The sequence below is a fragment of the Lutzomyia longipalpis genome, chromosome 1 (genome assembly GCF_024334085.1).
Source record: "Lutzomyia longipalpis isolate SR_M1_2022 chromosome 1, ASM2433408v1".
Lineage (NCBI taxonomy): Eukaryota > Metazoa > Arthropoda > Insecta > Diptera > Psychodidae > Lutzomyia > Lutzomyia longipalpis.
Genome location: NC_074707.1, coordinates 47,517,120 through 47,805,477, shown reverse-complemented (window position 1 = coordinate 47,805,477; position 288,358 = coordinate 47,517,120). Strand labels below are relative to the sequence as shown.

At 34.6% G+C, this 288,358-nt stretch overlaps 20 protein-coding genes across 45 annotated transcripts in view; 9 read left to right on the top strand and 11 right to left on the bottom strand.

The window, feature by feature from the left end:
• Positions 1-2,794, bottom strand: part of LOC129787985 (integrin-linked protein kinase) — a 3,258-nt gene extending 464 nt beyond the window's left edge. Inside the window, exons 1-4 of the mRNA XM_055823915.1 lie at positions 2,607-2,794; positions 2,419-2,527; positions 1,520-2,231; positions 1-1,457 (exon numbers count right to left, since the gene is read on the bottom strand). The exon at positions 1-1,457 is cut by the window's left edge and continues 464 nt beyond it. Coding sequence (XP_055679890.1) covers positions 912-1,457; positions 1,520-2,231; positions 2,419-2,507 — 1,347 coding nt within the window. The 5' untranslated portion in view covers positions 2,508-2,527; positions 2,607-2,794 and the 3' untranslated portion in view covers positions 1-911. The remainder of the gene's footprint in view (positions 1,458-1,519; positions 2,232-2,418; positions 2,528-2,606) is intronic.
• Positions 1-36,224, bottom strand: part of LOC129787983 (protein Peter pan) — a 1,185,971-nt gene extending 1,149,747 nt beyond the window's left edge. The window contains exon 1 of the mRNA XM_055823912.1: positions 36,204-36,224. The gene's annotated coding sequence lies outside the window, so the exon portion shown is untranslated. The remainder of the gene's footprint in view (positions 1-36,203) is intronic.
• Positions 1-36,224, top strand: part of LOC129787980 (L-dopachrome tautomerase yellow-f2-like) — a 1,067,766-nt gene extending 1,031,542 nt beyond the window's left edge. For both annotated transcript variants that reach the window (XM_055823903.1, XM_055823901.1), the window contains exon 3: positions 36,201-36,224. The gene's annotated coding sequence lies outside the window, so the exon portion shown is untranslated. The remainder of the gene's footprint in view (positions 1-36,200) is intronic.
• A 25,612-nt stretch (positions 36,225-61,836) lies between these two features.
• Positions 61,837-125,410, top strand: LOC129787937 (uncharacterized). Of its 6 annotated transcripts, none has more exons than XM_055823803.1 (13): positions 61,837-61,921; positions 65,094-66,806; positions 75,273-75,378; positions 93,561-93,783; positions 96,848-96,990; positions 100,705-100,823; positions 100,957-101,168; positions 101,384-101,619; positions 112,257-112,583; positions 113,079-115,268; positions 115,415-115,651; positions 116,023-116,171; positions 118,083-125,410. In XM_055823803.1, exons 3-13 carry the CDS (start codon positions 75,361-75,363, stop codon positions 118,159-118,161), a joined length of 3,933 nt encoding a protein of 1,310 aa, XP_055679778.1. In that variant the 5' UTR covers positions 61,837-61,921; positions 65,094-66,806; positions 75,273-75,360; the 3' UTR covers positions 118,162-125,410. The 6 variants fall into 6 exon arrangements, with proteins under 6 accessions (XP_055679778.1, XP_055679777.1, XP_055679776.1 ...); XM_055823802.1 differs by lacking the exon at positions 61,837-61,921 and adding an exon at positions 62,337-63,570; XM_055823801.1 differs by lacking the exon at positions 61,837-61,921 and adding an exon at positions 62,484-63,064.
• Positions 125,411-126,766: 1,356 nt separating this feature from the next.
• Positions 126,767-128,801, bottom strand: LOC129787966 (puff-specific protein Bx42). The gene is made up of 2 exons (XM_055823866.1): positions 128,405-128,801; positions 126,767-128,337 (listed from the first exon to the last, which is right to left on the bottom strand). The coding sequence occupies exons 1-2, from the start codon at positions 128,628-128,630 to the stop codon at positions 126,926-126,928; spliced, it is 1,638 nt and encodes a 545-aa protein (XP_055679841.1). The 5' UTR covers positions 128,631-128,801; the 3' UTR covers positions 126,767-126,925.
• On the top strand, positions 128,737-133,632 carry LOC129787996 (ran-binding protein 3). The gene is made up of 6 exons (XM_055823941.1): positions 128,737-128,828; positions 129,002-129,291; positions 129,367-129,501; positions 129,559-129,831; positions 132,696-132,845; positions 132,921-133,632. Exons 1-6 carry the CDS (start codon positions 128,813-128,815, stop codon positions 133,248-133,250), a joined length of 1,194 nt encoding a protein of 397 aa, XP_055679916.1. The 5' UTR covers positions 128,737-128,812; the 3' UTR covers positions 133,251-133,632.
• Positions 133,633-133,644: 12 nt separating this feature from the next.
• Positions 133,645-136,263, bottom strand: LOC129787979 (phenylalanine--tRNA ligase alpha subunit). 2 transcript variants are annotated; one of them, XM_055823900.1, is made up of 3 exons: positions 136,210-136,252; positions 134,597-136,152; positions 133,645-133,733 (listed from the first exon to the last, which is right to left on the bottom strand). In XM_055823900.1, exon 2 carries the CDS (start codon positions 136,130-136,132, stop codon positions 134,642-134,644), a length of 1,491 nt encoding a protein of 496 aa, XP_055679875.1. In that variant the 5' UTR covers positions 136,133-136,152; positions 136,210-136,252; the 3' UTR covers positions 133,645-133,733; positions 134,597-134,641. The 2 variants fall into 2 exon arrangements, with proteins under 2 accessions (XP_055679875.1, XP_055679874.1); XM_055823899.1 differs by having other exon boundaries at positions 133,645-136,152; positions 136,210-136,263.
• A 3,450-nt stretch (positions 136,264-139,713) lies between these two features.
• Positions 139,714-143,698, top strand: LOC129788010 (phosphopantothenate--cysteine ligase). The gene is made up of 3 exons (XM_055823969.1): positions 139,714-140,045; positions 140,177-140,405; positions 141,503-143,698. Exons 1-3 carry the CDS (start codon positions 139,914-139,916, stop codon positions 142,084-142,086), a joined length of 945 nt encoding a protein of 314 aa, XP_055679944.1. The 5' UTR covers positions 139,714-139,913; the 3' UTR covers positions 142,087-143,698.
• Positions 143,699-144,454: 756 nt separating this feature from the next.
• LOC129787940 (tyrosine-protein kinase Fer) lies at positions 144,455-158,028 on the top strand. 16 transcript variants are annotated; one of them, XM_055823812.1, is made up of 12 exons: positions 144,455-144,533; positions 146,903-147,722; positions 149,218-149,408; positions 151,218-151,314; positions 151,429-151,624; positions 151,710-151,847; positions 152,066-152,320; positions 152,427-152,595; positions 153,146-153,316; positions 156,400-157,204; positions 157,262-157,444; positions 157,510-158,028. In XM_055823812.1, exons 2-12 carry the CDS (start codon positions 147,527-147,529, stop codon positions 157,638-157,640), a joined length of 2,532 nt encoding a protein of 843 aa, XP_055679787.1. In that variant the 5' UTR covers positions 144,455-144,533; positions 146,903-147,526; the 3' UTR covers positions 157,641-158,028. The 16 variants fall into 16 exon arrangements, with proteins under 16 accessions (XP_055679787.1, XP_055679783.1, XP_055679797.1 ...); XM_055823808.1 differs by having other exon boundaries at positions 153,146-154,423; XM_055823818.1 differs by having other exon boundaries at positions 144,458-144,533; positions 146,958-147,722.
• Positions 158,029-160,143: 2,115 nt separating this feature from the next.
• LOC129787930 (SPARC) lies at positions 160,144-170,513 on the top strand. Its single transcript, XM_055823774.1, has 5 exons — positions 160,144-160,503; positions 167,477-167,559; positions 167,852-167,938; positions 168,299-168,652; positions 169,961-170,513. The coding sequence occupies exons 2-5, from the start codon at positions 167,485-167,487 to the stop codon at positions 170,363-170,365; spliced, it is 921 nt and encodes a 306-aa protein (XP_055679749.1). The 5' UTR covers positions 160,144-160,503; positions 167,477-167,484; the 3' UTR covers positions 170,366-170,513.
• Positions 170,514-170,677: 164 nt separating this feature from the next.
• Positions 170,678-171,951, bottom strand: LOC129787931 (probable E3 SUMO-protein ligase RNF212). Its single transcript, XM_055823775.1, has 4 exons — positions 171,757-171,951; positions 171,614-171,681; positions 171,069-171,544; positions 170,678-171,001 (listed from the first exon to the last, which is right to left on the bottom strand). The coding sequence occupies exons 1-4, from the start codon at positions 171,866-171,868 to the stop codon at positions 170,962-170,964; spliced, it is 696 nt and encodes a 231-aa protein (XP_055679750.1). The 5' UTR covers positions 171,869-171,951; the 3' UTR covers positions 170,678-170,961.
• Positions 171,952-172,680: 729 nt separating this feature from the next.
• LOC129787929 (histone H2A.V) lies at positions 172,681-174,868 on the bottom strand. The gene is made up of 4 exons (XM_055823773.1): positions 174,744-174,868; positions 174,481-174,558; positions 174,265-174,378; positions 172,681-173,525 (listed from the first exon to the last, which is right to left on the bottom strand). Exons 1-4 carry the CDS (start codon positions 174,744-174,746, stop codon positions 173,340-173,342), a joined length of 381 nt encoding a protein of 126 aa, XP_055679748.1. The 5' UTR covers positions 174,747-174,868; the 3' UTR covers positions 172,681-173,339.
• A 260-nt stretch (positions 174,869-175,128) lies between these two features.
• LOC129787924 (nucleosomal histone kinase 1) lies at positions 175,129-177,191 on the top strand. Its single transcript, XM_055823768.1, has 4 exons — positions 175,129-175,651; positions 175,722-175,791; positions 175,856-176,052; positions 176,115-177,191. The coding sequence occupies exons 1-4, from the start codon at positions 175,421-175,423 to the stop codon at positions 177,102-177,104; spliced, it is 1,488 nt and encodes a 495-aa protein (XP_055679743.1). The 5' UTR covers positions 175,129-175,420; the 3' UTR covers positions 177,105-177,191.
• LOC129787927 (UPF0545 protein C22orf39 homolog) lies at positions 177,121-177,829 on the bottom strand. The gene is made up of 2 exons (XM_055823772.1): positions 177,666-177,829; positions 177,121-177,608 (listed from the first exon to the last, which is right to left on the bottom strand). The coding sequence occupies exons 1-2, from the start codon at positions 177,741-177,743 to the stop codon at positions 177,216-177,218; spliced, it is 471 nt and encodes a 156-aa protein (XP_055679747.1). The 5' UTR covers positions 177,744-177,829; the 3' UTR covers positions 177,121-177,215.
• Positions 177,830-178,050: 221 nt separating this feature from the next.
• On the bottom strand, positions 178,051-179,082 carry LOC129787926 (18S rRNA aminocarboxypropyltransferase). Its single transcript, XM_055823771.1, has 2 exons — positions 178,656-179,082; positions 178,051-178,595 (listed from the first exon to the last, which is right to left on the bottom strand). Exons 1-2 carry the CDS (start codon positions 178,958-178,960, stop codon positions 178,130-178,132), a joined length of 771 nt encoding a protein of 256 aa, XP_055679746.1. The 5' UTR covers positions 178,961-179,082; the 3' UTR covers positions 178,051-178,129.
• Positions 179,083-179,217: 135 nt separating this feature from the next.
• Positions 179,218-182,549, bottom strand: LOC129787922 (RING finger protein nhl-1-like). Its single transcript, XM_055823766.1, has 5 exons — positions 182,208-182,549; positions 180,983-181,192; positions 180,200-180,850; positions 179,639-180,139; positions 179,218-179,506 (listed from the first exon to the last, which is right to left on the bottom strand). Exons 1-5 carry the CDS (start codon positions 182,547-182,549, stop codon positions 179,354-179,356), a joined length of 1,857 nt encoding a protein of 618 aa, XP_055679741.1. The 3' UTR covers positions 179,218-179,353.
• A 46-nt stretch (positions 182,550-182,595) lies between these two features.
• LOC129787925 (uncharacterized) lies at positions 182,596-190,146 on the top strand. 2 transcript variants are annotated; one of them, XM_055823770.1, is made up of 4 exons: positions 182,596-182,690; positions 188,835-189,192; positions 189,267-189,675; positions 189,753-190,146. In XM_055823770.1, the coding sequence occupies exons 2-4, from the start codon at positions 188,853-188,855 to the stop codon at positions 189,982-189,984; spliced, it is 981 nt and encodes a 326-aa protein (XP_055679745.1). In that variant the 5' UTR covers positions 182,596-182,690; positions 188,835-188,852; the 3' UTR covers positions 189,985-190,146. The 2 variants fall into 2 exon arrangements, with proteins under 2 accessions (XP_055679745.1, XP_055679744.1); XM_055823769.1 differs by lacking the exon at positions 182,596-182,690 and adding an exon at positions 182,755-183,174.
• Positions 190,147-190,994: 848 nt separating this feature from the next.
• Positions 190,995-213,354, top strand: LOC129787923 (ceramide transfer protein). Its single transcript, XM_055823767.1, has 7 exons — positions 190,995-191,513; positions 194,119-194,417; positions 195,287-195,523; positions 195,610-195,670; positions 203,208-203,667; positions 212,286-212,491; positions 212,635-213,354. The coding sequence occupies exons 1-7, from the start codon at positions 191,271-191,273 to the stop codon at positions 212,899-212,901; spliced, it is 1,773 nt and encodes a 590-aa protein (XP_055679742.1). The 5' UTR covers positions 190,995-191,270; the 3' UTR covers positions 212,902-213,354.
• Positions 204,051-209,805, bottom strand: LOC129787921 (mutS protein homolog 4-like). The gene is made up of 6 exons (XM_055823764.1): positions 209,691-209,805; positions 209,412-209,627; positions 208,883-209,353; positions 207,444-208,814; positions 205,175-206,545; positions 204,051-204,839 (listed from the first exon to the last, which is right to left on the bottom strand). The coding sequence occupies exons 1-6, from the start codon at positions 209,803-209,805 to the stop codon at positions 204,097-204,099; spliced, it is 4,287 nt and encodes a 1,428-aa protein (XP_055679739.1). The 3' UTR covers positions 204,051-204,096.
• Positions 213,355-213,472: 118 nt separating the features above from the next.
• LOC129787920 (cell adhesion molecule Dscam2) lies at positions 213,473-286,194 on the bottom strand. 3 transcript variants are annotated; one of them, XM_055823761.1, is made up of 20 exons: positions 285,915-286,194; positions 280,933-281,140; positions 263,886-264,007; positions 253,276-253,397; positions 252,723-252,781; positions 235,256-235,332; positions 234,855-235,044; positions 232,863-233,207; positions 231,824-232,096; positions 230,617-230,744; positions 230,314-230,450; positions 228,175-229,215; positions 224,989-226,156; positions 223,060-224,110; positions 222,805-222,954; positions 222,156-222,481; positions 221,207-221,279; positions 220,509-220,658; positions 219,693-219,870; positions 213,473-217,517 (listed from the first exon to the last, which is right to left on the bottom strand). In XM_055823761.1, the coding sequence occupies exons 2-20, from the start codon at positions 280,985-280,987 to the stop codon at positions 217,355-217,357; spliced, it is 5,808 nt and encodes a 1,935-aa protein (XP_055679736.1). In that variant the 5' UTR covers positions 280,988-281,140; positions 285,915-286,194; the 3' UTR covers positions 213,473-217,354. The 3 variants fall into 3 exon arrangements, with proteins under 3 accessions (XP_055679736.1, XP_055679737.1, XP_055679738.1); XM_055823762.1 differs by having other exon boundaries at positions 220,509-220,589; positions 285,915-286,170; XM_055823763.1 differs by lacking the exon at positions 220,509-220,658 and having other exon boundaries at positions 285,915-286,170.
• Positions 286,195-288,358: the final 2,164 nt, after the last annotated feature.

Below are 288,358 nucleotides of genomic sequence, written 5' to 3'. Positions count from 1 at the left end.
AAATTTAAATCTTACACGATTTAATTAATTAATTAATTAAGTTTTATAATTATTATTTATTTTTAAAGAATAATGTCAACGATTAAAGATTTTTTTTAATATATATAAGGTCCCTGGACACATTATGCTGTCATTAATTACTTATTTCAAATTTTTATAAAATGACCCGGCTGGCACGATTCAGTAATTTTTAGCAACTGACTCAATTTCTACATCAAACTACGTCAAATGTATTTTTATAGAATAAAAAGCCAAATTAAGATTAAAAAACTTTTAAAACTCCGTCTTTAAACGAATCTGTTTAATTTATGTAAAAATAATTTTTATGCTATTTTTCTACACACATAATCAATTAAATAAAATTGCTGAATGTGTTATTCAGTAAATTCAGTGTTCTCAAAATCATTTTGATTGAAATTTGTCTTCTTTGATTAAAAATTTGTGCGAATAAGCAATAAAATATGGCACAAACATATGGTCCAGCCGGGTAAATTATTTCTCGACAACACTAGGAATTTATTACACTTCACGTAGAAAAACTATAATAGATTTTTTACGCTTTATAATCTGATAATTGATCCACGATTTCTTCCGGAGCAGTAAAATGAAACGTAAAAATACTCCTCAAGTTTAAGAGAATTAAGGCCAAGTCACACAGTTCTTTAATTTACACCTTGCATTTTAAGAACACTTTGTTTTATTAAGAATTCGAGTTAATGAAGAATGGGGAATTAATTAGTTAAAAAAATATATATTATATAGAAGACACTTTGATGAATTATCACGTTTTAGAGAACATTGAGAATTACAAAAAAAATAATCGGGGCACCCGCGTGGGAAGTTAGTCTTTCGAACAGGATATAATAATAAGTTTTTTTTTTGTAAAATTCGGGAGACTCTCAATGTGTGACTTAGCGCTTCATTTTATCGAGAATTGGGACGACCATGTCGAATTTAGGCCTCTTACCGGGATCCTCATTCATACAGATGCGAATGAGTTTGGCCAAATAGGGTGAAGTACCTGGGGGTATTTGTACGCGTAATCCTTCCGTGGCAATCCGCATGCCACACTCCATGGGTGAGAGGTCAGCAAAGGGAATTTCACGTGTTGCCAGCTCCCACACGCAAATAGCAAAACTCCACATATCGCATGCTTCCCAATTGCGATCTGATCGTTTCTTCTGCAATGCCTCTGGGGACATCCAGGCTGGCTTGTAGAGACGTCCACGTTCCTGGAAGGAGAATTTTGCATCTCCCATGTTTATGCGTGCCGTGAGATCCTCGTCGATCATCACGTGATAGCTGTTGAGATGATATTCCGGGATGATGCGTTCCAAGGAGTGAAGGTACGCCATTCCACGTGCAATGTCAAGGGCAAATCGAACAGCTTGAGCTGTATCGACGACAACACCCACAGCTCCATGAAGGAGATCATACAGTGATCCTCGAGGCATGTACTGCAGGAAGAAAAAAAATTAAAAATTTTCCTTTAATCCGTTTAACTTCTCACTTTATGTACCTGACTAATGACAATCAAATTTGGCGGTGAATTGCATGCCCCAATAACAGGGAGGATGTTTGGATGTGAGAAAATCCTCAATTTGGGGAATTCTTCATTGAAATCCCGCGATGTTCGTGCATTGCACTCGCGGATGTTGAGTATCTTGGCCACAATATCATTCTTCTGCCAACGTCCACGCCATGTTTCCCCAGAAGCTGGGATTGCGAGCTTCGTGTGCAATTCCAAATCACGAATATTAATCCCTTTGTATCGCGACAGAGTGGCATCGCGTGATCTTGTCTTCAGCCCCAACCAGCTTTGATCTTTGAAGCTGATCTTCCGCAATTCCTGACCACTCTCGACGGCCAAATCGTGCAGACGCTTTGCATGCTGTGCCTTAGCCTTATCAAGTGGGGTGTCACCGTCTTTGTTGGCCAACGACACCAATCCACCGTGATTCACGAGCTCCTCCGCAATGGCAGCATAGCCCCAGAAGGCAGCATAGTGTAGTGGGGTGTTTCCATGCTCATTTGTGGCATTCACATCGGATTTGTGACGAAGGAGCATCATTACAATATCCAGATGCCCGTGTGCTGCAGCCAGATGTAGGGGGATATCATCACCCATATTTGTTGCATTAACCCGTGCCCCACGCTGAAGGAGCATCTCAACGAGCTTCGCATGTCCCTCTTTGGCACACCAATGGAGTGGACTAAAACCATGATCGTCCCTGCAAAAAACAAATTATTCACACCATCTGCTCTCTGTGATGTTTTGCAATCATCACACCCGTAGTCTACAACGCCCACACACATACACACATTTAGCTCCCCATTTATAGAGCTAAATCAGTGAGATTTCTTATCAAACTCCCTGGGAGGGATCATCAGTAACTGATCCTATCCACCAGTACTCACCCTTGATTCATATCATGCTCAGTGTCGTCCAGCCAGAGACGCACCTGAATGGAATTTCCTTCTCTGCACCAATGAAAAATATCCTCCATGATGAAATGATGTGAGAAAACTACAAGAAAATCCACGGAATAGCAATGTAGCACAAACTCAACAACATTCCTCGTCTCATCTGCACTAACTAAACTTACCGATAGGGTAGAAATAAAAGGCAATTCTACTTTTATTTTATAAGGAAAAAGTGAGAAAGTCTCGACTTAGAGAAGGAATAAAAAAACAAGAAATGACGTCACTCCTCTCAAGAGCATAACTTCATTTATGTTACACTTATGCTACCCACATTGAGGTGTCCCTCATACGATCACCACAAAAATGGGATGTAGTGTATGGGGGAGAATTGTGCGATGCTTTGGGAACATCGCTATGCTCCGCTCACACACCATCTACCAGAAATTGTGAGAGAGAAAATATCCAATGGCGCAGGTTTTAAATAAATAATTTATTTTCATTGTTAGTATGACTAGAATACTTACAATAAAAAAAATAATTAATTTTTGATTTATTCATTAATAATTTAACACTAACGGCAATTTTATTTTAATTAATTTTAAACATTTTTACTAAAATCTAAAGGATACCGTTAAAGAAAAAATAGAACTTACTGGGAGAAATTTTGAAGAATATTAATAAAATTAATTTTCCTAAAATTAACAAAAGAATCCTAAGCTGTATTTGTAGATTTTTTTTAGAAATCCATATAGCGATGAATAAACTCCTTTATAAAAGTTAATTTTTTCGGTGAACGCAATCGCATTTAATTTAAATTAACGAGATTTATTAATTTTTAATTTGTTCCTCTTTCCATTTTATTTTGCCTTTAATATTTAAAAATTAATCGATTTTATTATGCAAATATTAATTATTAATCATCGTTATGTACAAATTGGTTTAAGCTTTAGTCATATATTTTATGATGGAGGCGCCTGGTTGCTAGGTAGTTCAGTTAAAAAATTATGTAGCGAAAGAGATCAAAATTGAGGCTCCTGGTTGTCTAATTATTACCCTTTATTTATTATAAAGAAAATATAAAAGAAAAAAATACAAATGCAATAGAAGTTTAATAGCAAATATTTGATTTTCAAAATATTCTTGAATTGATTCTAAATAAATTCCAATTCAAGTTGTATCACCTATGAGCTTATTTACCAAAAAAAATGAGGTTTTGTTGCGTATAACTACTAAATACTTATAAACTTAATGCGGTATATAATGATATAAATAGAGATATATTAAATAAATAAAATAAAGGATTTTTCGCGTGGAAAAAAAGAAACGAATTTGGGGGGAAATGGCAAAAATTCCAATATAGAAAAAAGAAGAAATAAAAAATCATTTCAGATTGAAACTTCTTCTCAGTCAGCCTCTCTTCGTTTCAGCAATAAAAGCAAAGTTCTTCCTTGATTTGAAATGAGATGGGAAAAGTGTAGAAAATCCCTTTTCAATTGCTTCGAGTGTTTTATGGGCTAAAAGTTAGTGAAAGAGGTTAAAGAGGCAGGCAAGGGGAGACATGAGAGAGAAAGGATGCTTTTATGTGATGCGGATCGGAGAAACTTTCCGTTGAGCACCTCGCTTTCCAAAGGATGATTGTCAATAATATTACTTCAATGATTAATCCTCTAATTGGAGCTTCTAAGGATCCTTCCTCTCTGTGTATGCGTACTAAGGAGGAAAAAAAGTAAAAGGGGAGTAAAGGAATTTGATTTGCACAAGGATGCCATAGAGAGAAGGTCTTCTTCTACACTGTGTATGTGTACAAGTTGTGTGATTGTATGTTGTATAGCTAGCTGCTTAAAATGCAAAGCTAGCGCTCATGATCCTAATGATCTAACGAGAACATTTGAGAGACTGTGAGACGCGATGTTCGTTAATCAGGATGAGCAAATCAGTGACATTCGGAATTAAATGTTATGAACTCATGAATTTAAATCCTAAATTACCGCGTACGAGCTTTCCAAAAGCTTTGTTCATTTATTCAAAATACATACATATTACACGGCGTTGTTTTTTCGAGGAGGATGAGCTCTCCCCATATTCACCCAACCCACCCAACGCAGCTCAGTGACAAAAAAATCTATCCCTCTGCGCCAGTTAAATGCGGTTCCATGAAGGAAAAATTCATTTTAATTTATTTATTATTTCATATTTTATATATATTATATTGAAATTATGGATAAAGTGGTCCATTTACTGAGAACTCCACCATATGTAGGAAGGAAGATTATATTTTTGCCGAATGATGAATGAAGCGAGTTTTTGCACACATTATTCAATGTTGGGGAAATTTATGCCATCAAATAATGCGAAATGGCTCAACAATATTTCATTACTAATGATCATCTATTTACTTTTTTTCTACCTCCCTTTTTGCATCATCCTCTACATACATATATAGCGTTTTTATCGGTTACTATTTATATAGAAAGAGCAGGCAGGAGAGAGTGAAGAGAAAAAAAAACGCGAAGCACATTTTATGAGAAAGGTATACTAATTAGTCGATATATACAAGTGGTACACACAATTTACTTTTGCACATAACTTTTCAATTCCATGCATATGTCAATGGCTGGAATGGTATTTTTGTGCAATATTTCAAAGTACTACGTTCTGTGAGATAAATTGCACTAGTATTGAATGCCATCCGAGAAAAGCTCTCAGCTTGTGGTACTTTCTCTCGACTTTCCACTCTGCATCACAGCGAGGGAAAAATTAATTTGTGAAAAGTTTGTAAAGTAAAAAAAAAAATTTCTTCGATTAGTTATGAGCTCTAGATATAAAAATCTGAATGCTTGTAATCTTATAAATGAGCAAAATAGATTCAGAAAATCCCCAAAAAATATTATTTTCTTAACTGGTCAGTAGAAAAAAAACTTAATAAAAGATTTGTTCAAAAATACGAAACATGACGTCACCATGGTGTTTTTATAATGAATGGAAAATAAAAAATATGTCTTCTTATTAAAATTCAGTCAGGAATAAACTTCTTTCACAACAAGAAATAATTTAATTGAACGTATTGGAAAAAAATACTTGTGTGGGAGTAAAGTCTAAAACATTTTAGAAAATTAAAAAATTTTTTTTATGAATGAAGAAACTGTCTAAATCTTATAAAATTTTTCGTAAAGAATACCTAAATATCTTAGGATTAAAATAAGATTAAGATTTTTAACTGAATCGACTCCTATTTTTCCTAAAAATATATAATCTTGCACAAACCTTTTACAAGTTAAAATTGATCCTTTGCAGAATGGTATATGACAATCAATATTGCTGCATCCTCAAGACCACCAATATAGGGATGGTATTGAATTTATTTTCATGTCAGTTGCAAGTTAATTTAAAGATCTTCAATACCATATTTTTTCACCAATTTATAATGCATAGGGTTTAACGAGAGGGTGTTGCAGAGCGCACACGAGAACACCAATATGTGCCCCTCCCGATGTACTGCGAGCTTTTAGATATTTCCCTCATATACGTGCGCCGTAACACGTTTATGTTTTATATTGAAGATTTTCGAGGTAGGAAAAGCCAGAGAGTGAAAAAAAATCGGTTTTACTTATACTTCACTGACTTTATAGTGTCGCGCAACACTTGGAGGTAAATCAGTTTAGAAAAAAATAAGTAAATTAAATGTCAAGTGAAGAGATTAGGAAGAATGATATTTTAATAGACTATCAGGGAAGCTTTTGATTCTTATCTTCTTCACGAAAATCATGCATTTAATTTTGCATAATCCATATTTTATTTTATCGCACAAGAAGTTAATTAGAATGTTAAAAAAAGCTCTGATTTAGATCTATGAGAAAAACTCATATTCTTATAGAAAATACTTCTATTCTTCTACTTGAAAATATAATATGTATTTCTAGCAGCATTATTATAAAAATGATTCATGTGGGAGACAAACAATTTATTTTATATATGAAATTTATTGCTTAGAGCCATTGGAACAGTTTTTTTTATTTTGGATATGGGAAGAATAAATTTGCAAACGACTGCCACTCTTGGACAGTTTGTTTCATTTTTATTTCCAGCACGAGTAACAACAAACTCAATCGCGATGGTAGTCTCTTGACTTATCGGGGCATTTTTCTATGTCTCAAACAAGGGGTTAAGGACTCACTTTCAACTTTGTACGACTTACTATTTTTTTTGACAATTTTTACTTCAATTTTTGGAGATTTAATGACTTTTAATAATTTCTTTTAATGCAAATTTTGGTATGTCAACTACCAATTGAAGTTTCAAAAGCTTTCAAGATATTTTTCTGCGCAATATTCCTGGAATTATTTTTAATATAAAATTAATGAACTCGACTACACCGACTACTGAAAACTTTTCTGTTAACGTATAAAGATCCCCTTCAGTGTTTGATATAGAATTTCTGATTTGTGTTTTAACGTTCCAAGAGTTTAGTTAGCTTTCTCTCATTATCTTCCTTCAAAAATTTCAGCATCAAGGGTCTGAATCTTAAATATCTAACGTGGGTCCAATCGCTACGTTTAAACTCCCAATTTTTTTTTAATGCAATTCACAGCTTCTTCCTAGGAGTTTAACAGCTTGATGCTGACCCCTTGGATCACCGACACACTCGTCGTTTCCTCCTTTCCTTTGGCTAACCCTTAAGATGGAAGCAAAGTAAGAAGAAAAAAAAACTACCTCATATCAATTTGGCCATCTGTGAGTGGATCTGGAGCTTAAAATGTCGAGTGGAGAGACATAAAGATGAGCTTTTCACTTCAATATAGGCTCCACACCACACATACAGGAGGTACACACACTCACCATTCGCATGTCCCTTCATTCATCCCCTGCACATTTCACCCGTCATCTTCCCCTCAAAAACAAATTTTCCACATCAATTTTCCTCGAAAACGTGCCCAATTTTTTTTTCTTCATCATCCACAACACTCTCAAATAGCTTTCAAGGGTACAACGGGGGGTGGTGATGAGAGGGGCGAAGTGAGCTTTCGCAAGAATTTCCAGCAGCATAACGACTGCAAAAAAAATCTCCATCAGCTGGAAGAAGAAAAAAGAGATTTTATCCCATTTTGTACTTAAACTAGAGTGTTGGGGGGTGAGTGTAATATTTGTCACAATATGTAACACCAATTGAGGATAATTGAAGTCCTTCATGCGTATATACAATATAGGTAGGTTGGTAGTACAATAGTAAGCACTATATGTATGGTACTGAATAATTGTACATACATCACCATTTTAGGAGTATTGCTATGTATGTTGGGTAGTAAGTATAACGTAACAACTATGGGGCTAGCTTTATGATTAACCAAAATATCCCTTTTGCCTCGTGCAGAGAAATGCTGTGCCCGTAAAAGCTCCCACCCCAACACTCCTTCCCACACTCTCACCAGAGTCTGTCATTATCGTAGCTGTCGTTCATTAGATACTTAAATGCAGGTGTCGTTGCGTAAATTGGTCTGTTTTCTATGTGCCCAATGTACTTTGTCATGTGAGATACATACAAATGTATATAATGTATAAGCATATGTATGCTAAAACAAATATGCCATACATTTAACACCCTTAAACTCACCGCAAGTCATTCGTAACGTATGAGTGACGTTGGATTATGGCGACAGTGACGATTAATTCCATTCCAAAATAGCTTTTTATGTGCTCGGCATTCTCCCTCTTTCCTCCTCCATACTACACACACATACATTTGGTGTATGTGTGGTGTGGGTGGGTGGTGGCAATGGGGATGGGGGAGTGAGGTGCTTCAACTCTTCCACCCTCCCCCCCATCGCACACATTCTCTTCGCATTTTGTCTTTAATTATCCAGTGAAATACCCCTCCAAAAAAGAGGAGATATTAGTGAGAGAGAACAAGGTACCTTTTACTATATATTGCGCAATTCACAGTACAATTCAAGCATTCCTGGCTTAAGGATCAATAAAGTGTTAATGCGACAATGAGGAGGATTTTTTTGTGCTGTTGCTGCTGTAGGATAGGTAATATGAATTATTCAATATGCCCGGGTAATACGTTCAATAAAAGCTCTACAGTTTGAGTTTTGTTGAGGAGATTTTTTGATAATTTTTTTTTTATTATTTTGTTGCTTTGGAGTTAATTATTTTTATTATTAAATAATAAAGAAAACTAATTTATATCAAAATCTTCTCTAATTTATTTATTAAAATAAATGCCAATTTCTTGAAAGGAAAGGAAAATCTGCTGAAAAGGAACAAAAAACAGTGAATGCTTTGAAATCGAACATCATACGTTAGAAAATTAACCTAATTGGGCCGAGAAATTATCAACAAAAACATCTTTATAAATTTTAACAACTTTTCTATATATTGCAGAAGCGTAGCTAGAAATTTAATTAAGAGGGTTGATTTAGAAGACTTTATTGAGAATTTCTCGGCGCATTTCTAACATTGGAAATTCATTTTCTAACGTATAATGTTCGTTTTCAAAACATACGATTTTTTGCTTTTCTTCAAAAGTTTCTTTTTTGTTTTTTTTTCTTACGAACTTGGCAGCTGTTTTATTAGATAAATTTAGCAGCAACATTCCTTCAATTCAAAAGCTTGGCATTTCTTTTCTAACGTTTGACGTTTCTTTTCTGAAGTTTGACGTTTCACTTTAAAGTTTATCATTTATTCTAAAGTTTGACATTTAATTTAATTTGTTAAACTCTTTCTTTTAATTTGGCGTTTCTTTTCAAACTTTTGACTACTTCTTTGTCAAAAATGTTTGAAAATCGTTTAATTTTATGCCTAATAGTAATTTCGTAATCTTTAAAGAAATAAAAACGCTTAACTTCAAGGTGTTTAAAGAAATAAAAACGCTTAACTTCAAGGTGTTTAAACACCCAAATATCCCCCCTGGCTACACAACTATTTAATATTATTTTGCAATTTATCATTGTGAAATGGTTCTCATAAAGAGATGGATTCAGGCAAGGATGCGACACACAACAAAGAAAAGTGAGACAACGCATGGAGATTCTTCCCCAAAAAGTAATTTCCAAATTTTCCACATTGTTACACACCATCCAAAATTTTGGGACAAAATTTATATTTCGACAATACGATTAAATTTTCCACATCTCTCGGGCATGTGGACTAAAATAATGTGAGAGGGTGGTGGAAATTTTGTGGGTTTTATCCAAAACTCTCCTCTCGCGACAAATTTCCTCTTTACTAACTTTGGACCCCATCCCCCCTGCCATCCTTTCTCCGGGTCGGCGGCTGATTTGAATGGGGAAATAGTATTTACATATGTATGTAATTTCATGTAGAACGGAAAATGGGGGTGGGTGGAATGAAAGAAAACACAGTGCAAAAGTTGAAATTTGCACCAAAAAGTTGGAAGTCAATATTGGCCAAACTATGCTGTAGTCATGAACATTTCACAAAAGAGACTGACAGAAAAATAATCCTAATGAGTCAGCTGTCTAGTTTTTGGGTTGGGAAGCGATGTTGGTTGGATCAAAGAGGAGCATGAGTTGGGAGGTGAGTTTGGGGATCAGGCGAACGAACCATTTGGAGCGTCAATTAGTGTCAGAAGTCACCCGCAGGGATTTTTCCATCCCCATCCTGCTGACCAATCTAACAATTCGAATACGGAGAAAAGGGAATAAGAATGAAGTGTAGGATATAGAATAGGCGAGGAATATCCCTCCCCATCTAATGGTGCAGCGTGGAATTGCTTTCAAATACCATTCACTCGCCATTCTCGGGGGCTTGTTGAATATGTAAGAATAGTGCCACACACATATCCCTCGCAGGCTTATGTCATTTCAATGAGTCGAGAATTCATTCTTTCTTTTCTCTCTCTGTGTATGGCCACATATTCCGTCCCAAAAAGCGTGTTTTCTATCAATTCATACCAACCCCCCTTCATAACGCCTCACCAATTCGTTTGTACTTTATTCCATACCAACTAAGCTGACTGTCCTAAAATTTTGTCACCCTGCTGCCTTTTTCCCATGATCACTGCAAAAGCTTTTCTCTTTCCCATTTTGTACATTTAAAGCTTTATCTAATACCACCTCCTCCTTTTCGGAAGAGCTTCATTGATTTGGAATTCCAAGAAATTAACATTAGATTTAAAGATTTAGAGAAATTAAATTTTATCTTGGCATATTGAATTTCTTTTAATAAGAAATGAGATGTTTTCGTCCTGAAGAAAGACTTTTTTCTGGTATTGAATTAAGGAGCTTCATTCTAAGAATTGATCCTTAAACATTATGGAACATTTTACAAAAAAAAATACCTTTTTAAACCTTTACAAAAATTATTGGGGCAATCATTGGTGTATGGAAAAGTATGGAAGTTATTTTAAAATTTCCCATGAGAAACCTTTTCAATGTAAAAACATTTTATATGTAGGTACCTTATATTGGAGAACATTTTGAGCTGTGAAGCCCGCAAGGTTGGGGGGGGGGGGGGGGATTTAGTCATTTCCCCATTTCAAATTGACTGAACAGTCGTTAAAACATCCTCACACATTGTTTATTCTTCATTCTCTCTCTCGTCCTCCCGCAAAAAGCTAAATCGAAAAATTATTCAGGGTAAATGGCTATTTAAGTAATCCCCAGTTATTTCTTCATTTTTAATTCAAATTCCGGTGGCTTTTCACAAACACCGGGCGGGGGTTATACATACATTACCTACATACTTCTATGTGTTATGTAGGTGTGGAGTTTGAGGGAGAAAAAAAAGGTGGCATCTACACTGTTCCCAATTTTAATTGAATGTAATAATTCATCATAAAATCCAGTGTTTTCACATAAATGACTTTTCCCATTATTCATAAATTCATTTTCCCATTTTGAACACCCAAATTCCATGATTCCACACACACACACACACTCATATTACATTGAATTTTATCGTGTATTTTGGATGGTAAACATTTGATAGGGGCGCACTGAGGAAAACAGCTAAAAAGGAGGTGAATAAGGATTTTCTTTCATACAAACATACATAATATGAGAGTTTTTTTTTGATTCTACAAAAGCTCAATAGAAGTAGGTATACGAAATGCAAAACCTCAGGCTCCATTTATCAACATACACGCGGGGGTGATTTAATTTTGTCTATATGTATATGTTATACATCTTATGTTTGCCCGAATTGTTCTTCTTTCCCTGCTATATCCCAAATATCTTGTCGACACTTGAGGAGAGTTGTGAGAAGAGTGTGCCACCCTCTCCTTATACGGGGGTGGCTTACAGGGATGAGAGAGTTTACGGGGTTTCGGAAGAGTGCGTTGAACAGACACCATCATCTCATAAACACTGTACAAGTAGGGGGTGTATGTGTGATATACTCATGGGGCACCGTGTTGTGTATATATATTTTCCAAAAAGCCCAAGAGTGGAGGCAATGGTAAAATGCTTTAAGTAAGAAGCTCGATTCAGTTTCATTCTATTCCTCCTCACCATTCTATATACTCTCCTTCACCATCACATTACATCCATATCCTTCAAGCAATACACAAAGTTCTCTCTATACTGGCACAGCAGTGACTGTGGGACTCCGGAGGAAGGAATTTGATGGTCGTGCGCTTCACCATCAGTTTTGCATTCAATGAGTGTGATTTATTTTGTCTGTAATAAATCACAAGGAAAACAGGAAATCAACCCTCACTTGTGCGCGATCCTTTGCTCCTTCACATTGCGAAGGCAGATTCCGACTTTGCTGACGGTTTACTGTTCTACCCCATTATATTGCAAATATGTCAATAGCAATATTCCTGAAAAATTGCTTTTTTAATTATAACATGAAGTAAATTCTATATATGAAACATTGCTACTGAGCTGTGTAGGTACATAATATTTCTTCTTTCCTAACATTAATCTTTTTGTCCCCCAAAAAAGTCCTAAAGAGTAAAGCTTGCCATCCTTGAGATTAACTTAAATTAATTCAGGAATTTATTTTCTCAACGAAAATGCATTTAAAATATCCCAAATTATAAAACAAAAATAAATATGAAAACCATTGAAAATAAAAGAATACTAATTAAAGCTCTTGATACTTTTTTGCATGACTGAAAGTAGAATAAACAGAATAAATAATTCTAAAATTTGCATTAATTTGCAATGTATGCGGAATTCAAATCCTACTTATCCAATTAACAAAAGCATAATAATAACTTTTTCTGAATAAAAAATGCAAAATTCTGCATAAATTTTTAGGGGAGAAAAGTCCAACATAGGGGTTGATTCTGCCAAAAATCTTTTCTTTTATCTTATTGCAAATAAAAAGTTGCTGTATGATTATGATAGTTTTTATTTTTGAATCGTTCTTCTGTCGTGCTTTAGAAGAAAAATCAAAGCTTTTCTTTTTCCAGAAATCGTTTAAGAAGCTTCTAAAGGCTTTTTAGAAAAGTTCTTTTCTTTTTATTTATATCATGACTTATGACTCTAAAATTGTAAGAAAAGAAGAGATTTTCTACAGAATTGACAGCACAGATCTTTTTATTTTTTGTCTCTTTAATTTTACCAGCTCATTCGATTTTTCCACATTCAAAGCTTCATTAATAAAAATACATTACAGAGCTTTCCTCGCTTATCCAAATTATATAGTGCAAAAAAGTTTGTTTAAAAAAAAATTCTACCTCCCCAGCTACTGAGGCACAAAATTTTACTAGAAAATGATAACTTTTGGAGCATATAATTAGAGATTAAGGTTCACCATTAGTTCGTTTATGTATGTATATTCTCTAAATTTCGATACTTTCATTTTGGGTACACAGAGCTTAACTTTTTGCTATATGGAATTATTATAATCCACATGATGATATTTACATATATAGTTTATAAAGTGCGTCATTATTAACATTTATTATATACACACATGCCTATATATGCAGCATTGGGGAGCAATCGCAAATTAACATTATCATTCCATGCCTGAAGGGCATTTAATTAAAATCGCCTGTGTATTAATATCATTAATGTTGCGTATTAAGTTCATAATGTGGGCTGTTGTGCAGATATTAGGTTGCGGTATGTGATTATATATGTACCAATTTACGGTCTTTAGAAGGAAGTTTATTTTTCATTATGTATATAATTTTGAAAAATATAGGGGAGAGCGGGGTTAAAAAAGTCACTTAAGGGTTTAGAAAAAGCTCAAAATATCATATTTCCCAAACAGATAAAGCGAAATGTATTGCTCAATTCTTTAGGAAATTTACTGCTCTACAACTCTTTCTCAGATCATTTTGTTCTATCTAGCTAGTAAATATGATATTTTAAGCTTTTTCCAAACCCTTAAGTGACTTTATTAGCCCCGCCCTCCCCTATATTATTGTGATTAATCACACTTTTGCCTAAACATTCCAACATTCTATTACCCTTTCCCCAACCAACCAAAAAAAAAACGAAGAAGCATTCCCGAGTGCGTTAAGGGTGCGAGGAGGATAAGAAAAAGCATTTCTCTTCTTCTCATGTATAACTTATTGGGATATTGTAAAAGATTTCTTTTCCTTTTTTTCTGTATTATGTATATATTTTTGTCAATGTGCCAAGTTGGAGGAAAAAAAGGCACGAGTGGGGGTTGGGAAAAGAGCTCGAGAAGACGATATTTTTTCAAGTTGATTTATTGCCATTGAAATAAATCACCACATCCTTTCAATATAAGTGTATGTATGGTGCAAAATTGGCGGACATATGAAATATATTATACACCCCGTAAAGTATTTTCCACCCATTGGTGAGGACATTTAGATTATTCCTCCACACTTCAGTGTAAATCACACGAATAAGTACAAAGATTTACTTTCAAATACATAACGACATTTCCTTGCGCCTCCCCCTCATACCCTTAAATCCCAATGGGTTAGGTCCCTTTGGAGTTTATATTACATACCTCCTCTGTACCTTCACACACTATATAATACCAAATCATTCGAAATGTGAGTTTGAGTTTGGGAAGAAGTATTGATTAGAATCCTGATTAATTTAATTGATTTGCATTCTGTATTTTCCCAAGTGATGTGACTTTAATCCAAAGTTCAAAGACATGAAAAGGTGGGCAGAATAAAGATCACCTCGCCACTAATCTATGTGACAATCATTCGTTACAGAAGGGGGTCTATCCTGGTGACACTTATAATAGAGAATCTTTGCACTACACAAATCGCACAGGGTATCACCCCCTTCTGCCCCGAATCCCTCAACCTAAAAAGCTTAAAACACGGAAGGGGGTGCTACAAATCCCACTTTCTATTTCATAAATCATTCCAAAATGGACCGAATAGGAGATTGTGTGTACACAAGAGCAGGAAAGCTTTGGAGCGAATAGAGTTGAGTGGCGGAACATGCAAATTTCGAACCATTTAAATGTATGTAGATTTGATTTCTGTCTCTTTGTGATATGCAATGGTTGGCGCGCGGGGGCGTGGAATGAGGGTATAATGCCGCACAGAAAGGCATAGTACATGTACTCGCATACATATAGCCCTTTTCCTTCTATGTATGTAAAGATTACTTTGTCGCTAAACGAGCTTTTGGATAATGCTTCGCATTGCATTCACCTAAAAAGAGTTCATTAAGTTCTTCGGGGTGGGATGCAGCTTAACAAGCAAAACCCTTTTGATGCACAGCACATATACTGGTAGGTAGTAGAAATGAATGCATCAATTCAAGAATAATTTTATCAAAGAAAAAATTCGATAGGTATACACTATATGTATAGGACTAAAAGAGAAATCTTCTTGGATTAACCCTTGAATGACATTGTGGTAAAGAAGACTTAATTTATAACTACGTATATATAAAAAATCATAATTCGTACATAAATAAGAAAGATCTCGTTATTTTTCTGAAGATTTTATGAGAAGAAATTAAACCTTCCAGACATTTGTTATAAAGGTCTCCACACAGCTATTTTGTTTCGCTATTTTGCATCGCTCTTTCGCTAATTTGTCTCACTATTTCGATATTGAGGTTCACGAAATTGAAGAAATATTATTTCCCGGGAAAAGGAAAGTCAGCAGCGGTAGATTTTCGCAATTCTATTTCAATTTTGTGAGCCTCATTGTTGATTTGGGGCAACAAAACAGCAAAATAGCGACACAAAAAGTCGAAACAAAATAGTTATGCTTTCAAGATAGGAATCAAAATTTAGACATTGTCCCAAATCTGAATTAATCTCTTCAAAATCATAAAAATTAACACTTAAAAAAAATAAGTAATAAATAAAAAAAAATTAAAAAGGAATTAAAAAAAAAGTTTCCCTTTTGCCTTAATTCGTGGAAAACTCCGTAGAAGGTATGAGAGAAAAGTCCCTGTGTTTGAGCTTTTTTGCTCCAACACACAAATTTATATCCAATTGTATGACATGACAAAATAAACTTTCCCCAAAACAACCCCAAAATTGTTTCAAATGCTTTTTTGGTTGATATCTCTCACAATTTGGGTGACACAAAAAGCCATGGGATAGCAAGAAACAAATTAGAATCAATTAAATTAAAGGTGTTTTCATTGCATGTGACGGCCTGAGCGTATAAATCCATATAAACTCCCTTCCACACACACACACCCCATTCAAGCACCCACTTAGCCACCCCCCCCCAAACAACCCGCCCACGTGGAGCATTAGTGTTTATTCCCATGGTATAATCCTTTCATCAATGATGGATTGTTGTTTTTAGCGGCTCATTTGGAAGTGCAATAAATAATTTTCGACATAGTTTATCCTATCTGTCTCACTTTACATTTTAATGACATGATTAATCGCTATGCTGCTCCAAAATATGCTTCCCCATATACCAAATATTATTAAAATATTATATTTATTTCAATAAAATTTCACTGTAATACTAAATTTTCTCGACATATCCATATTTAATTAGTGACACCCATAACAAAGCATACTTCCCATGACAGATACTTGTTTATTCTATTACATTCAATTGATATTAATTTAATACACCGCAGACATGATTTAATGATAAGATAGGGGAGACCGGGGCTAATAAAGTCACTTAAGGGTTTGGAAAAAGCCTAAAATATCATATTTCCTAGCTAGATAGAACAAAATGATCTGAGAAAGAGTTGTAGGGCAGTAAATTTCCTAAAGAAATGAGCTATACATTTCGCTTTATCTATTTGGGAAATATGTATTTTTAGCTTTTTCTAAACACTTAAGTGACTTTTTTAACCCCGGTCTCCCCTAATGTTTGAATGTCATGTAAATATTTAGTGAGAGGAATAAAGTTAAAAGAATTATATTTTTTTTTTCGTATCTTCTATACCTCATCATCAGGCAAAGAAACATTTACACTGCATGAAGAAAAGAAGAATTTAAGAACAAGAGATCGAAACTTTGCGATTCAACTAGAATTTTGGTATTCAGTTCAAATTTCAACTTTTAATTTATTAAAGTTATTAGTTTATTTTATTTAGCAATGTTTTTCTGCAAGTTGTGCAATAAATTAGGAGAAACAATTCTGTCTGACATTAATACAAAATGCAGGTCACATCCTGATATTTGTAAGGAGGAGATGTAGTCAGTATGGTGGTGGTATAGTCTATTGGGTGTAATTGCTACATCGTGTTTCACCCAGAAAACACAAACGATTCAATTAAACAACACCAAAGACATAAATACACTCCCATTCAGGAGGGTATTAATACCCATTTGGGAGTCGGCAGAATCTGCGATAATGGTAAAAAATAAATGAGATAGTAAATGAGTAGAATGACCCTCCGGTTGTAGCGTATATACCGGAACCTTTAGCTTTAATGGCAGAGAAATCATCCTGCTGCTACTCACTGATAGTGAGTTAATATTTTTATATGTATGAACAATTTGCCACCCTACCCCCAAAAGGAAATAAATGGGTCACGGGAGGAGCAAGAAGAAAAAATAACATAATAGTAAATTTGAAATAAAAAAAAAATGTCTGCATTTCTAGTGAATTTATTTTATTCACATTCTTAGCCACATCCAGGAATTTTTTTTCTGCATTTTAATCTCAAAACCGTAAAACTTTGGGATTTATGGATGTTGGTGGGAAAAGTTGGGAAAGCTATGAAGCGATTTTTTTCATTCTAAAATTACTAAAATAAAAAGTACGAAATGGGTTAAAATAAAAGGACCGGATGGATCCATAAGTTGGGTAACATGAGAGTTAAGTATGGTACTTTGAAATGGGATGGGGTTAACGATAAATGTCCCCAAAATTGAAGGTAGTTCTGTGTGAATTTTGGAATAAATTCAAAATTATATCCTTCCGACAGGTGTTGCATTAACATTACCTCATCCACCTGATGGTTATCTCATGATGGTATACTCTTACTCACTCACAGCAATGGATGGGCTACCTATTTCGGAGGTATGGTGGCACGAGGTGGGGGGTGGGAGTGATTAATAAAATATTTTCGTATATCATCCCCCCCGCATCTTATTTTCTCAGAATGTGTGTGGGTGTGTGTAGCATGAGAAGCAACAAATTCCATATTACCCTCACCCAAAAGCTACTTTACGGCATACTGCTGGGGACATAATCGCGTCTGGTATAGATTTAAGTATTTTATGGAGTACAAAATAGACGCATTACGGGCAAATTTTCTCTCCGACTGTGTGCAGCACCCAGAGGCACTAAAAGAAGGAAACATTTTTCGATTTATAAATTATTTATGCCGCGAAGTTGAGTGTCCTCTCCATCACAATGGTGGGATCCCTTCTCCACCCATGTTGTACATTAGTTGGTGTTCCACTTCGTGGCCAACACCAAGTATTGTAATCGTCGGATTTTCCGACCACCTCAGATCGGGCTCAAACTTGGTATGAGCACGTTTCAGACAACCCACATTCCAAAAATGGTGGTGGAAAATTTTTGATCCGGCCGGCCTGCCGGCTGGCCGGTCGCCCAAACTTTGCCTTATAGCTAGAGAACGGTAACAGATAGAGACTTCCGGTTTGAAGTTTTCTATAGAAATGTGGGTGTAAAATTTCATTTTTTCGCATTTTCAAAATTCAAGATGGCCGCCATCCGCCATTTTGAAATACTGTCAACCACTTCCCTTACAGCTAGAGGTCTGAAATTTTAGTATGTTGTAGAGCTCAGTGAGACATTTTCATCGACAATTCATACTTGAAAATCGGTCAAGCGGTTTAGCAAATATGGCGGCCTAAAGCAAAAAGTGTTTTTTCGATATATCTCGAGAACGGCTTGACCGATTTTGACCATCTTGGTATCAAATGAAAGGTATTGAGAAGCCCTACAACTACCTAGAACATTTCAAGTTTCAAAAACATCCGCAAGAGGCGCTAAAAACAAAAACAAAAATTGCCTAACTTTAAGGGGCTATATCTCCCAACATCTGTTATCGTTTTCCTTTAAACTTTGATATGTTGTAGCCTGACTCAATATCTTTCTCCAGTCCGAAAATGAAGAAATTCTATGTCGCCGTTTAGAAGATATAGCCATTTGAAAAATTCTTGAATTTGAAAAGTTCTAAGAGCCATATCTCCTGCACTGCTTGACCGATTTTGCTCATCTTAGTATCAAATTAAAGGTTTTGTAAAACTCTACAACTTTCTAGAACATCAGAAACCTCTAGAACCATTCCTTCGAGACAAAAAATGCCAAAAACTGTTTTGGTAGAACAAAAATCCGCCATTTTGTGTTATGGAGATGACCTTGAAAATTATTGAAATTTATGTCAATTTATAGCCTGTTTTAATACCTTTCCAAAACTAGTCAAGAAATTTCTGTAGGTCTTATAGAACCAAAGATATAACCATTTTTATCCATCAAATTGCCGAATTTTACAAAAAAAATTAACTTTGCCTACTAATACTGCTCACAAATAGTATTACAACGCATAAACAAACTTCTACACGTTGTGGGACACCAACTCTTATAACTGGACGCGTTATGATTGACTTTTCGTTTGTAGTACTTTAAAAATCCTCATTCCTATTCAACCCCTTTTTTTCCCTCCACCACCTCTGCACTCCCATCCTCATTCATACCTCTTGCATTTAATCAGCACTTGAACGTACCCACATTCACCTGCAAAAATATGTCCCAGTGACATTTATGGTTTTCACATATGGAAAAATTTTTCCAGGATGTAGCAAAGTTTTTTTTTCAACGTGCAATATATGTAGCAAAAAAAGCGACCTCACTCTCTGTGTGTGGAAGCTCAAAGAGATGGCATTTTCTCATTCAAGGAAAATGTGAGCTTTTTTGCATAAAACTGTGAGATAAATATATATGCATACACCGTAGACATCATCTAACATTTTTTTTCTCTCATTCAACTCTCCATCCTACTACTACAGCAACATACCCCTAAATCAAGTCTCTTGAGAACTATATTGGAATGTTATCTGAGCTTGTAAGCAAACCTGAAAAGCTCACAAAGTTTTATATGCAAAATTATACTGAAACTTTGGATTTTATATGAGGCATAAAGATGTGAAAACACAAACCACCCCCCTCCACAATCAGGAAAAAATTTTATATTCCTTCCTGTATGTAAATAGATACTGTGAGTGGAAGGAATGTTTTTTCATACTTTGCTTTTTTTCTCTATACTATAGAATATATGATACTATGTTAAAAAAATATAATGTACAGGGGTTCTCATAAAGAATTTGTGAAGTTTTGCTATTCTCCCTTTTATGGGATATACTTATCTATTGCCTTTGCCTTATTTAATTACTCAAATGTTATTTTAATTTATTTGGTTTTCATATAAATACACTGACTTTTTAAACACCATGTGTAATAAAATGAATTTCAATGAATTTATATTATTTTTTAAGTTCTATAGAATTTTAATTTTATTTTATATAGTTTCTCATGTTCCGCGGAAATATAGCGCTAAAAAATACCTTTAGAAAGAGAAATTGAGATTCTATTCAAATGGAAATTCTTTCTCGGAAAATCAGGGTCTATTTTGGATATTTTTTATATAATTTTTAATTAATGCATTCAGAATTTTATTTAAGGACTTGTTAAGTTTAAAAACTTTTAAAATGAATTAAAAATGATTTAGAATTTTTATTTTTATTCGAATTAGCAGGTTTTGACGTTGCTCTCGTAACGTTTGATATTTTTTAATTAAAATTCCTCTTTTATTTTTTTAAAATCTATTTTAGCCTAAAAATAATTTCGTTTTGACCTTTAAAGAAGCAATTAAGTAATCTGAATTGGTTTTAAGACACCCAAACACCATTCCTGGCTACGTCCCTGGTAGGAGGTGCTACCTATTTTGTTAATATAACATTTATTTAAATTATTTCAATATTTTATTTATTTCTTATTGGTTAAAAAAAAACCACAAATAACGTAAGAAATTATTAAAAACCTCAACATATTGCAAGTTGGATACTTAAAGTAAAGTAACCTAAAGCTCTGTGTATACATATTAGAGACCGAAGTCGATGGACTTTTCGTCGACGACGACTTGATGCAAAGTTTGCATCGACTTCGACGACTAAGTCGAGTTAGTCAGTCGAGCATAAGTCGACGACGACTCAACGACTTAGTCGACTTATAGAGGAAAATTACACAAAATTTTTTATACAGAGCATAAAGTTTATAATTAAATATTTTAGCTGTGTTTCTTTCAGACACAGCTTTTGTGTACCGAGCAAAATCGAAAGTCGTCAGATCGGGCTCAAACTTGGGATGAGCACGAATTAGGGTCCCCACATTCCAAAAAACGTATGCGCCAAAAAAAAATTTTCCGGCCGTCCGTCCGTCCGTCCGTCCGTCCGTCCGTCCGTCCGTCCGTCCGGCCGGCCGGAACCTAACGCTAAATTGCAAGAGAACGGTGATAGATAGAGACTTGCGGTAAACGGCAAAGTTTAAATATCGACCGAAAAAAATCCGATTATGAGGTCAAATCCACCCCCACCCACCCCCCCCCGTCCGCCATTTTGAATAACCTCAAAATTTTGTTTTCGCTATATCTCAGCCGCTATTATAGCTAGAGGGCTGAAATTTTGATATGTTGTAGTGGCCATCAGTTTCATTTTAAACATTATTTTTGTGTTCTAAAGTAGTCAATATATACTTCTTTGAGTGTATCAAGAGGTCTATTGAGCTCATTTCACGGCAAGAATTTTCTTATTTTGCGAAAAATTCAATACTTTTGAGGCAGTATTAAGAATTTTCAATTAATTTAAATGTTTAATTTGTTTTTTTTTTATCACATTTTTTTGGAATGTTCAGGAGCTTTTTTTGGATTCTATTTTTTTTACCCTAGAGAATGGCATAATGAAGCTCTGAAAGCTCTAGAAATAGGTTTTTCTTAAATTTGCACAAAACTCCGAAGAGAGTTACAATGAAGCTCATAAGGAAGCTTTTAATAAAAAATATATTTCTGAAAGAATGAGTATGATCATAATATTTATTTAATATGCTTTTAGCCAAATTAAGGAGTACCAAATTTTGTATGGGAAGAGTTATTCGATGAAACAATCAAATTTCGCATAATTAAAAAAAAAATAATAAAAATAATAAGATATTCTGGATTTTGTCGGCAGACAAAATCCTGGTTATAATAAGATATTCTGGATTTTGTCGGCAGACAAAATCCTGGTTATAATAAGATATTCTGGATTTTGTCGGCAGACAAAATCCAGGTTATATTAAGATATTCTGGATTTTGTCGGCAGACAAAATCCTGGTTATAATAAAATATTCTGGATTTTGTCGGCAGACAAAATCCTGGTTATAATAAGATATTCTGGATTTTGTCGGCAGACAAAATCCAGGTTATATTAAGATATTCTGGATTTTGTCGGCAGACAAAATCCTGGTTATAATAAAATATTCTGGATTTTGTCGGCAGACAAAATCCTGGTTATAATAAGATATTCTGGATTTTGTCGGCAGACAAAATCCTGGTTATAATAAGATATTCTGGATTTAGTCGGCAGACAAAATCCTGGTTATAATAAGATATTCTGGATTTTGTCGGCAGACAAAATCCTGGTTATAATAAGATATTCTGGATTTTGTCGGCAGACAAAATCCTGGTTATAATAAGATATTCTGGATTTTGTCGGCAGACAAAATCCTGGTTATAATAAGATATTCTGGATTTTGTCGGCAGACAAAATCCAGGTTATATTAAGATAATCTGGATTTTGTCGGCAGACAAAATCCTGGTTATAATAAAATATTCTGGATTTTGTCGGCAGACAAAATCCTGGTTATAATAAGATATTCTGGATTTTGTCGGCAGACAAAATCCTGGTTATAATAAGATATTCTGGATTTAGTCGGCAGACAAAATCCTGGTTATAATAAGATATTCTGGATTTTGTCGGCAGACAAAATCCAGGTTATATTAAGATATTCTGGATTTTGTCGGCAGACAAAATCCTGGTTATAATAAAATATTCTGGATTTTGTCGGCAGACAAAATCCTGGTTATAATAAGATATTCTGGATTTTGTCGGCAGACAAAATCCAGGTTATATTAAGATATTCTGGATTTTGTCGGCAGACAAAATCCAGGTTATATTAAGATATTCTGGATTTTGTCGGCAGACAAAATCCTGGTTATATTAAGATATTCTGGATTTTGTCGGCAGACAAAATCCTGGTTATAATAAGATATTCTGGATTTTGTCGGCAGACAAAATCCTGGTTATAATAAGATATTCTGGATTTTGTCGGCAGACAAAATCCTGGTTATAATAAGATATTCTGGATTTTGTCGGCAGACAAAATCCTGGTTATATTAAGATATTCTGGATTTTGTCGGCAGACAAAATCCAGGTTATATTAAGATATTCTGGATTTTGTCGGCAGACAAAATCCAGGTTATATTAAGATATTCTGGATTTTGTCGGCAGACAAAATCCAGGTTATATTAAGATATTCTGGATTTTGTCGGTAGACAAAATCCTGGTAATAATAAGATATTCTGGATTTTGTCGGCAGACTGTCTGCCGACAAAATCCTGGTTATATCAGGATATTTTTATAAAACCTGGATATAACCAGGATTTTGTCGGCAGACAGTCGCAGACAGACCTGGATTTTGTCGGCAGACTGTCTACCGACAAAATCCTGGTATATCAGGATATTTTTATAAAACCTGTTGGCGGATTCAGCACGCGTCAAGCTTTGTCGGTACTCTATATCGGTAGTACCGATATAGGGTATTTGTGCATTTAAAAGTCTATGTCGGTATTTTCATACCGACATAGCGTGACGCGTCACGCTATGTCGGGATTTTATGTCGGTACCAATTAGAGACCGAAGTCGATGGACTTTTCGTCGACGACGACTTGATGCAAAGTTTGCATCGACTTCGACGGTCCTGAACATATTATACAAGGAGTGCCAACCCCAAGATGTTTTGTTGTTGTTCTATTAAATTATAAGAGTTTTTCTCATAAAAATATCAATTCTTGATTTTGTTAAAGAACGTCTCACCAATGGAGTCGTCAAAAAAGTCAAACGTTCAAAATATTTAGAATATTCAGCTAAATAAGTATACATAGAGGGTGAAATTCACTACTAAGTCGGGCTTAAAAATTTAAGTCGGTCTTAAGGTTTAAGTCAGTTTTTTAACAAATTCTTAAAAATTTTAAGACCAACTTAAAAATTTTAAGTCAGACCTGACTTAAAACCTTAAAACCGACTCAAAAACCGATTTAAATTTTTAAGCCCGACTGAGTAGTGCATTTTACCCAGAGTTATTTAACCCCTTAAGAACCAAGGACCAATGGGACGTTTTCGCTATACACTTTGTTTGTGAAAATGTCCAATTCTGGCTAGTTAATTTTTATTTTTTTGTTCCACCCACTGGATTCCTTATTATTCATAAGGGGTTAATCCTTAAAGGTATTACCCCTTTACCCATAGTAAGGTCTTTACATACATAGCTAGAATTAAACTGGCCAAAAAGCTGAATTATGAAAATTGACTAAAAATCCATTAATTAGGGTGAAATTCCCTGAGTCAGGTTTAAGTTTTTAAAGTCAGTATTATTTTAGTTTTTAATCAAAATTATTAGTTTCATAAGCTACATAGGATTGAATTTTTAAGGTCAGCATTTTTACGTAAGATTTAGGTTTTTTTTAAAGTCAGTCGCAAGGTTTTTAGGTACAAAAAAAGATTTTTGAGTTTGAATTGAGTTTTTTATGACAGATTTACTTTTAGTGAATTTCACCTTGAATTTCTTAAGATTGCAGAAATCAGTCTAATTGTATTGCGAAACATTTACTTTAAAAAGATGAACTTGTGTTAATTATAAAGAATCGGAGTTGTACTAAAAATAATTAAAATAATATTGAATTTTGATTGCTGTATTTCTAACTACCTTGAATAACTAGCGCTCAATTAAATATTATTTTAACACATTTAGAGTGAAACTCCAGTTCAAATATTTTACAGAAGTTGTAACGTTTCTTTGTTAGAAAAGGATTTTAAGAAAGATTGTTTCTTCGTCAACTGTTACGCGTTTGGCATTAACTTTTTATAAAATAAGTTGAAAAGAAAAAAAAAATATTTTCTCTTCAAAGTGCACTTTGCGCTTAAAATTAACTTATTATAAAAAAGTTTTTTTAGAGGTAAATTGTATTTTTAAATCATAAGAAATTTTGAGGTTTTTCATAAATTAAAAAACTAAAAATGATCAAATTATTATTATTTTTTGAGCACTAGTCGACTTTGAGTCGACTTGAGATCGACTACGACGACTTACGACTAGTCGACAAAATTGATCAACGACGACGACTCAAGAAAATCCATCGACTAGTCACTAGTCGCGACTTCAACTCGACTAACTTCGGTCTCTAATACATATATGCTCTGGGATCACTCACTATATGTATGTAAGATATATCCTGTATTCCTTAACTTTATATTACGTTGTTTCCTATGTTATAAAGAGGAATATGATTACATGCATACACTCTTAAAAAAAAATTGGTCAAATTGACCAAATCAATCTGTCATATGGCATTTTAGCCAAATTATTTCAGTTTTTATAACCGATTCATTAGGTTATATTGACTGAAGTTGAACAATGAAAGAAAGAAACACCAATGTAAATGGTTAAAATGACTGAACCATTTAGTAAAAATGACTGAAGTCATTTGGTCACAAAACAGCGAAAGTCAAAAGAACAGAAGTTGTTTGGTTAAAATAACAGAATGAAATAGTCAAGAAAGTTGAAGTTATTCAGTGAATTAATATTATAGGCAAATTGGAACAGCTAATTTAGCAAAAGTTAATCAGTTACCATAACAGAAGTCATTCAGTGTCAGGAAAAAATGCGAATTTGAATCGTCAAAAAAGTTGAAGTTATTCAGTGAATTAATGCTATAAACAAATTGAAACAGTTAATTTAACAAAAGAGTAATCAGTTACAATAACAGAAGTTATTTAGTGTCAGGAAAAAATGCTAATTTAAATCGTCAAAAAAGCTGAAGTTAATCAGTAAATTAATATTATAGGCAAAATGGAACAGCAAATTTAGCAGAAGTTAATCAGTTACAATAGCAGAAGTTATTCGGTTTCATGAAAAATAACCAATTCAAATTTTTAAAAAGGCTGAAGCTATTTGGTTATCGAATACTGTACCAAACTGAAACAGCCAATTTAGCAGAAGTTAATCAGTTACAATAGCAGAAGTTATTCGGTTTCATGAAAAATAACCAATTCAAATTTTTAAAAAGGCTGAAGCTATTTGGTTATCGAATACTGTACCAAACTGAAACAGCCAATTTAGCAGAAGTTATTCGGTTTCATGAAAAATAACCAATTCAAATTTTTTAAAAAAGCTGAAGCTATTTGGTTATCGGATACTGTACCAAACTGGACCAGCTAATTTAGCAGAAGTTAATCAGTTACAATAGCAGAAGTTATTCGGTTTCATGAAAAATAACCAATTCAAATTTTTAAAAAAGCTGAAGCTATTTAGTTATCGGATACTGTACCAAACTGAAACAGCCAATTTAGCAGAAGTTAATCAGTTACAATAGCAGAAGTTATTCGGTTTCATGAAAAATAACCAATTCAAATTTTTGAAAAAGCTGAAGCTATTTAGTTATCGGATACTGTACCAAACTGAAACAGCCAATTTAGCAGAAGTTAATCAGTTACAATAGCAGAAGTTATTCAGTTTCATGAAAAATAACCAATTCAAATTTTTTAAAAAAGCTGAAGCTATTTGGTTATCGGATACTGTACCAAACTGGACCAGCTAATTTAGCAGAAGTTAATCAGTTACAATAGCAGAAGTTATTCGGTCTCATGAAAAATAAACAATTCAAATTTTTAAAAAAGCTGAAGCTATTTAGTTATCGGATACTGTACCAAACTGAAACAGCCAATTTAGCAGAAGTTAATCAGTTACAATAGCAGAAGTTATTCAGTTTCATGAAAAATAACCAATTCAAATTTTTAAAAAAGCTGAAGCTATTTAGTTATCGGATACTGTACCAAACTGAAACAGCCAATTTAGCAGAAGTTAATCAGTTACAATAGCAGAAGTTATTCAGTTTCATGAAAAATAACCAATTCAAATTTTTTAAAAAAGCTGAAGCTATTTGGTTATCGGATATTGCAGTAAACTGAAACAGCTAATTTAGCAGAAGTTAATCAATTACAATAACAGAAGCTATTCAGTTTCATAAAAAAAAGCTAATTTTATTAGTCATAAGAGAAAAAATTATTCAGTGAGTGAAAAGTGATGAAGATTCAAAATGGTCAGAAGAACAGAAATGATACAATGACAACATAATTCTGCGATATCTTTTCATATGTTCTCATTTTTTTTACTGTCGTAGTTTGTCAACCAACTGAACGGTTTAAAATATCCTAAAATGTCACAAATTATTTAGTGACACAATAATAATGCATAATAAAAAAAAAACACAGGAGTTAATTGGTTAAAATAACAAAAATTATTCAAAAAATAATAATAAAGCAGAATAAAATTGTTAAAAAAGGAATTTGAAATTGTCAAAAACAGAGAAATTATTCAGTCAAAGTTAATAAAGTAACCCATGTTATTGAAGTTATTTGGTCAAAAGAACAAAAGTCGTTTGGTTAAAAGACAATAAAAGCTGAATAGAATTATTAAAAAGGCCAAAAAAAATTGTCAAAAATACCGAAATTCTTTGGTCAAAGGTCATGAAGCAACTCAGGTAACAGAATTTATTTGGTCGAAAAAACAAAGTCATTTGGTTAAAAGACAATAAAAGCTGAATAAAATTATTAAAAAGGCCAAAAAAAATTGTCAAAAATACAGAAATTCTTCGGTCAAAGGTCATGAAGCAACTCAAGTAACAGAATTTATTTGGTCGAAATAACAAAGTCATTTGGTTAAAAGACAACAAAGCTGAATCAAATTATTAAAAAGGCCAAAAAAAATTGTCAAAAATACAGAAATTCTTCGGTCAAAGGTCATGAAGTAAATCAAGTAACTGAAGTTATTTGATCAAAATAACAAAAGTCATTTGGTTAAAAGACAACAAAGCTGAATCAAATTATTAAAAAAGCAATTTAAAATTGTCAGAAACACAAGTTACTCTGTCAAAGTTAGTAAAGTATCCCAAGTTATTTTGGCAAATGAGCTTTTATTATTTTGACTGCCTAATTTTGCTATATTTACTAATTAACATCAGTATTTAATATATTAAATTATTAACAAAATGACAGAAATGATTCTGTCATTGGTTAATGAGTTATTAGCTGAAGTAAAAAGGTTAAATACTTTGGCGTGTTCTGGAAAATTCCATTCCTCAACCGAAGCATTCAGTTAAAGCAGATTGACGGAAGTTTTTGACAGCGTTCTGTTTTCTCCTGATTTCTTTGTAATTATGGAGTGAAAAACTGTGAAAAAATAGTGTAAAAGTAATGAAAATCCTTCATGAGTGATTATTTAAGAGTTTTCAAGTGCTATTGTAATGAAATTAGCAAGTTTTAGCACTAAAATTGAGATATTGCGTTGTGAGTGAAAAAAAAAACGAAGCCATTTTGTTTTCCTTTGTGAGTACGTTGACTGAAATGATTGGTTAAATCCGAATGGGTGAGTGGTACAAATATATTATATATATTCGTTTTTCTACAAATCAAACAAGTTTTGACATGTCATTCAGTCACTGAGCATTTCTTTTATTTGAATTAATTAATTCTGTTATAATATTATATAAATGAAAAACTTTTCCTTTTCTGATCAATTATATTTTCTTTTTTGACTATTTGATTCGGTTTTTTTTTGTCTTTAAACCAAACAACTTTTGTTATTTTAACCAAATAACTTCAGTTACTTGGGCTACCTTATTAACTTTGACTGGAAAATTTCTGTGTTTTTGACAATTTCAAATTGCTTTTTTAATAATTTTATTCAGCTTTATTATCTTTTGTCTACCAAATTGTTTACCGAATGCTATTTTATATTTTCCTTTTTTCACTTCTTTAACTTGCAATCATCGTTAATAGAGATATGTTAGTTTGGTTAATGATGTGTTTAGCTGAAGTAAAAAGGTTAAATACTTTGGCGTGTTCTGGAAAATTCCATTCCTCAACCGAAGCATTCAGTTAAAGCAGATTGATGGAAGTTTTTGACAGCGTTCTGTTTTCTCCTGATTTCTTTGTAATTATGGAGTGAAAAACTGTGAAAAAATAGTGTAAAAGTAATGAAAATCCTTCATGAGTGATTATTTAAGAGTTTTCAAGTGCTATTGTAATGAAATTAGCAAGTTTTAGCACTAAAATTGAGATATTGCGTTGTGAGTGAAAAAATGAAGCCATTTTGTTTTCCTTTGTGAGTACGTTGACTGAAATGATTAGTTAAATCCGAATGGGTGAGTGGTGCAAATATATTATATATATTCGTTTTTCTACAAATCAAACAAGTTTTGACATGTCATTCAGTCACTGAGCATTTCTTTTATTTGAATTAATTAATTCTGTTATAATATTATATAAATGAAAAACTTTTCCTTTTCTGATCAATTATATTTTCTTTTTTGACTATTTGATTCGGTTTTTTTTTGTCTTTAAACCAAACAACTTTTGTTATTTTAACCAAATAACTTCAGTTACTTGGGCTACCTTATTAACTTTGACTGGAAAATTTTTGTGTTTTTTACAATTTCAAATTGCTTTTTCAATAATTTTATTCAGCTTTATTGTCTTTTAACCAAACAACTTTTGTTATTTTAACCAAATAACTTCAGTTACTTGGGCTACCTTATTAACTTTGACTGGAAAATTTTTGTGTTTTTTACAATTTCAAATTGCTTTTTCAATAATTTTATTCAGCTTTATTGTCTTTTAACCAAACAACTTTTGTTATTTTAACCAAATAACTTCAGTTACTTGGGCTACCTTATAAACTTTGACTGGAAAATGTCTGTGTTTTTGACAATTTCAAATTGCTTTTTTAATAATTTTATTCAGCTTTATTATCTTTTAATCAAAGGACTTTTGTTCTTTTGACCAAATAATTTCTGTTACTTGAATTGCTTCGTGAATTTTGACCGCAGAGTTTCTATATTTTAGCTGTGTTTCTTTCAGACACAGCTTTTTGTGTACCGAGCAAAATCGAAAGTCGTCAGATCGGGCTCAAACTTGGGATGAGCACAAATTAGGGTCCCCACATTCCAAAAAACGTATGCGCCAAAAAAAAATTTTTCCGGCCGGCCGGCCGTCTGCAGTATAACACTAAATTGCGAGGGAACTGTGATAGATAGAGACTTGCGGTAAACCTATAAACCAATACCTATAAACCGGTTTTGCCTATATCTCAGATATCTAAAAATCTGAAATTTTGATATGTTGTAGGGGACATCAAGCTCTCAACATACCCTACAACTCTCTAGAACATCCGAAGTTTCAAAAGTGACCGCTAGAGGGCCAAAAAACGAAAACAAAATTTTCGATGAGTTTTCGATGAATATCTCGAAAACGGCGACATATTGTTACGATTTTTGGGAGAAATAAAATTACCGGAAATAAACAAACGGTTATTATGAATTCAAATGAAACGAAACACAGCGAAATGCCGAAAGAGATTAAGATGAAGAAGAAGAAGATAGGACCCATCAAAAATATGTTTCGAGGTCGGTCGGCAGCTAAAATTTTGTCCGCAGTTTATTTTTTCATTCGGGTGGATTTATCTCGCTTTGGGAGCGTTCGGCGTGGGTGCAGAAAATTTCCGCGGTTTTCTTCAAAAATTCGTCAATTTGAGACTTTGTGGTTTGAGAGTGCAAAAATGATGGAAAATTCACGCAGAAGAGATGCGGTAAGTAATTTTACGATTTTCTTAATTAATTTGGGTAATTTTATCTTTTTGATCCTACTAGATTTCAAAAATATCTTTTGTGGAATGTTTTAGTAGCATCAGATTGATGAAATTGATAGAAAACAATAAGAAAAAATTAATTATTTTGATCTAAAAGTTCTTCATTGCAAAAAAAGAGCCCGAAATTGATTTTTCTTTTTTTTTTTTAAATTAATTTTCTCAAGATAAAAAAACAAAAACTTTTGTAAACAAGAAAAAAAAGAACAATTTATCAATTTTTTTCTATATTTCAGATCGTTTTTGGAACACAATCAGTGCCCAGGATGACCAGTCCGGAAGCAATACCCGGATGCCCTATTCAGGAAGTCCTGCCCGGACCCCTACCCGGATGGCCTGCCTGAATGCTCTACCCGGATGCCCTGCCCGCTTCTGCTTTAATTTTTGACAACATTCCAAAATGCGGAAATGTATGTTAATTCTTCTGATTCGTATTTTTTCAAAAAATTCATTATTATTCTAAACTTTTTTTTCCATATTTTAGATCCGTTTGAAGCACAAAACTGTCCGTGCCTGGCTTCAGTCCTCAATTTCTGGGATCCGGTCTTACACAACTTTATGCAACATAATTTTCCGGAAATGGAAGGTGAGAAAGATGAAAAAATATTTAGAATACTTTTTCCTAAGATTTTCTTTTATTTTTTAAAGTCCCGGAAGTCACAAAGGTGAAGAGGAGAGATCATCTGAAAAGCGGCCCAGCATCGAAGGAGACAGAAGGAGAAGGAAAAGGCAACGCCGGATATATTTTTTTGTAAATTTTAAAAATATTAAATAAATCTATATAATAAAGAAAGGTCTGTTTGTTGGTAATCTTCCGTCGTGTTCGGCTATACAAATCTACACCGTTTGACCGATTGCGATGAAATTTGGTACAGAGGCTCCTTATATCAGGCGATTTCGAGTGGCCGTATCCATTTTCCCCCCAAAGCCCCCCTGCAGGTAGCCCCCATATAAAAGTCATGCATTTTTTGCGAATTTTTAAATTTGGCGCCGGAAATGTTGCTTGAAAATGATTTCTTCTCTTTGCAAATTTTTTTCTTTGGGTTTAATGAGTGGCCCTATTTTTTTTTTACTTATAAACCATCACAATTTTTTCTCCAAAATTTGCGCGAAGCGCAACAAGTCCCCGCGAATAATAATAATAATTTGCAAAAAAAACGCTTTTTTTTAAAATTCAAAACGAATTTCAACAGTATAACAGATTGATGAATTTTTTCAGAAAACTGCGGAAATATTCTGCAGAAAAAGTGTCCCAGCGCCATACAAAATTTCTAAAGAATTTCTAAAGAACACGTGTTCAGAATACCTTTAGTGCTTTCGAATTTTTCTGCAGAAATTCGGCAGCTAATTTTTGATGGGGAGGAGAGGTCATAACCTCAAAGTTTTACCCCCAAAACCTTATATAAGTGCGGGAAGTGACTGCAGAAATGCCTCGGATTCCATGAGCTCCACACTAAGAAGAAGAGGAGCTGTTGGTAGCCAGCCACCTAGAAGGCAGAAGAAACACCCCGGTTCCATGAGCCCCCAGTCTGAGAGGAGCGTTTGTAGCAGTGTCGAGCCAGGAAGGATGTCAATTGACTTAAGTCACACCGGGATCCAGGGCGTGAGGAGAGATCTCACAAAATCCCCAATCACCCGAAAATCTGTCGGAGAATCTAGTGGGCCCGAATCGAAGGATGTCTTGGATGATGATCTACCATATTGGAGTCATTTATCGTCCACTTCCTGCCCAGTGCCTCGCTCCAGGGAGGCTCATCCCCATCAGGAGCCACGAGGTCGTACCCGGATAGACCAAGCTTTGGTCATCTCCCACACTGGTGAAGAAATCAATGCCCACTGCTGCATCCCAAGGAGATTCATCACGAAGTGATTCACGGCGGAACAATAGATCCGGAAGGTAGCTCCATTGCTTTTCCGGAGGCTGCCCTAACTCTTACCTGGGATTAATCTTCAGAATTTATGCCACACTTATTCTTAAAAATAAATAGATGTTCCTGAGGTGACCTATGCTGTTTTTCTTCCCCCCCCTCTCTCTTCTAGGCTCTCGGGGAATCTCATTCTTTGGGGCTACTTTAAAGCCGAATATGATAAGGGTAAATTTCGTCACAAAAAAATTTTATTTTTTAAATTTTTTGATATATTGTAGCTGACTATATTATCTAGGCTCCATGCCAAAAATGCAGAAAATCTATGGATCCGTTCTCGAGATATAGCCTTCCAAAGTTGGCATGTCATATCTCGGGTTCTACAAGTCCGATCTTGATCAACTCAAGCGCAAATGAAAGGTTTCGTGAAACTCTACAAATGTCTAGAACATTGCAACTTCGAGAAATTACCGCAAGAGACGCTAAAATCGAAAACAAAACTTTCGAAAATTTCGAACTCGAATTTTTTGAAAATGGCGACATAATTTTTTTCGTTTTTCGATATGTTATAGCTGACTTCAAGACATGACTTTTCAACTTTTCCCGACTTTACACGTATTTAAATTAATTCGCGTTCTAAGTTTGCTCTCACAAAATTGGTACACTGAAAGAAACACAGCTCTCGTAAGCTTGGTCAGCTTACCAGTACATTTCCTAATTTTCTTTACACGATCTTGAAGTAATAAAACTCCCCTATACACCAATGTAGAATTCATCACGAAATATGAATAGATTTTAATTCTATGACGATTGAAAAAAGTCGAATTGGCTACTTTTGTCAGCAAAATCCTCCAAGGGTTAAAAAGATTTACTGAGATTTTGGTCCAAATATAACAGGGGTATTTTTCCGAACAACTGTGGCCTTGTCCGTTCCTTGGCCTTTGAGCGCAGAAGCACAGGAATTTGACTTCAAATCCCAGAGGCTCCTGGCAGGTAGAAGCGAATCCAGAATATTCGGAATCAAACCTTTTTCCATATTCTAAAACAGACTGCTTTTTAATCTATGGAAATGTCTCATGTGGTCTTTCAAAACATAATTCACAAAAAATTCAATATTTTTCCACATAAAATATCCTGAAACAAATCCAAATACTCAAATTCATGTAGAATAATCGTCAATATGGTCTATACGTTGACGCTAAATAATATTTCTATGGATAAAAAACTCACAAAAAAATTGAAAAGGCACATCGACAGGTCCTTACAAATCATATGATTTTGTAAAAAAAATCTTACAAGTAATAAGAAAATTTTCAGCCAGAATACCAAAATCTTTCCTTTTCTATTATGGCGTAAAATGTGTCTCGGCTACTTGGTCTAGATGTAAAACTTTTTAGACCTTAAAATTTTAGAAGCTTTTTGTGAAAATGTCAAAAAACCTTGTAACTCACGAATTGTAAGAAACGAAAAAAAAATATTTTTGCTAGAATCTACCTCATTTGCAAATAAATAACTTGTGTGGGAGAAAAAATCGGGCGCAGTCTTAATAACTTTTGTTTTTTTTTATTAATTCCATTTTCTTTTTTGACTATTTAATTCAACTTTTTATATCTTTTAATCAAATGATTTAGTTATTTCGACCAAATAAATTCTGTTACTTGAGTTGCTTTATGACCTTTGACCGAAGAATTTCTGTATTTTTGACAATTTTTATTGGCCTTTTTAATAATTTTATTCAGCTTTTATTGTCTTTTAACCAAATGACTTTGGTTTTTCGACCAAATAAATTCTGTTACTTGAGTTGCTTTATGACCTTTGACCGAAGAATTTCTGTATTTTTGACAATTTTTTTTGGCCTTTTTAATAATTCTATTCAGCTTTTATTGTCTTTTAACCAAATGACTTTGTTATTTCAAACAAATAAATTCTGTTACTTGAGTTGCTTCATGACCTTTGACCGAAGAATTTCTGTATTTTTGACAATTTTTTTTGGCCTTTTTAATAATTTTATTCAGCTTTTATTGTCTTTTAACAAAATGACTTTGGTTTTTCGACCAAATAAATTCTGTTACTTGAGTTGCTTTATGACTTTTGACTGAATAATTTCTGTATTTTTGACAATTTTTTTTGGCCTTTTTAATAATTTTATTCAGCTTTTATTGTCTTTTAACCAAATGACTTTGGTTTTTCGACCAAATAAATTCTGTTACTTGAGTTGCTTTATGACCTTTGACCGAAGAATTTCTGTATTTTTGACAATTTTTTTTGGCCTTTTTAATAATTCTATTCAGCTTTTATTGTCTTTTAACAAAATAACTTTGTTATTTCGACCAAATAAATTCTGTTACTTGAGTTGCTTTATGACCTTTGACCGAAGAATTTCTGTATTTTTGACAATTTTTTGTGGCCTTTTTAATAATTTTATTCAGCTTTTATTGTCTTTTAACAAAATAACTTTGTTATTTCGACCAAATAAATTCTGTTACTTGAGTTGCTTTATGACCTTTGACCGAAGAATTTCTGTATTTTTGACAATTTTTTTTGGCCTTTTTAATAATTTTATTCAGCTTTTATTGTCTTTTAACAAAATAACTTTGTTATTTCAAACAAATAAATTCTGTTACTTGAGTTGCTTTATGACCTTTGACCGAAGAATTTCTGTATTTTTGACAATTTTTATTGGCCTTTTTAATAATTTTATTCAGCTTTTATTGTCTTTTAACCAAATGACTTTGTTATTTCAAACAAATAAATTCTGTTACTTGAGTTGCTTTATGACCTTTGACCGAAGAATTTCTGTATTTTTGACAATTTTTTGTGGCCTTTTTAATAATTTTATTCAGCTTTTATTGTCTTTTAACAAAATAACTTTGTTATTTCGACCAAATAAATTCTGTTACTTGAGTTGCTTTATGACCTTTGACCGAAGAATTTCTGTATTTTTGACAATTTTTTTTTGGCCTTTTTAATAATTTTATTCAGCTTTTATTGTCTTTTAACCAAATGACTTTGGTTTTTCGACCAAATAACTTCAGTTACTTGATTTACTTCATGACTTTTGACTGAATAATTTCTGTATTTTTGACAATTTTTTTTGGCCTTTTTAATAATTTTATTCAGCTTTTATTGTCTTTTAACCAAATGACTTTGGTTTTTCGACCAAATAAATTCTGTTACTTGAGTTACTTCATGACTTTTGACTGAATAATTTCAGTATTTTTGACAATTTTTTTTGGCCTTTTTAATAATTTTATTCAGCTTTTATTGTCTTTTAACCAAATGACTTTGGTTTTTCGACCAAATAAATTCTGTTACTTGATTTACTTCATGACTTTTGACCGAAGAATTTCTGTATTTTTGACAATTTTTTTTGGCCTTTTTAATAATTTTATTCAGCTTTTATTGTCTTTTAACCAAATGACTTTGGTTTTTCGACCAAATAAATTCTGTTACTTGAGTTACTTCATGACTTTTGACTGAATAATTTCTGTATTTTTGACAATTTTTTTTGGCCTTTTTAATAATTTTATTCAGCTTTTATTGTCTTTTAACCAAATGACTTTGGTTTTTCGAAGTACTCTGCGTTGATACCACTGCTTTACTTCATGACCTTTGACCGAAGAATTTCTGTATTTTTGACAATTTTTTTTGGCCTTTTTAATAATTTTATTCAGCTTTTATTGTCTTTTAACCAAATGACTTTGGTTTTTCGACCAAATAAATTCTGTTACTTGAGTTACTTCATGACTTTTGACTGAATAATTTCTGTATTTTTGACAATTTTTTTTTGCCTTTTTAATAATTTTATTCAGCTTTTATTGTCTTTTAACCAAATGACTTTGGTTTTTCGACCAAATAAATTCTGTTACTTGAGTTACTTCATGACTTTTGACTGAATAATTTCTGTATTTTTGACAATTTTTTTTGGCCTTTTTAATAATTTTATTCAGCTTTTATTGTCTTTTAACCAAAGGACTTTGGTTTTTCGACCAAATAACTTCAGTTACTTGATTTACTTCATGACTTTTGACCGAAGAATTTCTGTATTTTTGACAATTTTTTTTGGCCTTTTTAATAATTTTATTCAGCTTTTATTGTCTTTTAACCAAATAACTTTGTTATTTCGACCAAATAAATTCTGTTACTTGAGTTGCTTTATGACCTTTGACCGAAGAATTTCTGTATTTTTGACAATTTTTTTTGGCCTTTTTAATAATTTTATTCAGCTTTTATTGTCTTTTAACCAAATGACTTTTGTTATTTTGATCAAATAACTTCAGTTACTTGATTTACTTCATGACTTTTGACCGAAGAATTTCTGTATTTTTGACAATTTTTTTTGGCCTTTTTAATAATTTTATTCAGCTTTTATTGTCTTTTAACAAAATAACTTTGTTATTTCGACCAAATAAATTCTGTTACTTGAGTTGCTTTATGACCTTTGACCGAAGAATTTCTGTATTTTTGACAATTTTTTTTGGCCTTTTTAATAATTTTATTCAGCTTTTATTGTCTTTTAACAAAATAACTTTGTTATTTCAAACAAATAAATTCTGTTACTTGAGTTGCTTTATGACCTTTGACCGAAGAATTTCTGTATTTTTGACAATTTTTATTGGCCTTTTTAATAATTTTATTCAGCTTTTATTGTCTTTTAACCAAATGACTTTGGTTTTTCGACCAAATAAATTCTGTTACTTGAGTTACTTCATGACTTTTGACTGAATAATTTCTGTATTTTTGACAATTTTTTTTGGCCTTTTTAATAATTTTATTCAGCTTTTATTGTCTTTTAACCAAAGGACTTTGGTTTTTCGACCAAATAACTTCAGTTACTTGATTTACTTCATGACTTTTGACCGAAGAATTTCTGTATTTTTGACAATTTTTTTTGGCCTTTTTAATAATTTTATTCAGCTTTTATTGTCTTTTAACCAAATGACTTTGGTTTTTCGACCAAATAAATTCTGTTACTTGAGTTACTTCATGACTTTTGACCGAAGAATTTCTGTATTTTTGACAATTTTTTTTGGCCTTTTTAATAATTTTATTCAGCTTTTATTGTCTTTTAACAAAATAACTTTGTTATTTCGACCAAATAAATTCTGTTACTTGAGTTGCTTTATGACCTTTGACCGAAGAATTTCTGTATTTTTGACAATTTTTTTTGGCCTTTTTAATAATTTTATTCAGCTTTTATTGTCTTTTAACAAAATAACTTTGTTATTTCAAACAAATAAATTCTGTTACTTGAGTTGCTTTATGACCTTTGACCGAAGAATTATTGTATTTTTGACAATTTTTTTTGGCCTTTTTAATAATTTTATTCAGCTTTTATTGTCTTTTAACAAAATAACTTTGTTATTTCAAACAAATAAATTCTGTTACTTGAGTTGCTTTATGACCTTTGACCGAAGAATTTCTGTATTTTTGACAATTTTTTTTGGCCTTTTTAATAATTTTATTCAGCTTTTATTGTCTTTTAACCAAATGACTTTGGTTTTTCGACCAAATAAATTCTGTTACTTGAGTTACTTCATGACTTTTGACTGAATAATTTCTGTATTTTTGACAATTTTTTTTGGCCTTTTTAATAATTTTATTCAGCTTTTATTGTCTTTTAACCAAAGGACTTTGGTTTTTCGACCAAATAACTTCAGTTACTTGATTTACTTCATGACTTTTGACCGAAGAATTTCTGTATTTTTGACAATTTTTTTTGGCCTTTTTAATAATTTTATTCAGCTTTTATTGTCTTTTAACCAAATGACTTTGGTTTTTCGACCAAATAAATTCTGTTACTTGAGTTACTTCATGACCTTTGACCGAAGAATTTCTGTATTTTTGACAATTTTTTTTTGCCTTTTTAATAATTTTATTCAGCTTTTATTGTCTTTTAACAGAATGACTTTTGTTATTTTGATCAAATAACTTCAGTTACTTGATTTACTTCATGACTTTTGACTGAATAATTTCTGTATTTTTGACAATTTTTTTTGGCCTTTTTAATAATTTTATTCAGCTTTTATTGTCTTTTAACCAAATGACTTTTGTTATTTTGATCAAATAACTTCAGTTACTTGATTTACTTCATGACTTTTGACCGAAGAATTTCTGTATTTTTGACAATTTTTTTTGGCCTTTTTAATAATTTTATTCAGCTTTTATTGTCTTTTAACAAAATAACTTTGTTATTTCGACCAAATAAATTCTGTTACTTGAGTTGCTTTATGACCTTTGACCGAAGAATTTCTGTATTTTTGACAATTTTTATTGGCCTTTTTAATAATTTTATTCAGCTTTTATTGTCTTTTAACCAAATGACTTTGTTATTTCAAACAAATAAATTCTGTTACTTGAGTTGCTTTATGACCTTTGACCGAAGAATTTCTGTATTTTTGACAATTTTTTGTGGCCTTTTTAATAATTTTATTCAGCTTTTATTGTCTTTTAACAAAATAACTTTGTTATTTCGACCAAATAAATTCTGTTACTTGAGTTGCTTTATGACCTTTGACCGAAAAATTTCTGTATTTTTGACAATTTTTTTTTGGCCTTTTTAATAATTTTATTCAGCTTTTATTGTCTTTTAACCAAATGACTTTGGTTTTTCGACCAAATAACTTCAGTTACTTGATTTACTTCATGACTTTTGACTGAATAATTTCTGTATTTTTGACAATTTTTTTTTGGCCTTTTTAATAATTTTATTCAGCTTTTATTGTCTTTTAACCAAATGACTTTGGTTTTTCGACCAAATAAATTCTGTTACTTGATTTACTTCATGACTTTTGACCGAAGAATTTCTGTATTTTTGACAATTTTTTTTGGCCTTTTTAATAATTTTATTCAGCTTTTATTGTCTTTTAACAAAATAACTTTGTTATTTTGATCAAATAACTTCAGTTACTTGATTTACTTCATGACTTTTGACTGAATAATTTCTGTATTTTTGACAATTTTTTTTGGCCTTTTTAATAATTTTATTCAGCTTTTATTGTCTTTTAACCAAATGACTTTTGTTATTTTGATCAAATAACTTCAGTTACTTGATTTACTTCATGACTTTTGACCGAAGAATTTCTGTATTTTTGACAATTTTTTTTGGCCTTTTTAATAATTTTATTCAGCTTTTATTGTCTTTTAACCAAATGACTTTGGTTTTTCGACCAAATAAATTCTGTTACTTGAGTTACTTCATGACTTTTGACTGAATAATTTCTGTATTTTTGACAATTTTTATTGGCCTTTTTAATAATTTTATTCAACTTTTATTGTCTTTTAACCAAATGACTTTGTTATTTCAAACAAATAAATTCTGTTACTTGAGTTGCTTTATGACCTTTGACCGAAGAATTTCTGTATTTTTGACAATTTTTTGTGGCCTTTTTAATAATTTTATTCAGCTTTTATTGTCTTTTAACAAAATAACTTTGTTATTTCGACCAAATAAATTCTGTTACTTGAGTTGCTTTATGACCTTTGACCGAAGAATTTCTGTATTTTTGACAATTTTTTTTTGGCCTTTTTAATAATTTTATTCAGCTTTTATTGTCTTTTAACCAAATGACTTTGTTATTTCAAACAAATAAATTCTGTTACTTGAGTTGCTTCATGACCTTTGACCGAAGAATTTCTGTATTTTTGACAATTTTTTTTTTGGCCTTTTTAATAATTCTATTCAGCTTTTATTGTCTTTTAACAAAATGACTTTTGTTATTTTGATCAAATAACTTCAGTTACTTGATTTACTTCATGACTTTTGACCGAAGAATTTCTGTATTTTTGACAATTTTTTTTGGCCTTTTTAATAATTTTATTCAGCTTTTATTGTCTTTTAACAAAATGACTTTTGTTATTTTGATCAAATAACTTCAGTTACTTGATTTACTTCATGACTTTTGACCGAAGAATTTCTGTATTTTTGACAATTTTTTTTTGGCCTTTTTAATAATTTTATTCAGCTTTTATTGTCTTTTAACCAAATGACTTTGTTATTTCGACCAAATAAATTCTGTTACTTGAGTTGCTTTATGACCTTTGACCGAAGAATTTCTGTATTTTTGACAATTTTTTGTGGCCTTTTTAATAATTTTATTCAGCTTTTATTGTCTTTTAACAAAATAACTTTGTTATTTCGACCAAATAAATTCTGTTACTTGAGTTGCTTTATGACCTTTGACCGAAGAATTTCTGTATTTTTGACAATTTTTTGTGGCCTTTTTAATAATTTTATTCAGCTTTTATTGTCTTTTAACAAAATGACTTTTGTTATTTTGATCAAATAACTTCCAGTTACTTGATTTACTTCATGACCTTTGACCGAAGAATTTCTGTATTTTTGACAATTTTTTGTGGCCTTTTTAATAATTTTATTCAGCTTTTATTGTCTTTTAACAAAATGACTTTTGTTATTTTGATCAAATAACTTCAGTTACTTGATTTACTTCATGACTTTTGACCGAAGAATTTCTGTATTTTTGACAATTTTTTTTGGCCTTTTTAATAATTTTATTCAGCTTTTATTGTCTTTTAACCAAATAACTTTGTTATTTCGACCAAATAAATTCTGTTACTTGAGTTGCTTTATGACCTTTGACCGAAGAATTTCTGTATTTTTGACAATTTTTTTTGGCCTTTTTAATAATTTTATTCAGCTTTTATTGTCTTTTAACCAAAGGACTTTGGTTTTTCGACCAAATAACTTCAGTTACTTGATTTACTTCATGACTTTTGACCGAAGAATTTCTGTATTTTTGACAATTTTTTTTGGCCTTTTTAATAATTTTATTCAGCTTTTATTGTCTTTTAACCAAATGACTTTGGTTTTTCGACCAAATAAATTCTGTTACTTGAGTTACTTCATGACCTTTGACCGAAGAATTTCTGTATTTTTGACAATTTTTTTTTGCCTTTTTAATAATTTTATTCAGCTTTTATTGTCTTTTAACAGAATGACTTTTGTTATTTTGATCAAATAACTTCAGTTACTTGATTTACTTCATGACTTTTGACTGAATAATTTCTGTATTTTTGACAATTTTTTTTGGCCTTTTTAATAATTTTATTCAGCTTTTATTGTCTTTTAACAGAATGACTTTTGTTATTTTGATCAAATAACTTCAGTTACTTGATTTACTTCATGACTTTTGACCGAAGAATTTCTGTATTTTTGACAATTTTTTTTGACCTTTTTAATAATTTTATTCAGCTTTTATTGTCTTTTAACAAAATGACTTTTGTTATTTTGATCAAATAACTTCAGTTACTTGATTTACTTCATAACTTTTGACCGAAGAATTTCTGTATTTTTGACAATTTTTTGTGGCCTTTTTAATAATTTTATTCAGCTTTTATTGTCTTTTAACAAAATAACTTTGTTATTTCGACCAAATAAATTCTGTTACTTGATTTACTTCATGACTTTTGACCGAAGAATTTCTGTATTTTTGACAATTTTTTTTGGCCTTTTTAATAATTTTATTCAGCTTTTATTGTCTTTTAACAAAATAACTTTGTTATTTCGACCAAATAAATTCTGTTACTTGATTTACTTCATGACTTTTGACCGAAGAATTTCTGTATTTTTGACAATTTTTTTTGGCCTTTTTAATAATTTTATTCAGCTTTTATTGTCTTTTAACAAAATAACTTTGTTATTTCGACCAAATAAATTCTGTTACTTGAGTTGCTTTATGACCTTTGACCGAAGAATTTCTGTATTTTTGACAATTTTTTTTGGCCTTTTTAATAATTTTATTCAGCTTTTATTGTCTTTTAACAAAATGACTTTTGTTATTTTGATCAAATAACTTCCAGTTACTTGATTTACTTCATGACCTTTGACCGAAGAATTTCTGTATTTTTGACAATTTTTTGTGGCCTTTTTAATAATTTTATTCAGCTTTTATTGTCTTTTAACAAAATGACTTTTGTTATTTTGATCAAATAACTTCAGTTACTTGATTTACTTCATGACTTTTGACCGAAGAATTTCTGTATTTTTGACAATTTTTTTTGGCCTTTTTAATAATTTTATTCAGCTTTTATTGTCTTTTAACCAAATGACTTTTGTTATTTTGATCAAATAACTTCAGTTACTTGATTTACTTCATGACTTTTGACCGAAGAATTTCTGTATTTTTGACAATTTTTTTTGGCCTTTTTAATAATTTTATTCAGCTTTTATTGTCTTTTAACAGAATGACTTTTGTTATTTTGATCAAATAACTTCAGTTACTTGATTTACTTCATGACTTTTGACCGAAGAATTTCTGTATTTTTGACAATTTTTTTTGACCTTTTTAATAATTTTATTCAGCTTTTATTGTCTTTTAACAAAATGACTTTTGTTATTTTGATCAAATAACTTCAGTTACTCGATTTACTTCATGACTTTTGACCGAAGAATTTCTGTATTTTTGACAATTTTTTGTGGCCTTTTTAATAATTTTATTCAGCTTTTATTGTCTTTTAACAAAATGACTTTTGTTATTTTGATCAAATAACTTCAGTTACTTGATTTACTTCATGACTTTTGACCGAAGAATTTCTGTATTTTTGACAATTTTTTTTGGCCTTTTTAATAATTTTATTCAGCTTTTATTGTCTTTTAACAAAATGACTTTTGTTATTTTGATCAAATAACTTCAGTTACTCGATTTACTTCATGACTTTTGACCGAAGAATTTCTGTATTTTTGACAATTTTTTTTGGCCTTTTTAATAATTTTATTCAGCTTTTATTGTCTTTTAACAAAATAACTTTGTTATTTCGACCAAATAAATTCTGTTACTTGAGTTGCTTTATGACCTTTGACCGAAGAATTTCTGTATTTTTGACAATTTTTTTTGGCCTTTTTAATAATTTTATTCAGCTTTTATTGTCTTTTAACAAAATGACTTTTGTTATTTTGATCAAATAACTTCCAGTTACTTGATTTACTTCATGACCTTTGACCGAAGAATTTCTGTATTTTTGACAATTTTTTGTGGCCTTTTTAATAATTTTATTCAGCTTTTATTGTCTTTTAACAAAATGACTTTTGTTATTTTGATCAAATAACTTCAGTTACTTGATTTACTTCATGACTTTTGACCGAAGAATTTCTGTATTTTTGACAATTTTTTTTGGCCTTTTTAATAATTCTATTCAGCTTTTATTGTCTTTTAACAAAATGACTCTTGTTATTTTGATCAAATAACTTCAGTTACTTGATTTACTTCATGACCTTTGACCGAAGAATTTCTGTATTTTTGACAATTTTTTGTGGCCTTTTTAATAATTTTATTCAGCTTTTATTGTCTTTTAACAAAATGACTTTTGTTATTTTGATCAAATAACTTCAGTTACTCGATTTACTTCATGACTTTTGACCGAAGAATTTCTGTATTTTTGACAATTTTTTTTGGCCTTTTTAATAATTTTATTCAGCTTTTATTGTCTTTTAACAAAATGACTTTTGTTATTTTGATCAAATAACTTCAGTTACTTGATTTACTTCATGACTTTTGACCGAAGAATTTCTGTATTTTTGACAATTTTTTTTGGCCTTTTTAATAATTTTATTTAGATTTTATTGTTTTTTAACAAAATGACTTTTGTTATTTTGATCAAATAATTTCCCTTATCCTCTAAAAGGGAATAAAAAAAAGAATTCTTTTTCTTTAACTCAGTCTTTAATTGAAAAGCCTCTTTCATTTAAAGTATTAATGGGTATTGTAAAAGAGAAAGGAAAATGCTTTAAGAGAAAATAAAAGGAATATTTTTTTTTAATTTTTTTTTTTTTTATTAAAAATCCTGTTAACGTGACTCATCCCGAATATAAGTTAGATCTGAAGATTTTGCATTTTAGAGTGGAATTCAGAAAAGCCGAAGTACTTCAGTAAAATTGACTGAATAATTCAGTTAAATGACATTGCGAAAATGCTGTAACTATTTGAATTGGTCAAAACGGCCGATGAACTTCAGTAAAATTAATCAAATAATTCAGTTAAAACGTATTGCCTGAGTGCTTCAACCAAATGAATTGGTCGAAACGACCTATAAACTTCAGTAAAATTGATAAAATAATTCAGTTAAAGCGTACCAATCATTTGAATTGGACAAAATATGTACTCCTTCACTGAAACAAACGGTTTAATATCACTTACCAAAGAAATTTGTTAAATCACCCCTTCACTGAAAAAAATGGTCAAATATCTTCCACTGTATTAATTGGTCAAAAAGACTGAAGTACTACAGTGGAAGACCGAGACCAAATAATTCAGTCCCGATCTTCCACTGTATTAATTTGTCAAAAAGACTGAAGTACTACAGTGGAAGACCGAGACCAAATAATTCAGTCCTGATCTTCCACTGTATTAATTTGTCAAAAAGACTGAAGTACTACAGTGGAAGACCGAGACCAAATAATTCAGTCCCGATCTTCCACTGTATTAATTTGTCAAAAAAACTGAAGTACTACAGTGGAAGACCGAGACCAAATAATTCAGTCCCGATCTTCCACTGTATTAATTTGTCAAAAAAACTGAAGTACTACAGTGGAAGACCGAGACCAAATAATTCAGTCCTGATCTTCCACTGTATTAATTTGTCAAAAAAACTGAAGTACTACAGTGGAAGACCGAGACCAAATAATTCAGTCCTGATCTTCCACTGTATTAATTTGTCAAAAAACTGAAGTACTACAGTGGAAGACCGAGACCAAATAATTCAGTCCCGATCTTCCACTGTATTAATTTGTCAAAAAAACTGAAGTACTACAGTGGAAGACCGAGACCAAATAATTCAGTCCCGATCTTCCACTGTATTAATTTGTCAAAAAAACTGAAGTACTACAGTGGAAGACCGAGACCAAATAATTCAGTCCTGATCTTCCACTGTATTAATTTGTCAAAAAGACTGAAGTACTACAGTGGAAGACCAAGACCAAATAATTCAGTCCTGATCTTCCACTGTATTAATTTGTCAAAAAGACTGAAGTACTACAGTGGAAGACCGAGACCAAATAATTCAGTCCTGATCTTCCACTGTATTAATTGGTCAAAAAGACTGAAGTACTACAGTGGAAGACCGAGACCAAATAATTCAGTCCCGATCTTCCACTGTATTAATTTGTCAAAAAGACTGAAGTACTACAGTGGAAGACCGAGACCAAATAATTCAGTCCTGATCTTCCACTGTATTAATTTGTCAAAAAGACTGAAGTACTACAGTGGAAGACCGAGACCAAATAATTCAGTCTTGATCTTCCACTGTATTAATTTGTCAAAAAAACTGAAGTACTACAGTGGAAGACCGAGACCAAATAATTCAGTCCTGATCTTCCACTGTATTAATTTGTCAAAAAAACTGAAGTACTACAGTGGAAGACCGAGACCAAATAATTCAGTCCTGATCTTCCACTGTATTAATTTGTCAAAAAAACTGAAGTACTACAGTGGAAGACCGAGACCAAATAATTCAGTCCCGATCTTCCACTGTATTAATTTGTCAAAAAAACTGAAGTACGGAATGAATTAGTTAAATTTCATTCTGCGAAGCTCTTCCACCATTTTATTTCGTCGAAACGACCGAAATGCTTTAGTAAAATTGACTGAATAATTCAGTTAAGTGACATTGCAGGACCGCTTCAACCATTTTAAATGGTCGAAATGACCGAACTATTTCAGTGAAATTGACTAAATAATTCAGTTAAATCACCTAGCCGGAGTGTTTCAACTATTTGAATTTGTCAAAACGACCGATGAACTTCAATTAAATTGACAAAATAATTCAATTAAAGCCTTTTGCGTGAGTGTTTTAACCATATGAATTGGTCAAAATCGATGAAAAAAATGGTCAAGTATCTTCGACCAAATAAATTAGTCAAAATACTCTCGATGAAAAAAAAATGGTCAAATATTGACCAAAAAAAATTGGTCAAAATAACAAAATTTTTGACCAAAGTAAAACAGTGGAAGATCGAGACCGAAATTTTCAGTTAAAAAAGCTGAAGTATTTTTAACAGTGATAACTCAATGATACAAATATCATAAAATGTGTGCATTTTGCGTATGTCTCTCCCATAATCTCTCCCATTTCATCTCCATCTCATATGCCATCTCTCACCCACACGTACATACATATGTTATGTATTTTCTCAAATGCGAAAAATGATACATTTTGATGCTGTGTGATGTTGGTACTGTTTTTATGAATATAAATACGTTACAACCGAATATGCATGCCCGTTGCTATGTTTTTCCTATTTCCACGCAGTCGCAGATACGTAAAATTATGTGCTATGTGTAAAATTGCGTTATATACCCAAGGTAAAGATGCAATCATACCTATATGTGTATCGATTAAATGAGATTTCAGCACACCACAGCCGAAATTGATTTGAATGTTGCGCGTTTTTTCTCTCTCTCTCTCTCTCTCTTCCGAATAGGTGCGATATTGTGCTCCAGGTATGCATCAATGGGGCCTTTTTTGTTAGTACTTCTATGCTAGGGTGATTCAGAATGTTGGGGAATCACACAATTCAAGTGAATTGCAATTAAATGGCAATTTAATTGACACGAAAGTTTTTCCAGTTGCCGCCTCATTTTTGGCCAGACGTTCACTGTCTACCGTGTTGTGAGAGCGTCGTAGGAGCTTTTATGGATACTGTGAGGTATGGGGGGTGTATACATGTAATTAAGAAGCTTTATGTGAATGCTTCGACGTGCTTCTCTTAATAAAGGAGATGATATAACAGAAAAAGGAGCATTATGAAGGGAAAAAGCACACGTCCACAATACAAATATTCCGCTCCGGTGAACATAACATACATACATAAATTATAAGTTTGGAAAGAACAACAGCTGTGCCATTTTCTTCATCTCACACTGTACCCCAAGCTCTCTTAGTTACCCAGGCCAGTGATCATCTTTATGGGGTACAAATAGAAGAAGAAAAAAAAATGAAGAAGAAGGAAAGCAGTCTACAAAATCTAGATGCGCTTGCGTTTTCTCTTCATTCTCCTTTTTACTGCTTCCTACACAATTCACTGGTGATATGGCGTGGTGATGTGTATAAAACCCTCCTTGTGCCATACAAAAGAAAAGTCTCTTCACCAGATGTGAGCGCACATCTTTAAATTCTCCTTTAAGACATGTATATATTTTCCAGGTATTTTCCACAGTATGTTTGTTTGATGTACTCCCTTCATCTCTCCCACAATGTTGTTGTTTCCAACTACATCATTGTACTCGTATTATACATTTTTCAGGGAAGAAACAGTGACAAAAAAAGATCACTCAAAAATTTCAAATGTACAAACATCATATATTACATACAAATGCATTTGGTTTGAAAATGTGAAATAGCCGAGAAATGTAGCAGGAAAATTTTAGGATTAAATTGTTTTCCTAGCTGACTCAGCTGTCGAAAGTTGAGAAATTCATAGTTAAAAATAACTTTTTATTTTTTAACGTTTAATCAGAAGTAAATTGATGAAAGATTTAGACAATTATTTGTGTTAAATTGGGAAAATTGGGCCTACGTCAGAGGCGTGAGCACCTAGTTAAAGCTTAAAGTATTTTTTATACAATTAATTACGTCTTTTCACTTTCTATAAGACAGAGTTCTTAGTTTTTTTACATGTTGAATTTTTTTTAACGCCTCAATAATTGAAAAATTTAATAATTTTATACTAAAGCCCTTTTGGAAATCAATTTACGCCAGGTGAGAAATAGTTTTAGTTGCTGTGAAATTGATTTATGAGACATGATGCTCCCAGATGAATTTGTCCGTTTTCACAGAAAAATTTTCTGAGCTTCTGTAGCTCTTTTTATAGTTTAATTTCTAAATATTCTATGTCTAATTCTTGTAGAAAAATGATTTTCTTTTGGTGTTTCTACAATTTTTCTTTTCTTTCTTTCTGCAATTTTCTTTTATTCGATGATTTGTAAAAAAAAAAACGACGTTGAATAATTCGGAGAGAATGAGCTTTGGGCTCGCTGGCAGCGTCGTTAATAAAGAAAAATTGTGTCTAGAGAAACACAAAGATTTTCCCAAGCTTTCGGCAGAGAGCTTTTATTCTTTTATTTTTTGAAAGATTTTCTTTTTCGTATAATATATCGCAAGAATCTCAAAGTGAATAAACTCCTTCTTTTGATGCCTCAACAGGAATGAGGAGGACATTTCATATTCAATAACCTGGTGTTACTATTTATGTGAATGGCATGATATACTGATAGAGACGAGACGTGAACACCATGTTAGGAATTCATATGATAAACTATATATAGTGTGGAGATAGTGAGGAATGGGGTTTGATAAGGGGGTGGCAAAAAGAGGAAGATGGGTGAGCGAGGGAACTTGAAAGTTTAAAACTCTGCTACTTAAACTCTCCTTATTCTCATTACGAGTATTGTTATTGAAGTTGTTGTTGTTGGCTGTGTGAGTCGTTATTACTTTGAAAGTCTTCCTTTATACGTAACATTTATAAACTATATTGTCGAACACCACCTGAAAGCGATGGTTCAGCAGCACAAACAGCCAGTACCCCCCTAAGTAGTTATATGTACTGTACGTAGGTAGATATATATAAAGCAGTGTCTCAGAAGATAAATGAACGAAAACATAGTAAAATGTTAAAGACGTAGAGGAGATGGGGGTGTTTGAGGCAGGGCAATGGAAAAGAAGAGCGAGTGAGAAGATTTGTGTTCCTCATACCACTCAATGGTGATGCCGGTTCGTCTCTGGCTCAATGGAGCCATATCGTATCCCATGTATACCAGAGGAACCTTTCCCAAAAGTATAAGATGGGAAATGTGTGAGGAAGTGTGTGATGAATTATTATTAATTTCTAACTTCATGCTGGCTCAGGTTGTGCCGAACTAGACGGGTACATAGTAGGTGGGTTAGATGGGAAGGAGCTCAGTCTTGGCAATGCCTTTTCTTTTGTATGAGAGAACCATTCAAAAACGAGGGATAATTGATAACTTGGATGGCAAATGGTGAAATTGGCACTTCAGTTTTAATTCTCTAACACGAAATCACACTAAAGTTGTGCTAACTGCACAATGTTGCACACAGTAGTTAACATGGTTAGGGATAGGGAGACTATGAAAACATGTAGTATTTTGCATTGCACAGAAGTACACGGTGTGTGGGAATGGAGGAGGATGGTGGGAAGGGGCATACAACTACTGGATAGGGAGAAGAGGGCTGAGGATACCAAGTAAAGGGTATATGTAGTAGGGGTTGGGGAGGATGAGTTTTAGTCCCAACTCAACCGACCTTAATGCATATTCATTGCCATAATTGGCAAGTTCACAATCGAAGCACGTCCGCAAACGTGGCCGGGGTGTTATCGTTTCTACATGAATGGCGACATCAGAGAGAATTGGGGACGTGTTATCCGGTCAACCATAACATTGAAATAGTTACAATTTTATTTTTTTCCACCTCCACCCCTCCCCGACTATTCCAACTTGTATTTTGTCCTCACAAGTCGACAAGAAGTTAGTTAGAATTTTTTTCCACTAGCTTTGCTCAACTAGAAATGTCTCATGTGTGTGGTGCAAGTTGCAGCACGAATACCCTCCGGAATCGTATTCCAACTCCTACACTATCTAACTACACAACGATGCTCTCACATTTGCTAAAAAGGATACGCCATCATCCATGTAGCAATATCTCCAAGTGTTTTGATTTCATTTTCAATTTTTCGCTTTATATATTTTTATGCTTGAGTCATTCTTGGCACCCCTCTTTTCCATGTCGACCTGTCACAGCTGTTTGTCGAAAATTGTCTTGACGAAATTCTTTTATTCTCACTGCCATTTTTACTAAAATACAATATAGGTATGTATAATGTATATAATACTAAAATATAATTGTATGGATTTCCCTTTCCTTTGAGTTTTCTTCCGCTCCTCAAGAGAAGGAAGTAAAGTGGAATAGAAGAACACCAAATGACATCAAAGACATGGAGAAATAAAGAAAGTATTTTCTCATTTAATAAAAAGCAAACAAAAGGTGGTCTCGTGAATTTAATGGTTGAAATAATATTTATTTATTAAGAGAATTTAGGAGCATCTCTGTGTGATATGTATATTACGTTCATTTGTACATAGTTACCTACAAGGGGTGGAAAAAGAGATTGGCTGACAGCATAAAAAAATTTATGAAAATATTTTCTAATAATAAAATTAAACCGATTAAACTGTATATTAAAATTAAATGCGAATTGAGAGAAATTATACTACAAGATCCCTTTATCTAGCACACAACAACAAGTCATGATAGTATGGAGAAAATGTTAGTGAAGAAAACTTAGTAGTGGAAACGTGGAAACTACATTTCTTGTCTCCATTCTTTATATAAGCTTCTATCCTTTAGAAAAGTTTCACTACGAGCTTTCATCAGGGTTGTGGAGTTATTAAAGAAAAAAAAAGTTTACAAAATTTCAAACAGGCTGAAAACTTCTGGACTCCTTTTAGATTTATTCTATATCTATGTACTGTACATAGATATGCGTGGTAGATTTTTTTTGCAGACTTCTAAGAAAGACCCCACGTCTGTTTGAGGAAGATGAACTAAACCTCATTTGGATTATTACCTTTATATCTTCCGACCACCGGATTTCTTCTTTTATACATAATATAAATTAAGGAATATTTACTGCGCGTATATATAGCTTCGAGGGAAAGCGAGTGAGGTGTACTGAATTTTATGTACATACATACTCATATATTCAATTATCAAAAAAAGAAAAGAAGACAAATCAATTGTACACGTACTTTTTTTTATCTCATGTATGATGATTCGTACGGGGCGGGGGGTAAAGTAGGTCAATTTTCATTGCGCTTGTGCTTCGGTTAAAACTCTGGGAAGGCACCACATAAGGTGTTTTCCCGTTGTTATGTATGTATGTACGTACACACAGAGAGATAAACATAATGCTTCTGTTGATTTGACGAGCAATTTATTAAGTATGGATATCACGTATTGAGTTCCCATGTTCCAATACAAGTGATGATTATAGTGATGATTTGATAGAGAAGTCATACCTTAATTTAATTACACCAAATCAGTGCAGAGTTTATTAAATTTCAGCTGCAGAATGCTGATTTTCTATTTTCATACAATAAAGCATCTCGCATCATCATGGGTAGACGACATCTTAGGGATTTTCGGGGATTGCTCAACCCTCCACCCCCCCTGCCACACTATGTATTATGGATGGTGGTTCGTCAAGTAAATTGGATAACATTATTTGATATTTTTCTATTGAAAAATGTCACTAAAAATATTAAGAGGAGAATATGAAAATATCTTTTGGGGAAATTCAAATCACGTGCTACGTCAATTTATTTATGATTTTCATCAATTTGTGCGGGATCCAATCTTATTTGGAGAAGACTTTATCCACACAAAATTTGTGGAATGGGGGGTTAAAGGAAAATCCACTGCAAATAATCCTATACACATGCTATATACATACATCACACACATACACATTACATTTCTCCCCAAAAATCAGAAATCTCGTGGAGTTCACCAAAAGTTCTCGTTTTTTTTTTTTTACTTTTACTACCCAACATTCGTCCGTAATCTAGATAAGAAGTCCACATTCTGTTTTCTATTTTTCCACACACACAGATTTATCCATTCTTTGTTATTTATTTCACTTCAATTGGATGGAATTTTTATTTATTTTCCATGATGTTTATTTTATGACATAGCAAGAACATTTTCATTTTGCGATTTATCAAAAAACCTCATACCACCACCGCGCACACATTGCATTTGGTTCTCTCTATATTATTTATAAACATAACTAGGAATGGAGGTAACATCTAATTTCTAATGCAGCAATATGTGGAACACATTACGATATTATAAATTTTACCATCAACATTAAATTTGCATTATAATTTTATTTTAAACTAAAATTCGCAAACTAATCAGATAAAATTGGAAATATGTCAATCGATTTTGCTTGTAAATTATGGCAATTTCCTTCTTTGGCACAGCAATTATTTGCGGGGAATATTAAATGTGAATAATATTTTATTGTTTCCATATACAAGGGGGATGTTAATAAAGAAAAACGTTTATTGCATTTTATGTGCACAATCCGAATATTACTATAAAAATAATTCTTTTTTTTCCAATTTTTATTGCATTTTACGTAATTGCGCAATAGAGTTTTTTTTATCGGTCATGGAATTAAATTGATTTATACAATGTATGTGTATATGTAGTATATATAATCACCATATTAATTATAAAACCTTATATGTATGTATACATATATGATTCATTTTGCGATATTTTAACATATTCACTGTATGCTTTTTGCAACGCATTCAATGATGATGATGAAAATTCACTGAATCGTTTCAATTTGTAAATTTGAATAATTGATGAACAATGTTGCCTTCATCCCTCTTAAATGCATGGTTGTATATATATAGAGAGTGAAATAGCTGCGCATGGAAAACGCGTTTGAAGGATAAAAGATTCTCTTGAGTGTCCCTATTATTAAAATTGTTCTGCACTCGAGAAGAATATTTAAATTTTCTCGTGGAAACTATTATGTTCTTGAATTATTTTATTTGATTTTTCTTTACCAAAAATAAATCTGTAAGATTTTTTTTAAAAACTTAATTCATTTTGCATTAAGAAAACACTGGGAAAAGTCAAAAAAATTTTATAGAAAATTGATGTTTTACTTGCAAAACCTTTGAAATATTTTACAAAATAATATTAAAATCCTATTAAATTTTTCTACAAACTACTAAAATTTACAAAATTAAATCATTTTCAAACTGAGTGTTTCAGATGATTTTGTGGAGGTGGTGACTTAGAAGGTTTTGCAAGTAAATCGTTGAAATAATATCATCATCACTATGAGCACTTTTCACAGCGCGCAACATCTAGGGCTATATGCGCTGTTTGGTGAAATTTCGGGGCCCCCCCCGAATGGTATTGAGTACAAAAGTCAATGGTTTAGAGATTTTTAAATTTTAGTCTTTAGTCCACTCTTCTCCACAAATAACAACACTTTTTAGCTGTGTTTCTTTCAGACACAGCTTTTGTGTACCGAGCAAAATCGAAAGTCGTCAGATCGGGCTCAAACTTGGTATGAGCACGAATTAGGGTCCCCACATTCCAAAAAACGTATGCGCCAAAAATAATTTTTTTTCCGGCCGGCCGTCCGGCCGTCCGGCCGTCCGTAGTATAACGCTAAATTGCAAGAGAACGGTGATAGATAGAGACTTGCGGTAAACGGCAAAGTTTAAATATCGACCTGAAGAAATCCGATTATGAGGTCAAATCCACCCCCCCACCCCTTCGTCCGCCATTTTGGATAACCTCAAAATTTTGTTTTCGCTATATCTCAGTCCCTGTAATAGCTAAAAATCTGAAATTTTGATATGTTGTAGAGGCCATCAAGAGCTTTCCAACGATACCTCATTTTCGAAAATCGGTCAAGCCGTTTAGTCAATATGGCCGCCACAATTTTTCATCGAAAATCGACCATAACTCGAAAACGGCTTGACCGATTTTGATCAACCCGGGCTCAAATGAAAGATATTAATGAGCCCTACAACTCTCTAGAACATCACAAGTTTCAAAAGTGACCGCTAGGGGGCCAAAAATCAAAAACAAAATTTTCGATGAGTTTTCGATGAATATCTCGAAAACGCCATTATCGATTTGCTTCATTTTTTGATATGTTATAGCTGACCATATTATCTAGCTCCATGCCAAAAATTAAGAAAATCTATGTCGCCGTTCTCAAGATATAGCCTTCCAAAGTTGGCATGTCATATCTCGGGCTCTACAAGTCCGATTTTGATCAACTCAAGTGCAAATGAAAGGTTTCGTGAAGCTCTACAAATGTCTAGAACATTGCAAGTTCGAGAAATGACCGCGAGAGGCGCTAAAGTCAAAATCAATATTTTCGAAAATTTCGAACTCGAATATTTCGAAAATGCCATTATCGATTTACTTCATATTTTAATATATTATAGTTGAGGTTAAGACCTTTCCAACGATAGCTCAAACTCGAAAATCTATGGATCCGTTCTCGAGATATGGCCTTCTAAAGATTTCTTAGGGTATGACTTTTCAACTTTTCTCGACTTTGCGCGTATTTAAATTAATTTGCGTTCTAGTTTGCTCTCACAAAATTGGTGCACTGAAAGAAACACAGCTCTCGTAAGCTTGGTCAGCTTACCCGTACATTTTATACTGTTCTCATCACTCTTATCACCGATAAAGTCAATTAAAATGCCGCCGAGGCTACTTCTAACGTCAGAAAACCTGACGCACTCCTCGAGCAAGTGTTTGACCGTAATGGTGGTTGAAATAATAATAATATATAATAATAATAAAATAATAATTAATTTACTCTATTCATTGATTTCAATATCAGTGAAATTCCCAAAGCATTAAAGCCTCACAGGATCGTGGAGCATTTGTGAAATTTATGTACATGGTTCCAAATAAAATTTTTAAAAACTCTCTATCTCGCGCAGCGTTGAGGTCTATTTGGTCCATTGGATTTTTATAATAGAATTTATGAAATTTAGATAATGAATTTTTGCACAAATATCTGATTAAATTAGACCAAAGCAAAGAGATTCTTTGTGGCGTCAATTGAATTTTATTTTGTGATTTATTTAATAACTTCATACACACACAGGGAATACCACATTTTTTGCGGTAGTCCACACCAAAGGTTTTTCAAAATTGGATCGATATTATGTACATATATATTTGAAAATTCAAGCATAGTTCTCATACAATCGGAACTTTTATTATATGTTATATCTCATCCTCACAAAGAAATCATCTCCTATTGTGAATAATATTGGAAGAATCAAAGTGAAATTTGCTTTTACAATTTTTCCTTTGATGTCCCTATAGCCCCCTCCAACCATTTTGCTTATGATGAAAAATATTTTTCATTGACCAGCTGACCTGACCCCTTTTCCAGTTCAATGATTCGCTAAACATCCTCCCACGCCTCCCTAAGCTCCGCCACGCATCCTGGTTTTATTAATGAGACCATCATGGGTAAGCCTTTTGCCAAAGGATATTTAACTTGATTATGTATGAATTCTCCCACTCAGTTGGGGGCTACAATAACAATAGAATTGATTATATTCTGTGAGAAAATATGTGTAACTATAGACTAATACTCTCAGTCAGTCGTCTAGCTAAGAATGACACAAAAGTACAACCCCCATTGATACTACATTCCATTGGGTTGAATAAAAACCCCTCGCAGAGAGTTCTTTGCTCCAAGTCGTCAAGGCATCCCTTTTTCTTTCTTTCAAATGAACCTCATTAATTAGTAGGAGAATGTTTTCCATTCTGTGATTTCTCGCTAACCCTCTGTGCTTGTACATAATGTACGCAAGAACATGAAATTTTATTGTTGCCAAAAAAAGGAATGTATGTACGTTATGTCTCGAAATGTGCACGCACTGAAAAAATGTTGTATAACATCCATTTATTTGGGAATGCCCAAGCAAAAACAATTCCTTTGTGAGGCATTTGCTCTCTTATTTCTTGTGCTGCAATATCCCATCCTCCACCACACAGAGCATGGGGTATAATCTAGAAATTCTAATGGCAATATAATGCGAAGAGATAATTCTTCGTGGTACCACAGATGTGGCCCCATTCTTATGTTACTATGAAAACCCTCTCACACAGCCCCTCATCCATTCAGGGGCAGCGGAGGAAGAGCAAGAGGAAGTGTGGCTAATGTGACTCTTGACCTTTTTAAGCCCGTTTCTCGTTCATCAAATACCGATTTGCATCTCTCTTGGATGTGGGGATGGTCCCTTTAATGTCCATACGAGACGAGTTAATAATTGTTTTATAAATTTTTAAGCAAGTTTATGAAACCCACACCCACGACGTGTGTTGTGAGGTCTTTAAAAGGAATTTTCCCTTAACAAATGAGCTTTAAACCCAGGGCTACATCATATTCGTCTGACTTGATGCATAAATTCACACACAAAAAATCACAGCTTAAATGCAGGGACGTAACTAGGGAGGGTGTTTAGGTGGTATAAAGTTCTGGATTTTCTATAGATGTTGAAAGAACGTCAGACGTTAAAAAAAAACATCAAATGTTAGAACCGAAATGTCAACTCTTAAAAATGAATTGCCAAACGGTAAAAAGATAGAAAGGGAATTTGTAAACGTTCGGAAAAAACAGACAAATAGAAAAGGAACGTCAGAGGTTAAAAACAATGTCAAGTATTAAAAAAAAGATTCAGATCTTAAAAAAATGTGTTCGAAATGAACATCAAAGCTATAAAAAAATATCTAACGTTAAAAAAAGAAACGTCAGACGTTAACAGGAATGTCAAATATTAGACAACAAATTGTCAACCCTTAAAAAATAATTTTCAAACGTTAAAAATTAGCATCAAACATTCGTAAATAACTGTCAAATTATTTTCAGTCAATTTTCAAATCTTTCAAATTAAAAAAAAAAGACTCAAAAATAAATACCTCCTTGAATAAATTTATGGTTACGCTCCTGCTAAAATGTTGAGAGAAATCCTGGAGCAAAAGAAAGTAAAGAATTAATAAAAGCTTCGGTAATTAAATTATTATAAAAATACAGCTTTCATAGCCATTTTGCTACAAGACGTATTTACAAAGATCAAATATTAAAATAAGGATGTGCACTGTGCAGCTCTCGTCCCTCAGAATTTTCCTTAGTCCGCAGTTTTTTTGCAATAATTTTATTTCTCTGAAAAAGTAATTCAAGAGGAAAATTTTCAGAGACTCCCCGCATAACCACAAGATTTATGTACGTCTTCTTACTCTATATTTTATACATAATCATAAAATATGCGATGATGGTCAAAAGAATTTATATTTTAATTTACTCTCATAGTGAAAAATTGAAAACAATTTGCTACACTATAAATTTGGATTATTTGGGATGATTTCAGAGCAGTTACCCATTGATCTTTGACTAATTTCTTTTCATTTTCTATCAAGATAAATTTTAAATTTAAAATAAAATTAGAACTTTCTAATAATTCAAAATTATTCTTTCGATTCCAAAGAAGTTTTCCATTATATTCCACCACCCCATACGGCGTCTATCACAATGTAGGAATAAAAAAAGAAGAGATTCTATCAAAATTCTTTTCCTTATTTAAACGATTTTCCCGTAAAATTGGACTTGCAGATTTATTACCCTGTGTGTGCGGGAGTAAAAAAAAATGTCATTCCAATTCTCTGAATAGCTATCAAAATACCAAAGTTTATATAAAATGTATGAGACCTCTACCGGGGAGGTTATACGATGTGGTTAAAATACACGTTACTTGTGATTTTCTCTTTTCACTCGCTCTGTGTGAACTATAACCCGTCGTGGGATGAGGAAGAAATGAAAAAAAAAAAATATTTATGAATATCTCAGAAGAATCAAAATGAGTTTTGGCGGGGAAGATTTTTTTGCACATTGGTATCACTTTTCCACTCTTTTCCTCCCATTTATGGATTGAATATGCAGGGGAGCGGGGGATGGTTTGGGGGCATTTTTCAAATATGGAGCAATACATATAAATTGTATATAGGTAGCTAAAATATATTGACAAGTGCTTCCTCTCTCACCTGGCGCCCCGTGTCAGTTGCCGTGAATATTGTGCAAATACATTTTGCTTCGGTGTTTTCTCTCTTTCTCTTTCAACTCCCTCTACGCCAATCCTTTATCTCTATAGTTATTACCCTGATGGGGTAATTCATTGAAATGCTGAGTAAGGAAGGGTTGGTGAGTATGTAAGGAGGGTGGGGGTAAGGGCTGGTGGGTGAAAAGGAATGGAGAATTTCCGGGGAAATATGAAACGAATTATTTAGCAATAAATCCGTACATGTGTAGCAACTTCTTCGGCATACCGTAGGGATGGGCAATTCTTGTGTGTGAAATTGCGGTTGAGGTGAATATTTAATAAAGCGGATGTGCTCTTTTTTTCTTTTTTAAAAATTTATGATTACCGAATCACGCAGTGGGCCATCAAACATGTAGAGGAAAAAAATATTAGGTAAATGGAAAATGAAATTCGGGATAATCTATTCGTGTGCCACACGCAGAAAAAATCACACCTTTTCACTTCAATAAATTTTTTTTAAGGGAAGAAAATTAATTTCTGCAAAAGGGGCGTGGGATAAGCCACGCAGTGTATTTTCTATGCTCCCCCAATCTCCGTCTTCTCAACATAATTGACTGTGGAAAAAAAACCTCAAAACAGACCCTGGTCGAAGAGTGAAAAAGTCTTGGACCGGCGCCCCAACTGTGTGGGGTGACCCCCCCATTTTGGTATTTTCATCATCAGAAGTTTGATTAATTAATTACTTTTGTTTAAGCACTCCGAAAAGATACAAGCACGACTTCATTTTCCATAAAGTCCGATAACTTCCCAAATAATACAATTAATGTAATATGGTATAATACATTATGTAGTTAAATATGTGCAGGACACACCATCGTTGGGGCTTTTATGTTTTGCCATACGAGTGGTTTATTTGTTTTTCTGATAAGTGGCTTGTTGTCGATGGTCATTTACACACGATAACAACACAGTGTGTTGGAGGGTGTCCTTTTCTATGCGTGGCCAAGAGGGAGGGTGGGGCGATGGTACCTACCCTATACACAACATAGAATGGATGATTTCATGTTCAAGGGTGTGGGTGGCAAATGATGAGTAAGAGTATGATGCTTATAAAGAGAAAGAGAGAGGGAGAAACCCAGAGCAATAACCACTTCAAAATGAGCCTTTTGAACCAACATTTCACCAATTTAATTAAAAAGACAGAGAAAGAGAGATTTTGCTTGGAAACCAAGAGAGTTATTTGCAGCTCACAGCAGTATGCTTATTAAACTTCATATATAAATTAATAATAATAATCCAGGTATAATGTGAAGGATACCATTTTCATCTTAAGTCTCACAACATACAATTCCATTGTGCAGTTAAACTGTTTTGGAATCTTTATTAAATTCAAAAGGTCAGTTGAAATGCGTAGTTATTTACACACCCTCATAATACGGTTATTGAGGTAAAGGAATTAAATGTTGGTAGTCATCTACTACTAATTTAACAGTTAGAGAACTTTATTCATATTTATTATGCAGGAGACTGTTTGTAGTGTAAGAATTCCTTAAAGTTGGATTTTTAATTAGATATTTTGGTTAAACTATTATGGCAGGAGCAGTTGTATGAGAGATTACTTAGAAAGAACTTAAAATATTTTGATTAAACAATTTTATTTTCAAAATCGACGTTTCGAACTGTTAAAGTCCTTTCTCAAATAAATCTATAAGAAAGAAAAATTCATTTACATCAGACTTTGAGCATTTATTCATTTTAATAACTAACTATACATAAATTCATGATTACTGCTTATGTTTCAATATGACTTTCAGGACTCTCCTTTTTCTTTCCAAAGTCTCAATAATTAGGCGAAAGCGTGCAGAAAAATAAATAAATTTCTTTGAGAATTTTCAAATGAATAACCAAAATGAATTTAAAAAAAACCCCAAAGAACTTTTGCAAGCCATGCAAAATGCGAGCTTTCAATCAATAAATAATTTTCATAGGAAGAGAAAAAAGTCTAATTATGTTTTAAAACTTTAAATTGCTAATAACTCTTCTAATCCTTGAATGAAGTTTCAGATAATTTCGCACCCGTAAATCTGGAGATGAAACTTTGAATTCTCATACCTCCTAAACTTTTTATCTTATGATAACAGGTATAGAGGTATATGTAGAGCTTAGTTGGAGAAAGTTGTTATCTATTTGCAAAATGTCGTTTCTTTATTTTTTTTTCAGTGAATAAGAATTCCTTAAAGTGTGGCTTGTTTTCATTCCCTGTGATGAGATTATTTTGAGAAATCTCTCTTTTACCTCAAAGTTTTACCTTCTTATGCAAAAGTTCAAAACAATAAAACACCTCAAATATATTTTTTTTCTCACACACAACTGGAAAATATTGCTATATATAGATGGTGTGGAAAATAAGGAGGAGTTTTACAGATGTAGAAGCTTTAGATGCTGAAATTCTACTTATAGTGAGAAAGAAATGCGAGCTTAACACAAATTAATTACACTTTTTTGTGTTGCCTAGAGCTTGAAGGAGTAAAAGCAACAAAAACAACGAAAAAAAATGGGATTTATTCCCATTTATTCCCCGAGAATAAGGGCAAGTGAGAGAGAGTGTGAGAAGGGAAATATCTGGAAAGTGTTGTGTGCTATATATTTTTCGAGTGTTTTCTTCAAAAAGTACATTTTCTGTCCTGTTGAAAATTAATTCGAAAAGTACTGTGTGAGGAGATGGAAAAAGAAAGAAAGAAAGTATAGCAAAAGAGTGTTCTTTCAACCCTCTTGTATACGCTTTTCCTCGTTGCATCCATAGGAAAAGTTCCTAATGGATTTCCACTATGTAAGTTTACAACTTTGATTTTTCCTTTTTCTCAACAATAAAATGATTATTTTGATATGGAGAAAACACATTATATGCTCTTTTCGCATAATATTGTACATAATATATAACATAACTTGTTTGTGAAAATTTAACCATCCACTTTTGTTATGTACAACTTTACTATACATAGTTTATGTGAATTTATATATAATCTGTGGTCTTTTAGTTTTGTTTTTATTTTTCCAACTTCCCTCCTGCTAAATTTATTGTAACTTTCTGATGACTTTTTTTTCTGCAAAAAGTTAACTTCCATAAAAAAATGTTTGATTAACTGGGAAAATTCCATATATAGGTGCTTACAGTTTGGAATATTGCTTTTTATGAAAAAATTTTCGTATTTTTCCCAAAGTACTTGAAAAATAAAATCATTGACAAAGTTTTCGTGTACCATTTCAGGTAATCATACTAAAATAATCCTCGATGAACATTTATCGTTCATTTTCATATTTCAATATTGTGTTTACATACACAACATCATATACATAGTGGTGGCTATATAGCAGCATACACATAAAATTGCTATATATGTATATTTTTGTTGTATATCAGTGGATGAAATATATGTAGATAATATAAACTCGTCGCCATGTTTTCTCACAGTTTTCACGCAGACTCTGTGCAGTTTAAAAACGTGGAAGATGCATCATTTATTGATTTTCCCCCCAAATATAACACGAGGCTTTTCATCCCGAATCATCTCATTCATGGAAAACCTTCGTTGAGGGGGCGAAGAGTAAATTTTCTCGTCACGGCCGTACCTACCTGTGTCTTGCAACTTTTACTTAAGGTACGTAATTGTTTAGTTTTCTTCTTGTACAAAGTGTTCCAGTGTTTGTGGGGGAAAATGTGAAAATTTCCCTGACAATGGGTGAGAAAATGAGAAATATTTTGTGGAAAATTTCTACATGAAGGATTGAAAATGAAAATGCTTGTACACACATTTTGATGTATGAAAGGTTCAGTTGAAATCGACAGCTGTGCTTCATTCGGGTAGACACGATGTGCCACGCTTTTCCCCAGCTTTTCCAACTTTTCCTTCACTCTTCTCCTTCAACACTCACATGGGTAACCACTGCGCGTGCCCCCACGATGTTTCAGCCCCACTAAGTCCGCTAACAGATACATTACGTGTATAGGCTTACAACAACAGGCACTATGTGCTGCTGTGCTAGATGATTCCGTACGGTGGTTTTTCCATTGCAATCTCATCCCCCGTCACCCTCCGCCACCCCCCCAGCAAATCCCTCATACCGCGTGACACAACGTAAACCCGTGAATGTGTATGTATGTTTGTCTGTGTGTTTGTGTGTATGTGGAAAAATGATGTCTATTTCTATCCATCGTCAGTACGCAATCGTGCGTCGAGAACTCGGAAGAGACGCTCCTGTTCGGCAACGAATGTTCGTCTCAGATGCCAGAATGTTGGTGGTGTGCAATGGAATCGGGAAAATTTTCTCAACTAGTTCGCAAAATAGTGTTTGAACATTAGTTGGTTCGTTGTGGTGCACAGTGAACGTTTTAGTATATTTAAAACACACCAAATTTAAAAAGAAAAAGATCAAAAAAAAAAGGACAGTAACTGCAAAATATTTAAAGAGAGAGAAAAAGAACATACCTATGCTGAAGAAAAACATAAATCACATAAAATAAATATTTTTTCGGGCAGTGACAGTGACAGCCACAGTTCGCAATTGTTTGTTGTAAATTTGAGCACAAAAAAACTCACATTCAGAGCTTTCGAACTTGAAGGAGAAGATGAAAAAATAAATTCCTTGACTGTGAAATTTCGTACAATCTGGACTTTGAGGGACTTTCTCTAACAACACATAGCCACATCCAAGAAAAAAATCTCTGTTTCTGAAGTTTCTGGAAAATTGCGCAAAATTAATCACATTTTGATCCACCAGACAGAAGATTAAAAGAGAAATCAGTGAGTGAGAAAATTGATGGGGAAATTTAAGAGTTTTTTCTTTGTTGCTTCACCACGAACCGTATATGGAGACAAATTGCTCTGAATTCCTCTGTGGAATGGAATTTCTAAAATGGTATTAAATTAAATATCACAAACACACTCATTTTCATCGTGAATTAAAAAAAAAAACAAAACTTTTGTGGTTGAAAGTTGCAAAAAAGGGGTGAGAAAAAGGAAAAGTGAAAGGACAAAAGCAAAGGCAATAACTTTTTTTTTTAAATATTAATAAATTGAAATCATATTTTTTTAAATGAAAGAAATCGAAATGAAATAAATAATTAAGAAAGAAAAAATCACAAGTGATGCAAGAACAAACACTGTGAAGACTTTTCACACTCATTCAAAGAAAAGAAGAAAAACTGAATGAATCCAAAGTGGATTATAACGTGATATTTCGTGAGATGATTGTCAATCAATAAATGATTGTAATTCATGAATGAAATATGATTTATTTACGACGGAAGGTTCGTAACATTTTGCTCATTTTGATTAATCTTTTAAGCTCTCTTAAGGGAAATCTTTTTTTTTTTCTTTGCTTGTTTTGTTTGGGAAGAGGAAGCAAATTCCCAAGGACTTGTCTCACTGAAATAATATTAATCATCACTGATCTTTCTTAAGACTAAAAAGAAAATTTTGTAACTAAAATACTTGTCACAATACAATGTATTTTACGTTACCAAAAACCAGAAATATTTTGTGAAAATATCTAGTAGAAGAAGAGATAGATAGATACATTCTGTCAGCCACAATTCGCGCAAGCTATATGGGTATCAGTGCGGTAACACAAAACACCCAACATAATGGTAGGGTAGGATTTTCCGACGGCGACACATCTCACTCAGAGCTCTGTCTGACCGCAGGTGTTTGCTGTAAATTACTCCAAATTAAACACAACACCACCACTATATACTATCCACTTTTTTCTACATTATTCAAATTCTATATAAACATGAGATTTTGAAGAAATAGGAGTGAGATGAAAAAAAAAAAACGGAATGTTTAGACTGAAAGGATGAGCTTCCGTGGCAATTCACGAAACAAATTGGATGATTTTGTATCTTTGGTTATTAAGTGTGAAAAGGCCGTTTGCTCATTACTATTTTGAATTATCTCATTTTCGTCTGATGACTGATCGTAAAAATAGGAAAATTCACATAAAACCGTAAGAAAAGGCGTAAGAATTGAAGTGATGTAAAGCACAAGTAAAGAAAATAGGCGAGTGAAAAGATTAAAGAATTCTAGGTTCTAGCTAAGATTCTTTAGACCCTTTTGCTATGATTTATGTTGTTTCTAAAAAAAATCTAGATCCGTTACTATAGCCTGAGCTTTTCCGGATTTTACTTTTCATGTTTAATATTTGTTCAAAATTAACGAATAATGGTAAAAACAAATCTTACAAAGTCAGGCTTAGTGGCCTAGTCTGTCCATTTGGCCATATCCGGTTTCTTAGACCAAAATTAAGTTTTTTAATGTCAGATTTTTAAGATTTATAGCCTAACAGCCTGAATTGAGACTGAATGGGTTTTTGACCGATTTTTCGTTGCCTGAAGTCAGTCATATGCACTTTGATTTGAATTCTTTAAAAGGAAAAAGCTCCTTAAGACTTTAGCACTTAGATAGGAACGTGAAAACCGTAAAAATCGAGTTTATCACGGGAGTATTCTTTTTCTTAAAGACTTAAGCCTCAGTGAAGTTTTCCTCGATTTTCTTCTTAAAAAGCCTTCCAAATTCAAAAAAGAAAAGCTAGAGTTTTACTTGAAAAACTTAATCTTAAATTAAGAATTATCTAGCCGGACCTAGCTGTGAATTTCATTCTGACAAATGACAAAAAAATAAATCCATCCATTTCACATTAACTGACCCAATATTTACACATGACTTAATTGAAATATGATGCCTCAATTAAAACCCCGCATGCTTCAGAAGAGGAACTTTCTTCCTTTCAACCATGCTCTAATTATATTTTTTTCTCTCTGTATCTTTGCAGATCTACACAGCTTATATTTCATCATCTCTAATTCATATGTGATTTACTTAAACAAAATTTAAAAAAAAACGTGGTTTTTACTTTCACGAGTGTGGAGAGAAAAAAAGAATCTTCCAACACAAAGCATAAAAAACAAACGTGGTGCAAAAACATTTTAATTCCCTTAATTAAAACACCAATAATAAGACTTTATTTTTCAACTCAAACTAAACTATAACCTACGGATTAAATCTTCCCAAAGTGAAGAGCACACACATGTAATAAACGTAATATAATGGTTGTGTAAAAAAAAAAGAATAATAACAATTTTGTTTACTAATTATTATTCCTAAGAGGAATTATATATTTATTTATTAAAAGCTTCACTCACATGTTAAGAAATACATGACTGGTGTGTAAATGTTTTTTGAAGGGGGGCATTGTAAGAGGGTAAAGTATCTCGTATACCCCACGCGCGTATATGCAAAGGTAAAATAAACAGAAATTGTAATAATATTGTGAATTAATTTTACGTTCTCTCTCACACTAAACTCATGTCTAATATCTTAATATTTAATAAAAACATTAGACAATGCTAAAAGAAAAAAATGAAATGCTCAAAATAACCCCATTTTAAAAGAAAAGAAAATTAAATTAAAAAAATAAATAAAACTGTACATTAAAAAATCGTTCGATTTTAATCTCGAGTGGTTGTGAAAAATAATCTATATACATATAAATGAAAAGAACTCTTATTTGTTTTTTTTTAAATGAAAAGAGAATAAATAAAAGTGTAATTTGGAGTTGTGTATAATGAATTACCGTCCTCTTAATAATAATTGTGAATTTTATCAATAAAATAATTATAATTCAAAATAAAATTAAAAAGAAAGATAAACTAGTCAGTACACTGGGAAATGTACTTTTTTTGATGACAGCCTAGCAAAATTGCAGTAATAAAGTGACTTTTTATGTTGCTCAACACAACATCAAAGATCTCAAACACGCACGAACGATATAAAATTCGAGATTTTACTGCAAGAAGTGACATTGTGGACATTGCTTTAATCACAGTGCTTACTGTCACAAGGAAGTTGTTCTAAATCATCCAAATTTTCCAAGTTGATTTTCCTCCTGAATATACCTCCGCCCTCCACTTCCATCATAAACTATCCCCATTAATTGTTTTTCATAAAAACACTCCCCCACATATATATGCGACCTCCTTATAAAGAGAAGAAAAGTGACAAAATATCGTATATTATTCTCGTAGAGAATTTATGTAGAGAAAATTAACTTTGGGAAATTAAAGTCCATAAAAGAAAATCAATGTAAAAAATAATAAGTGTTTTATATAAATTATTTAATTTACCAAACTCTACCTATTTTTTGGCAAAACAGTAAAGAATTAAAAACAAAAAAAACTAAATCAACTTAAAATATAAATTAAAAAGTGAATAAAAAAAATGTGCCAAGTGGATACAGTAGTGTGTAAGGGTGAATTGAATGTACAAATAACATCAACATTGTCATTGGAATCATCATCCCTCTCCGCATCATTATCGCAACAATCAGCAGCTCCAATAAAAGCATCATTGTCGTCTTCATTACTTATTGCTGTAACAACTTCAGGCGAATAAATTGCTCATTTTGGATTAGGCGTTATGTCGGATGTGAGCGAGAGCTGGTGATGATACACTTTACGTGGAATTAGGGACTCTTCTCCGTTTTAAGGTAAAACTATCTTGAATCACCTCACCGTTCATTGTTATTTATCTTTTCCCCCTCATTCTTCCGTACGTCTACCTATCTTTCCTTCTCACGCACCTTCATCTCTTAAATCCACCTGGAATTTCATCCAAGTTTTCCTCTCAACATTATAGTGATTGTAGGTTTATGCTAAAAATTATGGGGAATTTGGTATTTATATGCGGTGAAGAAAACAACTTTGTCTTACCTTGTTATATTTTTTTTGCTCCAAATAGTATTTAATTTAATCTTGCACTAAAACTCTACACGAATAAAAGTCGTAAAGGACACTACTTTTTCCTATTCACTGTCATTTAATAAAAATAAATTTAATGTTCGTTTAATTTTGAAAGTATAAGGCTTCATTATATGATTATTTTACCTTTAAAACTTATTCTCAAAAATTTGAGAGTGACCATCTATGGTACGTACCATCAGATCCCATAACTTAAGGGATTTAACTTTTTCCCTCTGATGTTCCCATAATCTCCTGCTCAAAATCATCCTGACCACGTAATAAAAAGAGTTCCGTGAAATATATTTTCCCAAATTTCTTTTCTTCTTTCCTCTCCTCCCTTGACAAAGGAAATTAAATTTCAACTTATCTCACAATCCCATCGAGGATTAGAGAATTTTTTTCTTTTTTTTCTCGGTCTAGAGAGTATACGCATTTGAATGTCTCGCTGAATATCCCCCCTTCGTAATATTTTACATAATATTCCTACACACTTTTCTCCTGGTGCGGTTGTTTCCGCAAAATGCCATAAAACATCAATGAAAGCCCTCGGGAAGTTGGGGGAATGGAGGCAAGAGGGGAGGTTTCACTGTAAAACGTAAAAGTCCTCCATTTGGATAGAAGAGAAGGAGAAAGAGTGAGCGAGAGTGGTGCAATAGATGAAATTGTTAATGAGTTTCAAGAAGACAAACATAAGAAATACGTGGAGAAGTTTAGTAATGATGTAATATTGTAGCACAACGGAAATGGCAAACAAAACTCAAGACGTCAACCCACTCACATCCTTATCACACACCCCAAAACCAATTAATATAGTTAAAATGGTGCTTTTCACGTTTTTTTTCCTCCTTACTCACTCACCTCTATATGAGTAATTTTCAATCATCACCACATACATAAAAATTCATGCATACACCTCACAGAAAAGCTCATTCTTTTATTGGTTACATATACATCATTTTTGTATTCAATTTCTCAATGAGAAAACATGAACATGGTAAAAAAAAATTGTGTGGGAAGACTTGGTCAAGTTCCAAGTTCCATCGTATTGTTACTTATACACATAATATGGTATTAAGTGTTAAAGAAGATCTTATTGGGGTGCAAGAGTGAAATTCCCTACTCTTCCTTTTTTTGTGTGTTGTGTTACAACAAAAAAATCTACCTAATATCATATCCTTTCGAATGTACTGTGCACATAGTGTACATAGCATCCCCCATAATACTTTGTAGCTTCATTATTGATCTGAATAGCAAATATAAAAGTAATGAAATGGAAGTAACGCTCTTGTTGCAACATATACACACAGTAGAGTGGTTTATAAATAAACAGCGAATATAAATTGAGGATTTTCATTGGTCCGATACTATCAGAAATTGCTATTTAAGGCTCTATATGGAATTGAATCTTCCCACATCCCCGCAATGTGCTTGGTACTAAAGTCACCATCTCCATGTACATATATACATATGTACGTGGAAAATCATCCATCCCTCCCTCTCCCCAAATACCCACAGGTATTCCAAATGTTATAAGAAAATGTATATATACAGGATTATTCACAGAAAATTGCACCCGAAACTTATATCTCGCACAAATCATCTTTTTTTTTCTTCTCTCCAGAGAGAGAAATTAGCTGAAGAAATTGAGGTGAAGAAACCTAAAGGGAGATGATTTTGTGCTTCTCACTTTTACCATTTCACCATTACACATACATAGCACGTATAGATATATATTTATTAAAGCTCTATAAATAATTTTTCCAAGCAAAAATTCATTTTTTTTATGGAACAATACTCTAAACTATTCACATTTCCAGTGGCGTAGCTAGAAATCCATTCAAGGGGGTATTTTAACCCTTTGAGGATTTTGCTGGCCACCGTAGCCAATTCGATGTTTTAAAATTGTTAAAAAAAAAATGATTTGACTTATGATAAACTCTACATTTATAAGTGTAGGAAAGTTTAATTACTTCAAGTTCGACGAAAGAAAGTATAGAAAAATATTTTCTCTTTGAGAGAAAATTAAAGCCAGATTGAGGTTAGAAATATCGGATCCTCCAAGGGTTAATAAAAAGATTATTGTCCCTGTTTTGGGCAATTTTAACGTTTTCTGTTTCTTTTCTAACGTTTGATAAGATTCGTATTCAAAATGTTAAATGTTGCTTTTATAAATGTTTTTTAAACTTATTTTATTCAACATTCAACATTTCTTTTTTAACGTTTATCATTTTTTCTAACGTTTTGCACTTCTTTTCTCTTGTTTAAGATTTTTTTATTTCAAAAATGTACTTTAAAGCATCAAAACTGTTTTTAGATTCTTAAGGAAAAGTGCTCAATGCTTAAGACATCTAAAAACCTTTTTTGGTTACGCCACTGCACATTTCAAATATATCTAAATTATCTTCTCAACAAAAAAAATCACAAATTCATTGCTCTCGTTTCAGTGCAACGGGCGCGCCAAAAAAAAAATGCAAATCAATAACATATTCTGCACGCGAAATAAAATTTCTAATTCAATAAAACATCAAAGGATAGAAATGTCCATAAAGCTTTGCGGATGAGCATTGTTTCGTAAATAGCAAAATACGCTGGGAAAATGAAGTAATTTCAAAGGAAGTTTCTTCTACGCAAGTTTTTAGGAAAATTTCGTTAAAACTTTATGTAGTAGATTTAGCAGAAACTTAATGAAATTCCTAAAATATTTTTCATTGTCAGGAAAAATCTAATAAAATTTCCAATTGTTAGAGTGATTAATTGATTTTTGAATTGTCCACCAAGCTCGAGAAAATTAAACATTTAGTTCGTATAAAGAGAGATGTTAGAATTTTGAGGAAAACCATCATTTATTTGTGATGAATGGTATTCCGAAATCATATATAAAATCTCTAAATATGAGGAGAGCACACAAAATGTTCCCCTGGTGCAATTTTAATTGCAATCAACAATATCTATTTGTCTAAATGATGCACTCACGAATTTTCTATATATCGCCACACATACATAATACATAAATCATTGGAAGCAATATTAATTAGATGCAAAAGCAACAATATACATACAGCATCCACATAGCGTACTATATAATGCAGAGCAAAACTCCGCGAGACACAGTGAGTAGATGATTGAAAAAGTCATGTAAATGTAAAGGGAAATGAGTATGGTTGGATACTAAATATCGGAGTCATCAAGAAAAGACTACCACCTGTCGCTGTCAGTCTTGTATTTCTTAATTTTCTTCCACTGCGCGCACGGACCAATGAAAATATTCAAAAATTCTCACACTTTATATTTTAAGGCGCGAGAGAGGCAATTGTTAGAATACATAATATACTTTTTGCAAGAAATATAAATATAATTAGATCTCGCGTGTCTCATGTAAATGCAAAAATAAAAATATTCACTTTACAATAAATGTTTCAAGACCTTTTTATGCTTCTGATGTGGCGCACCAGTGTGTTGTACATATTTTGTGTATATAATTGAAAATGTGGAGTACGTGAAACTTTCTTGTTTAAACATTCCTGAAAGCTCTCTCGAGGGCAATGCAACAAAGTCCGTGGGTATACAAATGAGTTGATTTTCTCTCCTGTTCCTCGTTTTTTTTTCTCTCTAAGTACCTCTTGCGTGTATCTCTGCAAGAAAGGTGAAAATTCTTTAGTAACCATTAATGTTGTGCATAAAGGACCCCATTTTAATTCTCTCAATATGCATATAATAGCCCCATATATACTTCTAATTCAATTATCTATTTTGTGCGGAGCATTAAAAGGCGTTTGGCTGGCGGCCAAATAAATGAGACGTGCGATCGTGAGACAAATCTCACCAGAGTTGATATGTGTAGTAACTCCATAATTACATTCACAAATCAACCAAAAGAACAAACTAAAATTTGTGAAGTTAAAAAAAAAAACAAATATAAATGAAATTGTGTGGGCTAAAAAGGAGACAAGATTGTGATGAAAAAAAAAAGAAGTCTGATTTGAGAGATGATCCATTTTTTATAATTATTATTTTCTTAGAGACGGCACGTGCTGGTATTATACCATGAGATATTTACCTAAATGTCTTTGAATGCGAATATTGATGGGAATTTTGTGTAGACATGAGGTTTGAAAACAGATTAAAACATCAAGGATTTCCCGAAAAAAAAAGTAATAAACAAACAAAAATAATTAGAAGGGTTCTGAACGTTATATACATACATAGGTATACAAATAAGGGTAAAATAATTCATTGAATTTGGCACAGGCAATTAGAATTGAGATCTGAGAGAATCTATTTTGCATGAAGCTTCTTTGAACCATTCAAATAATCAATTTATTTTTTAATTTAAATTAAACGGTCGATTCTGTCAAAAATCTTTTCTTTTTTTTTAAATTTCTCAATGATTGAAATTTCAAGGCTTTCTTGGTGGCTAAATACGACCCATTATTCACAGAATACGAAAAATCTTACAACTCCCGAATTGTAAGGAAAGAATTGTAAAAGATTTTTGACAAAAAATTTGAGATTTCGGTCAAACTGCGAAAGAACAACCCAAATCAGTGCTCATCAGCATGTGCTGAAATGTCGTTGCTGATTGGAACATACACGAGAGAGAAGTATGTCTTAATCTTCGCATATGGGCGCACTCTGACTCATTTTGCGCCAAAAGCAAGAAAAAAAGCATATCGTTTAGGATTTATGATTCACTTTCTCAGTCCATTCATGAGCTTTTAAGCATCCAACCATGTTCCACATTGATCACCCACTTGCTACGCCCGCGTGAAAAAAAAGAAATCAAGCATTTGGATCACGTAAGGAGGAAACTCAATTAAATAAGGCTTTTTGTGGAGGGAGAGGGGGCTGCCAACCTGCAAAAGTAGTGCGATCATGCACGTGTTGCAGTTGTGCAAAAAAAAAACGAGCTCTTGGACAGAAATTGATTTGAGATGGAACGCTTTCTTGTGGTGTTGGCGATTCAGCACTACTAGGAGAACCAATCTACCGATTCATAAGCTAAATGTTGAGGAACTGACATGAGTAAATGTGAGCAATTTGAGGAATTTTGTTTTAGTTACAAAATCACTTTAAGTCATCAAAATAAATTCTGAATGAGTGCCAAATGGTGTCGTCATTTGACATAAAGTGAGATTCATTATTATGTACATTTTTTTGCTGTAAATGTATTTTCGTATTAGTATCTCTTATATTCGGTGTCCTCTATTCTTACCGCGCGCGCGAAAAAAAAAGTCTCTTTTCTCGTCTTTTTTTTTCTCTTAGATATTTAAATTTTGTCCCTCTGTTGTTAAGTCGCGTTCTCATCTCTCAGTAATGTTTTGCCTTCATTTTATTTTAAACGACATTTTAAGAGGAAAATCTTTTATTTTATATTCTAACATTCACCAAACATTGTCATTACATTTATACAGACAGAGTAGCAATAAAATAAAGGGTACTAAAAAATCGTTTTTTTTTTTAATTTCGTATTTAGGGAATTATTTAAAGATTTTTTGTAGTAAGAATAAAATTGTATATAACATTTTAAAGATTGTTTTTATGAATTACAAACAAAAGTTTTATTTCAAAATTGTCTAGAACAGTCAATTCTAAACCAAAATTCTTGAAATTTCGTGTAAGAAGTTCTAAAATTCTTCCTTTAACCGAATCAATTTGACTTATATAAAAATTAAAATTTCCTAAAACATTTTTATGAGCTCAAAATCAAAAAGAAAAAATTCCAGTTATATTTTAAATATAGTACAAAATGGATAAATCTGGTTTAAAAGGAAGTAATTAAATCCTTTTTTTTTGTCAATATAAAATTTTAATTTACTATTTTATTTATATAATATTTCATTAAAATTCATTAATTGCATACAAAAAACTTCCAATATTGAATTTCTGTAATAGAGAATTTTCAGTTATCATTCATTATTTTTTTTATTTCATATTTCTGTAATTTCAATGAAATCTCAGAATTCATGGGAAACATGAGGAAAATTTCGGGGAATTATTCAAAATTATGCGTACAGCATGTGATTGAAGAATCAAAATTTCCCCAATATAATTAAATAGATACGTATCTATGGGTTAATATTGCTATATGCCTTTATTTAATTTATTGTGTAAGATATTAAAACAATTTTGGGCTAACAGAGAGGGTAAGATTTTATGTTAGGTTGTTGCAATTTATGACCCAAGAGTAATTAATTTGTCTCCATAACTTAATCAACCTTCTAACTCTCTCTATACATAACCATTGGGGTGAATGGGGCGCCTTATGAGCATTCTGATGGCATTTAAGTTTCTCCACGTGCTCAAAATTGATATGAGAAATTTTGCAGAAAAGGAACGACATTCTATTTCGGCCTCAACATGGTGAAATTAGGAAAAATCAAATAAATCCATGAGCACAATAAAATGCAAGTACATATAGTCAAGTTGCTACAGCCACATGTCCATATAAATATCAATATATACATCACCGCCACTTTTACACGCATATTATAATGTCATTTTATTACACTTCTAATATTATGTACACATGGCTATATATTTGGGATTCTCTCAATATGTACATTATGTATCTAACATTTATTATATGTAATGCGTCTCTATGTACACAATGTCATTCTGTCTGGCGTTTTAAAGTCAAATGGAATGGGACGAACGAAAAGACAGAAAAAAAACCTTGGCACCGCCGCAACATTAAAAAAAATATAGATGAACTTGAAACATATCTAGTTTTTCTTTTAATTTTCACGAAAAAGAAATTAATCTCACATTTTTTTCTGGCATGGAAATTTTTCTAAAAACCCCCCTCAAAACACAATAGAAAAGTGGAGACTTATATTTTTATTTGACAAAAAAAAACGAAACCACAAACTCGCCCACAGATTTTTCTTTTCTTTTATTAAAGAAAAAAATGTTATAGAGATATTTTTCTTTTAGACAAGAAAAAACCATCACCACGCGATAATACATTTATAGCAATCTATTAGATGCTAATTAATTTATTTCTGTGGAATCTGACGCGCCTCCTAACAAATTAAACCTTAAGATTTGCGGAGAAATGTTGATAGGAAAAAAAAGTTAAATAAATGTGGGTGGGAAAATTCATTAGTAAAAATAAATATGCTGGTATTCTCTCAACGCTATCGTTTGGTGAAGGGGTAAATAAATTAGAAGAAAGAGACTCATAATTTTCATTCACGCACTGTCTCTGACATTTATACGGAGAAAACTTGCTGGTTTTCTCTTCTTTTTAGATGTTAAGCTATATAATTGTAATATATTAAGTATATCGTTGTGCACTGAAACTCATAATAAGGGATGGTTGAATAATTTTGGAATTTCGAGAAATTTTAAACGAGCTTTTCAAGTCAATTGTGCTTTGATTGTTGTTAAATGACGAAACATTGATTGATTGGAATTTAGTATTTTACTCGAGAAAAGTAGGAAAAGACAGTCAAGGAAAGAAATTAAATTAATACGGAAATATCTCTAAAAATAGTTAATTTTTTCTTGACTGCCTTTTTCGAGTTTTCCAGTCTACAAAATTTTCTACGGCTGTAAAAATTACCCGAAGATTTTAATATTTTAACTTTCGAAAAAAAAATTTTTGTAATCATAAAAAAAAGTTTTTGAAGTTTTCACATTTTTGTTATTTTTTTCCTGTTGAGTTTCTAAAATTGCTCAATACTATTCTTTGTTACAAAATACTTCCAGAGCATCAAACTCTCTAAATTGGTCTTTATGGAGAAAAGGATTCTAGACAAAAAAATATATCCAAATCGTACAGAAATTCCTCTAAATTTTCATGTGATTGATAAAATCTCAAACCAAAATTCTATTAGATAAAAAAAACAAAAAGAAAACGCCTCGTGGCACATTTCTTCTGGCAATGTCACTTTTTCTTCGATGAATGTTGATAAAATTAGAAAATGCAATTAAATGCGTAACATGCAATCCACATAGCATTACTCATAAATAAGAAAATAGTCTAAGAATCTTGGTTTGATGCCACGGAGACAAATAAATTGAATTGAATTAAATTCATTGTTTGTCGCGACGAAAGAAACACTATATAGTACAAAAATAAGTTCATTTTCCTCATATTGATAGTTTTTGCCAAAATTTAAACTTTTTTTTTGTTAAAATTAATTCATCATTCATTTAATTGGGGGAAAATTTGAATTAATGAATTTTCTTTTTTCAATTTCTCCTTCCAGATATCGTATTCAATCTGCTGATACTCTAATGTCACATTTTTGCTGTAGTCTCGAATCAACGTGAATCTACTGTACATAGCAAAAAGATATGGCAGCTGTAAATTCTGTAAGTAACAATTCTCTCTAAACTCAATTGCATTTTGCATTATATACAACAATCCTCCTCGTGTGTGCATTTTATTTTTATTAACATGACAGAGGGAAATATCTTTTGTTAAAATGTGAATTTCAACCACAGTACGTACTATTAAATTTCTCTTTTGAATTCTTTTCTTGAAAATCTCACTCAGAGACTTTCAAAAAGTTATTGACCTAAATTTTTGTGTGGAAAAAAACAATATGCTCGTTAGCCAGGGGGTGGAGAAATATGTTGCAGCATATACCCCATAATTTGATAAAGATTTCTTCTTCATACGAAATTGATTAATTTTTTTTTCGTTCAAATTCATTTTCCGAGTTTTCGATTAAAGAAAAACAACGTGCAAAAAAGAAACTTTCTGAACACGACAGTCCATTTTTATTTTATGATCCATACTACATACATATATATGTTGCTGCTAAGGGAGGGTGAGCTTTTGGTGTAGAAAAAAAAGCTTGCGTATAGAAATCACTCTCTACAGAGTAATATTTCCATAAGAAGATTACTCCACTTTCCACTCGATGCTGTGTGGTTCAGGGAGAAATTTTCCCATTTTCACATGAAATATATTAAATGTTATAAAAGAAAACTTTCCATTTCATGCATCACTGATTTTCCGCATGTATGCGTACGCGAATATGTCGTGTGGTGTATAAGGATGGTTTCATTTTGCCTTCATGCCAAAAATATCCAAGAGAAGACTAGTAGCATAAAATAAATATTAAGTGTTGCGTCGACGTCCACATACACCTGTTTTATCAATAAATCACCAACATACTACTCATAAATTCCATATCTGTTAATTTTTTCCCCTCATATACTCCTCTGGCCTACCATTCTATGCTTTTGTTCTCATATATTGCTATATACATATGTATACTGTTAATTGACACCATCAACATTTATATCCTTTTATGATATTCATCCGCACAAACTTCATGTGCAATAATTACGGTGATTTTTTTCTTCATCAATGTGTACACACATAAAATTTTAATTGGGAAATACGTCATTAGCACATATACAGCATAAATTTTATATCCAAACGTTATAAATACATCAACCCAACATAGAAGGACTTTTGAACGGCAATAGGTAGATTGAATATGTATGTACACATAAATGCAGCAAAACCACAATATATTTTTATTGTGTCACCTGCATTTTCTCACTCAAACAATATACCTACCTATGCAGCGCATATTTTCCATCTCCACACCCCACATAATTAATTAATTTGAAAAAAATGTTTATTGTTAAAAATTCCTAATTATTTACTCATTGAATTTAAAATAAAATAAAAAACTTTCAGGCTTAACTTTAAGCAAAAATTCATGAAAAAATTGCAAAGAAAATTCCTTCGCCATCCAGCAGTTGTTGAAAAATGAAAAAAAAAATTGCGAAGAAGATTATGGAGAACATGCTTGAGGAAATATTTAAATTTCACTGAAGTAGCATTAAGGAATTTGTTTATTGATTCAAAATGAGGTTTTTCGCACTCTACGGGGTGGCTTTTGCTTACTTTTGGCTACCATATTATACAACACTCTTCCCCATCCCCCTCCCGCCACAGCATTCTATTTACAATTAGCATTTTTATTTGCAAACGACATTTACACAGTATCCTACACCTTCGTGTTTTGCTTAACTTCTCCCAAGAAAGCGACTACATTACGTGGAGAAATGAAGTAGATATATACCGTGGGGAAACTGTTAAAGTGAGAAAATCAAAGAAAAACAAGATAAAGCTGGAAAATCTGAATGTGGTAAAAAAAAAAGAAAAGAAATGTATCTTAAGAGTCTTAAAACCATTCGAACCCCCGACCTTTTACCACATGTAGTAGAGACAATAAAAGGAAAAGAATTTACAAAAAGACAATTGACGAGGAAATCAGGCCAGAAACATAGACGAATAAAATGGTCAAGTAATAACGATCTACATAATTAATTTTATATGCTGTGATACAAAGTTTTACACGGCGTGTCAGTCAATTGGGCATTTCGTGGTGCAGTTGTGGTAAATCGTCGCGTTTCTGATGCAAATCTCACGTCTAGCTTGTTTTTTTTTCATTCCTTTTTCCCCTTATTGCCATTTTATACCGTGTTACAAATATATATGGGTAATTATTTAGGTATCGTGCATGTAACATTAGCATAAAGATGGGCACACACAGGTCCATACACCACCGATAAAGTAGGGCACCCAAGAAGACTAATTAGAATTGAAAATTTCACGATGAAAGCAAAAATAATAATGCACCACGCGAGTTCTTCTCACTTTAAATTGTTACTTAATTTATAAATTATATAGGACAAAAATATCAAACATTAAGACATGATGCTTTTAATTGTGGAAATCGCATTTTCAGAAAATATTTTCCTCATCAGTGACGTAGTTAGGGGCGATGACTTAACATCCAAAAAGTTCAAACAATTTAATTTGTTCTTCTCATTTTTCTTGAGAGGCTTAAAAATTATTTCCAGGGTAAAACTTACAGAAAAAAAGGAATTAAAAAAAGGATTTTTGAATGTCTTAAAAGAAATGTCAAACGTTAGAAAATAAAAGTTTATATCACAAAAAACAAATCAGTGTTAGTGTTATAAACGAAACGTCAGACGTTAAAAAAATATCGTTAGACATTTAAAACAAAGCGTCAAACGCCATTAAATATAAAGGTTAGAAAGAAAATGTCAAACGTTAAAAGGCAGCATGTATCTGAAAAAAAAACATGTAAAAAAATGTTAAACGTTTGAAATGAAAAGTCAGACTTTAGAGCACGAATTTCAAATATCAGAAAAGGAAAGTCAAATGATACCTACAATTTTTACACATTAAGAATCACAGCTAAAAATGATTCTTTCCTACATAATACCCTATTAAATTGATTTCTGACTACGCCCCTGTCATATAATAAAAAAACGAGACAAATTGTAAAATTCCTCATTTTATTCTTTTAATTTTTTTTTGTAATTAAGAGGTACAATTTATTGTTAGGTCACAAATTACTCAATAAAATGTAGACTCTACGGTAGAATGTATAAAATGTACAAGAGCGCTAAAAGGAATTATATATAACTGGTGAAAGGTAATACAAGAATTTTTTGAGAAAGATTGAAACCAAGATGGGTTTTCTTCTTGAGATACACTCTGGAATACTTGTTCTCATAGGAGAATTTGTAAAGAAAAGTGTTTATAAATCTTTCAAGAACGTTTGTTTACCGTCTTAATAAATGGCTTCACATTCCTTATATTGTATGTAAGTACTCGCCTCTCTCACCCCGTCCGCGTTCATTGGCATAGTTCAATAAATCTTCGAGAGAATGCACAAAATTCATACGAAAAGAAACACCTTAAGGGTGGAGTTGCCATTTTTGACCTACCACAATTGGAAAGGGGATGTGTGAGTGCAGCTAAAACTATATTCTATATAGTTTATCAATGAAGAATCTTGAAATGATTGGAAAGCAAGAAAAATTTAAGATAAAAAATCATTGGAATTTTTTTGTGTTGAAAAAATAAATAAATAAGATGCCAATAAAAGTTACCTAATTTATTATAAAACCCCAAAATGTCACCACATTTCCATTTGAAACTTTACAATATTATATGTATTAACATGCATAAAAGACATGTGGTTTGTATATATGAAAGAAATATCACGCGCAATGCTTTGATGTACGTACACACCACAGCACAGTGCCACTTTGACCATTTTGCTCGTATTTGCATGTTCTAAGTATTATCCTCCTAAGACGCTAAATATGTCCCAAGGGAATGTTATTTGTAAAGTGTATAAATGTAATCGAAATGGTCATGGACCATGTCACATTGCAATCAACTTTTAACTCGCTCTCTTATACAGTAGATGAGCGCATGTTGTGACTACACCACTTTCATTTCTATGTCGCTTCTTTTGCCGTCTTGTGAGACATCTGTGGTGTCCTTTGAAATTGAACTTATATTATTCACGACACGACATGAGACAGTCGCTCTTTTCCCTCGCACGTCTCACGGTGTTTGTTGTGTATGACCAAACCGTCAGAGCGGATAATTTATATTGTAAATTATTGCTAGAGTAGTACAACAATAGGAAAAAAGGAGAAGGAGTTGAGTTTTTCTTGCTTTCCTATTTACAACGTTTTTTGCGCCTCTTCTTTGCAATGCATTTTTTATAAGACACGCGTCAAATGAACTGATGAAGAATTTAGGAAATACATATAAAAGATTAAAAATTCCTAATGTACACACAGTACCTTATATACCTCTCGTCTTACCGTCAAACGGAGAAATTTTGAATAGCTTCATCTACGTTCTTTTTTTATGGTTCCTGAAGTTAATAAATTTATTAAACATGCTAAACTTTTCGATAGTTTAATAGTCATCATTAAATTTGTTTTATTAATTCTCTATTAAACTAATTGAAAAGCTCCAATGAATTTTTATAAAAAGCTCCTAATTACTTCAATGGACGGTATAAAAAAATTATGTATTAAGGCACATTATTTTTAAATATCTTGTGTTAATTTAAATACTTAAAAGGGCACCCTGCTTAGGGGGGGATGTGAAATAATATATAAGAGGATAAGAAGGAAAGACTTTCCATCTCGTCTCCTCCTAAATATATCTCCTTTTCCTCGCATATTAATACACAACAAGCGACCCATACATAAGGCATCTTTCCACGTTATAAGATGTATGTTGTATACCATATACTATATTACATTATATAAATCACATTTAATTTACGATTAAAAGACGACGGAGAAATCTCTACGAAAATTGTGAGTTTTATATTCCCATTTAGTTACCCTTTCTCGATGTAATTCCTTGCTATATATATATACGATATATATTCACAGCTTGAATGTTACATTTTCCTTATACACTCTGTACGCTTACATAGCATATCTAGGAAAGTTGAATTGTCATCCCTTTTATACCGAAACTATACATACTTACATATAAATGGGAAATGGGTATAGAGGGTAATAAAAATGGAGGGAATGTATTTAAAAGGCTGTTTAGCTGTACCAAAGGCACCCTCTTTTGCAAAACTTAATGCATTCATGAAAATATTTTAAGAAATTTTCAATTCAATATTCTCAAAAGCTCCTTTATTGCCACAACTTCTCACAATGTGCAGACATTTGAAAAGTAGGTGTGTATGTATACCAAAAGAAGAAGCAATTTAAGGATGTTCTTTTGTTGGGTTTATCTTTAAAATGACTTTGAGGGCAGGAAAGAAAACCAGAAATTATGGATTTTGACAACTTTTTGTGCAGAGAGTTTCCTTTCAAAATATTACTTTGATATTTTGTAATATTTTGAGGACTTTTCTTCCCCTTTCTTCAGGTTGAAAACTATATAGACAATTCTGGTTAAAAATAATTTATTTTCTAACCATTCGTCAGTTATTAGATTTTTTGTATTCTAAGAAAAAAATTAAAAGATTTTGGTACTTTGTTTCATTCTTTAATCGTGCTTTTAATGGATACATAATCAATTCAACAATCATTAAACAATAGATTCATAAAGGCCAGAATGATGAATGAACTTAACTGCAATCTCTTCTCCACCAAATGACATCGCGTCATTTTATCGAGTGTGATTGTGTGGTGGACTATCGCTTTTTGGTGGGGAACTTTAGTCATTGTAACGAGATAATTTGTGAAATTGAGAAACCATGCAAACGAAACATTTCACCGCACCAGTAGCTAAAATCAGCCTTGTGAATTCACGAAAACGTTAAACAATCGTAAATCAGACAAATGTAGCGCAAACAATCGCTTTTCCCTTTTCCACATACATTTATATACATAGTGCTATGCTGAAGGAAAAGCTCTCTCTGTATTTTGGTGGTTGGGATGAAAGCTCAATCCCACCCTCATCCACTTTTCGCACCCCCTCACGCCCTTTCCGCACACACCACTGCTGCACAGTTAGCCCCAATGCTGTAGTAAGTTTGTGTACACAGAGATATAGCAGTGATTTCACATTATATAGAGCAAAAATATGTATAAACATAGGATATCAGAGACGGAGAAATAAAAAAAAGAGGGAAATATAAAAAAGTCGAAAAACAACCATAAATGGGTGTCCTAGAAAATCCACTTGTCTGTGCTACAAATAAGAAATAATTTTTGTGTTTTGAACGAAAAGTCTTTACCAAATATTTTTGGGTTATAGCAATGTGCAAAATATTTCGCCAGAGATGAGATTTTCCGTTGGGTCGTGTGGAGAGAAAAAAAGGACAAGAAAAGCATAGACGGAATATGTAAGAACATATATCTTATCATAATACAAGGGATATCCCTTTGATATTGAATTTTATTCAGCTCATGGTGACAATAAAGTAAAAAAAGAAATAAAGTTTTGTTGTGAACTGATTCAATTGCGCGTATTTCTTTTGCCATGGTTTCTTTCTTCATTTTCTTGGAAATTTTTGTGAGATTTTTCATAATTTTTTCTTCTATGACGATTTTGCTAAATTGATTTTAATATCTTTAAAAAAAACGCTTTAACTTTTCTCTTAATCAAACGATCAATTTAAAATAGAAATTCTCCACTTATGTTGCAGAAAATAATAATTTTGTCTGCTATGTTGAAAGCAAATCAATTACGGGAAAATCTACATAATTATGTTTAAGTGCATTTTATGATCTCTCAGAATCTCTCACATTTTTTTAATCAATTGTTTGCAATATCTCATCTCGCATTTTTTCTGCTGACGTAAATTGGGGGAAAGGTTGAGGAAAAACTCGTGAAAAATTCGTCTATCACAGGTGGTATAAAAAAATCTGGCTCATTCAATTTCTCTTAAGGCTATCGCTCGTGGTTGTAGTATGATGAACAGTTTCAACAACATTATGCCGCATGCATATACTGTGTGTAGATAAATATTTAACAACTGATGATTAAGCACTCGACGGCAATAAATCTTCATGTCTGTTGCGAAACAGGCTGTAAGTCTGTCAAAAATATCGCTCACTGTCTGCCTTTTTTGCCCTCTCTCTCTCGCTCTGTCTATTCCTTTAATAAAAACACGTTAAATATCATTTTCTATTGTTGAATCTCTCAAAGTCATGAATTTTCAAATAAAAGAACTTTTAGGCATTCCATTTATTTTCCCCTCTCCTTTTACCCCCATTTCATTGAGGCGCACAAACTACAATTTGCAGACATTGAGAGATTTTATTCTTTCTCTTTTTTTTTTTACTCTCATAGTTGTACGATTATATGGATTGAATTATTCTATTTCTTTAGATACCTATACCTACTACCACTATACTTGGAGTTTTAATAGAACATCCACTGTATAGGCTACAAAGAATTTATTGTTACTCTCGGCGTAATGTATAGAAGAAGGTTTATATAATAGAAAATCAATTATTAAGCTATTAGGTGACTCTCGATAAATGGACAAAAGGGATTAAACGAATAACAAATGGGACAAGGAAGTGTACAACATTGCCCGTACGACACTAACGATATTTATTGTTAAATGAGAAAAGAAAAAATTGTACTAAATTGATAAAATTTTCCCTCAATAGTCTATTTTCCCTTTTGTAAATATTTATTGTAATTATATGCTGAACTTGCTTTCGAGAGAATTAATATCCGCTTCCCACATGATTCTGTGTGCTTGCATAATTTTTATTTAATACTCTGTTGTGTACAGTCGGTCTGGAAAATGAGAATTATTCGCAAAATAATTTTAAATTTAAATTCATGCAAGTGGAGACGCCGGGTAGATTCAACCTAATGTCTCTCTACGTTAATTAAAGGCACAATTATTGAGTAAAACCTCTCTAATTCGTCAATAATGATTAATTTTATGTGTGGAAATTGCCAAAATTTTCTTTCTTATCATCCCCCTCACAAACAATCTGTGTGAAAAAGCATAATTCACATATGTCTCAAAAATGAGCACTAGTGGGCTTATTTTATTGCATGAACTCCACTTTGTTCTTTTAATAGTGAAACATCTCTTGCTTTTTTTCTGGTTCCACGGAAAATTTTATCCATAAAATTCCGCGTGTGGACTGTTGTTTTATTACTGCAACACACATTCAATAAGAATTTCCACATTCTATTGCGCGCGAGGGAGGTAATTTGGGGGCGTGTGAACGCACAAAAAGGTCTCACAAATATGTCCTCTCCTCCCCTATATGCTCTTGGAATCTCGCATGTTTAACTCTCATGCCTTGCATGTACAATTTGGGAATTTTATGTTCCTGTTAATTAAATTATCCGGAACTTTACACCTTGATAATTAACATATTTAACTTCCGCTACGTCAAAATATTACTATATGTACATACCTATATAATTCTCGTTATATTCTCTTTTGGCACCAGAGAACCCACACACAAAATCTCCTCCATTTTGCTCTATTTATTTGATCACATAAAAACTCCCACAAATTCTCCTGATTTGCGTATATGTTTTTAACTACTTTTCGCGCCTACATTTTTTTTGTCAGTGAGCTTGCATGTTTTTTAGTCAATCTCGGTGTCGCTCAGAGAAAAATTTCATGTTATTTCATTTCATGTACTGGCCTTTTTTTGCTGGCCTCCACTGAATTCTTTTTTTTTTCGGGTTCTCTCTCATGTCGTCATAATACGCCGTCTTTCCTTCTGGCGTCACAGCGCGCGTACAAATGAATGAGCATGAAAAATGGTGAAAAATGTTTCTATATTTCCACTCTCTTTTTTTTCAAACGGATTTTGCCTGTACCACACAGCATTTTCAAACTGGCCGTAATTTGTACGGTTTGTTGGAAGTTGAAAAATAATACAAAAGAAATTGATGTTCATTGTAAAATAAAGGCAATTATACCCACATTTAATGTAAATATAATAATTTAACTTTCCCACATCACCTGGGATGTTTAAAATTTAGTAAATTTAGTTTTGTCCAAAAGTCCTTTAAAGTATTCTACCGTAAGGTTTCTATAAAATTATTAAATAATTTTAATAGTTTACAGTTTTGCTTGAATTTCAAAAATGTATTTAATTTTAACTAAAACACTTGTAAAAAATGTCCTGTTTGGGTTTTTTTTTCTTGTTTCATTTTAAAACAACCACTAAATTTATTCTCGTGCAAAAGTATTTAAATCAGAAATTTAATAAATAACTTTTCTCTCACATGGGTAAAAACATTTTCAAAATGGAACACATGTATACATATTTTCAATGGAGAATGTACACGATTTGGTAATCCGATTATTTCCAATTGAGAAACATTGCAAATTTTAATTAATATGTACGAGCAGTGAATTTCAATTAAAATCTCTACGATTCCTGCGGTATATGAGGGGGGGATAGGGGTTTGCTTGAATGGTAGTTGGTGGGAGATCTCCTGCAATTCACAGAAAATTGTAATGTCTGTTTTACTTTTTTCCTCATTGTTCGTGACATGAGAAAAGTAATATAATATAGAAATTCATTGTGAAAAGATAATTTCTCCTTGAGACATGAGAGAAAAAAAATGAAGAGGAGAGTCTATTAGCGCTAGGAGAGCCCAAAAGAGGAGCTACTTCAGCTCAATGGTGTCATCACATCTTTTTTTTTTTAATTATAGAGAAAAGGACATGAAATTCATTTTGCAGCTGCATCTCAAGTGTTAGACACACTACTTTAGTAGGGGGTGGTGTGCAATTAAAGATTTTTCATGCAGGGCGGCGAATGTAAAAAAAAAGAGAAGAAAATTGGGGAAAATTTAAATTGACGTTCATGGACCAGAGTGTGACGCGCCACTGACCATATTAATGAGTGTCCATCCAGTTCAGTCAAACGGACCACCATCCACTAATTGTTGCAATCGTCCCAGGGTGACCTCAATTAAGAGAAATTCGCTCTGTGCTCTGCAATTATTTTTCACCATTTCGCACAAAACCCTATTCATTGGACCCCATCCACCGTGTATCCTTCCTATTTACATACATCACCGCGATTAACTGGGCATTGAAAGTCATCAGTGGCGCACACAATCACCTCCTCCACCTCCTTCCAACCAGCAAAGTCAGAAATGTGAGGAAATTAATAACAAAGGATTGGGGTGTAATTTATGGAGGTTGTATTACTGTGTTGTGTGTGTACGTTGATGGCACCTTAAGGTGTGCAATTCGTGTAAACATGATTAAATTGTATCACTGCGAATGATTTAATTATGTTGCTTATATCATTTCTCTTTATACTATAGCACACAGAGATATCCCTCATGTATGATAAAACATTACAATGCTTCTTACGCGTGAATGATTGATGTGAATAATGTGAAGAATTTTGACCTATTGTGAGTAATTAGTTTACCTACAAATTAATTGAGGGATTCACACATTGAAAAGGAAGAAAATCTCTAACCCAGATTTGTCAATTATATATTTAGTAATTTCAGATAATTTTCTTTGATGGCTTTGAGAGCATAAAGACAGCAGAAAATGTTTTTATTTTCACAAAAACCGAATGGATCCGGTTAAAGAAAATATTTTAGACCTTCTTACAAGAAACTTCAAGAATTTTGAGACATTGAAAAGACAGAATTTCAGTCGAATATTTGATCTCTAAAAAGGTCAATTTTTGACCTAAATTCTTGAAGAATCTCACAAAAAGTTCTAACACTCTCTTTAATAGAATCCATTTAAATTTTTGAAAAATAAAAAAAATGTATGTAATTTTTAGAAGATCAAAAAAGACAAAAAAAAACTTTTTCGTCTTTACGATATGTTTAAAATTTTAATTATAATTTGAATTTTTTTCTACAATCAATTGTAATTTAATATGTATTTGAATTAAATGAAATACAAGTTGTGTTGAAACTTCTTATTATGTAAAATCTTCAAATATAGTTTCTAGTTAGTTTTCGTGACGTCTTTCCAATTTAATACTTCCCACATTCCCAGAGCTTTCCGATGAGCTTTTACATACATATAAATAAATATATATGTATATAATATACACAATACATATTCCTCAAATACCCAAAAGCCAAACTTTTCGATTTAAGAGATTTTCCTCTATCTCTGTCCTTTTACTTAATTACGTCAATTAATCCTCCGTAAACGGATGTCTCTCAAATATTTCAAATGAAGATGAATGAATAAACTTTGGAGATGTGCAAATTGCAAAATGTACATCTTTCTCGAGATATTTACTTTCTAATTGTAACCCCCACCTATGGCTGTACCGTATAGGGGATGATGTTTATTCTTCGACTTTTGCAAGTTGCTTTCTTTTATCCACCATACAGTTAGATATGTATATTTTACTTCTTCTGTTAGAAATAAAATGTACCACTTTCTTCACAAGTCCATGCCATAGTTACATACATAGGCGTTGGGGGAGTAGGAGCTGTGATGGTGGGGAAACCAAGGGGAGGAGAAGAAATTGGATACTCGAGAACAGTAGGATCACGTAGTTGAGCGCATTTACTCAAACTGTCTGTGTAGTATACATACATATATTGTTTGTGAAGTGTGGAGAAGATAAAGAAGATAAGTCGAAAGGAAGTCATTACGGACGGAACGTTCAATTTAAACTTGTGCTCCATATATGTACAATGTATATAGGAACACATCTCTGTCGCTAAAGTCTAAACTATATTTTAGTGTGCTCGTTTCTGGGATGATGCACATGTCTCTACCAATGATTCCTAAAAGACAATTCTCCCAATATTATATACATATACATAGCGAAATGTGTATGTAACATTATATGTCGTGGAGAGATTATTATATATAGGGCTACAAGTTTCATCTCATGGTTGGTTGCTTGAATTTAACCAACCCCATTGTGTCACCCTTTAATTTAAACTCAAACATCATGTCCATTCTATATAGCAATACGAAACATAGCATTGCTACATACACAGACCAAATGCGGTGAATAGAAAGTCTGCCTGTGAATTTTACCCAAAATTCACATTCATTGTTATTCCTCAATTTTATCTAACAATACTCAAATGTGTAGTATATATATGTACTATGGGGGATGTCAAGGGATGGAAAAAGATGGGTTGTGTATGTTTTTAGTACTTTTCATTCCGTAATTTGTCGCACAAAATGGAAAAACGACATTCAGCAGAGAGAGCTTCAATTGACGATATTTCACCATATACCCACCACCGCTGATATATGGTTTGTCGTTTGGAAAATTCATCAAATGTTTCATCTATACCACGGGCGTTGGATGACTAAAAAGTTCTTTTTGCTCTATTTAACCCTTTCGCATTTGCACGATTCATTGAAACATTCAATCAGGATATATGTATATTCTATGGAAGCTTTCAGAGAATATTATTTCTTAATTTGAACATTTTCTTCGTTCTAATTTTCAGTAAATTTAACGAATTTCTATCTTGGAAAAAGAATTAAATTCATTAAAATCGAGAAAATAGATTGTTTTAAGTTTGGGTTAATGTTTGATCCAAAGAATGCGAAAGGGTTAAACTATCATGTGAAAAAGCTAGATTGAGTAATCATAAACATTATTCTTATTAGTTAAAATCCTTACCTACATGGAATATTTTGCCTAGAAGATTAAATAAAAAAAGTAAATTCTTTTGCACTAAATTCCTCAAATTTTTCATTCAAGAATTTAAAAAAAACATTACTGAACAAAACGATGTATTTGGAACTTTCTGATTGACTCAGTATTTCAGCTTATACCCTAACTCTTTGCCCAATGTTACAATACAAACGCAAAAAAGCCAGATCCACTCTCATCCAGTTGAGAGCAAATACCATGGCCCAAAAATTATTCAGCATTACATTGTTTTATTGACATTCTGAATTGAGTAAAATAAATAGAATGAGTGAGAGGCCTAGCAGAGCAAGAGCATAGAATCACCATGAGGTCCAGAGGCGCATATATACCCTGAAAATATTCATCTGGTACCCAAACACAAACCCTCCTCCGCACACACACGCCCAAACAAAAGCCCTAGACTTACTTTCCTCGCGCCCGAATTCGATCACTCCGTTCACGTTTTATTCAGTTTTGTTGAACTTCGTCACGTATTACGTGAAAAACTTCCCCAAAACTCGTGATGTTATTGCCATATTTAACGGCGATAGAACGTAGCACGTATCAACGTGGTCACGGCAGTGGGTTTATATTGGGGTTCCCTCCCCCACACTGTTAGTCCCATAACTCTTTTGAGAAATGGATTTGGCATGGTTAAATACTCATCGGGAAAAGCTCGCTCACACACATTCCTGATGTTACAATCATTTCACGCATTGATCCACCTTTCCTGCCCCACCCACCCTCTCGCAATCCAAAATCTTACCTATCAATCCCTTACGTGGCTTTACTATGCACACACATACGCACCTTTTGCCGTTCACCCACCCACAGACGATTCTTCTTGTCAAAAGGTATAGGCTTCACACTATACTACCTACAAGTGATATATATATATATATATCGGAAAATTAAGCCCCATTCTTCACAATACATGAAATATTAGTAACACTTTGTATGGGGATCGAAGGGAATACCTACTTTATATGTGTAGAAGAGAAATAAAAGCAAATTTATTAGTGGTTAATCGTAGTACTACCTACATATATAAAACGTTTATATGTATATATATAAGAAGAATGAGCAAAACTTTGTATATTTGTACCAATAAGGATTTCTGGCAGTTATAAATCGCCCGTGATTAACAGTGAAATTGGATCGAGTGCCATATATGGGGAAAGCAATTCAATTTATCCATTAATTTTTTATCCATCCGTATTACAATTTCAGAGAAATGCTGACATTTTTTTTTAGTGTGTGTATGTTATTATTATACATAATTCAGATTTGATAGAATTTTTTTTGAAGATATTAAAGGAATGAATTTTGTATTTTTTTCTCCTCAAAGTTCTTCATAATTCTGCGAGTTTTCTTAAGAGATTGGCTATGCCAACTTTCATAACTCAATGTAGTTATAGTAAATTTAAAAGTATGTACGTTAAAAGTAGTAAATTTCACAACTTTATTCTCAATTTACTATGGATATATTATAAGAAAATTGCGCTTTTGTACAAAAAAATGGGATGAAAAGAAGAAAATTCTTCCATACACAACAAACTCTCTCGCCTCATTTTGGAGCAACAAAAAAAAACATGGAGGAAAAGTGAAAAAGAAACATCAACGGACAAATATATCTAAGTATTTGAGATGGTTTTTCCTTGCGGGAGAGTGGGAAAATTTCCATGATAATAAAGGCGCGCTATGGAGAAAATTTCGTGCGAGTCGCCAAAGTTGTTGCCAAAAATAGGAAAGTTAATCAGTCAGATATTTCGCCAAAAAAGCAATTTATACACAAACACATGCACAATAAAATCATCTACATTGCTGATAAAGGAGCTTAAAAGGAAAATACAGCGACAGGGAGGGGGTGAATGAAGAGAAGGATCATTTTGGGGGGTGGAAATGTTCGCCAAAAAAGTGAAGATTTCCACGAGAATTGCGAGGCTCTAATAATGTTAAATGATCTGTTTCGATAAACATCCCATCGAAGACCATGTAATATGTGACTTGCCTTCAAACTTCTTTTTATAAATGCAAAATAAAATACACTGGGTAACAAAATTTTGAAAATTACCCCAAAATTGGGAAGATAAAAATTGAAATATCACATAAGGAACAATATCCGACCTTTACTAATTCCATATGTATATGTCCATCCAATATGTATATATATATTTTTTCTAGTTTGGTTTAATGGATAAAATTCTTCATTAAACATTTAAAAGCTCAGAAATAAATTTGTTGTCCACCGTTAAGTACGAAAGTATTTGAAAGGAAATCCTGTAGATGTTGTAACGTCATACCCATAGAAATTGGCCGAGTGTTTTCATTTTATAAGAGAGTTAATGAAGAAATTTGTGTCTTCCAAACATCTCTCCACTCCATTGTACTATGTTAGCATCATGGTGCGCGTGTCTTGTAATTGGAATGAGAATTAAGCAATTTTTAATACCTTACATCATCCACATTCTGTTTATATTATTCACAAAATATTCTAAATGTTTATATAACATTACACGCACACATAGAGCATGAAGTATTAGAAAAAGGTTATTTAGAAAAAAATAATAGTCAAAAGTTGCTCATTAAATGAAAACGCCGCCTCTATGGGTCCATCCATAGAGAAGTAATTGGGCTGAAAGTGAAATTCAATGTTGAATATAATACTGGGAGAGATTGGTACGAGCCCCCCCCCCCTTTGCAAAAGTTCATCGTTTGGGGAATTAAAATATATTCTTTAGTTCCTTCCCATTAAAGAGATTCCTTTTATAGGATGGTTCCCAAGGGTTGAATTTAATGTTTGTAAAATGTCTCGCATGGAACACCATTAATTTGCTTTTATTTCATTAACTTTCGCTGATATTGCTTATGTCATTGTCAAAATGAAGGGTCCCTCTGTGTTTGGTGTGTGTATTACATACATATATACAGGAACATATGTATGTTGAGATATGTTTGACGATATGCGAGGGAAGAAAACGAAGAACTAAGCAAAATTGGGTGAAGGAAGAAAGACATTATGGAAATTTTGGAAATTCACACACTTTACAATAACATTACATCGTAAAAGTAAATACACTTAATAGTTTAAATATTGTAAAATAATGGGCTATATAGTGCTGTATAGTATGAAATATATATGTTCAACCCTTTCAGTGTGTATAAGTCATCTTTCCCATCACCCTTCTTCTCCTCCACCGTGGTAAAGGCAAGTAGCACAACCCCCATCATTCTCAATTTAACACTGTGTGTAGACGTTGCAAAAAAATAAAAAGCACTCGGGTGGGCTTCAACAGTTTACCAACCAAGATGGATTTTATTCACGACACTTTCAGTCACATGGGGTTTTATAAGGCTATCAGCCTAAAATTTATGCTCATAAAAAGTTTAAGAGTGGTATATATTCCTCCTTTTGCTCCCCGAGAGTGGATGCTCGGCAAAATCACACAAGGTGGTCTTCCTCAATGAGGAGGAGCACAAAGACGTATAAGATTTTCCTCTTTCTTGAGAAAAATAATAAATTCCCCTCCATGCATTTTATCAACTTGACTTTTCTACTTTTCTTCAACATTTTTTTTTCTTCTTCTTCTCATACACCGAGAGAAAAGTTTGTGTCAAAATATCATCGTCATAATATTCACATACACTCCCATGTCTTTGTCGCTCTTTTACATATTTATATTAATAAAAATAAAATATTGAGGGATTTTTTTTTCTTTTAAAAAAATTTATGTATGTTCAAAGAACCCATATATACATACTTAGCTCATATGTATGTATGTGGAAAAGCTTATCAATTTAGCAATCTCATTCATTTCTTCAACAGTTTTTTTTTATCCTTTTCTATACATATTTTTCCATCTATGCCAAAAGGATTTAATTTATGAATATTCAGCAAAAATATGCATTTCTATAGAGAAGCATTTTATATACAACGATGATTCAATCTCTTCTTTTTCCCAGTATACCCATCATTCAGTCATTCAGCAACACATAAATGAGAAAGATAGACAACATACAACATACATTTTATGAGTAAGATTATTTAATTCCTTACCAACATTTTAGGAACATCTGCACAAATAAATCTTTTATACATGGTATTTCATTCATGCGGCAATGGCAACGAATGTTTCTTCCCCCTTAATACTCAGAGGATAATGACTTAATTATTAACAGACAGAGTCCTTAAGCAAAAATTTTCAAGGAAAACACAACGCGGAACAATAAAAAGAAATCTTTAATAATTTATTTCTCCTTTTTCCTCGATGACTTCCACAAAATATCATTTGTTGAGGAATTGAAAGCGCATGTTTTTCTCTCTCTATGCAAAATTTATAATTTATGACATACAATGTTATTGAATTTTAATGTAAAAAACATACTTTACATAAAAAGAATTCTCATTCCATTGTGTAAAAATGCTTCATTAATAGTTCCAAAGTTTCTTAATATTTCGCACATGAAGATAACTTTGAAGAAGAAAAAAAGTGAAACTTTTTGGTATAACGACATGCATAAAGTGAAAGCTCATGTGTATGGGGATGATATTCCATATATGTACTATATTGTAGAAAATACTTGTCACGCAGAAACATAATTCGAATTATGTCGACAACAACATTGAATAGAGAACTCCCATAAAATTTGTCAAGTCGACAGAAAAACATCATTTCTAAGTTATTGTACTGCCTCAACTTCACAAAAAGATTCTCCCTTCCAGTGTTTGGTAGTACACACAGCATATATACATTGAAACCTACATACATATGTACATACTTAGGGGGAGAAAATATATGTATGTAAGTTGAAAAAGAGAAAACAGGGAAATTATTCGATGTGTCCGCATTTTTTTCTTCACATCTCTGTTGTTATTGTCGACTCATTCTTCGAGCTTTTCTCTGTGTATCAAATACACTCTGTGACTATATAGTGACAGGATTTGTGATTGCTTTCTAGGTCATATTGAGCAAAGATCATATAAATCACTGAGAAAAAAAATATGTAATTGTATTTTCTATGAAACCATCTCCAAGAAATACTCTGTAAGGGTTGTTTTGGGAAAGGAAAAATCGTCAAATGGGGATAGTATTTTTCATCTTTTCCCATTACATTTCTCCACTTCAAAATAAATAAACATACATCAATCTAATGCCGGAAATATTCACGAAATACAGATCGTAAAAAATTGGACCCTCTAGGTCTCGTCGACACGATGGAAATAACATTTTTTATTTATTTTTAATAAAAATGTTTTGTCACTTTTTAGTCAAAAAACTAACTTTTTCAATGAAAATTTGAAGTAAATAATGATTTAATTAATCAATCAATATTGTTGATTGAAAATCGCGTTCTTATTGAATGACTGGGAGCGGGCTCACTAATGGATAAAAGTCACACAGCGTGGGAGGAGAAAATTCCCCGCATGCAATCAAATTAATAAATTTCCAATGAACTTTTCAAAGCAGCTTTTCCGGGTATAAAATTGTTGTTTGAATAGCTGTGCAATTCCCTCTCTCTGTGTGATTTTCCCTGAATTAAAGTCAAAGAATATATGCGACAGCAATGCTTGTTTGCGTGTGATATGTACTAAATTAACTTTTCAATTAATATCGTTGTTGCAGGTACAGAGTGGGCTACGACTTCCTCTGGCAGGCTTGGCACCCCCACGAGTTCTCATGTGCAGCGCTTCGATGGGTGCCGAGGGATCCGTTACACTCCAATTGCGTGAAGCTGTGCAAGCACCTGACTCAGCAGCACCCCTGGATGGTGCTCTCACGATAGGCTATCCCGATCCAGAAATTCTGGCCGATATGCTGGGTACGCTGGGAAATTTGCAAGCAGCAGGTGAGCCACTCATCATTATATGCTTTTAACTGTCACGATCATCCCTCATACATCGTCCACCCTCCGCCCCACTCGTTTCAATCTCCCTCCCTGAGCTACCTGTTCGATAAATCACTACACACTTACCTCGGCATGCTAAATAATAATAATAAATGAGAAGACGAGACCCATTTCTTTCGTGCTACAAAAAAATGTATCAGGAAGAAAATTGAAAATACTTCAGAATCGTCTCGTACAGGGTGTAGCAAAATTGAATAATACATTTCTACCTTTTTTTAAACAACTATTTTAAAATAAAATTATTGGAAAATAATATCAAAAATATTTTGTCAATTAAAAACTCCCTCCGCGGTCATTATTAAAAATAAAACCTTTACTAAAATATTTTGAAAATTTTATAAAAAAGATTTTTTGTAAATATTTGATTCAAAAAAAAATTGAAAAAATATCAAAAAGACACAGAACTGATAAATTTTAACGAAAATATCTTTAGTGGAGTTCGACTTTTCATCCACTCTATATTGATTTCTGCATATGTAATGTGGGAGAAAAAAAGGTATATGTAGTGCAGGGTGAGGACATACATATAGGGGTTGAGTGAGAAGTACCTCTTAAGAGGATGTGGGAAATTTTATTCCAGGCAAATGGATGTCATATCAGTGAAAATTTTCGATTCTCCTTATTTGCATAGTAAATTTTCCCTTTTTCCCTTCTGCTATTGTGAATATGACGTAGTCCTCTTGTATAAAGCGTGGGTGTGTGCTGTGTATGGCAGTGAGATGGAGGAATTTCCTTGCATAAATACCAAATTTATTCGTTTTGATATGCATTGGAATTTTTCAGTGAGGTGAGAGAGTACTGGGGGGGGGCTTTTGTGTGCAAAGGGGATGTACTACCATCCTCCTAAGGTGTGGAAACAGAGGCGGGGGTGTATTATAGGAGTCTGGTATAGAAGGTGAAAAGTAGAGCAATTCTGTACGATTTCCGTTTTCCCATTTTCGTATACGATTTTCTATCACAAAAATATTGTATATTGCTTCCCCATACATATATGTATGCAGGAGAAATTTACTTTTCTTGTCTTGCATTTTTCCATTTTCACACCCTCCCCATAATATCTTTTGCCACCACACATGCCAAGGATTTATATTTTTGCCCATTTTCAATTGAGCCCGCAAGAGATTGTCATCATTTTTGAGAAGAAAATTCAACCACACGCGATTTTTTTTCCTTCCGCGCACAACGATTCAACGGATTCAACTTTATAGACAGAAAATTTTGTGATTGGTGCGCGACACAAAATTTAGTGAGAGAGAGAAAGAGCGGAATTTATCCCAGTTTAAATTCTACCATGGTACCAATTTGCATAATAAACCATGTAAATCACACTACACAACTTCTCTACTACACTATATTGTATATATGTACAATATATAGTGGTGTATAGGCTACAAAGCGCAACCCTATGTAATGTGAAATGGTTAAGATTATAGGAAGATGTTTGAACAATAAATCTACCAGCCTTCATTCTCATTGTTCCTTCACTATTCATACCAACTATATTCTCCCCATGTTTTATTCTTCCCATCCATTCTAATTTAACTTCCTATACTGTTCGCCAACGGAAGAGGTTCTGAGGGTAAATAGCAGTAAAATTGAATGTGGTATTTGCATTCTGAATCAAAATAGTGGCAAAATTTTACCACGCGATGGTGTGGCAAAAAAAAACTTCACCATACACACAATTTTCTCTCGAGTTGGTGCTCTTTTCTCCTCTACAAAATACCCATATAGGTAACCGAACAAAGTATAAAATGAAATAGTACTTTTACCTATGTTGCTATTACGAATGCAATTTTTCTTACTTACAATAGGTTCACCTACCTACAAGAAGGTCTAGAAAAACAGGATTTTCCATGAGAAATGTGAATAGAAATTCCAGGATAATGATCATTGAAGCTTTTTTCTTTAAATCGGGCATTTAAATTGTGGAAGAATTTCACTTTAAAAAAAGGAAAATTGGTATCAGTCATTTTTTAGTCACCACTAAAGGAATTTTGGTTTAAAATGCCAATTATTCTGTCAGATATCCTCCACCTTGGTCTTTTCAATCAATTTAATTAGTTGATGATTTAAAAGAATCCTTTGATGTCTTAAGAATTTTACTATTTAATTTGAAGGTTGATATTTGATAGTTTTATTCAATGAGAAAAGTATCTTGATCAATTCAATGAATAAAAGAACTTTAGTAAAAAAGTAAAGTCATCAATGTACTTTGATCTTTTTGATCAATTCAAGAGTTGAAAACGGTAATATAATTATTTTAATTTGCTATGTTTTCTTTGAAAAGTTTCTGCGCTTTTGACTAGTTAATTCTATTATTTTGACTGTTTCATTCCTTTAACTGAATAATTTAGACGTTTTTGACCATTTAAATCGGCTTTTCATTCTTTCATTGAATTCTTTCTATCATTAACTATTATATTCTGTTAAAATGCTTTTTCTCTTATAACTTCAGTGATTTTAACCAAAGTTCTTTTAATAGTGAACTCAAATGCATTTTAAAAATTCATCTATACACGTTAACTCTCAAACTTTAACATAGTTTCTTCCATTACCCATGCACTCTCTCTCCCTCTCTCTGTCGTTACTTTCGAGAAATTGTAATTTTATTTAACAATTAATCCATGAAGAACTTCATATATTGAAGGAATTCATCAGAAATTCACTGTGTGTTTGTCAGAAGGAATTTCTGAGTGCAAAATGTTTCGGAGAGACTGTGTTGCTGGAAACTCCATCATCAACTAAATATGTAAAGACGGAAATGTATTCCCACCAAAATCCTCTTTAAAGTATCTGTTTATGGGTCTAATATTTAATTCATAGTACACAATGTGTTTCGAAATTTACCCTAGAGTTTTGCTAAAGGGGCGGAGAGGGGGTGAGGGGTGAATGGGAGAGGACACATGAGACTCCCCTATTTACAATTCGATGTGTAGTACCACGAAACTCCAATGCCGAATCCACTTTATTTCAATAAATCCATTCTCTTCTGTTTTTGCAGCAACCAATACAAGCGGTAGCAGTGGTAGCAGTAGCAAAAATAATAATGAGGCATCAACACCAAATACCAACAATGTGATGTCAGTGAAAAAGGCACGACCTAAAACGGCATCACCAACCCGTCATGGTCCTCAGCAGTGTCAGGTGAAAATTTAATAACACTATTTGCACACCAAAAACATTTCCATCTCTCCTTCTGCCCATTTTTCGAAATTTTCTCTCTTTACATCGCGCACCCCCTTTAAATTATTTTGCAACATCCCCAAAAAGTTAACAACAAAAGCACCATCATTTTCTTGTTTATACATAAAACGCGCCGCGATGGTGAATGGAAGGGAGGGGGTTGGAAAAACTCGCGTCTATTATCATTTTATCAACGTACCAGTGTACATCCATGCTTACAGTAAATTGCCAGGCAATTTACAATGTCATCGTCGTAAATTGGTTTCACATTCATTTTGTGTTCTCTCTCACGGAGATGCTCCTACTCCTATATATGGCAAAATTGTAAATTCAATGCCATCATTAGCTTTCTTCATTTAAAATGAGAGGCTAAACATAACCAAAGTGTAAGTGAGGTCCGTACTCTACTTGGATATCATGAGAAAATTAATAATAAATTTTCTTATGTATCCTCAACCATACATAGGTAGCTTCTTGTGCTCTCGTGAATTATTTCAAGTTAAACTGAAAGTCATGTATACACACTGTGTGTATATTGTCGCCATTCATGGGAACAAAATGCTCTCAATGTACCAGATGGGGCCACACGCGGTGTTAGAAACTATATAGAGGTCACTTGATATTTGTCACCACAAAACCCTCATAGTTCTTGCTATATAATAATTTCCCGACTGCATTTTATGCACGAAGTGATAACACTGCAAATAATGACTTTAGAATTTAGAGAAACTTGCCTGAAAATGTTAACAGTTAAGGACATTCAGAAGGACATAGTTCTATAGTTTATTGCTAGAATTAGAATATAGAAAATCCTTGAAAAGATTTTTTTCCTCTCAACAGTTTTAGACGTTTTATGTTTTACAAATTTTAACATAAAACTTTTTAAAAAATTCTTTAAAAAAATCCTAATACGACCCTGTGATGGAAATTTTCAAATGAAAAGCAAACCCATAATTTTCACGGAGAGAAGAAAATCTCACAGTATTCCATTCCAAATCTATAGCAGAATGAGGAGACTAAAAAAAAGTAGGACAGGACAATTCCTCGAGGGGATTTTAATTCTCAATTTATGAAAAAGCAAATGCGCAAATTGTAACCCATTCTCTCACACCTTTCACCTCTTTTTCTCTTCTGATTTATACCTCCAATCAAACCACAAAATGTTATTGTATGAATTTTGAATTGGATTTTGCCCATTTTGCCATTTATGTGTAGTTATGCTGATGAAGAAAAACCTTGAGAAAAACCCAAAATATTTTCAAATGGACAATCTCTTATCCTTATCAAAGGTGGATTGAGTGAGTGGGGGCGGCAGGGAGGGGGGTGAATGTTGTATATTTTGGGGGACAATTTGGAAACAATTGATATTGAATTTCAATGATATTCGCATAAAGTTAGGTTGTATGTTTTATACCTCCTATACTCGAGGGTAAAAGGGCGAATTTCTTTTTTGCCTTTTTTCCTCACCATCCTTCTTTCAAAATTATGTTGAATATAAAATTGGCAAGAAAAAATGGCGCCCGTAAACAAACTTTTCCATAAAATAAAATAGAAATTCATTCATCCTAAATTGGTTTCATTTTTCACACAAAGATATTACCTACAGGTACATATTATGTAGGTACGTACATACAGTCTTATGTCTCCTTGACCCCATGATGTCTGACACAAGAGCTGTGTGAAAGGGGAAAAATTTAAACATTTTCACGTGTCAGAATTGCAATTTTTTCGGGTTTGATGGTGTCAGAAGTAAAAGAAGAAGCAAAAAAAAAATAAAAGAAAGAAAAGGAATTGTGTGTGCAGAACGACCATGGTTATCTTTTACGGTGACAGGAGTCTAATGGAGTTTGTGCGTCGTTTGAATTTTAAGTGCCACTTGATTTCTCTTCCTTCACACACATTTTACCTTTTTCTGCGCATTCATTTCCGTTTTCTTATACTCCCACCACCACCACCCCCCACACCCTTTCCTCCCCGACCAATGTTGGTGGCGGAGTTACTCAAGTGACGGACTACGAATAAAGGGGCGGGAGGGTGGCGGTATAATGTTGCAGCCTGGTGATGGTGCTGGGAGAAAGTAAAGAATGTCACTATTTATTTGTCTTCTTCTTCAACACACAACCACCCACTCACCCTCAATCCCATCATCATTCCTCTGCCAACATAGACACCGCACAATCACAATGCTCTTAATTCTTCTTTCGTATCTCCTTCCTCATTCCCCATCATGATGAATTCCCATCATTAATTTGCAATTTTCATAGAAATAAAATTTTCTTTCTTAATGATCCAACCACATCCTATCACTCTATATAGGTATACTTTTCAAATATAATAGGTATCTATATTTTCGCTAAATTGATTTAAATTGAGAAGAAGAATAAATTAAATCATTCCCTAGTCAAAATAGCGCATTCTTGGTTGATTTATATGAAATAACCGTTTTGTCTTTAGAAAGAGTCTGATGCACAATACATAGAGTAAGCCTCCTACAGGTAAAAAACAAATATTTCAAAGTTATTTAACATTGTCAAACAATCAAGAAAAGTGTCGTAATTTTGCACATTTCCCAATGCTTTTCAGGGGCATGATCACACTTTTCTTCAATCTTTGACAATGCTAAACAATAATTTAAAGTTGTGTCTCTTTTGAAAACTCTGCTGGACGACAGTTTTTCAATTCCGCTGTTGCCGTCTCCATGTTAGAATGCCTTCTGCAAAAAACTATTTGATGATGTTCAGAAATTGTTTGCACATGATCCACTGAGGAAGGCATTGCGCGTTTAATTCTGAACTGAGATTTCATTTCCGACGCTGACCGGGAGAAAAATAATTTTTCCATTTTTACTTCATTATTTCTATGTCGGCTACACAAAAAAAACTAATAATTTAAAAATTAAATTTTATTACATGCAGGGGACATATTCCATATGTTGTGCATAATACTCTTTATATTAAAGCTTTCATCACAAATTTATATTTAAAAAAAAAAGTAAAAGATTTAACTATTTTATATTAATTTCTTTAGAACTCGGAAAAAATATTCAAAATTTAAATATTTAAGGCTATAAAATTTTCCAGTATCGTCTCGATTTTTTTATTAATAGGAAAAATTCAAATTTCATTTGCCCATTTCAACAGTAATGACCAATTAAAGCACAAAAGACATAGCACATTGGTTTGAGGATGGCAAAGACAGAGAAAAGTTGTAGCGTGCGCGTTAAAAAAGCGGGAATTACGATAATTATTCGTGCTCAACTATGCAGAAGAATTTATTTTTGTCAAGCAAAAGGGACTTTTTGAGTACAAAGGCATCCCAAATACCTGCAATTCCCCATGCTGTGTGTGTATACCCTCATTTCATTACATAAAAAAATGATAAGGAGAAAGAATAAAATAAAAGACCTCCGCGTCATTAGTAATATTTTTGTATGGTAAATTGTGGTGAGAAGTGTTGGGGGAGGGAGAGAAGAGGAGGAAATATCTGCCACATAGTGGGTGGAGTATTAACGTTCTCGCTCAATATACTCTGAATAACGAAATTTTTGTGTCTATTGTGTGATTTGAGTGAATAAAAATATCCCTCCCTTGCCCCCCTTTTATACATAAAGCTCACCACACCGTGCTTTTTCTTGTTCTCATTCCCAAAATGTCTCTCTTTCTTCGCAATGTTTAGGTTTGCAGCAAAGTGTTTGGGAATGCCTCCGCCCTAGCTAAGCATAAATTAACACATAGCGATGAGAGGAAATATGTGTGTGGGATGTGTTCGAAGGCATTCAAGAGGCAGGATCATCTGTAAGTATATCGACCGGAACTTTTTCTTTCCTCCCTCTCTTTACCACATATGAAATGTATTATATATAGCATCCCCATCCCTATACCAGAGAGAGAATTCCATCCTGACCACTAATTTGTCTATCGCACACAGGAATGGCCATATGCTGACTCATCGAAATAAAAAACCATATGAGTGTAAAGCCGAAGGTTGTGGAAAGTCCTATTGTGATGCTCGATCTCTTAGACGACATACAGAAAATCATCATAGCTCCCTGGCAATGACACCAACAACCCCGCATTCATCATTGTCATCCTCAACAGGACCACCAACTGGGCTAAGCTTGTCACCAGCCACAGCTAGTGGTTAGTAAAAGCTCCCAAAGTTCAAATTAATATACACACACCACACACAACACCCATCACCATACATACCAATTCCCCAAACACTTATATAATGTTTTTTTTGTTGTTGTTGATGCTTCCCTCATAACCACCCCCGTCCAATGCATTGCTTGTACAACGTATTACGTAGGTATTTAATATATAAATTGTGCTTTTCTCTCTGTCGAACAAATTAGGTGACGCGAGTTCACCACACGGAGCCACTTGCATCCCCTTTAGTTCAGCCAGCGACAACATAAGTTCCAAACCCTCATCACCCAGCTCCCCAGCGGGAGTCGGCAATGAGGGGCTAACACGCCAACAGTTGGATCTCATCAGTCAAATTATGCAGCAGACGAAACAAGCCAACGCGGGTCTGACAGCCTCAGCTGGACAACGCCAGACACCACGTCCGAGAACATGGAATATGCAGGTAGGATTCCAATTGCCATTTATCCCCGCAAATCCCAACTGAAAATTCCCCCAACACACATAACATATGCCAATTCACTTGCACAGAGGGATATTTATTTATTAAAAAAGATACGAATTACCAATAGTGGGAGTGAGACAAAAATGTACTGGTAAGCTGACCAAGCTTACGGGAGCTGTGTTTCTTTCAGTGTTCCAATTTTGTGAGAGCAAACTAGAACGCGAATTAATTTAAATACGCGCAAAGTCGGGAAAAGTTGAAAAGTCATACCCTAAGAAATGTTTGGAAGGCCATATCTCGAGAACGGATCCATAGATTTTCATAATTTTTTTTTTGTTTGAAAGGTCTTGAACTCAGCTATAACATATCGAAAAATGAAGAAAATTTAGGTCGCCATTTTCGAAAACTTTGTTTTCGATTTTAGCGCCTCTTGCGGTCATTTCTCGAAGTTGCAATGTTCTAGACATTTGTAGGGTTTCACGAAACCTTTCATTTGCGCTTGAGTTGATCAAGATCGGACTTGTAGAACTCGAGATATGACATGCCAACTTTGGAAGGCTATATCTCGAGAACGGATCCATAGATTTTCTTCATTTTTGGCATGAAGCTAGATAATATGGTCAGCTACAACATATCAAAAAATGAAAAAAATTTATGTCGCCGTTTTCGAGATATTCATCGAAAACTAATCGAAAATTTTGTTTTCGATTTTTGGCCCCCTAGCGGTCACTTTTGAAACTTCGGATGTTCTAGAGAGTTGTAGGGTTTGTTGAGATCTTTCATTTGACCCCGGGTTGATCAAAATCGGTCAAGCCGTTTTCGAGTTATGGTCGATTTTCGATGAAAAATTGTGGCGGCCATATTGACTAAACGGCTTGACCGATTTTCGAAAGTGAGGTATCGTTGGAAAGCTCTTGATGTCCCCTATAACATATAAAAATTTCAGATTTTTACCTATTACAGGGGCTGAGATATAGCGAAAACAAAATTTTGAGGTTATCCAAAATGGCGGACGCGGGGGTGGGGGGTAAAATTTGACATCATAATCGGATGTCTTCCAGTCGATATTTAAACTTTGCCGTTTACCGCAAGTCTCTATCTATTACCGTTCTCTTGCAATTTAGCTCTGAACTCCGGACGGACGGCCGGACGGCCGGACGGCCGGACGGCCGGAAAAAAAAATTTTTGGCGCATACGTTTTTTGGAATGTGGGGACCCTAATTCGTGCTCATCCCAAGTTTGAGCCCGATCTGACGACTTTCGATTTTGCTCGGTACACAAAAGCTGTGTCTGAAAGAAACACAGCTAAAAATTCACAGCATCAATGCTATCTTGCTAAATGAATTTCATTCTAAAATAATTTCAGCAAAGCTTAAATATCAAAATTAGAGCAACTATAGCACGTATTTATTACGTCATCAATACTATTTTACTTTTGCAAGACTAAAGAGAGGAAATTACATTTTTAAAAGCAGATTTTACTGCCCTAGAGTGAACAGCAAAAATTAGTTTAGTACACAAATCAACTTATCATTAATGTCCACCATATAAACTCCCTCTAAATATGTAGCCTCGTGCGTCTTTTACATGTCAATTGAATCGGTAGTCCCTCACATGAACGTGGTATAAAAACCCATCCCGGAGTGTTTATGTTCCGTGAACCCTTTAATGCTGTCAATGCGGGAAGAGACTACGCATCACCCAGGCAGTGGGTGCCTCCTCTCGCTTTTTTTTATTATTAGTAAAAGAAAAACAAGGGCAATTTATTGTTGAGAAAATAAGGATTTAGGAAACAATAAAACAGATTTATTGCCGTATTCAGCGGGTTCAGGGGGGGCTTCATGGAGGGTATGTGAAATTGTGAGGATGAGTACCCAAAATAACACTAATAATAATAATAAAGAGGGAAACAATGTGCCATCGTAAAATATTTCATTTCTCATACCCCTATAGCCCCAAAATTATCCCTGTTAACTCCACGTATTATTTATCGTCAATTGAATATTAAATGTCACGAAAGGGGGTCGATGGCATACATACACGACAGGTGGACCACATGGAGCTTTTGGATGAAGTTATTTCCAATTATTTGGGGGTTTTTCATGCTTGTCTTCTCCTCTCTCGCTCTCTCCCACATATTTGGCTATATTGAGACTTGAATTTATATGACTTTGCACTGTGTGCTGCTACCTTTCCATACATACATAACACAATTCTAGCGCCCATGAGAAGGCTATACGGGACCATGGGGTGCAGTGAAGGGAGGCAGAAGGGTGTGGGAAAAAAGAACTTTTAACTGGCAAAGTGTTAACTTCACCCATAAATCCGCAATATTATATTGAGATCCTTGGGAACAAGTTTCCCCATGTTCATTCATCCAGAAAGTCGAACATCACCAGATGTTGGAACTCTATAACTCGCTGTGTTGAGCTCAAACTCACCAACCAATTCCATTCCTTTCGCCCTCTAGCTCCTCATTGCACCCTCCAATAGCCCAACCTCCAACCCCTTTCAACGAAATCGCTTTCATTTATCCACACACACTCACTGCCAAAAACCTATGCACATATCTAAAGAGGAGTTTGGGGACCATCGAGGGAGATATTGGTGGTGTGTGGCTTGAGAATAAAATGTGCTGTATGCGATGATTTTCATTGTGTGCAAAAATAAATGCAGATATATGGAGAGCTTTTCCTTCCTTCACAGCATTTTCACACGATATAACTCGTATATCTTCATTGCGAATGACTCAAAAGTACCCAGACAAAATCCTAAGGTTTTCTCAAATTTAGTATCTGATTTTTGTAGAATAGGCACAGCTTTTGCATAACTCCATAAGCATTTTGTAAGCATAGCATAGAAATCAATATAAGAATATTTCTACGTTTGATGATTCTTTTCGAACGTGTGACATTTATTAATCGTTTGCAAAACATATTTTAAATCATTTTTAATGTATTTCAGCATGGAAATCGTTTCTTTTGGCATCTAAAGAAAAACCTGAGCTCTCTGAATTTTTAAAAGGTTCTTAAACCCCTAAAAGGCTTCCTTAGCTACGCCCCTGCTTTCTTTATTGAATTTCTAAAACATTTATAATTTATTTTCATTCTTCCGAAAATAATCGAGTCAATGAAGATCTAACTTTTTACGATTTAGCAATGATTTTAGTGAAAAAAATTGTATTATTTTTTAATCTTATTAATTTTGGGTATGTCTAGCTCTACGTTTTATGTATATTTTTCATCCTGGCCCAGGATGGTTAAAACGGGGAAAAAATTCCAGTTCACTAAATCGAATTATCCTGATTCCACACAATTCTTTCTGTCTCCCTTCACATCCATATACATACATTATTTGTGTGAGACAATCCCAAATGTTCAATGAGGGTTAAACCGGGAGGTCGGGGGGAGATGTGGGGTACTCACCGTGGGAGCTTTCACTACTTCACAAATCTCTTAGATTTCTATACTCTCACAAAATGGTTGGTTAAGGGAAAATTCGTTTGGAGAAATCTTACATACATACATACATATGTGTTATGCATTGAGCTTTCTTCTCCCTTTTTTTCTATATATCCCATCTGCTCTCATTGTTCCACCTCATCCCCCATCTAAGCATCCTAACCCCACACACAGTATGTATGCCGTGTATTCTACGTATGACTCTATTTAAGAGGATATAGAGGGTCCATTAGAGGTGGAAGTCTTTTTTTTCTCCTTCCTTTTCATCCGTACACTCTTCCACTAATATTTTTCTAGACTTTGTGCAGAGGTTTAGTCGACTAAATAAAATTGAATACGTGTGAGAATAGGTGGCTACACCGAGGCTTTCCACATATAACCTCATCTCCCAACACCACCCTCCCACACCTTTTTGGTTACAAACCACCCCTTCTCTGCTATATTCTCTGCATGAGACCATTCCTCGACCTCATCTCATTTTATAATGACACAACACCTACCAACGATGTGGACAAAAAAGGTATAGAATGTAGGTGGTATACCTACTGTGAGGCTACCAAAGGTATCTCGGTGCTATGTAGAGTACTTAAAGGGGAAATTACAAAGCGAATAGAAAGTTATAATCTCTAAAATCATACACCACACACACATACAACCCATGGTGGGGTTGAATATACTCCTCTGCCATACAATACCCATCCACATGAGATTCAAAAAGCGTACAAGAGGAATTGGAAGCTCTCTTTCGAGAGCTTGAAAGCCTCTCATACCCAATGGTAAGCTCAAAGCATGAGAAGAGGTTGATAGTTGACTGAAATTGGAGACTACGAATGAATAGATCATAGCACGTGCTACTAGACATATTATAATTTCAATAGAGAAAATACATAATATACTAATTTTAATTTACATATACCTACTCTTGCTTGTTATATTGTGTTTTAATGAAGTTTACTATATACACTACACATAAGGGTCGTAATTGTATTTATTATGTTTTCCAATAGGTATGAATTTATTTATTTATCTCAAATTTAACTCAAATCTTTATTTAAGTACTTTTGAAAATAAATTTATATTAGAGTTAGAAAAGAAATTCATTAATTTTTTTTTCAATTATAATATATTGTAAAAGATTCTTTAAAGGATAATATTAACTTTTTTCCTAAAGATATTTTTACAATATAAAAAAAATAAACTTCTGCAAATCCCCTAATTAAAAATAATGTTAATTTAAACATGAAAAAAAATAGTAGAATGAAAAATAAAAACCATTTTCGTGCAAAAAAAATTATCAACCCCTTTGCATAAATAAAATGGCGCTTGCCTCAATTACTTTAGCACAGCTTTTATCAAATACTCTCCACTTTGTGGAATATGTACACACATACAAAATGTATGTATAAGTAGAGTACATAAACATGGCGTTGGTGGTCGAAACAACTCTCTCTCGCGTTTTCTACAATTTTCATTTTAATGATTGCGATGTAAATGAATACAAAAGCTCAAGCGTACACACCGAAAAGCTCTCCACAATTGATGACTCCCTACCCCCGCGGTGGATGGGTGTGTGGATTTTTCAGCCCTTTTCTCTTTTTCCACCCACCCACCCACTTACCCCATTCATTTGGTATATTCATTTTGTAAAATTCTACCATCCTATGCGGAGAGGTCAGAAAACCATATTCAAATGACATAAGAGAGGAAGATAGAAAAAAAATTGTGTAAATTTTCCCAGTACCACAGGGAAAATTTGCTAATAAAATTAATCCCTCTCACAGCTTTTGGGAAAGTTTCTCCGAAGCGAAGAGATGTTGTGTTGTATACATATATGTACATAGTTGTTACGAAAGTGAATCATATTCAATCAACAATAAGGTTATTCTGTGAATTTGCATATGAAAATTAAATTTCACAGAATAATATCTAATTTGCTTATAAATACACAAAATTCCTATGTTACTACATCAATGGTATGTTATATATATACATAACAAGAGCATAGACACAAAATATCTTTATCATACAATTCTATATGTCTACTAAAGTGTAATGCAGCATAAATCATAAATCAACTAATGTACAAGATTAATTCATTGATCTGAGAAGGGAAGGGCGGGGGAAGAGGCGAGAATATTATGTTAATTTGTTGAAGAGGTTATTCAGAGTGAAATAAAGGCATTTCCATTTGCTTATGTATGGAATTCTGTTAACAGTGTTAACTATACATGTGCCCACTCTTGCAATAATTATTCTATTCATCGTATGGATTATTTATCTTCTTCTTTTGCTACTACAAAAAAAAGAATTAAATTGTTTGCAATTTTGCATCAATTAAATTTATTATTTTTCATTCAACTATTTCATACAAAACGACCAAAATGCCATGACAGATTAGTCCAATGGCTAATTATTATTTTCATGTCCTGCTTAGCTATATATAAATCGCTCGCTCTCTGTAGGTATGTTAGTGAAATAGTAAAGATAGTGTGGTGAATATCTTGTGTGTATAATGGTGTCTATTGTATAATTTTATCACACAAAAGAGACCACAAAACCGGTGATAATTGCGAAAGTGTTTGATGACCTCCTCGGGAGACCCTTTTGTATAAATAAATACCAAAGCACTAAATTTTAAGTAAAGACAGTTTTTAAAGGAGCACCTCAAATTCAGAGCCTTTTCCCCCCCTCAGGCCCCATCGGTGTGCTTTAGCAAATCAATAAAATGTCTATTGTCGCAATTTTCCTTCGCGCGCTCTTTCTCTTTGGCTCCAAATCAAAATCGTCGTCTCACAAGGCATCGAAGGGGACGGGGGGACTTTCTTATTTTATCGTTTATTTTACCCAACTTTTCTGCAAGTAACAGCAAACAATGTCTGCCAAAGCTCTCCTGCCACCCACCCGAACCCCTTGGTTGTCCCCCTTGCCCGTGTGTTCGATGAAAGAAAATTCTCATGTAAAATTATCGAGGAGGAACGTTGGCAGAGAAGAGAGAGGCAAAAAAAAGTTAACTTTTGTTAAAGACAACTTTGAAATGTTTCGTATAAGCAAGTATACGGCATACATATTGTTACTTACATAGGAGGGATGTCTTGTGAGATGAAAACAATGGCAGAATCCAGATTATTTTATAGATTCCTCTTCCTGTATCCAATCAAATCCACCATACAATCCCCTCTTCCAAGTTTTATGGGGACGTTTCTTCTTTAACCACTCTTTATTTTTTTTCCTTGCCTGCCATCTTCTGTGACTGCCTTCCTCACCCACCCTATACCGTCCATCCCTCCGCAACCACCCACTTCTTCTTTTGCAACATAGATATATAAGGGACGATGGTGAAAGAAATTGTGCCATTTCATGATACAGTAACATCTCGTGCGAACATTGATTGAGGGTTTGGGTTGCTGGGTGGGTGGGGGAGGCGAAAGGCGAATGCTTTTCTTCTTTTTCCCTCAAAGTGAAATGAAATAAAAAGCCGACAGTGTGAGAGAAATAATAAAACAAAAAAAAAGAGTGAAGAACAAAAAGGCGAGGCGACACAATTTTCCGAGCAACTTAGTATTATATACAACACACACCTCGCGCGCCAGTTGAATCAGAGAGAGAGAAGGGGAATTAAATGAATTCCTTTTCATCATATGAACCATAAAATTAATTAAACCCATCGTCTATAAAAATCCTCCTAATCGAAACTCAAACACGTTCACCTGCTGCCACCCAGAGGGGTGGGCGAGATGGTGAGTGGGTGGATGGGTGGGTGTGAGGCGTCATTCATCCAATCTCAATGGCCCGTGATCGAATCACCGTCCCCCTCTTGTAATTTGCTATTATTTTAAAGATGCCACCACACCATCATTTATTGAGAAACTCAATACCCTCGGTTGGGGAGCGTGGGGGGAGATTTTTTTCTCAGCAACACAGGGTGATTGAGAAAGGGGATGAGTCGTGTGAACGGTTGAAAGAGTGTCGACAAGTAAGAAGTAACATTTTTGTTCAAGAAAAGCACACTCACACAGCAAAAATGTAATAATAGCCCCAACGTATTGAATGGAAAACTTTAACTTTTAATGGAAAATCGATCTAAAATACCAACGAGAAGCGCACAGAGAAGATGAAGTGACAGTAAAGCTCTCGAGTTTTATTTGGATATACAATAATACGATGCTATATATAACATAATATACATCTGTGTATTATGTATAAAAGAAGACGACAGAGACAAATCTTTGGGAATTACCTCAATTTTCTTCCTCTTATTCGAGGACAGTATTCATGCTGCTGACTGAGCGAACGAGAGATGTTTTCATAAAAGTTTAAAATGCAGTTTACATCTCTCGTGTAATTACGAATTCAAGATTAACATTCCCCATGATTGAGGATGTAGAAAAAGTATTAAAATGACATAAAATGAGTTTGGGAGAAGTACGTGTTATTGAATTTAAAGGACAATAAAAAGAATGTTTGTAAGAAGATCTTTGAATTTTCTTCCAATCAATTCAATATTATTCTATTTAATCGATTATATAGTGAGAAAGTGTAGGCGCCAGGTGAAAATTCTGGCATCTCAATCTTGATATTTATATACCACTGTCTAGGAGCTTTCATTCTGTGAAACTATTGCATGTTTCCAAGTACAATTGATCATTAAAATACTGTAGAAAATTATTAATTTAAAAAAACTTCCAAAGACTTAAAGTTTTAATTAAAATAAATGCAATCAAATCAAATAATTTTTCTCAATTTAATATAGAAAACTTTTGATTGAACATTTTTTATTCAACAAAAGTCTCCAACCCTCGTTGAATCCGACTTGTTTTCTGTAGCAACAATAAAAAAGAGAAAGTATTGGCATAATACGTTTCTTATTTGCTACACATCACTTATTTAATTTCCTTCTGCATCAAATTGTGTCAATAGATTTCCCACGCAGAGCTTTGAGAACAAAAAGCGCGCGATATATATTAAATCCTACAACAACAACAAAAATTCCAATTTAACTCCGTAATAAGAAAATGGGAGCAATAAAGGCGAAAAAGTCACGACGAATGGTGCGAGGTGTGGATGGATGAATTTAGTATATTGCAAGGGGTGGGTGGTATGCGATGGAAAAAAGTTTTGCAGTGAAAACCATCAATATCTGTTATATATTCAATGTTACGATGGAGAAATTTTATCATCATAGCGATTAAATTAAGTCAGCAAAATTGGCAAAGTTTTTTGTCCTTTTTATTTTTCCTTCTCGCTCCACACGGTTAGAATATTGCTGGCGCGAAAGGGGGGACGACACAAGGAATGATTCTAATTTAAAATTCAATTTTTTATTGCCACTTTCCAACCAGTAGAAAACTTCAATTTTATATTAATTCATTATGCAAATAATATGGGGGGGTGAATGCTGAGGCCATTGCGGGGACGTCAAGAGTTGGCTGGGAATATGTATGTATGTGTCTATGTGTTTTTTGGCCAGGCCAAAGATGAAGGAAATGGAGAACTTGGAGTGGGAGTGAAAGAATATAAATACGGGGGAGGGAGAAGGGTATGGTCATTTACCAACTGAATTTCTGAGAGAGAAAGTCCTTCACTTCGCTATCTGATGAGTGCTGGAAATTGACCTAAATTGTTATTCAAGTTGAACACTTTGGAGCTTTCGGGAGCATACACATATACATACTCTGTTCTAAGTACATGACTATATATTTTTCGGAGGGGGCGGAAAATGAATTGTATGGAGCTTCTTTGCTGGAATTTTTTTTCCTTAGTTGCCTTCCTAATTTATAGGAAAACTTTAAAAAGAAGAAGAGAATTTTAAAGCTTCAGCAAGAAAAAAATTTCACCAAAATGACTTCAATGTTGCACTGAAGCTTGGATTTTTATTTTTCAAAGATTTCTCAATTAGGAAAAATTAGTTTTTTTCTCCTACTCACTGGTAAGACGATGAAAATACATAATTTTCTCATTGATGAACTATATAGAAATTTATATGTATGTATGTATATAATAGAAAATTTGCTGCTTTGCCAATATTAGGATACCATTTAAATTTATGGGCATTGAAGAAGGGATGGTGATGCGAGAAAATGGAGTCATTTACTCATTGAACAGCCAACTGCCGGGGGTTGAGGGGGGAGGTGGGAGGGCTATATCTAGCCCAGGGGTTGTGAAAAGCTCAGCTAAAAAAATGAAATAAATTTTAAATGCGTGGAACAATGCGGGGGGACAGTGTGGAAAATCGTGTGTCAGCATAGAAGGATTTTAATACATAAAAGTCTAACAGAAAATGTACATCGTTTGGAGTTTGTGGAGAGTAGCGTATACGTAGTACATAAAAGAGGCAAGCTCCTAGGTCCCTCCTATTATATGGATTTTAATAAAACCTTGTTGACTATAAGCGGATTTAGACGTCCAATTAGGAAAACAGCAATGTACAACACAGAACCTCATTCCTCTAGACTTTTCGGAGCTCCCTCATCATCGTATTTACGCCATCGCATAGAACGTCCTGCAGAGATCCTTTTTTCTCGCACAGTTACCCTTCCTTTTTTCTTTCATTTCCATTCATCAGTATTATTATGCATTCATTTAACACCGCACCAAGTTCTTCTTCCATCCACCAGAAATGGAATTAGTGTGTATAGTAGAGTATTGCGCGAAGGGGAAAAGAGATGGGGAGACACCCCCATCCCAACCAAATGCCAACACTATAGACAATTAAAATATTTATGTTGCTTCTTCGTCACTTCTGCAACCACCGCATAGTTTAGCGAAATTTTGAATAAGGGTTTGTGAGAGCGGTAGGAAGAGATTAGGTTGGTTGGTTGCGTGGGTGTAGGGGAGGAACGAGATGCAAATTTTCATGCAATTTTCACGACAGAGAGAGCTTTTGAAAATAAATTTTATGTGTGTGGGTTTCACTTCTATTCTATATAGCAATAATACGTACATTACATACTACACTGTATCCCACTTCTGACACCATTGTTGCGCAAGATAGAATTTAAGTGCGTTTAAAATGGAAAATACTTAAAGCCCTATTCCATTCGATAATTGAATTATATCGCTTTGCTGATTCTATACCATTTAAACGTGTTGTGTTGCTATGTACATACCTACATACATATCTAAAGTCCACATGTATGTGAGTGATCTGATGCCATGTGAATTGTTGCTTCATTGCAGACCCAATTGCAGCAAACACAATCAAAGTTGTCACCAAATTCCGAAAATGCAGCAAATAGCATCAATTCATCATCCCCATCTATAGGACCGAATGTGCCAAAATTGGAACAGAAGCCGGTGGAGTGCAATCTGTGTCATCGAAAATTCAAGAATATTCCAGCCCTTAATGGGCACATGCGTCTCCATGGCGGGTACTTCAAGAAGGATGCCGAAACGAAGAAATGTGATAAGAAGGAGACACCAGGACCACCCCTTCAGACAGCAAGTGTGGGTGTAAGAGCTCTCATTGAGGAGAAGATTATAAGCAAACGAAGCAAGGATCTCAAGGTAAGCCATTATATGTAATACCGTAGTAAGGATACCGTCAAAAAGTATGGGAACAGTTGGAAAATGTATAATGATTTTCTCGCGTATAATTCGCCACGAGCTGTATTCTCTAAGAGTGAAAAACTCTCGTTATAAACTCCAGAAGGATTTTTGCAGGGAAAAAGTGAGGAAAACTTCACATGAGCTTGATCCTCTAGGAAAAATAATGCATCTGTGATAAACTCCCGTACGATTTTCCCGGTTTTTACGTTTCTTTTAAAGAGCTAAAGCCTTCAGGAGTTTATCACGGGAGTTTTTCACTTTTTGAGAATTCATGGCCAAGTGCCTCCATTGTCCAGAAATTCTTTTTTTCTTCCTTAAAAAAATTTATTTCTTGTGAATTATATATACAAAATATTTGATTTCTATATTACATACATGTATATTACGCACTATGGCAACTCACAGTGAGATTTATTTATTTTTCTTCCACTCCCCCTCTCGCGCGCAAAAAAGGGTGCCTTTGTTGTGCCTGCACCACCATTAGCTGCGCGTCGTCTTTCCGACACGGAGTCTTTTCTATCCTCCAAATTGACGCCATCCACCTCAGCTGGCGTCACCCTACCCAGCTTGTGTCACACAACCACCACGACAATTGCCACTGCGCTCCAAATTGCAACGAGTGTTGCCCCAACTGTAGCTGGCAAGACCACAAAAACCGACGTTGTACTCTCGTCTTCCCAGCCAGATAGCAAGGATGCTACGTTGATTGAGCTCCTCAAGCGCGGCACGAAGGTGGCGGTTAAGAGGACAAGCTCAGATCCTGGGACGGCAGCACAACCACCACCGCCACCCCTTGTTGCCGAAACATCCACAGGATCGTCTGTGACTAAGAGTACACCGGGAACACCCACCACAACCCCACCACTAGCACTGTCGATTGGCACAAACGAGAGCACCCCCCTGGCACTGACAATCTCCCAAGATGCCCCGGGGACGAGTGATGTGTTCACCCTCGCATATTCCACCGACTCCAATAGTGGCTTCTTCCACGACAATGAGGTGTATGGTGTGAATGATACAGCCATGCTCCTCCAGGCGGTTGATTCGATTCAACTCCTCCACGAGGGGACAACGAATTCTGAGCAAATTGACGATATGAATGCCCTGGGTGATTATGCCACCCTCACGCCAAACTTTGCTTCATCACGCCAATTGCAGGCTGTCCTCAATTCGCCGCTACCCGAGAGCTTGGCGGAATTTAGTACCCTCCATTCCAAGGACTACATCCTCTACGGAAATTCCCCATCTGCAGTGACACAATCATCTGCGTCACCCCTTCCATCGCCCCTGGCATACCCAACCCCACCGGCGAGCCACGAAGCTGTAGCACAGGCATCCCCCTTCCTGGATGACAGTCATCATTTTGCCGATGTTGGTCCCTTTTTTGGGGATGAGAAAAAACCAACGGCCTTCCTGGAAGACGTTAGCAAGGAATTGACTGACAACGAACGCATTATGCAGCTAAAGAATGAACTTTTCAGCGACAGTAAATCCATGCTGGATGAAAAACCCGATATCTTCAAGGAGGATCCCGATAGAGATCGTTTGCGTGATTTGGCGTTCCTCGATGAACCCGATAGTTTCCTCGAAGATGCCCAGAACCCATCATCACCGCTCTCGGCGGCATTCTTTAGTGCAACAATGTCAAGTGCTGAGGAAGTCAAGGAGGCCCTCCAGGAAGTTCTGCCCAATGAGAATTTAACTGAGGAAACAGCCACGGAAACTGATGATATTGATCTGTACTACCTGCCCATGTGCAATCTCCAATCACAGATGATGCCAAATTCAGATGATCCCCTCCTGTCGTCGTCACCGAAGGAGTTTGTCAGTCGACCAAATCGATTTGAATTTGGCGTCTTCTGCCCACCAAGTGCTAAGCGTACAAAAGGTAATAATACCAGCGATGATAATGTGCAGCCCACCGCAACACCACTAACCGTCCAAACAGAGCAGCCTCTTCCACCGAAGGATAGTGAGGTCTTCCTCAGCCCAAGCAGCATTTCCTCCGCGTCAACACCATCGCCGAAAATGCTGCCGCTGGCAAGTCTTGTGACACGAAAACGCCACCACACGGAACACTATGCGCGTGTTTATGAGAGATTCCGGTCGCGCCTGAGAAATATCAATACATCCCACTTTACACCATCCCCAATTCTCAATCCAAGTCGAAATGCATCCGGGATTTATTTTTGCTTGATAAAGGATGGCCTTCAGGAGGAGGATGACTGTCTCCTGTCGAGTAGTGAGGATTTAACAAATCTCCTGGACAGCCCACGAATAAACATTGGGGTGAATCATCAAGCGAGAATACCGGAATGTGTGGAAAGAGACACAGTGGAGGATGATGAGCAGGAAAATGCGGAGGATATTTTGCAATGGGATCCAACTTTTGTCACCGATGAACGTCAATTGCGACGATATGTGGAACTGTCGAAAAGCTCTGCTGTACCCATGGGGACGCATTCAGAGGAGATGGCACTCAAGACCCTCATGGAATCCCATGGGGAGATCCACAAAGCCATCCTGGAGCTCCTTCAGGCACCTGCAACGGCACTCCATAAGCGCTGGACACCGCAAGAGATTAAACTTTTCCTCAAAGGACTCGAAACTTTCCGCAAGGACTTCTACAGAATAAGCAAAGAGGTACGAAGTAGTCTATGTCTTACACTTTGGGATTTACTAAGAAAGGGTAGCTAACTAACGAGAAGGGAGGCGGGTGAATTGGGGATTACCATGCCGTGGGGATGCTTAAGAAAACATCTCTCAATGTTTTATCTGTGAAATTTCAGATTCCACACAAATCAACGGGTGATTGCATCCAATTGTACTACTTCTGGAAGAAGCTCTGTGTGGATTACAAATTAACACACTTACAGCAAAATAACCAGCGGCGAATTTCCCACGAATTGAACAACAATGCCCCACTTGTCTTTGGGACCGATTCACACCACACCCCATCCACCCTTTCGCATACATCCCACACGGATATTCGACCCCACATCTGCGAAATGCCAGATTGCTCAGCTGTAAGTATATTCACAATTGGAATATCCCCCTTTATCGCATTTTCTCTTTATTCTTCTTTTTTTTTTTGTTCTCACCCTTCGTTTGAGGGTGATTTTTTATGGGTACCTCAACGCGTGTGTTTTTGCTGGTACGCATATACCTGTGTTCCCCCTTTGTATGTTTTTTTTTGTGCTGCTTTTCTTTCTTTCTTCCCTTTGGCTCCACCAATTTGCAATTTGAGTTGTTGATTTTAACCATCCGCCACCTCACAAAAACCTCCCCCACCCCACGTCGCAGCAAAAGCCTCTTTCCATGATTAACAAAATAGAGAGAGTGAGCATCTTGAGACACAAACACACACAACATACACCTTACCTTAATCCCTTTGTAGAGCTTCTCGAGCAAAGCCGCCCTCCATGGACATACAAAGTTACATTGCATGGGTCGAAGCATGAATGTCTCAAGCAGTGCCAGCACATCATCCAGCAGCAGTAGCGGTTCCACCGTTAAGGATGATTTCCCCTGCAAGGTGTGCGGCAAGTAAGATCACCCCAGAATCCTTAACAAAAGAAAAAAAATAATTACAATCGCTGCTCCTTTTATGCAATAAAAAATTTACTAAAGCTCACTGTTAGTGTTTGGTGGTTGTATGAAAAAATAATTAATTAATTAACAGCATCAAGTTGAGCATAAAATTATGAAGAAGAAGAAAAAGATCTTCTATGTAGGATTCCATTCAAGATGGAGACGCCTGGTTATACCCGGCGTCTCCACTGTTGCTCAAAAGGCTCAAAAGAGCATTTAGAGATCTTGACTCAAACCATCTTATTGAGACTCAGGAATACCTTATTTGGACGAAAGTTTTATCTAATGTGGACTCAATTTTTACCTAAAAAACTTCTCAAGTTAATCTTAATGATCTATCAAATAAAAAACATTTTTTCCGGATTTTCTTTTGATAAATTTACAGTAACTAAAGTCTTATACACAAATGTAGATGTTTGGCAGCTATTACCAGTTTTGTCCTCCAAGTGTTTGCAAAAAACTCAATGGGGTCGATTCTGATAAAAATCTTTCCTTTTCTAGCAACTTAAAACTCTTGTAAGATTTTGACAGATTGAGTTTTTGAATCGTTCTTTTGTCGTACTATATAAGAAAAACAAAGAATATTTTTTTTTCCGCAAAACAGTCAAAAAGATCTTTAAAGAGCTTTTGAAGAGTAATTTCCCTTCAAAAGCACGATTAAAGATAGAAACAAACTGCCAAAATCATAAAAGATTTTTCCCAGAATACTAAAAATCTTATAAATGACGAATTGTAAGAAAAGAAAATATTTTTATCAGAATCTACCCCTATACCCTCAAAAAGTTCTCGGGTGAACAAAAATTGTATATTTTTATGGCAAATTTCAAGGGGTTATATCTCCAGCAGTGATTAACTGATTTTCAAAAATCTACCAGTTTTGGAAAGATACATTACTCATCTTTTTAAAACTGATTTTTTGAAAATCAATCAATCCGTTATTTTTTGGCAGCCATTTTGGTAAATTTATGAGAAGATTTTTTTTTAGTTTCATTCTAACTTCTTGAATTCTGGCCACTAGTTCACCGATTTTGACAAATAGATTATCGTTGGAAAGGTAATTTAATTCTCTTTCTAAATCGGATAAATTTTGGAAAATCGGTCGAGCGGTTCGCTTGAGGCAGCAATTCTAGAAAACTATAGTGAAAAAATACATTTTTGAGTATACATCTCGAACTAACCCATTTTATATTGTCTTTAGTAAAATAAATTAAAGTAAAACTTTAGTAGGGGAGAGCGGGGTTAAAAAAGTCACTTAAGGGTTTAGAAAAAGCTCAAAATATCATATTTCCCAAATAAATAAAGCGAAATGTATAGCTCATTTCTTTAGGAAATTTACTGCCCTATAACTCTTTCTTAGATCATTTTGCTCTATCTAGCTAGGAAATATGATATTTGAGGCTTTTTCCAAACCCTTAAGTGACTTTATTAACCCCGCCCTCCCCTATTAGAAAAAAAATCTTAAGACATGTACTAAATTATCGGAAGTGCTCATTCGTGCTTTTCACTAAAATTATTTTAGTGTGTATATTGTAAGATTCTGTTTTCCTTAAGAAATGTTCGATTTTTTTATATCTTCTGAGTGCTCTTAAGGTAAAACTCGCGGCTGCTTTAGGTGTTTTATCGTACTTACTAGACAAAAATTTAGGTGAACATTAGACAAAAGTTTCTCACAAATAAAGTATTTTTAAGTCCCAAGAAGACGTTTGAGTCCAAATTAGTTTTATCCTTTAAAAATAAAAAGAATTAGATGTAAATACAAATCATATCAGATCCTGAAATATACTTAAAAATTAATTTAAATTAAAAAAAAAATCTATATAAATAACAAATTAGTTTTTTTTTCTTTTTGGACTAATTTTCCTTTAGAGTTTTCAACAAAGTGAAGAGTCGGAGTGCCCATATGAAATCTCATCGGCCACAGGATTCAGATTCGAGCACAGCTTGAGCCTCCACTTGTGATCCATTTCACCGTTGACAGAAAAGCACACACAACACACGGAAAAAAGGCTCTAAATATATATAATTAAATCTCCCCCTCCCCTCGAACATCTTGAAGCTCCTCTGGTGGACTTTTTTGCCGAAACCATGATGGATGAAAAGGGTGAGATTTTTTTTAATTGTATAAAATGGTGTGTAAATGATTTCAAAGAAGAAAAATCTTTTAAGGAAAAAGAAATTAATGACAATCTATTTTTAAAAATAAAAAAAAGAGAAATAAAATACATTCTGCACTTAATCTAATACGAGACTTAAAAATGCCACAAATGTGCATAAAATTTAGTGAACAAAAAAATATGTTAAAGCGAAAGAGGAAAAATTATTATAGAATATTAATATTATTAATAAGATGAATCTCGCGTATAAAAAGACGACACATTTTCTGCTTAAAAAAAGCACACAAGATTACACAAAAGAAAAACTTACAAAATGAGGAAATAAAAGTCAATAGTTAAAAGGATATTCTTGGGTAAAAAAAACTAACTAAGGTAATAAAATGTATTTTTATTGAAAGCCAACAAGTGCGTATAAAAGAGATTAGACAACAGCCCATTAGAGATTTACATAATTTTTTTTATTAAACCTCAAAGAGGAATAATTTTGATTTTAGTGCAATAGCTGAAAGATTTTTCTTTTCAGAGACAAAAAGGTGGGAAAAATCAAAAAATAGATTTTTTGGATAATATATTTTTGAGATAAAAAAAAAGTTATCAAATTTCGCAGCTAAATAAGAGAAAGCTATAAAATAAAACCAGACTATAGGTTAACCCATAGAAAAGACACATTAATTGTAAATAGAATATACCTAAAGTAAATGAAAAAAAAACTCTCATTTATTTATGTGACCCTTGACCGCCCCCCTTAATTTTTCTTCTTTGGATTTGTTTTTGTTCAATTCGGCAAAAAACGGGGTGCGTTGAAATATTAAAAAATTAAATGAGATGTTGGCTAGAGAAAAAAAATGCTACAGAAAGAGAGAAAATCTATAAGTTCAATATAAATTTAATTAAATACAAAGAAGTTGTGTGAAAATGTATTTGTGTAATTAAATAAAAGTAATTAAAAAAAACAAGAAATATGAAGCCAAATTTTTACATAGAAACGAGAGAGCGCGGTCAATAAAACTTTTCCAGTATTAAAATAGACAATTTCATGAAGAAGAAAAGAAAAGAAAAAAATAATGGTTATATCTTAGGTAAATAAGTGTTAATTCGATGTCCCTGAATTTTATTACAATTAAATTATTGAAAAGAAGAAGTAAAAAACCTATAAATAATAAATTTATCTGTAAAACCAAAAAGAAACCCATCAATATCCCCCAAACACTCACATAATATATTGCAAAAAAAAAGAAAAATTATGTGTGTAAAAGAAAATGGAGAAAAGAAATATTTAAGAATTATTTTGGATATATTTAAAAGTGAAACAAGAAAAAGCAAAGAATTAAGAACTCTTTCTACATTAGATATTTATATTAAATGGATAAAAGTAGTACCTACCTATTACCTATCTCTAACTTTAACCCCTAATATGGTTGTTTCCCCCCCCCCCCACCCCCTAGTGCAATTTTTAGATCAATTTTTGAAATGGCAATAATTTTTATGTGAATTTATTTATTAAAAAAAAAGTAAAAGAATTTCTAAGAAAATTTAATTATCGCATCTAATATATTAAACCCTCAAGCAATCCAAAACTAGGTTGTTTAATTATTTATTTCATATCTCAAGAAAAATTGATGAATTTAGTAGGAGTAAATGAATTTCTTTATTTTATGTTGTTCACGTTGTTGAAAAAGAAAAAAAAATGTCAAACCAAATGTGCATGAGTGTGTATACAATTTCTAAAAGAATGTGAAAAATTTAACGATTAAATAAAACATAAAAAACGGCCTGCAAGAATTTAAAAAAATTATTTTTAGTGAAAAGTTTTTAAAAGAAAAAAATCAACAATTTCTCTTTTTTTTTAAATTAACAAAAAAAGACATTAAAATATTTCACTAATTTATTTAAATTATTTTTTCTCATATAAAGATACAGTAATATATGTATTTAACATGGAATATATAATATTAAATTATGTACAAAATATTGTACTTTGAGCGTTATAGATATAAAAATTATATTATATATTGAATTAGTAGGGAGAAAGGGATGGAAATATTAGAAAAAAAATGAAAGCTCACTCATGAAAATTGTCCATGTAAGAAAATAAAGTGAATGAAAGAATAAAAAAATACTACACAAAAGTATTAATAATGCTCATAAGGTGAAGAAAATGGAAACTTAAGTGTATGTATGTAGTAGGTATAAGCTGAAAAAAAAGTTGTTGACTATTTTCTATAAAACTCTTTATAAATAGAATTAAAGTAATATATACATATATATATATATATATATATACATATATATTTATAATGTACTGCCTAATTTGATAATCAAAAAGTTTAAGAAAAAAAATTAGTGGTGAAAATTGAATATTAAAAAAAAAAAAGAAAAAATGTGTGTAACCGCCAATTGAAAATGATTTGCCAAAAGAGGAAAAAAAAAGAGATAGAAACTCTTTCTTCATAAATATATTTTCTTCAAAATAAAAATAATTATATATAATTATTCTTTTCTCGGAAACAGCCATCGAAACGTGTGTTTATGTACAAAATGCTACAGAAGAAAATTACTTATATAAATAGATAACAACACTAAATCAAACTTTTTAAACGAAATAATTAAATTTCCATGAGATAAATTTCATCAAGAATTTATTTTAAAAAATATATATTTTCAAGAGAAAGGAGTTTATGCATTGATCTTTGAGAAACTTCCTCATTCGTCAAACAATTGGGATATGTTTCAACTGGTAGACAACCGAAGAAAGCTTTAGAAATCGTGAAAGAAATTACCCATTTTCCCTTAGAATCACATAAAAAAATTCGAAAAAAAATCACAGCTAGAAGCCAGCAAAATTTCAAAAAGTTTCATTTTGACCTCTTGCACATCGACAAGAAAGATACAATAATTTAATGCCCTTTTTTAAATCTTAAATTAATAAATTTTTGAAAAACGGTCAAGCGGTTCGGTCGTGGCAGCCATTTCTGTGAATCACAGTAAAAGAAATACATTAGGCCTAATTCAGCGATCAAGAAACCCTTGAAAATCGTTTAAAATCTTGAAATTTCAGTACAAAATTCAAAGATTTCAAGGGTTTCTTGGTCCCTGAATTAGGCCCATTATTGAGTATTTCTTAGTGATAAAATCTTTTGATCAGAAAATTAGAATTCCAGTCAAAGTGTTCTGCTTTTGATCAGGAGAATGTTCCGTTTTGGTCAGACGAATGTTCTTTTTTTGGTCAGTATAATGCTAATTTTGGTCAAAATTAAAATGTTGCAATTCCAAGAGGAATGTTCCATTTTGCCAGAAAAATCTTCAATTTTGATCAAGTAAATGTATGATCAGCATAAAAAGAAATTGATAAGTGAAATGGGTAAATGGTCAAAAGAATAACATTTTATGAACAAGAAAAACGACATTTTCTGACTAAAATTAACATTCTTTTAACCAACACAGAACGTTCTCCTGATTAATAGCAGAATTTTTTTGACCAAAATTCTAATTTTCTGATTAATAGATGAGGCCTAATTCTTAGGCTGTGGTTGATTGATTTTAACGAAATTGGATTTAAATGTTAGTTAACCTCTAATTGTGAAAAAAACAATCATCCAAATTTGATATATTCTTTCTATTTTTTTTGGTGATCCTTTATTAAATCTGTTGATTTTTTTCTAGGAGATCTGAGTGGAAAATGAAGAGATTCTTAATCGATTTCTAAAGCTTTATTTTATTCTCTACAAAACAAAATGTGTCAAAATTTTTTTTTCATTGAAGAATTTTTAATTAGGCCAATGCATAAACTCCTTTCTTGGAAAATTTCTCTCGCACAAAATCAATAAAAGAAAATGCTTTTTAATGTTATATTTTCACGACAAAAAGAATCCTTCTAATAATTGTTTTTCTAGTCAATTTGTGTTCAATATTTCTGTCATAAATAAACCACCTTTCTACCTTCCTCCACCCCCACCCCCCTTCAAAAATGATGACGTAATTCCTTATCTGTGGTACCTGCGTGCAATCGCGCGGAAAAAAGCGTCATACTCTGTGTTGTGATTTTTCAGAGACATTAAAGAAGAAGAAAAAAAAACAAGTAATTACGCAATGTGGGAAAAATAATGATGAAAAAAAAACAAACACCTTATAAGACACACAATATTCTGAAAATAAGTGAAAGAAAAAAATCTTACTGTCCTCCATAAATGTTTAGGGCACGAAAAATAATTTTTGTACTCTCTTGTATAATAAAATGAGTTTTGTGCTGATTTTTTTTGTATATGAAAAAAAAGATTAAATAATAAATTTTCTTGGATAAAAAAAAACATTTATAGTAATTGAACGTATTTGGGTGTTATATAGTCTTTCTACCTCCTGAGAAAAAGCAACATTTAGATGAAAAAAAAATGAAAATTGAATAAAAAATTAAGTAAGAAAAGTCTTTAAAAACATATCAGTTTTTAGAAGCGTTGTGGAAATGCCAAAAACAATTGTTGTATTAACTGTACCTTCTTACTAGAATTTGTAGAAGTATTTTAAAAGGAAATAAGAAGAAAAATAATGAAGAAAAGATCGAAATAATATTTTGAGAAATAGCAAAAAAAATATCTTCCATCATTTTTCTTTTGCTTCTTTCAACACCAAATACGCAGAATTTCTTCAAAATTCATTTTGCTTTCTTATTTATTTCAATAAAAAAAAATAAAAGAAAATAACAATTGTATGACAAAGAAATTACTAACTCTTCAAAGAAGTAATTTATTAAAGAAAAAAACACAGCTAATAAAGAAACGTGAATAAATGAAATAAACTAATAGATTTAGGTAAATGACAATCCTAATTTTTATGTATATAAAAGTAATATTCAAAACCCCAGAAGGAAAAGAAAAAAATCTCTTTTTATGACTATCGATATAGAATAAATAAAAAAAGAAAAGAAAGCATGTAAAAAATATTTAAAATATAAAGTGTTATTATAAAGCTCATAAAGAAAAAAAGAATGTAATGTTTAACACAATGTGTTTGTGAGTTTCTCTCTTAAAACTTCACAAAAAAACCCTCCTACATTTTTTTTTCTATTCCTATTTTCATTTAATCTGCAAATCATTACCAACATCTTGGAATAGAAAATATTATTTAAAAGAAAAAAAGATAGCTGACATTATTAATTTGTCAGGAAATTAAAGAAAATTATGGATATAATAGCGAAAAGGAAAGAAAAATGCAAATTATGTATTTTTGTACACACTAAAGAAACAAACAAAAACAAAAAGTAAATTCCACATTTTCACTACATAAAAGAAAATCCCGAATAGATTTCTAAATTAATAAAAAAAATAAGAAAACAACTTTTGAGCAGTAGAGAAAAAAAATCATTAATAGAGAAAATAGTCAATGAATTAAAATCATCTTGAATGGATATGCTATTCCATATCTAATTTTCCTTTTTTTTTGAAAAATAATTTAGGGGATAAAGGAGTTCTATCTAAAAAGTAAGAAATAGCCCCTGATTCCCCTAAATCATTTTCACATTACATCCAATTAAAGTTGGATTAAGTTTAATCTCTACAGGAGACAGGTTTACAAATGTCCAGCAAAGACAAATATAAATTTAATTTATCTGCCAGAGAAAAAACAAACCCAGAAATTACTTCTCAATTATATTAAAATATTAAGATTACCGCGTTGTAAAGACCCAAAATTTCCCAATAATAAAAAAAAGTCTTTAAAAAAAAACTAATTTTTGTAGCATAATAAAGCTAAAAAAAAATCAAATCTTCTGCCGTCTGCTGTGCCAATTACAAAATAACAACAACAAAAAAATGTTATATACAACGAAAATATTGTTTTAAATATTTTTCTAATCTTCCCACAGAGAGAAAGTAAAAGAAAGAATAAACGAAGATGAAAATGATTTAGAATTTTAATTTGGATTTTTTTTTCGTTTCAATTTGATCCTTCATTTTGCTTCAAAAAGCAAAAAGAATTTACATGAATTCTCACTAGAAATTTAACAAAGTGTAAAACATTAAAAGTGAAAAAAATGAAAAATTAACTGACGAACGTCGAATAGCATATCAAAAGAAACAATAAATAAATTTATAGACACGAGAAATTTCCCCAGTATAATTATAACTAAGAAGAAAGATAAAAGAAAAAAATCTCTATTTATCAATGAAATAAATTTGAGACAGAACTTTAAATTAAATAGAAAAAAAAGCAAGAAGAGAATAAAACGGATTACGGTCAATAAAATACTAAACAGGCCTAATATTGAGAGATTCAAAAGGAGAAGAACTTGAAGAAAAAAAATGGACATTAATACATTAATATTTTCTGATCATTAGAAAAACTGAATGTAAAAGAGTTGAAGTAAAAAAAAATATTTATTGTGTACTTAAAAAAAAACTACTAAAGAGTGTACTTAAAACGGCTGTTTCTGATCACAAAAGAAGTTTAACTTTTACAAAAAAGGAGAAAATCAAATGAAAATATTTTACCTTTTTCTTTTTTAAAGTCCCTACTGTCCTTTTCAATTCACCTTTTCTTTATGAAAAAAAAACGTACCTATTTAACTTTATTTATTTATTTATTTATTTTAACTTCTCTTAAGAACTGAAAAAATACATAAATTCATGTATTTTTTTAGAGGAAGAGAAATCAAGCTAAAGACGCCAAAAATTATTTATAGAGAATGAAAAAAAAACTTGTAAGCTCAATTCAATGTCATTAAGATGAGAAAAAATAAAACCGAATGCGTAAGAGAAAAAAAAGCACATAAAAATCTTTTCTACTTTTGAGGAAAAAAATGGTAATTTTGTATATAAAGCATGAACTTTTTTTTTGAATAAGAAAAAACATTTGCGAAGAAAAAAACATTATATTTGAAAATCTTTCTCTGTGATTATTATAGAAGAAAAAAATGAAATAAGAAATATGCAAAAAAAAATGTCTGATAGTGGAGGAGAAAGTTTATAAAATATTATTATATAATGGAAAAAAATGAATTAAAAATGACAAAAAATTAAATAAAAAAAATGTATATTTTACCTTATTATGTGTATGAAAATATATGTAATGTAAATTCTATTTCAAAAATGTCTTTTATTCTAATTTGATCTTGCAGCCAGGCTTCAAATTCATTTTTACCAGATTTTTCGAGGAATTTTTGAAACTTTTATCTGACTTCAAAATTGTCCAGAATAGTCAATTCTCAATCAAGTTTCTTGAAATTCCTTGAAGATCCCGAGTTCCTTCTACATTCTGTTTGTAAAAAATTGAAATATCTTGTATTTGAAATTTATGTATGTAGGGGAACATGGGGCAATTTGTTAATTTTAATTGAGAAATATATTTTCCTTGGTATGTACCGAGAAAATATTTTAATTTTATAATGACGACTGTCTTATAGGAAATTTTCCGGGCTACAACTTTGTCTCACACGATTTCTTTCTATCTCAATGGGAAAATGCATTTTCAGTCCATTTTCCGAACCTTGCGATCTAACTTTTTGCCCCAGGAATAAGGTGAATAAATATTACTCTAACTCTAAAAAAAAATTTCGCTCAAAAGATTCTAAAACTATTCAGTTTTTGTAAAAATAACATTTTTATGCAATTAAACTTTCAGGAATGATAGTTCCTAACAGTCCTAATCAAAGAAATGTTTGATATAAACCCAGAAATTTTTAGGTTATGCAATTTCTGAAAAATCTTGAATTATTCAAGATTGGTCAATAACTGAAAGAAAATTATTCAGATTCGAATAAGTTCTATTTCTGATTTTTTTTTACTCTTTAAAGGATTCATTCACAATTCTTTTTATCACAATCTAGCAAGGGGATGGTATAACCTCATTTTCTGTAAAGAAGTCACTTTTTGTTGACCAAAATGTATGAGGAATTCTCGAATCTCGCTCAATCTCGACCGATTCCCGAGAAACACTTTAACTTTTTTTTTTTAATATTAATAAGTTATTTCGATAATGAGATAGGGATCAATCGAAAGCTAATTAAATGTACTTTCGATTGCAAGTGGAATTGTGCAAGCTGATCCCTTATTTTGATCGGAAGAACCTGCTGCCTCACGAAAAGTACTGATTTCTCGGGGTTGGGCATCCCCCTGCAATCTAGGCATTAGATTCATTGCAATAAATAAAAATATGAGACAAGGTCGCCAGAAAAAAAGATGGCGTCATTTTTTTAAAAGTATATCATTGATTTCAGTCGACTAAACAAAAACAAATTCTACTGAATAAAAATGGATGAATCTTTATAGAGAATAGGATAATCTAAAACTGCAGTTGAATATCTAAAAACTCATCAAAGTAGGCATCCCCCAAAAACCATAGTAAATCGCAGCAATCTTTTTTGTAGGCCCTTAACAGAAATGTCTCAACGTCTTAAACAAAGATGGAGGAGCTTCAAAAACTTCATGAAGAAATAAAACTAATATATATTAAAGTTTATTTCGTTTTATTTGTTTTTAAATAAACTTTGTCGATAAAATGATACACATTTTCCCTCAAATTAATTCTAAATCATTACATTTCAATCATTCTACAATAATCAAAAAATGCCTGAATGGTGGTAATTTCCGTTGAAGGGGGAACAATTTAATCACGACGACGCTTCTTATCCCGATCTTTGTCCTTGCTGCTGTGCTCCGTTGATGAGGATTGTCCGCGTTTTGGGGCCTTCTTTGCCATAGTCAAGAACTGATCCAAACCAAATGGATCCTCCTCCTTCTCAAACTGCACAGGACCTTGGCGTGCATTCTGTGCCGATCTATCTGTCCCGCTGAATTCCTTATCGGGCACAAAGCGACTCGTATTGACAATACGCTCCAAGTCAGCCCCGTAGGCATCCTGATCAATTGACTTGCTGGGTCGATAGAGATGTGACCCCAAGCCACCAGCTTCCCTCCAGGGTTTATCGTACACATTGTACGCCTCGTCATCCCCATAGCCGGAATCCATCCCCTTGGACGTGTTGAAGAGTCTCTGATCGAATTGTGTCTCACCCCCTGTGTGAGTCTTTGCCGGCATCCCGAGGGCAATTTGCTCCGAAATATCCCTCTCACGCTCTCGTTGGAGTTTTGATCGCTTATCCGGGGCTGCTCGAGCGATATTCCTATCCCTGGCACGTTCACGATGCCGCTCAGCACGTAGCTCATCGCGTTCCCGTGAATCCGGATTTGCAGCCTCAGACTCATTGCCAGCCACACGAATGCCCGCACGTTCATCACGTGCTCTCTGTGCCATCTGACGCAGCATATCCTCCTTCTTCTCCTTCTCCTTCTGTGCCAACTTCTTCTCCAGCTGTGCACGCGCCTCGACGGCTTCGCGCGCCTTGCGATCGGCAATGTAGAGCGCCTCAGCCATTTTGGCGAATTTCTCATTGATATGAACCTGCTGCAGGCCACGTCCATCGGCTGCAAGACGCTTATCCAGTGGAATTGTGTAGCCCTTGGAGTTCTTCCAGTTCGAGATGCATGGCGGTACCTTCCACTCTTTCTGCTCCTTCACCGTAACCTTCCGGGAAGGTGAATGGAGTACCGGAGCCGGTGGTGACGGTGGCCCCCGGGGGATTTTCTTGTTAATACGGAACTTTGGTGGCTCCATTGGGTCCACTTGAGCTTCAACCATTCGAATGACACGCTGCTTAGCACCCGAATTGAATGCATCCCCCTGCTGGGAAGGCGTATACCGAATATACTGAGCCGGAGCTGCCTTTTCAGCATGCCGCACAGGCATGGCTGCTGCTATCTTTGCATTAGTCAACTTCTCCAGTGCCATCCGTGTCTTCTCCGTGGTATCCGCCAGGGTTTCCTCATCGGGTTTCTGCAGAATTTCCGCATCTTCCGCAAGTACCTCAGCCGGGAGGAGTTGACTCAAATTCGAGTAGACAATCTTGTCTTTTGAGTGCCCCTGACGAGCTATGACGTCATACTTTATCTTCCCAGTCTCATCGAGTTGAATTGCAAGAGCATTGGATTTTTTGTTGGCATTCTCCGGAGCTCCCATTCCTGTGGAAAAAACGAACAATTTCCATTGCAATTTAGGGGTAAAAATTGAGTTTTTATTGGTTCTTACCAAGTGGATACTGAGCCACTGTGATCTCCGGGAATGCACCACCATCCCCAAAGTCTGCTTCCGTGCGGGGAATCCAATTACGACGCTGCCCATAGGGCGGAGCTGCTATTTTTGCACTCACCAATGCCCCTATCGTGGGGGCACCTTTAGCTAAACTCTGATGATTCTCCTCATCACGATCCCATGCTGAATTGATTGGGGCTGGCAAAATGCTCGAAAGAGACATGATTTGGCCAGGAAAAGAAAACTATTTCTACTGCGTGAAAAAAACTTTCTGAACTGTCAAAAGCAATGTGTACGGTGTGAAGTTGATTGCAAGTGACATCACAGTATGTCATTTTTTCCCATAACCTAAAAAGTGAATCCTCCGAGACTTCCTGAGAATTTTCGTGAAATCCTGCCTCAAAAATGGCCAGTGTCGATGGTAAGTACTCTCTGGATGTTCACAATGTATTCCACAATTGATTAGGATTCAAGGAACAATGGAATTTCAAGGAGATTCATTGAAAATACCCCAAAGCGTCGTGCGTCGCATTGGGATGATTTTTTTTTGAGGAGCGGGCTTCCTTTGAAAAATCTCTGTTATTTCCTTTTCAGACGATAACTCCAATAGCAATTTAACAAACAGTTCAGCATCCAATATATCATCAGCATCGCAGCAAAGCTCGGTGAATCTTAAAAGTAGCATGCTTCGTCCTTCAGCCCTCTCATGGAATTCGTCATCAATCACAAATGCAGCTCACGAAGGGATCAACTCCAATTCAAGTTCCTCCCTACCAGCATCAACGAGTAATCCCTTTGCCAAGATTGGTGGTGAAGAGAATGGACAGAGTGGTGAAAAGTCACAAGATGCTGAGGCTAAGGGAAACACCACTGAGAAGGACAATGTTAGTTTCTTGTGTCCGGAAGGATTTTCAAATTGGATTTATTTATTTTTATTTAAATATTGTTTGCCTTTGCAGAAGGGGGATCCTCTGTCACTTCTCTCCCGGAATGGATTACCCAAATCCAATTTATTCAACACCACCGGCAATCCCACAATAACCAGCAATACGGGCTTTGTTTTTGGGCAAAATCTCCATGAAAGAGTCATTGGGGTGAGTTTTTTTCTCTTTTCCTTAAGGATGATTTTATTAACCTTTCCTGGTATACAGAGTAACATCGACACAAAGGATACGGATACAAAGGGAGATGCAGAAAAGAATGAACCATCCGGAAGTGATGCCGGTGCATCAAGTAGTGGTGGATTATTCTTCTCAACGGCTGCACAACAGCAAAGCAGCAGCAGCAGTGCCAGCAATACCCTAAATAGCCAGAAAAGTCTCACGGAAGTAGCGCGGGAGTATGAAGAGAGTAGGGCACAGAAGAGGAAGTACGAAGAAGTGGAGACAATCACAGGAGAGGAGGATGAGAAGAATATTTTAGATGTAAGTTAAACTTTCAAACTAAAGGACTTTATTCATCTGTCTATGAAAAATTTCCTCATTTTTATATTTGTATAATGTTTGAAAAATTGATTAAGAAAGTCAATCATAACGCGTCCAGTTATAAGAGTTGGTGTCCCACAACGTGTAGAAGTTTGTTTATGCGATATAGTGCGATTTGTAAGCAGAATTAGTAGGCAAAGTTGATTTTTTTTTTGTAAAATTCGGCAATTTGATGGATAAAAATGGTTATATCTCTGGTTCTATAAGACCTACAGAAATTTCTTGACTAGTTTTGGAAAGGTCTTGAAATTAACTATAATCTGACATATATTTCGATACATTTCAAGGTGACCTCTAGAACACAAAATGGCGGATTTTTGTTTCACCAAAACAGTTTTTGGCATTTTTTGTCTCGAAGGAATGCTTCTAGAGGTTTCTCATGTTTTAGAAAGTTGTAGAGTTTTGCAAAACCTTTAATTTGATACTAAGATGAGCAAAATCGGACAAGCCGCTCAGGAGATATGGCTCTTAGAACTTTTCAAATTCAAGAATTTTTCAAATGGCTATATCTTCTAAACGGCGACATAGATTTTCTTCATTTTCGGACTGATGATAGATATTGAGTCAGGCCACAACATATCAAGATTTAAAAGAAATCGACAATGGGGATTCGGAGATATTGCCCCTTAAAGTTAGGCAATTTTTGTTTTTGATTTTAGCGCCTCTTGTGGTCATTTTTAGAACTTGAAATGTTTTATATAGTTGTAGGGCTTCTTAACACATCCTGGACGGCTTGACGCACATCGGCGTCCACTGACAGTTCTCAATTCTGTACGCTGTAACAATTTGCCACTCTTTTTGCGTTTGACATTTACCCGGTAGGAAAACTTCTCCAACATTTTTTCAGCCAATTTTGATTGCTGACTCGTAAGGTATTCATATATGATTAATAAATCTATTATTTATTAAATTTATGAAATGATTTGAAATCAGCATTTAAAAGATTTCAAATAAGTTGTGACAAGAAAAAGGAATTATCTAGAATATTCTAGATAATGATAATTCTGGATATTATTATCCTATGAAGGAAATATAAATAACAGACTAAGTATTTAGAATATTCTAGATTTTTTTAAATCACACTGTCACAGAGTAGATATTAGCTAAATACATGTATTATGAAGTTTTCAGAATTTTTAGAATAAAAAAGTCAACCTGCTTGTTGACGTTATCATCAGGTGATTTAGGTTATATATTTTACGAAAAGAAAATTTTCCTCTTACATAACCTCAATTTAATTTTTGTGATAAAAAAAATGCTTCATAATGTTTAATAGCAAAAAGGAAACTCGTCTGAAAGATTTTCACTGAAATTATCCCATAAATCTGACTTTTTTCCACATGAATATAAAAGTGCGGTTATGTTGGCATGAGAAAAAATGCCATATACATATGTCCAAAGATTTTTGAAAACTAAATTGTGTTTCCTTTGCGATAATTTTATATTAAAAAAAATTTGTGTTACACATAACTGAATATTGTGTCAAATAAATATTTTCTAATAACGTGCGAAGAACATAAGAACATCATGGTCCCACCGGGTAACATTTCTGGACGCCAGTGACTAATTGTTACATGTCGTGTAAAAAACCTTTGGGAAGTATTTTACCCGTCGTCAGTGTGTTAAAACCTATCATTTGATACCAAGATGATCAAAATCGGTCAAGCCGTTTTCGAGTTATATTGAAAAAACACTTTTTGCTTTAGGCCGCCATTTTTGCTAAACCGCTTGACCGATTTTCAAGTATGAATTATCGATGAAAACGTCTCACTGAGCTCTACAACATACTAAAATTACAGACCTCTAGCTGTAAGGGAAGTGGTTGATGGTAGTTCAAAATGGCGGATGACGGCCATCTTGGATTTTGAAAATGCAAAAAAAAAGAAATTTTACACCCACATTTCTATAGAAAACTTCAAACCCGAAGTCTCTATCTGTTACCGTTCTCGAGATATAAGACAAAGTTTGGACCACCGGCAGGCCGGCCGGATCAAAAATTTTCCACCACCATTTTCGTAATGTGGGATGTCTAAAACGTGCTCATACCAAGTTTGAACCCGATCTGAGGTGGTCGGTTTTTCCGATGATTACAATACTTGGTGTTGGCCACGAAGTGGAACACCAACTAATTACCAAAGAAACTCCCCTATTTCACATTGGAATCACGTAGAATGGAACCAGAAAAGATTTCCCACAAATTTTGTATATTTTGGCAATCTTTTCTAACTTTTTTTTCTATGTGATCTCTATGGGAAATGAGAACGTTTTTTAGCGATTTTTATTTATTTATTTTTTATTATATCTATCAAAGTTTCTCATAGGGTAAAATCCACTAGTTAGATAGACTTAAGATTTCTTAAGAAAGACTTAAATTTTCATAAGATTCTTCAAGTTTGTCTAGAGATTTCATGAAATTTCTTAAGATTTCGTAGGAAAAATTTAAGATTTTCAGGAAATTCTCATTTTTTTCTGAAGAAAACTTAAAAATCTCAAATTTTTGTTAATAAAAACTTAAGATTTTGTAAGAAAAATTTAAGATTTTCAAGAAATCCTAATTTTTTGTGAAGAAAATTTATGAATCTTAAATTTTTTTTAAAGAAATCCTAAGTTTTCTCATAAGGAATATTAAGAAATCTTATAAAAACTTATGACATTCTGAAAGGAACTTTAAGAATCTTTAGGAAACTTAAAGTCTTAAAGACTTAGTTTGTCTAACAAGTTAATTTCACCCGTAGACAGATGAATAAACTCCTTTCTCAAACTAATGTTATAAAACTCTCAATTAATTGCCCTTTTTGCATTAGATAAACTGCAAACTCTTTACATTCACTTCGAGTACATGGGAGGAGAGGGGCAGAGGTAGTTTGCGGCTGAATGATCCCAAAAGTGGAGCCACAAATTCAAGGGTTGTTTTCCGTGCAGCTGGAAGTCATCGTGTACTCCTCAATACAAAGGTAAAAAAAAAGAAGTTTTCTCTTTATTTTTTTGTGATAAAAACTTTTAAAAAAATTCAAAATTTTGCGGCATAGATTTGGCATGAAATGGTAGCAGAACGTGCAAGTCAAAAAAGCATGCGATTGACGGCAATTGATAGTTCGGGACTGATAAAGGTGTACCTCGTTATGGCACGACCATCTGACATTGATACCCTCTACATGGGGCTTCAGCGTCGTATTGATATTGAGGTACAAAAGAATGCCTCCAATGCAGCTTCCTCGCAGGAGGATGACGATAAAGTGGACATGAGTCAGGATGTGTGTAAACCAACGGGTAGCTCCGCAGAGGAATCCAACCCCGAGCATTGTGAATCGAGTCCCAAGAAGAAAATCACTGAGAATGATGTTGAGAAGAAATCATAAAAAAAGAGCCGAAAGCAAAAAAAATTATCAAATTATCTTGCATCGAGATTTTAAATCGAAGAACTTTTTATCTTCATTGCTTTCATTTTTTTTTGATTTCTCCTTTTGAATTTACACAGCAAGGAAGCAAAAAATATTTAAAAATTGACTGCAGAGGTTTAAAAAAAAACAAAAGATATTTAAAGTTTGAGTTCAATTTGCAAAGTTTCTCCTTGAAAAAAAAAATTATTACCTTTACATTTAATAATTAATAATAAACTATATTCTTGTAGTGAAGTTCATAAAATTTAGATGTGAAAGAAAAAACGGAAATTTCCCTGAAAAATTTTTATCATAAAATATTCTCAATTCGATGAAAATAAAGAAAAATTTACTCAGAAAATTCATTTTGAAGTTTGGTAAATGAAAATCTTTTTATTTCAGAGACGTTCAAATTATATTCTTTCGTATCAATTTTCTTTAACATTAACTGGAGGCTTTGTTCTGCGTTGCAAAAGAAATCAATAAGGTGAAATCCACTAGTAAGTCGTTTTTTTTTTTAAATTGGTTTTTAAGTCGGACTTTTAATTTTTATTTTTCAACGAAATTCGCTAATTTTACTGAAAAGTTTCTTAAGTCCGACTTTTTAAAGTTAAGATTTTAAAGGTAAGACTTAAGATTTTTAAATCTTAAGTCGATTTTTAAGTCGGCCTTAAAATTTTAAGTCAGTTTTTAAGTTGAGCTTAATATTTGAGTCAGTTTTTTTTTAAAGTTGGGTTTAAAAATTGAAGTCGGTCTTAAAATTTTAAGTCATTTTTTTTAAGTCGGACTTATTATTTTTATTTTGAATAAAATTCGATAATTTCACTATAACGTTTGACATAAAAAACTGACTTAAAATTTTTAGATCGAATTCAATTTTAAACCCGACCTAAAGAACTAACTTAAAATTTTAATCTCGACTTAAAAACTGACATAAAATTTTAACACCGAGTTAAAAATCGACATAAAAATGTAAGACGGACTTAGAAACCGACTTAAAATTTTAAGACAAACTCCTAATTTTTATTTTTCAGTGAAATTCGCTAATTTCACTAAAAGGGTTTTTAAAGTCAGACTTTAAACATTTTAAGTCGGGCTTAAAATTTTAACTCAGTTTTTTAGGTCAGGTTTGCAAATTGAAGTTGATCTTAAAATTTCAAGTTATTTTTTTAAGTAGGATTTTTTTTGTAATTTCACTAAAAAAATCCGACTTAAAAAACTGACTTAAAATTTTAACATCGAGTTAAAAATCGACTTAAAATTATAAGACGGATTTAGAAACCGATTTAAAATTATAAGACAGACAAATTTTAAGTTCGGCTTACTAGTGAATTTTGAAAATTAATTAGCTGCGATGGTGGATGCTGCAGCTACTTATCCAGACGGCAGAGAGAATTTTCTTGGACCATTTTGAGGTCAACTTTGGGCCCAACGAGATCACGAATGTTGTTGATGCCGTACTTGACCATTGTTGGCCTCTCCAGCGACAGGCCCCACGCAATGACATTCACATCCGGCGGTAGATTCATCGGCAGCAACATCTCCGGGCGGAAAAGCCCCGAATTCCCAATTTCAATCCACTTATTGAGTCCCGGATGGAAGCAGAAGATCTCCATGCTGGGCTCCGTGTATGGATTGTAGGCGGGCTTGAAGTCAAGCTGCGTAATGCCGAGTTTACTGAAGAAGGCATACAGGGTGCCAATGAGATCGCCCAGAGTCAGTCCCACATCCGCAATTACGCCCTCAACTTGATGGAATTCCGCTAAATGCGTGGCATCGAGGGTCTCATTGCGGAATACCCGATCGATGCTGAAGTACTTTGCTGGCTTGAATCCTCCCGGTTGATTTGCCAACTTGTACAGCATGCGTGCACTAACGGCAGTCGTGTGGGTTCGTAGGATATTCTTCTGAGCCTCCTCCAGCTTCCAATCGTACCCATACCCCTGTGATCCGTACTCACCCACTGAATGTACCTTCTTTACACGCTCCAAGTAATCCATGGGGAATTTCGAGCTATTTGCGGGATGCGTGAGAAAGAAAGTATCATGTGCATCACGTGCTGGATGCTGCTGTGGCTGGAATAAAGCGTCAAAATTCCAGAAGGACGATTCCACGTAGTTATTTGTGGGCATCTCCGAGAAACCCATCTCCAGGAAAATCTGCCGGAATTCACTGCGAACCTTCAGCAGTGGATGCAAATGCCCACGCTCCACGGTGGCTCCGAGAGCATCAAAGTTGTACGCTTTGAATTTGAGATTTTTCCACAAACCACTCGCCAGCATGTCCACCGTGAGATCCGTTTCAAGCTTCGTGAGAGTCGTCGTGAATTCCTCTCCACGCGACAGGATGAAGCTCTTCGTGACAACTTCCTGAAGGAGTTTCCTCTTCTTGTAGTCCTGCTTCACATTGTCCGCAATCTCCTGACCACCACCTCGACTAATCTCCACCAAATGCTGCTGCACCACATCCACAATTGTATCAACTTTGCGCTTCACAACAGGAGCACCACCACTCTTATCCACAGCAATCCATCCCTGACTCATGGCCTTACTGAACCCAATCTTGGCATTTGCTGAAGTCTTCATCAGTTCAGCCTGGGTGATTCCTTCAGCAGGAACTGCCCGATACACAACAGCCTCGTGACTTCCATTCTCCGCCACAGCTCTCCCCTCATCCGTGAGTGACCACGTTTTACGCGATGTTGCCACAGAGGAAATGATATTTCCACTTGCCTCAATACTTTTTAGGGCACCAATGATTTTTTGATGCTCCTCATTGAACACCGGCACCAGATCAAGTGTATCCACTTGATCATGATGCTCCAGATACTTTAGCAATTGCTCCGTTAGCTCCTGCTGCATTTCGTCGTCTCACCACTAAGCTAAATAGAATAAATTATGTAGAATAGTTCTATTTGATATAAATCACATACACGCACAGTACGACCGCAAAAGTATAGACGTGGTCGAGACGTCAAAGGAACGTCATCATGGAAAAGGTCTCTGCATTAATCCAGTGCTGGCTTATACAGAAATGTGATTCTTATGTAGGGCAAAGAAAATTCATTTTAAATGATTAATCATGCGATCGTTTGTAATTGCAGAAATTCTTAAAATTTTATATTCTAGTTAAACAATTTCCTTATTCAAAATCAATAATTTAAAATGTTTAAGTCCTTCCTCTGGGTCTACAGGAATTAGGAAAAATACATAAGACTCAAAAAATTCATAATCAATGTTTTTTGAAGCATTTCTTACGTTTTTTTTTAATTAAAGGGTAGGGGAGGGCGGGGCTAATAAAGTCACTTTAGGGTTTGGAAAAAGCCTAAAATATCATATTTCCTAGCTAGATAGAACAAAATGATCTGAGAAAGAGTTGTAGGGCAGTAAATTTCCTAAAGAAATGAGCTATACATTTCGCTTTATCTATTTGGGAAATATGATATTTTGAGCTTTTTCTAAACCCTTAAGTGACTTTTTTAACCCCGGTCTCCCCTATTTATAATTAAATTAAATGGCTGAAAATGCCTTAAACGTTAGTTTTTTTAAATAAATGAATTGTTTAACCAAATTATATGACCAAAAATCTTACTTCAGGAATTTCTGAGATTTCTTTTTAATCTCATAATTTTGCTCTTGCGCCTACAGTACGGGTCAATGCAGGTCCACATGTAAGAATATGAATAAAAAGAGTGTTATCTATATAATAAAGAAAGGTCTGTTTGTTGGTAATCTTCCGTCGTGTTCGGCTATACAAATCTACACCGTTTGACCGATCGCGATGAAATTTGGCACAGAGGCTCCTTATAACAGGCGGTTTCGAGTGGCCGTATCCATTTTCCCCCCGAAGCCCCCCTTCAGGTAGCCTCCATATAACTCTCATGCAGTTTTTGCGAATTTTTGAATTTGGCGCCGGAAATGTTGTATGAAAATGATTTCTTCTCTTTGCAAATTTTTCCCTTTGGGTTCGATGAGAGCTCTCCATCTATATAATAAAAAAGGTCTGTTTGTTGGTAATCTTCCGTCGTGTTCGGCTATACAAATCTACACCGTTTGACCGATCGCGATGAAATTTGGCACAGAGGCTCCTTATAACAGGCGGTTTCGAGTGGCCGTATCCATTTTCCCCCCGAAGCCCCCCTTCAGGTAGCCTCCATATAACTCTCATGCAGTTTTTGCGAATTTTTGAATTTGGCGCCGGAAATGTTGTATGAAAATGATTTCTTCTCTTTGCAAATTTTTCCCTTTGGGTTCGATGAGAGCTCTCCATCTATATAATAAAGAAAGGTCTGTTTGTTGGTAATCTTCCGTCGTGTTCGGCTATACAAATCTACACCGTTTGACCGATCGCGATGAAATTTGGCACAGAGGCTCCTTATAACAGGCGGTTTCGAGTGGCCGTATCCATTTTCCCCCCGAAGCCCCCCTTCAGGTAGCCTCCATATAACTCTCATGCAGTTTTTGCGAATTTTTGAATTTGGCGCCGGAAATGTTGTATGAAAATGATTTCTTCTCTTTGCAAATTTTTCCCTTTGGGTTCGATGAGAGCTCTCCATCTATATAATAAAAAAGGTCTGTTTGTTGGTAATCTTCCGTCGTGTTCGGCTATACAAATCTACACCGTTTGACCGATCGCGATGAAATTTGGCACAGAGGCTCCTTATAACAGGCGGTTTCGAGTGGCCGTATCCATTTTCCCCCCGAAGCCCCCCTTCAGGTAGCCTCCATATAACTCTCATGCAGTTTTTGCGAATTTTTGAATTTGGCGCCGGAAATGTTGTATGAAAATGATTTCTTCTCTTTGCAAATTTTTCCCTTTGGGTTCGATGAGAGCTCTCCATCTATATAATAAAGAAAGGTCTGTTTGTTGGTAATCTTCCGTCGTGTTCGGCTATACAAATCTACACCGTTTGACCGATCGCGATGAAATTTGGCACAGAGGCTCCTTATAACAGGCGGTTTCGAGTGGCCGTATCCATTTTCCCCCCGAAGCCCCCCTTCAGGTAGCCTCCATATAACTCTCATGCAGTTTTTGCGAATTTTTGAATTTGGCGCCGGAAATGTTGTATGAAAATGATTTCTTCTCTTTGCAAATTTTTCTTTGGGATTGATAGGTGTGCCCAATCATACTTATAAATCATCACAATTTTTTCTCTCTAAAATTTGCGCGAAGCGCAAAACCCCCCGCGAAGCGGGGCGAGGAAAATTGGAGCGAAGCGACAATTTACCTCGTTCTTCCATAAGGACCTGCACTGTAGGGGTAACTGGGGTAAAATGGTGAATTTGAAAAAAAAAATTAATAACTCAAGAAGCAGTGAGAGCTAATCTGTCTACTTTTGTCAGTAGTTGCACTTTATACCCCTGCCTAAACCTAGAAAGTTTCATAATAATTGATCGAATTCATTTCATAAACAAATTTTTCGAACCTCAAAGTTACTCTGACCACTCAACTACAAATTCAATTTTGGCGAAATTCTCTGCAATTTTTTTGATCCAAATGCATTTTTAGACAGAATAACTATTGCTAAACACGAATCTAATCTGAATTTTCCGAAAAAATTTTCCGAGTTTTCCCGTAAAACACTGATAGTAAAAAGTACCGCTTGGGGCAAAATGGTGAATTTGGTGTTTTTTTAAAATAACTTTAATTTTTTGAAAAAATAATTTCCCTTAATTAATATAACTATTATATACAATTTGGGATGTTTAATCACTTACTATTACCAATTTTTATAATCTAAAAAAATAAAAAAGGCAATTTCTTAAATTTAACGTTTTTTTAATTTTTTGTATTTTTTTTTATTAAAAAAAAGTTTTAATTGGTACACAAATCTCTCATTCTCAATAGATATTATAGTGCCTTGCTAAAATAATTTCATTAAATTAAGATTAGCGAACAAAAAACGCAATTAACCGTTTTACCCCAGGATTTTTGGAACAGGCAAATTTGGAAGGGTTTGAAAAATGGCCTGAAAAAGCATTTTCCCATTGAGATAGAGAAAAATCGTCTGAGATGAAAGTTGTAGCCCGGACAATTTCCTATAAGATAGTTCTCATGGGAAATCTCAAATAATTCCATGGAACTCGGAAAAAATTATCTCCCAAAAATTCACCGAATTACCCCAGTTTCCCCTACATGATAATAAAACTAGAATTTTCAATCAAAATTTTCTTATTAAAAGAATTTTATTTAAAACCAACAACATTATTATTTAATACAAAGAATGTAAGTGTAGCTCTACATAAAATGTAGTCCAAAAGTGCCCAAATTGATTTTTTTAAAAATTAGAATTTAATTAATTGCTTAAGCCTCTAATTAATAATCCATTCAATTACTATCCACTAATTAAAAAAATCGCAATAAAAAAACAAATCCAATTCATAAAAATTCTCTCTATAGCATGAGAGTAGAAGCGACTAATTAACAATATCTGTGACTTCTTGACGTAGTGTGGGGGCCCTCAGAGCAGCCGCAGCATAGCTAAGCACGGTGAAATGTTAGTTTGACGTTTCGATATTGAATGCAGTCGTGTGATTCATGCAGAGAAGAAGTTGGAAGTTTATTTGAGAAGTCTCTCTCTTATCTAAAAATTCTCAGTTCCTTAAATTTTTTATTTTTTGTGTGGTGAAACATCATCGCATAATGACTTCAACCCATTGGGAGGATTTCTATGCAAATCATCTGCCACCCACCGATTTTGAAGACAATCGCTCCCTCCTCAAGGAATTCTGTGAGCGGCACAATAAGCTCAAGAGTAACATCGTTCTAGTCACGGTAATAGTTCTCATGTCAAAAAAAAAGAAAATTATTTTTCTTTTCTCACTTTTATGTGAATGAATGAATTATTGATTTATGCTTTCTTGTCTCTCTCTCTCTCTCTCTCCTTTTTATGTGCTGTAATGCAGTCAGGAGGAACTACGGTCCCATTGGAGCACAACACCGTGAGATTTGTGGATAACTTTAGTGCTGGCACAAGAGGTTCAGCATCAGCTGAATATTTTTTGGATCATGGTTATGCTGTGATTTTTATGCACAGGGTCAAATCTCTTGAACCCTTTACACGACACTTCTCCGGGCAGCAGTACCTTGATATGCTGGAGCTACACGAAAGTGGGCCAAGTACCACCATTACAGGTAAAGTGAAAATCTATTTATTCTAGTATAGGTATTTCTGCCTTTAATTTATTTGTTTTATTAGCATTGATAGTTTGTACGGTTTCTGACGTACTGACGGTGAAATCTTTAAAAAACTATTTAAGATTTCTTTGAAAAAAAAAATCTTAGAAATATTAAAGGATTCTTATTCTAAGACATTTGATTGAAGATTTATAAAAGTTAACCGACTTTAAGATATTATTGTTCAATATTTTAACAAGTCCGGCTTAAGTTTTAAGAGCCAGATACAAGTTTTCTAAGCTAGATCTAGGTTTTTTAAACTATAGGCTTAAGTTCCTTTTTCAGCTAGTCTTAAATTGTTTTGTGCATAATTTTCTTCTGAGCTACGCCTGAATTTTCCAAGCCTAGACCTAAGTTTTTTTTTAGGACAAAGATTTTACGTCAGTAGCATTTAGGGTTTATATTGGCTAGATCTAAATTTCCTAACCTAGACCTAAATTTTCCAAGTTAATCATAAATTTTGAAAGCTAGACTAAAGTTTTCTTAAATCAGACTTAAGTCTTCTTATGCCAGATTCAAAATTTAAGTTTTTTTAGTCTAAACTAAGTTTCTTTTAAAAGCCGTTTTACTTAAGTTAAGCTTAAGATTTCTAAGCTAAACCTAGATTTTTTAAGCTAGTCTTAAGTATTTTTTAGAACAAAGTTTTTACGCCAATAGTCTTAAGTTTTTTCTAGGCTAGATGTGAGTTTTCTAAACCATATCTAAATTTTCCAAGCTTGCCCTAAGTTCTTGAAGATAAGCTTAAGTTTTTTAAGGTCAGGCATGTACCTATCCGTATTCGTGCATAGAAACTGATAAAAGAATCATTAAAATTCAGTTCCAATTCAGCCCTGACTTAAAGAATCTTAAACCCAGCTTAGGAAAAACTAACGTTTGCCTGGCTTAAGCAAATATTAAACCAGACTTATTTGAGAATTTAATGTCCGATTATTATTTTTTTTAAAGATTTTCTTAGGAAATAAATTAGAAAACTTTTCCAAGCCTGATTAAGTAATTCCGTAGTTCTCTTATTTCGGAAATAACAACAAAGATTTTTCTTCTTTTTTTTACTGCAGTTAAACCCCACTCAGTGGATGTCCTTGCTCCAATACTGGCCAAATATAAATCAGCTCAGGAGAGTCGACGTATCCTTTATGTGAGCTTTACCACCGTAGTGGACTACATGTGGCTACTACGGGCTGCATGTGAGAACTTAGCTGCCTTTGAGCAACGTGCCGTATTCTATTTGGCCGCTGCCGTTTCAGACTTCTACGTACCTTCAGACATGATGCCAACACACAAAATGACTTCAGGCGAAGCACCCACCATCTCATTGCAGCTAGTGCCAAAAATGCTGGCACCCCTTGTTAATATCTGGGTACCCCATGCATTTGTTGTGTCATTCAAATTGGAAACCGATGAGAATCTCCTGATAGCAAAATCACGCGAAAGTCTCACAAAGTACAAACACAAGTTAGTAATTGCCAATATCCTACAGACACGTAAGCATAGGGTGGTCTTTGTGACGCCAGATACATCGTATGAGGTACACCTGACACGTGAACAAGCGCTGTCTGGCTTGGAAATAGAGGAGCCCATTGTGGCGGATATTGTGTGCAAACATGAGGAGTTTATTGAACAAGCATCATCAAATCAATGACCAACACGTCAACGAAAACATATCTCGGCAGATTGTTCCGTAACAATGCCGCACTTTTGCCACATTGTTAATACCGGTGTACCCCGGAGGCAGAAGGATGGAAACTAATGATGGCGAAACTGGATGATTAACAATTTTACAAGAATGATTTACTAAAATTGCAGCATTTGAACTTTAAAAAAAACAACCAAAACTGCATTTTTTTTTTCTAGTAAGTATGTAGTGCTGTTAGTAAGTATAGTAGAACCAATAAGTTTTATGTGGTGCTAGATTTTTTATGAAAAGAACAAAAACTTTCTGTTGTTGCTTTTGTAAAACCAAAAAAAAATGAGAAAATGAGAAGAAAAGCGTCAGAACTGGTAGTTCTCAAAACCCTTTTTTTAGAGCATAGATTTTTCCAATTTTTGAAACATATTTACTTAATTTTTTAGCCCTTTTAGATAACCATTTTTTATACAAAAAACATACCAGTTTTTTTTCTATATAGAACATGTTTTTTATAATATAATAATAAAAATCATATTTTATATCCAACAATCCAAGAAAACTATAGAGTAATGCAAGAAAAGAAATTCCAACCAATCTCCCACACACAACTAATATATAGAACAAGTATTAGTTTAAAAAAAATACACAAGAACATAAAAAAACCAATATATAACTAGAAATTCCGTGCCTGTAAGACCTGGTAAATGAAATAGAATGAACAAAAGAAAATAGATAAAAAAAAATACCAAAATGGATAATTCTCACATAAGTATACACAAATATATATTTTAATAATTATTAAAAAATATATATATCGCAATATATACAAAAAAAAAAAGAAATCATAATGGAAAATGTTTTCTTCCGTATTTTGCTAAAAGACAGAATAAGAAAAAAAAATTCTTAAGGCATTGAGAATGTTTGGAATCGCTATGGCTATGAAATTTCATTAAATCATCATAAAAAAATGTAGGTATCAAAGAGACCGTTCGAAAAGCGTTTTAATATTAATTGAAAACGATCTATATACTAAACTCTTTAACTATTTCAAACAAAACAAAAAGATCTTAATGTCTATAATCCCAAATTTCATAAAATGAAAAGGAATTTCTCTAAAAAGAAAATCTTTCCAAAAATCCGAATTAGCAATAACAAAAAAAAATTGGAATATCTCTTAAAATTTTGTATTAGGTATCCTTTAAAAAGAAAACGGTGTTTACATGTTCGTATGACTAATTAAAATGTCATAAGAATTAAAATGAAAAAAAGATATTTAAAAAAAAAATAAAATGTGATAGATGGTTTGATGTTGGCATTAACACGTTGGTTGGACCAAGTTGTTAAGTACAGTAGCTTTTACTTAAAAAAAAAAGAAGAAAAAAACTAATAATGGTTACTTGGTATAGTGTAATCATTAGCTGGATTTTGGAGAAAAAAAGAACTAATATTATATATTCAACAGGGTTGTATTGTAAAATGTATTTAGATTTTTATTTTCGGTTTTTCATTCAATGTGCTAAAATGGCATAAATCTACGGTAGGGCAATTTGTTATTTGCCAATGTTATACATGTAGACATAAAAGAGATGGAAGATTAGAAATAAAAGTATAAACGGAAAAGAAATTTTGACTTTTTTTTACCTTTTAAAAAACATTTAAAGATTTTATTTAAATTCCCAGAATCGAAACTTTGTGATCGATTGCTCAAAAGCCGGTTACGTCACCTCAGAAATATTTTTTTCAATCTTGACTAAAAAAGTTTAAGGTGTTTAATCAGAATCTAAATGGACTTAGGAGTTGCAGTTAAGGAAGATAGGTAAAAAGCTACATTAACTATTTTAATTAATTAATTAATTCAAATTAGCAACTTTTCGCAATTGAATTGCCTAATTCTAACGTTTAATGTTCCTCTTTTAACGTTCAACGGTTTTTCTTTACATTTGGTCTTTTGTCCTGAACGTTTGACTTTTTTAAGGTTTAACATTAAACATTTTATTAAAATTTGACTTTTATCTAAATTTCTTTTTAATGTATGACTTTTCTAATGATTGACGTTCATTCTAACATTTTACGTTTCTTACAGCGTTTTTTGTAGCTTAGAAATAATTTCTTAATGATCTCAAAAATCAGACGTTAATTGCCTAAACTTTCAAGAGGCTTTTAGACCCTCAAACTCCTTGGCTATACTACTGAAATTATTAACTCAAAATGAGTTCAAAATGATTTTAAAATTAATTTTAATATAGAAATAATAAATTAATAATCTCTCAATCAAATACAGAGAGTCGTTTCACATCATTTCGTCTCTGTTTCCCATTTCAAAACCCAGCACATAGTATTGGATACAATAAGATTCATACAAGAAAGTCCAAGCCAGTTGCAGACGGTATTTCGTGCGAAGTGGTTGGTGGATTTCTTACGTACACCTCTCGTCGATTTTCAAGAAGTTTTTGTGAAGTGTTTGTGTTGTTTTATTTATTTTTTTTGTTTCCTCTCCTATCTCTCCCCCTATTATGAAACTAATAATAGAATTTATACATTTTTTCCCCATATTGCACACGATTTTAAGGAGGATAAGCGTGAACAATTTTCAATCATAAATAATTATATTTTTTTCTGTGTGCTCAAGAGTAAGGCAAAAGAACGTACAAAACGTTATAGGTACTACTTGAGTTGCTTAAAAATAAATTTAGACATCTCGGGTGGTTTTTGGTTGTTGTTGAGATATAATAGAGAAATCCCGCCGAAAGGAAAGAAGGAAAAAACAGAAATTACATCAATATTTGCAACAACATTGTTGCTCTTCGCAGCTCATTTACTAAAAACAGGGGTTATTTACCCCATTCTTCCGTGTTGAGAATATTAAGACGATGTAATATTGTACTTGGTAATGGTTAAACATTTTTCATATATAGTTATGTACATACATTGGTGGTTTGTTGTACATAATTCCTTGTGCCATAATATAAGACGACGAGGAATATAATGTCTGTTAGAAAAAGAGATGGAAAAAAGGCGTATATATACATAATTTGAAGACGTAGTGATGCTATATATCATGCATATGGTAAATAAATAAAACAAGAAAAGACGAGAAAATTAAATTGTGCCAAGATGCTTGTATTTGTGGTCTGTGTCTTGCTCTCTCTCGCGCTCACTTCTTTTTTTTCTACTTACTTCTTCATCTTCTCTTTAGAGAAAAAAAAACTCCGCGCGACGCGATATATAACACAACAATATCAAGAAGAGCCTGGGCTTGAACTCTATGCTCAAAACCAGAGAGAATTTACCTCAGGCAATTATACAACCACACAAGAATATATTGGCCACGATGTGAACCAAGCAGTGTATTCCTTTACATCTAAAGAACTTTTAACTCGCTCTTACACACCCAGCTGTTGCAAAAGTTTTTAATGCTTCAACGGAGTATCTTCTTCTATAGAATCTCATTTGTAGAATAAATCTAATATTAGAATTTCTTTTCTTTTTTAGAATAAATCTAATATTAGAATTTCTTTTCTTTTTTAAATGAAATTTAAAGATTAATTGGGAGTTAGATCATTCATTTTTAATGATCTTTTATGAATTTCAATTATGCAAACAGCCAGGTTATTTCAATCTTCTTTCATCATTTAAATTGGTAAAAACTAACAGAAATTACATGCAGCCCAAATTTAGCTTGATCCAATATTTAAACATTAAAAAAAATTAAACCTGACCTAAGAAACTTTGGCCCAGCTTGATAAGTTAAAGCCAGACTTAGATTAAAGTTCATTGCTTAGTCCGTCTATTTCTTAATTTTTTATTTATATCAAACTGTTTTAGATCAGTCTTGAGTTTTTTTTTTTGGGATATGCTTTTAAGGTTTTTAGGCTAGTATAAATTGAATTTCGGCCCAATATACATTTTTGGATTCAGCCCCAATTCAGCCTAAACTTAAAAAAACTCAAATTAATAATCTTCGGCCTCATTTTGAAATTGAAACCTGGTTTAAGATATAAGTTTAGCCTAAAAACTTAGGTTTATTCTTAGTTTAAAAACTTCAGTCATAAAACTTAAACTTTATAAGCTTCGCTTAACAATTTTAGGCCTAGCTTAATGCTTAATAATCTAATAATTTTAGGCTTAGAGAACTAAATTCTGCAAAATTTTAGAAATATTTTTATTTTAAGAAAAATAAGCTCGAAATTTTTGTACCACCTCCACTGTACATTATTCAACAAGAATTCAACATTCAACACAATTTGCTTCAGTCTATATTTGCCTTCTGTTCGACTTACTTCCTTCAAGTCGCACACACTGCGTCTTCAATAGTGCCAACACCATATAGTCTAGTAGCTCGATTAAATTATTATTTCATCTCAAAATATAAGAAAGGTGAAGTGTCAATTGATCGTGATTAAGAAAGGAATTTCCGGTCAAGTTGTCGCGCGCTCTTTTCTGCCTCTCTTTTCTCGCTCTCGCTCATTTTTTTCTACCTCTCACGGTTAGTGCGATAAGATAATGAAGATTTTTGAGTCTCTATTGTGGTTAATTTTTTTTGTCTCTCTCTATTAAGTCATTTCCCAACTGCCGTGTGCTTCGTGATAAGTAGTAAAAGATAAGAAGTAAAACTAATTGAATATTTCATTGAGTGGAATAAATGGTAAAACCATGTTAGACTATTTGTCTTCCTTTCGACTACCTACCATGAAGTTTATGAATGAAAATTATATATCATGCTACATATAGGATTTAACCTACATACCTACTTATCCTTTAAGTCTTTAAAGCTCCTAAAGCTGAAATTAAAATTATATTTTTTTTTTAATTTTTCTTTTTATTTTAGAATAAACTTTATAACAGAAAAACCTCCTAAAAATCCAAAAGTGTACCCATTTTAGTGTATTTTGTGAAAGTCAACCCAATACAGCAAGAACTTGTTTATATCGTCACAGTGTGCAATATATATGAAGGTACATAAGGTGCGAGACTTTAGGCCAGTGTGTTGAAGCCAAACCCCAACTTTTCGGAAACTCCAAATCCATCAGTTTTGAGAGTCATGTTTCCAAAGACGCACATAGACTTGTTGTGAGACTGTGTTTATCTTCTCAATACAAGAAGGTGGTAGTTAAAAAGAAACTCCGCGCGTTGTGTGAAATGCTAACAAGAGGAAAAAAATATAGTGCCACTATCTTTTAAACCCCAATATATATACGACATATTTCCTGTTGCACCGCACCGTGTGAAGAGGAACATACCTCTCTTACATTATTTAAAAGATTTTTGGTGAAAGGATTTCCACGAATTTTTTTTTTTGTTGAAACAAACACACCCAAGAGAATGTTTGTGAGGTGAAAGGGTGGCAATGATGATGGAACATCATCCATGATCTTGGTGCGTGTTGTGTGATTTTAAAAATAAACTGTGCTGCAGCATAATACATAAATATAGCTTGCCCAGGAAGCAAAATATGGGATTTTCATCTGCACTTCAGGGTAGGGTAGCCCATGAGGCGCTACTCCTACGTCTGGATGCTGAACTTCGTCTCATGGATGCCATGAAGAGGTGCATAAACCAAAAAGCAAAATGTGACAAGGATTACGCAATTGCCCTAGCACAAGTTGCCCAACAAGGTCTCAAAGTTGACCGAGCCGACGATCTGCACGGTAAGCTATCACAACAACAACAAAAAAAACAACACAAACGTCTTACTAAATACCCACCTAAATAGCAAGAAATAAAAACTACGCAAAATATAAAATTATTAGCATAATTAATTGAAAAATATTTACGTCTTATGCAAATTAATCTCATCATCTAGCATTTTATCAAAACTTTCCACTTTGCATAAAATTGGATGCAATTTTTTTTCCAACGGATTTGCCGCCACTTTCTTCACCTTAATTTAATGCAGGGATTCTGCTCTTTTACAGAGAAAGAAAAAAACCTCCACTTATTGACATTGAAGCAATTAAATTTGTTTTCAAAAAAAATGCCGACGATGTAATTACTTGCAAAAGCCACTTATATATAGCACAATGTATATAATTACAAAATATAGGTACATAATGTATATATATACATACATATCTAGACCAAAAGTGAAATTTCATATCAGCTGTGGTCATTCATAATTCAATTGCATAGTGTTTATATATACATATGTAGGTAGATATAAGTTTTGCTAAACCCGAAAATTTATTTTGGGTGCGTTCAATGCAATCACTTTTATTTTTGATTCTAATTAAATATTTTTTTCCTATTTTGAAATAAAAAATTCACATATTTCCAGTGCCGTACCTAGGGTTATGGGTTTTCGGGTGTTTATAGACACTTCAAAAGATCTGGAAATTTAGGATTTGTCATGCCAAACAAAAGAAAATTAAGTTTGAAAAGGAAGTTTCAGACAGGAAACGTAAAACGTTAGAAGAAACGTTTGACGTTTGACAAGAAATGACACAAACGTTTTAAAATAAATAATATAAAAAACAATTAGACAATATAAAGTTAGAATTTAATCACGACATCGTCTAAAGCTTTTTTTTTGTAAAAGAAAAAACTTTAATATGATTAATTATTCTCAATCTGCAAAAATGTCTATTACATCAGACTATAAAATCTATAACGTTTTTTAATTAACCTTTTTGCGTTTTTTTTGGGTCACACGTTGACCAAAGAGGGAAACAATCTATTTTCCTGACTTTTACTGAATTTAATTAATTTTTAAAGCTAGAAATGATCTAAATTCATGTAAGTGAAGCTAAGAAGATGTTATGACCGAAAAACGTCATCTAAAAGCTTTTTTTTTCATGTGGACGCGAAAGGGTTAAAAAAAATTGTTTTCTCAAAACACCTTCCTACGACAGATGCCTGGTTACACCTCTGATTTTTTTTTCAAATTTTAACCTTAATTAATAGGTATCTACTTGAAGAGCTTGTTAGCTACAATGTATAATCACAGAAAATAAAGTCTTACTGTTTACGCAATTAAGAGCATCCCATGATATTTAATGCATAAATATCTCTGCTGTGCAAGAGAGCAATTGAATTATTATACATCTCGCGTTTATTTGTGATTTTCGTTTGTTTAATTGAAGTTGATTCGGCGGGGTAATAAATGTGGATAAAATTGAATAAATTTGAACTTTCAATTTCTCTCAGGGAGCCTCATAACAAAAGCCTGGCGCACAGTAATGGAAGAATTGGAACAGACGGCAAAACATATTAAATGCAATGCTGAATTCTTGGAACTTCTGTGTCAGGATAAATTGACTCAATTGTACCAAGACAAGAGGAAGGCGCGTAAATCCTATCAAGAGGAACACAGTCGAATTACATCCAAATTCAATCATGTAAGTTTTCAATTTTTTTTTTAAATTTTTAGTCACATGAAGGAAATCAAGTTGTGAGAAAGAAATTGTGGGAATGTGGTGTATATGTAGTTTAAAAGACAATTAATAAAAAATTAAAAATAGTCATTTTATGAGTGAAGCACATTCCCGAAAGTGTTTTAAATTAAAAATAATATTACGCCAGGGGGTGTACATAATATAAATGTGACAATATGTATGAGAGAATTGGCAAAATTCCACAATTGTTCGATTTATTACATTTTCTGCACTACACACTCCCCATTTCTTATGTACATTTATGTATATACATAGTTAGGTATATTCATTCAAGTACGCGATCGTCAGATTATTTTCTCTGACACTATTATTATTCTTGCATACATATATGTATATACATATATACACAATTCATCATGAGATCATAAATTTCTGGCAAATCGAACGGGGGGAGGAGAAGTGCAAAAAAAAAACGAGCAGAGGAGATGAAAGAAAGCATGTAGTAGATTATCAACAATGCAAATTTCATACTCCATTCATTTTTCTTAATATTTCTTCGTTTTTTTTTTTTGCATGGCGAATATAAGGCGTGAGAAATTGCTTTTCTCACTTTAACTACATTATTGTGTTATTTTAATGTCAAGTGATGTTAATCAACCAAGTCTCTTTTTCATGGTGCAAAGTAAATAGGTTCGTTGAGAGAATCCACTTTACTTTATATTGGTGGAGCATAATAAAATTCAATAAAATGCTTCTCAAATTGCCAAAGCAACATTTCTAGTACATTAATTTCTTACTTTATTTTCTTCTTTTTTTTCTAATCTTTAATAAACCCCAGAAATTAGACTGGACAAATGAAGAAAAAAAAAGATATGGTTAATTGTCTTTTTATGTTAAACATTTCATGTGTGAAAAGAAAATTAATTGTAAGAAAAAATATAACATTAACCCTTTATTCCTTAATTTAATTGTTTAGGGTGTCAAAGATAAAATTTTTATATTTTTAGTGACTAAATCAAGTTGAAAAAAGTTATTCGGATATTAGTTCTAAAAAGGCTCAGATTGAGAATGAAGAAAAGACTTAAAAAATGCTTAATTCAAGCCTGAGAGATACTAAATTATAACACAAAAATGCTAAATTTAAAGCGAAAAAAGTTAATTTTTTTTTTAAGTAAAAGGTGTTTTGTTTATCTGTTAAAGGTAATATTTAGATTATTTGCCAATATTCGGTTAATTCGACCATAAAATCAATCAAAATATTTTGCAAAACCCCTGGGAAAAGAAATGTTAAGCGCTCTAAAATTAACATTAAAACAAAAAAGAAACGTTAAACATTAAAGAATGAATATCAAACGCAATAAATAAAATTTTAAACATTAAAATTGCACAAATAAATGATTAAAATCTTCTAATTAGATTGAAAAATCTATTTCTTTGATAATTTTTATAAATCTCTGCTCTTAAATTATTCTTTTAAATCCATTAAGCACCCTTTTTAATGGATTTCTGCTTACATCCGCTTTATAGAAAAAAAATCTTGTACTAATAAAATAAAATGTTCTAAATACAATAAATTAAAAAAATAAATAAATTGAAAAATATAATGAAATGTATCTCGTGAGATCTTAAACATCTTTCAATTTATATGCATAAAATGTATATAAAGATTAGATATGCCTCTTAAATTTTGTTAAATACAATACATAATATTGTGTGCTCTCATATGTGCTTCAATTCCGCGTGATATATATAATTTTTTTTCTTAATGCACGCTTCATAATAAAAATGATTAACCGTATTTACAATTTACAGCTCACGGAAGAGGTGGCAAAGAAGAAGACAGAATACCAAAAGCACTTGGAGTACTACAAAAGTCTACGGTCGAGATTTGAGGAGCATATTTTTAAACGTAAATTGTGTTTTTTATAGTTTAATTCCCTTTTAATTTTCTGCTACATTTATTGCCAATTAACATGGTTTTCTTACGTTTTTTTTTCTCTTTTCATTCACTTATATAAATTAGCCGGAAGATCAGGGAGAAAATTGGACGATGTGAGAGACAAGTATCAGAAGACGTGTAGAAAATTGCATTTAGCACACAATGAATACGTATTGCTTATCACCGAAGCCGTAGAAGTGGAACAAGATTTTAGGACAGTTCTTCTACCTGGTCTTTTGGAGCATCAACAATCACTTCAAGAAGGCTTCATTCAGACATGGTAAGAGCTTTTTGTTTTCTTACGACAAATCTACATTTAAGAAAGGAAAAAAATATCATTAAATTGTTTTTTTACTTTGTTGTAGGAAGAATATTTTGCAAGAAGCGTGTCAGTATAGTGATTTTACATCGGATAAATTTAAAGACATACAAAAACGTATTGAACACAGTATTGTTAATGTCAATCCAGCTGAAGAGTACAGGGAGTTTACGGAAAAGCACAAGTGAGTAAAAGATTTTTTATTTAAGAATTTAAGGATCACAAAAAGAGCAAAACTCTTCCACAAAAAAAAAGACCTATTGATTGGCTGAAATCTTAACTTGTTTCAAAGCAAGAAACAAGTATTATTAATATACTTAAATTAATTTTAAGGTGTTTACGAAGAAGCAGAACAAATTACCTGTTTTTTTCTCTCAACTTCTTCTTCCTCATACATTCTAGAACATCACCAGCAAATCCAATCGTCTTCCAATTCGATGAGACATTGCACGATGACAAACTAGGTAAACTACAACCTAATACATTAACAGTGGACAATTTAACGGTGGATTGGCTACGATCGCGTTTAAGTGATCTTGAAAATTCCGCCAAAGAAACGCAAGAGAAACAAATTAAATTGGCAGCTGAATCTGGCACACAGACCCCAACAATGCCCTCAAATAATGGTATCAATGGAATTGGCAAAGATGCAAACAAGTATGTGAATTATGATGAAAATTTTCTATTCAAATATTCCGGACCAAATTTGCAATATGTAAATAATAATGAAAATTCTCTATTTTGTGCTATTTCGCAAATTTAGGTACTCGAAAGAAATCATTGCACTGCGTTGTCAGGAGAAGCAAACACTCAAATTGGTGGAAATGATAAAGACAGCACTGAATGATTTGGGGTGCGAGGAACTCCCATCGGGATGTGATGACATTTCAGTGGAGCAGAATTTCATTGACACCACAAATGTTGATCAACCAGTAAGACTATGCATATTATTAATATAATTAGGAACAAGTGTAATGCTGGTGGCTGTGCGAGAAGCACGTAGAGGGTTTTTTTCCCACCTATATGATGCAAATTGTTCAAATACCTAACATCTCTTATGGACTGTGTTCCATTCGTATTGCAACTTGAAGATATTCTTTTTTCATAGGGGAAAGTATCGAAAGATTAATTAATTTATTAAAAATTATTTAAAATCTTTCATTGAACTAAAAGTTTACAAAAAAGAAGAAAATACTCTTTCAGGCGAATTTTTAATCTTTTTTCTTGCTCCTCAACAGGACTCTAATCGAGTTTTGTCTTGATCATTCCCTCTAACAAAGAATTTTCCAATAGTGAAGTGACTAAATTCCTTTTTTTTTTTTCAAAAATTGAACTTGTGTTGCAGTATGAATGGAACGTGCGATAAATAACAACAACATATGGTGATGGTAATTAATTTTCTATATAAATATCTTTTATATACATTCTTTTCTGGTGGTGGACATAAATGTGCGTTGGCTTAAATATATATAAACATATAAGGTAGCATCAGGTACATCGTCATACATTCTACAAAAAGGTGCTGAAGTCATGACCCTCATTAGTGCACCATTCAGACGAAAATCCCAACCACTGCCAACACCTGAGAGAACACCGTGCTCCACGCGAGCCTCCCTTGCAGCACGATCGCTAAGTAGCTTAGCATCATCATCGGTAAATAGTTTACCAATGCGAGATCCGCTCTGTGGTGATTTTGCTGTTAATGTTGTAACTGACAATATCTATGTTGATGTTGATACTAACCAACACGTGAGAACAAATCCAGAAAACACCTTCACACTACACTTTGCCACGGTAATGGGGGAAGAACACGATGAGAGCGAAACCACGCAGATTAACATTGAAATTGACGATTGGGAAGCATTCCCAGAAGATCACCGTGCACAATCAACAATTGTTGGCCAATACAATTACAATGCACCGCAAGCAGGTGAAGTGCAGCATGTTGGTGCTTCTTGTGCAGAAAAATCAACTGATTATGAAAGAACCGCAATTGATCTTCCTCAGCAGAAAAGCATTGATGTGAAAATTGATGATCAACTTGCAAAATCAAGTAGATCGCGATTCTTTTTTCGCAGTGAAGAAGCAGCAGAGAAGGATTTGAGCTTGGGCGGTTCACACAAGAAGAATTTGGGTGATTTCTTGCATTTTGATGATCTCATGCGTGATTTTGATATAAACACTGCGTTCAAAAATATAACCAAAGAGAAGAAAAAAGTTGATAAAATAAACCAAAATGATTCTCAGCCGGGAAGTACATCATTCGGGGAAGATGTGAGTGAGATGAAGAAAGGAAAATTAACATCACTCTTCACATCATTTCGAAATAATCCCAAACAACACGCTGCTGGGGAAATTCCCTCCAATAGTGAAAGTGCAAGTTCTGCTGCATGTAATTTGGAAGTTATCGACGAAGCAACCAATTCCATTGCATCCAGCAATGATGAACAACCCAGCAAGGGACAAGTGCGCACTGAAGATTACTTGGAACCAATCAATCACACCACACAGACGACAACTAATAAAAATTCAAAATTCAATAAAAGTAAATTTCGCTACAATATCAAGTCCAAGTTCAAATTCAATCTACCAACGAAGGGCAAGAAAGCCCCACCGGACATTTGTCAGCACTGCCTGAAACGAATTGGCAAGATTAAGGAGCTCTCTCGGGCAGAAAATAATTTAATGTGTAATTGCGATGCTTCACTGCTCGACACCACCCAAAACATACAAAATCACTTTTATACAGAAATCGATTGCGTGAGTATTGATGCGTTGTAAGAAGCTTCAATTTTTGCATGCTTAATTTGCTTTTTCTCAACTATGTAGTACCAACCTACCTAACACCATTGGTGTAAGAAAAAAAAAGAAAAGAAATAAGAAGAAAAATTAGATCAAGAAGCTTTAACACACCATCATTATTTCGGGTAGTAAAAACCGCATGTTTTTTTCTTCTTTTAAATAAAAGATGAAGAAAAAAATGTATTGAGAGCTTCAGCAGTGGACTTTCAGACGCAGATTTTTGTCTCTGATCTCAACACCCGATGACCAATTGATGTGCGCGACCGGATAGATGGCTAAAAATAAAATTCCGTGCTAAAGAAATCAGCTGCTGAAAACTCTCTCTCCTCATTTTCGCTTAATGTATATCACAAGAATAGAGGCGATTGGTGGTGGATTAACATTTTGCAAAACGTTAGGAAAGAAAAAAAAAGAATTCATTCAGTTTTCTTCAAAACTCTCGCTTTGAGTGTTTAATTTTGAAAATTTAGTGGTGCTGTTTGCATGTTCCGCTATCAAAGAACTTCTTGTGTTGTGGGTGACAATAAATAAGCACGTTTTTCAATAAAAATCTGTGTAGTGCGAAGCATCATTTTGCCAAATTAAATTTTTGAGAAGGAAAATAAATAAATAAATGAGTGGATTGAGTGAATCGGAAATAAGTGGCTCCTCTACGGATATTCAATTCCGTCCAAAGCCACCAGTGAGGAAGAAACGCATAAGATCCCTTATGGTAATCTAAATGGAAAGAATTTATCGTTGTTTCTTTAACATACTAGTTGAACAATTAAAATAATTCGTGATTCCGCCGCACGATGGCTCTGCTATTTTATTATCAATTAAAACTAATTAAGGGAAATCGGGGTAAAAAGTCAGTTGAAAATTTTCAAATGCCAATTTTTCCCAAATTATAATTCGGAAAAATCTGAAAAAATTATGGTGAAAAGCCCTACCAACCTTTAATAATTGTCTGCAACTTGGAGATTATCCGATACTTTAGGAATTAAAAAACAAACAAAATTTTGGGCCTATTTCCTAAACTTTTGCGTATTGAGAAAAACTCGTTTTCCGATACTTTTCCTTTAACAATTTTCCAATCTGATAATTTTTCTCATAAGCCAGGTTAATGTAGAAAACATTGCCAAGATGTATTTTTCACTAACTTTTAATGAGTTTTCTGTACAATTATTTGAATCAAAACATACCCCTTGGGGTAGATTGTGTCAACCCATGTAAATCATATGAAACTTCGAAATTTTCGACATATTTTCTATCCATTTATCGCAAAATGGCGTGATTGAGAAAATGGCAAAATTCTGTTTTAGTGGGTATAAAAGTGAAAATCCTTGTCGCGGATCAATAGGTGAGAAGTTTAGCTATCAACTACTATCAATCTCTCAGGTGGAAAATCCTTGGAAATGTCGGAAAATTCCACCGACTTTATTTACCCCACTGAGTTTAGAAAAAGTAAGGAACGGAAGGGTTCAGGAATAACTCGAAAACTCATATTTCCCGTGCAGATAGAGAAAAGTGGTCTGAGACAAAGTTGTAGGCCAGGAAATTTCCTATGAAAATGACTTATCGAGGAAATTCTCTTGCCTTTGGGGAATCCTGCAGAGAAGGATTTATGCAAATTGACTTTTTTTACCCCGGTCTCCTCTAATTCCTTAAATATTTCAAAAAGTTTATAAAAAAAATTAAATTGTTTTAATTTTAATAAGAAAGATGTCCTAAAAACAGTCTATGATATTTAAAATTGAATAAAAATATAATTAACTAAAAAGAATGCCATCTAATGGGAACAATTCAGCACAATTCCTTGCCCGCGGAATTTAAAATGCTCAAACTATGTGAGGAAGCACTACAAATGGCAAATTCACATTTCTTACACGCAAAGACCTTAAGAGCGAAGCTAAAAATATCTCCATTTCTCAATTCTTCTTCTCCCAATTTAGATGACTTTGGCCACGAATCGACCACTGTATGAGGAAGAATGGTTCCACGGTGTCCTACCACGTGAGGAAGTTGTTCGTCTGCTAAAGACCGAAGGGGATTTCCTTGTGCGTGAAACAATAAGGAATGAAGAGAGTCAAATTGTCCTGAGTGTCTGCTGGAATGGGCATAAGCACTTCATTGTGCAAACAACTGCTGAGGGATATTTTCGCTTTGAAGGGCGCTCCTTTCCCAGCATACAGGAACTCATAATGTATCAGTACACATCAGAGGCGACAGTCACCCAGAGATCTGGAGCAATACTCAGGAAGCCTGTACTGCGAGAACGATGGGAGCTGAGCAATGATGACGTGGTGTTGCTGGATAAAATTGGACGTGGAAACTTTGGGGATGTCTACAAGGCAAAGTTGAAGCCATCAAAGAAGGATGTGGCCGTGAAGACGTGTCGTATGACCCTGCCGGAGGAGCAAAAAAGGAAATTCCTACAAGAAGGACGAATCCTCAAGCAGTACGATCATCCAAATATTGTCAAACTCATTGGGATTTGTGTGCAGAAGCAACCAATTATGATTGTCATGGAATTAGTACCAGGAGGATCCCTTTTGAATTTTCTGCGGAAGCATAAGACAACACTAACGTCGAAACAACTCATTTGTATGTGTAGAGATGCTGCAGCTGGGATGAGGTATCTTGAATCAAAGAATTGCATCCACAGGGATTTAGCTGCGAGAAATTGCCTAATTGGATATGAAAATACCGTGAAAATCTCTGATTTTGGGATGTCACGCGAAGAAGAAGAATACATAGGTAAGCCACAAACCCTTAGATCCTTAATTAAAATTAATTTATTTTGGGCTCTTTTAGTTTCCGATGGAATGAAGCAAATCCCTATCAAATGGACCGCTCCGGAGGCACTAAACTTCGGCAAGTACACCTCCCTGTGCGATGTATGGTCCTATGGGATCCTCATGTGGGAGATCTTTTCAAAAGGCGATACCCCCTACTCGGGAATGAGCAATGCCCGGGCCAGAGAAAGGATTGATGCAGGTTAGTTAGAACATCTCCCTGAATAATGAGATTCCTTAAAAATGCTCAATTTTTGATTTTTCTAGGCTACCGAATGCCCGCTCCGGAGCAAACTCCCCCCGAAATGTATAGACTGATGCTGAGATGCTGGTCATACGAACCAGAAGCCCGTCCGCATTTTGATGAAATCTACTCCATCGTGGAGAATAGCTGCTGAGGATTGGCATTGTGGGTGGGAATAGACAAGAGGTGCCAATATTTTTCTGTGAAAATGGATCTCCCCAGCGCATAGATCATCTCTCCCCCAACTCTTTGGAGTTTCACAATTTTTATTAAAATTATTTTAAGTTTTTAAGACAAGCCTATGTAATAGTTTCTGTTTTTTAATCTAACTAAGGAGCAAAGAATATGCCTCAATATCGTGCCTTCTCCGAAGTGAATGCATTAAAATTTATCATGTTATTATAAATAAAATTTTAAGTGAAAAGAAATTGACTCAAATTGTCCGAGAACTGACATTATTTATCATAAAAATTTTTCAGTATTTATATAAAAATTTATACAAAAAATACAATTTCGTGGAAAATAAATTTTCTTCCTTATAATTCTTTGTTTTGGGAATTAAGTGATTAAAGCCGGAAGATTTTACTTTTGGAACGGATCTGGTAAGAGCAAGGACGCATTTTTTGCTAACAGGAAGAATTGATCTATTGGGAGATTTTTGAGAACTTCCCTTTAACCCTTTAAGATCCATTGGGTCATACGCTGACCCAAATACTCAATTTTGAAAATGTTTCATTTTCTGTAGTTATTTTATGAATATTGAGTCCAAATTAGTACAAGACTATGTCTTTACTATCCCTGATCATTTTATAACCACAAAAGGACATCCCCAAGGACTCACAGGATCAGAAAGGATGAAAAACCGTAAATTTTTGAGTTGGGATTTTTTGCAAAAATTGTCTTATTTGTACTCAAAGGAACCCCCAAAAATTATTTTTAGTTCAATCAACTCGCTAGATTGATCGCGGACCTTAAAGGGTTTAGGATTTATTCTATTCTAACTTTCTTATAAATTCAATGATGTTTCAATTCTTTTTGAGAGCACTATACAAGGAATTTTTTTCAGAAAGCTAAAAGCGCCTGAAAGCAGATAAATTAGAATTTCATGGCGGGAAAATTCTCATGTAAGTAAAACAAGTAGGTATGTAGAATGATTTAGAATCAACTTGACTTCCTTCCCGCTTTTATCTTTATTTTTGAATATTTTTTTTTATGTGTGAAGGAGCAATGGCACTTTGCTAGACCACCTTAGGTGCAATGGAGTTTTTTTTTTTCATCTCCACATTCACGTTTTCCAACTATGCTAAAAAAGCCCCAACATTTGGAATAAAAGAGATAAAAATAGATTTTCTCGATGTGTTTAAGCGTACAAATTCCCTTTTCTTATGTTTACAACAATATTTCTCGGAAAATCTGTGTGAGAGAGAGGAGAGAGAGAGATTTAATAAAAACGGAAACATGTACAATTCCCATGGATTCTATTCTTAAATTTAATGTTCGACACCACATTAGAGCATTTTACTCGTGATGATTTGCCTTATCGCATTGCGCGTGGATTTCTAATTATTTATGTGCGATGATGAAAAGAGGTCATTCTTATGCTCTCCAACACTACATACAACTTAATAAAAAATTAAGGCAAAAAAAGGCTCTGACTGGTGATAGTAATTTACGCTTTTGAGTGATGATCTTGATGCAGAATCATCTGCGGGAGAACGTGAATTGAGAGAGCGAAGAGAGAGAGCTGAAATGTGGTGAATTTTCAGCAAAATCTGCGGGTATGTATTTGCGAAAATGCATGAACAGCAGTACATTATGTTATTCCCTGGAACTACACCATTCGCAGGAAATGCAATGGTTAATCCTAGACCTTATGGCATATTGCTTGGGAATCTCTATTGTGAGGGGATGAATTTATTTTTAAAATGATTAAGTAAAATTGCTTATTGCTTGTACAGAGACTTGAGGAAAGCCTTTTAAAGAATAATTTTGAGATTTTCTTACATTTAAAAAAAATTATTCAACCCTTCAAGGATCATTTGAATCTTTTGAAAGTTTTATGACTTTTATTATGAAGTTTTAAGCCTTTTAAAGCCTTCTGGACCACGTTTAATATTTCAAACTAAGTAAATGAGAATTTATTAAAGAACTCTTAACACACTATTATTTATTAAGGTCACAATTAATTGATTTTGAACTAATTTATAATCTTTAAATCCTGTGGCAAAAAAGGTAAATTTTTAACAAAAAAAACTTTAGTTTCCGCGAGTCTTTCTATGGTTAATTTCGTTTACTAATATTTAGAGACCAAAATTAATTTCTTTATTCGATTTTAATTAGGTATCTTTGATCAGTTTTAACTCCGATTAGGAAAAACTCAAATTTTTGAATTAATCTTTTAAGTACTAAAAATCAGAGATTAGAATGAATTAACAGGAATCGATTTGAACTATTTTTTTATTTGAATTTGTTCTAATTTTATTTCCTTTATGAAAAATCGAATTTTATAATTTTTCAATATATTTTTCATAGATAAATACAAACCAAGCCCACCCTAAAGGTTATTTCTAATGACAGCATTCTCACAACACAATTTTCCTTTTCAACTTCTTCCATAAATTGTTCTCAGCTCTATTGCAATAGCTGTCAAACTGATTAAACAAGCTCACGAGGATACTACATACTCCGGAGATTCCCTCGCGCTCTATGTAAAAGGCTTCGAGCTCGAGCTCACGCGCGTTTCCTGCACACAAACATATGTTTCACTTGCTTTTGGCGCTTTTTTTTTTGCTCCCCATATATATGTATTTCTCATGACTCTCCTCCTCATTTTCCCATCTCTATTCTGCCCAAGATTTGGAGCATTTGGAGCAGAGTCAGGGGAATTATTTTTCAGTTTCTCCCGAGATTCCAAAGGCGCAACATTAAAGTGCAGTTAAAAAGTGATTTTCTTTTTGGAAAAATTTCGTTCGTTTAATTGCAGCGTAAAATTTCATTTCTTTGGGAATCTCAAAGAGGTGAGTAGCAAAAAAAAGCTTCCAAAGAAAGCTCATGAAGGCTTCAAAGGAAAAAAAAAGAGTTTTCAAAAGAAAGAAAAGAATTATTCTTTAAATTATAAATAAAAGAAGTGACATCATAAAAATTCATTCCACTAAATTTATTTTAATTAACATGGCAGACGATTTTCGCATCCGATAAAATGAATTCAAGTGAAAATAATCAAGATTTTGCAATGAGTTGTTCTCATTCTTTCAACAAATAAGAAAAAAAAAGAACGTCCTCCAAGTTTTTGCTTTGGAAGTTAGTTCTCATTTTTTTTTATTCATCAAAAAGAGGAAGACGCGATAAGACCATGGAGAGATCTCGCCTCATTATAAAATGCTTTGCACTGCATTCCGTTCTAAATGAAAATTGTAATCAGGATGTTGAAAATGTGTGTTTATGTACATGAAGTGTGATAAAGTCTAATTGAAATTCTTGCATCAGAGACAGTGTGTGGTTAAATTGTTGTGGAAAAAAATGAATAGAAAATTACCAACTTTGTGTTAAATGAAGTTTTGTGTGTGGAAAAGTGCATAAAACGCGTAAATTAATCTACTGTCTGTACTGCATTTTGTGGTTTAATAAATTGATAAAGTTTGTAAATTAAAAAGAAAAAGAATTGGAGGATAAGATGCTCAAACGAGACCAAATATTATTTTAACCCCAATTTAGTTAATTTACCTTTATTTTTTAATTTTATAATCAAAATCGAAATCAATTTAATTTTTGGAAAGTTTAATCATCATCATCATCACTATGCAGGTTTCACAGCGCGCAACAACTTGGGCTATATGCGCTGTTTGGTGTAATTATCGGGGCCCCCCCGAATGGTATTGTGTATAAGAGTCAATGGTTTAGAGTTTTTTTTTTTTAAATTTTAGTCTTTAGTCCACTTTTTTCCACAAATAACAACACTTTTTTTATACTGTCCTCATTACCATTATCACCGATAAAGTCAACTAAGATGCCACCGAGGCTATTTCTAATGTCAGAGAACTCAAGGCACTCCTCAAGTAGGTGCTGGACCGTAATGGTTTTATCACCCGCGCACACATCACATTTTGGGGGACGAACACTTCCCTCCATAAGGTACCCGTGGGTCACACGCGTGTGCCCTATTCTTAAGCGAGTGAGGATGCACAATTCCCTTCTGGAAAGATTGCTGGGGCGAACAAGGGAGGACGGATCATTGCAAATACTTCTCAGCTTATTCTCACAGGAGACGCTTCTCCATCTCTCTCGCCTTTTCTCCCGCCACAGGGACTCGGACTCACGTTGGAAATCCTCAAGGGATATCCTGTGATCGTCCAGGAGGCATCTGTTAATGGAGGAGTTGGCCAAGAAATCCGCCGTTTCATTGCCTGGGATGCCGCAATGCCCAGGGATCCAAACGATTTTGTTCCCCGGATTTTTTATCAACAGGTCCCTGATGTTGGTAATAGAAGATGCACGGGAGTCAAATCCGAGCACAGCGTTACAAACAGATAGACTGTCTGTAAGGATAACTCTGTGATCTGAGCTCTCTGGACTGAAACGCAGAGCATACAAGATGGCAGAGGCCTCCGCCGAAAAGACTGACGCCTCCTTTCTCAACTTCTTCGCCAATTTTAGCTCAGGGGACACCCTGAAAACTCCAAACCCTGTACCGCCTATCTGTTTAGTTCCATCGGTGTAGAAAAGGCTGCTTCCCTGCATGTTCTCCAATTTTTGCATTACCATCCCTCGGTACTCCAAGGGGTGGGTTTCTCTCTTTTTGTAGAAGCTAAGAGAAGTATCCACTGAAGTCTCAATAAAGTTCCATGGAGGGTTATTGGGCAAAGCCCCACGACGCACGGTCATTTGGGGAAGTTTGTATTCACGCATCCGATGAAGATAGTGATCAACAATGGAAGTAATTCTTCTGCTTTTGGAGATTTTTCTGCCGATGATTACTTTATGCAAAAAGTGGGAAGGGTCAGCCTTGACCTTATTCGCCCAACGCATTATTTGCAAACTTCTTCTTTCCTCTAAGCTCGGCATATTGGCTTCAGCAAGGACACTCTCGATAGGTGAGGACTTAAACGCTCCGATTGAAAGGCGAATTGCGGTGTTGTAGGGACCGTTGAGCTTACTAAGAGTGGAAACCGATGCAGTTCCGTAGGCTTGGACTCCGTAGTCATACTTGCCTCCCACTACAGCAAGAGACACCTGCAGCAACCGTGATCTATCCGCACCCCATGACGTGTTGGCCAACGTCTTGATCATCTGCACTCTTTTAGCACATTGCACTTTCAGTTCAGTGACGTGTTGTTTGAAGGATAGTTTGTTGTCGAAGATAATCCCGAGAATCTTAATAGTTTCCTCAGTAGCAATTGAAAAGTTGTGCATTGTGAAGCAGGGAGGGGTCAGACAGGGCATGTGTCGGCAGAAATGCATCGCTTTCGTTTTTTGGGCTGAGAAGTTGAAGCCGTAGTCCTTAGACCAACTCTCCAAGCACTTGATCGCCTTTTGCACTTCTATTTTGGAACTGCCGTCCCTTGAGCTGGCGAAGATCACCAGATCGTCTGCATACAGAAGATGCTCTATTTTGCAGAAAGAAAGGGAATGAGAAACCCCACTCATTGCAACCAAGAAGAGAGGAACGCTTAGTACGCTTCCAGTTGGGACTCCGTTGATCTGGGTGAGTGATTCCGAAACAGTGGATCCCACCGCCACACTGAACTCCCTGTCAGACAAGAAGTTAGTGATATAGGCGAGAATCTCTCCATCGATGCCCCACATCCTTAGCTGATTCAAAATGATCACCCTCCACAGTCTTTCATATGCCTTCTCCAAGTCGAAGCTAACGCAGTAGACATGGTCTCCTCTGTTCAAAGCATCCGCCACGAAATGCTGAAGATAAGCCAGATTATCAGATGTGGACTTATTTTTTCGAAAGCCTGATTGGTTGGTGGGCAACAACCGGTGCCTTTCCAACCACCACATAAGTCTATCCGCCACCATCTTTTCCAAGATCTTGCCAACACAGCTTAGGAGCGATATTGGGCGATAGCTGTTCGGGTCCAGGGGAGATTTGCCAGGTTTCAGAATTGGGATAACAATGGCGTTTTTCCAATCCTTGGGAATCTTTCCCTCCAGAAACACCCTATTGAAGATAATCAGCAGCCTCTCTTTTCCGGAGACCGGTAGTTTTTTGAGCATACTGTAGGAGATATCGTCCGGCCCGCAAGACTTTCCTTTGGCCGAGTGAAGTGCTTTTTCTAGTTCTCTAAAAGAAAACTCGGAGTTGAGAGAGTGTGTCTGGCGTTCCGATGCGAAGCTGAGACAGGTCAAAGCCTCTCTTCTGGAAAGATCCTCCGGGCTAAGATGAGAATCGTCAGAGTTACGACGGAAAGCAAAGGCCAGGGTACGTGCAATGACTTTCGGCTCGGAAGAAAAACCGTCCTCACCCATGATTTCTTTTGGGGCACTACTGCGTGAATTTCCATTTATTCTACTTATCTTATTCCATACCTCCTTGGATGGTGTATCGGGTCTGATATCAGCAACATAGTCCCTCCATGCTTTCTGTTTGGCCTCCAGGACTGCTCTCTTCACCTCGCTTCGTTTAATACGATAAGCGTCCAAGATCGCTGGTGTGGGTTTGCCTCTCACTTTTCTTCCCAACTTCTTTTTTTCCGTGACTAGTTTGGCTAGTGACTTGGACCACCAGGGGACTATTTTTTTAAGCGGGGCTCTCGTGGATTTTGGAATATTGGCCTTAGCCACCGAAACCAACACCTCTCCGAAAACCCTCACCGCCTCGTCAGGATCCTCAAGAAGCTCGACTCCCTCCAGGCCACCGTCCAGGCCCCGCTGAAAGCCTGGCCAGTCCGCTCTATCCTCGATCCATCTCTGTCTTGGTCTATTAACGGCAGATTGGGAGGTGGAAGATATTACAATGGGATAGTGATCGCTGTTGTACGAGTCATCCAGAACATCCCAGCTGTAGAACAACTCGAGGCCCGGCGTACAGAGCGAGACATCGATGCAAGAAGAGGAGCCATGTCCTGGGCTTGTGTATGTGATTCTACCATCGTTGAGGACATTTAAGCTATGGTCTTCGATGAATCTCTCTATAGTTCGTCCCCTGGAGTTGGCTCTCTCGAATCCCCAAAGGCCGCTCTTAGCGTTCATATCCGCCAAAAGCAAAATTGGGTCAGGAAGTTGCCACATTAGGCGATTCATTTCCATCAATAAGATATCTTCAGCTGGATTCAAATACAGGGAGCAGATTGTCATTTTTCGGCCATGAATGGAGGTTGACACTGCAGTGCATTGGAGGGGCGTATCAATAACAACTCTTTTTGCTCCTAGGGAAGATTTTGCTAAAATTGCTGTGCCTCCTTTGGCAGTATTAGATGGGTGATTGTTGTAAAAGATGTCGTAGCCACTGAGGGATGGGGACTTTCTGCTTGTTAAGTGGGTTTCTTGTAGGGCAATAATAGATGGATCGAAGTCCTTACACAGTAAATTCAAATCAATGAAATTATTAAAAAACCCATTGATATTGTATTGTATTATCGTTGTTTTATTCGGCATTTAAAATACAAAAGATTTTGATTGAGTGTGTGTGTGTGTATGTGTGTATAAGAGTGATAAGAGTGCGATCACTTGATGAGTATTTTGGAGAGAGTTAAAGTAGCGGTATTGGTTGTGCATTGATTCATGTGTTTTTTGTACATGCTGAGTAGTGGTGATAGGAGAGGACAAGCCATGCGGCGTGTCCCCAAGTGGGATTAAAAAGTGTGGCTTTTTTGTCGAATTAATCCTAACAATGGGATCAGATTCAATAATCCGACCATTGAAAAGACCATTTATGAATCTGTGTCCATTTGTTGGTTTTCTGTGAGTGTATCTTTGTTGTTGATTGTGCGTGTTGTAGGGGTGTTTGGAATTTTGCCTTGAATTAAAGCATCTGCTGCATTCATGACTTCCTTCAATCGTTCTTCAAGAGGGACATTTCTCGTACTTTTTGGGGTTCCATGTTCAGAACTACGTGACATTTTTCTCGGTGGGGTGGCGCGGGGTTCTGTGTTGTTTTGTGCTACAATTTGCTGTGTTTGTTCCACTGAAATTCCTGCGGCTACTTCAGTGGTTGTTGATGAGGAAAGTGAAGTGCTACTTCCTAACATCTGTCTCTCCTTGTCGGCCCTACAGATGGCCTCCTCGATGAGCTGTTCATCTTCTTTCTCGGAATTGATTCGCTTAGTGCCTCTGGGGTTTGTTGGTCGAGGTTTTTCTGGTGGAGGAATTGCTGAAGGTTTTCGATGGGCAGGGATTTCTCTTGCGGCTCTACTAACCTGGGTTGGCTTCTGGCTTGGAAGGTAAGGGAATTCTTCGTCGTCTAACGCCTGGAAGGAGTTACTGAGGACAATCTGCCTGAAACTGTAAGCATTTTTCCTCGGACGTGGGAACATCAGGGTGGCCTCGTTACGGCAGAGATTTTGTGACGCCATTGCGATTCTAATATTCAGCTGCCTCATTCTTTCTGGACAGGACGAGTCACCTGAGCGGTGCTGTCCCTGGCAAAGGATACATTTGGGGTGATTTTTTGACTCACAATTTGCTGCAAAATGGTTTCCCCAGCAGATCATGCATTTGGTCTCCTCCTCCTTGCAGATGGACTTCCAGTGGCCAATCCTCCAGCACTTTTTGCATTGTTGGAGCCTTTGGATGAAGGGCTCGCAACGAATCCTGGCGTAATTGATGAAGACGTGTTGGGGTGTATCTGTGCCGTGAAAGTACACTTTCATCCTTCTTGTGTCCATCATTTCCGAATTCCCGCTGTTGAAATCTCTCCTCTTTATTCTCTCTACCTTCAGGGGCTTAAACTGGCGCGAGTCCATTCTTTCAAAAATGTCTTTTTCAGAATACTCAGTATCTATATCAAAGATAATTGCACAGCTGGCCACATAATAAAGTGGTATGTACAGTTTGTAACCGGCTACTTTGATGGATAGATTTTTGCACAAGTCGTTCGCTGCTTTTTTGTCACTACAATGGATCACTGCACTACTTTTGCCAATCTTAACGATCTCAGACACTGTGCCTTCTTCACAATTCTTCTTAATGATGTCACCAAGAAATAAGGGGCTGATGTTCTCTTTAACGCACATGACTCTATAACCATTGTAATTGACTCCCGGGAGATAATCAAAGGATTCAAAGTTTGTTCGAGGGGGGGGGCCCCCACCGGGCTCAGGGCCCTTCATATCAACACCGAAGCTCTCTCCAAGCACAAGCCCTTTTCTGCACAAGCTCAACAAGAAACTGCGATAAGAACTTCGCGATTATTGAAAAAAAAAAGAGAAAAACTCAGGGGAAGCGAGCTGAGAAATTTGCGCTAAATTACTAGCACGACCGCACTCGCTGGACGCAATGCGAGAACTGAAAGTTTAATCAAAAGTTTACTAAAATAAAATAATTTAAAATTCTTGTCAGTGATAAATAAAATCTTTTGAACAATAAATCATTGAATGCTACAAAATCAATTCATTCTTGCAGGGATACTGCAAAAATTATTAATACAGATTTGAAAGCTTCAAAGTTGTTTAAAAAAAAATCTTGCAATTAGGAAATTAATTAAATTCTGGGAATTAAATCTTCAAGACGATTTCATTTAAAAGTCGTGAAAAGTATATTATTTTCTCTGAAAATTCTGGGAAAATTATTACTATCAGCCAAAGGTTAATAGTTTTACTTGAGATAATAAATTATTTTCCCAACATTTTCCTAGAAAATGATCATGTTTTTATAATTATCATAAATAAAATCATATAATGACAAATTCGATTTTTGTGAAAATTAAAGCTTCTTATTTCCATTTTTTCCAACAAATCGAATTCATCTTTCAATGAACTTTTAACTGTGAGCTTTTAGGAATTCTTGCGCTCTCATTAAAGTTTTTCCCTGGAATTCTCTTTGTAGGAGCTAAAATGGGGAAATTTGAAAGGATTTTCCTGCTTCTAGCGTCTTTCCTCGTCCTCTTCAGTGTCTGTGCACGAGCTGAGGTAATAGTTTTATGCATTTTTTAATTATATTTCATGCTCTTTTACCTTTTTCTGCGTCTCACAGAAAATTTTCGAAAGAGTTTCTTAAATTAATTTTCGTCTCCTCGCATTTTGAGTGAGTTTCAGAAGAAGAAGAAACCCAGAAAAAGACTCCAACTGGGCTAAAAGTTTATCAACGCTTTTGATGATAATTTTTTAGTCAACTTCCAGTGATTTTTTTTTTGTGTTTCTTCTTCTTCTGATTGCGGAATCAAAGCAAAAATGAGCGAATGAATAAATTTTCTTTTTTAAGGAGGAGGATATTGTGGATATGCTATCATCCGATGAAATGCTGGACATTGATGAGGATTTACTGAGAACTCTGGAACAGGAACAACATGTGAGTTAAAGATTTTTTTTCTTAAAGAGAATTTAGGGGAATAAAAATAGAAATAAAACGCGCGGTTTGTTGTTTATTGAATCTCTGATGAGAATCAGAGCTTTATTATACTTTTATTTTTCACAAAGATCATGTGAAAATGTTGTATTTCGTCTTTCATTGCTTCCGCCTTGACCGATGATTCCCTCACAGTACGACAGATAAGTTTTTCATCTTTCGCCTCTCATACAAAAAAAATGTAGATTTATAAGCAAATTTTATTAAATTCTCCATTCAGCTCTTCTAAGTAAATCCTTCGGGTTTTCTAAGTGTTTATAGATGTATGATCTTTCTTCTTTTCTCTCATCTCCCTCCATTAAGCTCAAAGATTTAGCCCGTGAGAACCAGCATGCTGCCAAAGAAGCCCAATTAGCTGCTGCTGAAGTTGGACCCGGGGCACCCCCACAGATCTCTGATCCATGCGCTAAAGTTCACTGCGGTGCTGGACGGATCTGCCAGGCTGATGGGATGAGTGCATCATGTGTATGCGTCCCTGAATGTCCCGATGAGGTGGATCCCCGCAGGAAGGTTTGCACGAATAAGAATGAAACATGGGCCTCTGATTGCGAAGTTTATCGCCAACGATGCCTCTGTGACACAAAGGACGCCGGATGCATGGGCAAGGAATTCCGTCACATACACATTGATTACTACGGAGAATGCCGCGATATGCCGGTAAATTTAATTTTTTTTATTACTTAATTGACAATTTTTGGTCTTCTTTTTCCCTCTAATAAGGATTTTTGTTAAAAAAAATCAATTTGCATCCACAAGAGAATTAGAGAATATTTTCCCTTTGAAAAAAAAAAAAACGTCCTTTCCCTCCAAAATTGCAACCTTTCCCACAGAGGGGAGGATAAGTAATTAAAAACAGTGCCAAAATATCGCTAAGGATTGTTTTCTTTGGCAATATTCAATGAAAGGAGTAACTATGAAGTTTTTCCCAACGATGCATCAGTATTTTAAAATCCGAGTTTTTCGTCGATAGTGGAAAGTCCTTACCCAAAGAAACTCAGAATCTTTCCAGAGCTTTCGACCCCGCTCGGAGCCTTCTTCAGTGGCTAGCATAGAGAGGGTTTTTATTAAAGAAAATCTTTACAAAAAATTATTTTTCCATCGTAGGGATTTTCTTTAATAAAAGTGCCTCACTCTATGCTAGCCACTGAAGAAGGCTCCGAGCAGGGCCGAAAGCTCTGGAAAGATTCTGAGTTTCTCTGGGTAAGAAGTTTCCACAACCGACGAAAAACCCGGATTTTAAAATATAGAAAGGAGTAACATTGATCGCAAGAATTACATAAAAACCATTTTAAATGCATTTTTTCTTAAGATTTTATTTGGATATATTTTATTTTAATTTATGGATAATTTTGAGCAACAGTGTAGACGCCAGGTGGTACTAGGCGTCTCCATTTAACTGTAATTCCATGCTAGAAGGGGCGTGAACTAGAATCAGAAGCCTTTTTGTTCATTTTTGAATTGATTTTAAGCCGTGATGGAGACGCCTGGTATAATCTAACATTAAAATTGCAAGAATTGCAATTAATAGTTAATTTAAAATTCAAAATATCTACTTTTGGAAGAACTAGGTGCCTCCATTTGGACTTCAATTTGTCAGTCATTAGTTCAAACCAGGCAGATTTTTTTTAAGTTTTGTGATTTTAAAGAAGAATTGGAAGATAAAGAAATGGAGGCGCCTGGTGCAATAGTTTTCTCTTAATTTTCCCTCAAAAACTTCCCACAAAAAATTGTTTTATTGCAAAAATCTCATTTCAATGAATTAAAAGAAAAATTAATGAATTTTTTTAAGCAAAGATCGTCAAGATTGCAACAAAGTGACCAACATCACCGCAATTACTCGCCCCTTTCATTTCTCACGCTCTCTGCATCCCCTACAAAAATTCTTCCCCAGCATAAAGTACATAAATTATGCGCAAAGAGAGGGTAATGAAATTCTCATTTCTTTTTTTTTCTTTGGTAAAACAGGAATGTACCGAAGAGGAGATGAATGATTTCCCGCGTCGTATGCGAGACTGGCTATTCAACGTAATGCGCGACCTGGCGGAGCGTCAGGAGCTGAATCAGCACTACTTGAACATGGAGATGGAGGCCGAGAGTAACATGACGCGTCGCTGGGCAAATGCAGCCGTTTGGAAGTGGTGCGATCTCGACAGTTCCAACGATCGCAGCGTTTCGCGTCACGAACTCTTCCCCATCAGGGCACCCCTTATGAGCCTTGAGCACTGCATTGCTCCCTTCCTGGAGTCCTGTGACCCCGATGGGGATCACAGAATCACCCTGAAGGAGTGGGGGAAATGCCTCGAAATTGACGAGGGCGAGATGAATGAGCAATGCGCTGATATTACAGCCGATCATGGAAATATGCCATAGATTTGCGTGTTTAGGAAGTTTCTTTCTGAGACGCAGTGTGTGCTCACCCTCAATAGAATTATGTGGGGGCGCTATGTAGCCAAAGTGCATTTTAATGTTAACTCTCTTTGTGGCAATAAATCCTCGATAAATTCTTCTTAAAATTTAAGGAGGGAATTGTTTGACTTTTGAAGGTTTTTTTTCTTTCAATTCAGGTGAACGAAGGACGTTTAAATCTTTTCTTTAATCATTCCCTTGTTTCAGAATATCCAGAAAATTAAGGAAATTCAATTTAATGACACAGAATGACCTAAAAAATCTAAAATAGAAACCTTTTTTTGGGCGTAAATGAAAAATATAAATTTTATTCCTTCAAGAAATAATTCAATAAAAATTTATTTTAATACAATTCATCATTTTTTTCGGGAATTCTTTAACACAAAAATTCAAAGTTGAAAAAAATTCAAATAATCAACAAAAACAGCCTCAAATTCTCTTTTTTTATATAAAAATGTCAATAATTCTCTTCATATAAATTATGAGGCTTGTCAATATTAAAATTAAAAGAAAGAAAAATCAAAGAGAAGAATTTTCTGGACAATTTCTTCCATTATTCTTCAGCGGTAGAGCTTTCCTACCTGAGCAGAGAGCTTTGAGCTAAAAATTTGAGATTTTTTTTTAAATTCGAATAAATAAAATAATAATTTTGTGGGGAAAAACTTACATTCTGGTGATCTGCGGATGCTTCTTCAGCAACGTCCCTCCATTGGGCTGATTCACGTTTGAAGCTGGCATAAAGGCAGACCTCTCAGAGTGACCAATTGAGCTTCCAGAACTTCCGGATGGGAGAAGAAGTAGAGGCTCTTTGCGCAGAGGTTGCCCAGGAGCAAAGTACCCAACTCCGCTTCCAGAACTCCTGGAAATGCTACTCATCACACTGCTGGGTGCAACGGGTCTTCCCCTAGAACCTTGACTTGGTGTCTTCTTCAGATTCTCCAGAAGTCTCTTCATATGAGCCACCTTGGTCGCGAACTTCACTTCCAAATTCTTCATTTGCCTCGTCTTGCGCTGAATATTCTCCAGAACAGTGGGATTTGTGAGATGTTTGTACTGTATCTGAGTCATTTTCAGGCTCGATTCAACCGTCTGAAGGTGCTTATGCTGATCTGGATCAAAATGCTGGAGAATCTTAGGATCCAGCTGGAAAAAAAGTTTTTCTCTCAATTTTCAATGAAAATCTTTGAAATGCAAAAAAGATTTTTTTTTTACCTCCTTGCAAATCTTCCGGTAGCGTACCGGCCTCTTGCACCATTTACATTCATTCCTCTTTGCGATTACTGGAAGAGAAAAAAAACTCCCGGAAGGTTATTTCGCATCTCCTTTCCGGACGTTTTTGAAAAAAAAATTCTTACCCTGACTCTGGAGACATCCATGGCACAGGATATGGGAGCAATTCAGCATGTAAAATTGATGATCCCTGCTGTAGTTTCGGTAGCAGGAATTGCAATGGATCCAGGTAGTCATTTTCCCACTGATTTTCACCAATAGCAGAAATAAATGCTTGAAAATAATTTTTCTTCTAGCGAACAAAGAAGCAACGGTAAAATAAATTCAAGTCTCCTATTTTTTTAAGAGGCTCTGAATGTTGCTTGAAATTTATGAAATTTTGGGTTTGTTTTGAAATTTTCACATTATGTACTTTATTAATTTAATTTGTTTTATTTATTTAATTAATATCAGAATATTCTTTTAAAACGTTCGAATTTTTATTTTAGAAAATTGATTTTTTCTCATTTTTCAAACCAAGGGGGAAATTCACCAGTAAGTCGAGCTTAAAATTTTAAGCTTGTCTTAAAAATTTAAAAAGATTTTAAGTCAGTCTTAAAAATTTAAGTCCGTCTTAACATTTTAAGTCAATTTTTTAAATCGTACTTAAATGCTAATTTTGATAACAGGAGATTGTCTGATGTAATGAAAACGAAAAAAATTACGTTAAATATACGATCATTTTTTATTTTTATTAAAATTGAAACTGCATTTAAAAATCAGCAGTAAGTACAATTTTGTATTTTCCAGATCAAAATTAGCGAAATTCATTGAAAAATTTGCAATCTGCTTTTTCAAAAAACCCGTCATACTGGTGAATTTCCTCGAAATCAGTTAAAAAAAAACGTGTATTGAAAAGATAAAAAAATCAGTTCCTTCTTACCTGTCCACTCCACACTTATTTTCAGCAATCTCCTCATTTCCATAATTTTTTATCTCGTTCGAGGAATAATTCCCTTTAAGACACTTAAGAAAATCCAAGTTCAAAGAAAATTTCAAAGAAAAACACATTTTCCTTTCCTTTCTATTCTTTATTTCATTTTTATTAATTTACAACGTGAAACAAACATTTCCACAGTTTTCCTTTTATAATATTTTATCGTCAGCTTTGCAAAAATCCATTATACGTGAAAGTCTCTCAACAGCAATTGGTTGTTTTTTTTTACTTAATATTTCTCTCGATTTAATGTAATTCCTTGCTCATATTTTTTTCTCAAATAATCTTTTTTTTTTAGCTAGAGAAACATCGAAAAGAAAAGTCCTACGACTAAATTTAATCATAGTAAATGATTACAAATATTTGTTTTGTATTAATGGAGTAGCGCTCAATGGTGCCCCTCCCGAATGCCATAAACTTAAAAACTAAGATATTTTGGGCAAATGAAGAGAAACAAAAACTAATTTAAAAGAAAAATAAGAAAACACCCCACCATCCGGGGTTGTCGATTTGGAAGGCCCATTTAAAAGGTCAAACACACACACGCCTGATCATCTGTCTCTTCCGGATGGTGTGTGTGGTTATGAACGCAAAATTGGTCGATATACGTAAAGAGAGGGAAGGATGGGTGGAAAGAAGGCAATAATTTGAAGATTTGTGTGGAAAGATCGAGATATTAATCGGAGTTTCTGGAAATTATGATTAAAAGCTCGGGTTGTCCAGTTTGTACGGTTATTCCGGACCACCCTTCTTCCCGATGAGGGATTTGTGGATGTGCGGAATGACACCTCCACCCGCAATGGTAGCCTTTATGAGACTGTCGAGCTCCTCATCTCCTCGGATGGCCAACTGCAAGTGACGCGGGGTGATACGCTTCACTTTGAGATCCTTTGATGCATTACCAGCCAACTCCAGGACCTAGAAATTGAATTTTTTTTATTAACATGAAAAGATTCTTCAATACTTTGTGAATGAAATTAGAGCTTATTTTAATACAAAAAATGAAGAAAAAGATTCTTGATAAATTAAATAAGCTAAAAAATTTTTTTTGATATCAAATTAAGTAAATTTAAAGGAAAAAAAATATTTTAACATTTATTAGTTTTTCATTCAATTTTCAAAAAAAAAAAAAAATGAAAATTTCATGAAACATTGCAGAGGTCTCAAAAATGCACAAAGCCTAAACTCATGCTTTTTTTTCCGTTAAAAATAAAATCAAATAACTTTCCTGTGTTGCGTGAGGGATGTCCCAAATTGATACGCAATTTTTCTTCTAATTTTTAGGGGTTAAGAATTTTCATTTCTGTAAACTCTTCAATAAAAATGAAATGCAAAAAATACAGAAAATGATAATTCTTTCCCAATTAAGATAACAAAGAAAAAAAGCTTTAAAGTCAAGAAAATCTTTGGGAAAATTGCATAAATTTTCTTCCCGCCTGAATAAAACAAATGGAGGTCCAGCCGGGACATCTCAATAGAAGCCAGAGCTGTACCCGCCACGGAAAGGCGCATCAAACGAAGCCGCCTGTGCTTTGCGCATGAAAAGTTGGGGGGATTGCGCATCCGATGGCGACCACTGAGGCGCATAACCTCAGAAAATGCATTCCCGGAAAGGGGAAATTTTCAGGGAGGGAGAAAATGTGAAACGAAAACTCACCTCAGCCGTGAGATATTCAAGGATGGCAGCTGAATAGACGGCGGCTGTGGCCCCCACGCGTCCATGGCTTGTCGTACGGTTCTTGAGATGTCGATGAATTCTGCCCACGGGGAACTAGAAGAAAGGCAAAACGGTAAAGTTAGGCTTGTCCGGGAATGGGCGCCAAAATAACTGACACAGGGAGAAAATAGATGGAAAAATGGTGAGGAAAATTACCTGCAATCCTGCACGAGCTGAACGTGATACGGCCTTCGCTTTGGCTTTTCCGGAGTCTTTGCCTGCTTTTCCACCAGCCTGCAATGAGAAAGAATATTCCGGGAAAATCGATTAAGCCGCTCTCTCTGGGACAAAACGCCAAGAGGTTAAAAGGGAACGCGTAGCTTGGCCGACGGCGGAGGCGTTAGCGCAATTTTCGCATGAATTAGCAATGATACGCCGTGGCCTACAACCTGCCAGCCATGGGGGACTCGTGTACTCACCATGTCGACGGAATTTTCTCAATTTACAGCAATTTTCACAATGTTTTGGGGGCTTCAAATTTTGCAAGTGTCGCGATTGAACACACAGCAGCGTACTAGATGTGAGGGGTGTTTCACTGATTCGTCATACTTCACTTTTCATTTCTGATTCTGAATCATGATTCTGATTCTTTGCGATTCTTTTTGCTTTTTTATTGTTTCTTTTCCTTTCAATTTATTGATATAAACAAATTATAAGAAAATTAGATAAAATTGAAATTGAATTTTTAGGAACATTATGTAAAAAATTAAGCAATGAAAAAATAAACAAACAAGTTGTTTTGAGATTCTGAATTTCACACCAAAATCATACCCCTTGGCTGATTTTTTACGTTTGGGCATGTTTTACAGTGAATTTTATACAACAGCCTTATTCAAATACTCAAAAAAATCCTTAAAACAAAGCAAACATTCAATGACAATTGCAAAATATTTTTAAATCCTTTTATTCAAGTAAAATTGTTAATTTAAAAAGTTGCAAAAGCCACAAAAAAGTCTTTTTCACCTGTTGTGAGTCAGGCTGTTGCGCAAGATCTCACTGTAGGTGAACTTTTAAAGTTCCCGCCATCAAATTGGCAGCAGTGTTGTTGCCGGATTTCGTGAAATTTGGTTGGGGCGTCGCGAATCATTTGAGAAAAATGGCAACAAAAGGCAAGGGAAAGGCTACTGCGGGACGCCCCCGGAAGAAGGCCAATGGATACGCGAAATCCCTGAAAATCCCCCTGGGGACCATCCTGACGGATCTGGAGAAGAAACAGTGGCGCATCGGTCCGGCAATTGGGAGTGGTGGCTTTGGGGACATCTATTCGTGTTGCCTCGCTGATAAAGCGCCCCGTAGCACGGATGACTACCAGAGTGTCCTCAAGATTGTGAGTATCCTTGTTGGGGAATTTCTTTTGAGAGTTTGGGAGCTTATTTGGGGGTGTTTTGACATTGCAGGAGCCGCACGAGAATGGGCCCCTTTTTGTGGAGATGCACTTCTACCTCCGGAACACAAAGACAGCAGACAGTAAGAGAGATTTCCTGACCAGCAATGGTAGCTTCCGGATGCATTAAGAGTCTTTTATTTTCAGTTGAAGCCTTCAAGAAGGGAAGGAAGCTGAAGAGTTTGGGAATACCATCACTTCTGGGCAGAGGATCACACGAGCTGGATGGGGAGAAGCATAGATTTGTGGTGATGCCACGCTATGGATCAGATGTGTGGAAGATCTTCATCAACAATGGCCGGAAGATGCCACTGCACACAATCTACCGGCTGGCTATCCAAATGGTGAGATTCCTCTTTAAATCCCCTCTAAAGGATTCTTCAATTTGCAGCTTTTTTCCTTTCAGCTCGACGTCCTGGAGTACATTCATGGCACAACTTACGTGCACGGAGATCTCAAGGGAGCCAACATTCTCCTGGGTTTTGGCAAGAACGGTGGCTCTCAAGCCTATCTCGTGGACTTCGGACTGGCCACGCACTATACAACGAAGGAATTCAAGCCAGACCCGAAGCAGATGCACAATGGGACAATTGAGTACACATCCAGGGATGCCCATTTGGGTGTTCAGACACGCCGTGGAGATCTGGAGATCTTGGGCTACAATCTCATTCAGTGGTGTGCCTCTAAACTTCCTTGGGAAGCTGCAGAAGTTCTCAAAGTTCCGGCAAAAGTTCAGGAATCAAAAGAGAAATTCATGAAGGATCTCGATAAATCCCTCAAGGCTCTCTTTGCGGGGGATCTCCCACGTCCTCTTCTGGAATTCATGAACCACGTGAAGGATCTAAAGCACGACGAGCAGCCAAACTACAATAAATGCCGGGAGATGTTTGAGAAGGGCCTGAAAGTGTTGGGAAAGAAGAATTCAGGAGATTTGGACTTTGCCGGAAGCAGCTCTCCATTGAAGAAGCTGAAAAAGGAGGAAATTAATGTAGCTCGACGATCTCCAAAGCGACGCAGCGATGAGGAAGCGGAATCTCCAGTGAAGCGTCCACGGAAGAGGGCTACAACTCCCTCGCCTAAGAAACCTCCATCTCCCAGGGCTGCTCCGAAAGTGGAAATGAAGTCTCCAAAGCCCATGACTAAGGCAGCCAAGACAAAGAAGCGCTACAAGGTGAATGTGGAGCTGGACATTAGCTTCGATGCGGATGTTCTGGTGAATGTTCAGCGGAAGCCAAAAGCAACGGCTACCAGGAAGAGCCCACGTGCCACTGTGTCCACGCCGAAGGTTACCAGCGAGGAGGAATGCATTCCTGCAACGCCGGACGTAAGCCCGCGCAAGAAGACATCCAAATCCAAGGCGGGAAAAACTCTGATCACAATTCACGAGAACGATTGAAGAATTAATCCGGAGATTCGCTTTTTTCATGAGAATTTATCGAAATTACTCAATTTTTTTCAACTAAATCATTCAAGTTAAAACATATCCTAATGATTAATTAATCTTTAACTACATGATTGAGCAAAAGGAATCCTCCTTGATGGGGATTGTGATTCCCTCCTTGACTTCTTTTGATTTTGCAGCGAGGTAGGAGTTTTCGTTGTTCTTCACAAACCACTCAGGCAGGGGGGCGTTCCAGTCGCTCGGGGGCTGTGTTCGCTTCTTCCACACATCATTGGCATAGTGAGCTTCCATTCTTTTTCGCCTTCTCTCAGCTTCACTGGCCAGCAGCTCCCGGCCGGCAGCTATATCACCTTTCTCCTCATATTTTGTACAATTTTCATAGTCCCTGCCCCACTGGGAGCAATCGATATTCTCTCCAAAGATAAAGTACTGATGAAAGCGCCCCTTTATACTCTTGCAGTCCTTAAATTCTTGCCTATAGAGGAAGCACGGACGACTCTGGAGGAAAATTTGAGGTTATGTTTTGTCAGGGAGATGATAAAATCTCATATTTACCGCCCATAGGAGATTGTCTCGAACTTCCTGGTCACTGGGGGTGTTCGGATGTGTTTGTTGATGGCCTCCGTCTGCCATTGTGTGCTAAAACTCCTTGGAAAAGCCAAGGAAACTCTGGGACAAATTTTTCCTGCTCAAAGCAAAAGTCAAATAGAGGCAAACCCTTATGGAATATTTATGATTTATTCCCAAAATATTTTTTTTCTTATCAAAATCCTAAATGATTATTTTTCAATAAAGGATTTCTTCTGAATAAACTTTTAATTATTTTTTTTTAGGATTTCTTTTACAAAATTCTTTTCTTAGAATCCTTCAAATGCAAAGGTTTGATTTTAGAGATTAATTACAATAGCTGCAGATTTATTAATCAAGCTCAAAAGCAAAATTGATTTCGCAAAAAATCATTTTATTTCAGCCTTAAATACAATTAAAAAGCAATAAAAATGATAAAACTGGACAGAATGTTAATCCTCAGACTCTGAGGATTCAACTTTGGGCCAATCCGGGCCGGGTTTCTCTTGTTCTTTTGCAGCATTCTCGAGATATTCATTCTGAGCAGCCAAGATTTCCGCAGAAGTCTTGCATTTGGCGTATTTTTCCAGCAATTCCTCATTGAGGGACACAAAGGAATGCCCCCAGCTGAACTTGCTCAAATACCACTGAGCTTCAGCCTTGAATCCCGTGATAATCATTGTGGCTGCGATGGCTTCGACACAGCTCAACTGACAGGGTTTGCCGTAGTTGATGGGATTTGCAGCCACAAGGAAGGGCAGAAGACGTGGATGGGGGGATTTCATCTTCCCGAAGGGGGTTTGATCAATTTTAGCCCATGAGCAGTCAACAACGGCAATCCCTGCGTTCTCCACAATCTCACGATCTTCCGGGCTGACAGTTTTAGTCCCCACTGGGGTGAGAACTAATCCTGGGAATCTGGAAGTAAGTGAATTGTTTCCACAAGATCCCTACAAATAGGATTTTAGGGGGACTAACCTCTGACCAAGTTTGAGATTCCTAATTAGCCTGTGCCTGGCTAACTTCCTTCCTGAACATTTCCGCGGATCGCAGTGATTGAGATCCCACATGGCCACTTTAAATGACGGTGGGGATCCCAAATCTTCCCCGCCAGAGCTGTCAGAGGATGTCTCACTGCCAGAAGCTTCAGAATCCTCGTGGGAGTCATCATCGTGAAGATCAGCTGCTGTTTCAGCTGAATTCCCAGCTTTTCCTTCTTTATCACTGCAGCGAACTTTCATCTTCCTGAAGTTCTTTGTCAACTTCTTCTGGCCCCTATGCATGATGGAAAATCTCCTGGATTTAGCACCTGTTCACCAGAATTCCCAGAGTTACGGGTTTGTTTACAAAAACCTCCCCCAAAATTGACACCCACGTGCTTTTGCGTCAAAATCAGCTGATCAGTGTAAACAATTCCAGCTGGAACAAATCGAATAAAAATCGCTGAAAAATATTTGTTTATTATCTAATAAAATAACAAATAATTAATAAAATGCGTGTTAATTTATCATTTAATCAGTGAAGATCAATAAAAAGAGAGTTTAACTACTAAATAAGTAATTTATTGAATAAAATTATTTATTTAATTTCTGACAAATTCAAGTTGAAAATGCAGCTCTGCAGAGAAAGGTAAGTGGGGAAGTTTTCTTTATTTTGGAGGATCTCTGGGCAGGTGTTTAGTGGAAAATCTGCACAGAATGATTCTTGTAGTCCGTGACAATTACTTCCAAGTCGGGTGTAACGTGAATCCCAGAGATCCACTTAAATAGCCCAGCTGATGATCCTCGTCCTCCGATCGTCTTGATCAGTCGTCCACTCTGTGAGAAGATCTGCAAGAAAAACTCAATTCAAGGAATTTTGGAACTTCCTGAGAAGGATCTTAAAAAAACCATAAATAAAAAAATCTTCCCAAGCTAAAAGGTCAGAGGATTAGAGCTATAAAGCTACACAAGAATTTTTACCTGAACCCTGGAGTTGCCACTGTCCCCGAGAAAGATAAATCCATAAGGTCCAATAGTCAGAACTTCTGGATACCTAAACTGCCCCTTTTGGGTGCCCATCTTGCCAAATTCACTGATCTTCTCGCCCATTCGATTGAAGATCTTTACTCGGCAGTGCCCACTGTCCAGGACAATGATGTGCTTCGCATGAAGAGCCACAGCTGTTGGGGATTGAAGATCAGCCGGCGTTGAGATTGTATTCTGTTGAGAAGAATCCATCTTGGGGGTCTTCTTGACTTGCCCAAATTGCATGATCATTTGCCCAGTGATCCTGTTTAGGCACTGAATACGATCATTGCCTGTGTCGCAAATGTAGATGGTATTCTCGGGACCAAGGGCAATTCCTTCGGGAGATCTCAAATACCCATCGAAATCCCCCTTTGAGCCAATCACGCGTTCCAGGACCCCATGGCGAGAGAAGACAAAGATACAATGCTTCCATTTATCCGACACAAAGATCTCCTGAAAAGGAATGGAATTCATTTGAGTATCTCACACAATATCCTATGGTCGGGATTGAACCTGAGAATCACTGGAAATGGCAATACTGTGAGGATAAATCATTTCCTCATGGAAAATCCTGTGAATAATCCGCCCCTTCTTTCGTTCAATTGCAAAGACAATCTTACTGTCTGATCCAGCAATGTACAGCAGCTGCTCCCCGACAATCTCATCCGTCCATGGGGCAAGAAACACCCCCAGAGGTCTTGGGCATTTTGTCCAGGAGAGTTTAGGTTTAAAATTCCGCGATATAATGTACTTCACGAGGCTGGTTTTATCCTCCAGGGGATTATCTTCAGCATCTGGACTTTCTTCATCATGCTCCACATGCTCCCCAACGTCCGTGGTATTCATCTCAATCCTAAACTCATCCTCATTGAACATCATACGAATGTCATCCCATTTGGAGATATCCTGCAGAATATCTGAGACCTTTTTGTGCATCTGGAGAAAGTACGTGCTGGCCTCGTGATCAGGTTCCATTTGACTAATTTTCACATTCAAATCTCTCTTTGTGCCATCAATTGCATCCACAATTGTCTGGTATTTCATGCTGGCATGCTCAACCATTTGTTCCGCACTCTCAACGGCGCGCAATTCTCTCTCCCTCAGCTCCTGGACTTGTCGCTCCACAAACTGGCTCATGTGACTCCTCACCTGCACCATTTGATCCTACAAAAAAAAACAGATTTTCATTTCCATCTAATACTTTTTTTTGGCAAAGTTTTAATTTTTATTAAAGGCCATGACATATTTTCTTAACGGCCCATTGTCTATGCGAGCATATTTTGGATACTATACTACCTTTATGTTGGCCAATTTGTGTGTTAGACACTCTTCGGCACTCTTTAGCTGATCAGACAGGTTGGTGAGTTGATTCGTGAGATCACTCATGTGGGATGTCCAGCAGATTTGGCAGAATTTCAACCGGCAGTGGCTGCACTTCCGGAAGAAATTATCATTGTCCATGTTGCTGATTGGATCAGGAACCATGTCGCATTTAACGCAACGTTCCTATGAGATAAAGAAAGAGTTTAGGGAGAATTTTATTTGTGTCTTAAATAATTTTAAAATTTAATTAAGATAAGAATTTTATTACTTAGAAGTTCTAAGTTCTTGTTTAGTAAACTTTTAAAGACACGGGATCGATAATAGATCGGAATAGCCGAATTTGGCTGGCTAGCAAACCGACTACCTTTCAATTTTTTGTCCACATTATGCCTTTGAAAATTTTTGAGCTATCTAATTCTAACTCCACCCTGGAAACTTTCTAAAAGTCTTTTTTTAGAATTTCATGGTGAAATCATTAATAAATTAATTATTTCAGCACAATAAAGTTGATCCTTTGAATTTTAAATGAATGTATTCGGAACCTATAATTTTTCCCTTTTTTGTAAAAATTAGATTCTATTCTCATAATTATTCTTTCTATTTAAAAATAAATTTATAAAAAAAACTATTCTAGATTTTTTCTGTTTATGAATAATTTCGAAAAAAAATAACAGTTTTTCCTTAGATTCTTTGGAGCATTTCTAAGATTCTACATCTAGAGTAGGTTAATACTAAGAAATAAAAAAATATCTTTTTTCCTTTATTAAATTTTATAAATCATTTTTTTGAAGGAATAAAACAGAATAATAATCAATTTTGAGAAAAAAAATCCGGAGTTTAATCAATAATTTATATCTGTTTCAAGACGTTTTGATGCAGTTGTAGGACTCTCTTTAGGTCCAGGAAATGAAAAACATTTCTTAAAAAAACGTAACCTACGAAAATTTTAATTCCACATAAAATCATACAAATAGAATTTAAAAATTCTAAAATTTATTTCTCAAATTTTCTTCTACTCCTCTTCAGCGAAAGATTTACCCGCTTAAATAATTTTCCTAACATATGTATGTACACACAAATGGCTCATTTACAACTACCGAGAATTTCTCCTCTACCTGCAATCTTATCTTCTTATTGTTTCCCAATACCTGGCTGGAGTGGGGGGAGGCTATTTCGCACTGGAAATGCTTGTACGTACCAATTGACCTGATAATGCGGCGCTGGTGAGAGATACGGAGTCATTTCCGAGAAGCTTCAGTAGGGAACAAATGTAGAGATTTGTGGGAATTTCATTGAGTTGGGATGTGAAAGTCGTCCTGCAGGTTGGACATTCTCTCGTTGTTTTTGTACTGTTCCCGTAGATTGCCTCCAGGCAGCCGTGGCAGAAGGTGTGCTGGCACGCCAACATTTTGGGATTCTGCAGACGATCGAAGCAAATACCGCACTGAACGAGATCTTCGAGCGGTGCGAGTGATCCTCGCTGCTCAAATCTCATACTTTTACTCCGTAAAATTACTGCTGGGGGATTTTTGCTGTTCATCTTGTTCTTTTATTCTTTTTTAAACTTTTATATGATTCTTTCGCTGCGTGAAAGAAGGTAGGAAGTTCGTGTGAAATTCTCGGTGCTCAATGATGGACTGAAGAGGAAATTCGCAGGCCTACTTCCACCCACAGTATTGAGGTACAACACAATCTTATCAATAAGAATGGGGGGCTTATCGATATTTATTTGTACCATCAATTTAATTAAGCAGAGAATGTGTGAGGTAGCTAATTGAGTATACGAAGCTTCGCGGAATTATTTTTTTTATTTAGTCGCGTGAGACGAAATGATCAAGTGTAGTGTAGAATTTTTGTAACAGGGTGGGGAAGACGCGATGTCGCGATGACGTCGATCTTGGTCAACTTCTTCGACTTCTTCCACACCATGCGAGCCATCCACTATAATTTCCTCCGTGTAGTTTAATATTGACTGTCGTCGCAACAGCATTAACTTCCTCGTGGTTGTGAGCTTTCATTCGGTCGTGGAGTGGGTCAATTTTGTGATTATGAAAAATTTGATTACTTTACCACCCCAATAGTTTGCAAGTATGATAAAGAGTGATAAGACAAGGGACAGAGTATTAGCTGCAATTTAATTTTGGATTATATTGTCCACTTGAAAAGTAAGACTTGACATCTTTTTTTATTTTCTTCCCACATTCAGCAATAAGCGCGATCCTCAAGTGATCCTCATCTAGATAAGCTCTGAAATTTTTTTTCGAATTTGTGTTTGAGGTGAAAATTCAGTGGCAAATTGTGCCAAATTTTCCTTCTTAAAACGTACGAATTTGATTCAATTTACGTGACGATATTCTCATTGTTGGCCTGACATGTAAGAAAGATCCCATTGTCTTTGGGCGCGCGATCATTTGGCTCATTGATCATTGCAGTCACGACGGGGCGAGAAACGTTTATGGAAAATGCTGATAAAATGGTTCAAAAATTTGATGGCACACATTGTATGGCATGGTGTCAAGTACATAAAGAGGAATATGATCAATTGCGATCACCTTTTGCAGACATAAACCTGTTGTAAGATTGCCGGACAATCTTCCTCGTCTCATGAGATCATGACATAGTTACGTAAAAGAAAATCTAGGGTTTAACACATAAGAAGTCACTCTGTAATACTTTTTATCATGGCAGTCACTTAATTGATTCCACGTATTTCTGACCAATTCCCATGATCATCACACCACTTATGGCGCATCCTCACTAGTAAGAAGACTTTCATTGTTGTTGCAAAAGTGCGCGCGCGCGAAAGTTATAAGGATTCTTCTCAGTGAGATATTTTCTCTATTAACGGTCTCATTGTGCACATCCCACACATCATAAATCATATCAACGAACCCAATTAATTATTGAGATGGAGAAGATGTTCTTCTTTTTTTCTGTCACATTTTTTTGCAAAAGAGAGATGAGTAGAAAATTGATCATTATTGTTTTATTATTACTCCATGATTTTAAGATCTTCTCTCATAGAGTATTAAATCTCACTTAAGCATCTACATGTCATAATTTGTACTTTAACTTTATGGAACAATTAAAAATTCCAATGTGTCGGAGAAATTCCGAGTTATTCAGTGCACAGTGTGGAAGATCAATCGTTTTGTAGTTTTTCCTGATTGATTGATTTATTCACAAAAAGAAGATCAATTTCCCTTTTTATCCGTAAATCACACAAAGAATGTTTGAGATTTTTCCACGTAATTTAAATTAATTTCACTGGAAATCTACTATGTAAGATTTCTTGAGGATCACCTAAAGATCATTTGAAGATCACCTCTTGATTATTCGCAAGATCATCTGAAGATCATTCGCAAGATCACCATTTAGATTGCAAGCAGTAGTATGTTAACCCTTTCGTGGCAATAGGATTTCATTGAAAATTTAGAGATCATACGGGATATATTTAAAAATTCGCAAGATCAGAAAGACAAAGAGAGAAGATCACATGAAGATCGAGATCGCAAGTAGAGATTATTAAACTTTTACAGCATTATGACTTTATTAAGGATTAAGGAACATTTTTAAGGATTTGCAAGACCAGCAAGACAAAAAGAAAAAAAAAGAAAACTTAAATGAAATAAAGATCACTGATCAAGATCGTCGTGGATCGAACACAGAGTTGATTAATTCTTAAATGATCAAATGACAACATTGTAAATTATTATTCCTAATTTTCCATTTCCCTTTAATCACAAACAAAAAAACAAATATAATGAAAATGTTTTGTTTTACGTACAAAATATCACAAAAATAGTCATTAAAGGATTAAGGATTTGCAAGATCAATTGAGAAACAAGAATAAATTTCTTCAATGAGTTTAGAAGTCCCCAAAAAATATTGTGATGAAATTGAATTAATTAAGTATTTTTTCAGTCGTGAAAGGGTTAATAAAAATTATACAAGAAACACCGGCTGAGCTTAATGTCCTCGTATCATCTCACCATGATGATCATAAAAGCGATCTTTTAGTATTGAAATTATGTAGATCAAAGATTGTTTTTGCTTCTTCAGTGATCTGATTTTTTTTGCAACAAGAAGATTTTTTGGTTGAGATAAGAATCTGCAATGAAGAAAAAAATGTTGGAAGTTGATCATTTAGAGATGATCACGCGAGATCAATCCTCATTTCCTCATAGGTGTGTCGTAATTAAGTGTCTTGAAATATAAAAATTGTTCTAAATTGACAAAGTTTATTTTTCGGTCTTTGGCTATTGCTTCTCATGGTGTGAGGAATTCATTAAAATAAATCTTCTCGATCGCGAGATCATTAAGAAGGTGATGGTGGTTTGATTTCGGATGCTTTCTGGTCTATCAGAACAACATTTTTTCTCCTCTTCTTTTGGTCCACCGTCGATGGCTCGTGTTGAGCAAGTTGACAAAGTGGGAAATTGGAAAAACAGGTGATTGTAATCGAAATTCTTGGACTGTTTCTCCACCTTCTTCATCTTGTTTGGCAAGAGATGAGAAGCTCGGATTCTGACCTAGATTTTGTCTCATGAGAACACACCGCATGTGTGTGTGTCGATTCCATATTCAAATAAAACTAATGAAAGTTGACTGGATTAATATGTCTCAATAAATTCATTGATGCGCTCTGCTAAGTGGGTGAATTTGCAATTGATAATTGAGTCTGATGGAACTCGCTCTCTCTGAAGAATTGGGACGAATGATTCTTCTACTATATGGTATAATATTGATGCACACTCCCCAAGTTGTCTGTCCAAACAGACACTGCAGACGATTTAACATCTTCCAAGAGATTCTTCCGTGCTTCGGAAAACTCGTTTTGATCACATAACTTTACCTTTTATCGCAGCATTTTATTCATGCTGCAATGTTGAGGTAATTTGTAAGATATACGAATTTTTCTCTCTTTCTCTCTCTTTCTTTTCTCAGCTGTGAGAGATTTTCTTGTTTTAGAATATTTTTCTTTTTAGTTTTCTTGATAGAAGATTTATTTTAGTTTAGTTTTGAAGAAATAAATTAATTAGTTTCATTAGTTTGATTAATTTGATATAATTCTGAAGAAGCTTTGAAAATTCAAGTTTCAAATTCAGCTCAAAGAAAGATTTTTAATAAAATCAGGCTTAGCTTTAGTAGATCACGAGATATATTGACGAAAATAGAACAAATCCTTCCTTTTGTGAATCATTCAAATTTATTTATTTTTCGTTTTTTTAAATTGATTTTCAATCTTAAAATTCTCATTCTACACAGAGAAGAGCAAATAAAATCAATTCTTTACGTGTGCTTTTATGCTAATTTATGTATCAATGCTAAAGAAATAAATTTGTATATTGAGAATTAATGAACTTTCTAGCAGACAGTTTAAAATTTCTTGAATTTTCTATTGTTTTGTGCGGAATAATCTTTGATTCGATTGGAATGCAAATTGCTGGAAGAAAATTATGCTGAAAAGTCTTGAAGAAATGCCCCTTTTGGAGGCCTTTTTGCACCTTGCGGTGCTCTCTATTATGCTATCATCACCTCATGTGGCGCGAACGCATGGCAAATAAATCGTTCGTTTGTGTTGCAACCTTGAACTTGTTGCACAACTTCCTTCCTTCCCTCCTCGCGGTATTGTGATGGCATCTTCGCGATGGGACTGTCGCCGCACATGAGAAGATGATGCCATAAAAGTGTCTCTGTCGCGAATGCATCCAGCCATGCTTAAGGTGGGTCAATTGAATATTCTGGGAAATTGACACACAAAATTCTGCACAACAACGCGTTTGCCGTTATATTGGCGGATGCCATCATAAGTGGTGGTTCATAAAAAAAGGTGTACCTACTCAATTGCCAATAGATACCCAATAAAATCGCCAATAATCACTACTTAAACCGCACCAAGTGTGATATGAATTTTTAAGTGAGGTGACCTGCGTATCCGCGACACTTTGCAACATTTAACTGCACACACAATTCTTACCCGCGTTTGACCCCCTTTGCAGTTTTTTTTTAATCCAGCAGTGAAGATTCACTTTGCCTTTGTGCAAAAAATTTTCACTCGCAAAATTTCATTTTCTTTCCATTTTCATCTGGTAGACTCATTAGTGTCCACCACCACCATCCGCACAAAACCGGAACGTAATTCTTTTCTTCATGATCAGCATTAAATTCATCACTTGTTGTATACCTGATGCATCTTCTTCTCCTCCGTCTGACTCATTCAATAAATATGGCTATTCTCCGCCTAGTAATGCAGCTTCATCACCACCACGATGCTACCGCGCTGGCGTCATGTTTGCAGAAGAAGAATATATTGCTTTACTGCTGTAGAGTTGTTCTAATGTCTAGAATTGAGAAAATAATTTTAAACATTGGCCTAATCCTTCGAAAATATGATTCTTTTTGCAATTTATTTAATTTTAGTTTTAAAGGGAGATTATAAGGATATCAATTTTTGAAATATTTCGTTTTCATTAAGAATCTTAAGTCAGGATTTAGTTTTCTTAAGCTAAGCCTAAGTTTCTTGAGTCAGGCTTTGGTTTTTTTTAAGCTAAGCCTAAGTTTCTTGAGTTTCTTAATCCAGGCCTAGACTTTTTAGACATAGGTCTAATTTTTATTTAAACGTACGCCTATGTTTCTTTAGATGGACTTGAGATTAGTAAGAATAGGTTAGATTAAATCGAAACTGACACTGAATGTATTTTTGGATGCTTCGGTCCAATCCCAAAGTATTCCTAATAGTGAAGATTTCTTTTTTTTCTGCTTCTAGATCTATTTTATGTAAGAGAGCTTCATTCTAGTTTCAATTTTGAATGACAAAAAAATCTCAAATAATATTAGTTTAAAAATTTTTTTTAGTATCTTTAGTCTTCAATCTAGAATTGTCAAGAACTCTTCAATTCTGCCGCAGAAATTTCCCACACATCTCTCCCGACTGAATCACAAAATAGAATCTTCTTGAGAGCTTTCTCGCCATTCTTGGGCACGGAGAAACTCGTTCTTGCTTCAAGATAAAAAAAACAAGAAGTTGTCCCCATTTGTGGGTCAATAGGAAAGTGCACAGAGAGTTTCTCCTCGTCTCAGAATTTCCCGCGTAAACTCACTTACGGAATTTGGGTCATTGAACTATTTTATTCAAGATGAAATTTTGCCATTTTTTTGCAAATTCGTTTAAAAGAAATTAAAGAATATGTATAGATCACTAAAAAAGAAATTATTAATGCAGTAGAAAGAAGTAAAAGAACTTTGAGGAAGTTGAGGGAATTTCTTGGTGCTTAACTGCTAATTTTGACACTTTCGCTTTCGTGCGTGAGAGATTTTATTCGGACACTTCAAGTTCAATGATCGCGCGCCCAATGTGGAGGATCATCTTGCAAGAGATCGCTTCTTTTGGGCATTTTTGTCTCTCACATCGTGGCGCCGGAGAAAAGTGAAATGAGACAGAAATTATGGCTCAATTGTGAATTGAGAGCGAAGTTAAGATGCCAAGCCAGGTGGTCAGGTGCTGTGTGGGTTTCACTCGCGATCGTGAGTTGGTTCACTGATCTTTATGCACAGAGCAAATGATCCATTTTCTTTTTGGATTTCTTTTCTTAAGAGTGCAAAAAGGAGTTTAATGATCTTAAGCTTGAGCCTGAATTTTATTAATTTTTTTTTAGATCTTATTCGGTTTTTAATTAAATTTTTTTAAAGGGAATTCTTTGACGTTGAGGATTTAAAAAACTCAAAAAAATAAATCGGCAATAATAAATTTAAAAAAAAATCAATTAATTTTCTCAGAAATTCCTTTTTTTTATTTCACGTTAAATCTCTGACATTTTTTTAGGTTCAAATTTCTAATAAAATGGAAATGTACAGGAGATGGTTACCACTTGTGGTCCTCATAATTTTCTCTCAAGTCTCAAAGACACAAAATGTTGAAGATATCAAGTCAGATGGCCAAGGAGAGGCGTCTGAGAAGCCCACGGAGTCTGATCATCATGAATTGCTTGATGAAGATCTTGCAGAGGGGAATCCAAAAATTCTTTCACGTCAGAAGAGACTTCTCTGGATCACAGATGATGGACGTTTGGCACTACCACCTGGGACTTCTTTAACAATCTCCCCCACAATTGCTCTCCCCTTGATTCGATATCCCCCTCCAGGATTCTTCTCTAACATCACAGTCAGCTTACCCCTTACAAGTTGGTTTTAACCTTTGGCTAGGACCTTCAGAATAATTTTCAAAATTATTTCTTTTTTTTTTAACCGTTTTTAGTTGATTTCGATAAATTGGGATTGACGGACAATGAGAATCCTTTGGGTGTTCTGCCAAATATCTTTGCAAGATCAATGGGAAGGGCAACGGGAATGCTGCTGTCCAACTATATTTCATCCTACATGAAGGGACGGAAGAAGAGACAGACCACCGAAGACAAGGCATCGTCGCCCTTCCGTGTCACAATGACACAGACTGATGATGAAGAGGCGCTTCCTGAACTTCCGGAGAAGCACAAATATGCCTTCCACGGGGGAGAACGAGCTATTCTCTATGTGATCCTCGAGGATTTCCTCACAACATTCGGAATGGATGGGAAAGCCTGCATTTTGAGGGCGATATGTGAAGTTCATTCACGAAAACTTCACCATTTTGGGCTCTTCGGGGAGGTTGTTAAGCTTTTTCTCACGTGAGTTAAATTCTTTATTTTTTTTTTGCAAAATATATCCTTTTGATCCTTTAATTTTTTTCTCTCGTTAATTGCAGAGCTTCGAAGAGCCCCTTTGCACACCTGCTGGACGACTACGTGACAGCCCAGAAGATTGGTGAGGGTACCCTGGGACCGGGTGAGTGCTTCCCGTACTACAAAAAATGCCCCAGAAGCCTCTTCAGGAGTAGCATAGATCACAAATACCAAAATAATGCGGAGGAGGAGGAGGAGACCAGTGATGCTAATGAAATTCATAACTCAGATTTTAGTCAATTCAACATGATGTAGCTCTTTTATTTCATTTTATTCTCTCTTCTGTGGCCATATTGGCTACGAGATGCGCACATTTGTATAGTCACGATCGAAGGCCATCAATTCATGTACATTTTTCATTATCCTGTGTTTAATAAATTCATCCCAGAAATAAAGGAAGAAAATCAGAATGGAGAACTTTTCTTTAATTTTATTTCTTAATTTTGAACTTCCGGATCATCCTGTTTTAGTAAGGGAGCTCTTGGAGGAGTAAGACACATTATCCTGGGAGTTTTAAGGAATTTCCTGCCGAACAAGATCCTTAATTTCCTAACGGAAATTTTAAATTTAAATAGAAATTGCAAATAATTAATTAATTGCATTTATAACATAATTTATTTGCTTTTCCTGTGATTTTCCGTCATTTTACTTTTTAAATAAAGCAAATTTTTGTTTATAAAAACAAACCGTCTTACTTTTCCAATTTTTGTTTGTCATTTCCGATGCCTAGTGGCTAGTTAAAGAAGTCTGCATATAAATTTTTCTTCCATACGTCCCTACAAGCATAGAATTTGCAGTAGGACCGAATTGCTGAAACTTACCTGGTCGTACTATAAGATTTGACTGTAATTTTTAGGCATTTCAGCGAAAATTGGAGTACTGTGCCGAAAATAACTGACAGCAACGGAAAAATTTAATTTTCTTTGCTCTGGTGCAATTTTCCGGCTTTTCCAGCTGCAGGGGAGGTTGTTGCATGGGGTATACGTTGTTCAGAAGATTTTAAGGGCTTTTTTGGGTTAATGAAGTAGGTTTGTCAGCCGGCGGAAATTCAAGGAATTTTCCGTTTATGTGATTTTATTTTTCTCAAAAGAGATTTTCTAGAAAGCATAATTCTTCTGCCACTACTTGACGCAGCACAAGAGCCCGGAAAATTAATTTTCATGCAAGAAAATCTAAAAAAAAAAAACAAAATTTTTTGCCCACCAACATGTTGCAATAAGTCTCAGGACGTTCCTTGTGGAAAAAGCGTACAGAAAATAGGAACTATCCGCGGAGATTGCGTTGCTGGGGCAGTTGCACGAAATGTCAACAACTGGTTAATTTTTGTGGTTTTTCTTGCAATTTTCTCCTTTTAATTTTCGTGTGGCAATTGGGGCGATAAGGAAAAGTTGATAGTGGCGTAGATTGCCCTCGAGTGGATGAGTGTGTAAGAATTGTGGGTGGTGGAAAGCATCGTGTGAAAATTGTTTCGAGAGAAGAATTATGTTGGAGCAGCAGTGAGTGTGAAAAAGTTTTTATTTTTGCGTGCGTGATTCGTGAGAATGGCTGAGGATTATTCAGCGCAAAATAACTCTAATCACAGCGATGATTCAGACAATGACTACATTATTAACTCCTCCGCCCCGGAACTCAAGGGCTACCTCTCCAAATGGACCAACTACATCCACGGCTGGCAGCCACGGTTCATCGTTCTCAAAGATGGTACGCTGTCGTACTACAAAAGTGAGCAGGAAAGTGACTTTGGCTGCCGCGGGGCGATCAGCCTCCAGAAGGCCACAATCAAGGTGAGCACAGGTGCCCCAAATGCAGCCTCAGGGACGTTGTGATACGTTGCACAGACCCCCTAAATAGATTTCCGGAAAGGAAACCAATATACGTTGAGCATTTGTGGGATGGGTTTGCCCAATTGACCCCTCCGGAGGGTGGGCGATGATTCCCATGACCTCCTCACTCAGCCAAAGGGGCAGAGAGAAGAAATGATGAAGCAGAAACCGCCTGGCCCATTGATATAATTTTATCTTGGAGGCCAAATTTGCCAGAGAATAGCGCGATTGTGAGAGGAGAAATGGTGGTGGATACTCTCCACAATGACCATCATAAAAAGCCCGCATTTGCTTTATAGAGAAAATCAAAGTTATTCGAAACATTCAAGCACGGAAATTGCGCACGTCCCATTCAAAACAGCTCCATTTCATCGCGATAGCTCCCCCGTTTATTGCTTCACCTTAGCGCGGGTATGAGTAATAAATTCCCCAAGCAGGTGTTCAGAGAATCATAAAAAATACATTCATTTTGGGGGATTTTCCTGACCTCTTCACGCACCAAGTGGATGCACTGATAAACTCTGGAGGGGAATTCTCTGTGAGCACTCTTCGAAAGCTCCCCCTCATTGAATGCCTAATTGATCGCAATCGCGTGAAGAATCTCTCATTTTACGACAATTTATCTTAATTCATTTGGAATTTGCATACGCGGAGTTAATTCAATTATGCGGCTATTTCAAATGATTATTATTATTATTACTTCAAATGGTTTCTTCTTTGAGCAACAATCTATCGTGGAATATTTTGCGCATTTTGTTGGGAAAATTCTTAAATATTTTTGCAATAAAGAGATAATTTATTGCGTTAGTCATTAATATTTTTCAATTAAAATTTACAGTGGCATAGAGGAATCCCTAGTTGAGGAATAATTTATGTGTTAGGAATGATTTTATTTCCCTCTGCAAGTGTGAGAGGGAAAATCAAGGGCAAGGGAAGAAATTGAAAGCTCCTAAAATAGCTCATGAATGCTGGATAGAGGATCGGAATAATGTTGTATTTAAATCATAAAAAGAAAATTAATTTTACCGTATAACTTATTTTTTAAACTATTGAAGTTTATGTAATTCCTTTCTTTTATTTTACCTCAAAAAGAAGGAAAATTCCATTTAAAAACGTAAAAAAGGCTAAGCTAATAAAAAAGGAGATTTTATCTACCTTTTAAAATTATTATGACTGTCTAGTCTATGTTTCATATGACGACAGTTGCTAAAAGTTTTTTTTAAGAGCTTTAAAAGTATAAAATAAATAAATAAAACTATGTAGGATTTCTCTGAAGAAGCTTGAAAGAATATTCCCTTCTTATATTTTATTAAGCTTTTTGAGTTATTTTACTATTTGTGAAAAGAATTGAGGAACACGTAAAATATTCCAAAAATTCCTCACAAAGCTTACAGAGAGATGAGAGAGCTTTGAGAGAGAGAAATTAATTAAGCATATATTCCCCCTTTAAAGAGCAATAATACTAAATAATAAATCTTTTGTATTAAATAGCATGAAATGAAATAATATTTTGTGAAAGTGTATCGGAAGTGATGCGCGGAATCTTTTTTTTTTCTTTTTTCTTTTCTTTAAAACACTCTTGAATGGAATGTGCAAAATGAATGAGAAATAAAAGACCAATATAGAGCTCAAGTAAGAATTATATTATTTTGCTTTTTTTTTTCTTCAAAGAATGTGAGCCTTCAATTGCCTCTTTGATGTATTTATATTTCTGTTTCTTATCTTTTTGCTGTGAGTTATCGGGCACAAAAAGAGACGCTCAAAGAGAGCCCACAGAGAATGGAGAGAGAGAAGAAGAAGATTAATCAGCACTTGAGAAAAGTTTTCATTTTATTTATTTTTTCTTCTTCCCAACAAGAGTCGTTTTGCTTCACCAACTTGAGCAAATTCAGACAAATAAAATGGACACATCGAATCACACTAGAAAAACTCCCAGAAAATGTTGTTGTTTACCTAAATATGTGTGCTCAAAAATTCCAATCCATTTCGAGGGTTGGAAAATATACTATACTAATTCATTTTTGTTGATTTTCAGGAGAGCGATTTGAAGTTTGAGATTTACATTGCTTCTTATGTAAAAATTTTTACAGTTTTCGCTGTAACTTTGTAGGGAACAAATATTCGAATTTGTCCTTTTGAGGGAAGATGAAGGACATCAAAAGCTATCGAAAAATGCGTTAAAAATATACTATACTAACTCGACTTAGTATAGTGTATTTTCCAACCCTCGATTTAGGAATCGCGCATCATCCATTTAATGTTTGATGCTTCAATTTGAAATAATTGAATTTTTGTTTCGCCTCGGTTGGTCACCTCTTGCGCTTGATTTGTTTTCGAAGCTTCTCTCCATGCAAACTCTCTCGTTGTGTTATTGAATACCGATGCTGTTGTGTCTCCCTTTCATCAATTTATCAATTAAACATTCCCCACATACAAGCAGAGTTTGTGGGGCCTTACTTCTCCTCCTCCCTTTGCCGACACAGCATCCACACATTGCGTTTATTATTCCCGAATGTTTTTTTTTGGGCGCCAATCTAATCATATTTATTTGTTTTATTTTTTGCAGTCTCACGAGTTTGATGAGTGTCGTTTTGATGTCTCCATCAGCAATTGCGTGTGGTACTTGCGGGCTGAGACGCCAGAGGATAAGACGCACTGGATTGAGGTGCTGCAATCCTACAAAACGGAGACAAACAGCGATATTTCCCTGAGACGCCACGGAAGCTCTGTCTCCCTGCAATCCACAACATTGTCCACGGCCAGCGGGAGTAGCCTCAAGAGGGCAAATAGGAGCCTCCGGGAGAAGCTTCATGAAATTGAGACCTTCAAAGATATTCTCTATGGGCAAATTGAGACCCTTCAAAGGTGAGAGATCTTATGTTGTTCACAGAATATTTATTATTTGCTCTATGCGAGTGATATTACTTATGAATGTTGTACTCGCATTTTTGCACAACATTTTTCTGTGTGTATGGTGTGTGTCTCTGCTAATAATAGTAGTTTTTTTGGAAATTAGTGTTTTTCGTTTAATTTTCTATGAAAAGCTCAATTTCGTGGCTCAAGGATTAAGTTTCGTTTATTTATGAAAAACAGAAGCTCGAAAAATAATATTTCTTTAAGAAAAATGAGTATGTAGAGATACGAAACCATTCAAAGTTGAATACAGTACAGACACATTTAGTCGAGATTAAACCCCTCAAACCCTTCAAAGTTCATTACTTCATTGAATTTAAAAATTTCCGTTTGATAAGAGATAAGAAACTTCTCTTCGAGTTTTTTTTTATCATTGAAGGGGTTGGTGGGTAGTGTGGGTGGTAAAGATAACAATACAGATTATTTACATTCCTTGGAACACGCTTTCATAGATTTTGTAGCCCTTAACCCAAATATTTCCTGAAGTTTCTTGAAATTTCTGCAAAATGACTTCAAAATTGTCGAAAAAATGATTTTTAACCAAAATTCTTAAAATTTTGTTTCAAATTCATCAACCACATCCTCTTTATTTTGCACAATGCTCCCCATCCCGCCATTTCAAGAAGGTTTGTAGTTTAGCACGTCAAAAAGAAATCATTCTGTGATCTTTAATCTGTCTCTATGTCTTCTAATCTTCATTCTAAATTCTTCTAACTCCTCTAATCTCCAAGAAAAAATCTTTTTATTCGATTAATAAAATAAGAGATGACTGGAATTAATTTCTAAAATGTAATTCCTTGCGATCTTGTGATTTTTCTCAGATATTTCGATGCTTGTGCCGAAATAAATGGGCAAAAGGACGGGCAACCATTGGAGATGGTCGATGGGTTGCGTCCGATTGATTTTAAGGGTGAAGCCATAACATTCCGAGCCACAACTTCCGGTGTTCTCACCACACTCCAGCATTGTTTGGAAGTTATTGCGCAGCGTGATGATAGTTGGCGAAGGAAGCTCGATCGGGAGATTGAGAAGAGGAAGAAATTGGAAGATCTCTACAGGTAAATGCATTTTTTTTTAAAATTTGTTTGTGAGGAGTTTGAGAAAAGAAAAGAGTTTGAAATTTATTTGAAAATCTCTGTTGCAGACAAGTGAAACAGAGGCTGGAAAGTGTGAGAAATTCATCCCTTCCTGGCCCTGATTTGGAGGTAAGTTTATCCAAGAAGATCATGCTTCATTTATTTATTCAATTGCGCCAATCATGTGCGGAAAAATTCAGCAAATTCCCCCATTGTCAATATTTTACAATACTCTCCATGAGGTGACTTTTACACACTTCCATCACTCACCTATCTTTCCACCTGTGTGAGATGACAAAAAGGTGAGAGTGAAATGTGAGGAGAGACAGAGCGAAGTTATGCAAAGAAAACCGCATGTTCAAACAGAGAGAAAGAGAATTGTCGTGAAGAGTTAAAAAATCATGAAAGAATTCTCTTTTATACGAGATGACATCAATTTTATGACCCTCAATAAATCATAAATGAGAAAAAAAAACTGCCTCACGTGAATTTTGTTGGGATTCACGCGCGTATACACAATGTGCGTGCGGAATGCATCGCAACAATACAAGAAATTGATTTGAGAAAACAACAAGAAAAATGCCACAGACACATATTTTATGCAAATTTATTCACGTGAAAGCAAAATTGTTCAGACAAAAAAGACGTTGAAAAATATTTATGAGATGTTTCTCGATGACTTTTTTGAGCTTTTCCAACATGCGCTTCATTTTTTTTTCAATAAAGTCTGATCACAGAGATGAGATAAATGATTGTCATAGCCAATAATTGCGTGATATGCTGGGGAGAGAGTGAGAAAAGAGAGTGAAAAAAATGTCAAATTTATGCTGTTTTTCTGCGTTGCTTTTGGCAAAGATGCTCACAAGACGAGGCAAAGAAGCAACATAAAAAAAAATCACAGCTGAAAATGAAGCTTTTTTTTGGATGTCACTGTGTCAGTGTGTTTTAGGAGTCAAAGCACGGATTATCCATGACATAACTTGGTAGTGCGGCTCAACCCAATTCACGTAATGCTAAAAACGCATGAGATTTTGCACCAAATGCGTGGGGGGAAGTGGAATGAGAAGGAAAATCCTCATTAAATTCCCTGTCTAGGTGGATTTTTTTTCATCGTTAATTTATTTCATATGTGCCTCAAAATTATAATCTACTTAATTGATTGCTCATACACCCAAAAAAAAAAAGTAATTTTGGATGAAGAATTTTGTGGGCAAATAAGCGCAAAATGTGCTGAAACTTATTATTTTTTTGGGCGAGAAGGTTTGCAATCAGATATTTCCCAAGATTTTCATTTTTTGAATTTTTTTTTGAAGCAATATAATGCAATCAGTGTCTCATGCGTGGGTGTTAATTTAATTAGGAGAAAACATAATTAAAGCGGCTTAATTTTGATGTGATGAACCTTCTTTTTTTTGGGGGGCGTTAGTAATTGGACAGACGTTTGAATGAGCTAAAATAAGGAAGGTTTTCTATTCGATTGACAAGAAAGGATTTTTTAAAATGAGATTTTTATCAAAAATAAAATAAAGCAAAAGTTATTAAGACATAGTCGGAGGTTAAAATATTTAATTCAATTAAATTAGCAGAACTTTTGACCAAAATTGTAATAAAAGAAATAATTTAACCCTTTCTTTGTCAGCAGGAAACATAAAAACATTAAAATGAAATTCTTTTTTTATCAAGATATTTTATAATTGACGATATCAGGGGACTTCTCTCTACGAAAACATCTTAGATTGAATTAATAAAAAGGTCAATAAAATAGATTTATTCAGGATTAAGTTAGCAGGTGACTTAGCGGTCATTGAAGGGTTAAAATCCTAACAAATATTTATGAATCTTTTTCACATAACATTACATATTTTCCAAGAAGTTTTTATCATAAAATTTTTTTAATAAAATATTTTATTCTTATCTGAAAATTTTCCTAAAATTTCATATATTAGGTCTGATGATGAATCAAATCTTACCTTTGAAGATAATCTTTTAACCCTTTCGCGTACACGTGAAACATTGAAACATGAGTTCTCTTTATCACGATATTTATTGTCTCGATGCTGTCAGAGGACTTTTCACAGTCAGAACGTCTTCTTTGGCTCCTTTTGTGTGAATTTGATGCATTTGTAATTTGGAAAAACAATTAAATTCACAAATAAGTGGAAAAATAAAATGTTTCACGTTTGGGTCAGCGTATGATCCAAAAAAAAACGCGAAAGGCTTAACATACAATTTTATTAAAGGTTTAAAAGAGTTAGAAAAAAGTTTTTCATGTCTTCTCAGCAAATAACAATTTTCCAATCAAAAAACCGCCAATAAAATTAATATTAATCCTATTTGTAATTCCCTCTCTATTTTCCTTCATCTATTTCTTCATCTTTGAGCTTGATATCAGAAAAAATAGGAAAAACAATATTAGAATTTATAATTTTAGCTGTTACATAAATCAATTGATAAATAAGTTAAATAAGTAAATCATTTTATTTTTAAAATCAATTAAAAAATTCCATTCAATATAAATATTCTTATTGAACTACACAATTTATGTTTAAATTGCGCTTCTAAGAAATCAATAGGCTTTAATTAGAATCATTAAATTAAATAGAAATAAAAAAATGTCGTCTTGTGAATTTTCCAATGATTTCGAACTTGTGCTTTGTGACCTCCGCGAACTCTATTCAAAAATTCCCACTAATTGATTATCAGAGATTTTTGGCGGTATTTTTTTCTTCAATCGTTGTGATTTGATGGAAGGCAATTGGTGCAAAAAATGCTGCTAATTTAATTAACAGATCTTCTTAGCACCCATTTGATCTTCATTTTCCTCCAAAGCACTAGAGTTCACAAAAATCACATCACACAAAATATATTGAGGAGCTTTTTTCGTCGCTATGTGTAGCACTTAATTGGCAACTTTGAGGAGTGCGCGAGATATCAATGAATGGGTTAAGGTGGAGAAGATGGGAGGAGGAGGGGGGAGGGAGAGGCGAAAAAAGTGAAAACAATACGACGAGGAGAAGTGTTTGGGTGCCAATGAAAGTCAATATCGCCACAGAGTTAATCAGTTTCGTGTTGGATTCCAATTGAAACAGTCGTGACTGTCGCCTATATTCCGCCAAGTTCTGTTTGTGGGAAGTTCTTTTTTTATTTTGGGGCTTTTTTGCACACTGTGGGGGAGCTTTTTACCTAATTTTTATGAAGTTTTTTTTTTGGTTGAAATAAAGAAAAGTGTTTGAAGGACATTTCTTCTGGGAGAACTCGTTGTGCTCAAATAAACGGCTAAAGAATTTTTTTTTCTATAAATAAAAGTGCCAAAAAATGCCTTCTCTGGCATCTCTTGGATTGTACAAAAAAGTCTTAAGGAATAGAAAGAATGTAAGTAGAACAGTGAGGGCAAAGGGGCATAGGGTATGGTCTAGAGGTGCTTATTGCGACAAAAGGCACCGTCTGTGCCCCCAAACTTTGATTTATATTTCTTCCAATTGTGCATTTTTTATCAAAACGAACAAAGAGAAAATTGATAACTGAAATTCATTTCATCAGCAAGTCAAATTACTTTTGGAACCTACATTTTGTATTGCGCGAAGAAGAAGCATGGAGAACATTGGAGATGGGGATTTTTTTTTTTTTTTTGAATAATAAATTGTGGAAAATTCTACACAGAAAAGGAAATTCAATTAGGTAGTTTAAAAGGAGAATTTGCAGTTTCTTCTGAAAGGAATTTCTTGCATAAACCCTCTTCTTGTTAATTTTATTCTCTTGCTGGAAATAAATTTATCATGAGCAATAACTTGGAAGATAGTTGAGCATTTTTATAAAGTTTTGCTTAAATGTTTATTAGAAGTTTAGAAAAGGAAATTTTTCTTATAAACTTGACAGAACTTTTTCTTTTCTCGATCATTAATGAGAAAAACTTTAAATAAGAGTATTAAAATTTTTAACAAGTACGTTGACATGAAAAATAAATTAAATTCAGCAGACAAAAAAAAAGTATAGGGAAGGCTGGAACTTCTTTGTATAAATTAGCAAAAATTTAAAACAATATTTTGAATTAAGAGAGTTACTTTTTTATGGTTTACTGACAAAAAAACAAGTTTTTATTTTTGAAATACTATTTTTCGTTTAAGTGTTAAGCCTTCATTAGACGGTCAAAAGGATCATTTTTGTAACTCATCTACCGAAAGAAAATTTCGAAAATTAAGCTGAATTTATAATAAAAATGTCCCACAGAAATTCTCAGTTCCTAAACTATGTTTATAAGCCTGAGGAAGCAAGACAAATATCTTCGAAACATCTTTGATAAAAATATTTAAAACTGTGGAAAATATAAGAAGGTTACCTTGATAATTTGAAATTTATTTTTATAACAATCATCGCCCTAATTATAAAAAAAAGCTTTCTTTTATCTTTGAAATCAATTCAATTCACTCCATTTGGAGTTATTAAAATATACAATAAATCAATAAAAAACTTAAGAAATCTCGCAGAATTTGATAATTTCGCATCAATATGTTGTGGCTCTAGAAATAGATGGAATAGATAGGTAGCAACATTTTATTGAGTCCTTTTATGCAATACATTTCGCGATTGATTGCCATTCACATTAATATTATGCTCAAATGTTTTTTTTTTTTTTGGCAATAAACCGCTAAAATGACTCAAACTTTTATACATTACCCTATTACATAAACTTTCACATTATTCAGTGACTATCTCAAATGACCCAAACGACCCAAAAACAAGGCGATACAATTAAAATTTTGCTCTGCAGTGGCGTCTGCCGCATTGATAAGATGTTTGTTGGGCCTTAGACAACATTATTTGCATAAATAATCATGATTTTGGAGTAGAGCTAAAATGAAATGGAAAGCTTTGACATGAATTTCTTTTTAATTCCTTCATCTTGTTTTACTTTCAATTTAATTACAATTATTTTATTTCCTCTGAAGCTCTCTCTTTCGCTTTTGGAGGGAAGTGTTGAATATTTTTTGGGAGCATAAATTCCATTCTTTTCATGATGTAAAATGCAATTAATTTCTGATACATACTCCCATTCAGCTTTAATTTGTATGTTGGCAACGGAAAAAAAATGTGATAAGACCTCCCTCCCCCACGATCAGAGGTTTCAATCAAAGCGACATGAAGCTCGATAACATGTACATGGTGATTGCTTCCGTAAAAAAAGTGAAATTATATTGTATAGTGTATCCACCACCCACACTTTATGAAACGGTAACAAAATTTCAGAAGCGTCCATTGAATTGAATTTAGTTGAAAGACAACAACAACAAAAAATATAGGCAAAGCTTTAACACTGCAAATTGCTGAAATTGGAATTGACGAAAGATAATGCCATACAACACACTCTAAATTATATAATAAAATCAAATTCTTTCATCTCAAATGCGAGGCTTTTTTTTTTCAAATGGAAAAGTAGCACAAAATCTTACAAAATGTTGTCGAAGAAAAAAGAGAGAGAAGTAGCATTTCAACATAATTTCTTCAGATCAAATAAAATGGCATTTATAAAATCAAAATGTCTTTCCCTACGATTTTTTTGCCTGCAAAACTTTGGGCTGAAACAGTGGCAGAGGAAAAAAATGGAAAAGTAACTCGTGGGGAGTCGCTGATATTCAGTCCACGGTCCATGAGTTTTATAATTAAATTTTATCAACACGATTGAAGTGCGGCGGGATGCAAAAAATTGGATTATATTGTCATTTCCGCAATGAGAGAGATAAGGGTCCCCCATCCCTCACTTTCCACCGTGATTTGTGAGTGAAATTCACAGCAAAAATCACCCATAAACTCCACACGAGCTGTGGAGGAACAATAATTCCATTTTGTAGTTTAATTTCTGTGCTGAAAGATTTATAACTTGCTGCAAAAAAATATTTAGAATATTAGAAATTAAATAAGAATCGTCGTGAAGAGGGAAGATGGTATGCAAATAAATATTTCACATTGATAGTTTTTTTTTAAATGACGAAAGTTGAATTCCCCGAAATAAATAAAGAATTACAGCTAAAACACATAGGGAGGACTAGGGTAGAGTGGAGTTGAACAACAGTTCAGAAAAAGCTTTCGAAAAACTCAAAATTTGCATTTGAAATTGAATAGGAAATGTTGATTATAAAATTGATTTATTTAGAACTTTAACTAGAACTACGAGGGTCACAAGAATTTCTTTGTAACATAAATAAGACACACTCCGCCACACCTTCCCCTATAAAACATAAAATATGTGATCAATAAGTTGAATACGTGGGCTGTAGCATATTGGAATAAATTGAAAGAAACAGATTTTGGGGAAATTTTCTCAAACAAATCTTGACCTATGAGATTTGCATGGGGTTTTACCCAACCAGAGATTTTATGTTGATTAATGTTTTAATTTCATCACGCGCTTTATTGTTAATGTTTTTTGGTTCTTGTGGAGATTTTCTTATTTTGATTGTTGTGAAGAATCATTATTCACGTTGATTTCTTCGACATAATTCATATTTAGCGCTGTTCTAAAGCTCTAGAATATTTTGTTTATTACAAAATTTATTTTTGAACACAATTCAAGATCTAACTTTCTGATTAAAAAAAATACGAATATTCCTAAATTTTTGTTCAGAAGAATAATTTTTTTTTTCAATAATATTGGTACGAATCCAGAAGAAAAGATTAAAAGAACTTGAAATTTTTATTGCATGAATTCTTTTTAAATGGAATTTCAAGAAATAAACTTCTAGAACTTACTTTTGAATCAACACCATTTACTTCATATTCAATAGGGAAAATAATTTAATATTTAAGTTCAATAAAAATACAAGAATATTTTTCACAAAGTTTCATTCAACTCAGCTTAACTCATTGTGGAAAAGAAAACATTTTTCTTTCTTAATAAGCAAATTTAAAACATTTGTTCAAATAATTTTTTTTCATGTATTTATTTTTATATTTAATTTAATTGGCACAAAAAAAAACTCCAGACAAAAAAATGTTTATTTTCTTTAAAGAAATTTAATGTTTTAATAATTTTTATTTAATTAATATTCGACTAGCTTATTCTACTATTCCAAAATAAATTCAGACCTGATAAAGGGGTCAAATACCTCCGAAATATCGTGTGAAAAAGACCAAAGAAAACGAAGTTATTCTAATTATCATTTGACGAAACTTTGTTCAAAGCAAAATCCTTTTTTATTTCCTTTAACTTTAACGTTAGAAAATAAATATTCTTCAATTTATTTTTATTCTAAACTACAACATGTGCCTCTAACACAACCAATGATCGTACTATTATCTACATACTTATTAGTTTTTATTCTACAAATATTTAATTAAGAAATTCAGCACATCCATGTTAAATTTTCTCTCTAAATATAGAACGTTGGTGAAAAATCTTCTTTCCTGCTTTAACTTGTGTCTAAAATGAGCTTTTTTGATTATTCGTTTTTCGTAGATTATCTCTAAATCTACAAAAACTCTTACTAAATATTTATTATCAAATAATAATTGACATCAATAATGGCTTTTGTGATGAGTTTAACACCAAAGTGCCATTAAAGTGTTTGATTTTCAAGCCATTTGAGAGAACTTTGAGGAGATTTGAAAAAAAGGAGGATCATTCCGGAACTAAATGGGAATTTCTTCTTTTTTTTTTGTGGAATTTCTGCAGGAAGGTCCACACTCAACACTGCCTGAGGATGAATTCTTCGATGCAGTGGAATCGGGGCTGGATAAGATGGAGGAGGACACACAGCTGCGTGTCCGGCTAAAGCTTCAGTCGCAACAATCGCAGCTGAGTAGTCCTGATGTTGTGCATCCGGAAGAGGATGTTGTTGCCGTGGCCGGGGAGGAATTTGGGACAGGTGGTGTGGCACAGAAGCATCGGCTGTGGCAGGAAATTGATCGGATATGCGTGAATCAGCTGAGCCATGCACGTCAGGGTGTTGGTGAGGGGGGCAATGGGTGGCAGCTGTTTGCCGATGAGGGCGAGATGAAGATGTACAGACGCGAGGAGGAGGTCAATGGGATGGTGATTGATCCCCTAAAGGCATGCCATGTCGTCCAAGGCGTCACAGCTCGCGAAATGTGCCACTATTTCTTCAGCCCGGAGTATCGAATGGATTGGGAGAGTGAGTACCTCTTAACATTAATTTCTCTCTCTTCTTTATGCTTTTTATGCTCATCACGTGTTCTATTCCGTTTGAATACCTTTAGAATTTATTTTTCTCTCTCTCTCTTTATTTTGTGATATTTCTTGACAAATAGCAAATGAGGAATTTTATCTTGAAAAGCCTGAAGCGCTGTGTTCTAAATATTTCATTAAATTTTCTCTGAAATTCCCATGAAAATCGTCATTTTGTTTATTCGTCATTGCTTTATCATTTTCACTCTTAAATACCTCCCTTATCACCTACCTGCCTATCGAAGGTTGAAATGTATTGAATTTATTCGCTGAATGAGCAATTTATTCGTCATTCAATTATCTAAAATTATTTCTAAGAAAATTAATTAATTTGTGATTAAGCTTCTTTATTTTGTCTTGAAAATTTATAAAAATTTCAGAGTTTTGAATTTTTTAATTGATTAAGTTTAGCAAGATCCAACACAAGACGTTCCTTCTTCTGTGGCTGCTCCCTCGGGGGCTGTTCCTTTGGTGTTTGAGCCTCAGCAAGTGTCCCAATGTCCGGAAACCACGGAACTTTAGCAGTGCAGACACTCATTTGCGAACTACTCGAATCATTTGCAAAATTTTCTCGTTCTTTGGGCTTTTCAGCTTCCTTTTCAACAGATTTATGGGCATTACTGGGCCCAGCAATGCTGGTGAAACGCTCAATTTCACGCTGCCTCTGCTTCCACACTTCCGGATAGTTTGTTTGCGGGAGTTTCGTTACGAGAGATTTCTTCTGTTGCTTAACTGCACGAATGGGCTTTAGCGGACCCTTTTGCTGTTGCATTCTACGTATAACATTCTCACGATATTGTTCCATAAAATTAAATTGTGGCTTCTCAACTGGGGTGATTGATGAGATTTCTGACAAATCCCCCGAAGAAGATTTTGTTGTTTCCTTCCTGTTTGATGTTGTGGAAGTTTTGCTTGATTCTCCTCTGTTACTGCTGCTTTCTTTGCTCCTTTCGCGTGTGTTCTCTCGTGGTTCAAGCACACTCTGCTGTGTCAGATTGGCAAATTCACTAACCCACGGATCATTGGAATTATCCACGGGATCTCCAAAAAAGTCATCAAGTTCCCTTCTTGAAGTTTTTTGGGATTTCGCGAAGGGAGTCTGGGTGAAAATTCTCTTTTCTGCAAATAAATTTCAAAGGGAAAATAATAAAAAGAAGGAGATTAGAAGGATTTAGATCTTTCCCTGTGGAAGAAAGTTAATTTTCTTGTTTGAATTTCTTTTTGAATTAAATTAATTTGCTTAGAAATCTAACGGCGAGAAGATAATTAATGTTGAAATTTTTAAATTTCTAACGTTTGATATTTTATTCTTCCTAATTTTTTTATCGTTAAGTATTATATCCATCAATTTTTTTTACGTTTGATACTTTATCCAAATTATCCTTATTGGTTTTCTAACGATTCTTATCCAACAACCTGAATTTATCCAAAATAGTTTTTCCCAAAAAACTTACCCGGAAGCTCCTTATCAGATGAAATATCCAGTCCTGTGAATTCTTCACTACTACCAGCCTTCTGTAGAATATTATCCTGCGTCGATGTGAGCTGTGAGAGGAACATTCGATCGTATTCCGTTTGAATTTCATCTTCATCCTCACTCAAATTCAAAATGGGCTCAGCATCTTCCGTTGCTGGACGTTTCCGTGATGGCCCCGGGGTGCTGAAGAGGAAGTCCGCTGAGCTCCTTCGATCGCGCTCAAAGAGATCAATTCCTCTGTGATCAATGGAAGAAGATTTTCCGGAAGTGCAGCGACTACTCCCCGAAAGAGGCTTCTCAGCATCGGAGTTTGGGGAATGCTTTGACGAAAGCATTTCCCAGAGATTTTCCTTTGGGCGCGGTCGATAGGGAGCACGGATGTTGAAGTTAATCAACGAGGAAGGTTTTCTCACTTCTGCTTTTGGGATCTCCTCAATTTTCTCCGCAGATCGCGGAATTTCTTCAATGCGAACGGATTCATTTGACAAAGGTGGTGGCGATGGGGTTGTTGTGATCGTATACGTTCGACGTAGTTGATCACTACTGTTGAGAATTGCTTGGAATTCATTGGAAATGCTCGTGATGGTTCTCTCACTACGGAGATCTTCGCGTATTGTTTCCAAATTGAGGGAAATCCTCGAATTCTGCTGATTACTCTCACGAGATGTTGTTGTTGTTGTTGTTGTGGTGGAAGCATTGAGAGCACGTGGAGGAGGTTTTGATTTCAAATCAACGATAAATTGAGGATCAGCGTCATCAATGAATTTCTTCATGATCTTCGCAATTTCCTTCCGGATAAATTCATCGGATTTCTTCTCAGTATCCGGACGGAAGAATGATGCCAAATTGGCATAGAGATCGTAGAGTTTTCTCTCATTTTCCATGCTTTTCTCACGCGTTGATCGGACTTGATTACCAAGAGACTCCAATGGGGGATTTTCCCGAAGACTCTCCAACTTCTTGAAGATTTCTTCAGCCCTTGGGACGACTCTACGGGAGAATCTAACCTGTTTGGCAAGAGCCAAGCCATAGGCTTTGAGTGGTGTGACGCCGTATTTGACTTTATGCGTATATTTGAGGACAATCCCACACTCTGAGGCTTCCTCATCAGCTTCCAAGTAGAGATTAACCATGTTGTAGTGATAATCCGGGAGTTTTGTGAGTTCCTTGAAGTGCGTGGTGAGGAAGACAAAGGGAGAAGCAATATTGTGAAGCTTCTTCACTTCCCTCCCGCCATTTTCATTTGACCCAGAAGCGGAATCCGTCTCCTTCTCAAAATAATTTCCATCATTGTAGATTCCCTTGAGATCCGCAAGTTCCTCACACATTGCCCAAGCCCAGATTTTTCCTTGAGAAATTTATTATTTTCTCAACTAAAAGAAAATTTTTCCCGCAAAAAAAAACTCAAAGAGAAACAAGGGGTGTTTATCTGAATGAAATTATTTGAATATTCTGAAATATTCGTGATTATTTGATAAAATATTCGGACAATTTGCCAAAGAATTCAACATTATTGGTTTTTAGTATCAAAATGGCTTAGATTGAGAAGCAGAAGCCTGAAAAATATTTAATCAAGCTTAAAAAGGAGTAAATTCAAGCTGAGTAGTAAATTTAACTCGAAACGTGGTAAATTTAAGCCCAACAAAAAAACTAAATTCAAGCTGAGTAGTAAATTTAACTCGAAACGTGGTAAATTTAAGCCCAACAAAAAAACTAAATTCAAGCTGAGTAGTAAATTTAACGTGAAACGTGGTAAATTCAACGCTAATAAAAAGACTAAATTCAAGCATAAAAATATTCCTTTTTCAGTCCTAAAAAGTCAGAGATTGAAGATTCAAATTCAAGTCGACGTGAATTCAAGCCGAAAAGTAGTAAGTTCAACCAAAAACGTGGTAATTTCAAGTCTAAAAGTATTATTTGGGTTAAAACCCTAAAAAAAAATCTTTAATCTCAAAAACCCTAAAAAAAATAAATTGGATCCTAAAAATAGTAAATTTAAGCCGAAAAGTAGTAATTTTAACGCAAAACGTGTTTAATTCAAGCCTAAAGGAATTTTTCAGCCTCAAAAAGGCAGATTTTTCAATCACAAAAATCTTTAAAAAAAATATTTAATTGAAGCCTAAAAAAAGAGGTTGATTCAAGCCGAAAGGGGCTATTTTACGTTTTTTATTCGGTTTCATATTATTCGCCATAATAGTCTAAATATTTGTCAGATAATCTCCCCTTGAAGAGAAAAAAATTCTTACCTTCATGTGGATTCGTACTGCGTCCCAACTCGTCCACAATGACCAAACTATTGGGCGTAATGCTCTTCTTGATGTACTCTGATTGCTGAACTTCGTGATGAAAATTCGAAACTCCCCGCTGAATTGTATCGTCAAAGCCCATGCGGGAGAAGAGTTTGTCGCAGATGCGAAAGGAAGCTTCCGTGGCGGGAATGAAGGCCCCAATTTGGGCCATAATCTGCAGAATTGCAATCATTTTGATGTAGACGGTTTTCCCGCCCATATTGGGGCCTGTGATGAGGAAGAAATTGTAATCGGATGTGGCGATGATGTTATTGGGCACGGGGACAATGTGACTGTGTCCAAATTCAAGGAATGGATGAATGCCATCGATTACTTTGAGATCAGCTCCAAATGTGGGGCAAACAGTCCCATCCACGCATGCCAGGGAGGCAAAATTCTGCAGGAGATCAATCTCCACAATCACCCCAGCGAGCATGTAGAAGCATTCCATGTCCTTCCGGATATTCTGGAGGAGTTCATCGAGAACTTGATTGCTTATGATGAGAATCTCATTGATTACATTGCGAATGCGCAAATCCATATTGATTAGCTCTTCATTCCGGAGGAGAATCTTACTGCCACGACGGGAGAGAACTTCAAATTCCTCTGGGATTTCCGGAAGTGGCTTCCTTGGGTCAGTTATTAGCACCACGTGGTAGCCTTTGGTGCAATTGTGGGCAAGTTGTAGGGAAAGTTCGTACTTTTGCCCAATGGACGTGACGAGTTTCTTGAGATCCTCAAGGAGGCAATAGTAGAGCTTCCGTGTGATGTCCAGGAAGACATTGCAGCCCTCCTTGACGGCGTGAATTCGCTGAATAAATTGCTTCTGACCACATTCCATTTGAACGCCGTCGGAAATGAATTTTCCAATTTGCTGCAAGATCCCGTCGTGGCGTGGATCCTCCAGCCCCTGACGCATTGACTCGAAGCTTTTATTAGTTAGCGTGGCGAGGATATCATTGAGCTGCGGGAGGGATTCAAGGCAGGACTTCACCGTGATTACATGACTGATCATTAGCTCAGCAGCCCGAACGGCATCACTTTGGGGAATAATAAAGCAGAGACGCTGCATCTTGTCAACGCTGCGGAATTTCTTCAGGACTGATTTTAGTGTGTCCAGAAGGGCGGGATTTTCCACCAATTCCTGGACAGCTTCCTGAAATTCCCGGATTTGCTTAACATCGCACAATGGGGCGAGAATTCGTGCTCGAAGGGATCTCTTGCCGATGTTTGTCTGACATTTATCCAAATACTGATAGAGCGAGCCATTCTTACTCTTCCGTGGCATCAGGGAAGCCACAAGTTCCAATCTCTTGGATGTCTCCACGTCTGGAAGATGAGAAAAATTCCGTTAATAAAAAATCTCTGAAAGATTGAAAAGTTCCGGAAGAACAAACCAATCATCATTGCTCCATATTTAGCTTCGTAGACAATTTGAAGACTCTCCGGCGCGAAGGTGGCATAGAGAATTGTCTGGAGGTACCGGAAGAGTCCTCCGGCAGCTGTCAAAGCGTAGTACTTCCCCTCAAGGGCTAGCTTAACACTCTCACAGTGCGGGGAGCAGAGTTCAGTAATTTTATTCATGGCATCGACATCATTGAAGAATTTCCGGAGAATGGGCTTTATTTTGATATTCGGGAAGGCTTTGAGGATGACCTTTATGAGTGTGGAGTCCTTCACGAGGCTGTCTTCTGTGTAAACGGTATTTGGGACAACAATCTCCGCAGGTTCGAGCATTTGGATCTTTATCACGGTGCCCGTGTACCAGAGATCATCGCTGAATTGAGACATTGTGAGCGTTGGGCAATTCATGTCCACAGATGCCATTCCAATCTCCCCCCTGGCATTGTTCCTGCCCTCTGTGATCACTGAAAAGGGCAAAAATTTTGAGCTTCAGGAAGCTTTGAATTTCGGAGAAATTCTTACCCAAAATAACATGAGGCTCGTGAGAATCCGAATTGAATCCATAGCTCTGACCACTGCCCAACACTCGGATACCCTTCTTGGTCTTTCTAGCCTCTGGGGGAGGTACTTCGGCTTGATGGAAGCCAGTTGTTGAGTCCTGAAAGAACTTCTGAACCATTCCCGATGGTCCAGCAACACTCGAAGGTTCACAAGCATTTCTTTCAAAGGCTTTTCCACCTAAAACAAGGAGAATTGAATAAAAATTCTTTTTTATTTAGTGAAAAAAGATTTTAAACTTACTTCTTGGAGGATGTTTGGGAAGATTTGTGGATTTTTGCTGGACAAAATTCATTATTTTTTGCAAAAAAAAATTGCACGGAGGAATTGTTGTGTCAACAACGGATGAAGGAAACATAACCTCAAAATTAGTTCGAAAATTGATCAACTTTTTGTTCGAAGATTTTTTGTAAAAAAATCAAAATATTTATTTTTTTTATAAATAGAATTTTATTAATTTATTCCTTTTTTTCTTTTATTTCTTTAAATATTTTACATAAAGTCTAAATATTTTTATGGTTCATGATAAAATTTTATCAGACAGAATGTTGATCATTTAGAATTTTGATCGTGATAATTTAGTTCAAAAATTCAATCGTTAACGGAAAAATGTAGGGAAAATTGCTTGAGAACCTTGAGAAAAATTATTTTTTTTTAATGATTTTGCAAAATAAGAATTGAAATAGACAAAAGAGACAAAAATATAAATCTTAATGAGTAAGATTGAAGACCTTGGCCGCCGTGACCTTATCAAATTCTTAACAGATTACAAACGAATAAATTGAAAGAATTTCCAAAGATTATGAAAGGGTTAAGTAAAAAATCATTAATCTCGATTAATGTTTATTTTCATTAAAAATTATAGGGGAGGGCGGGGCTAATAAAGTCACTTAACCTGCTGGCCGCCAAGACCTTGGAGCTTCCTTAGAGCGCCAAGGTGGGGTCGTTGAACGACCCCAAGAAGGAAGTCGATTTTCTCATAAACTATAAAATCGGGAACTGTCGGGTCACTACCTTTAGACTCTTTATATAGTCCTCTTGCCCCTTGCATCACAAATTCGCCACCCGGAAACACGCAGAAGAAGATATTAGGGAAAAACATTTTTCACTCCTTTTTCACACTTTCTTCGTGAGAAATTTACCACGAAGTTGACCGCAACTGCTATTTTTTTTCACTACTTCCCCACATTCCCCTCACTTCCCGCACCGTGATAAATGGCAATATTTCTCGAATATTCTTTATTGTTTTGCACATTTATATGCTTCTAATTATGTTTTATGTTGTTTATGTTACTTATTCGCGATAATTCTGACACTGAGAAGGTAAAGTGAGAAAGTAAACACAACCCTTCAACCATATGATTTATGATGTGACTAACTTCATTCTGAGAAATTTTCCGCAGCATGGCCGTTACACCAATTTTTGAATTCCCTTCTTCTACATTTTCCTTAATAACTTTCCTTGTGGTGGACGGATTGAGCTGAAATTTTTACACAACCTCCTCAGATAACCAAAGAACTTATTTCCAAAAGATGGAAATGGTATCTTTTATATTTATTAAGTTATAGCACGAAATATAGGGCTGGGGTCGTTCAACGACCCCGCTTGGCGGCCTAGAGGTTAAGGGTTCGAAAAAAGCCTAAAATATCATATTTCCTAACTAGATAGAACAAAATGATCTGAGAAAGAGTTGTAGGGCAGTAAATTTCCTAAAGAAATGAGCTATACATTTCGCTTTATCTGTTTGGAAAATATTGTATTTTGAGCTTTTTTTAACACTTGGAGGACCCAACATTTGGCACAACGCGGAGGATCAAATTGGTAATAAGTACCAGTTGATAAAATATGCTCAATAATTAATTATTAATCAGTTTATTGAACAAGGATCGAAAGTTTCACTAATTCTCAATCTCCTTCAAGCATTCCTACACCGAATTACTAAATATTTAATTAAGAAAATCGTCACTGAAAAAAAATTGCGTAGAATCGATGCAAAATTGCCAATTCAAACGACTTTTTTAGCTACAATTTTACATAATTTATTATTGCGCCTAAATAATCACAAACTTTGATTCTTTAAGTAACTTTTTAATCACTTCCGGCAATAAAATTAGTCCACATTAATGATTTTTACCGAGGAAAAGTGAACAAGAGTACTTTATTTGGGAAATATGGGGAAACATAACCTCAAAACCATGGCAAAAATGTATGGGATTTTGACTGGTAGTTATTACCAATTTGATCCTCCACGTTGGATTCTGACTTTGATCTAAATTATCTTCCAAAGAAAAGACTTTTCTCGAGATTTTCTTTCTGCTATCTTAAAGTAATTAAAATTCCCTACACATAGATGCTAAATTCATCGAGATAAGTCCAATAGATTTTATTCTGTGACGATTTTAAGGTTTCAATTGGTACCAATTACCAGTAAAGTCCTCCGAGTGTTAAACCCTTAAGTGACTTTTTTAACCCCGCTCTCCCCTATTCATTATAAATTCTTCTAAGAATGATAAAAAATGTTGAATGTTCAATGATATTTATCTCTCCACCAGCGATTCATTTAGCCTGTCTTGTCAATTAATTAATTTTCTCATCTTACCTTTGCTTACGTAGCTGCTATACTTACTTTTTGGGCTTTCTTTGTGACTCCACAAAATAACAAAAAAAATGCTTTCATCACTCTACCCCTCAATGTGTCTGCCGCGTTTACCTTTATTTTGCTTTGCTTCCAATTTGTCTTGTTTCTATTTTCTCGCAAGTCTCGCGATAACAATCGTCTCGCGTGCGTCTATTTTCTTATCTGCTTCTATTAATGGAAAAAAAATATTTTTTTGTAGCTACTCTGGAAAATATGACCATCCTGGAGACAATCTCGCCCGATACTCTTGTCTTTCTGCAGACGCACAAACGCATCTGGCCGGCTAGTCAGCGTGATGCCCTCTTCTGGTCCCACATGCGTCGTGTGGCGGATGATCTTGAGGATCCGGACACCCATGATGCCTGGATTGTTTGCAATCATTCCACAGAACATGAAACCTATCCGGTGAGTTTTCTTTTCTTTCTTTTTGTTGGGAGTTTGAGGGCTTTGTTGAAAAGCTCTTCTTCTCCAAAAAAAAAAGAAATCCTAGCAAAGACTCAAGATTTTCTTTTCTCTTCTTACTGCTGATGCTGATGCTGTGTGTGCAGCCAGCAAATACGGGAAAGTGTGTTCGTATCTATTTAACGGTGATACTGTACTGTCAGACGTACATCAGTGAGGCGGCGCGGGTGAATGGAAAAATCTCAAGGAAGGATTTATCGTGTAAAATAACATATTGTTCCGTCGTGAATCCCGGTGGTTGGGCACCAGCCACAGTGCTACGTGCTGTGTACAAAAAAGAATATCCAAAGTTCCTCAAACGCTACACTCAATACGTTGTGGATCAGTGCAAAAATAAACCCATTATGTTCTGAAGAGGGGATTGATGAAGATGATGTGTGAGCAGCAGAGCATCGATTCATGTAGCATGAAGACGGCAGTTTGTGTGAGGAGGAGGAGTGAGGCGCCCATTGAGGAAATTGAGTGTGGCAAAAAAAAATGAGAAAGAAGAATACCTTTGAATAAAAGAAAAAAAAGAACCTTCTTACAAAGAGAGGGGAGGTGGAAGAAGTAAATGAAGAAGAAAATATTTTGATCTGCCATAGAAAAAAAAATTTGATGTTAGGAGTGCTGTCTCAGTTTTTTCTTTCCATCACAGCGTGAGCATTTTTTCCGGTACATAACAATGCATGAACCAATTTATCTACTAAACTAATAAGATAGAGAGAGAGAGATGTTTATTATGGAGAGAAACGTGACAGAGTGGCCAATTTTTGAAGGTTCCAAAAATGTTTGCAAAATAAAGAAGAAAAAGAGTCCGAAGAGCATTTTCTTGCTTCTCAATATTTTGATATAAGGACAGAAATGATGAGAGAAGGGTGAAAAAAATCTTTAAAACTATATACTGCATTGTAATAAATGTGATTGATTAAAAAGCCAACATTGTTTTTCTTTTCTTTTATCGATTAACATTTATTATCTCATCGCGGGTTTGTTTGTTTTCCTTCTTCTTTTATCTCCATTGTCTTAAAAAAAAAGGAACAAAAAGGCTGCCAGTAATAAAATAAGAAACATTAATTAATCATTAAAGATACAATTTAACATTGCAGGAACAATATATAATGCGGAAAGGTTTTCTTTTTTTATTTTCTCTAAAAGAATTAAAAAAAAATGAAAGTAATGGCACAAATTTCCTCATCACTTCTTCTCAGTGGAGTCCAGAGAATGTTTTATTTCTCATTTTGCAATGCTTTTCATAATTCCTTAGCTTTCACAATGGAGTTGATTTGATGCAAATGAAATTTAAGGGTTTTTTTTTTAAGATTTAAACTTTCCCAGAACTTTCAATACCTTCACTGGATCTTCTGCAGGTGGCTGAAAAGGTTTAAAAACTCTGCGAGAATTTAGATTTTATTTTGAAAAAATAAAAAAAGCTTATAAATCTTTCAATCAGGACTTTGAGGAATCTTTTCCAGAAAAAAACTTTTCTTAAAAATCCCTAGATTTAGGCTATATAAATGAAATTTATTTCCCTATAATGAGATTATATTCCTTATTTCAAACGTCTTTTATGGTTTGCTTCCTATTAAGGTCTAGAGTTCTACGGAAGCTACGTCCACATAAAACCTATTAAAAAGATACGCAAGATCGTGATATTTATTCTGTGGGTAGTCTCAGAACAAATCTCCATCAAAGAAACTTACTTTAGATCTCTTTTTCATTAATACAAATTTTTGTTGTTGAATTTTTTGCGAATTCTGACTTCAAAATCGTCTTGAAAAAAAAAAAAACAATTTTTAATCAAAATTCTCATCAAAGTAAATGAAACTGAAAAACATTTCAAATTGAGACGAGAAATTTAAAGAATCTTTTCCAAAAAAGCTTTCTAACTTAGATTTTTTCATATATTACATATCGAGGGCTACATTGTAAAAACGGCCAAGTCGGTTCGAAGCCTATACAAAGTTAGCCGGTTTTACAATGCAGCCCTCGATATATATATATTTTTAAAAGTTTGCGATAGTTTTCTTAGAAATTTCTTAAATTATAAAGATTCGGTGAATACAGAAATTAATATTTTTGTGATTCATAAGATGAAACCTCGTTTGCGGAAGTGTTTGAGGGAGAACAGGAGTGTTCAATAGAAGGTTAAGCAGATGAAGAGGACATAGGAAGGAAGATCAGTTAGAAATATGTAAAATTGGAAAAGGTAAAAGAGCTGTAATCTTTATAATTTAATAAACTTTTGAAACTGAATTAAATTTAAACTAATTGTTACAGAATTTAAAAAAAAAAGTATAAGTTTAGGCACTTCGAGGACTAAATTGTAAAACCTTCTAAATCAGTTATAGAGCTGAAAGGTTTCACAATTTAGCCCTCGAATTACAGTGATCCTACTTATCAACAACTGGTTCGATGACAATTTAATAAGTTATCAGAATTCATTCTTTGAACTAATTGCGTAAAGAGAACTATTAGCTTTGATGGATGGAAATCTAAGCTGAAAGGAAGAATAAACTTTAAGCAATCAAGTCTTCGATTTCCAGAGAATTTTCAAAGTTTTTTTTTTAAAGGTCAGCTTCCAAATAAAATGAAAATATTGTACGAAATGCTTGAGTTATGGGCACACAGTGAAATTTTGTGGGAACAGAGGATAGGTTAAAAGTCTGTAACCCACAGAATATCACTCTTAGAGACCCTAATTACATTGCTAATCTCTTAATGCAGATTTGTAGCCTTACTTTTAATGCATGAGGCTCTAAAACCAAAATTTCAATACCTAAAAAAAATAATTTAAAAAGTTCTTAGAATTAAACTTTCTTTAAAAAAAATTAATAAAAAGCACTGCAAAACAGTTCCTTGAATGACTCAACTCCTTTTCTGTGATGCTTCCTTTATCTGTACATTTATTTTTTTTTTTAAATTTTCTTTATATTTTTTCTCAATATATTTTCAATATATGAATAGTTTTTTTTAATCTCTTTTACAATAATCTCATCTTAAATTTCTATTCATTTCTTTTTATTTTGTTTCCATTCTTTGTCTTTATATGTGTTGTTTGTGTGTGTCTGTGTATTATGTAACAAAAAGGATTTTTATTGGTTATTTATTTAGTTAGTTTGTTTATAATATTGTCATTTCTAGAAGTTACTTCTTGGGCTATTTTTTGGCAAATTAATAAATTGGAATTAGTTGGAAGTTTAAAATATTTATTTTTCAAGTTTAGTTTTCTTTTTTAGTGAAAATGTTTTTCTTTTGGCACATTATCCTTCCTTCAAGTAGTAAATAATACTTATAGAATTAATATTATAAATTTCTTCATTTTATTAACACTAAGAAGCCCCTTGAAATGAATTAATTTATTTGATTCTTTGAAATCAATTATTAATCAGCATATTGCAACTATAAAGGCAAAGAAAGATGAACTTCATGAGATATTGCGTAAAGTAGGGAAAAGCTTGGAAGAACTGAAAGAATAAAACTAAATAGACGTGATAAAGAAGATGTGGAAGAATTTCAAAACAAACTAATTTAACATTTTAAGAACAACTCGAAGCTCCTTAAAGCCTAACGGGGCTATCACACTTAAGCTCCAAGTGCTTGAGCATCATAACCTCTATGTGAGTACGAAAGAGAAAACAACGGTATTTTTTCTCGTTTTGTCACATGTAAAATCTTAAGCATCAAGCGCTTAGAGCTCAAGTGTGATAACTCCCTAACAATTCTAGTTAGCTTGTTAGTTCTAATATTTTTTCCGTAGGATTTCAGTTATATTACCTAACTTCCAATTGAAATTCAGCAGAAAAAATGTTAGAGCTTGCCTTTTATTAAATGTAAATTTTTGCTTTACTTTTAGAAAGATGAATAAAAAAACAGAAACATGAAATAAAATCAATCTAAGTGCCGGAAACTTAGAAAGTAATAAAACTTATTGTTAAGTATCGATAGATAATTTTTAGGGGCTTCTAAGTGTTGCATTCAAAATACTTTATAAAAAGAATGTGAGAGACAGTTGTTTTTTTTTTTTCATACATTTTAGTGGTAAAGTTTTGGGTATAAATCTCCTTGTTTATTCGACCATAAAAAAACCATATAAATTCATTCAAAGATAAAATACTTCAGAAATTGAGTGTTGATGGGTCGTGAGAATGAAGCAAAAAATAAAATGGGCTTAACTTATCTTATCTCATTCACATTATCAAAGATATGTTGTGGAGTCATAAATTGAAGTAAAATATTTAACTATTTGCCTTCTACATAAAATATTTTACTCATTGTTTCTCACTTTGGCTTGTTTGTTATCCAATAAATCTTCTCCTCCACCCCAAAAAAAATGAATCAATTTATGAAATTGAACTATATATAGTGTAATTGTATATAATTTTTCCATAGAGAGCGTATTAAATACGCTGCATAAAATTTATTTACAGAATGAATTTTTCATTGAATAATTTAAAAATATACTTTTTTGTTAAATATTGAGTAAAAACGTATAAAATCAACAAATTCTTGAGCTAAAAATATCTTCTATCTACCTTCTTTTCTTTTCTCTCCTTTTTTTATTTTGCTAAGATTTCTCTTCCCTCCCTCTCTCCCTCCCGCGACGTATATATTACATCGATTGTGTCGTCGTTACAATAATCTCGCGCACAAATCAAACGTTTGCAGCTCGTGGCGCTTTTATTTAACAATTTTCATCAATAACTTCAATCAGGACTTCGCTTCCTTTCCCTCGTCATCGTTCATCCTGCACCAATCACTTGGCTAAACAAGGTAATAGCTCTCTCTCGCCAATGTCTCTCATTATATTTTATATATATTTTATTATTATACATTAATTTGAAAAGCTTCTCGCTGGAGTTTCTGCGCGGATCGAATACGGGGTGAATGGCTTGTTTTCTTCTCACCCGCTCCCCCGCCTGAGGGTGAATCCAAAAAATGATGCGGTGGATGTATGTGGTCGTCTGAATAATTCGGATAGTTCGATATACTGCAAAAAAGAATTAAATTAAAGAAAAACTAATTTAAATTATTTTCATCGTTCAAAACTTTCGTGCAGAGTGACAGTTAAAAAAAATTGTGCAATTTAAATATAAATTTGATAAATTTATATATTTTTCAATGAGCAATAAAATTTTTATGTAGAAAAAGAGAGAGATTTAAATTTAGATTAATATTATAAAGCTCCACAGAGTTTATGATGGAGCGAACGACATTCATGCTTTTTGTATTTTTAACTCGCATTTTTACTCAAGAGTTGCAAAGATTATTATGTGGAGGAAATTCTAAAAGGACTAAGGGCGGTTAGGAAGCCCTTTGAGGCTTAACATCCCTTAAATCCACTTGGATACATTCGAGTGAACAAAAAGAATTATGCGAGACGAGAATTAATGACAAGAATTTAAGAACAATTTTCTCTTTTATGAGAGTTTTATGAATATTTAGAGACCTAATTAAAAAATTTTAGTATTTTGAGTAAAATTTTGATTTTATTAAGAACTTTTCTATGAAAATTGGAATCGATACTTTTTAATGATTATTCCAGCATGCAAATTTTAAGTTATTTTTAATAAATGCATAATTTTCTTTTTTGTAATTATTTCATTGTAATGAAATATTTGTATTTTTTAAATAAGACAAAAACCTGCTAGCTTTGTCTAGTTATTTTTGTTATATTATATTTCAAAATCATTTCTATTGGCTACGAACAATAAAATAAAGAATTCTTTTTAAGCTGAAGGAGTATACCCGCTTCCCATAGAGAAAACCCTTAATTGGAGGCACCAATCTGGGACTCACGTAATCAGGTAGAAAATCAAAAAAAAATTCTTTTTTCTTCAGGAATTATCTGGAAATAGGTGACAAAGATTTGCTTAAAATGTAAATAATGACGTCATTATTGTGTTTTGTGGATTTTTGATCACAAAATTTATTCTATCTGATACCTACTTTCAGAGAATATTTCTCATTCAAAACGTCTTGGCTTCTTCTAACCAAAAAAATCAAATATTTCACGTTTTAATTAACAAATAGACGCGTAAGACCTAATAAACGCAAAAGGGTTAATGCATAAAATTGAAAGCATAAAAATGCCTTGTTAAGATCTTCAATGAAGCATAAGCATCAATGTATTATGCTTTAAAACAGACATAACATTAAATAGTGACGTTTATTGTTTACATAATTAAGCAAATTTTTGGCAGCTTTTTCTAGCTCATCCCTGGAACAAAGAATTGTAAGTCCTGAGATTTCTTATTATTTTTTTTTAGTTTATAGAAAGTTACGAAATATCCTTAAATTTTCATCGAATGAGAGGTTTTCCTATGGGAAGCGGATAAGCTCTTTTTCCAAAGAATTTTTCTCTTAAGTAGTTTTTTCTTTAAAAATTAAATTTTATTAAATTAATAAAATATTCCTTCAATGAAAATAATTAATGATCGAGTAATTACTTATTATTCAATTGAGACATTCCCTTCCGTGCTAGCCATTCATATCTTCCCGAAGCATGGATTTCAACTTTAAATTGATGGTTTAAGGAGCATGAAACTTTCTTTTTAGCAATTACATAATGAACAATAAGTTTCATGGATATAATTGTCCATTTTTCAATTTTAGATTATAGAATTAATTCTCAATATTTTTTGGAAAATTTGCGATCTCTCTATGCTAAACTAATGATTAATACAGAAGAAAATATACCAACTAATTGATATAATCACAAGCAATTAATTTTATAGCTTTTTGCTTCATTTGTTTCTCATTTTTTCTCATAAATTCAGAGCTAAAGAGGAAAGAAAATAGAAATTGGTGCTTTTTTGTCTTTTTAAATAAGATGTATCTCATTGACTTACTTTCAGAATCTAAAGAGCTCATCGTGAGCAGAGAGATCGTGAGGAGTGAGATGTGAAGTTCTTTTGATGCTTAAATTAGAAAGAAGAAAAAAAGAAATTTTCCTTCAATTTAGGCAATTTTTTTTTGTTATTAATTCTTCAACTTTGTGAGAATTTTCGGAGAGAAGGATTTTCTTTTTTACGTTGTTCTTTTTAGAGTAAAGAAAATATTTAATGCGGGGGTGATGTGTGTGTGTGTGCTTATCGGTGAGTGATGGGAATTTAGTTGAATGGTAGGTATACAAAAAAAAAAAGAACAAAATAGCTCCACTCACCTGAATGTCGTTTCCTCGTTGTGACTTGAGTAGCCACTGGAGCTACGTACGTGCCTCTTTGGGATATTTTGCGCTGGTTTGGCGCCCTTTCGTGCCGAATATGGGGGTGGTTTTGTCTTTCGCGCTGATATGTTCGAAGGTGAATTTTCCGATGACGAAGACGTCTCATCCTGAGAATCTGCATGATGGGAGAAATTTGCGAAAATGTGTAAAACAGATGAAAGAGAAAAAAAAAAACAGATAAATGAAGGTGTGATGGTCAATTTTTCTACCCCCGTTGTGGGGGACCATCTCTCTCAGATAAGAGCCAACCCTCATCGTCCCTTTTTTCTTGCTAACAATCAATGGGGAGGTGTTAAAAAGGAAAAGGATAAAAAAAAGAACAAATTAGAGCTGCAATGATGTGATGAGAGATTTATTGATGAAATTAGAAAGAAAAAGAATGTTTTTCCCTTCATTTCCGCATTATGAATGAATTAATTTTGAGAGAGAGAGAGAGAAAGGAAAAAAAGAACATCCATTGAGGATTTTCTTTATTTTTTTTCCTTTTCTTTGAGACTTCCTTTAAGAAGGACTTTATGGCCGATCATTGTTATTCCACCCAACATATTTCCTTTTTAGACACACGAAAAAAAAACATACGCACACACAATGGTGGGTGGTGTGATTGAAAGAATATTACATATGTTATGTATATGTATATATAAAGAAAAACTATATATATTTATATAACGAATGATGAAGAATATAAAGAAAAAATGTTTGAGAGAATGATAGTGATGATGGGGGTGGTTTTTTTGTGTGTGAAAGTTTTACCTCTCTGTGGTCGATATTTCTTTTGATTGACAGCCCGAGAGGTCAATTCGTTGTCGGATTCGGAGCCCAAGGTGTCGTATTCTGTAATTGGTATGTGAAGCGTTAAGATTTTCCTCACTTCGGAATCTGTTGAACCTGGATTGTCCGATTCTAAAATTTGATGGTATTTGGATGATTTTAGACAATTGCCTGCATGAGAGCTTTTAAGAGCTTTTTTTTTAGAGCTTTTGCTTTTCAAGATTTCCACAAAAATCAACTTAAACTTGGTCCACAGTTAAACTACGGAAAAATTTTGAATTTTTTGAGTTTTTTTTAAAGGCCAGATTGACGACACAAAGAATTTTTTTTTCTAATTAAAAGATCAATTTGCTTTTTTGCCAAATTAATGATTTACATCCAATTCGGTTCTTTGTTATTTTTAATTAATTAATTAATAAAGAATAAACTTTCACTATCAATTTGTGTCCGATGATTTTTTTTAGATGAGGATGAGAATTTTGCATTCTACACAAAAATAAAAAATAAAAAAAAATAAAAAAGAGAAGGATGATAAAGAAAAATGAAAATGTATGAAAACTTAAGAACTACTGAAAGCCCAATGAGAAATAAAAACAAAACAAAATTAAGGAGAAAAGCTTTATGGAAAGTAAAATGGAAATAAAGTTTTTTTTTAACGGTTAAAATTAAAAACTACCAACCTTGACTCTCCGAGTGAGGATCCCGCAATCTTCCACCTTTTCGGCGGACTTTTGTATATTCGGGTTCTTTGCTCTGAAAACAAAAAAAAATTAAATATAATTTATTTCTTAAGAATATTTTCTGTTAATACTTAATTCACATTTAAGACGAAACTAAGTTCGGCAGGTTAGGTAAGTTAGGTTTTGGTTTCTTAAAGTAGGCTTTAGTTTGTTTTTAAATCAAATCAAGGTTTTTTTTTAGGCTAGATCTAAGTTATTTTTTCCTACGCTTAAGTTTTTTGTTAAAATTAATCTTTTGAGGCTTCAGTGTTAAATCCGACTGAATTAAATAAAGCCTGATTTAAAACAATTTAAGTCTAAAAAATACTTAAGTTGGACATTAAAGACTTCAGCCCGGCTTTAAAATTTAAAGCTTGTCTTCAAAAATTTTAAGCCTTACTTAGAAGTAGAATTCATCTAGTTTCAAATAAGGCTTTATTAGTATTTCATTTAAGACCTAAGAAAATTATAATTGATTAATAAAAAAAAGTATTTAGGGAAAAGGAAATTCTTAAAAATATTTCAATTAAGAGCTCAAATAAAATCAAGTCTAAAAATTTGATTTTAAATGAAACCATTTTTTAGAGTTTTCAAGGATTTTATTGATGGATTGATCAAAAAAATGAAAAACTTTTAAAGATATTTCTTCTTTCATTCAAAACTCTTTTTAGCCTAGTTCTTAGCGTCGAATTTTGCAATCAAGAAAATCGTTGAAATTTCTGAAGAAATTCCTGAAATTTCCAAGATTTTTTGGTTGCAGAATGAGACCCATTAGATAAAAAAATTCCAAGATTGATTTTGAAAAATTTTTGAAATATTTTTCCAATGTAAGTTTTTTCACATTCAGAGTGAATAAGAATTTTAATTAAATTTAATTAAAAAGAAAAAGGATTTCTCTGTGAAAACTCACGTGGTAGCTGTCTGTTTTGACGTCGTGGTAGACAAAGGATCCCCGTACTGAGTGATAGGGTCCACTGTAGACATTGCCACTGTATGAACTTTCGCTGTAGGTTTGCTTATTAAGTTGGAACGTTGCATATGGACAAATGTCCTCGATGTATTCGTTGCCTTCGGCCTTAAAACTCCCCGAATCCGCTGAATTGCTATTCCGATTGCTACCCTGGTTGCACCTAACAGCCAGGTACTGCTGATCCCTATTCGCCTTATTCTGCAGATTAGCCAATGAGGGTGATTCCGATATTGATGAAGACGGTACACGATTTTGTGCGTTCATTTCTACGGAAGAGATAAAAATAAATCATTTTTGAAGCATCTCTTGGGGTGATGCCATTGTGGTGCTCCTAAATATAACACACAACTGTGGGTTCGAGAGAGAAGTGGTTCACTCTCAAGCAGATTAAAATGTTTTGAGTGGGTGGTTTTCTGGGAAACTGTATAGACGTCTGGCGAGACTTCCCACCAAGCTTCCCACAAAGTATTTTGAGATTATATTGAGAAATTTCTCACAGTTGTGAATACCTCTCGTTTCTTTTTGGAGGAAGGGAAAAGAATGTGACGAACGGGGGCTGATAATCCCTCCCACCCCCACAAACACTTACTTCGTTTTCGTATTATGAGAACAGCCGCAATGAGACTCAGGAGGATGAGGATTGAAAGTGAGATTGGCAGGAGAACCTTGAAGTTTGCATAGAAGCTACTCTCGCCCAAATTGTGTGATACCGACGGTGGATGGTCACCTGGATAGACAACTGCAAAGAAGATTTGAAAGTTTACAAAGGAGCTTTTGCACAACCCGCCCCTCTAGCAACATGAAGAGGATTCTGCGAGTGAGAAAATGAATTTTGGCAGCTTACTTCCTTGTGGTGAAAGAGTTGTAAAGTTGTATATGGCCACAGTGGAGCCGGCATTGTTGTGAGCTGTAACCTTTAGTTGGTACTTTGTTGATGGTGAAAGATCATTCACCGTGTAAATTCGTTCTGTGGGCGCTATGTGACCAGCAACAACGTTCCAGTGTGATCGCCCAAATGGACGGTATTCGATGACGAAGTAGAGGATCCCACAACCACCGTCTCCCCATGAATCCAGCCAACATGTGACGCTCGTTGAGTTGTTGGTGATCATTTGGTTGTGCTTCGGTTGCACGGGAGCATTGCCCTTCGTGAAGGAGTTCACAATGTCACACGGAAGCCCCGTTCCGATCTTATTGAGTGCCGTGATGTACAACTGATACCGTGTGCCACACCACAAATTCCCCAAGAGATGTGCATTGGTTTTCGAATCAATTTGCAACTCTTCCCAGTCTCCATTGTCCCTCTTGTAGTTTATGACGTAGCCCAAGATGGGACTACCACCGTTCTTGTTATCCGCCCACTCGAGCTGCAAGCTATCCGTGTAAGTCGCCACGACGGTTAAATTGGGTGGATCTGGGGGAACTTTTATGATTAAATGGTAGATAATTTCATCCTTTCCCCACGTATTCTCCACACTACACGTGTAGTTCCCCCCGTCAGCGTGCTGACAATCCCTGATCGTGAGTGTGCCATTCTTAGCGATGGATTTCCGCGAATTCGTATCCATCGAGTGACCATCTTGGCGCCAAATTGTTATCGGAGCCGGAACGCCGACTTTCTTGCACGGCAGTACAAGATCCTGCTTCCACGGAGTCACAATGCGTCGGCTGAAGGAGACTATCCTCGCGGGGACTTTGTTATTTGGTTGCACCGTCTTCACTTCCGTCTTTTCACCTTCGCCTATTTTTGTGGAAGCCGTCAACCAGAATTGGTACGTGGCACCATCCTGAAGTCGTTGTGTTTCGTGCATCTCCACATTGGGGGCGAGAATCTTCTTGTGCGTCCCTTCATCCCTGCCACCCTCGAAGACGGACATGTAGAACGTGTAGCCAGTCTACGAAAAATCGTTTAAAAGAAAATTTTTACAAAAAAAAATTTCAAAAACACGTTCAGTTTTCTTTTGGGTTTAATTTTTTCGAAGAGCTTTTCTTACTCCAGAGACTGAGAAGAGATTTTCCAAAAGAGCAAGAATTTAAAAAATCATAAAATGTGAATTTTTGTTAATAAATATGAGTTTAAAAATTTACAAATATTTCAAGACAAACAAGAATTTAAAAAAAAATGTATTCCATTGAAGAAAATTACCTGAGAATGTAGATATAAAGCGAAGATGTTCCAAATAAGTGTTCCCAATCACAGAGAGGACAGAAACTGAACCTGAGAAATACATTCTGAAATAATAAGAAGCTTATCTGGTGAAGAGAACGTAAGTTTTTCTTCTCTTCCAGAAGTTCCTTCAATTTTTTTTAACAGGTGGAAATTCCTACCTGTTTTATCTACTGGACAAGCCTTTGGTTTCAGTTAAGTGGTTCTTTTAATTTTATTTGACTCACCTCATACGATATTGAATGTTTCCATTTATTTTTCAAAATTTTGAGGGAAAATTGAAAGGATAAAAATATAAATTTTTAGATTTTTCTACGCCAAATAATTTGCAAAGTAGCACGTACACTGTTACAAAAAGTAGGTAAGTTCAAAAAATATATTTAACTTGATTAGATTAATATTTTTAATAATCTGTAAAAAGTTTTCAGAGCTTTCGAGACGTTTTTCTCTCTCCCTCTCTCTCTCGCCTAGCCACTGATTAAAGCTCCAACTAAAGTAGGAAGTTCTGGGAAAATCTTAAAAGTCTCTGGAGTATAGAAAAATGCTGACAAAACAATAAACGAATTAATAAAAAGTTTAGAAAAACGAATAAAATTAAAGACTTACAATCTCCCCATTGGGATGAAGAGGTGGTAGCCAGGAGACGATGATCTTGGTGCTTGAGGCAGGAATAGCTTTAATGGCTGAAGGTGCCGAGGGAACATCTTCATGGGTACGGCAGTAGAATTGCTTAGTCTTCACCCCGTCCCCGACTTTGGTGTAGGCCAGCACCCAGACGGTGTAGTTGGTGAACTTGTGGAGATTGTCAACAGTGAGGTATTGATTGCTGGACTTTACCGTATGTGGATCCCTCTCGTAGAGATCCTCAACGGATATGTAGGAAACTTTGTAGCCCTTTATCTTCCCATTCTGCCCATCAACACTCGGTGGGGACCATGTGATGTAGATGGATGTGGAGGAGAGAACATCACATTTAGGGCTCTCAGGTGGGCTTGTTGGTACATCTTCCAAGGTATTCACGAGGATCTCCTCACTCTGTGGTCCACTACCTTGACTAGTGTACGCTTGAACAATTATGTGGTACTGTGTGAATTTATTTAGAGCCACCAAGCTTGTCTCTCCGCCAAAATGCGAACGAACTTCGACTGTTTTGAAGTTGTATCCTTGCGTTGGGTTCACCTCCGTTCGCATTGAGGCCATTTGGTAGCCAACGTAGTACCCCAGGAGATTCCCATTGCGATGATCAACCTCCGGAGCTTCCCAGGAGACAAAAATCTCCGTTGAACTTCGTGCTTCTCCACGGACATTCAGTGGTGGCCCCGAAGGAACTTCCTCGAGTGTTGTGACCTGAACAACTTCTGAGAAATCCGAAGCTCCCAATTTATTCTCAGCTGCCATACGGATGTGATACGTCTTGGCGGGCTTGAGATTGGATATCGTGATCACTGTTTGTGATCCACTCACAGTGATCCTCTCCGACGTCTGCCACGTATCAGCGATGAATTTGTACTGCACATGAAACTCCTCAATGGGGCTATTCCCCGCAAATGGGGTACTCCACGAGAGTTGCAAACTTCGCGATTGTTGGGCGTTGATACGGAGATTTTTTGGTGGTTCCGGTACTTCCTGAACAATCAGGTGGATTGTCATTTCATCCTGCCCAAAGGCATTACTTGCTTGGCAAATGTACATTCCTGTATCCTGACGATATGTATGTGAAATACCCAACTCTGACACCATTCCGTCGTCGAGAGTTTGTTCCCTGATTGTGTATCTGTTTTGGGTGGGAATTCCATCAAAATTGCATTTTCAGTTTAGTAATTAAATTTTCCTTATATAAGACGAGCTTCCAGCGACTTTACTTGTGTGTATGTGGAATGTGGATGCAATAACATTAATGAGGTTTAAACTTAAACATAATTGCCAATTAGTTGGGATATACATATAAACATCCACTATCTATAGAAGTTTCCTATTCTATTTTCTCTTCAAGGAGCGATTTAAGATTAAATACCTCACTCGAGAAAATACAGGAAAATTGCAATAAGATCGCTATTCTCAACAACAACGATAAATTCAAGCATGATAGATAAATTCATTTTTAAACCAATTTATCCAATATTTCGTGTATATAGAGGAAACTTTCTTCTCTAAATATCTCTCTCTCTCTCTCTATATTTATTCTTGAAGAACTTTTCCCCGAGAGAGCTTTCAATTTATCTTCAAGTTTTCCTTGAGTTTCAAAAATTATATATCTCAAATATTAAATCAAAGTTATTTCACGAAGAAATAAGCCACTAATAAGCCAACAAGATAGCTTGGTTGTTGATGGAATATTAATAAAATTGGATTAACGACGAAACAGAGCAGCAGAGGAAACTTTCTCTTGGAGCTTCCGAAGAAAGATCTAATCTGGAAGTTTTGTCAAGATCCACAAGAAAATCCACTAAATGGCACAAAAATTGTGAGAAGATTCAAATTTCTTTAATTTTCAATTATTTGGGAAAAAAAACAGTTTATCGATCCAAATGAATGGAATTTAGGGGAGACTGGGGCACATGTAAATGTCCAATAAAATGAGAAATCAAGCTTTTTCTTTCCGGACAGGAAAAAGGAAAATTTCTTAAGAAAAAGGTTAAAAAGTTCTCTCAATTTTCAATTTACCACCAAATCGTAATCCAGATTTGTCCAGAAATTCAATTTTGAAACATTTGCAAAACTTTTTTTAAAGCTCATCTTAAAAACTTAAAACTTAAAAATTAAAATAAAAACAAGGGTTCAAAGATCATGATGGAGGCGCCTGGTGGTTTCTGAAAGTATTTCTTTTAATTTAAAATGAACAGTGGAGATGCCGGGTTAGATTTTGTGGCAATATTGTTTTTTGAAAAAGCAGGAGAAAAAAGGTATGTGAATTATTGAAATTATAGAAGTTTAAAATGAAAGAGTGGAGGTGCATGGTAATCACCAGGCGTCGCCACTGCGTACTGCAACATAAATCAGATATTATAATTGAAAGCGCCAGGACTTCTTTTAATATTTTCCTTGATTAATTATTGAATAAAATTAAAGACAAAGAGCATTTAAATTAAATATTAACTAAACTTTTAAGTAAATTTCAACTAATTTTATGATAAAACCTTAAATTTATTAAACAAATCTTAAAAATTGTTGAGAAAAGAGAGGATTGATTTATATAGGTCATCAAAAATCCTAAAATTCTTCGGATTATCCTATTCACCCCGCTTGATTTTCGTCTTTCTCGCATTTTACGATAACAACATTATTGACGGAAGCAATTCTATTTCGTCTCTATTATGCTCCTTTATCTTCTATTTATAAATTTTAATGCTCCTTTTTACGTATCTCCTGGTAGTTTAATTCAATTGATTTTTTATGTGCAACATAAAGAGCTCTGCAAATGATGAAAATTCCTCTCAATTGCTCTTAATTATATGACGTTTTACTACCCCAACAATGCACCCCACTATCAGAACAATTAATTTTATGCTACTTCCCAACTCACGTTCGATTGAATTTTCTGTTGACTTCTCTCGTCTCTTGCAAATAATATTTGACTGGAATTTTTATTTTTTAAGGAAAATTCTTCTTTCAAAATTTTCCCTTCGTCATGCTGACGAATGAGAAAAATCTCAATGTGAATTTCAATGTGATTTTAGCTGTGATTCTTTCGAAGAAAATTTCTTGCTTGCACAAGGAGTGTTTTCCAGCATCCAGGAGATTCTGTGTGGGAGCGAAGGGGGTTGGATTAAGGGATGCACTTTTGGTACTCACCTGGCGTCGATGGATTCATCGAGGTGCTGCTGTGAATTCTGGATGCGCCACTTGAGATCAATGGGGGTGTCACCCTGAACGTTGCACTGGATGTGTACCTGCTTGCCGCGAGCTATGAAGATTTGCTTGGATTTCGTGGCAAAATGGGCGGCAACGTTGACTTTCAGGAAAATCACTTTGCTCACCCCGGAGCCAATTTCATTTCTTGCCTCGCACAGGAAGTGCCCTTGACTCTCCTTTGTGACCTTCTTGAAATGAATCGTCCCATTTTGATATTGAATTACATTCGGTTCATACAGGAAGTCCTTGTACTCCCCCGGACTCGTCCCGATGGCCTTCTTCCACGTTATCACGGGCTTTGGGTAGCCATCTGCCTCGCACAGGAGCATAACATCATGCCCCGCCTGGGCAGCTGAATCCTTCGGTTCAATTATCCATTTTGGCGGAACATTAACAGTCAGGGGTACGGTGAACTTTTCCGTTCCTGCCACATTGCTGGCGATGCAGGAATAATTCCCTGAATGTTCAGATGATATGTGTTCCACCACCAAACTGGCAGAGTACTCATCAAGACGCCTTATCACCTCATTCCCCGTCCCAATTACCGGCTTCCCATTGCGTTCCCAACGAAAGCTCACCGGGAGATCTCCTTCGAGAATTTGGCAGGAAATTGCTGCCCTCATACCCTCCCGGAGCATATTTGTCATTGCCTGGATGGGCATAATTTTGGGCGGGACGAGTACTTGAATTTCCACATTTCGCCTCGCAGTTTGCCTCTCACGACTCTGCGCCATGCACGTGTACGTCCCGGCGTCCTCAAGTCTCTGGAGTTGCTCAATGATTAGCGTCCCATTCGCATAGGCACGTTGTCGACGGTTTATTGGCAGTGTCTGCCCATCGCGTTCCCAATGAATCTTATCAATTGGATACCCAGCCACGGGACACTTGACAACCAAATCTTTTCCCGAAACTCCCGTAATTTTGGGCATTTCCCTAATAAATGGTGGCCCGTAGATGTTCACCTTTGCACTATGGCTCACCCTGTGCAAATAAATAAAGAAAATTCCCATAAGAAATTAATTTTAAAATTAAATTCTTTAGTAGATAATTCTCAAGAAAACTAAGAGAATCCCTCTCTGAGTAGGACAAAAAAAAATTTATTGAGCAAGAGAAACCAGAGAAACCAATAAGTCAATTAGAGAAATTAAAATAATTATTTATGTGGAAGCAATTAGCTCGAGTTTTCAATTAAAAATTCACATCATTGACTTCGTCATACCCATATTTTCTGCAGAACAGTATTTTTTATTAAAATGGAAAATGCAGAGAAACCTTGTAATTTTGCAATTACAAGGTTAATCATTAATCTTCTTTTTTTTTAAGGAGATGGGATAGAAAAAGCTTAAAGTCTGGCGAGGAAAGGCAAAGAAAATATTCGGATGAAAATGAATTTAGTTAATTGATTAATTGATTTTTTTCAATCCTGATAATGCCAGGAAAGGAAGGAAACGAAAATGATTAAATTCCTACATTTTTTAAATGAAATTTTTCATTTTTTTTAAATAATTTATTTTAAAGAGATAAGATAAATCTAAAATTTCTATGATTTTTTTAGCATCCCTGTATCCTTAAATTATCGATTTTAAGGACTCTTTTTTTGGCAATAATAAATTTTTAATATGAAAGAATAATTAAATATTTTTTATTTCAAAGAATATTAAATTATTATTTATTTTTAAACCTAATTTAAAAATTCTAAGTCAGATTTGGACCATTCTACCCTATTTTAGAGAGCCCTATTAGACCTTATTGAAATATTTTGCAATACTGCCCTCATTGCTCTTTCTTCAATGAATCCAATCAAATCATTCAGCTTTATCCGAAGGTATTAATCTATAGTTATGATATTGATTGTATTTGGGTGTTTATCAGGAAAATCTCTGCGTTGTATTATGTATTTATTAGGTAGGTACATATATATAGCGGAGAGTTTATGTTGATTACCGATATACCTACATACAATATTTGCACGTATTTGGAATACATTAATTAAGGTTTGAAAGGGATTTTGGGGAGATATTCTGACGGGGGATTAAAGTAAAATGTTATTTTGGGAGCAACACAACAACATTGACTCACTTTCCAATACTATTTTGAGCTGTGCAGCTGTACTCCCCGCCATCCTCATCCTTTACATTGGAGATGTTGACGTGACTTATCACATCGTCATGTATGGTCACATATTGTCCAACAAGAAAGCGTGAACTGTCCGGAATCTGTGGGATACATATAGGGAAGTGTGTGGGGGTGTTAGTATGTAGTTAAGACGACAATGTCTCATACACTTCATTGTGTTTCGGCACCCACCCCCCACCCTTCATTCCATCTGCCCAAAATTCATTTGCATTGTTGAGAAGCAAAAGGAAGACATGCGAGACTCACCGGAAATCCGTCTAGTGTCCACTGAAACTGCGGTGGGGGGTTTCCAGTGGCGACACATTTCAAAGACACTGTCGGCCCTGGTTGGAGTGTTTGTTCCGAGAACCAATAAAGAAGTTCCGGTGATGCATCTGTAAAAGGGGGAGAATCAAACAGTGAAAACAAACAATACCCTCCCCTTCCCGCATTATACATTTTCATATAAAATACATAACATCTGTTAGAGAGACAATCTTTTTGATAAGATAAATTCATCGCAATATGGACAAAAAGAAAGAGAATGTTTGATGTTACACGAAAAAAAAGCCAGGAGAGAGAGTATTTTCTCAGAAGGAAAACTTTGAAAACTAAAAACCACCCTTTGGCATAAAGGAAGTCATATAATAATATGGTATACATATCGTGCGGGGCTTTCGATTCTGAACGAATGATTAAGTTAAGAGAGAAGAAAGTTCAGTGTTTTCAAAAGTTCATCGTATTAATTAATTTAATTCTAAGGGGAGAAATACAGGGAACTGCGGGGAACTCAAGTTGGGAATTTTGGCGGGAAATTGAGAAACTTTGTATGCGAGAAAGTCTAGCACAAGAAATTAGGTCAAGAGCTTTTAACTCGTGAAGAAGAAGGAATCTCTATGAAAACTACATATTGAATTTATTAGCGTATCTGATACAAGAAAATTTGTTAATTTTAAAAATTCATTATTTATTCGAGGAAGAAATGAAAATTGTTGAGCTTCCGTAAACTTTGGGAGCTTTTTGGGGGTTTTTGCTCGAATTCTTTTCGCAGGAATTGAAATTAAAACGATTATTTAGGTCAATTATTAAAGAAAATGAATTGCAGGCCGTACAAGAAAACCCCCACTTGGCGTTTAAGGAGTTAAGAAGTATTCTCTTTAATTGCTTTTCATTCAAAGTCAGGCAATTTAATTTATCGCCTTTTATTTGAATTTAAAATGAAACCTACACATTTTTCTAACACATTTCATTTCCTTCTCAAGGACTTTCTACATGTTATATATGCAAGGGCTTTCACAGTTTATATGTATTTTATTTACTCTACATCACAGGTTCTGCTTTAGAGAGTTGTGGTGCAAGTCAATTTTCCCGGAGAGGGAGAGAGAGAAAATTCCCTGATGGGTTGGTTGGAAGATGTGGGAATGAGGTGGATGGGAGAGAAATTGAACGAAGAATTGAATGGAAAATTGCTTACCTCCGAGCTTCAATTCAGCCGTCGACTGAATTTGTTCCCAATCATTTGTTACAAGACACTGGTACATTCCTTGGTCGTCCTTTTGCACCCTCTTGATGATGATTCGTGGTGGTTCGGAGTGAATTTCAATTCTGTTGTCTCGCAAAATGGGTTTACCATCGTGCAACCATACGATGTCTTGTACGGGAAAGCCCGACACGATGCACTGCAAGTGGGCGTCCCTGTCCACATCCACCGTCTGCACCTGGGGCTGTAGGTGGGCCGTCAGTGGAGCTGTTCGTGTGTAAAACAACACCAAATACCATTAGACATCATTTTCCATCCACGTCAATTGACGAAGATTACTTCTTCTACCACCTCCCCAGCAGCACAACAACTTTCCCCAACCCTTCCTCTTTCACACAGAGGATTTTTGCCTTATTTTCCCCCTGTGAGAAATGTTCAAGTTTAAATCCCAGAACCAATCTTCTTAAATTTTCATGACTCCTTTTCTTCAAAATGTTATTAATTTCCCCGTGTGTTGCTTTCAATTTTACACCCCCGGAAATTTCTCATTCTCCACCGAAAGCCCCGTTGAAAGCTCTTTTGGCTATTATAGTGTGAAATTGCTATAATATTACCGACACTATTAAATGTAGCAGCGGGTGTACATGCTGTTCTATCCTTGCAAAATGTTCCTTTTATCGTTTTGAATTTAGTTTAAGGCATTTAAGGGATTGAGAGTGGGGTGTGGGTGTATGTGATGAAATATCTAAAAGCTACTCGAGCTTTTATAGTTATGGAAATATCAAGCTACATCATAATATACAGCATTTACGAGAAAGAAAATTTCAAGGAAAATGCTGTGGAAAAATTTAGTAGCAAAGTGATTCTGGGAAAAGTTGTAAAAAAGGAAAATTCTTGTAGCTTTAAGATGATAGATTCTAAGATTACATTACTTTAAGAAAGCTCAGTAAACAATATCCTAACAAAACTAGAGCTGAAATGAGAGATTAAAGCTCAATGAGCTTGGAGAAAAAATCAATGAAATGTGTCTTACCTGAAACAGTTAACATAACTTGGATTGTCTCTTCGCCAGCGGAATTATTGACCCAACAGAGGTACTTCCCGGTATCCTCGAGTCGTGCCTTGTGTATCTTCAGCAATCCCGCTGAGAGGATTGTGATGCGATCACTGAATTGCACCGGGAGTAGTTGCTCATTCTCCTCCTTGAACCACCTGTACGTGGGCACGGGATGCCCCTGTGCCGCACAAGGCAACGTTATGTGTCCATTGAGTGTCACATGGCGTGACGAGTGCTTCTCAACGTTTATTCGTGGTTGCACAATCCCCTTGGGTTCGGTCACAATTATCCTGCCCGGGTACGCGGATACCTGCATTTCACCTGCAAAAGGACGCGCGTGTGTGAGTGTTCAATTTTCCACCATATTGCACATAATCGTGTGCATTATAGTCCCACAGGGAGATACCGAGGAGAATCACAAAAGAAAAGCTAATCAACTCGCGTTGAACGTCAAGATGAGATTCCAGAAGAAGACGCGCAATGTGGGTATATAATTAAAGTTGTGGGGAAATGAAGAAAATGCAGTAAGATTGGCTGCTCCGAGAGTTTGTGGCTGTTTCCTCCAACCATAATCACTTTAGCAAATTGCCTCCTTTTGTCGTGAATTTGATTGAGAGAGAGATGCGGCTGGGAAGACATGCCACATTCAATGGGAATGTACGCGGAGGGGGAGGGAAGAAGATGTGGGGAAAAGTAGTTCAATTGGCAGTTAAAGCACTAAACTGAAGTGTGCGACATAATTGAATTTCTTCTTCCGATTTTTCATCCCTCCGCAGTGGATTGTTTGTCGTTGGCATCTAATGCTAAATTTATTATCTTTCTAATGAAATAATGTGGTTTAATTTTAATAGTTTTAGAGAAGCTTTAAACGGTTATTAATTATTTTTAAACGGAAAGTTTATTGGAAAAATTAATTAACAAAGATCAAATTCGATTAACTTAAATCAAAAAGGCGAATTTATTGAAGAAAGTTACGTTAGAACTTACGATAGAACTCTTCTATCGCTTTAGAACATGATAAATGATTAATAGGCTTTCTAAGAAATTGACTATGTAGTATTTTTGAAGAGCTTTTTCTGATCATATTGTGAGCTTTTAAATTGAATGATAAAAACGGCTCAAATGCCTTAAAAAATTGTAAAATTTATCAAACCTTAGCTCATTCATGACTTCATGAGACATCTCCCTTGTCAAAAGATTAACAAATTAATGTTTCTCTTCAAATATTATTCAATAAAACTTGCTAGAACTTTCCACCAGATATGTATACAAAAGAAAAGTTCAGGCAAATAAAATAAATTTCCTTTCAATATTCAAATGTTTTTCACTTCTTTTTTTCAAAACGAATTTGCATGGAAATTTATTAAATTTTCATTCTGTTGCACGCCAATGAAAAGCTCTTGATAAAATACTTGAGCAATGTACAGACATTATTGATTCAAAGGATATTTTATGAAGTTCGCCTCGTCTCCCTTCTCGTCTTTCTACCGAAAAGTTTGAATTTATGTTTTGGGAAAGTGCACTCAAGTATTCACTTTGGTGGTGGATTATTTCTTCAACTGAAACTTGTGTACATAAGCGGGGAGAAACTTTTGAGTTTTCCGCAACACGGGATAAAAAGTTTAACTACGATGAAATAACTGGCCGGAAAATTGATTTTTAAAATACTTCTCTTCTTCCTCTCCTTCTCCTTGGGTAATAAGCGGGGGAAACTACATGTCTTTCATGTTGAGTTATTTTTGAATTGTGGACAATGGGTTTTAAATTTAATTTTTTAATCCATTTTGATTAAAAAGAAGATTTAAAAGCTTTTCAAAAAATGAGTTTAAATTACAATTTTTCAGCTCAAAATTTGTCCTGGCATCAAGCTGTGGGAGCTTAATACAGGTGGAAGCTTTAATCTCCTCCTGTCGAGGATAAAGCCCAAACTGAGAGAGGAGAGTAGCTTCACAATGATGATAGATTTACCTGTCAGTTTATGAACTACTCGGCACGTGTAAGTCTTAAAGCCATCACTGGGGCCCGCATTGTTTATATATAGATCCCCATTGGGCAGCACCGTATACTTCCCACCTATATCTGTATTGGGATAGAGATGCATCCCACTATCTTGCACCCACGCAGTCACCATTACATAGTCCGACATGTAGCTGGGTACCTGAAAATTGAGAAAAGTTAATTTATTGCTCGACACTTTCCACCATTTAAGGATTCAAATGAAAATTTCTCGTGGTTCCCCCCATCGTTTTTTTTCTCTCCTCCCCATTTCCATGTGTCATCAACCACTGCTGGAGGATTTGCAGGTAGATGAAAAAAAAAAAACGAACCCTGGGAGCTTTCTACGTGGATGGTTCATCCTAATTAATTACCTGGCACTTGAGAACCGCCGTATTTCCCGTCATGACGTATTCATCGTGCACCTGAACCGTGTACTTCTGATTTACAACTGAAAAGCAAAATCATAGAGAAAAATTTAGATTTTTTTTATTTCTAGAATTTCAGCTTAATTAAATGAGAGATATGTTTTTTTTAATAAATGTGAAAAGCTCTCATAAATTATTTTTATCATAAAATTCAATGGGACCATTTGGGAGCACCCAAAAGCTCACGCTGAGATTGTATGCAAGAGTTAAAGCTTGAATCATTTGGGAACTTTAAAAAATTCATATTCATAAAAATAAATCAGCTAAAATGGACGATAAATCTCAAAGAAGAGGAGATTTGGAATATTTTATTACTCAATGGTTTCTTATGCCGCATCAGGGTTAAAGAAATCATGTAAAAATGAAAATTCCTTCAATAATTTCCATCTAACCAATCTAACCACATCACTAAATGATTAAATTCCTCAATGCTAAATGAAATGATACAAATTTCCACCTCGTGGGGGTTACTTTTCCCACCCTAATTTGCGTTCCAACGATAACCGAATCCGCGTGCCTAACTGAAATCGCAAAAACACGCGGATGGGTGCGAAACTATGTGTGTGTTACGTTTACAATGTTCAGAGCATGTGTTAATTATGAACACCCCCAAATACCACCCAAATCCACAAATTGCCCAGAGTTGAGCGAAAAGCAGCCCAACACAGCGAAGTTATAGCCTCAAAAAAAAATTATAAAGTGAATTTTGATTAATTCGAGTGTACGCAACATCACAAAATTGATGAGGGTGGCAAAAACAGATTTCCCTCAAAATCATTTAGGAAAATTGGGGCACAATAATCGACTCAAACCTGGAGGTTATTAAACAGAAGCCAGGGGTTGTATTTTATTAAAAAAAAAAAAAAGCTCATGCAATTTCATCCCAACTTTTATTCAATTCTGATGGAAAGTCCAGCTGGGTGACAAAAAAATAGTGTTGATACTTTATTAAATTGTGTCGCGATATTTGGGAAAAAAACAGTGGAAAACCCTGAGGAAAACATCCTCAAAGTTGTAAATAAAATATCAAGGGAATAAATTTATGTTTTATCTGTTAAAATAAGTATTCTAATTTTTTCTTTCACAGAATGAATAAATTATTTAAAATTATATTGCTGATTATTTTGACGAATTAAATTTAGAAATTTCTGCAAAATAAAGACACCTTTATTAAGATTTATTTTTTTCAAAGAAAATAGAAGCAGTAACTTTCAGGAAACCCATAAACTATCAAATTCAACATATCTCCGAGGAAATGAATAATAATTTATATTATTCAAAGACGGATATATTGGAGTTGCAGAAATTATAATATTCATTAAGTAGGTAAGCAATTCTCTTAATATTTCGCACTATAAATGCTGCCATATGAATAATTCAATGGCTTAAAATTCATGTTCAATTTCTCCCATACAATGCAAAATTAAACTTCTAAACAATCTTATGTGTTCCATTCATGCTATATGTTGTGAAATGTATGCTATTAATTACCCTCCTTTTAGGTAAAACGATAGTTCTTGCTTTTAGAATTTATTCTGAGGAGATGTGAATTAATGGCGTGAATAGAATTTTAAGAAGATTGACCTGAAAGTTGAGCTTTTTTATGTTTATTTATGATTTTTTCCATTAAAGGTTCTAAAGAATTTTGAAATTCATTTTTAACGGTCTTTTCTAACCACCCTAACGGTTACATCACAGTCTAGAACAAGCAGAACATTTCACAGAATAAGAGAAAGCAGAATTTTCTAAGAATTCAAAGCAAAAGCTCAAAAACTTATACAAAACAGCTTCTCGAAATTCATCAAATTAGCAAAATACGAGTAAAAAATAAATTTTCTTTAAAAGCTCAATTTTAAAACAATAAAGAAAAGTCGAATAAATGTTCGTTTTGTACATAGTTAAGGAAAAAAAAACTTTTCTTCCCAATGCAAATCTTTTTGTTGTTCTTCCCTCGACATTCATAAAAAAAAGAAGAAAAGTCTTTTAGGAAATGTCTCATTCTCGCAGCATTCTCTCGGGGTCCATTAATATTTTCTTCTTGTATCTTTTTGTCTACTATGTGTATGTATATATTGTGAAGGATGCAGAAAACGAGACTTTCGGTAGAGAGAATATGGGAGATAAGAGATAGAGAAGAGACAGAATGGGAATAATTAGAAAATACATGGCAATTAACAGAAGGAAGTAGCTCTGCTCATTTTTAGTTGGGGACTCATTCTTTTTTGTCTCCTTATATGTGGGTAGATGGAAGGGGGGATTGTAATACTGGAAAGGAATAAGTTTTTTTTTTCGTGTGCATTGTGTGGAATTATTTCTGTGGAAAAATACAGCTAAGGGACGTATTAACAATACACGAGAAAATTTTTCTTGTACATATTCTTCTCCATTCAAAATAGAGAGGGAGAAAAAAAAGGAAAAGTTTGTGGGAGGGTGATAGATACACGATATATATGGAAAAGTACTTGAAAGCGGGAGAGAGTTTGAACGAGAGTTAAGAGATTAATTAAGGGTAAAACATGGGGAGCTAGCACTGCTTGTGTCTTGATAACTTCCCATTTATATGTACACGTACAATATATAATTTTCCCAGCATTTTCTTATTTTGCTATGTAGGTATATATTACAACATTCTTCGGGGCAAGTTTTTGTGACAATGAGCAAATACGAGATGTTTAGCATGTTCCCGGAATAAAAGTCTAATTGTGGGCAGGAATGTAGGGTGGGAAAAGCGAGGATGATGGGACAACTCGTAAATCCACTTCTACTGAAATTATCCCACTTTAACCGCAGATTAATTACTTTTTTCGCTGCCTTCCATTAATGTACGATTTATCTCATTCTTCTGCACTTGATGACAGTTAAATACCCAACTAATTGCTGCCTTAGATAGGCATTAAGAATGGGTAATGACTTGCTGAAAAATGAGCTTTTTTTTCCTCAAAGAAACTAACTTTAAAAAATCCAAAAATTAAGGAAAATATTGGGAAAACTCCAATAACGAATTTTGAGATTTTTTCTTTGAAATGTTATGCAATTAATTCCATTCTAATAAAGAATCCCTTTGAATTATGCATGGAATTGAGATTCAAAATATTCAGATTAAATTTTACAATGGCTTGGAAAATTTTACTACTTTTTCCAACACGCGGAAACTTTACGTGAAGTCAAAAATTGACACAAAAAAAATTTTCCCAACCATACCCACACAATATTTAGCACAAATCGTGCGGTAAATCACAAAAATGGACAATAAAAGCTCACGTTGGAGCTTTGTGTGTGTGTTGAAAAAAAAAGGAGGAAGCTCCTATATATACCTAGTATTGTATGAGCAGTAGGAAACACGACTTGCATATCTAATTCCTTCCACGCGATAGCCAGGAGTTTTGTGGGCACACACTCACTGGATTACCAAAAAGCATCACGTTCTTTTCGTTTTTCGAGAGGAGAATCCCCGTTTTTCGCGAGGACACCCCCACCCCCTCGCAGCAAATGGTGCTAAAAAGGGAAAATGTAAAAATTTTTTGCATGACTCCGATTGATTTTTTATTTGCGTATTTTTGCCCCACAAAATTTTGTGTTTTATTCCGAAACAATTTGATATTTGAAAGTCAATACATATACAAATTAGACGCGAAAGGGGTAACGCACCACAACAAACACTTGCCAATACTGGGGTGAAATTTGCAATGTCAACTCTCAATTTATAATCCTATTAAATTGACTATGATGAAATACCCAAACCCATCAATCAGATTAATTCAATCATTTTCAATCGTTTCCCCTTCCTACCCCTTTGCTCGCGATGATGGGAAATTAATTAGGAGAAAGTTCGTCAAGGACTTCATAGCACATAAAAGTTGAGAAGGAGCATTGAGAAAAAGTCCATCTTGTGGGATGGAAAAGTGTCAATGTCTTTTGAAAAGCTTCCCATCTTCTTCTTTTGCGTGGTATGATTGAAAGATGAGCAGAACTTCATACATAATACTGACTATCTATACGAATCATCTTTGGGCTCTTTGGGGAATATTGTACCTATATATCTTGATGTGCAAGAAGAGTTAGTTTGATCAAGGAAAAATACACCATTTCCGGATGAGAATATCATACCGTCACATCCTCTATCTTGTACATATAAATCATTTGAATTTGCACGTGAAAATAATACAAATATACACGAGAAGAAGCTTTTATTCTAATATGAGCTTTGATAAGAATATAGATTAAAGATTAAGATTTCATGGAGAGTTTGTTATTTAAGAATATGAAATTGATTCTGTTAAAAATCATTTGTTTTCTGTTCTTAACTTGACGGTCTTTAAAAGATTTTGACAATTTATTTAAGAAAGTGATTTCCCAAAGAACAAGAACAATTTTTTTTCATCCCTTACCTATATTTTTCAAACTATTCTTCTTTCAACTTTGTTTTGAATTTTTTACTTTTTCTTACATCGAATCTCACCACGAATTTTCTCAGTTTTCTCAAGAGTTTTCCTCGTATAAGATTTTCTTTTATACGCAATGTCTTTGCGGGAGAATGGTTGTGGAGCAAACATATAAAACCAAGGTGAACATGACTCTTGAATGATGACTCAATAAAATATGAATTATGTGCCATAAACATAGATAAAGTCATGTTGAGTATCACACGCAGAATGTTTCTTTGCATGAACGAGTACTTTTGGGGATGATGGGAAAAAAGTTATACCGCAAAGGAAGCATGATTGATTAGTTTATCCCTTTTTACACATTATTCTGCACATTTTTCCGCATTTTGTTTTTGTTATATATACCTATATATAATTACTATGTAGGTATATATAAATGTATAATAAATTAATAATTAATTATGTGATACATCATTCGCAAACAAATGTTGTTTTATTTGGTGAAAAACAAGGACGGATGTTTGTTTTGAGCAAAATTTTCGTTAGAATATTCAATTGAATTAAACGGAAAATAATACAACGTTTGTAGGTGTTTTTTAAGGATATCTTTACAAATCAACAACATTCCATTCAATGAAATAAAGTCCACGTGGACGCGAAAAATGAATTGATTTTTTTTTCCAAATAATTAGCTTCTCAATTGATTTTTTTGCTTTTAAAAAAAATCAAAGAAGCTTTAAATAAATTTTTAAAAGAATCTTCAGGACTTCCTTGATTTTTCTTCTTCCTCCGAGAAAAATAATTCAGCAAATTCAGCTCCTATAGGAGAAGGTTTTCCATCATATCCCAGAACTTCTTCACACAGAACAATCAAACGAATTTCCGTTAATAAAAACTTTTTCCCGCTTTTCAGATTAAGCTCTCCTGGAGCTTTTTCCTATTAGATCTATATACAATATGTACTGTGTGCTTTTTTTTAATCTGTTTGAATTTAATATTTGAGTCTATGAATTTTTCTGATATAAAATTATACTGGAAAATTCATTTATAAACTCTTTCGTGTTGCTTGAAATTTTCGAGGGATTTCCCTCGTCTTTTTTTTTCCTGGGGATTTGGGTAAAAATTTTTCAGTTGAAAGTTGTCGAAAATATGGAAATTATTATATATCAAGTGTGGTGTTGCCTTCGTTGTTTCATTCACCAATGAAAATCTATTTATCTTTCTGGGGTGGGATGAATGGGGGATGGGATAATAAACTACAAATGTAAACAGAGTTGAAATGAAATTGTGTACGCACGGCAAACTTCTGGGGTTTTATCCCTTCGTGTAGCTTTAACGTACATAAAGTGGAATTATAATTGAAGCAAATGAATGCTCTTTGGCTCATCTTACTCTTGTAACTTTATAGCGACTTTTCATCCCTCCTTGTCTCTCGGTTTTGGCTTTTTTTTGGGGGGCTGTGTGTGTTTTCTTGCTGCCTTTGACGAACACCCGTCTCCTCACAAGAGAATGTCTCTCTGGGAAAATTCAATTTGGATAAAATGTATAAAAGGAGATGGAGGAGAGAGTGCGTGGGATGAAGAAAAGATGAGACCAAGGAGGTTGTGGATTAATATTTAATACTAGGCCGAGGAGTGAGCGAAGATTTTTATTCACCAAGTCTTATTTTTCTTCATGAATATGAGACACATGCCAGATGTGATTTTTCACAATAAAAACGACGACAAGATAAAATTTCCAAGACCCCGAAATTTTTGGCAAGGACCACGACCTCTTCTTTATTGTCTTTCTGGGGTAATTCACGTTGGCACCCAGGTGTTTTTGGCGTTCACCAAAAATGCACTTTGCCCCACATTAAAAAATGAGGACCTTTTTTTAGCTCTTCCTCGCCTCCACTCTGTGAGGTTATTTTTTTTTTTAGCAACACCATGGATAAACTCATAAAGAAAAAAACTTGGAATAAACTTGCTGGATACGCGGTTTTGTGTGAGAAAATATATTTTTCCCATGGAAAATTTTGTCTCTTCCACCAGATGGAAGTGAATTTAGTGTTTAAGCATACTGCCACACAGGGGAATGAGGTCTCACAGGAGAGCTCATAGTGTGGGAGCTTTCGTGCATATTTTCACTTTAAATTGGTGTTTGTGTCAAAAACAAGTTGACACTTTTTGATAAAATATATTGCAGGAAAGTTTATGTTTAGAAAATTCCAAGAAAATTTATTTTAGAGCCATTCATGAATATAATATCATCTCTCATGTGAAAAGTTTTCATAGAAACAATCTTCATAAATTTCCCATCTCTACAAGTATTATTATTTTGTTATGTATACACTGAAGTTTTTCAAAAGCAACAATTAAAGCACAAAAAGCTCTCCCTTAATGGCGATTAGTTTCACATTTTACGTATTTAATACAAAAATAATATTTTTCATCAAGTTTGAAGAATTTATAAAATATAATTAGAGATGAAAATTTTCCTTCTTCATTCAAACAAACCCGCGAGGAAATGTCGGAGTGAAGCGTAATTGAGCCACGATGGGAGATTACGTTTTCGCATCAATAAAACGCCTGAGGGAGTTCCGGAGACACATAAATCTCGCCAAAATTGTACGTTTTAAAGTCCCCAAAAGTTGGAATGTCTTCAGAAAAAAAATTCGCAGTCAATCACTTGAGAAATGGGCTTATAATGCAGGAAATATGTATACGTGACATTAGAGAATACGAATTTAGAATTGCGACGATACGACGATGGGTGGAAAAAAATGTGCTGAAATAATGGAGAAAGATTATAAAATCAATACGATTGAGGGTGGATTAGCGGATGGAGGTGGAGAGAGAGAGGAAAAGTCTGCGTTTGTCGCGGATGTGATTGAGAAATGACGTGGAAATTTTTACAAACAGAATTGCGCCGACTTTTACAATATATTTTTTCATAGAGACATCTTATTTTCTCATCATCCCCGCCGGCTTCTTATCATCTTTTGCAACTTTTATTTTTCATAATGAGTTCTTTTCGCGGAAATTGTTCCCAAAGATCGTCTTATGCTAATTTTTTTGGGATTTATTTTTATAGCTCTTCCCGCGAAAATTGTTCTCTCGCTTTTTTATTGAATTATTCTCACTTCATTTGAATTAAGGATAATGCCTTTATTGGATTAAGTGGCGGCGCATATATAAAGGAAAAGAGAACTGACCTTCCTCCCTGTTATTGGGGCACAAAAAGCTCTTTGGCTTTAATGCCTTTCGCATGAAGCTCCGCCGTATTATCGCAAATCTTTAGCAATTTGTATAATTTTATCGATTCCAAAGACTCTCTGTGCGCGGAAGTTAATAAAATGAGAAACTATAATGGATAAAGAAGAATCTAACAGAGCAGTTTACACCGTTCTCTTTATTTCTTAATATGTACATTTATTCCCGAGAGCTTTTCCGTTTGACATTTGTTAGAGCTTTAGTAGACTACCTACTAAATTTTTAATTTCCTCACATTTTTATGAAATTAAAAATCATTTTTTTAGATTTATGATTTACAGAATGTTACAATAAATTAAAAAAGTTTCAAAAACATTTAATATGTTAATTAAATTTTTTTTTTAGGAAAAATGAGAGCTTTTGATGAAAACAAATTAAATGAGATTTTTCCTCTTTCATCTTCATCCTTAATTTGATTTTTTCACCCGGTGTGAAGAGAGTCTGAGAGAGTGCAAAGGATCTGGCTTTTTTCTGCACAGATTTTATAATTTTTTTTAGTTGGGGGATGGAGAAGAGGCGAAAGGTTAGTATGCATTGGCATATTTATTAGTAGGAGAAGAGAGATACTTTTGTTGGGCAAAAAGCAATACACATGATAATTTTCAGCTCATAAATATACAATTTCACCTCCCCCCACGCCCAATGTAGATTCCATATCCTTTCGTAGACATGTTGTATCGGATTTATATTGCTTTAGAGGGTTTGAGGAATGAGGGGGTTAACGGAGGATGGAGTTGAGGAATTCACATGCTCTTTGGGGGGTAAATGCTCTCAAATCCACCCTCATTGATGCCCCCAAACGAGGAGGCATCTCCGTCAGTGCAACAGCGTGCTGAAAGCTCCCTTTTGGCGCCTCAATTTCGGATATCTTAATATACAACATATCGATATTCGATACCCATGGCATGGACGCATGAGATGGGTGCCTGTGAAGCAGAAAAGAAGGAGGGTGGTCCAGAGAACGGCAAAAGCATGAAAGGTACATACATATTATGTAGCAAAAAAGGGGTGAACGAGTGAGAAAATAAAAAACTCGCACAAATCTTATCGGATAGAGAGAAAGGCGAACATTCAAGTCGATCATCGTACTCCACCAGCCCTTTTGGGATTCTGTATGTTTTCATGATGTTTTGGCAAATATTGAATTCAAACAAACATCTGCCAGTGATTTATCTTTGAGCATATGGAGAAAGAAAGTAAGTATATATGAAGCTGAAATGGTAATCCACCCTTTTTCTTTATATGTATATACACGCACACTTTGTATATCCTTTTTACCGCGTCGTTTTATAATGCATACAGAATCCCTTTTGCTGCCTTTTGCATACGAAACCTTCTGACTTCTTTTTATGTGTCATGCTGTACCCACCAAATGTGATGAACGGGGTGAACGTTTGGTGGGAATTTTTAGTGGTTACAATTTTTTTGCAGGGGGCTACAGGAAATTGTGAAATTTTCCTGAATTGAAGGGTTAAAGAAATTATGAAAATTTTGATTTCTTTGTTGAATTTTTTTACGATCATTTTCAAAATTTATTTTTAAGCTTAACTGAAAAGAAGACGCGAAAAAGTTCTATAAAGACTAAAAATATAATATTTCTTAAGGCAGATAGGTGGATTTTCAGTCAGAATAATCCTGGTTTAAATAATTTTATTAACCAGAATAATTCGACCAACAATCGGATTGATAATTTGAAGCTTTCAAGAAGATTTAAAAGTTTCTAAAATATAAAAAGTAAATTAGTCTCAAGTCAACAAAATAATGTAAAGTTAGTCAATGGATAACTACATAGGTATCTACTTTTAGTAAAAAAAATAACGTGGCTTTATTTCAACTAATTAACATTTTGTTAAAGTTCTACGTATTTTTTTTTTCAAAAAAAAAGATTTAAAAAAAAAAGTTTCAACCCCGTGTCAAAGGGATGCAGAGTAAAATTTTGTATGAATGGAGGGAAAATATAAAATCAGCGTCATAGTGGCGCATACAATACAGAAAAAAGTCACACATTTCGCATGGAAAATGAATGAAAAGCCACAAACGCGGGTAATCTTCTATCCTATATTACACCCATAGGGTGTATGCACAATAAATCGCATGAATGAGGGCTTGAATGCAAATTTACTAATTAAATTCCATTTATTACGTACTTTATAACTCTCTCTCCGTGTGTGTGTCTGTGACTCCAGAGGAGACTTTTCAGCATTCATAGCACAAGAGGAAAAGCTCTTTCACATTGCGAGGGAACATTTTAAATTATCCCAGGCATGTATGCTTTTCGGCATTACTGTGGGGTGCTTGCTTTTGCCTATGTTCATCTCATCTCGGGCTTTGGGAGTCTATTCATAATTTTGTGACCTCACAAAAGCTCTTTAAGCTTTCATGTTCAATATGTTAGAAATTGCAAAATTATCAAATTTCACCACATCTGCAGATTGCCCGCAGAATTGTGAAAATTGCATCACATTCACCCCATCATCCCCTCTTTGGAACAATTTTGTATTTAACATATTGATTTTTTTCACATATTACAAAAAAAGCTCGAGAATTGATTATTCAATTTGATGTCTTGATGGAAGAATAATTGAGTTGAAATTCACATAAAATGCAGTTCATTTGACATTTATCCTGAAGCTTTTTGTCTATGTAGAATATTCTCTAAATCTCTCTTTTTGCTTTGCTTTTTTCCTAAATTAAATGCATGTTCTTGAGAGAGTGGACGATGTTTTGCTTTTTTTTTCGTTCCTCAAAAAAATATATAAATTTTTCCTAATAGTCTTGGGTGTGAGAGTGACTACATAGAGCTTGTGGCTTTTTCTCTGAAAGCTCCCCATATGTGTATGTGTCCCAATTCGCATGAGATGTTAGTTATTTCCGCACACAGAGAGAGGAGGGAAAATTGTGAAACGATGTTGAAGGCAACGGAAATTCATGGGAAAAGAAATGGAAACTCATTTAATACAAGATGCAGCATTGCAATTCACATCATTCAGTTACGGTGTAGAGAGACTGTAGCCGGGTGATTTATTGCAAAAGTTTCTGGCACTGTCACAAAATTTACACGCTTTCACCGAGATTTTCATTCTCGGGGAAATCAATCATAAATGCTATATATGAGTATGGGAAGATGTATTCAACCGTGAGCTTAACCCCTTAATTTTTCAACCGTGCCACGAGTTGAGCTGCAAAATTAGATGGGAAAGTGCATTATAAAAGGGGATTTAGTGATGGGAAAATCCAACGCGAATAAATTCCAAGCAAATTGAGCATTTTGGTGCATTTTTCTTTTTTTTTCTTTCGCAGATTTCCCGTTTATATATAGTTTTAAAACTCCATTAAATTGGAAATCTTTGCGATGCGCGAAAGAGAAATAAAATTTATAACACTATACTTTTACTTTAATGTGATTTTTTAATGTGTTTTCCGAATCATTAAAAAGTTTTGAGATTTATTTTATAAATTCCGAGAAATATTTCCTGATGAGTTTTCTAAGTTTAAGAAGTTTTGCAAATCTATTCAAATTAATCAATGAAAAATAGCTCCTTGAGTTTGTTAACCAATCAGAGAGAATTTCCATATCCACCTGGTGGAGCTTTGGTGTGCAAAGCTCCTTTGAATAGAAAGGAAAAATACAATGAATGATTTATTTGAAGAAAAAAAATAAGTATTAAAATAAATGAGTTTAATGTAATCTTTAAGCTTATAGGAGATTTTGCTACCTGTTTAAAAGGAGAGAATAATAGCCGTAAGCTCTCTCTCCATCTTCAACAGCTAGAGCTTTTCTCGTGCGGTAATCGTTTGAGTACAAAAGAGAAAGCCGCATCCATGTAAGCACATGTACGACGAGATTTCATGATATATTGCTAAAGCACTCTCTACACATTTGAACTTTCACGCATTCGTGTAAAAATATGAAAGCTAAAAGCTTCCCCGTGTGCGAAGCATCCGTGAACAAATTGTGGGAGATTATAGAAAGATTAAGTGGGGTATTATCAGCATGAAAGTTGTGAATTCTCACGAGGGGGAAATATTGCAATGTTTTCCTTCCTCCTGTCCTTGTTTTTTCTTCCACCCGCTTCGTTGTGATGTGGCCCATTAAAAGCACGACCGTTTTAGTGAAGGAATATTATTTTATTTAGCATGTGGGTTGACAAATTCTCAATTTTTTTCCTCTATCTCTCTGTTATATTCCTTGAACGAATAATGGAAAAGAGAGAATAAATGGAATCTTATCACTTAAGCAGAAGTCGCTTGAAGCCATTTAAATATCAGATTTCTCTTTGTGATTTGTCCAGAGTCCCCCAAGGGGAATAAAAATAATAATAAAAATGAGAAAACGAAGAATGTGTAAAAAAGTGATTCAAGAGAGTGACAAATTCTTCTTGGAGAAGTGAAGAATAAAATTTCTAAACGACCATGTATGGATTTTCGTGGCACACGCTCTGGGTGGATTGAGTTTGAATGCGGGGGGATAAGTCAAAGAATTCGCACGCTTTTACTCGTGAAGAAGATGGGGGTGGATTTTCCAAGAAGATGCGGGACTAAAAGTGTCAGAGAAAACACTGCATTGCCATTTAGCATGTGATATTCATGAGTTTTCCTCGTTTTAGGATTATTTCACGTCGTCACTTTTGCCCTGACATTTTCGCACATGACGCAGAGCCGTGGGGGTTGCTAAGGGGGTGGGTGGTGAGCACATACGAAGCTCCCCCCGTGTGTGTGTGTGAGATGGACGGAAGTGGGTTGGAATTTTCAACCCATCTCAATCATTCACTTTTCCAACACTCTACGCCACTCATGCTGGCACATCCCCATTCAGGATCCATTAATTTATTCACTGAAATAATGCCCTCGAGTTGTATATTTCTCATCAAATTATTTACATCGTTAGGAGGAAAGGGTCTTCATTTCACATATATAGCACACAAGTTGGGAGCTTTTGCGTTATCTCTAACAACATTGCCCCGGAGATCACGCGAAAGTTCAATTACATTTTGCTTTTCTCCCAGACATTTTCATTATTCAGGAATTTTGGTAAATCTGTGAGTAATATAAAATCCAGCTGGTGGAGGAAAATAAATGCATAATTGCTGCATAACTCCCCCGCCATAATACATTATGTTCACTAATAAATGCAAAATAAAATATTGAATGCGCTTTTTGCTTTGGAGCATTTGAGATATTTTAAAACTTTTCCTTGGTGAAAATCTGGGGCGGGAGAATGTTCCTCAATCTAACCAAAACGATCAGTTGCAAGCATTTCATAAATTAGCATGTAGTTTCCGCAGCATAAGGGAGCATGTAATTCTTTTGGTTTCCTCTCCTCACCGGAAGCTTACACAAGGAGAATTTATTTATACGCAAATTGCACAAATAAATGGCATCGTTGAAATGTTGACGTTTCCATCTCCTTCATGAAGTTTTTCTTGAGCTTTTTCCCCATCAAGATTTCCAACTTGTTTTCCCTTTTCAATACGAAAATGTACTGAAATTTTCAACAATTCAGAAATTTCCTCATTACCCCGTTAAACTGTTTTACTGAGAAATCAATGTGACTTTCCGTTTGAATGCACACACACACACACGTACGTCAGGAAATAGATTTTCAGATTTCACTTCCTGCCTCATAAAATTTGTATGTATATATCTATATATAAATGGAGAGAAGAAATTTCTTCCTTTATTCTCTCTCCTTCAATTTCCCCATCACTAAATTGTCTTTTGCTCTTTCGCGGTATAAATATTGGAAGCACACGGGACTTATATGCGGATGGTGGTGGGAAAGGGATGAAAATGGAAAGGAAATGGTTTGGCAAGAAAAAAAAAAGAAAGAGAAAAATTATGTTCATAAACCATAAAATACCAATCATAACTTTCTTTTCGCTGAGAAAATTTACATTTTCTCATCCTCAACAAAATAAACATCGCGTTATGGAATGAAAAATAAATCCTGGCAGTTTTTACTTTTTGATGGGTAAATATTTTTAGGCCTCAAGGCATTATTTAAATTCTTCCTTTTTTGCATCCGCTTGAATATTTATAAAGGTCAACTCGTGGTGGCAAATTTTCCATATCTTGTCTGTTTTTTTGCTTGTTTTTCCTTAATAAATAAAAATAATTATTATCTCTTGAATATTCTATTAATATTTTTTTTAGTTTGAAGGAAATGTATTTTAGTAGAGAAAAAAATGTGAGGAAAATTTAAAAGCTCATTAATTAAAGAATAAACTATAACAAGAAAAAAGAAAATTTATCTTCAGGAAAACTTCCAAAACTTCCTATAGTTAGGAAATAAATAAAGTTCTCAAATTATAAGCTCTAAGAAACATAAAAAAAGATTTTTTGACGTCAGGCTAATAATTTCCTATATATAGCACACAAGAGAAGAAAATATATGAAATTTTCCAAGGTTATCATTTTTCTTTATCTTTAAGAAAATAATATTTTCTTCCACAAAGTTCCAATTTCGGAAAGAAAATCTGTGACAAATAGAGAAATATGAGAAGTTCAAACTCATGGGAATAGAAGAAGAAACAAGAGAGAAGCCAAAGTAAATAAAATCAGAAATAAAAATATTTCTAATTCTTTTTTTTTTCTCCGTTGAAACATGAAAGTTCTTCCCTATATTGAATCTTTTCTATTAATATGAATTTCTAGCGCAAAAGAAGAATTCACCGAGAATACCACAGAGATTGAGAGACTCTTGAGAACCTGACAACTTTGGGGAGCTTTTGAGTGACACACATATCTGTGACTTTTGCAACTTGTACATATGCAATGGACACAGCAGATGAATATGGGGAGGGGGCTTCTGCAGGGGCTCACTTCAAAGTTCAAAGGGTAGTACATGGAGAGATATTCTCAACATACATACAAATGACTTTATTATACAATGTGCCACAAATAATCTCTCTCTCCCTCTCTGAAACTTTATTATGCTACGCCTCATGACATCACTGCATAATGCTTTCATGGAGAAAAGAAATGCAGAAAATTGGAAAATATTACAACACATTTTATTATTTAATTAAGAGGAGAAGGTACAGCTAAAGGCTCTTTTATTCGATTTTCTTTCATTTTTATTTAGAATTTTATACATAAATCCTTTATCAATTATTTGATTTAAATTTTAAAAAATACCCTATAATAAAACATTTCAAATTCCTTATAGAAGATCTATTATCTTTGCATTATGTTACATAAACCCCAAAGAAACTTTTGAAAAGCATGCTTTATTGAAAAATTCAGAGAATTTTGTAAGGATTTTCCTCTCTTACTCCTGTCTTTTTGCATAGAAATAATTTAATATTCTGTCTTTCCATGTTCTTTCTGCCAAACATTTCAATTTGCATTGTTGGTTTGTGATGTTGTTGTTTGAATTTATAGAATTTATTTGTTGTGGTAATGCACAAAATATTCATAAAATAGAATACTTTTTGTGGAAAAGAGAATTTCCCCTCAAAGAAAATTATATCATAAAATCAATTTAGTATAGAGAAAAAAGGTTATTATTATTTCAAGAATCCATTAGATTGGTATAACGAACCTCTGCAGCAATAAATAAGATCTTCAAGGATAATTCCTCTTTTTCCCTCTCAGAAAGGAAATTCACCCAAATTTTCTCGCCTTTTCCAATACATTTTGGGCTCATGGTGGAGCGATGCCTTTTCCACAAGGAACTCCCACTTTTTATATTTATTTATTCATTATGAAAGACAGTACGGTGGAATTTCATGAATACCATTTGAGTGGTTTGTGCGGTGTAGTATCGGTGTGCGCTTCGTATCCAATTGTTATTCTATTCCTTATGACTATATACATACTTCAATAGGGGGAAGAGGGGATACAGTACAGGAGCATGGAGAACATGCAGAGAGTGTGGCGTAAAAATGGCAATAAACAATAGAATCCGCCCATTTTGGCGCAACCACATGAGAGAGCACATATACACATTTCCCCCCTTTTAGATTTATTTTCACTTCAACCCCCCATCTATTGAAATTGATTACAATGGACTTTTTCAATTCAATTAAAAAGAGGTCCATTTCCCAACTAACTTCCACTCCATTCCATCACCGACAGCAAAGCATGTTCATAGTTTTTAAGCTTTCCAGCATTTCATAACGTCATGCACATCGCGTCGATTTCACAAGTGTTTGAGCTTTTCTTTTGGTGAAAATTTTCTCTCTATAGAACTTTGGGTGTGTAACAATGGGTTGAATGAGAGGATTTTATTTATTTTAACAAGAAATTTCTTTCTAAAGGAATTAATTGTTAGAGAATGTAAAATTCCTTTTATTTATTATCCTTTCAATAGCATAATGTTCTTGCACGCAATTGAGCATTTCTCCCATATTGGACAAAATTTAATTAGACTCAATTTGAGGGAGAAAATTTAATAAATTCAATACAATTAACATTATTACATATGCTGGGTGTGTGTAATGTACCAACAAAACGATCATTTCCTTCGTATGTACAATTCTATGCACACACACGACATAACATATAAGCAGGCTTACTTCCACAGCCCCTCATCGACCTCATTTTACATTTTCGCAAAATGTATTCTAGCGGAGAAATTTAATTTAACCACAAGAGCTAAAAGAATTCCCTGTACATACAAATCTAATAATTTGTTATGCAAACTCGGTCTGCTCTCGTTCTGCATGGACGCAAAATACATACACACAGCTTTTTTGCAATTTTCCCTTTTCACCCCCAAATGTGTCCAATTTGGGAGATTTGCCAAATGAATCGCGTAAAAAATCCTTTTGGATCTCTTTTTCTCCTTCATCCATTTGGCTGGGGAGAGAGGACAAATAAATTGAATGAAGGAAAGTCAGGTGGATAAATTTAATTCATATTCATCAAATCACGCGAGGTGTTTCATCATATACCTGATGACGATTATATTGAGGGTGGTTGAGGAAAAATCTCAATGAGATGCGCAAAAATCTTACCAGTAAAAAATCTGGTAAAACTTCAGACGAAGAATATGCAAAATGCTGATTTGAGAGAAGAAGATTATGCGGAGGAAATAAAATAAAGTCATTCAACTTTGTCGAACTTAATCCCATACAATATCAAATCCCTATCTGATTACAAAACGATTTAACCTCCACAAAGCTATGGGGGGTGGTGTATGTTGAAAATTCACCCCAGTAAGCAAAATGTCTTGTATTCCCATGAATAAACCTTCATACAGACAATCCGATTTATTGTAGCACAAACACAATCGCATCGGGGTGGCTTCCCGGGAGGTGGGATGATTTTGGGTGCTATCGTAAGTTGAAGAGAGAGGAAGGGAGGGTTAAATCGCCCCTATATATGGTGCGGCGACGGTTCAAAGTCAATGATCCGATAAGAAAATATTTGAAGCCACACACAATCACATAAGAGAGTCGTGAGATATCCTCAAAATACAATTTGGTATGGCAGGAACAGGGAAAGGAGGATAAAAGGCGATGGGCAGGGGGGTGGGGTACAAAGATGAAAATTGGTCTTGCACGTCCTAGAGCGGAAACGTTTATCTCGAAGGCAAAATGATATCGACAACCGGAAGATTATTGTGTGATACAAGCTCAGCGTGAGTGGGTTTACATGGGGCGAGTTTTCATATCAAAAAACCCCTTTCCCGACTTTTCTTAAGGGGTGGAAGGTGGGGAGTTAAACACGATAGAATTTATGGTGGACAGAAACATTTTATGAGGTGTATGGTTAAAGTATGTGGAGACAATATACAACAAACTTTAATTGTTTCACCACAAAACTTACCTCCCTTCACATGAACTTCTCGGCTAATTATTGCTCCCACCAGGTTCTTCAGTTTGCACCTATAAAATGGATTAGATACAGAGTATGTATTAGAAATTAATTGGGTTGTTGAAAACCCTTAAAATGAATAGCACGTATAAGGAAATGGAGAAAATAAAATCAGTGAAATCAGTACAGTTCCACTCCTTCTAACCCCAATTTTCCCTAAAAAATTTTATATTTCCCCAAATTAATTTTGCTTTAAAGTGGTTTGCGTTTAATTATCTCGATTAACTTTGAATATAACTGCTATAGTTTGTTAATTAATGCTTATAATTAGCATTAATTTAATTATAAAATTTGTTCATACGTGAATGTTACAAAGTTTGTTTGTTTTAATTTTAAAAAATCTATTTAATATAAATTTTCTACAAAATACCACAAAAAAGGTATTTCCATGCGATTTCCCGAGACCAAATACCAACAAAATCCAATTCAATAAATAAAAAAAAAACGAAGAATGAAAAATCAATTTTCTGTTCAACAGTTTATAAACTTTTTATTATGCCCTTACCTGTAGACAGTTGAGTGTATCTCATGGCGATATTTCTCAGCTGAAAATGGATAAAACAGGAGACTTCCATTTGACAGGGGAAACACCAAGTCCTGATGGGGTAAAACGGGAGACCATTCCACCTGCAGAGAGAGGGAGAAAAATGTCCTTTTAAGTGAACTTTCAAATGGTTAGAAAATAAGAATGGCACAAATTGACACAAAAAAAATTCCCATATTTGTGACAAGGAGGAAATAATGACGATTCCCCCTTTTTTGTGCCTGGCCCACATCTCCCAATTTGCATAAAAATACATAAAAATGCTGAAGAGTGGCATTCGTTAAAATGAATTTGATACCATGAGAAACTTTCGGATATTTTCCAACATTCACATGACGATCATGCTAGAGAAAGCATTTTCATTATTGCACAGCTCGGTATATTATATATAGAGGTGACGGTGAGATGGAATACATTTGGTGTGAGGGGCTGAAAACTTCGCAATATTTAAGTTTTTTTCGATTTACATTTCTTCTTTTTTTGCTCTGAAATTTTTCGTTAAAAATTAATGGGAAAATGTGGAATTAGAGAATTTTCCGAAATTTTATTTTGCGGAAAATATTAAACGATGGAAAATTCTAAAAAAAAAAATTTAATGTTAGAATTTAAGAATAAAGCAATTGAATTTTTTTTAAAAGCTCATGGCGCCTCAAAACATAAATACATAGACTTAAAATAAAGATTTTAGTTCATTCTCAAATGTTAGAAAATCTATAGCCAATCCACCGTTAGGAAAATTTTATAATATGATCACATATTGAGACGTTTACCAACAAAATATTAAAAATTCAAAATGAATCTAAAAAAAACTTTTAAAAAAATTAGAGTAAAGTTTTACTTTAGAATTTTCTTTTCTTTCTCTCTGTTAAAATACATAATCTAGAAATTAGATTTAAAGGAAATACTTTGTCAAACTTCTTGAATAAAATAATTATAAGAGAATTTCCATTATCATTTACGCCTAGCATAAATACGTTAACTATCATCCACGGTAAAGATAAACAAATTAATAATTTTCTCCGTAGAATTTTCTACTTCTAAAAATCTAATTTTCAACAAAAGTCTTTCATCATCTCAAAATGAAAGGAATGCAAAATGTTTTATATAAGAGTTGGTATGTTTTCCTTAACCAACCATGTATACTTTATATTGTTTGTTGTTGATAAGCTTGGTTAGCTTCGTTGAAGATTCTCCTAAAAAACATTGTAGCTCTGTGAAGTGAAGCGCAGTATTTTCTAAATTTTCCTTCCTTTTGATAAATTCAATTTTGTTCCTTTTGAAAATTTCGCGACTGAAATGTTCTCGGAAAAGTCTAATTGGAGAAGTAAATTGCATAATGTGGAAAGCTCCTCAGGACTCTCTCTAAAGCTCTATGTGTATTCAAATTTATACTCCACATCGTATTGAGATGAAATTTACTCTCATTAAATTTTCAGTTTCATATATACAATTTTGTGAGAGAGAAGTAGACAACCGGAATAATATATAAAGTATATATTGTAAAATATGTATAAAATAATAAATTGATTGAAAATTCTCGTGGGAGCTTTTCTGCTATTGTCTGGAAACAATCAATTGTGTGCACAAAGTTGATATTTTCGTGCTCACTGAAACCGAGACGGGGTCGGTTATATAAAATAGACAATGATATGCCCCTTTTTGGATTCACTTTTTAGCCATACCCCGAGTGTATTTTCCATGTTTGAGGGAAAACTCCAATGTGGGTTGGGGTTGGGGGTGAAAGTTTTGAGCATTTTGAGGGAAACGGAGTTGCAAGTCAGAAATATATTTTATTGTTGACCTGTTTCACTTGTTCCCAGGAATTTTCCCCAAGGGACTCAATTTCACTTTGCCTTTATTGTTGTACTGGGGGCACACGTTGCTTGTACCCACCCACGCTCCTCAATGCTGCAAGACGCCCCCTTAGCAGTGAGGTCCGCCGAGGGACTTCCTGCCTAAATGTCCGCATAAAATTTTCATGCTTTTTTATTTTTCATACAAAATACCCCCAAAATGTGACCCTTTTTCGCACCTCTGAATCCAATTGATGGGGTTGAATTTCACCTTGGGCATACACACGCAAAGCAATGAGACAAAATCTCTCCACCGCGGGGGTGAAAGGGTGTGTGTGCAATCAATGGGTTCACATTTAGGTAAGGGAAATTATAATAAAATTGCAGGATATGAGATTTTCCCGTGATTTACACGCCATCAAATGCAAATAATCCCCCAAGGGTGGGTTGTTTGGGGTGAAAGTGTGGAAAATCACACATTCCACGTGATTGTCTGCCCCCCAAGCTCTTCAATTAAAGGCATGCAAAAGATGTTGATGACGTGTGCTGAGTCAAGTGGAAAAGCTCCCATGGCTCCCAGGCGCAAAGGCTTTATCACCCCCCAACCTTCCACCCCTAGAGAGCTTGGTATATGTAAATCGGTACTTATCCACACAGGAGGGTGGTTTGGGTCGTGTGCGTAAGAATTATAATGGGGATCTCATCACGTCAATATTATCTGAGGGTGGTCTACTCCCTCTCCACCAGTTGGTTGGAAAATACAGAGACAAACTCAAGAAGGAAAAGCACGTTCAGCTTTGATGTTTCTTATTAGTGCAAATGGCATATGGCACCCCCCGCTCCCATCTCAAGCGATGGATGGCTTAATTACAAGAAGCCACATTGTTCTTTTCATATTCCAAAACACGTGTATGCATTTGCAATATGAGCTTTTAAGCAAAACCTTTAGAGCAAAAGCTTTAGAGTGTGGAAGAAACGTTAAAAGATTGCGAAAGGGAGTGAAATTTTCTACATGGAAAATTTTGAAAATGTCTTATCTCTGTTTAAAGATCTTTTAATTATATCTCAAAGTAATACATTATGTCATTAAACATTTAAAACCCTTTTCCATGTAAGAAATTCGGGTAAACTTAATGGGGTGAAAGAAAGTAAAGAGGAGATACCTTTAGGAATTTGAAAATTTAGTTTTTTCAAGGTTACCAGAACACTTTTTTTTAATTAAAATAGCTCAGAATTTCAGAATTAATCAATATTATCAATTCCTGTCCAATTTCAATCAGAGAATAAATGTGAATATCATTCAAAATTGAAGGTTAATTTAAATTTCTACGTGTTCAATTAAATAGTTAATTTTTTATTGAGTTAATTCAATTTATTCGTAATTTTCTTTTTTTTTCAAATATAAATTTCTGAGTAAAATCTAATTATAATGTACATATTTTATTCAAAAACCTTCCCCATATGTGACAGTCAGTGGAGTAAATATTAATAAAATGGCCAATATACAATAAAATTGCATTTATATATCATTTCTGCCAACTCAGATATTTTATATATAATTTTTTATATGTATATGGAACAAAAAAAAGCTTCGTTGGCAGAATAAAATTGATTGGGGGTAGAGGTTCAATCTGGAAATTGAAAATTGAGTTTTTTGTTCCATATAAAGAGCAAACAAAACTGAATTTTGTGAGTGTTAATTGGATGTTAAGTGTAAAATCATCACTTCCTGTTTTACTCAAACTTCACGCAAAAGCTCCCACACACACAGACTCTCTGGGCGAGGAACTCATTCATTTTCCATGTTTCGCATTTGCTACACATCCTCTATACACGCATTAAGTATCAGGGGTATGGGATTTGTGAGCGAAATTGATGATTTCCTTTCGACATTTTCGAAGGAGGGTGGGAGAGAGCTTTTGGAACTTTTGGCAGTATTGGGGGAGTGTGGAAGGAGCTGAAGTGGGAAGAGGGGGAGGAAAGAGGCGAAATATCCGTTCTGGACGATAAAACACTGATAATGATCTCTGAAATTGGAAGTTAAATCGATGGATAAAATTTAGCATTTAAAACGCTATATTTGACTGCTCTCCGTGAAATCAAATCCTTCCTTTGGATGTTTCTTTTTGACTTCTACTTTTTTCTTGCTATTTTTTTTTCTTTCTTTCATTTGTAAAACGCAACAATGTGGATCATAAAATGCTACCTCCCCCTCACAGATGGGAATGAATGAGAGAAAGAGAGTGAATGAAAATGGACTCAACGACTGTGCTATGTGTTGTAATTTCAATGGTGAGGACGAAGAGACTTTGTTGAAGTGCTTGGCGTCAAATGGAAATTTCAGTGAGAAAGGAACACACACACCATGTCATTTAAAAGGGGTAATAAACCCAGAAAATCAAGAGCAAGAGAAAAGGGGTTGCTGCTGATGAATATTTTGTTCCTCGAAGCGTATAAGCAGAGTGTCAAGTGTAGCACACACACACCCTTCTATATGTTGGGAACAATGGGGAAGGGTTTTGTGATGTACAATCTTCAGCAAAAATCTTTAAGAGTCTGCTATATATCACTCGCGTCGTCTTCACTCGCTGCCCCCCAACCCAAAATGTCATGAAACACACCCACTAACATTTCAATTTTTTTTCCCACAATAGCTCTCATCATACACCCTAAAGGGCTCAGGGGTTGGTTGAAAATATATAGCCGCGAGTATATTGGGAGGAAAATTGATGAAAATGCTTCGATTAATTTATTTTTTATTATTTCATTACCCAGTAAAAATCAATTAGTTTAATTGATTAAAAATCTCGATTTAAAGAACAGAGAAGAGATGTTATTAAACCTCCAAAATTCTAAAAGGCTATTTTTAAAATTAATTAAAAATAATAGATGAATAATTTTTTAAATGTCTTCTTAATATGGAAAAGAATCAGCCTATATTATTATGCAAATTTTCATTTAGAACCTTGCATTATAACCTGTAGATTTGTCCTTTCAAATTTTTTGAAAATGAATTTATTGCAAAATTCCCCCGTCTGTCTCTCAATTAAAATGTCTATAGAAAATGGTATGTATATAATAAAATATTCATCGTCATTCTTTCATTTTAATCAAATTAAATTCTGCTCCAATAATTCATATTTATTTTTCAGATTTTTCCCAATTTTCATTAAAAAAAAACCCAGACAAAAAAATTAATGCATTTTGAAGTTATTGAAATAAATTCAATAGAACATTGTGGGGAGAAATTCCCGGAAAATTGTTCAAAAAGACGGCTTTTCATCTCGCTGACCCACTGGGGGAGTTATCCAACCCTATTGCATAGAGAGGGTTACAATATTCAGCAATAATGGCAAACAAGAGCATTGATACATTTTTTATGAGCCCCACATTATGTTGGCATTGTTTTCAATTACACAAAACACCCCCACATAAAAGAGCTCTCTCTCTCTCTCCCAGAACATTATAACACTGTAGCATATATGATGATTATGTGATGGTTATATATTTGTCGCTAATAGCTAGGTGGTGTAAGTGCAAAAGTGCCTTTTGCAAATATTCACAAGCGCAAAATGGGCGGGAAAACTCTTAGGGACTCAGGTGGTTTGGGTGCCATGATTTGCCCATTAATAGTGAATTAGGTACAATTGCAAGTTCTGGTGGAACATTTACCACCCAACATCTACCTACAGGGGCTTCCTCGTAACACCAATTCGCTGCTGAATAAAATTGTATTGTTAAACTTTTCCAGCAACATTCCACTATGACGATATATACTATGTATGTTTGTACATGAATCTATGTATAGAAATGAAACTATATTGTTGAAAAATCTGACTGAGAATGGCTTTTGTAAAAGAGCTACAGAATAAATGATGATGTTTATTATTTCCAGTGAATTATTTTCATATTAAAAATGTTTTTAAAAAGAAATAAAACTAATGAAAGGGTGATAAAATAATTCCAGAGCTTTCGGCTGTTATAGATCTTTTATTGGGTCGTCAATAAATTAGAAAAAAAATCCTTTTTTACGTTTTAAATGTATTAATTTGTAAAAAAGGTAAAATACAGAAATAAATTCAAAAGCTTTGAAAGCTTTGAAATATTAAGAGGATTTTTACAAAGTAATTATAGACAAAATATAGTTTTTTTAAATAACTTCAATGTATTTCTTCAGTTAAATCTGGGTTTTCCTCAACCTTCCGTGACCTCTGCTTTCCCTCCTATCATCTACTTAATCACAGATGTTTAAATTTACCCGAAGGCCATGTATCTTCCTTTCATTGAGCCTGTGCCATATCTATTTAATAAATCTTATCTTTATGATCTTTCATACAACAATGCTCATTACATAAACGACATAATTATTGAGCTTTCCCACACCTTTATATACGAATTTCCTCCGCATAGACAAATTCATAAATTTAGATAAATAAAATATCAGAGGATGCTACCCATAAAATACAAGCCTCGAAGGAAATCGCGTCTATTTGTTTTGCAATTTGTGCTTTAACCATCAATGAAATGAAATATTCTGTGGTTGTGTGTGAGATAATGGCAATAACCATGCTAATTACAGCTGAAAGTGGAAACATTGATGCGGTGAAATTTAGATGATGAGGTTGCGACACCACAAATGATAAATAAACTTCCCAAAGCACTCAAGAGATAGATATATAGTATAACTTCTTGAATTCCAATTAAAATCATGTTGCAGAAGATGGGAAACTTCCACTGAAATTCATTATTGTTTACATGAAAGTAACAATAGGGAATTTGTAATTAGGATGATGATGTATTTTTCAAGTTATATACTCTCCTTGGAGGGATGTGATTGCTGCAGCGCAGGATTTCATCCTTTGTCGTAATTATTATTTTTATTTAAAGTATTTCAATCTTTCATTTAAGCGGTGTGAATTCTGCGTAAAAGACTTTCAATGCGATATACATATTTACCATATGCAGAGTAGGACCCTTTACGGAATGAATGGAATACTAAATAGGTACAGAGAGGGAGAGTGGACATGAAAAGTAAAACCCTCTTAAACCCTTCTTCAAATTCTTGCGAAGAGAGTCCACATGAGGGAGTCGCAATTTTGTGTGACGTGTGCGTTTAAGTGTTAACATCACAACATGCATTTCATTAAATTTTATATCGTGAGCGTTTTATCAGGACGAAGGATATTTGCATATTTTCTCCATCTAAGAGCTTCATCTGAGAATCCTCAAACCCACCCCCATTCACTTGAGATGTGTAGCATATTTCCAACCACAATCTCCTTTCGCAACACATATTATTAATTCATCCCGCTCACCCCGAAAAAGGTGCGGGAAGGAAAAGAATCCCTGCTGCTGAAATACTCTCAACACTTTATTGTTCGTTGGTGAATGTTGTGTAAGTGGGAATCTGCAGAAATTCCATCTTCTTCACTTCTTTATATTCGCACCCTGAACTTGTTGAGTTTCCTAATGAAGTTAACATTACATTCGTGAAATATGCTGTGCTTAGAATTCATTTCAAAATATATTTTGATTTCTTTCACAATAGAACATTTGAAAGAAATATCCATTAGAAGGGATAAAGGTGAAGGTTTAATTAAAATTATTTGTAAAAGCTCACGTAAGTACTCTAGCGAAGACTTAAAATATTCAGTTACGAAATTAAGTCAAAAACAAAGAATTTTATTTCATAAAGAGAATAACATTTAATTTTCAATAGAAATATCAATAATTCAATTTCTCCTAATTCTTGTACAAGAATTCCATTTTGGATATTCATATTTTCAAGTTGAAGAAGTTAAATATTTGAATTTTAATGTGAATTCCGGAAGCTAGATCCAAATAAAATGCAAATTATAAGATTAAATCTCAATTTAGAATCTTATCCATATATGCCAATCAATAATATTATTTTATTTTAGTTAATATTAAGTGAAAAATATGTATTGGAATTAAAGAAAAAGTAGGGTAATTTAATTATGAATGTTTAAAAACAAAAAGAAATTTTATTATTTTAGTATTATTTTTCTTTAAATGTTTTTTCCAGTTTTTTTTGGTTTCTTATGTATAAGTTTTTAGCGTATAAACCGTAAAATAATTACATAATGCTCATTAAGCAAAACATTTCAAATTAATTTAAATTTTAATTAAATATTTCGTGATGTTTTTTTTTTTAATTTCATAAATAATATTTAGTCCTAAAAAATAGTGCAACGCTAACATTACTGATCTGTGTAACTTTTATCTTCATTTTATGGATGTTTTTCTTAAAAAAAAAACACGCTCAAAACTTTAAAACATTTAAAAGCGGTCATTCACTTAAAAATTACTCATTTCATTTAAGTTTTAATGTTGTTTATTTCCGTTTTTGTACTTTTATTTTTTTTTGTTACAGTTGATCACTTATTCCAAAGAAAACTTCTCAGTTTAACTTGGACCGTCAATTGAGATAGAATTTAAAATCGAAAAGAAAATGGATATTCACGATTATGAACATTTTCAACCATTAGATTACATTTTCTTTGTGATTTTATTCATTGTGTCAGCCAGCATAGGTCTCTACTATGCAATTAGGGCAAGAAAAACCATCACAACTGTGGATGATTATTTACTGGGAGGAAGAAATATGGGACTTATTCCAGTCTCCTGTTCACTCGCTGCTACATCTATTTCAGCAACGACAACAGTGGGTCAAGCTACTGAAGCATACGCATATGGGACCTATATGTGGATTTATGTATACGGGTCCGTTGTAATGGGAATACTGCTAACATGGATTTTCCTCCCGCTTTTCTCTGAACTTAAACTAACTACTGTATTCAAGTACTTCGAATTGAGATTCAATCGAAGAGTTAGGCTTCTTGCTAGTGGATTGTACTTATTCAGTGGCATTATCTACTTGTCTTATACGGTCTACGTTCCTGCTTTAATCTTTCAGCGCGTTAGTGGAGTGGATATATATTTAACCATCATGATCTTATCAGTTATTACTGCTGTCTATACGGCAATCGGAGGCTTTAAAGCCGTAATATGGACTGATGTACTTCAACTTGGCTTCATATTTGGTTCAACTATAATAGTAATCTGCGTTGGAATTTATTCTGTAAATGGAATTGAAAATGTCATCGATGCATCAAATCGAGGAGGAAGACTCTACATTGCTAAGTATTGAGTAGGTTAACATAATTCCCTAAATATATCTAAAGGTTTTTAAATCATTTTCAGTACGACTTTAAATTCAAGAACATCAATTTGGGGTCATCTCTTCTCTACGGTTTTCCTAACATTCTTCAACATTGGACTAAATCAAGCGAATGTTCAGCGATTCATGTCCATTTCAAATCTCAAAAAGATGAAAATATCAGTATGGATACTTGTTGTCTTGTTTAGTACCTACATGTGCCTTTCACCTGCCTTAGGAGTCATAATATATGCGAATTATGAGACTTGTGATCCATTCACAGCAGGGATAATTGAGAAAATTGATCAAATTGTTCCGCATTTTATTCAGGAGAGGGCCTACCTCTTTCATGGTTTCAATGGCATCTTCATTGCTGGTATATTCTCAGCTAGCTTATCTACAGCATCATCCTACTTGAATGCCCTCAGTGGGATTGTCTTTGAGGATTTTATAAAACAAAAATATCCAACAATCAAAGAAGCTACAGCAGGAAGGATCGTGAGGATCACTGTCTACATTCTGGCAATTCTACAAATTGGATCGGTATTCTTCATTGAGAAGTTGGGAACAATTACGCAGATTGCTTTCCAAATTATGTCTCTCAACACTTGCGCTTTGCTTTCCCTGTTTGTTCTTGGAATTTTCATCCCCAAGGCCAATAGTAAGGTAAGCCAATATAGATTTTTCTTTGGTATTTAAATTAAATCTTTTTAATTTCTTTCAGGGAGCTCAGGTTGGAGCATTGGCTTCAATTGCTTGTATTCTAACCTTGATAATCGGGAGCATTGACAGTAAACCAGAACCTATGCTTCCATTTCGAACTGATGGCTGCGTAAACATAGAAAATCTAACCGACCTAACTCAACTTCATCAAAACTTTAATATGGAACTTAAGGTTGAAGAAGAACACAGCTTTTCTGTCTTTAAAATTAATTTCAACTATTACGGTTTAATTGGTTTAAGCGTAGGTCTAATTGTTGGTTACCTAGTTAGTTTACTCACAGGAGGTAACAAAGTTAAAGATCAAAGACTTATTGCAAAGTTTTTGAGAAACGAATGTTTGCAAAATGAAGACATTCACCTTAAACCTGATACAGAACTTGAAGCTTAGTTTAAACAAGAAATAAATATTTTAAAATTTTTAGATGATATTTAAAGTAAGAAAATGCGTAAAAAGTAAGGCAGATCATGTAACCGTAAGGAACAAAGTTAGATGAAACTAACTTTTACCACAAGGAATAGAACATAAAATTCTCTCTATATATCATTTACAACACCCTCCTTTTCTATATAGGGGACTTTCTTTAGCAGATCCATAATAACATCGTCGAAGGAAATGAAATAAAAATCATTTTCTGGCAAGACAATAAAATGGTATTATTCAAATATTATATACTTTTTCGGAAGGGGGAGTAAATAGTAACGCCATTTAATTACTTTCTTACGGTGCGAATGATGGGGCACGTCGGGAAATTAAAAACCCTACAGCTCCTGTTGGTGAAATCGTAAAAGACGGTAATATCGGACGTCGCCTTAGGGATGGGGTGGGTGGAATGGTTTAGGAGGAAACTCATAAAAGGAGGCGCGTTTCAACTCACCTCTGGTGCAGGACTTCCGCTGCCTGAGCATTCAATTGTTGTGAGTGAGTTGTTTGAGAACTCAACACGATGTGGTGGCTCATGGAGGAATACAGGCCCCTGCAGATCCAATAGTCTGACACCTGCAACGAAAAAAAACCAAACCAAGCGTTTTAGTACAGCAATTATAAGATTTAATGAAGCATCTCTATAGAAGTTATTTATGACAAAAAGAATAAGTAAAATAGGGTGGAAAATTAAAATTTTCTTCTTATTAAATTCCATTTTTCTTCATCAATGACTCCAAGATGGGTACAGAATTACTATTGGAAGGGAAAAGTCAATAATTTTCCGGCTAAAATGGTCGTAAATTAATTTGAAAGAGAATCTTTCTTGTTATCCTTCGTCGTTTTCTTTTTTTTTCTTTCCCAATACTTGGTGTATATTTTCCTCAGGGAGGAGGTGTATCTAAATTCGTCTTTAGTAGATAAGTGGAAGATAAAGTTTCTTTTCCAGATATACTGAGAACTTGTCCCAAGTCTTATCCATTTGACTCACAGGAGACGTGACTAAAGTTATTAATGACTCCTGGAAGCTTTCTCTCTTCACTTTTGAGTTAGAGACAAACAAATATATTTTTTTCCTCCAGTCAATTTTCATTCTCTACCAAAATTCACCTGCCATTTGTTCTCTTTGCAATTTTCAACCCACTTTGGTGGGAATATTTATCATTGCCTCAACGAGACATCCGGAAAATTATTTGTCTTTTTATTTACACTCTTATTTGCTTTTATTAAGAAAATTCAGCCATGTAATGGAGGAAATGTCTGTCTGGGAAATCTATTAGGAGGGAAGACGGATGAAAGTAATTCTAAATGACTTTTTTAACCCTTTCGTGACGAGCATAAATACTAAGCTTTGATTGTGGGTAAAGTATTTTATTTTCAAGATTTTCAACTGAATCAAGAACAATTTTCATTTAAAATTTAGTCATAATAAAATTTTCTTTAAATGTGAATTAAATAGAGAAATTTTGGGCACGTTCCTCCAGTTGAATTTATTCACTTGGAAAATTACCGTTGAACGATAAAGTGAAAAATGCAGGAAATTCAATTTTCCAGAACGGAAAAGTTGTTGAACTTATGTGAAGTTTTCGCATTGTAACCATGGTATGTGTGGGGGAGAGGAAGCATATTGCAATATCTTCCATTTATCTTGCCATCAACGTACACAATATTAAATAACTGAAATCGATTGCCATCATACGTGCAATGGATGATGACTTATGACAAAGTACCCAGTGTTGAAGGTGCTCTTATTGGAAATTCCTCACGATCCAATTGAAGCCCCGCATAGAGAAGCAAGTAAATTAAATGACCTGGAGGTATTGTTCGGTGGGGTTCTGTATCTCGAGATAAAGTTCATACACACACCGGCAAAAGAATCTATCCTCCCCCTCCCCCGGAAATGCCACACAGGAGAGGGATATTAATATATTGTGTAGGTAGAAGATTCTCTGTGAAGGTGCATTTTTCTCTCGAGCCTTATGAGAAGAAATTTATGCAATTCCGCGAATGCTTTGTAAACACTTTTTGCATATGGAAAGGGGCTGGGGGGGAGTACAAAAGAATGGGGCAAATTTAAAATTTAAAGTCAACGGAATGTGAGGCAATATGAAAGTTGAAAGTTGTTGGAGATGGAATTTATAAAATTAAGGTACAAAAGCAGCTGAAAAGTTTTACTTCTCATCTCATCACATATTCACCCACACCAACCCTCTGGATGCCCCAAAATTTACCATCTTGCGGAATCATCACATTTTCCAACCCCTTCATCTTAATATTTCTTTTGGACAAACCCCACCTATGCCAAGAAGAACTCACCCCCATTTTATATTATTTCACCAGAGAGTGGCGGGAAATTTTCCGTGTGGATTTTCGCGCGAAATTAAATGGCAATTTGAGATAAAGCTCCCTTTTGTTGCTCCAAAAAAAAGAGAATCGTGGAAATTGAATTTGAGAATTCTTTAGCGGAACAAATTGGTGGCTATTCATATGCTAATTCCACATGTAAAGATAACACAGTGTTGCTTCCTTTTGCGCTACAAATTCGCACCACATCCCCTATATATGTATGTATGTTTGTGCATCTGGATGCGAGAGAGATGTGCATGCGGAGATATCAAAACTTTTCTTTCACTTTGTGCAAATTTCATTCTGTTGCTTTTCCACGCGCGGAGGTTGCAACGCAAAACAAATTGAAAATTCTCTCTGACGTAGAAGAAGGAGGATAAATGCATTGCTTCCGGAAGATAAACTGATATATTTTTTTTACTATTACCTCTAAAAATATATATATTAAAAAATCCTTCTAAAGTAAAACAAAAAAAAGCATCACCTGCATGTGCGGAAATGAACTAAAAGCTCCCACAAAAGCTCTTTCAAATGATGCAGATTATCATGAGAGTAAATTAATTCACATTTTTCCCCCATCCAAACACATATTGTGGGTTTTCTCTACTTGCTTTCAGCTCATATAAATCACCCCTCCCCCTTGGAAAATCACAGGGAAATGGTTTGCAAAATATGGGCCATATGTGTAAAAGTTTATTGTGTCCCATTTCGTGGCAATTATTCAGAAAGCATGGAAATGACTCCAATATTTCTCTGCTGGATGGCAGACAATATGGCGTTTTGTGGAGACATCGCTGAATGCCTTAATTTAATGATTAGGAAAGAGACATTGTAAATAGTCGCAATTTGAAAATGTAAAATGTTCATCTGTCGAGATATTTAGCCTATTTATTTCACTCTCCACGCAGCCATCCTCATTGGCCCTAACCGCCCCCTAAGAAATGTTCTCTCTGTATATGCCGCCCAAGTAAATCGCCCAAGAGAACACATTACAAGGGGGGCGAGCTGAGGATAAAACCCAGCATAAGGAGGCAGAAGACGAGAGAAAAAAATTCACCGAGAATAAGGAAAATAATGTGAGACAGACGCGCGAATTTTAAGCAAAATTAAATTGTTCCAAATGAAGGGGATCCCTTTTTGGAAAATTAAATTTTCATCTCGAGCCCACCCATGGGCTGTACTTAAGTATTTAAATGATCAGTTTATTAAACAACTCAATCTTGCGAAATGCTTTAGCTGGCTTTTGAGCACATTTCACAATGAATACGGATATTGTAGGCTCACCAGTATTAAGCACAAGAAGTTTATTTGGTTAAAAATGTATGTACAAGAGGGTTTTGTTTTGTGCTAGAAATAGCCAATGTAAAGGGGCGCCTAATTGGTTCGCTTATTGTCAAAGTTTTTGGATATTTATTTAAATTAATTTAAAAGGCTTTGTAGAAGTAATTAAAAAGAAAATTAGACAGATTTTTAAAATTTATTTTAAAGGAAACAGAAATAAAAATAATAATCAAAATTACTGATGGAGGCGTTGGTGGTTAAGTGGAGCAATTTACATCAAAATTTATGATGGATGTAAGAGCTTTAATTTAGTTTTCGATAAAATAACAGTGGAGACGCCTGGTACTCACTGGACGTATCCATTTAATGCGACAATAAATAATTACTTAATTCAGTGGAGGCGCCGGAAAATTTAATCTTTTCTTAACACTTCAAGTTTATTTTAGTAAAGCTTTTAGAGACAGAATAAACCACCCTAACTATATATTTTTTGAATTGTAAATTAAACGCCCCTTCTAGTCAAGAAATGAGCTTAAAACGATTAAGCCAACATCAACCTTTTTTTTTCTAGGAAGAAGGTGAATGATGAAAGAGGCTCATTTTTTCGAAAAGCAAAAAAAGCTTCTTTAAAGCTCAAGTAAACCAACAATTTTATTATAGAAAAGAAAGCTTCCTATTTTAGAAGGAAATATTCTCAATATGTCGCACGAGAGAGAATATTATTGTGCAAATTCCAAATAGATTCTCTCACGCAAACCCCATGAAAAGACATGTGTGAGAGGTTGAAACATCTGGCCAGATGGGCCGATGGTGTGTCCTGATAGATGGCGATTTGTAGTCTAGCCACGTTCCTGTTCATTGTCCTCTTAGCATGTGTAACCACGATTCATGGGTATGTTCCTCACTTTTTTTTATCCACGATCAATTCACTTTAAAGTATGGGCTTGGGAATGCCACAAGATTCCTTTTTTTCTTGATCAAAATTCTCTCACAAGCAAGTAAAAGCCACAAGCGGCACCCTTTAGCATGTATTTTGGGCAAGAGAAAGGCGAAGCCCTGATGGGTGTATGAATCAAAAAGGAACGAAAAAAGAAGCGAGATTGATGGCGCGCGTCTGGGTCCTGCAAACAAAGTACTTTTGGTGGGGCGAATCTTTTTGTGAATTATATGTATCCACCCCGTGAGCAGTGAACTTTCGCAGTATCATTAATTTTCAGCCATGAAACGGGCTTCCATCTAATCCACTTTTAGTAATAAATTTCACCCTAAATAATCCAACGGCATGGGCTAAAAGAAAGTCGCCGACGAAGGTGACTTTTATATTTGCGTCTTACCCCCAAAAGAGCTTTGCAATTAGGACAATCCTTGTAAATGTCAACAAAACTGCTAAAGCTCCGGATAGGTGGTGGGGGGTGGTATAAAAGCTTCACACCTTTTTCGTACACCTCCCTTTGCGTTGCGTCGTCCAACAAGTGGGCAAAAGGACAATGATGGGGCGAGGAGGTGAAAGAAGAAAAAAAAATGAAAATGTTTATCACGATACTCCCGACTTGCCACGTATCTGGCGTAATTAATCAAGAATATAAAATGGTTGTAGGATATTGTGTGGTGTGGCAGGTGAAGGAGGTTGGAAGCCATATACAGGGTGAAAATAAAAGGTATCTCACTCATTAACACGGACACGGACGTATTCAATTTCTCTCCCAACAAGCCATTCTAGTATGGCGAAGTGCTCAGGTGCGGGAGAATGTGAAAAATTTAAATTATTATGATGGTAATGGAAGCCCGAGTGCCACCACTTCGTCCCTTTTTATTCCCCATAGTCAGTCCTCTATGGCACCGTAGGAGGGACAAAAGGCACAATTTATAGGGATATAGTGCTACTTTTTTTTATTCCCATCTCCCGAGCTTCTTGAACTTCTCCACACGAGCATTCATACACTGTCGAAAAATATTTTGTTCTATGTGCAATAAGGGAAGTCATATAAAGGATACAATGTCCTTTTAGCGTGCGCGGGTTGTAAACCACAAAATTTTACGTCACGAAAAGCTCTGCAACAAAATCTTTGAAATAACGTCGTGGAAAATTTAGGTCGATGAAAATCTTCAGGTAGGAAAGATTTAACAATCTTTGGCATAATTTTTAAGGAAATAAAGGAACTTTTGCAGATATTTTTTAAGTTAACTTCAAGTCATGAAAAAGATGAAAAGGATTGTGAAGATTCTGTCTAACATGAAGATACTTTTAAATTATTTTTCTCAAATTCAAAGACGATATATTTATCTGAAAAAATTAAGCTCAAAACTTCCAAAAGCTCCGAAAGGTAAAAACAACCTAAAAAAGTTTTTTTCTCAAAATTCATTCAAAAATTTAATCTTTTATTAAGAATGGTTTAAGCTGTTAAAAAAATCATTCAGCTTTGTCCTGGGTACATCTATTTGCTGAAGGATTTCTAACAAAACATCTCCTTTTGCTATCCTTGCTATATTTTATTTTTTAGCTGTGTTTCTTTCAGACACAGCTTTTGTGTACCGAGCAAAATCTAAAGTCGTCAGATCGGGCTCAAACTCGGGATGAGCACGAATTAGGGTCCCCACATTCCAAAAAACGTATGCGCCAAAAATTTTTTTTCCGGCCGGCCGGCCGTCCGTCCGTGGTTCAACTTGAAATTGCAAGAGAACGGTAATAGATAGAAACTTGCGGTAAACGGCAAAGTTTAAAAGTCGACTGGAAGACGTCCGATTATGACGTCAAATTTTACCCCCCACCCCTCCGTCCGCCATTTTGAATAACCTTAAAATTTTGTTTTCGCTATATCTCAGCCCCTGTAATAGCTAAAAATCTGAAATTTTGATATGTTGTAGGGGCCATCAAGAGCTTTCCAACGATATCTTATTTTCGAAAATCGGTCAAGCCGTTTAGTCAATATGGCCGCCACAATTTTTCATCGAAAATCGACCGTAACTCGAAAACGGCTTGACCGATTTTGATCAATCCGGGGTCAAATGAAAGATCTCAACAAATCCTACAACTTTCTAGAACATCCGAAGTTTCAAAAGTGACCGCTAGGGGGCCAAAAATCAAAAACAAAATTTTCGATGAGTTTTCGATGAATATCTCGAAAACGCCATTATCGATTTGTTTCATTTTTTGATATGTTATAGCTGACTATATTATCTACTTCCATGCCAAAAATGAAGAAAATCTATGGATCCGTTCTCGAGATATAGCCTTCCAAAGTTGGCATGACATATCTTGGGTTCTACAAATCCGATTTCGATCAACTCAAGCGCAAATGAAAGGTTTCGAGAAACCCTACAAATGTCTAGAACATTGCAAGTTCGAGAAATGACCGCGAGAGGCGCTAAAGTCAAAATCAAAATTTTCGAAAATTTCGAACTCGAATATTTCGAAAATGCCATTATCGATTTGCTTCATATTTTAATATGTTATAGTTGAGGTTAAGACCTTTCCAACGATAGCTCAAACTCGAAAATCTATGGAGCCGTTCCCGAGATATGGCGTTTTAAAGATTTCTTGGGGGATGAGTTTTCAACTTTTCCCGACTTTGCGCGTATTTAAATTAATTTGCGTTATAGTTTGCTCTCACAAAATTGGTACACTGAAAGAAACACAGCTCTCGTAAGCTTGGTCAGCTTACCAGTACATTTACAGTGTGTTGTAGGCAATGCTATTCAGGCTTTTTCACATAAATGGTGAAAAACTTTCCTCTTCAAACTCTCCAAGATGAATGAAAGCTTGTGGTTCCAATTTATTAGACTTTCCAGACATTTCGTTTCGTTTCTTTTTTCGCTCTGGACGTGTATATTTCTTTTCTTCTGTGTCACATTTCTCCTCGCTCAAGGTGAATGGACGTATACAAAAGGAAATTTCGCGGAGAAAAGCCTCGAGTCACTCCGAGGCCCATTTATCCCAGTCACATTTTTTTGCGCGTGGGCTTTAAAATAATGACTCCCGTAAACAAACCCAGGTGAGATGAATACAAGTCTAAAAGACATTGAAGATAGAATAGGTGGAGTACGACATGCGACACATGGAAGAATGAAAAGCCAGCTTTTCTTTTTCGTCATCGTCACACACAACAACTAACTGCTATAAATACACTGCCGAGTCATCTTCTTTGGGGTGGTGTGGTAAAATAATAAGCTGGGCAGATGTTTCTCCCATATCACATCTCCTAATCAATTTGTTGACTTTCAATTTAGTTTGGACAAATATTTTTTTTTGTTTCCATCTTCTCACCAAGAAGACAGGCTCATTGAATTAATGTGATGGGAAAGAAACTAGGCTTGAGTTTGTAAGATTCTCTGTGAAATTAATTTTTGAAATAACTTAGGGGAGGAAACCACTGCAATTTGATGCGAATACTCGAGGCTCGAGATGAGGATGAATAAGTGGGAAACAGATGCAATATCACGTTCTTTCACTTCAACCTCATTGAAGGAGAAGGAGGAGGAGGAGGTACTCTAAGGATGTAGATGAAATACACGCGGAGGTATAATGTTGGAGAGAAGATATCAAGCTACAACATTTTCGGTGTAACATATAGAGGAGGAAGAATCCATTTATACGGAATTTTAGACGTCTTCTAACATTCTTTACATTTTGTGGTTGTAAGTAAATTCTAAAATATCTTATTTACTAAACAACCTAAACAATGTAAGTGAATATTTTAAACATATGTAGGTAGAAGAAATGAGAATATTACATCCAATGTAAGTAAATGGCATTTAAATAAAAAGTAAAAAGAAATATTGGAACATATATTATGAATTCTTCAAGAATTGATTACCTTGTAGGTTCAACGAGCTTTACCCTATAACCATAAGCTTTTGAAGACTTTGATTCAATAGCTTTCAAAACTTGGTAATAAACGTTTAAAATGAGTTTTTTAACGGTCGTGTGTTAAGAATAAAGAAAATTTAGGGTGAAATTTAATATCAATCAGCATCCCTTAATTAGTTGGTATACCACAATCGTGGCATACCAAGTATTGTAATCATCGGAAAAACCGACCACTTCAGATCGGGCTCAAACTTGGTATGAGCACGTTTTAGACATCCCACATTACGAAAATGGTGGTGGAAAATTTTTGATCCGGCCGGCCTGCCGGCCTGCCGTTGGTCCCCATTTTGCCTTATAGCTCGAGAACGGTAACAGATAGAGACTTCGGGTTTGAAGTTTTCTATAGAAATGTGGGTGTAAAATTTCATTTTTTCGCATTTTCAAAATCCAAGATGGCCGCCGTCCGCCATTTTGAAATACCGTTAACCACTTCCTTTGTAGCTAGAGGTCTGAAATTTTAGTATGTTGTAGGGCTTAGTGAGATGTTTTCATCAACAATTCACACTTGAAAATCGGTCAAGCGGTTTAGCAAATATGGCGGCCTAAAGCAAAAAGTGTTTTTTCGATATAACTCGAGAACGGCTTGACCGATTTTGATCATCTTGATATCAAATGAAAGGTATTGAGAAGCCCTACAACTGTTTAGAACATTTCAAGTTTTAAAAACATCCGCAAGAGGCGCTAAAAACAAAAACAAAAATTGCCTAACTTTAAGGAGCTATATCTCCGAATCCCCATCATAGATTTCCTTGAATTTTTGATATGTTGTAGCCTGACTCAATATCTATCACCAGTCCGAAAATGAAGAAAATCTATGTCGCCGTTTAGAAGATATGGCAATTTGAAAAATTCTTAAATTTGAAAAGTTCTAAGAGCCATATCTCTTGAACCGCTTGTCCGATTTTGCTCAATTTGGTATCAAATTAAAGGTTATGCAAAACTCTACAACTTTCTAGAACATCAAAAACCTCTAGGACCATTCCTTAAGAACGAAAAGTGAAAAAAACTGTTTTTGTTGAACAAAAATCTGCCATTTTGTGTTCTGGAGGTGACCTTGAAATGTATCGAAATATATGTCAGATTATAGCTTATTTCAATACCTTTCCAGAACTAGTCTCGAAATTTTTGTAGGTCTTGTGGAACTTGAGATATAACCATTTTTGTCTTTCGAATTGATGAATTTCATAAAAAAAATCAACTTTGCCTACTAATCCTACTTACAAATTAAATTACAACGCATAGACTGACCCATCCGCGATGTGGTATACCAACTCTAATAACTGGACGCGTTATGATTGACTTTTAATGTAAAAAATATATTTTTGAGCCTAATTTTTTGATCCAATTTTACAGAAAGCTCTCTAAAATATTTAAATAAAAAACTTCTAAATAAACTTTATTTATGATTGTAACCCCCTTTAACTTCCGCCCTTACCACCCCCATCTCTCAACACAGTCTTAAGCTAACATAATAAATAATTTCACATTTTGGGGTGAAGCTTGATGAACTTGTTTCAAATAATTTCACAATTTAATTAATTGAAATTCAATAGTTTCAATTTGTAATATTATTCAGCATAGAAATGTTCGCAAATTCCCGCAAGGATCAAAAGCTGACAAAGGAAACTAATAAATTTCTCAATTTAAACCTCCTCAAACACACAAAATTCACAAAGATTTCTCACATTTCTCACATAGTATACACCTTTTAGTTTACTATCCAACACATCTTATCATTAAGACTTCTTGCTAGCTTTATGTTCATGGAAATAAAGTGTAGTCTTGCTGAGAGAAGAAGGAACAGATTTCGCCCATAAATGTATGTGTGTGTGGATAGGTAGGAAAATGAGGCAGAACGGAAAATTCATTTCAGAAATGTTTCACCCACAGAGAAACGTGCCTCAGTCATTCCGTTGGGATCCCAACTGAGGCATCTTCATTGTTTTCGATTACTTGCCTAGAGAATACTCTGCATGATGCCATCCTTCTTCCACCCTCTTCCCTTGTTGTAGGGCTTGTGTGAGCTATTTATGCAAAGGCGCATCTATATTGATTTTTTTTTCTTGGCACCTCCTTCCCCAAAATCTCCTCCAAGTACCCGACAATTTCTCACAAGAGGCCAAGAGTGACGTGAAAATCCCGTCTGTGAGGGGTGTAAATGAATTAGATTGATTGGATAAATCACGATTTGTTCAGTGGAGAATTTCGTACATCTAAAGCCTCCCCTTGGGGTCCGCAAGAGGCGAGAGAAAGATTCAACTCGATGATAGTGATAATTTGGGGTCGAACGGGTGGAACGGGGAGGTATAGAGGCGAAAAAGTCCATCTTGCCCATTTGGTACCAAAGTTTAACGATATTGAGGCTATCTCCAATCTCTGGGTGGGTAATTTAATTTGATTCCATGCTCGCACTTTGCGCCTCTTCTTTTGTCTTCACGCCATCCATGCGGTGACGCCATACATATACAGTGAGATAGAATTTTCCGAGGGCTCTTCTTTTTTCCCCATGTGACCGCATAAATTAACTCTAGAATCTGGGTGTGAATGTGTTTTTCTCGATAGCAAACCCAAAAATTCATCCATAAAATTGCTAGAACATTTGCCGAAACTATTATTATGTATTATACTGTAAGGGGGAGCTGTGGGAAAAGTTTGTTAAAATTGGATTAAATAATTTGTAGAACATTTCTAGAAATTTAAGCAAAATATTCTCATAAAAGTTTTTTTTTAAAACATTTTTGAGATAATTTGCAAAAAATTGAGAATTTGAGGCTGAACATAGTACTTTTATTATTTTATTATAATTCGATAATGAGGTACTGATTATTGGGATAGTTTGTTCATAAAATTAATAGTTCAGATTCGAAGAAACTTTTTAATCCTAAGGGAAGCTTTTAATAATTTCCCATTGGAATTTATCGAACGATTAAGCCTCAGTAACTAAATTACCTACAAACAGGAAGAAATTTCATTCAATGATGCGTTATGTGGAGCAGATATTCATTCAAAAGCTTCTAAAAGCTCCCATAAAGTAACTATTTATTAGCAAAAGTGTTGCAAATTTAACATCTACACATCAGCTCTATAACATTTTAGTAAGCTTTCCTCCGAATCTAATCGGATTGCAACTCTGGATTAAATATACTGCGAAGGGAGAGAGGTTGTTTTCGGTTCAGAGAAAATCAACTGGGAGGCATATTGTGAAAGCAGTCAATGTTTAGGTGGAGCAGAGAGGGGAGAGAGGGAGAGCTTTAGTAGCATATGTTTCGATACATTTTATGTGATATAATCCGCCTAGAGGCTCAATGTTCCACATCACCACCCACACTGAGTGAACACAACACACGCCAAGCCCGTAATATCCATGGAAGGTGTTTTACCAAGAATAAGATGAAATGGTGATTTTGCCTTTTGCTACAACTCTGTCTCCTCCATTGTGCAATTTCATTTAACATTTATTGCCACAACCACCCTCCCCGCACCCCAAAAGTTCTTTCCCAAAACATAGGGGTGAAATTTCAGTAGTAGAAAATTATTTTTGACACACTTCTTTCTGCCTTGGGTGGAATTCTACGAAAAATGGGCAAAGAGGAAAAGGGATTCTCATCTCTTCGTATGCTTTTTTTTTCATCTTATTCAATTTCTTCTTTCCCACGATGAAATAGTAATTGTTTTATACAGACACACCCCCATCAGCTAGAGAGCTTTGGGAGAAGAAGCTTTCTTATCAGCCATATATATATATAGACGGTGTGAGGGAGAAAAAATTTGAGCTTGAGTGGAAAATTCTTAATTGGCTTTTTTTCTCATCCAACATATTTTTCCTACAACCCCCATTTCCCCATTTTTTTTTAATTGTAAAAACCACGCGCGTCTGCTATGCTCATTTATTCCTCCTGTGGCGGAATGCAAGCTGTGTGTGAGGGTAGAGAATCAAAGTTGGGTGCATTCGCGGAAAATCCACACGGTGCAGGAGCAAAAATGGTGGCAGAAACGGTGTGGAATGCAGTGAGAAATTACAACTAATTTTCAGGATAATAATTTATAAAATTCTCCTGGCGGGAGATTTTTTCTCGAGAGGCTTTCTTATTCATCACAAACTGGGAGATTTTTCTGCTTGAATAGCGAAATTTTCATTAAACCACCGACTATGGTGAAGACCTCGGGGGAAAAGTAAGAATTCACATTAATTCCTCCCTAGCAATTAAAATGATTGGTGAAAGTTCTCTACGGAAAACTATTTTTTATACCAACCCCACATTCATTGTTCATAGTCATGCTGTATATAGCAATGTCTATTATATAGTTTAAACCCCAAATCCCTTCTTAATTCTCCATCGTTAATCAAGAAATTTGATTTAGTTTGTGTGTGGGGTAATGCGAACTCACTAAATTCTTAATCAATACTGCATATGAAAGGCGATTGTATATTATTAGATGACCTTATCATAAATTAACTTTGTGACAATTAGGATAATACAATGCTTTGCAGAATTAGTTTCTCTATAAGCTTATTAACATGATACCATTCAATCAGCTCACCCTCCTTATTACACAGTTTATGTTGAGGCTTTTAATTTCATTTACTTTAACAAGAAATTTCCCTCTTTGATCTAATATCCCTTTATTAGCCCTTTATAGCACTTAATCACGAACAAATAGCCATTATGCATTGACCTTTTCTGGGCTATTGAAATTAGAATATTTTTCTTTAAGATTCAAGGAAAAAACAAAAAACAGTTAAATAAATAATTAAATAAACCCTCAAAAATTTTATTACATTATTTTCTCTTTAATCAGGGGGCGTTTATCTGGAGAATATTTAAGAAATTGTTATAGGATATTGCAGAATAATAATTTCAATATTTTTTTTATTAAAATATCTGAATATCTTAAAACTAATTCTGTGATTTCGCGGTAAAATCGTTAAAATTAGAGGTTATTTTTTTTTTAATTTAAAAAACAATGAAAATGAATTTAAAAAAAAAACGTATTGGCATTTCTCTACAAACGTTTGACGTTTCTTTTCCAATATTTGACGTCTGTTAAGTCTGACGCTTCTTTTTTAAACGTACGAGATAAGTATCTATTTTATGTTTAACATTTCCTATAAATTTCCGTCGCTTTTATTTAACGTTTAAAATTGTTCTTACGTTTGAAAATCTCCTAAAAATCGCTTAAATATAATTTTAAACACAAAAATAAAGTTTTTGACTTCAAACCAATTTTTACTTTGAAAAATAAAGAAAATAAAAAGAAATCATCCATATCTCCAAAACCATAAATGCCAATATTTATTAAATAGAGAAATATATATCCTCTTATACCCCTAAGTCTCACCACACTTGTCCTTTAACGCTCCAATCCACACTTGTCAAATACAGAAGCAGTAAATTTACGCCACTTCATTGGAAGGAGCAAGAGAGAGAGGTTTTTGCACGTCTTACAATAAATTGCTCCCAGAAATCCTGGAGGAGGTAAGAAGTGTGAGTGGTGGGGGGTGGCACAGAGAAGGATTCTTGAGCATCTTTCATTAAATTCAATTAAAAGCTCATGCAATGGTTGTCTTATCGTCTTAGTGTAACTTTTGTACTTCTTTCTCATCTTCAAATACTTGACGTGAAACTTTTTTCACGTCATTGTTTCGCATTAAATTCGTTCCTTGGTGCGCCAACACTTCAATATTTTCACAGGATGACTGCATTTCATGGGGTTTGGGGTGCATGAGGGAAAGAGCACCACGCTCAACTCAAAATCACATAAACTTGGCACGAGAATTGAGTAGTTCTGGGGGAGGGTTGTACCCAAACCCACATTCTTGCCATTTGGACACCTGAATGGGAAGAAGATGAGGTTTTTGTGTTGGGAAAATCGAGGAGCATCAGTAAAACTTGTCTCCTCTCTCTCTCTGGCGAGACTCTTTCAGGGTTTGCAAGACACATCAGTGTCATCTCGTGAGACACTACATGGTCTACACCCACTCCCAATTCCAGATTAAACTCCTCCGTTGTCGGACTCTCCAGGGGTGCGAGTTTGTTGGCAATTCTGGCGCCTCAACCATCCCACCCACCCACACATATTGTCTCTTTTACAATGTGAATGGAATGGAAACAGATGACACCTCTGAGGGGGGATTGTGGGATTGAAAATTGCTCAACTTTTCCTTTTCTAAACAACTCCTCCTTTTTCACTACCTATACAACACCCCCCCACCCACCCCCCCATATTATCTATGCATAGAGGGTGCACTCAATAAAATGTGTTAGACGAATAAAAATCAACTTGATACTGTTTGTACTTTCCACGAAAAACTTTCCGCTGTATGACAAGTAAACGCGAGGACGGGGGTGAGGCATGAGTTTCCATGCATTTATGGATGAAATTTTCCAAATGGGAAAACTTTTCACACCACCTTATTTTTATCTTCATATAATAAACTTTTAGATGGTTGTATTGCATAATAATTTTCTCGTCAATTTTCTCCAAGCCCCTCGCACAATGGAGCTTCTCTAAAGCATAATAGCACAGGAATTTCCTGATGCTATAAAAAAGCATAAAAATAGAACTATGCGGATAAAGAGAAATGAAAAGTTTCTTTCTCTCCTCATTGTTCGTTCTAAAAGTCATTTTGTTCACTGAGATATATCTCAGCATAAATACCCGTCATGGCAAATCTGTGGCTAAAATACATCCCCCGTGAGATATTTGCACTGACATATTGAATTTCTATGTGATTCCCCTACAATGTTTCACACAGAAGAATCATCCGGTATGAAAGAAATACCTCGAAGCCATTCATCCAAATACTCACAGCGTAGTACGTGTGTTTAACCGGAAATCTCACACGTGAATTACCCTCATAGTGAATCAAATTAAATGGAAGGAAATTCAGTTCATGAGGTTGCACTTTTATTGTAGATTGAAACTTTGTATTTATACAATGAATGTTTTTTAAGGATATAATGGGGTAGTTCTGGGAGGTTTTTCTATTGAAAATTAAATGGAAAAGAAAGAATTTATGTGAATGACCTCAATTATATATCAATTGAAAGCTCCTGAGCTTCCCTTTGCCTATGTAAGTGGTTAAATAGTAGGTAAATTCTGACGATCTTCAGATCATTACTTTGTTAGATGTATTCATCATCCTTAGTCTACAAATTGAATGATCCTTCAACTCTATTGATGTTTTTCATTTTCAAGAGTACCCTTCAGAGCTTCCAGCAAGAATCTTCAATCTATGTGAGAATCTGTGTGAGAATTTTAGGTGAGAGAACATTGGAAGCCTGCCCTGAGGATATCAGGAACATATTCACACCCGTACCCCACTTAGTAGACGAATGATGCGGAAGTGCTATACATGTTGGAGTAAAATTCACCCACAGGAGAGAAACTAACTCGTGTGGAATCCTTCAAACATTTGCCCCAACATTGGAATTATATTCCTCAAGCCTGCCATTTTACATGTTCAATTAGGAAGCTCACTAGAGACTATACATATAGAGCAGTAAGCTCCCTCTCTCTGGCTACATCATGCACTCAATTTTGCCTTTGCTTCCTCCCACACAGTGTGTGACACACCAAAACACTCTATCAATGCTACTTTTTCATGAAAACTCTGCGTGAAATATTGTGGAGTTAAAAAAAAGCCACCCTCGCCAAAGGCTTTGTGAGCCATTTGGTTTAGAGACCTTTCCTGGAACGTTCGGAGAATCCCAATTTAGTCATCTTGCTCTTAATTATAATAAAATTCAATCATGCTTGCACGTCAGGCACAGGGGTGGTGTGCAAGATCAAAGGCATTTCTAATCAGTATCACTTTATGCAACTCTCAGCGCCTGCAGGGATATATCCGGGAAATTGCAGTATGGCAAATTGTGGATATTTTATCGAAATTCCACCCGCTCTCTCTCACTCTCTCCTTTACACTCTGTGTGTGCTCTCATACTATTGCTTTTTGTGCAGAAGTATTGCAATTTTATTTTTATTAAATATTTAAATAAAAATGTTGTTGAGAAGATTGTTAGAAAATAATACAAAAAAAAAAAAAAGAAAATTGAGAAAAAGAAAAGAATTTTTCGTCTTTTTTTAATGATATTTAACTCAATTCAATTCAGATAGAATCCATCTTAATCGGGGCATTAAATTATTCAATAATAATATAGACAACGAGATTGTCCTGAAATCCTTGAAATTTCAGAACAAGTCCTTGAAACTTCTGGGATTTCTTTGCCCTGATGAAGATAAAATCTACGGAAATCGAAACGTGAAAAGAAAACTGATTTAAAACAAAACCAATCTCGAATTTTGTATTTTAAATCTCTCATTAAAAACCTTAAATTTATTTTTAATTAAATCAATTGAAGATCGGAAAAGCATATGAAAAACGTTTCATTTTTTCAAAAAAAAAATTCTTACAAGATATTCCGAAGATTTATTCCTCATTCATCAGAAAAGAAATTAAAATATTAAATTTTAAATTATTTTATTTTATTTTTTTAAGAAAATGACTTTTCTTTCATTGAAAAAAAAAAGTTTTTATACCTCAAAAAAAAAAGCAATAAATAAAACACAATTTTCTGAAATTGATGAAAACATTTTTCACAATCCCATCGTACAAGTTGCAAAGTCCACGAATGCATTGAAAAGTGTAAGAAGATTTTCTCTTAATTTCCACTTTTCAATTCAATGTAGAGAGAGAGAGAAACTTCCACCCTCTGGGAGTGAGTAAATTCAATGAAGGAAAATCCCTATTCATTGATGGTAAAAATTGAACGATATTGCAACCTTAACAAAATATTTACGGCATTTTTCCTCGTCCCTCTTGCCGCGGAGAAAAAAATGATGGGTTTGTAGGGAAAATAAAAATTCTCGTCATCCTTGGAAGTTTTCTTCATGTGGAATATTTTCGTGTGGTGCTTTTTGGGAAAAGTTAGGAAAAATATCTGTGGTATTTATAACTCAGAGAGAGAGAGGTGAATTTTTGTTTTTATGAAAATGTGCGACTCACCTTTACCAAAGCACAGGAGGTAGAGCACCAGCAGAAGATGGCCCAGAAAGCCCATTTTTTCGCCCACGCACTTCCACTCTCATTACATGTCGATGTCCTCAAGTGATGTAAAAATATTTACACAATCATAATCAAGCTTACACTTTCGTTTTCATTGAATCACCATTAAATGTAGGTCGAGTTCAGTCCTCACTTAATTTTGCTTGTCCTACATATTGCAAAAGGAATTTTAATAAATTAAGACGGATTTTTTTGAAGAAGAAATATTATTTTTCTAAAGAGATTTTTCCGAGCACTCTGTCTCATGAGCACGAAACGAGGAAAACATTTACTGCAAAATTCGTTTTTTCTTTACTCTAAAAAAAACTCTAATAGTTTCCCTCCATCTTCACACACGCTGGTGTGTTGAAAAGTTTGTCCCAACAGGAAAGTGTTTTGGAGGGAGGGGAAAGAAGCTTGGGAGGCAATTCTAAAACTTTCAATACTCCTCTAATGTAAGTTGCTGGATCTTCTCACACCGCACTGAATACCCCAAAAGTCCAACAAACTTATAAAATTTCATAGTATGACCCGAAGCAATCTTTCTGACACAAAACTAAATCGCCTCTAAGTTTATTATATAAAGAACTTTTCAAAAAGGAAATGGTAGTTGGAAAATAAGGAAATTTCTAAAGAAGTCTTAAGAAACGAAGAAATAGGACTTTTCTTTAAATTCTATTTATTCCTCTTTTCATTTCAAAGCTTTATTCAAGTTTTATTCTAGAGTCTCTATAGAATTAAGCTAATTTATTTTGACTTCTATTGATTTTTTTTGCTTAGTAGCAGTCTTCTAGAGATTTTCATTAAATAGTCATATTTGCATAAGAAAGTTTTGCTTTTACTCTGCAGAACTAATAATTCTTCTCTGATTTATTTTATTGATGAAAATCAAGAATTTATGACAGAAATTTCATTAATTTAATGTTTTTTTCTCATCAGATGAAAAATTAAAAATATGATTTAATTCCAATGATATTTTTTAATTCCACGGATTAAAATATTTATTGCGACATAAATTTGAGTTGATTTTTTTTACTAATTTGGTGTATTTATTTGTTTTTATTTTAATTTTTTTTTTGTTTGAAAAACATTTTTTTCTTTTTTTGAATATTGATTTTTTTTTATTTTGACTTCTTGTATTTTAATTAATTGACTTTCGTTAATTCATGAAAATAATTTTACAGTAGAGCCCTACATTGAAGCCTCAACTCGTGTAAATCTATTAGTTTGGAAATTCTTTTCTATGTTTCTTTGTAACCCGTACCGCCCTAATTTTCTATGTAAGAGAGAAAGACAAAAAAGTTTCTTTAAAAGAAAATAAAATAAAATTCCGGATTTTCTTCATTTTCTCCCTTGAGGCTACCCTACGTGATCCCATTGTAGTGTTCTACACCTATGATGGTACATAATAAATCTTTGTAAAAAGTTGTAAGTTTTAGCGCATAATAAAACATCATACGGATGATGGTACAAAACAACTTTTTAATTACTCGAAAATATTCAGAGTTCATCAAAAATCTCTCTGCAGTGGGATTGTTAAAATTTAAATTGGCACTTTTGCCGTGAAAAATGCGCGAGCTTTTTTATGATGCGGGAAATGTGGATAAATTTTGTGTGGGAAAAACTGTATGATCTAAGGGAGATGCAATTAACTCTGGTATGCTTCCCCCAAAACCGAGTTGCCAGGACTTTTCATCCTTTGACATGCAATGTAAATGATACGTCTGTATTTGAGCATCCCTCTCGTTTTTTTTTTCAGAGCTTCAAACACCCTCCGGCGGGTTCCTTTTTGCACATCCTGCATACGAATTTTTACTTCCCTTTTTCACTACATACCATCATCAGGACGTTACGGACATGTAGCAATTATTTGGAGAAAAGATCCCTGTCAGTTTCTAAATTGCTACTTCTCAAACTGAAACATGAATTGAGAATGCAGTGAGAGCTTTTTGAATACAAATTCTCTATTTTTCCTTACAAATAGTCTATTTTTATCTAAAAATAATATCACATATTTTACGTTTTAAAACGTTATTTGCAGAACTTGAATTTTCAAATTAAACTCAAATACTCAATAAAATTCTATCTATTTTCCAATTCTGGAAGGAAAAACTCGAAACTACAACCAAATATGGTAAAAATAAAATCAAATAGTTTTCATTTGAATCTCTGGATTGTTTCAAAAACTCCCCAAAAAGTGATATCATCAACCAATATCACTAAGCTACGAAAAGCTCTGGCCACATATAGTGAAATGTGAATTGTTTGGATGAGTATAGGAAGATAATAAAAAAAAAGAAGACGAGGCTGCGATTTTTTTTATTAAATTTCAATACATCAGGATCGATTTACATATAAAATTTTCTCTGTGGCCTCTTTCACCCAACATTTGGCAAAAATTGAGCAGATTGAAATGTCAACTGGTCGCATGAAAAAGCTCACGAGAAAGCTCACAGGTGGTTTGAATGGTTTGTGCTCTGAAATTGCTGGGCCCTAGAAACCCTTGGCTATTGGGGCGAGACGAAATAAGGATGGCACGAAGGGGGGTGGTGGAATGTGAGAGAAAAGAGTGGAGTGTACCAACAAGTAACATTGTGTGGTGTGGAAAAGTTTCCTTCAACTCACCCCACTCTGATCTTTTTTTCCCACCCACATTTTTGGTGTGGCAGAAAGGAAGAAGTTAGACCAAAGTTAAACCACCCCCGAGGATGTCCGTAAAGTCTAGTAGAATCGTCCATCGAATACGAAATCACGAAAGGGGGTGTGATAAAAAGGAGCCAAGAGAAGCATAAAAAAAAGGGGAGAAGATGAAATAAAGCTCACCACGAGAATCATCGTGATGCAGAGACTTCCAAGCACATGTGAGTAAATATATATTGGTCGGGAAAAAAAGTTTAGTGAAAAGATTAAGAATTAGGCAATCGAGAAGGTAAGTCAGGTACCCCTCAGAAAATTATTCTGTTAATTCACAACTGAATCGTTTTGGTACATAGCTCCAGGGGCTTCTTCTCTACACCCCCTCCTGGTATGTTGTTAACCTCAGAATTCACCTCATTCAACAATTTACAAAAGGAAGACCCCAAAGAGGCCGATGAAGGAAAAAAAGAACTTGTGGCAATTGAGAAAAGCTTTTTTCCTCCCAAGAGGTTTTGCACAAAAGCTTTTCCAGGAATTTTCAACAATTCGCATACCTACTTGTACCTTTACACATACAAAAAAGTTGTATCGATTTAGCTGCAGAATAATTTATCAAGGAAGAAACCCATCAATTGTCCCAAAATTGCTTTAAAATTCAAAGTGAGTTTTCGCTTATAGAAAGTAGAGGTATATATAGCTAATGCTTATATAACATTTATATTCAAAAAATTGTTTTATTGCAAAATTTTCTTGAATAGATTTTATGTATGGAAAATGTTCTTTCTTTTGAAATTTTAACCGTTTTTGTGAGGTTTCATTTCTAGGAAATTTTCCTTTTGAAATTTAAAAAAAAAATTATGGGGAATTCACAAAGAAATGTAAAAGAAGACGTTAAATGAAAGACGAAAGAAAGCATAAATTGAGAAAATTTCTATTCTTCATCTTTTCTAAACACGTGAATACAAGAGAAAATAAAGCTTTCGAACTTACCGTCAGGAAAAAAATTATAAAATAATTTTATTAAATGAAACTTAAATCAATAACTGTACTGAAAATACTCGATAGGAATAATACGACTTTAACAAATATTTAAGATTGACGATTTATGTTTAAAATCATCACAAAATTAAGAAATAATGTTCAATTAATTTTTTTTAATCCGAAATTCGAGTAATTTTGAAAACAAATCTTTATTGCACCTGCTGAAAATATATGACTTTGAATTATCTGTGGTGGAATCCCTTTTAGCATAATGTCGTACAAACTTACATACAATTTACAGTCGGTACCTGTGAGAAGCTAATTTACGACATTCTCCCCGCAATAAATCTCGCCTGTATATAGTATCGATGGAGACGCCTGGTTGGTGTATACTTTTGAATTTCAAGTTAATTACAAATTATTTCGTTAGCAAATGAGCGGTGTTTTGGTCGTTTCGTGTTGTTGAAGTAAAAGAAAAGTCAGAGAAGAAAAAAACAAAGTTGATTAAAAGTTTCCCTCCAAAGGTGAATTTTTGCATTAATCCAATTTCCCAATAAGTATGCGGGTTGGTGTGTAGGTAAACCCCAAAGAATGGGGTAGGAAATGTTGATCAGAGCGTACCCAGGATTGGGAGCACTCTTGCAAGAGCACAATGCAAATTTTCTGCAATGGTTGGTTGGAAAGTTTTGTGAGAAGTTTTTTTTTCCTCATGGTGCGGTGGAGTGTCCTCATTGCAGACAAATTTGCTGTCGTATTGGTGGTAATTTAAAAAGTTTCCCTTGTCAAGTGTCCAAAAGTACCCGCGCTCAGGGGGTGGTGGTAGATGGGTTAAAGTGAAAAAATCTCATTTAGCGGTTTCTGGATTAATTGGGTGAGACAGGCAATAATTGAAAATTAGAAAAGTCCACCCTTCCGGAAGAATTTTTTTCCAACACTCTTTCACACTCGCCCGTCTTTCAAAAAACTTTTATCTTTTACCCAAAATTTAATTTGTGGTCAAACTCAATGAATTTTATGAGAAGAAAAAATTCTTTTTGAGATTAAAAAAACGAACAAACAATTTGTGGTTTAATGCTGGGAGGGAAAGTTTCCGCGGTTTGGGAGAGAAGACACAACATTTTGGGCGATGCAGAGGTCGTATAAGAGGGGGTTTGAGTTAATTAAATCTCCTCACAAGATTAGCTTGAATATATCATTGAAACTATTTCCTCGTTAGTTGAGAACCGCAAATTTGTGTACATAGTACGTTGCGACTACAACAAAATTCAAAATGTGCTTCATGGAGTGCTTTTATGATTTTAGCATGCGGATATATAATCTCCTACTCAATTGAAACACTCTGATCACTCAATAAACTTTCGGAGAAGTTTTGTTCGGGAAGCTCTCGAGTTGAGAATTTTTCTTCCTCTCAAAACCCCTGATGCTTAAACGATTAACTTTTGCAAAAGACTTTGCAAAAGACTTTGTAAGAGGAGATGACGGGATATCTTCAGGGGTGAAAGGATGGGATGCAGCACACTATCTTCCTATGTTATATCAAGAGAACTCTTTGAGCTTCCCCCACAAAAAAGCACGTCTTGCACAAACGACAATCCACACTGAACTGAAACTGACTCCCTACAAACTCAATGAACATCTCTCTGTCGTGACTGAAGCTTTTCCTGCACATGAGAGAAAGCTCCTTCTCTCATGCTTGTTGTCTTCTCTTTTAGCATAGAGAGGGAGAGAGAGAGGGGATCCTCTCTCCGGTACTACTCTCCATTTCTCAATAAATGAAAAGTATGAGTTTCCCTAAATGTACGGTGTGTATGCATGAATTGACTTTGCATGCATTTTCATTTTGGGGCGGCTTTTCAATTGGGGAGCTTTCTCATGCTTTTGCACATACACACACAGAGGGGTCGGTGGCCCGAGGGGTGGTTTGTGTTGTACGCCAAAATGTACACATACACGAGCCACACACCACACTCTCTCTCTCTCGTGGTGCGGTTGTAAGAAATGCTCTACTAGATGGAAACTTGCGACAACTATTGCTCACCATACCATCATCCCACATGAATAATAATTACTTTCCCAATTGATCGCATAACTTTTAATTCACATGTGCCACCACTTCATTGGAATATCATTAGGGCCAGAGAACTTTGTCAGATAATGTGCTATTTTTGGAATATAAGGCCGGCAGTGTTCATCCCACTAAAAGGTGTGTCTAACATTGAATTTTCTCTCTACTATTATGCTTTTCCAGCTTCTTCTTTTATTCCTTTTTTTCACACAACTTTTCCTGGTTTTAAAAATGAATTTTGTTTGGAAGTTTTGTATGTATCTTTTGCCGGTTATAGTATTGAGCTTTTTGAGCTTTCAATGTTTAACTTTTGTGTTTAATTAAAACTTGAAAAAAATACATATAAATATATACATATATTATATCTCTGTAAAATAATAGAGATTTGATTTTTTTCTCATAATTCAGGAACATATCATCGTGAGTTTTATATTTTTCCACATTTTCATACAAAAAAAGAAAACTTTTCCTTTACCCTTTAACGTCCAACGTGAAACATAAAAACATTGAAACATGAGCTCTTTTATCGCGATTTTTATTCTATGAATTTTTTAGAAGACTTTTCTCACTCAGAACGTCTTCTTTGACCCCTTACGCGTAAATTTGATGCATTTGTAACATGGAAAAACAATTATATTCATAAATAATTAAAAAAATAAAATGTTTCACGTTTGGGTCAGCATATGACCCAAAAAACCTTAAAGGGTTAAATTCATTTGAATTTTTTTAGAGAAATTTTAACGAAATGTATTAAAGGTAAAATCTTGCAATTAATTTGAATGTAATTATCCTACTTACATTCATAAATAAAACATTATTGTCTAAACCAAAAAGCAAATAAATTATGCAGACTGTAAATAGAATGTCACAGCAGCAAGAAAAAGCTCCATGGAAATTCTTCCTATTTATTCAGTATGGATGGTACCTATACCTTTCTATTTTTACGAGAATGGCTTGATTATTCAGTCAATACTCTTTTTTTTCGACTCCCGGCTCAGAGAGGCATCTCAATCGGGAGAGATGGTGGGTGCCTCTGGAGATGTGCCGGAAATCGATCAATATTTTTTAATTATGTACCTTTTTGGATTGACGCTGTCACTTTGCTGTGTGGGGCGAAAACACCAGAGGAATCACAAAACGGTGAGAAATTACAAAATTTCACCCTGGGAAAGTACATTAAATTTGAAAAGGTATAAACCCACCCAAATGGAAGGCTCTCTGACCCACGAATCTATGCATGAATTGACACCAGATGCCCGTCGCGGATAGTCCGCCTAGGGAGGGGTGGTTGGTTGGAGTGGGGATTGGGGGTGTGAGAAGTGTCGTCTTGTAAATGGGCGCCACACTTTATCTTCATTAATATTAAATTGAAAAGTGCGCGAATTGGGCGGAAATTTTCCATCTGCCGGGGTGGATGGCAAAATTTCAAATAATTCAATCATAGCGGGAGACGCGCAACCCCCTGATGGTCTCCCGTAGTCCTGATTTATATCCAAATGGGAAGTAGATGGTGTTTAAAAATTCAACAGGCACACGACATGGGAGAGGAAGAAAAAAAATAATGTAGCATGATGAGGAGCTGTGCGATAGAGTTCATCTTGGTGTGAGCTATTTCGGGATGTTATTTGGATGTCACAACAGCGAGAGAATTTGTACAAGAGGTGCAATGGGGATGCTGTGTGGATATAAACATTTTCTTCTCTC

Excerpts from the sequence above, each read along its gene's own strand:
- LOC129787924 (XM_055823768.1), top strand. The coding sequence starts at position 175,421 with ATGGCAACAAAAGGCAAGGGAAAGGCTACTGCGGGACGCCCCCGGAAG. Across the intron at positions 175,792-175,855 it reads GAACACAAAGACAGCAGACA|TTGAAGCCTTCAAGAAGGGA; the intron begins GTAAGAGAGATT and ends TTTTATTTTCAG. Across the intron at positions 176,053-176,114 it reads ACCGGCTGGCTATCCAAATG|CTCGACGTCCTGGAGTACAT; the intron begins GTGAGATTCCTC and ends TTTTCCTTTCAG.
- LOC129787922 (XM_055823766.1), bottom strand. The coding sequence starts at position 182,549 with ATGAACAGCAAAAATCCCCCAGCAGTAATTTTACGGAGTAAAAGTATG. Across the intron at positions 180,851-180,982 it reads ACAAATTGGCCAACATAAAG|GATCAAATGGTGCAGGTGAG; the intron begins GTAGTATAGTAT and ends TTTTTTTTGTAG. Across the intron at positions 180,140-180,199 it reads CCATTTCCAGTGATTCTCAG|GAGATCTTTGTGTCGGATAA; the intron begins GTTCAATCCCGA and ends ATTCCTTTTCAG.
- LOC129787923 (XM_055823767.1), top strand. The coding sequence starts at position 191,271 with ATGGCTGAGGATTATTCAGCGCAAAATAACTCTAATCACAGCGATGAT. Across the intron at positions 194,418-195,286 it reads CAAATTGAGACCCTTCAAAG|ATATTTCGATGCTTGTGCCG; the intron begins GTGAGAGATCTT and ends GATTTTTCTCAG. Across the intron at positions 212,492-212,634 it reads CAGAACATGAAACCTATCCG|CCAGCAAATACGGGAAAGTG; the intron begins GTGAGTTTTCTT and ends CTGTGTGTGCAG.
- LOC129787996 (XM_055823941.1), top strand. Across the intron at positions 129,292-129,366 it reads ACACCACTGAGAAGGACAAT|AAGGGGGATCCTCTGTCACT; the intron begins GTTAGTTTCTTG and ends TTGCCTTTGCAG. Across the intron at positions 132,846-132,920 it reads GTGTACTCCTCAATACAAAG|ATTTGGCATGAAATGGTAGC; the intron begins GTAAAAAAAAAG and ends TTTGCGGCATAG.
- LOC129787937 (XM_055823803.1), top strand. Across the intron at positions 101,169-101,383 it reads GTCACCAGCCACAGCTAGTG|GTGACGCGAGTTCACCACAC; the intron begins GTTAGTAAAAGC and ends CGAACAAATTAG. Across the intron at positions 115,269-115,414 it reads TCTACAGAATAAGCAAAGAG|ATTCCACACAAATCAACGGG; the intron begins GTACGAAGTAGT and ends GTGAAATTTCAG.
- LOC129787921 (XM_055823764.1), bottom strand. The coding sequence starts at position 209,805 with ATGTTTCCTTCATCCGTTGTTGACACAACAATTCCTCCGTGCAATTTT. Across the intron at positions 209,628-209,690 it reads TCCCAAACATCCTCCAAGAA|GTGGAAAAGCCTTTGAAAGA; the intron begins GTAAGTTTAAAA and ends TCCTTGTTTTAG. Across the intron at positions 206,546-207,443 it reads CAGTACGAATCCACATGAAG|GAAAAATCTGGGCTTGGGCA; the intron begins GTAAGAATTTTT and ends AAATTTCTCAAG.
- LOC129787940 (XM_055823808.1), top strand. The coding sequence starts at position 147,527 with ATGGGATTTTCATCTGCACTTCAGGGTAGGGTAGCCCATGAGGCGCTA. Across the intron at positions 157,205-157,261 it reads CGAAGAAGAAGAATACATAG|TTTCCGATGGAATGAAGCAA; the intron begins GTAAGCCACAAA and ends GGGCTCTTTTAG. Across the intron at positions 157,445-157,509 it reads CAGAGAAAGGATTGATGCAG|GCTACCGAATGCCCGCTCCG; the intron begins GTTAGTTAGAAC and ends TGATTTTTCTAG.
- LOC129787931 (XM_055823775.1), bottom strand. The coding sequence starts at position 171,868 with ATGACTACCTGGATCCATTGCAATTCCTGCTACCGAAACTACAGCAGG. Across the intron at positions 171,545-171,613 it reads ACCGGAAGATTTGCAAGGAG|CTGGATCCTAAGATTCTCCA; the intron begins GTAAAAAAAAAA and ends CTTTTTTTCCAG. Across the intron at positions 171,002-171,068 it reads CATCCGCAGATCACCAGAAT|CTCAAAGCTCTCTGCTCAGG; the intron begins GTAAGTTTTTCC and ends TCAAATTTTTAG.
- LOC129788010 (XM_055823969.1), top strand. The coding sequence starts at position 139,914 with ATGACTTCAACCCATTGGGAGGATTTCTATGCAAATCATCTGCCACCC. Across the intron at positions 140,046-140,176 it reads GTAACATCGTTCTAGTCACG|TCAGGAGGAACTACGGTCCC; the intron begins GTAATAGTTCTC and ends GCTGTAATGCAG. Across the intron at positions 140,406-141,502 it reads GCCAAGTACCACCATTACAG|TTAAACCCCACTCAGTGGAT; the intron begins GTAAAGTGAAAA and ends TTTTTACTGCAG.
- LOC129787930 (XM_055823774.1), top strand. The coding sequence starts at position 167,485 with ATGGGGAAATTTGAAAGGATTTTCCTGCTTCTAGCGTCTTTCCTCGTC. Across the intron at positions 167,560-167,851 it reads GTGTCTGTGCACGAGCTGAG|GAGGAGGATATTGTGGATAT; the intron begins GTAATAGTTTTA and ends TTCTTTTTTAAG. Across the intron at positions 167,939-168,298 it reads CTCTGGAACAGGAACAACAT|CTCAAAGATTTAGCCCGTGA; the intron begins GTGAGTTAAAGA and ends CCCTCCATTAAG.
- LOC129787920 (XM_055823761.1), bottom strand. The coding sequence starts at position 280,987 with ATGGGCTTTCTGGGCCATCTTCTGCTGGTGCTCTACCTCCTGTGCTTT. Across the intron at positions 264,008-280,932 it reads CCTCCTGTGCTTTGGTAAAG|GTGTCAGACTATTGGATCTG; the intron begins GTGAGTCGCACA and ends TTTTCGTTGCAG. Across the intron at positions 226,157-228,174 it reads GATGAATCCATCGACGCCAG|ATACACAATCAGGGAACAAA; the intron begins GTGAGTACCAAA and ends CACCCAAAACAG.
- LOC129787927 (XM_055823772.1), bottom strand. The coding sequence starts at position 177,743 with ATGGCAGACGGAGGCCATCAACAAACACATCCGAACACCCCCAGTGAC. Across the intron at positions 177,609-177,665 it reads GAGACAATCTCCTATGGGCG|AGTCGTCCGTGCTTCCTCTA; the intron begins GTAAATATGAGA and ends ATTTTCCTCCAG.
- LOC129787925 (XM_055823770.1), top strand. The coding sequence starts at position 188,853 with ATGGAAATGTACAGGAGATGGTTACCACTTGTGGTCCTCATAATTTTC. Across the intron at positions 189,193-189,266 it reads AGTCAGCTTACCCCTTACAA|TTGATTTCGATAAATTGGGA; the intron begins GTTGGTTTTAAC and ends AACCGTTTTTAG. Across the intron at positions 189,676-189,752 it reads GTTGTTAAGCTTTTTCTCAC|AGCTTCGAAGAGCCCCTTTG; the intron begins GTGAGTTAAATT and ends CGTTAATTGCAG.
- LOC129787929 (XM_055823773.1), bottom strand. Across the intron at positions 174,379-174,480 it reads CAGCTCGTGCAGGATTGCAG|TTCCCCGTGGGCAGAATTCA; the intron begins GTAATTTTCCTC and ends CCTTTCTTCTAG. Across the intron at positions 173,526-174,264 it reads TTGAATATCTCACGGCTGAG|GTCCTGGAGTTGGCTGGTAA; the intron begins GTGAGTTTTCGT and ends TTCAATTTCTAG.
- LOC129787966 (XM_055823866.1), bottom strand. The coding sequence starts at position 128,630 with ATGTCTCTTTCGAGCATTTTGCCAGCCCCAATCAATTCAGCATGGGAT. Across the intron at positions 128,338-128,404 it reads AGTGGCTCAGTATCCACTTG|GAATGGGAGCTCCGGAGAAT; the intron begins GTAAGAACCAAT and ends TTTTTTCCACAG.
- LOC129787926 (XM_055823771.1), bottom strand. The coding sequence starts at position 178,960 with ATGCATAGGGGCCAGAAGAAGTTGACAAAGAACTTCAGGAAGATGAAA. Across the intron at positions 178,596-178,655 it reads AATCTCAAACTTGGTCAGAG|ATTCCCAGGATTAGTTCTCA; the intron begins GTTAGTCCCCCT and ends ACTTACTTCCAG.
- LOC129787979 (XM_055823899.1), bottom strand. The coding sequence starts at position 136,132 with ATGCAGCAGGAGCTAACGGAGCAATTGCTAAAGTATCTGGAGCATCAT.